The sequence below is a fragment of the Coregonus lavaretus genome (genome assembly GCF_964263955.1).
Source record: "Coregonus lavaretus genome assembly, chromosome: 14".
NCBI classification, from domain to species: domain Eukaryota; kingdom Metazoa; phylum Chordata; class Actinopteri; order Salmoniformes; family Salmonidae; genus Coregonus; species Coregonus lavaretus.
Genome location: NC_140001.1, coordinates 8,610,472 through 8,895,471, shown reverse-complemented (window position 1 = coordinate 8,895,471; position 285,000 = coordinate 8,610,472). Strand labels below are relative to the sequence as shown.

At 43.1% G+C, this 285,000-nt stretch overlaps 8 protein-coding genes across 17 annotated transcripts in view; 3 read left to right on the top strand and 5 right to left on the bottom strand.

Moving 5' to 3' along the window:
* Nucleotides 1-8,759: 8,759 nt before the first annotated feature.
* LOC311141884 (transducin-like enhancer protein 1) lies at nt 8,760-31,403 on the top strand. Of its 3 annotated transcripts, none has more exons than XM_084177382.1 (20): nt 8,760-9,440; nt 9,804-9,904; nt 10,433-10,496; nt 12,474-12,518; nt 17,554-17,616; nt 17,746-17,850; nt 19,880-20,063; nt 20,319-20,335; nt 21,933-22,049; nt 22,127-22,180; nt 22,414-22,566; nt 22,790-22,928; nt 23,416-23,597; nt 23,812-23,888; nt 24,000-24,249; nt 24,458-24,705; nt 26,380-26,527; nt 27,451-27,601; nt 30,389-30,465; nt 30,656-31,403. In XM_084177382.1, exons 1-20 carry the CDS (start codon nt 9,417-9,419, stop codon nt 30,761-30,763), a joined length of 2,307 nt encoding a protein of 768 aa, XP_084033508.1. In that variant the 5' UTR covers nt 8,760-9,416; the 3' UTR covers nt 30,764-31,403. The 3 variants fall into 3 exon arrangements, with proteins under 3 accessions (XP_084033508.1, XP_084033507.1, XP_084033506.1); XM_084177381.1 differs by having other exon boundaries at nt 19,877-20,063; XM_084177380.1 differs by having other exon boundaries at nt 19,877-20,063; nt 23,398-23,597.
* Nucleotides 31,404-54,005: 22,602 nt separating this feature from the next.
* Nucleotides 54,006-83,704, bottom strand: LOC311141631 (MAP kinase-activated protein kinase 5). The gene is made up of 15 exons (XM_084177022.1): nt 83,581-83,704; nt 81,285-81,358; nt 78,040-78,115; nt 74,635-74,732; nt 66,114-66,222; nt 65,811-65,900; nt 65,494-65,589; nt 65,310-65,390; nt 63,526-63,713; nt 63,220-63,340; nt 62,583-62,713; nt 58,798-58,913; nt 58,565-58,669; nt 58,164-58,228; nt 54,006-55,761 (listed from the first exon to the last, which is right to left on the bottom strand). Exons 1-15 carry the CDS (start codon nt 83,614-83,616, stop codon nt 55,699-55,701), a joined length of 1,449 nt encoding a protein of 482 aa, XP_084033148.1. The 5' UTR covers nt 83,617-83,704; the 3' UTR covers nt 54,006-55,698.
* Nucleotides 83,705-91,035: 7,331 nt separating this feature from the next.
* Nucleotides 91,036-114,815, top strand: LOC311141787 (ataxin-2-like). Of its 7 annotated transcripts, none has more exons than XM_084177241.1 (23): nt 91,036-91,519; nt 93,059-93,092; nt 93,384-93,443; nt 93,974-94,045; nt 94,595-94,745; nt 99,223-99,353; nt 99,880-99,971; nt 100,143-100,331; nt 100,590-100,756; nt 102,459-102,650; nt 103,241-103,420; nt 108,102-108,266; nt 108,450-108,557; nt 108,671-108,741; nt 108,863-109,152; nt 109,350-109,416; nt 109,563-109,709; nt 111,837-111,909; nt 112,397-112,575; nt 112,749-112,875; nt 113,196-113,533; nt 113,713-113,887; nt 114,186-114,815. In XM_084177241.1, the coding sequence occupies exons 1-23, from the start codon at nt 91,425-91,427 to the stop codon at nt 114,212-114,214; spliced, it is 3,132 nt and encodes a 1,043-aa protein (XP_084033367.1). In that variant the 5' UTR covers nt 91,036-91,424; the 3' UTR covers nt 114,215-114,815. The 7 variants fall into 7 exon arrangements, with proteins under 7 accessions (XP_084033367.1, XP_084033368.1, XP_084033366.1 ...); XM_084177242.1 differs by having other exon boundaries at nt 111,837-111,903; nt 114,186-114,623; XM_084177240.1 differs by having other exon boundaries at nt 111,837-111,903; nt 113,196-113,590; nt 114,186-114,301.
* Nucleotides 114,816-123,747: 8,932 nt separating this feature from the next.
* Nucleotides 123,748-191,609, bottom strand: sh2b3 (SH2B adaptor protein 3). Its single transcript, XM_084176963.1, has 8 exons — nt 191,398-191,609; nt 175,064-176,079; nt 134,882-134,983; nt 134,574-134,668; nt 129,346-129,437; nt 128,821-129,035; nt 128,465-128,636; nt 123,748-125,108 (listed from the first exon to the last, which is right to left on the bottom strand). The coding sequence occupies exons 2-8, from the start codon at nt 176,024-176,026 to the stop codon at nt 124,786-124,788; spliced, it is 1,962 nt and encodes a 653-aa protein (XP_084033089.1). The 5' UTR covers nt 176,027-176,079; nt 191,398-191,609; the 3' UTR covers nt 123,748-124,785.
* Nucleotides 191,610-214,512: 22,903 nt separating this feature from the next.
* On the bottom strand, nt 214,513-217,916 carry LOC311141714 (sesquipedalian-1-like). Its single transcript, XM_084177140.1, has 3 exons — nt 217,834-217,916; nt 217,231-217,366; nt 214,513-216,567 (listed from the first exon to the last, which is right to left on the bottom strand). The coding sequence occupies exon 3, from the start codon at nt 216,542-216,544 to the stop codon at nt 215,708-215,710; it is 837 nt and encodes a 278-aa protein (XP_084033266.1). The 5' UTR covers nt 216,545-216,567; nt 217,231-217,366; nt 217,834-217,916; the 3' UTR covers nt 214,513-215,707.
* Nucleotides 217,917-245,226: 27,310 nt separating this feature from the next.
* On the bottom strand, nt 245,227-251,865 carry LOC311141191 (protein Largen-like; the record flags this gene model as incomplete). The annotated part of the gene is made up of 2 exons (XM_084176451.1): nt 245,227-245,955; nt 251,728-251,865. The coding sequence occupies 2 exons, from the start codon at nt 251,863-251,865 to the stop codon at nt 245,227-245,229; spliced, it is 867 nt and encodes a 288-aa protein (XP_084032577.1).
* A 2,465-nt stretch (nt 251,866-254,330) lies between these two features.
* hsd17b4 (hydroxysteroid (17-beta) dehydrogenase 4) lies at nt 254,331-267,003 on the top strand. Of its 2 annotated transcripts, XR_014614216.1 has the most exons (25): nt 254,331-254,496; nt 255,036-255,089; nt 255,209-255,316; nt 255,768-255,827; nt 256,083-256,104; nt 256,295-256,341; nt 256,599-256,683; nt 257,974-258,161; nt 259,405-259,496; nt 259,599-259,623; nt 259,708-259,836; nt 260,905-261,011; nt 261,208-261,444; nt 261,696-261,747; nt 261,845-261,916; nt 262,370-262,473; nt 262,601-262,666; nt 262,854-262,923; nt 263,121-263,227; nt 263,879-263,965; nt 264,117-264,203; nt 264,295-264,433; nt 264,677-264,804; nt 266,085-266,231; nt 266,368-267,003. XR_014614216.1 is itself a non-coding variant. In XM_084176641.1 (24 exons), the coding sequence occupies exons 1-24, from the start codon at nt 254,439-254,441 to the stop codon at nt 266,172-266,174; spliced, it is 2,214 nt and encodes a 737-aa protein (XP_084032767.1). In that variant the 5' UTR covers nt 254,331-254,438; the 3' UTR covers nt 266,175-267,003. The 2 variants fall into 2 exon arrangements, 1 of the variants encoding a protein (XP_084032767.1); XM_084176641.1 differs by having other exon boundaries at nt 266,085-267,003.
* A 113-nt stretch (nt 267,004-267,116) lies between these two features.
* Nucleotides 267,117-285,000, bottom strand: part of dmxl1 (Dmx like 1) — a 55,476-nt gene continuing 37,592 nt past the window's right edge. Inside the window, 16 exon segments of the mRNA XM_084177231.1 lie at nt 267,117-269,448; nt 269,827-270,044; nt 270,180-270,232; nt 270,502-270,593; nt 271,240-271,317; nt 271,617-271,744; nt 271,966-272,026; nt 272,164-272,302; nt 272,613-272,734; nt 272,952-273,038; nt 279,509-279,571; nt 279,891-280,008; nt 281,557-281,758; nt 283,809-283,894; nt 284,172-284,323; nt 284,457-284,638. Coding sequence (XP_084033357.1) covers nt 269,224-269,448; nt 269,827-270,044; nt 270,180-270,232; nt 270,502-270,593; nt 271,240-271,317; nt 271,617-271,744; nt 271,966-272,026; nt 272,164-272,302; nt 272,613-272,734; nt 272,952-273,038; nt 279,509-279,571; nt 279,891-280,008; nt 281,557-281,758; nt 283,809-283,894; nt 284,172-284,323; nt 284,457-284,638 — 2,006 coding nt within the window. The 3' untranslated portion in view covers nt 267,117-269,223.

Below are 285,000 nucleotides of genomic sequence, written 5' to 3'. Positions count from 1 at the left end.
ATGATGCGCAAAGAATTGCAAAATTGGTCCCATGACTTGAATGGGATTTATGCCGCAAATGTTAAAACGGGAAACTAAACCAAAGCATGGATTGCTGTCACACCTTGTCCATAGACTGCTCACAGGCTAAGGAAACCAATGTGTCATTTTGTAATTTGGGTAAACTATCCCTTTAATGGAGTGCATCTCCACTCTAAACTAATGTAGTTGGGGGGGGAACAGAGAAATGGGCCAGAGAGTGATTTGCGAGGGAAATGAAGTGACACTGTGATCATGTGTCAATATCTACACTGTCTTTCAAAATACAAAAAGACCAAACATTGTTGAAAACATCGGGCAGCGTTTCAAAACAGTTGGGGTTTGCCTGGAACACATCTTCCTATCTACTCTAAATTAAATACCACAGATGGAATCAACATATTGTGCACACAGGATTGGATTGTAGGGGTAGTATGTAATTTACTTACGTCACTTACAACAAGCATACGTATTTAGACTTATCTACGTATAACATATACAGTACCAGTCAAAAGTTTGGACACACCTACTCATGCAAGGGCTTTTCTTTATTTTTACTATTTTCTACATTGTAGAATAATAGTGAAGACATCAAAACTATGAAATAACACATATGGAATCATGTAGTAACCAAAAAAGTATTAAACAAATCAAATATATTTTATATTTGAGATTCTTCAAAGTAGCCACCCTTTGCCTTGATGACAGCTTTGCACACTCTTGCCATTCTCTCAACCAGCTTCACCTGGAATGCTTTTCCAACAGTCTTGAAGGAGTTCCCACATATGCTGAGCCAGGTCATCTGATGCAAAACTCTATCACTCTCCTTCTTGGTCAAATAGCCCTTACACAGCCTGGAGGTGTGTTTTGGGTCATTGTCCTGTTGACAAACAAATGATAGTCCCTCTAAGAGCAAACCAGATGGGATAGTGTATCACTGCAGAATGCTGTGGTAGCCATGCTGGTTAGCCGTGTGCCTTGAATTCTAAATAAATCACAGACAGTGTCACCAGCAAAGCACCCCCACATCATCACATCTCCTCCTCCATCCTTCAAGGTGGGAACCACACATGCGGAGATCATCCATTCACCTACTCGACGTCTCATAAAGACACGGCGGTTGGAACCAAAAATCTCAAATTTGGACTCATCAGACCAAAGGACAGATTTCCACTGGTCTAATGTCCATTGTTCGTGTTTCTTGGCCCAAGCAAGTCTCTTCTTATTATTGGTGTCCTTTAGTAGTGGTTTCTTTGCAGCAATTTGACCATGAAGGCCTGATTCACGCAGTCTCCTCCTCTGAACAGTTGATGTTGCTATGTGTCTGTTACTTGAACTCTGTGAAGCATTTATTTGAGCTGCAATCTCAGGTGCAGTTAACTCTAATGAACTTATCCTCTGCAGCAGAGGTAACTCTGGGTATTCCTTTCCTGTGGCGGTCCTCATGAGAGTCAGTTTCATCATAGCGCTTGATGGTTTTTGCGTCTGCACTTGAAGAAACTTTCAAAGTTCTTGAAATGTTCCGTATTGACTGACCTTCATGTCTTAAAGTAATGATGGACTGTCGTTTCTCTTTGCTTATTTGAGCTGTTCTTTCCATAATATGGACTTGGTCTTTTACCAGATAGGGCTATCTTCTGTATACCACCCCTACCTTGTCAGAACACAACTGATTGGCTCAAACGCATTAAGAAGGAAAGAAATTCCACCAATGAACTTGTAACAAGGCACACCTGTTAATTGAAATGCATTCCAGGTGACTACCTCATGAAGCTGGTTGAGAGAATGCCAAGAGTGTGCAAATGTGTCGTCAAGGCAAAGGGTGGCTACTTTGAAGAATCTCAAATATAAAATATATTTTGATTTGTTTAACACTTTTTTGGTTGCTACATGATTCCATATGTGTTATTTCATAGTTTTGATGTCTTCACTATTATTCTATAATGTAGAAAATAGTAAAAATAAAGAAAAACCCTTGAATGAGTAGGTGTGTCCAAACCTTTGACTGGTACTGTACGTATTTAGACATATCTACCTATAATATATACTTATTTAGACGTATCTATCTATACCATATTCGTATTTAGCCGCATCTATGTATAACATATATGTATTTAGACGTATCTACGTATAATATATACATATTTAGAAGTATCTACGTATAACATATACTTATTTAGATGTCTCTACCTACAGTGAGGGAAAAAAGTATTTGATCCCCTGCTGATTTTGTACGTTTGCCCACTGACAAAGAAATGATCAGTCTATAATTTTAATGGTAGGTTTATTTAAACAGTGAGAGACAGAATAACAACAACAAAAATCCAGAAAAACGCATGTCAAAAATTTTATAAATTGATTTGCATTTTAATGAGGGAAATAAGTATTTGATCCCCTCTCAATCAGAAAGATTTCTGGCTCCCAGGTGTCTTTTACACAGGTAACGAGCTGAGATTAGGAGCACACTCTTAAAGGGAGTGCTCCTAATCTCAGCTTGTTACCTGTATAAAAGACACCTGTCCACAGAAGCAATCAATCAATCAGATTCCAAACTCTCCACCATGGCCAAGACCAAAGAGCTCTCCAAGGATGTCAGGGACAAGATTGTAGACCTACACAAGGCTGGAATGGGCTACAAGACCATCGCCAAGCAGCTTGGTGAGAAGGTGACAACAGTTGGTGCGATTATTTGCAAATGGAAGAAACACAAACAAACTGTCAATCTCCCTCGGCCTGGGGCTCCATGCAAGATCTCACCTCGTGGAGTTGCAATGATCATGAGAACGGTGAGGAATCAGCCCAGATCTACACGGGAGGTTCTTGTCAATGATCTCAAGGCAGCTGGGACCATAGTCACCAAGAAAACAATTGGTAACACACTACGCCGTGAAGGACTGAAATCCTGCAGCGCCCGCAAGGTCCCCCTGCTCAAGAAAGCACATATACAGGGCCGTCTGAAGTTTGCCAGTGAACATCTGAATGAGTCAGAGGAGAACTGGATGAAAGTGTTGTGGTCAGAAGAGAACAAAATCGAGCTCTTTGGCATCAACTCAACTCGCCTGTTTGGAGGAGGAGGAATGCTGCCTATGACCCCAAGAACACCATCCCCACCGTCAAACATGGAGGTGGAAACATTATGCTTTGGGGGTGTTTTTCTGCTAAGGGGACAGGACAACTTCACTGCATCAAAGGGACGATGGACGGGGCCATGTACCGTCAAATCTTGGGTGAGAACCTCCTTCCCTCAGCTAGGGCATTGAAAATGGGTCGTGGATGGGTATTCTAGCATGACAATGACTCAAAAGACACGGCCAAGGCAACAAAGGAGTGGCTCAAGAAGAAGCACATTAAGGTCCTGGAGTGGCCTAGCCAGTCTCCAGACCTTAATCCCATAGAAAATCTGTGGAGGGAGCTGAAGGTTCGAGTTGCCAAACGTCAACCTCGAAACCTTAATGACTTGGAGAAGATCTGCAAAGAGGAGTGGAACAAAATCCCTCCTGAGATGTGTGCAAACCTGGTGGCCAACTACAAGAAACGTCTGACATCTGTGATTGCCAACAAGGGTTTTGCCACCAAGTACTAAGTCATGTTTTGCAGAGGGGTCAAATACTTATTTCCCTCATTAAAATGCAAATCAATTCATAACATTTTTGACATGCGTTTTTCTGGATTTTTTTGTTGTTATTCTGTCTCTCACTGTTCAAATAAACCTACCATTAAAATTATAGACTGATCATGTCTTTGTCAGTGGACAAACGTACAAAATCAGCAGGGGATCAAATACTTTTTTCCCTCACTGTATAACATATGTTGCTGCTCTTATGATCGAAAAGAGCTTCTGGACATCAGAACAGCGATTACTCACCTTGAACTGGACTAATAATTGTTCTTTAATGAGTCGGACGAGAGGGATTTGCTCCAGACACCCAACAGGGCCCTCATCCCCATCGTTCGTAGTAGAAAGTAAAGAAGATATTGCAGAAGGAGATCGGGGTGCCTGGTAAGGCGTCGGCGACGAGTGGCTAATCTGCCTTTGCCATCCATCGATACTATTGGCCAACGTACAATCGCTTGATAATAAAGTGGACGAACTAGAAGTACGTATATCCTACCAATTGGACATTAAAAGCTGTAATATCTTATGTTTCAACGAGTCGTGGCTGAATGACGACATGAATAACATACAGCTGGCGGGTTATACACTGTATCGGCAGGATAGAACAGCAGCCTCTGGTAAGACAAGGGGTGGCGGTCTATGTATATTTGTAAACAACAGCTGGTGCATGATATCTAAGGAAGTCTCAAGGTTTTGCTCGCCTGAGGTAGAGTAGCTCATGATAAGCTGTAGACCACACTATCTACCAAGAGAATTTTCATCTATATTCTTCGTAGCTGTCTATTTACCACCACAAACCGATGCTGGCACTAAGACCACTCTCAATGAACTGTATACGGCCATACTCCACACACAGAGACGCGTACAAAGCTCTCCCTCGCCCTCCATTTGGCAAATCTGACCATAATATCTATCCTCCTGATTCCTGCTTAAAAGCAAAAACTAAAGCAGGAAGCACCAGAGACTCGGTCAATAAAAAAGGGATCAGATGAAGCAGATGCTAAGCTACAGGACTGTTTTGCTAGCACAGACTGGAACATGTTCCGGGATTCTTCCGATGGCATTGAGGAGTACACCACATCAGTTACTGGCTTCATCAATAAGTGCATCGATGACGTCGTCCCCACAGTGACTGTACATACATACCCCAACCAGAAGCAATGGATTACAGGCAACATCCGCACTGAGCTAAAGGGTAGAGCTGCCGCTGTCAAGGAGCGGGACTCTAACCCGGAAGCTTATAAGAAATCCCGCTATGGCCTCCGACGAACCATCAAACAGCCAAAGAGTCAATACAGGACTAAGATCGAATCATACTACACCGGCTCCGACGCTCGTCGGATGTGGCAGGGCTTTCAAACTATTACAGACTACAAAGGGAAGCACAGCCGCGAGCTGCCTAGTGACACAAGCCTACCAGATTAGCTAAATTACTTCTATGCTCGCTTTGAGGCAAGTAACACTGAAACATGCATGAGAGCATCAGCTGTTCCGGACGACTGTGTGATCACGTCTCTGTAGCCGATGTGAGTAAGACCTTTAAACAGGTCAACATTCACAAGGCCGCAGGGCCAGACGGATTACCAGGACGTGTACTCCGAGCATGCGGTGAGTCTGTAATACCAACATGTTTCAAGCAGACCACCATAGTCCCTGTGACCAAGAACATGACTACCGACCCGTAACACTCATGTCTGTTGCCATGAAGTGTTTTGAAAGGCTGGTCATGGCTCACATCAACACCATTATCCCAGAAACCCTAGACCCACTCCAATTTGCATAACGCCCCAACAGATCCACAGATTATGCAATCTCTATTGCGCTCCACACTGCCCTTTCACAGCTGGACAAAAGGAACACGTATGTGAGAATGCTATTCATTGACTACAGCTCAGCGTTCAACACCATAGTGCCCTCAAAGCTCATCAATAAGCTAAGGACCCTGGGACTAAACACCTCCCTCTGCAACTGGATCCTGGACTTCCTGACGGGCCGCCCCCAGGTGGTAAGGGTAGGTAACAACACATCCGCCATGCTGATCCTCAACAGGGGGCCCCTCAAGGGTGCGTGCTCAGTCCCCTCCTGTACTCCCTATTCACTCATGACTGCATGACCAGGCATGACTCCAACACCATTATTAAGTTTGCCGATGACACAACAGTGGTAGGCCTGATCACCGACAACGACGAGACAACCTATAGGGAGGAGGTCAGAGACCTGGCAGTGTGGTGCCAGGATAACAACCTCTCCCTCAACGTGATCAAGACAAAGGAGATGATTGTGGACTACAGGAAAAAGAAGAGGACCGAGCACTCCCCCATTTTCATCGACGTGGTTGTAGTGGAGCAGGTTGAGAGCTTCAAGTTCCTTGGTGTCTACATCACCAACAAACTAACATGGTCCATGCACACCAAGACAGTCGTGAAGAGGCCACGACAAAGCCTATTCCCCCTCAGGAGACTGAAAAGATTTGGCATGGGTCCTCAGATCCTCAAAAGGCTCTACAGCTGCACCATCGAGAGCATCCTGACTGGTTGCATCACTGCCTGGTATGGCAACTGCTCGGCGTCCGACCGCAAGGCACTACAGAGGGTAGTGTGTACGGCCCAGTACATCACTGGGGCCAAGCTTCCTGCCATCCAGGACCTCTATACCAGGCGGTGTCAGAGGAAGGCCCTAAAAATTGTCAAAGACTCCAGCCACCCTAGTCATAGACTGTTCTCTCTGCTACTGCACGGCAAGCAGTACCAGAGCGCCAAGTCTAGGTCCAAGAGGCTTCTAAACAGCTTCTACCCCCAAGCCATAAGACTAATGAACATCTAATCAAATGGCTACCCAGGTCATTTGCATTGCACCCCCCCCCCCCCCCCCTTTTACGCTGCTGCTACTCTCTGTTTGTTATCCATGAACAGTCATTTTAATAACTCTACCTACATGTACCTATTACCTCAATTACCTCGACTAACTCGGTACCGGTACCCACTGTATATAGCCTCACTATTGTTATTTAACTGCTGCTCTTTAATTATTTGTTACTTTTATTTCTTATAATTTTTTTATTTAATGTTTTTTTGGTATTTTTGGGGGTAAAAATTGCAATGTTGGTTAAGGGCTTGTAAGTAAGCATTTCACTGTTGTATTCGGCGAATGTGAGAAATAAGATTTGATTCGATTTGATTTGATTTAGACGTATGTACGTATAATATATATGTATTTAGACTTATCTAGACGTATATGTGTGGCAGAACACGTAATTTAGTATACTTAATAGCTCGTTAAAGTTTACCCAGAACTCCCAATTCCCTAATATACTCACTACTCACTCAATACTATCAGCTTGCCAAATCCTACAAATGTACAAGCATAAATGAGAAAACCATCACATATTCTATGGTTGAATGCCTTAAAGAAGAAGCTGAAATACATATTGTAAGGCTTATTCCACCTGTTTTATGATAAGTCAAGCATGGGGTACAGACATGCAGCATTCAATCATATGTCTATCGTGGCTCAGTATCCTTGACGCTGTTCAATATTCTGTGCTATTCTATATGATTCTATGTAGAATAGCTATTTTACATTGTCTATGGGTGGCAGGTAGCTTAGTGGGTAAGAGCGTTGTGCCAGTAACCGAAATCCCCGAGCCGACTAGGTGAAAAATCTGTCGATGTGCCCTTAAGCAAGGCACTTAACCCTAATTGCTCCTGTAAGTCGCTCTGGATAAGAGCGTCTGCTAAATATGTAAAATGTCTACAGACCTGATATTCAAGGAATAATGCTGGCAGGAGAGCTTAGCTGCTTAATTGGAGACTGTAGTAGGGCGCAGACTGCAAGGTTCTGGCTGGTTCCTGGTTCCTGATTGGTTTATGTGAGGGCTGGGGTGCAGGAATAAATGGTAGCATTCTATTATGAGGGCACGGGTTGAACCAGCCTATGGCCCGTCACGTGACCGAACAACAATCTGCGCCGCTCGGTTATGTTGTCAACAAGGCAGCATGAGCCGTTGTTCAGAAACATACAACATCTCTTTTCCACAAAATATGTTCGAATTTTCAAAGTAGTTTTAATTGGGAAGGCAGATAAAGCGTTTTTATCAAAAGCAATCACTTTTGCATGTGATGACACAGAATCCACATCACAGGAGGTTGGTGGAACCGTAATTGGGGAGAATGGGCATGTGGTAATGACTGGAGCGGAATTAGTGGAATGGTATCAAATGGTTTCCATGTGTTTGATGCCATTCCATTCACTTCGTTCCAGCCATTATTGTGAGCCGTCCTCCCCTCAGCAGCCTCCACAGATCCACATGCTAACCTACGTCACTTTTTCACCATTGGCCGTAACGGGACAGCCAGCTCATGCCCGGGATGCAACCCGCTTCCAAAACGAATGCAATCACTTTTCATCCGGTGCAAACTACGCCTACCCGTGCGCCCGGGACAGCTTAATAGAATCCCCTCAATCCTCCTGGAGGTCAGACTGACAGTGAAGCCGCTGCAGCTCTACATCATCGGCCACCAGACTATGTGATGGAAAGGTCACGCTGGGTCACGTGCATCTCCCCTATGGACCCAGATGAGCCAGAGGTCAGGGCAGGTCACCGCACTCTTGGAGCCTTGCACAGGACAGGACAGGACAGGAAGCCATGGGTTCCCATGCTGAACCTACAGGATAACCTGGAATTATTTTACACAGGAGTTGTCCTTTTCAAAACACATAACTATAGCAGGGGAAAGGGCAGTGATACAAAATATCTTTAATGGAATAGTTTATTTGTGTGTGTGTGTGTGTGTGTGTGTGTGTGTGTGTGTGTGTGTGTCTTTAAGGACCGCTAATGTCACCACGTTACTTTGATTGACAGCTGAGATCTGTCACTCTCCAGTACACTAGCCACCTTGTGCTGCACTCCTCGCTAAACCTAACCGTCACTCGGATTGGCTGGTGTCTGTGTTGCTCAAAATAATCGACAGACTTGAAACCATTTAGAGAAAATCTATTGGTGGATTCTACATAATGCGTCATTATCCCACGTGGAAAGACAATCTCTATTGGCCCGTGCACATTTTCGGGGGCAGTTCCTTTTCTGGTTAGCTGGGGGAGTGTGAAACCGCGTGAGAAAGTTGCCATTGGGGTAAAGCGAGGCTTGACGCTACATTGTTGCGCTGATAGTGGGAGTCGTTATTTTCAAAACTAACAACATTTTCCCCTTACGAAACCTTTCTTAGACTGAAGTATTTTCTAATCTCACGTTTCATCGAGTACAGTCTATTCTTCAGATACGAATAGTAATTTATGCTGAGCATTCACCACAAGCTCCCACGGCAAGTCAAGTGGGAACTCTTCATTACAATTAACTTCTGTGGATTTGTTCTAGTAGCCTACCCTTCTTCACTGAGCGCGTTGTGGTCTTGGCTCTGTTGACTACAACTGGAGTTTCGGATATTGCTGTGTGGACAGGATCACACAGCCTACAACAGAGGACGACTACTCTTTTTTTCTCCTCTGGATGACCCGTCTCCCTTGTTTTTACGGTTGATACATGGTCGTATGCTGGAGTAAAGAAAGAGAAAGGTATTCTTCCGCGCATCAGTCGCCGGAGCACCGCTGTTGAGGAGTTGAACGGAGATCTAGGAGGACAAACGGTCGGACGTTTTCTGTCATTTTACGGCCAGTCTCGGAAGGACCTAGGATGCATTTATCGTAAACTGGAGCATCCCCACGCCGGTCCCTATTTTGATACCAGACGGTTTTTTAGGAAGAGGACATCTGCGGAGGTAGAACGATGTTCCCCCAGGGTCGACACCCGGTAAGGTTGGCCAGTGAAACGCATCCCCCATCCGCAGGTTCTCTGCACTCATTTGTCACGTCGAACCATTTGCCCATCTGTAAAGCCCTGTATGCCGGCGATGGCGGGTCGGTCGCGGATGTCGGGCGAAGCTCCTTTGTTTGTCTTTGGCTTAGCGGCTGTCAGCCTGTAACAGTTCTGTAATGAGTTTAACATGATGCACTCCCAGTAATTGGGGCTGGGCGCACATCGCACTTGGATGCTGTATTGGTGTTTTGTGTAATTCACTGCTAATTAGCCTACATCTAACGTCTTTTAAATGTTTAATGAAATGCAGAAACAAACGGTCAGGTATTGAGTGATGTGCCTTTTTTATTTTGGTAGACGCCCCACCAGGCCCCGGGCCAACCTTTCAAATTCACCATTCCAGAGTCACTGGACCGCATCAAAGAGGAGTTCCAGTTCCTCCAAGCCCAGTACCACAGGTGAGTGGCTGTTAACCACACACACTCACAAGACCCACACACACACAACCCACCCACCCCGATAAACTCAGAGGCCAAGATGTCAAACTTTTTGTGCTCAGACTGTGGTAGGTCTAAGCCATGCTGATGTGTTTAAGCCAGAGGGTAGAGTTGGGGGTCAGATTTTCATAAATCACCGCTTATTTTCCCATGTGTGCAACTGTGCATGTTGCCATATGTGGGAGTGGGGAGGGGGAGAGGAGAGTGATGAAATGCCCTGCATGATAACAGTAGCAGGCAGTAGGCTAGACTGCTGCTATTATAGCCATATGACCTAGAACATCTTAATGGCCCATGCAGCAGGTAAACAAATATTGGTCTTGCATGATTCCAAGAGGTTTTCCAGACCATGCCCCTCTGCCCTATAGGCCATATTAGATACGTTTATCTGAACTACATTTGGAATGTCTTCTGGGTACGGGTTCAGGATTGGTGGTGGTGGCTATGTGGCGTCCTGTTTTATTTTGATAGTGTGTCTGTCCTCGGCAGTTTGAAACTGGAGTGTGAGAAGCTGGCCAGTGAGAAGACAGAGATGCAGAGGCACTATGTTATGGTGAGTCCAAATAACACACTCGAGATGTTAACGCACTACCACTGTCTGGAAATATACTATTGCCACATTGCAAGCATACTGTCAACTTACACACATAAACAGGCCTACGCCCACACACACACACATTGATTTCCACTACATTATCTCAATATATACAGTACCAGTCAAAGGTTTGGACACACCTACTTATTCAAGAGTTTTTCTTTATATTTACTATTTTCTACATTGTAGAATAATAGTGAAGACATCAAAACTATGAAATAACACATGGAATCATGTAGTAACCATAAAAGTGTTAAACAAATCAAAATATAATTTATATTTGAGATTCTTCAAAGTAGCCACCCTTTGCCTTGATGACAGCTTTGCACACTCTTGGCATTCTCTCAACCAGCTTCACCTGGAATGCTTTTCCAACAGTCTTGAAGGAGTTCCCACATATGCTGAGCCAGGTCATCTGATGCAGCACTCCATCACTCTCCTTATTGGTCAAATAGCCCTTACACAGCCTGGAGGTGTGTTGGGTCATTGTCCTGTTGAAAAACAAATTATAGTCCCGCTAAGCGCAAACCAGATGGGATGGCGTATCGCTGCAGAATGCTGTGGTAGCCATGCTGGTTAAGCGTGCCTTGAATTCTAAATATATCACTGACAGTGTCACCAGCAAAGCACCCCCACACAATCACATTACCTCCTCCATGCTTCATGATGTGAACCACACATGCGGAGATCATCCGTTCACCTACTCTGCGTCTCACAAAGACACGGCGGTTGGAACCAAATATCTCAAATTTGGACTCATCAGACCAAAGGACAGATTTCCACCGGTTTAATGTCCATTGCTCGTGTTTCTTGGCCCAAGCAAGTCTCTTATTTTTATTGGTGTCCTTTAGTAGTGGTTTCTTTGCAGCAATTCGACAATGTTGGCCTGATTCACGCAGTCTCCTCTGAACAGTTGATGTTGAGATGTGTATGTTACTTGAACTCTGTGAAGCATTTATTTGGGCTGCAATTTCTGAGGCTGGTAACTCTAATTAACTTATCCTCTGCAGCAGAGGTAACTCTGGGTATTCCTTTCCTATGGCGGTCCTCATGAGAGCCAGTTTCATCATAGCGCTTTGGTTTTTGCGACTGCACTTGAAGAAACTTTCAAAGTTCTTGAAATGTTCCGTATTGACTGACGTTCATGTCTTAAAGTAATGATGGACTGTCGTTTCTCTTTGCTTATTTGAGCTGTTCTTTCCATAATATGGACTTGGTCTTTTACCAAATAGGCCTATCTTCTGTATACCACCCCTACCTTGTCACAACACAACTGATTGTCTCAAACGGAAAGAAATTCCACAAATTAACTTTTAACAAAGCACACCTGTTAAATTAAATGCATTCCAGGTGACTACCTCATTAAGCTGGTTGAGAGAATGCCAAGAGTGTACAAGGCTATCATCAAGGCAAAGGGTGGCTACTTTGAAAAATCTCAAATATATTTTGATTTAACACTTTTTTTCATTACTACATGATTCCATATGTGTTATTTCATAGTTTTGATGTCTTCACTATTATTTTACAATGTAGAAAATAGTAAAAATAAAGAAACTCTGGAATGAGTAGGTGTGTCCAAACTTTTGACTGGTACTCTACATCAACATTCTGAGGTTGTTTTGTCCTTTTTACATTTTAGTCGTTTAGCAGATGCCCTTATCCAGAGTGACTTACAGTTAGGGAATTCATCTTAAGTAGCTAGGTGAGACAACCACATATCACAGTTGTAGTAAGTACATTTTTCCTCAAAGAACTTATCAGCCAAGTTAGTGCCAGTAGAAAAACACAAGTGGGGGGAGACTGACTGAGATGCCTTACGATACTCTTTGAAGAGGTAAAGCTGTTAACTAGCCCTCTCCAATAAGCAGACTACTTTGAGATGTAGGAAAGGGAAATATACTGTTATCCTAATGATTACAACTCTGTCATCCACAGTACTATGAAATGTCTTACGGGCTGAACATTGAAATGCACAAACAGGTAAGCCTTGCTCACACTCGCTCTTACTCTTTCCTATAGTGTGTGTGTTCACGCAGGGAATGGGCTTTTAGCCTGCCAGGGAAGTTGTGTTAGAGTGAGGGTTCATTAGTGATGGATGGTGCTCTGTTTCTCTCTCTAGTTAGACCTGGTGGTACGAGCCCAGAGGCAGGATGAATTACTCTGTTGATTGATTGGTACTGTCTGGGGGAGTAGCCTGTTTTATTGCATTGAAGAGGCTGGGCTGGGGAGGGCATAGGAATCAATCACAGAGCCCTTTATCGAGAAAATGCAGAGGAGCACTCTTCCTCGATACACACACACACACACACACACACACACACACACACACCAGCTTGCCCCACAGGAACAGAGCACTCTGGCTCACAGCATTTACCAGTAATTACCACAGAAATCGATTGGTCAGGACAGAGGAAATTGGAGGTGGAATAGCCTGGGTGGTTTGCTGAGGAAGGATTATGTGTGTTCTAGCTCTCTCTTTCCCTCTGTCTTTCCATCTCTCTTTCCCTCTGTCTCTCTCCCCTCTCGTTCTGATAGCAATGCATGCCTCCTATTGTGGGGGAGATGCCATTTCTGCTCATTGTCTCTGTAGAGGGTCGTATTGTGAGTGCTGTATCCCTGCCCCGCCACACCGTAGCCAGTTGCTCTGGCTACTCCAGCCCCAGGCCTAATAGGGCCTCCCCTTGGAGCCTCCCTTCTGTCTGCTCCGCTGCCTGATTGAATGGAGTTGGAGGAGAGTGGAGTGGAGTGCCGACCCATTCTCCTGCTGCTCTTATTAGGGTATTGGGGCTGAATTCCAAACCTATCCTTAACCCCTACACCTACGCACGTAGACCTTAACGGATTGATTCAGGTTTCATGAAGCAGTATGGTATTAGGCCTAGCTCCATCTTGCCCTCTGATAGGCTAGGGGGAAGTTTAGCCTATCCAGTCCTCAGGTGTATTACAGATCCAGAAGTGCCTGGGGGTTCAGGGTGGATCTGGCATTCAACATGTCCTAGTCCCTGTAGGGCTCTCTCTCTCTCTCTCCTGGCAGAACCCTGTTGCTCAGGTCACGCCCTCAGACCTGCAGGCCCTCGTCACTGTTATCCTAGCTGATGACTCGACAACTCGCCGTGATTTCAATGTGCGGTTCGTCGTGTCACCTACTACCGTAGTTGAACACACTAGTTAGTGTTATTGTTCAGAATCAGAGCAGAAGTCTGCTACATGACCAAAGGCCGTCCTTTCATTGTAAGCCCCTGGCATGTGTGATAACCACCATGATGTCTGTCTTCTGGGGTGTGGTTGGGTAAGAGACAGGCGAGGTGAGTGACTTTTATTGGTCCATTGATTTCCTGGCTCCTCTGACCCACTTGGGCCCCAGGCTCTGAGTCACGCAATGATTCCCTTAACCGTTCCTTAATGAATCCCTGTTAACGCTCTCCTGTGGGTTTAGCCCAATGTGTCTTGGAACTCAGCCTATTCCCGGCCTGCAGCACCTATCTGCCGGCTAAGAATACCCCTCAGAGATGCTGCTTCCCTTCTGGAAAAGCACAGTGGGAGAAGCAGGTATTTTCTTGGCTCACAGGCGTATTCTGGGCGAGCTGCTGTGGTTCTAGGAGCTAGACAGCAGGCAGCAGCAGGTGTGCTAACGGTAAGGCGGTGAGGACGGGGCCAATGGCTGGGCTGCTAGAAGATTGGCTGGAGGAACTCTTCTGATAATGTAGCCTGCATCTGATATCATGGAGATCTGTATGTATCAAGCGTCTGATCTAGGTCAGCACTCCTGCTCTGAGAAGCTTGATACATACGGCCCCTGGGCCCTGACTCCATTTCTCACTCGCTTTTCAAAAGAAAATGGGGGTGTGTGATGTCCTATTAGTGCGTTCGGAGGCTCCTCTAATTCCCCCTGCACCCTGACCCGCCTCAGATCAATTTGATTGGGCGATATGTAATTTGAGCTGCATCATCTGATTTGCAGCCTCCGTGGGGGTATAGGGTATCCAGCCAATCGCAGTCACCTCCGGGGGCCGGATGCCCAGCCATGGATATGAGTGGGACCAAATGAAATTAGGAGTGATGAGATTATCTTAAAGCGCCGATGGGAATAGGAGCGAGGCAGAGGGGGAAACTTAATCTAAGGCTAACATGATAGCAAGGCAGGAGCCTCGGTATGATTCATTGCAGTGTGTGTGTGTGTGTGTATGGTGGTCATGTGTTTTCTGAGAACTGTGGCAGGCAGCAAGCTGTTAACTAGCCCTCTCTCCAGTGAATTGTTTATGGAGTCACTCATACCCATATTGACTTTTTAACATTTTATTTAGCCTTTATTTAACTTGGTTGGTCTCAATGAGATAAAAACATATATTTTTCAAGAGAGACCTGGACCAAGATAGCAGTGTGCATTGATCCTATATCTTGACAGATAGCGGCAGTTGGTCCTGAAAGTCTGGCTATCCTTCAGCAACTCTCCAGCATTACATACACACTAGGGTTGGGCAATATTTGAGCAGACCTCTTCTACGATATGCTTCTCCAAATATACGATATTCGATATAATCGTTTTGCAATGTTAATGACTAAATAATTCAAATGTTTGTTTTTATTTACGATATTATAGTCGCATTCTCATTACTATGATCGCTCCACTATTTCCTGGTTGCTAAAACGTCAGTTTATGTGACAAAATAAGCAAGTATAGTGTAGAGAATCATTGTACCATCTAAACCGCTGTGAAATATATTTTCCATAACCAAAAATATTGTATTTTCAGCTGTTTGAAGCTGGTGTACAAAACCAAAAGTAAAAGATGCAAAGATTAAACTTAAGAACGGGAAGCATAGAACTAGCGCACATAGAACAGATTTACCGCTTCTTAGACTTGCTTTCAATGAGAATGACAGACCTATAACTCACATTTCTATTTGAATATGGTAGGATTGCCCAAAAAGTTACATATTGCAGCTTTAAATAATCTTAGTATGACAAAAAAAGAAGGCTTAGTTAATTCATTTAGACTTTATTTTCAACATATTAATACAGCCTATCTGATAAAACTGCACAGTTTGAATTTGTAAAGTTCAAATAGAGTATAGTCTTAACCATCACGCTATATTGTCAATGTCAAATATCACGATATTTAATCATATATACAGTGGGGAGAACAAGTATTTGATACACTGCCGATTTTGCAGGTTTTCCTACTTACAAAGCATGTAGAGGTCTGTAATTTTTATCATAGGTACACTTCAACTGTGAGAGACGGAATCTAAAAAACAAAAATCCAGAAAATCACATTGTATGATTTTTAAGTAATTAATTTGCATTTTATTGCATGACATAAGTATTTGATACATCAGAAAAGCATAACTTAATATTTGGTACAGAAACCTTTGTTTGCAATTACAGAGATCATACGTTTCCTGTAGGTCTTGACCAGGTTTGCACACATTGCAGCAGGGATTTTGGCCCACACCTCCATACAGACCTTCTCCAGATCCTTCAGGTTTCGGGGCTGTCGCTGGGCAATACGGACTTTCAGCTCCCTCCAAAGATTTTCTATTGGGTTCAGGTCTGGAGACTGGCTAGGAATGCTTCTTACGGAGCCACTCCTTAGTTGCCCTGGCTGTGTGTTTCGGGTCGTTGTCATGCTGGAAGACCCAGCCACGACCCATCTTCAATGCTCTTACTGAGGGAAGGAGGTTGTTGGCCAAGATCTCGCGATACATGGCCCCATCCATCCTCCCCTCAATACGGTGCAGTCGTCCTGTCCCCTTTGCAGAAAAGCATCCCCAAAGAATGATGTTTTCACCTCCATGCTTCACGGTTGGGATGGTGTTCTTGGGGTTGTACTCATCCTTCTTCTTCCTCCAAACACGGCGAGTGGAGTTTAGACCAAAAAGCTCTATTTTTGTCTCATCAGACCACATGACCTTCTACCATTCCTCCTCTGGATCATCCAGATGGTCATTGGCAAACTTCAGACGGGCCTGGACATGCGCTGGCTTGAGCAGGGGGACCTTGCGTGCGCTGCAGGATTTTAATCCATGATGGCGTAGTGTGTTACTAATGGTTTTCTTTGAGACTGTGGTCCCAGCTCTCTTCAGGTCATTGACCAGGTCCTGCCGTGTAGTTCTGGGCTGATCCCTCACCTTCCTCATGATCATTGATGCCCCACGAGGTGAGATCTTGCATGGAGCCCCAGACCGAGGGTGATTGACCGTCATTTTGAACTTCTTCCATTTTCTAATAATTGCGCCAACAGTTGTTGCCTTCTCACCAAGCTGGTTGCCTATTGTCCTGTAGCCCATCCCAGCCTTGTGCAGGTCTACAATTTTATCCCTGATGTCCTTACACAGCTCTCTGGTCTTGGCCATTGTGGAGAGGTTGGAGTCTGTTTGATTGAGTGTGTGGACAGGTGTCTTTTATACAGGTAACGAGTTCAAACAGGTGCAGTTAATACAGGTAATGAGTGGAGAACAGGAGGGCTTCTTAAAGAAAAACTAACAGGTCTGTGAGAGACGGAATTCTTACTGGTTGGTAGGTGATCAAATACTTATGTCATGCAATAAAATGCAAATTAATTACTTAAAAATCATACAATGTGATTTTCTGGATTTTTGTTTTAGATTCCGTCTCTCACGGTTGAAGTGTACCTATGATAAAAATTACAGACCTCTACATGCTTTGTAAGTAGGAAAACCTGCAAAATCGGCAGTGTATCAAATACTTGTTCTCCCCACTGTATATAGGATATCGTGTGCAGTTGACCTGGGGTGTATTCATTAGGAACCAAACGGGGAGGGACATACCTGAACTAGTCCAGTAAGAAACTCTCGATTTCAAAATGTTTTGCTACGGTGTGCACTAATGAATAAACCCCAGCTGGAGTTGACCTGCACATGGCTGTGTGAATACAATCGGGAATGTTTTTAGATCCGACGGCCCCTAGGCACTGCTGGATGTATCTTCTAAGCTGTGATGGTCACTGCACTACCCATACTGATCCGTCCATCCTCTCTCTACTCTTCAACAGACAGAGATTGCCAAGAGGCTCAACACCATCTGTGCACAAGTCATCCCCTTCCTCTCACAGGAGGTAAGTGTGTGTGCTTGTATGTAGTCAATTCATTTCGTGTAGTAGGCCCAGGATATTACGTGTGTAACGCTGTGCGTAACGCTGTGTGTAACGCTGTGCGTAACGCTGTGTGTAACTGTGCCCATGCAGCACCAGCAGCAGGTGGTCCAGGCGGTAGAGAGAGCCAAGCAGGTCACCATGGCTGAACTCAACGCCATCATTGGGGTACGGGGACTTCCCGGTCTACCACCCACTGTAAATACACTCTACTGCAACTTCCTTTGTCTGTGTGTGTGTGTACTGTGTGTGTGTGTATGTGTGACATGCTATTAGTGAAATGTCGACATGTCTGTGACAGTTCTTTATCAGGATATGCTGCTGCTGTGTTTGGTAACCATAACAACATGTGTAGCTGCTGCTGTGTTTGGTAACCATAACATCATGTGTAGCTGCTGCTGTGTTTGGTAACCATAACAACAGGTGTAGCTGCTGCTGTGTTTGGTAGCCATAACAACATGCGTAGCTGCTGCTGTGTTTGGTAACCATAACAACATGCGTAGCTGCTGCTGTGTTTGGTAACCATAACAACATGCGTAGCTGCTGCTGTGTTTGGTAACCATAACAACATGCGTAGCTGCTGCTGTGTTTGGTAACCATAACAACAGGTGTAGCTGCTGCTGTGTTTGGTAACCATAACAACAGGCGTAGCTCCTGCTGTGTTTGGTAACCATAACAACATGCGTAGCTGCTGCTGTGTTTGGTAACCATAACAACATGCGTAGCTGCTGCTGTGTTTGGTAACCATAACAACATGCGTAGCTGCTGCTGTGTTTGGTAACCATAACAACATGCGTAGCTGCTGCTGTGTTTGGTAACCATAACAACATGCGTAGCTGCTGCTGTGTTTGGTAACCATAACAACATGCGTAGCTGCTGCTGTGTTTGGTAACCATAACAACATGCGTAGCTGCTGCTGTGTTTGGTAACCATAACAACATGTGTAGCTGCTGCTGTGTTTGGTAACCATAACAACATGTGTAGCTGCTGCTGTGTTTGGTAACCATAACAACATGTGTAGCTGCTGCTGTGTGTTGGCTGTTTGGATTTTCTCAACGGTTCTGTGAGGCTTTGGAAGAGGGGGGAGGTGGTGGGTGAGGTGGGTTTGATGGCTGTGGCGGTTGCCATTTGAGTCTTAATTGCAGGATTCCAGAGTGTATAAAGTGGGTTTGAGAGTCTGGTCCCCCCCACCAAGCTGTCAGTCAACGTGTTTGTGTGTGTTAAATGAGTGTAATGAAGCATGGACACCCTCCCTGCTCCCTCTCCGGCTCACCCTAACACCCCCTGACACACAGGCTCCCCCCGCCTCCACCAATACTTCCCCTCCATTTACTCTCACCAGTGGGGGGAGGTGTGTGTGTGTGTGTGTGTGTGTGTGTGTGTGTGTGTGTGTGTGTGTGTGTGTGTGCGCGCGAGCGAGCGCCCTTTGCCATGCTGTTTTGGCACATCGAACAAGGGCTCGGTGGTATGTGTGTGTGTTTGGCGGGCAAGCCTAGGGATTAACACTGTGAAAGAGTAGGTATGGGGTTAGAGTGCTGTGGCGTCTCTCTCCTGTGGTTCTGAGGGGTGGGGGGGTGGGGTGGGGTGGCTTAGTCAATTAGAGATAAAGAGGAGGGTTGACCTTCACCACCGCCCCTCCCCCACTCTCCTGCTGAGACCCTCCCTCCCCCTCTCCCCCGCGGCAAATCTCAGAGGTTTGATTCCTGCGGCTACTGTCTGAAGACGCAATAATGATGTTTTGGAACACAAAGGCATTTCACGCTCAGACGAGCGCCTGATTTGGTGTGAAAGAGACCGAGACCTGACAGCTAAACGCCCCCAATCCACCAGAGCCCCCCCCCCCCCCCTCCCGCCCTCCCTGCCTGGCTCGCAGGCAGCAGCTGGGGCTCTCCAACCCCCTCCTCCCTCCCTCCCTCTTCAGGCTCTGGGCTGTGATCCCAGCTGTCAGTATTGTTCAGTATTTGTGTGTGTGTGTTTAGAAATATAGAGTGTGTGTTGAAGGGAGAGGTTTATGGCTCTGCCATTATTTGTGAGAAGGCCACATCGTAGAAAGCTGCTCTGGGTGAAACACTGAAGGATCATGAATTCCTCTAGATTTTCACATTGATCACTCTGCTCCATCAGTCTGTTAATGGCTGGTTGTATTGATTGACACCCTTTTCAAGTGGATTGGGGAATATTGATTGATTTTGGATTAGTAATTGATTGCACCTCTCTCCTGTAGCAGCAGCACCTGTCCCACGCGCACGGCTCCCATGTCCCCCTCACCCCCCACCCCGCGGGGCTCCACCAGGCCCATTTGGGAGGAGGGGCCAGTCTGCTCGCCCTGTCCAGTGCCCTGGGGGCGCCGCCGCCCCACCTGGCCAGCAAAGAGGACAAGAAACACCCAGTGGAGGTCGAGCACCTGAGAGGTGAGACCCACCCGGCCTTGTTGCTGGGCCTGCATCTGAGGAGGAGTCTGTCTGGCCCGCCCACATAGTAGAGTAGAACGGACTGGACTGTGTCATCATTGGGTTTGTTAATAATAAATATACTGAAAACAACAAGTGCACGGCTCAGGATTCTAATTATTTTATTTTTCTCTCCATTTCTTTTCGTGTGTTTTCCGTGCCGCCCTGGTGTCCTCGACACCTTGATGCTGTGTGTCATCGTTGCTATGGGAACAGAGCGAGAGCCAGGCACAGTAAGTACTTCCTGTTACCTCTGGCTGCAGCCTCGACGAGCGCGAGCTAAATACCTGAAATGAAGCATCATACCCCTCCTAGATGAGATGATACGAGAGAGTCAACTAGTCCCTGGTTGCTAGGGGACCTGATGCTACTTTGCACCACAAAGCACAATCCATCTAGTTTCCCCCTTAGCACTTTTGATCTTAACCCCTGCTAATCATTCCCTAAGCCCACTCACTATCTTTCTCACACACAGACACAGCTCTGTGCCACCCACCGTCCTTGCTTTGATTCACCTCCCTCATTCTCACATCAAACTGGCCTTCATTTACACATTTAGACATGCATCCATGGCTTTTAAGTGTGTGTGTGTGTGTGTGTGTGTGTGTTTTCCTCTGAGGTTAACATTATGGCAGGGTGCTGGGGTGTTGGTCTGCCTGCCGTTACTGGATTGGCCTGGATCTGCCCTGGTCTGTTTGGCTCGCTCTCCAAATGAGGGCTTTAGCAGAGCTGGCACACACACACACGCACGTACACAGACGTGTACACGCACACACACACACAATAACAGGAGCTCTCGCCATTGTTGTGTGTATTAAACACCTCAGTGAGCAGATTGCCCCTCCCCCCACTCTGCTGATCCTGCGCTTAAAGGGCCTCATTGTGTTTAATACGGCTGCTGGTGGGGGGGGGGGGGGGGAGCTAGAGCGTCATGACCTGAGAGACAGTGGGGAAATTGCTTGTGTTTTGTGGGTCAGCGCTTTCTAAAGCCTTTAAATAATGTTCCCCTGAGAGGCAGGGCGTGAAGGAGCCTTTGGCTGGGGGGGAGGAGGCCCCTGGCCCTGCCTGTCTATTGGTCCTCTGTGTGTGTTTTCTGCGGCTCCTGGATGCACATTTCATTGACAGCGTCAGGCCTAAATGGACTCCAACATGATGGGCTAATCCACACACAATGGGATCTGTTAGTCAGGGGAGCCAGGGGAGGGGAGGGGGTTGTGGAAGTGAATCACACACACTGCCCTTTAGCTACAGTGGTAAAAGCTGGACAGGGCCAGGAGAGGGAGCACTGATAAAGCGGCAGAACTGCTCTAATCAGCGTCTTCTCTGCCGTGTGTCAGCCCACCACCACCACTGTGACTGAAGACTGACAGACAGCCCCACCTGCCCCTGGCCTGGAGGGTGAAGGTGCTGTAGTCTAGGGTTCTGAGACACACTCCTGTAGGTTTTCACTCCAACTCCAGTTTTAACTAACCTGATTCAGCTTATCAACCAGCAAATTATTAGAATCAGGTGCGCTAGATTAGGGTTGGAGTGAAAACCTACAGGAGGGTCTCTCTCCAGGAACAGGGTTGGAGTGAAAACCTACAGGAGGGTCTCTCTCCAGGAACAGGGTTGGAGTGAAAACCTACAGGAGGGTCTCTCTCCAGGAACAGGGTTGGAGAGCCCTGATGTAGATGCTGATTTCCCCACTAGTGGTTAAGGTTAGGATTGGGAGAAGGGAAGCTGATCCTGGATCTGTACCTAGGGGAAACTTCACCCAGGAGTGGCCTGTAGAATGTCATGTCTTCTGCTATTTCCTCACCCCCCCCCCCCCCTTCCTGTCTTTGGCAGAGTAATACCCTGCTGGTTGCTGACAGTTTGCGGAACTCAGACAAGCGGCGCAACGGACCAGAATTCTCCAACGACACCAAGAAGAGGAAAGTGGAGGACAAGGACTCCAGTCATTATGTAAGCAGCAGCTGTGAGGGTGATGTGTGTGTGTGTGTGTGTGTGTGTGGTGACTGACACCCTGTTTGTCCCCACAGGATAGTGATGGGGAGAAGAGTGATGACAACCTGGTGGTGGATGTCTCCAATGAGGTAACGTGTGTCTTTCTGACGTGTACATGCCTGTCTATGAATGTTCTGTTAGGCCTCGCTAGATAGCTCAAAGATAGATAGACTCTATGGATGTCATATGGGTCCTAGTCAAAAGTAGTGCACTAAATAGGAAATGGGGTGCTCTTTAGGATGCAGACTATTATTCCACATGGGGGAAAGTGGGGCGCTGAGTGAGTCAGTGTGTGAATTAACCTATCCCCCCCCACCCCCAGGACCCTGCCTCCCCGCATGGAACGCGCCTGCCATCCCCCAGGGAGAATGGGCTGGACAAGACACGCCTCCTGAAGAAGGACCCCTCCTGTAGCCCCGCCTCCACAGCCTCATCTGCAAGCTCTTCCTCCCTCAAGTCCAAAGAGATGGGAATGGTGGGTGTGGCCAAAGCTCTCAATACACCTAACCCAATTATGTCTAAACAAGGCTTTAATGCTGGATCACAGAAACACACACAATTGACCTTCCCATTTCCCTCTAAAGAGCGGCAAATATATAATCTCTTACCCTCTTTCTCTCATTCCATCTCTTAATTTGTCTCTCTCTTTAATGGTGTGATATCTGGGTAACGAATGCCTCTGTGTGTTTCCATGGCAGCGTGATAAGCCGGGTACGCCTGGGCTGAAGTCGAGCACGCCTACTCCCAGAGGAGACGCCACCCCAGGACCCAGCGCCACGCCCACTCTCCGACCAAGCCTATCCAAGCCCCCCTCCATGGACCTACCTCACCCACCTAGTAAGAGGAAAAAAAGTCACACCTTTGAATTGACCTCGGTGCCATTTCCAACCCTTCCTAACAGCCTATAAGGCGGCAGGTAGCCTAGCATTAAGAGCGTTTGGCCAGTAACTGAAAGGTCGCTGGTTCTAATCCCAGAGCCGGCATGGTGAAAAATCTGTCTGTGCATCTAAAGCAAAGCACTTAAACCTAATTGCTCCTGTAAGTCGCTCTGGAGAAGAGTGTCTGCTAAATGAATAAAATGTTGAATGTATAGGACAGGCAACCTACTAGTATACATTGGTTTTTGTTAGGGATTCTACACTCCTTTGGTATTTTTTTTCATTGGTCCTTTGTTAATACAATGCATTTCAGCAGTCAAGTTTTCAAGATGGAGTGCTTTCAGTACAGAGCAAAAACTTAATGATGCCTTGATGCGTTTTGGCGTGACTGAATCCAGTTCCAGTTGTTTTAACCCATCTGACAACAGCTCCTGTGTACCCCTTAGCTGCTGGTCTGCGGACCCCGCTGGCGGTGCCAGGGTCGTACCCTGGGCCTTTCGGAATGCTTCCCCACGCCGCCATGAACGGGGAGCTGGCAGGCGCCGCATACGCCGGCCTCCACAACATGTCCCCCCAGATGAGTGCTGCGGCTGCCGTCGCTGTGGCCGCGTACGGACGCTCCCCTATGGTGGGTGGCCGAGTGGCCGAGTGTTCGCTTATTCAGTCAATCTGAGTCCATAATCTGTGCTCATTGTGTGTCTAAACGGCTAAGTGTCTGTGTTCACGTAGGACCCAATGCGGTGTCAACTGACCTCATTTCTCTGGTGTGTGTGTGTGTGTGTGTGTGTGCCCATGGCTCTTTATGAGTGTGTACTCATCCCTCTCTCTGTGTTCTCCCTCAGGTGGGCTTTGACCCTCATCCTCACATGAGAGTCCCTGGAATGCCCCCCAGTTTATCAGCCATCCCTGGAGGCAAACCGTGAGTGTGCGGGGACAGTGAATACTTTTGGAGCTCACTGTATCTCAAATGTATTCCATGCCTTAATTCCACCTTCCCTCCTCTTCCTCCTTCACCTCATCCTCCTCTCAGGGCCTACTCTTTCCACGTTAGCGCCGATGGACAGATGCAACCGGTGCCCTTCCCTCCGGACGCCCTGGTGGGCCCGGGCATCCCACGCCATGCTCGCCAGATCAACACTCTGAACCACGGCGAGGTGGTGTGTGCCGTCACCATCAGTAATCCCACGCGCCACGTCTACACGGGTGGCAAGGGCTGCGTCAAGGTCTGGGACATCAGTCACCCTGGCAACAAGAGTCCCGTGTCCCAACTGGACTGCCTGGTGAGTGCTACACGCACACACACAAATATACATGCTTTTATCCAAAATCACACAGTTGGTGCATCGTGCACCAACCAACCCCACCGGGGGGGGGGGGGGTGTCTGAGAGAGAAATCTGTCACATGCTCTAAATATATACCTACCCACCACTGTTACATCGTTTGTGTATTAGAGGCCCAAAATAAGTGTGTGTGTGTGTGTGTGTCAGAACCGAGACAACTACATCCGCTCGTGCCGGCTGCTCCCCGACGGCCGGACGCTCATTGTGGGGGGCGAGGCCAGCACGCTGTCAATCTGGGACCTGGCGACGCCCACCCCGCGCATCAAGGCGGAGCTGACCTCCTCTGCCCCTGCCTGCTACGCCCTGGCCATCTCCCCCGACTCCAAGGTCTGCTTCTCCTGCTGCAGTGACGGGAACATCGCCGTCTGGGACCTGCACAACCAGACCCTGGTTAGGTAAGGAACACTGGGAGGAGAATACATGGCCAGTAGGGAATAGGTAGAAATTAATAGCCTTTAGTAACCACAGGTCCAGGGTCAGCTATTGTAATATCCCGCTAATGGTTAAGATTGAGTGTAGGGTTCTCTGATCCTAGATCTGTGGTTAAGGGCAACTTCTTTCCTTGAGTGAATACACATGAATGTTTGTACAGGTAACTGCCAAAATAAAGGAATCACGAACATAAAGCATCTTAATAGGGCGTTGGGTAGAGGTTGACACGGGAGTGAAAATTCATTCCTGTCCCGTCTTGTCCTGTAAAGAAAATTCCCATACTGTCCTGATCCCGCAGCAGTTATATAACCACGGAACTTCCCTCTCCCGTCCCATGCTCATTTTTACATGCAGAAATGACTTTCTCCGTTAGCTGCTCTGTGTGTGAGTAGACATGGCAACTGCTCCGGTTGGCTGCTGCTCATGACGGTAGCCTGCCCTGCACACACAGCTGATAACAACCACAGTCAGTCAGTTGTGTAATTGCTCGGCAAAGACAACTCTATCAAATTTAGCTAAAACATTGCTGTTTCCTTTTCAACGGCTCTAATGTTAGTGATGGGTCCTTGGCTGCAACAAGACGTTGCAATTCCTCTCTCGAATGTTTCGTCATTCTCTGATGTACGTTGACCTCTGAGGTAAAGTAGTGACTGGCTACAACTGAAGTGGGGTGGGGAGGGTTGAGGGGGGAATGCTTTTTATTTTTATGAAGTCCACTATATATTAGGCCTACACAGCTTAATTGATGAAATGCTCCACACATTACATATTTCTAACCCCCCCCCACACTCCCATTCCTGCCGGAGTGCTGATCCCATGTCAACCTCTAGCATTGGGCCACCAGAGCAGCTTCAATGCACCTTGGCATAGATTCTACAAGTGTCTGGAACTCTATTGGAGGGATGCGACATCATTCTTCCACAGTAAATTCCATCATTGGTGTTTTGTTGATGGTGGTGGAAAACGCTGTCTCAGGCACCGCTCCAGAATCTCCCATAAGTGTTCAATTGGGTTGAGATCTGATAACTGAGACAGACACTCACACACTATGCTCCTTTGAGACCCCTCTTTCAAAGTCACTGAGATCTCTTCTAGCCATGGTAGACAAAATATTGGGCAACTGGACTTTTCTATACATTACTCTAGGGTTTCCTTTTCTATACATTACTCTAGGGTTTCCTTTTCTATACATTACTCTAGGGTTTCCTTTTCTATACATTACTCTAGGGTTTCCTTTTCTATACATTACTCTGGGGTTTCCTTTTCTATACATTACTCTAGGGTTTCCTTTTCTATACATTACTCTGGGGTTTCCTTTATTTTGGCAGTTACCTGTATATGTTCACGTTTTATCTCTGAGTGTACAGTATATTTACATGTGTGCTTGAGAGGGTCGTATACCATTTGTGTGTGTATTTGAGCGTGTTATGAATTTATATAATATACCATTTAGCAAATACTTTTATCTAAAGCGACTTAATCATGCATGCATACATTTTGATATGGGTGGCCCCAGCGGGAATTGAACCCACAAACCTTGGCGTTGCAAGCGCCTTGCTCTACCAACTGGGCCACACAGGACCACATACAGTATTTGATAACATATCTGTTTTTAATGTGTGTGTTGTCCACCGCAGGCAGTTCCAGGGCCACACCGACGGAGCCAGCTGTATTGACATCTCCAACGATGGGACCAAGCTGTGGACGGGGGGGCTGGACAACACTGTTCGATCCTGGGACCTGAGGGAGGGACGCCAGCTGCAGCAGCACGACTTCACCTCACAGGTACACACACACACACACACACACACACACACACCTGAGCGACACAACAGCTCCAGCAGCACGACTTGAAACCACAGGTTGACACACACACACACACACACACACACACACACACACACACACACACACACACAGGCATCTCACATCACTGGTGACGAAAGATCTCATGCACTTTGGTCGCAGCTCATTTTCACCTTGCAACGGTGTGTTGTTTAGGACGTCCTTGTGTAACAGGAGTATCCATAGTAATGCAGGACTTATCACATATCACAGGTTACAATAGCCAGCACAATAGAGTGTATTAACAGGTTTGGCCCGGAGCAGGAGGCTATTAGCTTAATACCTAAGAAGTGAATTGTAAAGGGGAAAAGACTGGGTTGCTTGTTGTGGCAGGTGGGGCAGTCCTCTGTTAGTTTACATGTTATTTACATGACATTGTGGTCCTCTGTAGCTCAATTGGTAGAGCATGGCGGTTGTAACGCTAGGGTAGTGGGTTCGATCCCCGGGACCACCCATACATAAAAATGTATGCACACATGACTGTAAGTCGCTTTGGATAAAAGCGTCTGCGAAATGGCATATTATTATTATTACATTAGCCACAGCTGTGTGCTAGCAGAGATGCTATTGAAACAAGTCCTGGAGGTTAGCGGTTAGTGCAAGACATCAGCTGGTCTCTCACCAAGCATTTACCCACCTGTTACGTTAAAAAAATGCATTGAAAATATAGCGAGCGATACTTTTCTTTCAATAGCGCAAACGGCAATCAGTGTTGACCCACCTAGTTAATTTTTTTAAACACTTCATCACTGACACACACACACACACACACACACACTCTCACACGCTCACTCTCTCTCTCTCACACACTCTCTCTCCCACACACTGAGGAGGTTTTCCCCTCTGCCCTTGACTTTGTCTAGATCTTCTCTCTGGGGTACTGTCCGACGGGAGAGTGGCTGGCAGTGGGGATGGAGAGCAGTAACGTAGAGGTGCTCCATGTCACCAAGCCAGACAAGTACCAGCTGCACCTCCACGAGAGCTGTGTGCTCTCCCTCCAGTTTGCCTCCTGTGGTAAGACCATGTCTCCAGATCTCTGTGTACGACTGCGTCTCAAATGGCACCCTATTCCGTTTGTAGTGCACTACTTTTGAACATGGCCCATAGGGCTCTGGTCAGAAAGTAGTGCACTATAAAAGAATAGGGTGCCATTTTGGAACGCAAAGTATGACCTATTCTTGTTAGCTGTGTACAGTAACTTTAATGTCTGATATGTCTGATATGGTATTTTGTCTCCCTGTATCCTGGGGTTAAATTGGCACCTCCTAACTGATGGAACTGCCCCCCCAAATGTTTTGCTTCTCCGTGGTTCATTTTCCATTTTGAACTGAGATGTACAGTGAGGGAAAAAAGTATTTGATCCCCTGCTGATTTTGTACGTTTGCCCACTGACAAAGAAATGATCAGTCTAATTTTAATGGTAGGTTTATTTGAACAGTGAGAGACAGAATAACAACAAAAAAATCCAGAAAAACGCATGTCAAAAATGTTATAAATTGATTTGCATTTAAATGAGGGAAATAAGTATTTGACCCCCTCTCAATCAGAACGATTTCTGGCTCCCAGGTGTCTTTTATACAGGTAACGAGCTGAGATTAGGAGCACACTCTTAAAGGGAGTGCTCCTAATCTCAGTTTATTACCTGTATAAAAGACACCTGTCCACAGAAGCAATCAATCAATCAGATTCCAAACTCTCCACCATGGCCAAGACCAAAGAGCTCTCCAAGGATGTCAGGGACAAGATTGTAGACCTACACAAGGCTGGAATGGGCTACAAGACCATCGCCAAGCAGCTTGGTGAGAAGGTGACAACAGTTGGTGCGATTATTCGCAAATGGAAGAAACACAAAAGAACTGTCAATCTCCCTCGGCCTGGGGCTCCATGCAAGATCTCACCTCGTGAAGTTGCAATGATCATGAGGACGGTGAGGAATCAGCCCAGAACTACACGGGAGGATCTTGTCAATGATCTCAAGGCAGCTGGGACCATAGTCACCAAGAAAACAATTGGTAACACACTACGCTGTGAAGGACTGAAATCCTGCAGCGCCCGCAAGGTCCCCCTGCTCAAGAAAGCACATATACATCCCCGTCTGAAGTTTGCCAATGAACATCTGAATGATTCAGAGGAGAACTGGGTGAAAGTGTTGTGGTCAGATGAGACCAAAATGGAGCTCTTTGGCATCAACTCAACTCGCCGTGTTTGGTGGAGGAGGAGGAATGCTGCCTATGACCCCAAGAACACCATCCCCACCGTCAAACATGGAGGTGGAAATATTATGCTTTGGGGGTGTTTTTCTGCTAAGGGGACAGGATAACTTCACCGCATCAAAGGGACGATGGACGGGGCCATGTACCGTCAAATCCTGGGTGAGAACCTCCTTCCCTCAGCCAGGGCATTGAAAATGGGTCGTGGATGGGTATTCCAGCATGACAATTACCCAAAACACACGGCCAAGGCAACAAAGGAGTGGCTCAAGAAGAAGCACATTAAGGTCCTGGAGTGGCCTAGCCAGTCTCCAGACCTTAATCCCATAGAAAATCTGTGGAGGGAGCTGAAGGTTCGAGTTGCCAAACGTCAGCCTCGAAACCTTAATGACTTGGAGAAGATCTGCAAAGAGGAGTGGGACAAAATCCCTCCTGAGATGTGTGCAAACCTGGTGGCCTACTACAAGAAACGTCTGACCTTGTGATTGCCAACAAGGGTTTTGCCACCAAGTACTAAGTCATGTTTTGCAGAGGGGTCCAATACTTATTTCCCTCATTAAAATGCAAATCAATTTATAACATTTTTGACATTTGTTTTTCTGGATTTTTCTGGATTAGTTTGTTGTTATTCTGTCTCTCACTGTTCAAATAAACCTACCATTAAAATTATAGACTGATCACGTCTTTGTCAGTGGGCAAACGTACAAAATCAGCAGGGGATCAAATACTTTTTTCCCTCACTGTATAACATATGTTGCTGCTCTTATGATCGAAAAGAGCTTCTGGACATCAGAACAGCGATTACTCACCTCTCTCTCGCTCCCTGCCTCTCTCTCTCGCTCCCTGCCTCTCTCTCGCTCCCTGCCTCTCTCTCTCTCTCTCTCGCTCCCTGCCTCTCTCTCTCTCTCTCTCGCTCCCTGCCTCTCTCTCTCTCTCTCGCTCCCTGCCTCTCTCTCTCTCGCTCCCTGCCACTCTCTCTCTCTCTCTCTCTCGCTCCCTGCCTCTCTCTCTCTCTCTCTCTCGCTCCCTGCCTCTCGCTCTCTCTCTCTCTGCCTCTCTCTCTCTCTGCCTCTCTCTCTCTCTCTGCCACTCTCTCTCTCGCTCTCTGCCTCTCTCTCTCGCTCTCTGCCTCTCTCTCTCTCTCTCTCTGCCTCTGCCTCTGCCTCTCTCTCTGCCTCTGCCTCTCTCTCTCTCTCTCTCTCTCTCTCTCTCTCTCTCTCTCTCTCTCTCTCTCTCTCTCTCTCTCTCTCTCTCTCTCTCTCTCTCTCTCTCTCTCTCTCTCTGCCTCTGCCCCTCTCTCTCTCTCTCTCTCTCTCTCTCTGCCTCTGCCTCTCTCGCTCTCTGCCTCTCTCGCTCTCTGCCTCTCTCGCTCTCTGCCTCTCTGCCTCTCTCTCTCTCGCTCTCTGCCTCTCTCGCTCTCGCTCTCTGCCTCTCTCTCTCTCGCTCTCTGCCTCTCTCTCGCTCTCGCTCTCTGCCTCTCTCTCTCTCTCGCTCTCTGCCTCTCTCGCTCTCTGCCTCTCTCTCTCTCTCTCTCTGCCTCTCTCTCTCTCTCTGCCTCTCTCGCTGCCTCGCTCTCTCTCTCTGCCTCCAGGTAAATGGTTTGTGAGCACAGGGAAGGATAACCTGCTGAATGCGTGGAGGACACCGTACGGAGCCAGTATATTCCAGGTACACACACACCTGTCCACTTGGACAACCATCTGTTCTCTCTGACAGCCTACCTACCGACACATTTTATTGATCTTGTGTCAAGGCTGGGTGTTAAGCTTTCACTAATCTTTCCCTCTCTATATCTTTCTCCCCTCTCTTTCCCTCCCTCTCTCTCGTTCTCTCTCTACCTCTCTCTCCGCTTCTGTAGTCGAAGGAGTCTTCGTCGGTGCTTAGCTGTGACATCTCAGTCGATGATAAGTATATAGTTACAGGTTCTGGAGATAAGAAGGCCACTGTCTATGAAGTAATCTACTAGACTGCACTAGTGAGCGGGTCGGCCACTGACAAACCAAAGTGGCTTTCTACTGTCCTACATCTCCCCTGGGTCAGGGGATCCTACAGAGCATTCTATATATGTGACCTTTCTACTGTCCTACAGCAGACCCTGGGTCAGTTGATCCTACAGAACATTCTATATGCATTACCATGGGCAGAGCCCCCAGAACAATGACTGATGGACAGACAGACAGCAAGACGGACCGAAACCTCAGAGATGCCGAATTAACAGCGTTGTAGTTTTTATTTTGACAGACAAAGAATGTGAATGGCCTGGTGACCTCTACCCTTTGTGACCCCTAACCTCTGACCCCAGCCTGCTTTTCTGCCAGACATGAGCCCCCACTCTGACCTTTCACCCTAGTACCGTGTCCCATCCTACATGTCCACTATCGTGTGATTAGTTCAGTTTTATTCTCTTTGTTTTTTTGTTATCGGTCGAGCGTTTGTAAAAAAGTGTATATATTTCTTTTCTTACAGTAAATGCTTTAGAAATAACAGAAATGTTTGGTATGTCTTTTACATGGAAAAAAATCTAACCAGGAAAAACACTAAATGGTCTTAATGCTAGCTAATATAAATCGAATGAAATTACTAGACAATAAATGTTCTTTGTTTCGAACAAACGTCTTTTCTCTGGCTTCCAAAGTAGTGAACTGTATCGTTCTAGTTCTTATATTAGTAAGGTCATGACCTTCCATCCAACAGGCCCTATATTCAGACTGCATAGTCTAGTTCAGGGGTCTTCAACATTTTCTTTCCCAGGGACCCCCTCCCAGGCAAACCGGCGACCCAGAGACCCCCATCATAAGTTAGCAAAAAGAGAAGAGAGAAGTAATCAATATTTTAAAATGAATAGATTTGGTAAATAGTTTTTCATTATTTTGACTTTCCCACATTATAATTGGAAGAGGAAGTGTAAACACTTAACAGCCTATTAGCTAGAAAGGTAACTCCAAACACATGTTTACTAAGAGCATCTGTTTAGCTGGTTAAACAAAGGTTAGGGTATGTCCAAGTCAAGAAAGCTTACCTACACTGGTAGCCTATTCGCGTGTAATAATTGGCTCCAATGAGTGTAATTTGCTCAATATTAGAAAGAAGGTATTCTCTTTTCTACCATAGATATGTAATTCAAAATGTGTTTATTCTGTTGCTAGTGATATTCATCAACCTTAGGGGGAAAAATACACTCGTACTGAACAAAAATATAAACGCAACAATTTCATTGATTTTACTGAGTTACAATTCATATGAGGAAATCAGTCAATTGAAATAAATTAATTAAGCCCTAATCTATAGATTTACATGACAGGCACATGACAGGGCAGGGGCACAGCCTTGGGTGGGCCTGGGAGGGCATAGGCCCATCCACTTGGGAGCCAGGCCAGGCCAATCAGAATGAGTTTCTCCCCACAAAAGGGCTTTATTACACAGAAATACTCCTCAGTTTCATCAGCTGTCTGGGTGGCTGGTCTCAGACGATCCTGCAGGTGAAGAAGCCAGATGTGGAGGTCCTGGACTGGCGTGGTTACACGTGGTCTGCGGTTGTGAGGCTGGTTGAAAGTACTGCCAAATTCTCAAAAACGACGTTGGAAGTGGCTTATGGTAAATAAATTATCTGGCAACAGCTCTGGTGGACATTCCTGCAGTCAGCATGCCAATTGCACTCTCCCTCCAAACTTGAGACGTCTGTGGCATTGTGTTCTGTGACAACTGCACATTTTAGTGGCCTTTTATTGTCCCCAGCACAAGGTGCACCTGTGTAATTATCATGCCGTTTAATCAGCTTCTTGATATGCCACACCTGTGAGGTGGATGGATTATCTTGGCAAAGGAGAAATGCTTACTAACAGGGATGTAAACAAATTTGTGCACAAAATTTGAGCAAAATAAGCTTTTTGTGCGTATGGAAAATTTTGGGGATCTTTTATTTCAGCTCATGAAACGTGACCAACATGTTGCATTTATATTTTTGTTCAGTACACACACACACACACTGAGTGGCCAAAACGTTAGGAACACCTTCCTAATATTGAGTTGCACCCCCTTTTGCCCTCAGAACAGCCTCAATTCGTCGGGGCATGGATTCTACAAGGTGTCAAGCGTTCCACAGGGATGCTGGCCCATGTTTACTCCAATGCTTCCCACAGTTGTCAAGTTTGCTGGATGTCCTTTGGGTGGTGGACCATTCTTGACACACGGGAAACTGTTGAGCGTGAAAAACTCAGCAGCATTGCAGTTCTTGACACATTCAAACCAGTGCGCCTGGCACCTACTACCATACCCCGTTCAAAGGCACTTAAATATTTTGTCTTGCCCATTCACCCTCTGAATGGCACACACACAATCCATGTCTCAAGGCTTAAACATCCTTCTTTAACCTGTCTCCTCCCCTTCATGTACACTGATTTTAAGTGGATTTAACAGTTGACATCAATAAGGATCATAGCTTTCACCTGGTCAGTCTGTCATGGAAAGAGCAGATGTTCCTAATGTTTCGTACACTCTGTAGGTAGGTAGGGGGGTGTGTGTGTGTGTATATGTGTGTGTGTATATATATATATATATATATATATATATATATATATATATTTATTATTTACTTTTCACGTACCCCCTTCATTAACCTCCGCGGACCCCCGGTTGAATACCCGTAGTCTAGCTCATATGAGGGTGATTCCATGCCAGCATTGGTGGATATTTTTTGTTGTTGTTGTTTGGAACAATATACTCTTCAAACACATCACATTTCCAGAGTGGGCTCTCTGGTACTTTTAATGATATGACCCATTTTATACATAGGTTATTAACCAATCACAGCCCTCCATTAGGATTGCTCATTTAGCAAATCACCAGCAGAGGGAGTTCCCTTTTGAATCAATTTTCCCATTCACTGTGTTTGGTGGTGCTCATAAAATGTATGATACCTTCAGAATTAGCAGAGAGCCCACTCTGGACATTTGATGTACTTGTAGAGTATATTATTCCAAACAATGTCTTAAAATGAACAAAATCAAAAAGGGTACTTTTGAGATATTAATATTAATATTTGTAATGTAATAAATTAATGTGAAAATTTGTATTTCAGAATCTAGACATACTCCATATGTTAGAGCACACTATAAGGAGTATAATGACACCAAGATGTCTGTGTCGTCTGGTTCACGGATCATAGGTCAAAAATAGCCATTTTCATCATGATTTTCACAACAACAAAAAAAGTGATACAAATGTAACCAACAAGTCAAACATCCAAATCAAATGTTATTGGTCACATACACGTGTTTAGCAGATGTTATTACGGGTGTAGCGAAAAGTTTGTGCTTCTAGCTCCGACAGTGCTGTAATAACTAACAAAGTAATATCTAACAATTTCACAACATATACCCAATACACACAAATCTAAGTAAGGAAAGGAATTAAGAATGTATACATATATGGACGAGCAATGACAGAGCAGCATGGACTAAGATACAGTAGAATATTATAGAATACAGTATATACATATGAGATGAGTAATGCAAGATATGTAAACATATGTGTTGCCCCCCCAATGAAGTTTCTATGTGAGAATTGGCAGAACAATCTGAGATACCCATAATATTTTCCACCTACGCTGGTGTGGAATCGCCCATGTAGAGATGACTGATCAGACATGGGTGAGAATGTCAAATGGCACTCATTGCTGTAGTTATAATCTAGATTTTCTCCTTAAAGCTTTTCAATGGCAGAGACATTATCCAGTGGGGCGTTACGTATGTGTTGAGGCTAATGATGTTGAGAACATAGAGGTCTGGATGAGGCCTCTGGGAAGCCTTCATTAGCTGAGCACGGCAGAGCAGACTGCCACCAGGTTTTGAGAAGGTAGGCGCGTTAGCACGGTAGTGATTGTAAGTTAATGCTAAAGCAATGATCATTAAGGCGACGGCATGGAGGTTAATTTGCAGGCTAATGTCCATTAGAGAAGGGCTTCCATGGGGAAGTGGAGGTGGAGCTGCTGCTACTCTGTCAGCTTGAAAAATGAGCTGCTCTACTTTCTCGACAGAGGGCAATGAGACTTGCTACATCCGCAATGGGAGACCGTGTGTGTTCAGTTGCATGGACATGTGTACATCAGTTTATTTGTCATGCACAGAATACAGCAAAGTGTACACAGTACAATGTAATGTTTGTGTGCTTGCAGAAGGAGTGTGGAGCACTGTTTAGGGCACTTGGGCCGTAGTACAGATGGAGTACAAGGTGCCCTAAACAAGACAAGCTGTGTAAATGGAATCTGTGTTAAATGAAGACAAATCTACTGCTAAGTACTGTAGTAACAACCATGGCAACTAGACTGTCAGGACAGTATTTAGTCATTATCTGTCAATTACACGGGGCAAGATGATACAATTCCACTGATTCTCTGAGCAAATGGAAAATGTCAAGCCTAAATTCCATCCATCTGTACTCGGAGAGAGAGTTCTCTTTTGATCTGTGCCAAGGCTGCCCCTCTCTGATATCCGGAAGGATTATTCTTTAAATCTCTCTCAAATCCCTAATCTCATTTATCCCGACGGCAAACCAAAGGTGTTCTCGCTGTGTGTGTGTCAGTCTCCCATTACTTGTGTCCAATGTATGTCTCAAACAAAGAACAGTAGCACAGTATTGATGCAGCACAGCATCACTTTCACCCATCGCTTTCACAACATTCTAGGATCATGTTATCTTAGATCTTCAATGCTACCCTACATAATGGACAGAATAGAATCCATTGAACATCTAGAATCTAGATGGTGTTCTGAGCTGCTGTTCTCTCTCCTGTCTCCCAGGCATACCATACGCCCCTCTCCCTGCTTTGTTGTTCAGTCAGTAACAGTGGAAGTGTTAGCAGGCTAATGAGCTTAGCTCTGTCTCCCACCTGAGGCGCTGAACCATACTGGGCTGATCAGAGCTGATTGAGCTGCAGGTATCTGACAGAAACACCTGTCTTCCTCCCATCTCCCTCTTCCAGCCCTGCCTCCACACCTCCCCACGCTGCACACGGCAGATAGCACAACTCAGCCCTGTCAACACGCAGGATAATCAGGAGCTGGGGATTCTGGGTAAGCCGTAATAATCCCTCAGATGGAATATGGAAAGCATCAGAGAGTTATTCTATAGGATAGAGATAAAGGTAGAGGAAAAGTGTGTGTGTGTTTGGATGCTGGTTGTGTGAAGGGAGAGTGTGTGTGTTTTGGATGCTGGTTGTGTGAAGGGAGAGTGTGTGTGTTTGGATGCTGGTTGTGTGAAGGGAGAGTGTGTGTGTTTGGATGCTGGTTGTGTGAAGGGAGAGTGTGTGTGTTTGGATGCTGGTTGTGTGAAGGGAGAGTGTGTGTGTTTGGATGCTGGTTGTGTGAAGGGAGAGTGTGTGTGTTTGGATGCTGGTTGTGTGAAGGGAGAGTGTGTGTGTATAATATGTGTGCCAGCTGTGTGTATGTGCATGTGAAATGTATTTCAGGGAAAGAAAATAAGATGTATTCAGAGCCCTCCACATCCCAGAGAAGGTACTACTGCTTGACACCCTTCCACAGTAACTTCCTCTTAATATTAAGTCAATCCCCAAAAGCCTAATTTAGTCAAATGCAAAAGAGGATTCACATTCTCATCTTAATCAAGTAGCAGCTGTGGATACTGTACCACTAAAGCGCCTCTGTCAGACAAATCTCATGAGCAATATAAAATAATATCTTAATTTGCTGCTTTATAAGGCTAATAATTATGCCATATACTGTGTGTAAATGTCAGCTCTTGTGCAAACATTTTCGTGTTAATGGCAGTCTATAAATGTCTGAGAAAAGCAGAGCATCAGATGGAGAGAAGAAATAGCACTAGTTTGAAACCTTAATAACCTTTTTCCTCTCTCTCTCTCTCTCTCTCTCGCTCTCGCTCTCTGTCTCTTTCCCTCTCTCTGTCTCTCTTCTTTTCCTCCCTCTCTCTTTCTCTTCTCTCTCTCTTCTCTTCCTCTCTCTTCTCTCTCTCTCTTCTCTTCGTCTCCCTTCTCTCTCTCTCTCTTCCTCTCCCTCTCTCTCTTTCTCTCTTCCTCTCTCCCTTTCTCTCTTCCTCTGTCTCTCTGTCTCTCTCTTCTCTTCCTTCTATCCTTTTTCTCATTTCTTCACTACTGAGATGATTAGTGTAATCAGCTGGCTGTGAGAATGATGCCGTTATTAACCGGTCTACTGTCAGGAGGTTTTCTGGAGCAGTGGATGATTGTGGGAGCAGGCAGGGATTGTGTAGCTTCATTTCAGTTAAGTGGTTAATCACTATATTACTAATTGCCCCTTTACAGTCTTTAAGAGGGAGGCGAAGTAATCCATTTTTACTCCATGTCTCTTCACTACAGAGGGAATATAACCTACAGACATTGAGCACACAAACCTCATCACACAGCCCCCTAAATACCTGGCCCTCTATTCCCCTCTTCTCACTCACTGCTGCTCTTCATGACTTTCTGATGTAGACTACTTTCGTCAATGCCAAAGCCTTGACAGAGCTCATCAATCAGTGCTCACTGAGTCAATGAGCTTAAATGAAGATGCTAGAGACGGGCAATCCAATATATTGATTTCCACTGCCTACCTACACACACACACACACACAGAGAGAGTAGTCTAAACATCAATCCAATGGCATTCACACAATATAGGACTGTGCAAATAGATACTTATCGCTTCTCACATCAGACTTGAGAATCAATGTTTCATCAACATAAAACGCCCTTGACAAGAGATGAAAGGTTGAAACTTTTGATTGAGCCCAAAATACATGAAAACCCTGCAGTCTCTCCCAGGGCTCTCTGATAATCTCTCATCTCTGTGTTTATCCTTGGCTTTGGCGTTCTCCTGCGCGACATAGTCATTTAAATCATGTAAAACCTTGGTTAATTATGCTTGGGGAAATAATCTCCAACCGCTATGGAGCCCGAGCCCAGCAGACCCTCCCCAGGGCCCAACTTTCGAGGGTTTTAATCGGTAAAATATGTGCGCGCGACGTCGCTAATCTCAAAGTAATCTCAGACAATTTATTTTATTTTATTTATTTTATGGGATTTCATACAGCCACAGATCAGACCTGATTTGCATAATCCTCTGATTCTGTTAAAACAAACGTTTGTCCTTTTGTTAAAATAAATGTGTCAATGTCACCTCCTACCTTAACATTAAATATTCAAAAATTCCCCATGATTCTGCCTCTAATGAGGTGATATTAGTGTAGGTGAACCCTACATCTGTTTCTGGAGCCCAACACCGCAAATAATCATCCTGATTATATTAATTATGATAATCATAAGTGCATTAACTAGATCAATTTTAACTAGTCAGTGAAAATATCTGTATATTTGTGTGTTTGCATGCATTACAAGAGTGCATCTGTGTCTGCGTGCTTCTCTGCATATGGATGTCTCTCCGATGAAACTCTTGCAGCTCCTCCACTGACCTCCATTTTCCGGTTAGTGAGTTTAGTGAAATCCTTCGTGTGGAGAAGCAGTGATAAACTGGGGAGGAGTGCGGGAGGGGAGGGCAGCCCGGAGGCGAGTGGGAGGGGGCACGCTCGGCTGACTCCATCACTCCTGGAGAGGGTGAGTTAAGGTGGAGGCAGACCCTGGGCCTGCCTCCATTATCATCTGCAATCTCTCGCCATCTCTCTCCTTCCACCCCATCTCTCTCCTTCCCCTCTATTTTTATCCCTCTACTCCTCTCCATTCCCCCTTCCCTCCATTCTCCCTCCCAGTCCACTCGTTCAGTCTCATCTCTCCATCTCTCTATCTCTCACACTGCTGCCAGATTAGAGATGTTGAATCGATGCTGCCTCTGCCCTCACTAAATGCTCTACAAGCTCCATTGGCGTTTCACTGGCATCTGCTGTCTCTCTCTCTCTCTCTCTCTCTCTCTCTCTCTCTCTCTCTCTCTCTCTCTCTCATGTAAATATTATATAGTAAATCAAATAAAATAATATGCCATTTAGCAGACGCTTTTATCCAAAGCGACTTACAGTCATGTGCGCATACATTTTTACGTATGGGTGGTCCCGGGGATCGAACCCACTACCCTGGCGTTACAAGCGCCTGCTCTACCAATTGAGCTACAGAGGACCACAAAATAATTAATGCTCTGTTATTGGAGGAGAGATGGCTGCATCTTTACATTTGACATTTTAGTCATTTAGCAGACGCTCTTATCCAGAGCGACTTACAGTTTAGTGAGTGCATACATTTTTTCATACTGGTCCCCCGTGGGAATCGAACCCACACAGTGACTAATATTGTTCTATTATAATATATTAAATATGGACCTACATCTCTAATCAGCCCACAGTGACAGCACCAGCAGTATAGTGATAATACCAGTAGTGTAGGGATAGTAGCAGTAATATCATGATAGTACTAAAAGCATTGTATCAGTATGCCAGTATCTGGAGTATAGTATCAATGTCTGTAGTAGTGTGACAGTATATGTAGTATAGCGGCAGTATCTGGAGTACTGTGGCAGTATCTGGAGTATAGCGGCAGTATCTGGAGTATAGCGGCAGTATCTGGAGTATAGCGGCAGTATCTGGAGTACTGTGGCAGTACTATAGTGTCTATGGTGAGTTTTACAGTAATAAATAAAAGCTGTAACTGTGTGTCTCTAACCAGCCCAGAGTGGCAGAAACATGCCTATGACTCATCACTGAAATAAGAGATAATCACTGACAGAAGAGATAATCACTGAAATAAGAGAATCACTGAAAGAAAGGATCATCACTGAAAGAAAGGATCATCACTGAAAGAGATAATTGCTGCCTCCTCCTTGTCTTTTCCCCCGTTTATTTTCCTCTCGCTCTCTAGCCTAGTGATTACCCCTCGTTAAAATCAGAGTAAAACAATGTTAGCGCCGATCGTTTGTGCTCTTCTGCTTCTCAGTCATTACCTCTTACTAAATGAATGGCCTTTGAGGAATGTTATTCTAATTCCAATTAGCTCTCAAAGCTTGGAGGGGAGCCAAGGTAGGAAAAAACACACACACAGATGAACACACACACAATTGCACACATACACTCACACAGTCAAGGCACAGACTCAGAACAGCAGCTAATGTCTCTGGCAAATCTCTCAGGGAACTCAAGAGCTTTAAACTACACATTGTAAATCCCTCTCCGATTAGTGAATTCACACACCGCTCCAAACGACTGTTTATCTGCCACCAATTACCACTCACAGCCACCAGAGACCTTCACTATACAAATAAGCTCTACACATGCATACATACGTACACCCACACCCACACAGAGTCTTAACAGCAGATTGCTAGGTGTCTTATCTGTCCATGTTAGTATGACGGGAGGATTTAGTCACATGACCTGAGAGACAGGAGCAGTCAGGCGCCAAAACTCATTTCCACCTTCAGTCTCTTATCTCTTCAGACTGCTCGCCGTGTGTGTGACAGAGCGTGTGAGAGAGAGTAAGTTGAGATTTGATGCGGTTGCAGTCAATATATACAGTACTGTATATATTTGTATAGCTCAAATGCATTTAACAGCAAAAATCTATAGGTCTGCCCTCTCTGTCACATACACATTCCTCGCTCGCTCTCTCTCTCTCTCTCTGACACACACGCCAAGGTCCCAGGGTGTGCTGCCCCGCCATTCAACTATGGTTGCCAGGGTGATGTATTATGGGTCCTACTGTCTGGTCACCTAGCTCGGTACCATCACCATGGCGACTCCAGATGCAATCTTCCTGGCCAATCAAATGGTTGTGCTGACCTGTGGAGAGCAGTGGGCCAGCCGGTGACCTGGCCTTCAACGCTATGCTAATCAGAAACGCATTAGGCTAATCCTACAGAACTCAGCTGTAGCACCACACAGATGGCAATAAACAGCATTATTAATAATAAACAGACAGCATAAGCAGCTTTATGATGTATGACAACATTATACTGTCAACATCATCCCGGAGTTCTTCCTTTTTTTACCACCATGTTATGTTATAGCAATCTTTGTGTGTGTGTGTGTGTGTGTGTGTTTCTGTGTGTGTGTGTAGGTAGGCAGGCAGTGGAAATCAATATATCGGATTGCCCGTCTCTAGCATCTTCATTTAAGCCCATTGACTCAGTGAGCACTGATTGGTGAGCTCTGTCAAGGCTTTGGCATTGACGAAAGTAGTCCACATCAGAAAGTCATGAAGAGCAGCAGTGAGTGAGAAGAGGGGAATAGAGGGCCAGGTATTTAGGGGGCTGTGTGATGAGGTTTGTGTGCTCAATGTCTGTAGGTTATATTCCCTCTGTAGTGAAGAGACATGGAGTAAAAATAGATTTTTTCGCCTCCCTCTTAAAGACTGTAAAGGGGCAATTAAAGGGTCTGAGAGAGAGAAGGGTTGTACTACATACGGAAAGTATTCAGACCCCTTGACTTTTTCCACATTTTGTTACATCAGACCCTTTACTCAGTACTTTGTTGAAGCACCTTTGGCAGCGATTACAGCCTCAAAGTCTTATTGGGTATGACGCTACAAGCTTGGCACTCCTGTATTTGGGGAGTTTCTCCCATTCTTCTCTGCAGATCCTCTCAAGCTCTGTCAGGTTGGATGGGGAGTGTCGCTGCACAGCTATTTTCAGGTCTCTCCAGCAATGTTAGATCGGGTTCAAGTCCGTGCCACTCAAGGACATTCACTCCTGCGTTGTCTTGGCTGTGTGCTTAGGGTTGTTGTCCTGTTGGAAGTTGAACCTTCACCCCAGTCTGAAGTCTTGAGCACTCTGGAGCAGGTTTTCATCAAGTATTTCTGTACTTTGCTCCGTTCATCTTTCCCTCGATCCTGACTAGTCTCTCAGTCCCTGCCACTGAAAAACATTACATTTACATTTTACATTTTAGTCATTTAGCAGACGCTCTTATCAAGAGCGACTTACAGTTAGTGAGTGCATACATTTTCATACTGGCCCCCCGTGGGAAACTAACCCACAACCCTGGCGTTGCAAGCACCATGCTCTACCAACTGAGCTACAGGGGACTACGGCATGATGCTACCACCACCATGCTTTACCGTAGGGATAGTGCCAAGTTTCCTCCAGACTTGACGCCTGGCATTCAGCCCAAAGAGTTCAATCTTGGTTTCATCAGACCAGAGAATCTTGTTTCTCATGGTCTGAGAGTCCTTTAGGTATTTCTGTTTTACATTTTTTATAAATTTGCAAAGATTTCTAAAACCTGTTTTCGCTTTGTCATTATGGGGTATTGTGTGTAGATTGATGAGGAAAAATGTTGATTTAATCAATTTCAGAACAAGGCTGTAACGTAACAAAATGTAGAAAAGGTCAAGGGGTCTGAAAACTTTCCCGAATGCACTGTATCAGTGAAAAGTGTTCCATGACTGAGTGCCATAGAGCAGTAGGAGGTCGAAGGGAATTGTGATGCTCTGGCATGTCTGTTTGTGAGTGCTTACCAAGCTCTCCATACACAAATGGGAGTTATCCTAATAGGTCATGACTGGTAGTTAAGGCCATAGAAATAGAATGAATAGAACGGACTTGGAACCTCTAACCCTGGCAATTTGACTGGTAAACGCATGGGTACACTCGCAATGGCTGCCTGGTATTGTGATGCAAGAATTTCCATGGTAATGTAGAATGTTCATTCAAATTATGCTAATTGATGTTGCTCATGCAATTGAATATATTTTTTGTAATGTCAGTTGAGTTGATTCAACAAATCACAGCACAGATTGATGGGTACACTTCCTGCTTTGCTCCTATGGGTACACTCGCAATGGCCACCAGTCCACCCATTATGCCATCATTGGGAGGCCCATTCTATTCATTCTATTTCTATGGTTAAGGCATTCTGTGGTGAAGATTATCCAGTTAGGTATTATAGTCCTACATGGAGGCTTAATCCTGGAATGGTGTGCCATCAGTGCTTTTACTCCAGAGGATTTCATTTGTTCCGTATGTTGGTTTTTGATCTGTGGGAAGAAGGATAAGAGGCCACTTAATTTCTAGATGAGTACTGCTGGTCACAATAGACAGTGTTTATAGTTCTGTGTTTTTATTTCTATTCGTTTTCAGATTTTTTTTTGAAATTCAGTTTAGTTTCTGTTAGTTTTCAGACCTGATTTGCTAGTTTTTATTTAGTTTTAGTTGTATAAAAATATTTATATTTCGTTTTTATATTATTTTGTGTTAGGGGCAGAAAGCATGTGTTGGAGACATTTGTGTTGCATAGTTTTTTGGGGGATGTCTTCTTGCAACTGTGGGGCAGTAATACATAATGTTTATTTATTTTTATTTCACCTTTATTTAACCAGGTAAGCCAGTTGAGAACAAGTTCTCATTTACAACTGCGACCTGGCCAAGATAAAGCAAAGCAGTGCGATAAAAACAACAACACAGAGTTACATATGGGGTAAACAAAACATAAAGTCAAAAATACAACAGAAAATATATATACAGTGTGTGCAAATGTAGCAAGTTATGGAGGTAAGGCAATAAATAGGCTATAGTGCAAAATAATTACAATAGTATTAACACTGGAATGCTAGATGTGCAAGAGATTATGTGCAAATAGAGATACTGGGGTGCAAAAGAGCAAAATAAATAACAATATAGGGATGAGGTAGTTGGGTGGGCTAATTTCAGATAGGCTGTGTACAGGTGCAGTGATCGGTAAGGTGCTCTGACAACTGATGCTTAAAGTTAGTGAGGGAGATAAGAGTCTCCAGCTTCAGAGATTTTTGCAATTCGTTCCAGTCATTGGCAGCAGAGAACTGGAAGGAATGGCGGCCAAAGGAGGTGTTGGCTTTGGGAATGACCAGTGAGATATACCTGCTGGAGCGCAGACTACGGGTGGGTGCTGCTATGGTGACCAATGAGCTAAGATAAGGCGGGGATTTGCCTAGCAGTGATTTATAGATGGCCTGGAGCCAGTGGGTTTGACGACGAACATGTAGTGAGGACCAGCCAACAAGAGCGTACAGGTCACAGTGGTGGGTAGCGTATGGGGCTTTGGAGACAAAACGGATGGCACTGTGATAGACTACATCCAATTTGCTGAGTAGAGTGTTGGAGGCTATTTTGTAAATGACATCGCCAAAGTCAAGGATCGGTAGGATAGTCAGTTTTACGAGGGCATGTTTGGCAGCATGAGTGAAGGAGGCTTTGTTGCGAAATAGGAAGCCGATTCTAGATTTAACTTTGGATTGGAGATTCTTTATGTGAGTCTGGAAGGAGAGTTTACAGTCTAACCAGACACCTAGGTATTTGTAGTTGTCCACATACTCTAGGTCAGACCCGTCAAGAGTGGTGATTCTAGTCGGGTGGGCGGGTGCCAGCAGCGTTCGATTGAAAAGCATGCATTTAGTTTTACTAGTGTTTAAGAGCAGTTGGAGGCTACTGAAGGAGTGTTGTATGGCATTGAAGCTCGTTTGGAGGTTTGTTAACACAGTGTCCAATGAAGGGCCAGATGTATACAAAATGGTGTCGTCTGCGTAGAGGTGGATCTGAGAGTCACCAGCAGCAAGAGCGACATCATTGATATACACGGAGAAAAGTGTCGGCCCAAGAATTGAACCCTGTGGCACCCCCATAGAGACTGCCATAGGTCCAGACAACAGGCCCTCCGATTTGACACACTGAACTCTATCTGAGAAGTAGTTGGTGAACCAGGCGAGGCAGTCATTTGAGAAACCAAGGCTATTTAGTCTGCCAATAAGAATGCGGTGGTTGACAGAGTCGAAAGCCTTGGCCAGGTCGATGAAGACGGCTGCACAGTACTGTCTATTATCAATCGCGGTTATAATATCGTTTAGGACCTTGAGCGTGGCTGAAGTGCACCCATGACCAGCTCGGAAACCGGATTGCATAGCGGAGAAGGTACGGTGGTATTCGAAATGGTCGGTGATCTGTTTGTTAACTTGGCTTTCAAATACTTTCGAAAGGCAGGGCAGGATGGATATAGGTCTGTAGCAGTTTGGATCTAGAGTGTCACCCCCTTTGAAGAGGGGGATGACCGCGGCAGCTTTCCAATCTCTGGGGATCTCAGACGTTATGAAAGAGAGGTTGAACAGACTAGTAATAGGGGTTGCGACAATTTCGGCGGCTAGTTTTAGAAAGAAAGGGTCCAGATTGTCTAGCCCAGCTGATTTGTAGGGGTCCAGATTTTGCAGCTCTTTCAAAACGTCAGCTGTCTGAATTTGTGTGAAGGAGAAGCGGGGGGGGGCATGGGCAAGTTTCAGCGGAGGGTGCAGAGTTGGTGGCCGGGGTAGTGGTAGCCAGATGGAAAGCATGGCCAGCTGTAGCAAAATGCTTGTTGAAATTCTCGATTATTGTAGATTTATCGGTGGTGATAGTGTTTCCTAGCCTCAGTGCTAGTGGGCAACTGGGAGGAAGTGCTCTTATTCTCCATGGACTTTACAGTGTCCATGGATTTGTCAGGTCATAGGTTAGGTTTAAATGATTAAGTCAATCTCAATGTGACTTGGATTTAAAAGGAATAGCGCTAAGACTGGTGCAAAAAATATGGTGGAAGCCAGGAAACTTTATCTTGTGTACGTTTACTCCAATCCAATGCTTTTTAAGTTTAGTAGTACATGTAAGAAGAATTAAGTTAGCTACCTAACCGATTTTTCCCTATTCCCTATTAGTGATCAATGATTATCTATATACTGACAAGATACTGGACTGACCGCTCTAACAATGGGAATAAATGTCTGCAAAGGCGATGAGGAGGCGGGATCCGGCGGGGGCAGATACGTGTGAACAGGCACAATGCTGATAAAAAATTGTTTTTCTCAAAGTTACCGGAATGTCACATGCTTCCACTTATATCAGTACATTCATAACAACCTAAACATTATGGCTATTTGATCAAATAAGCCTCACGTATCAAATTAGCAATACAATTTTGTGTTGACCAAATACAACACTAATTGACCTCCATACAAAAATCCCCACTTCCTCTGCTCCTCATTGAATTTTCGCGCTGACAGATTTTGGGGCAGAGTCGAGCCTCTCCCTTCGCCTGTTCCTCTCTGTAGTGATTCACAAGCTAGGCATATTTACCTGGCTGCATTTATCCACTAACTTCAGTAGCTTGAACACCCCCCAAAAGCTTGAAACCTTCATTAAAAACCCCATCTGATTTTTGCCCAAAGTTTAAAAAAAAAGTAAAATAACATTCACGATGGTTTTTATTTTAGTTCGTTTTGGAGTCCAAGATTAATAGTTACAGTGTAGTTTTCATTTTTCAAACGGGTTTGTTCATTATTTTATTTCAGTTTACTAAATTGTTTTTTCATTAGTTTTGGTTTCAGTTTTATTTTACTATAATAACCTTGCTGTGTAGATTGTATTTTCAACCAGCAACTCAAATCAAAATTTTTGTCACATGCGTTGAACGGCACCTCCTTACCTTCAGGCTCTGATCAGACCCTACACCCAAACGAGGGCACTACGTTCATCCACCTCTGGCCTGCTGGCTCCCCTACCTCTACGGAAGCACAGTTCCCGCTCAGCCCAGTCAAAGCTATTAGCTGCTCTGGCACCCCAATGGTGGAACAAGCTCCCCCACGACGCCAGGACAGCAGAGTCACTGACCACCTTCCGGAGACACTTGAAACCCTACCTCTTTAAGGAATACCTGGAATAGTATAACAGTAATCCTTCTACCCTCCCCCCCCCCCCCCCCCTGGCTATCATAAATTGAATGCACCAATTTGTAAGTCGCTCTGGATAAGAGCGTCTGCTAAATGACTTAAATGTAAATGTGTAGACCTTACAGTGATATGCTTACTTACAAGCCCTTAACCAACAATGCAGTTAAGAAAAATAAGTGTTAAGTCAAAAAATAGATAAGTAAAAAATTAAAATAATGAAAGAGCAGCAGTAAAATAACACTATCAATTAAAATATAATTTTACAGTGTTAGTTTCATCAGTTGTGGTACAATAGGATACAAAACACAGGAAAAACAGACTTGAGTGCATTGGGCCTTTAATATAATTAGAAATGGCAATGGGTACATCAGGAATGGCCATGGCCTTGCAGTTTGTGTATATACACATCGAGAAAGACAAATACACACAAAGCAATCTTGTTTGTCCATTTTACTTTAACCTGCACACAAATTTCGGATTAAAAACCCAAAAGATGCACAATATGAGTTTTCCCAAGGCAGTTGCTAGCAATGCGCTAAGAAATAGTGACTTCAGCAATTGCTTGATAACCACTCATGGTTCTATTCTATCCCTGTTCCAGATTCACATGTAGTTAGTTCAACTGCTCCTGAATGTTCTATTTTCTCCAGAGATCTGTATATCATGACGAGATGCTCATGTCTCCGACCTAACAATGGGAGTCGTTGTTCCAAAGGCGGGAAGGCAGGCGATACATTTAGGTCCAAATTAAACCCATAGAAACGCTTTGGGCTTATTTTACATAGATTTTTTGGCGAGAGTGAAACCTCTCGCTTCGCCTCTTCCGCTCTGTTTTCTCTCAAGAGGTAGAAGAGTTTATACTTTACAGTCAACAGTGCCCTCCAGTGGTGGACAGAGCACTGTTTTTTGTCATAGACAGTTTCAGTGGCGCAGTAGCCTACAATGAAGTCGAAATCTCAATTCATCTTGACGAACTGGAAGATATGAAACATTCATAAACCCTCTTCACTGGCTTGGGACGCATTGACTGACCAAATAATGATTGTGTCTAACCAGGTTTCCATCCAACCTTTGTATGCGAGCTATTTTTATTTTTATTTTTGACAGGCCTGATGGAAACAAATATTTTCGGTAGACGTTCTAAACGTCAACAAAACTAAATACGCTAGACCAGGTGGGATCTTTTTGTTGGTAAAATGAATTATGCAATACATTTCGGTGGAAACGCTTTTATGCGCAAATATTTATATAATAACCATCATATCGGAGTACATTTGGAGCACGTGATGACATGTGTGGTCTTCCCACTACGCCTCGTCGGGAAAGCATGCAGTGGATTAGGATGAAATAAATTATGAACTTCACAGGGTGGTGAAAGTGCAAGGTGATAAACTTGATGCTCCTTTCCAATACATATCATCGATGATTGGCAGCCGTTTGACAATTAAAAATAATCTTGCTCTTTTGTCCATAATAATGTAATTAGGCTATACGTGCGCTTGCACGTACCAATACCAGAGTGGGCACACTCGCTCTATAACGCATTTTTTTTTGCGAGAAAACCATCAGTAGTGTTGAAAATGCGATGGAAACCCATTTAACCTTGTATTTTTTATTCTGTGCGTGGGAATTTAACCGCAAAAACTATTTTGTCCTCTACGTCATCACGCACAGCGTTTTATCTGCAACAAGTCAATTTGATGGAAACATCGCTGGAGGGAAAATGCGTCTATAGTTTTTATGCGGATTTTAGAATATTCGCATGAAATTCTGTTGCCAATTGGATGGAAACATAGCTACTGACGTTAATGTAACCATGCATTTATCAGCTGTGTTCGGTTTTGATACTTGAAGTTGATATTCATAAAAAGGAATTCCCCTCGACCACGCCCACAAAAATTGGGGAAAACAAACATTCTTTCCCACGGACCCCCGTAAAAGAGCAAACTTCGTCGGCGATTTTTAGTTATACAGAAATAACAAAACATGCTGCTGTGTTGTTCAACTGAGTGTACAAAACATGAACACCTGGTCTTTTCATGACAGACAGACCAGGTGAATGCTGTTATCCCTTATTGATGTCACTTGCTAACTCCACTTCAAAGCAGTGTAGATGAATGGGAGGAGACAGGTTAAAGAAGGATTTTTAAACCTTGAGATAATTGAGACATGGATTGTGTATGTGTGCCATTCAGAGGGTGAATGGGTGCAACTCAATATTAGGAAGGTGTTCTTAATGTTTTGTCTCAAAGCTACACTGATTGAAGTGGATTTAACAGGTGACATCAATAAGGGATCATAGCTTTCACCTGGATTCACCTGGTCAGTCTATGTCATGGAAAGTGTTTGTACAATCCGTGTATGTGATCGTATACAAATCTAGGCAAGGCTTGATATGATGTTTTTAGTCTAATATCTGTTTGGGCTTCTTGCAGTCAATTTGCAGTCTACAAATTTGTAATTATGTTTCGGCCCCTTGACCATCCTCTCAAGAAAATATTGTTTTAAAAAATCGGCCTGTGGCTGAATCTAGTTGATGATCCCAAATACTGACTGGGACTATAGATTCACTTTGCTGAGCGTCACGCACCGGTAGCCTAAATGTACTTTTAGCCTACTTTTTAAGATTTTATATTCTGAATAATCAAAACCACTAACATGGTGAATTTTAAGTGACTTAAATTTGGCCATACACCACGGGAAAATAAAGGTTGTAATGACTAGCTACCTATTTGGCTCATCCTGACCATTGGTAGCTCGTCTCATAGGCCTCCTCCAAAATAGAATTGAGCAGTCAGTCCATCTCCCAAGCACTGAGATGAAGCTGACAGATAATTAATTTAGCCTAAAACTAAACTTAGGTTCCACATGTACGGTGTTGCATGGACATCTAAAGGTAATTAACATGGGCATTTGGTGTAGAGGCATGAGTTTATTCATTTTGATTGTATAGGGTAATTGCCACATGGGTATTAGTTTAGGTATAGACCTACTAAGCCAGCGTTACTGTAGATCTAGTAGGAAGACCTACTGGGGAATTATAGCCACTGTGCCTCCATCTTGGCACTCCCCCACCATTGTAAAAAATATTTTTCAAGCTATAGAAATGCATTTATTAAATGTCTACACTCGTTTTTGCCAAGTTTATTCTATTACAGACACCTTAAAATCCTTAAGAGCCTATTGCCGCACCCATGCGTCAATCTAAGTAACATTTTTTTTTAAATCCCCATCAAAATCTATCAGTTTAAGATAGAGATACCAGGTTTTTTTTGCATTGGCTGCATCTCAATCCACAGCGTTGAAGTCGGTAACGCAAATGTGCCAACTTCTGTCTGTAGCGTCTTAACTGTTTGATCTACAAACTAATATGACCCCACTATGGAAAGGGGAGACTCTCACACACACCATGGTGTAAATTATGTCTGAGTGTTGGAGTGTGCCCCTTGTTATCTGTAAATAAATAAAAACTACAAAATTCTGCCATCTGGTGTGCTTTATAAGGAATTTGAAATTATTTATACTTTTACTTTTGATACTTAAGTATATTTAAAACCAAATACTTAGACTTTTACTCAAGTAGTATTTTACTGGGTGACTTTCACTTTTACTTGAGTCATTTTATATTAAGGTATCATTACTTTTACTCAAGTATGACAATTTGGCACTTTTCCCACCACTGGCATTCGGAAAGTATTCAGACCCCTTCCCTTTTTCCATTTTTTTTTTTACATTACAGCCTTATTCTAAAATGTATTCAATGTTTTTCCTCATCAATCTACACAATGACAAAGCGAAAACAGGTTTTTAGAAATGTTTGCAAATTTATTAAAAATAAAAAACAGACCCTTTGCTATGAGACTCGAAATTGAGCTCCGGTGCATCCTGTTTTCATTGATCATCCTTGAGATGTTTCTACAACTTGATTGGAGTCCACCTGTGGTAAATTCAATTGATTGGACATGATTTGGAAAGGCACACACCTGTCTATATAAAGGTCCCACAGTTGACAGTGCATGTCAGAGCAAAAACCAAGCCATGAGGTCGAAGGAATTGTCCGTTGAGCTCCGAAACAAGATTGTGTTGAGGCACAGATCTGGGGAAGGGTACCAAAACATTTCTGCAGCATTGAAGGTCCCCAAGAACACAGTGGCCTACATCATTCTTAAATGGAAGAAGTTTGGAACCACCAAGACTCTTCCTAAAGCTGGCCGCCCGGCCAAATTGAGCAATCGGGGGAGAAGGGCCTTGGTCAGGGAGGTGACTAAGAGCCCGATGGTCACTCTGACAGAGCTCCAGAGTTCCTGTGGAGATGGGAGAACCTTCCAGAAGGACAACCATCTCTGCAGCACCACCAAATCAGGCCTTTATGGTAGTGTGGCCAGACGGAAACCACTCATCATTAAAAGGCACATGACAGCCCACTTGGAGTTTGCCAAAAAGCACCTAAAAGGACTCTGACCATGAGAAACAACATTCTCTGGTCTGATGAAACCAAGATTAAACTATTTGGCCTGAATGCCAAGCGTCACGTCTGGAGGAAACCTGGCACCATCCCTACGGTGAAGCATGGTGGTGGCAGCATCATGCTGTGAGTATATTTTTCAGCAGCAGGGACTGGGAGACTAGTCAGGATCGAGGGAAAGATGAACGGAGCAAAGTACAGAGAGATCCTTGATGAAAACCTGCTCCAGAGCGCTCAGGACCTTAGACTGGGGCGAAGGTTCAACTTCCAACAGGACAATGACCTTAAGCACGCAGCCAAGACAACGCAGGAGTGGCTTCGGGACAATGTCCTTGAGTGGCCCAGCCAGAGCCCGGACTTGAACCCGATCGAACATCTCTGTAGAGACCTAAAAATAGCTGTGCAGCGACGCTTCCCATCCAACCTGACAGAGCTTGAGAGGATCTGCAGAGAAGAATGGGAGAAACTCCCCAAATACAGGTGTGCCAAGCTTGTAGCGTCATACCCAAGAAGACTCGAGGCTGTAATCGCTGCCAAAGATGCTTCAACAAAGTACTGAGTAAAGGGTCTGAATACTTATGCAAATGTGATCTGGTTTTTTTTGCAAACATTTCTAAAAACCTGTTTTTGCTTTGTCATTATGGGGTATTGTGTGTAGATTGATAAGGGAAAAAACTGTATTTTAGATTCATTGACTATATTGAGTAAGTGTATACTGTACTGGCTACGGCGTCTCAAAATGGACAAACAGTGCAAAGGTCTTAAGGGAGTATGCAATGCACACTCGTTCGGTTCGGCTAGTCGAGTATATCTCTGAGCCCCTCTCTGCACCTGGCATCCACCAAATGTTGCACTATGTTCCCCCCACAATTACAGCACTTAACCTTCACATTGCTCCCACATACACCGTAATCATGTGCCCCTCCACACTTATCACATATTTTCCTTCCTTTACATTGAACAGCTACATGTCCCATTCTTTGGCATTTAAAACACCACAATGGGCATGGGACAAATTCTCTGACATTGAAACTAAGGAATCCTATCTGTACTTTTCCAGGCAAAACCTTCTCAAACCTCAGCAGCACTGATAGGCTTTCACTTTGACCTGCTTTCCTACTGATCAACCTTTTGGCCTCAATCACTCTTCCTCCCTTCACATTGTCTTTAATATCATCTATGGACAGGGGCGCAACTTTGGTTTTAGAAGTGGGGGGACATAATACTTTTTTTATATTATTTTTTATCCAGTTGGATAAACACTCCAAACAGCCTACCCGACCGCTCAGAGGCGTCCGCATGGTCCTAAAGCACACCGTGGCCTTTAAAAAAAAAATCACATTCCAATGATAAAACTTGGGGGGACAAAAATGCCATTTCAGAATGTGGGGAGGACATGTCCCCCCCGACCCCAGGGAAAGTTGCGCCCCTTTCTATGGACATAGATATTGGGACCCCAGTGATGACTCCCCTCAATCTAGCATAAACACCAAGAACATGGCTTTTAATCTTCTTCCCATTAAACTATTCCATTTTCAGAATCTTCTCTTGCTGAGCCTGGCTACCACAAAATATTAACAATTACCATTTCCAATGAACCAAGCTAATTTGACTCCACCTACCTCTTTCTCTATAGCATTAGCTAGTCGGATAGGGCGTAAATGAGGCCCTGTGGTCTCATCAAACACCATCACCACTTTCCACTCCAACACATTACTTGTTTCCTACCTTGGCCCTCTAAGCTTTTACTAAACGCTCCACTGCTTTCTGTATCATGATCTCTCTTCTTGTCTTTCCACTACCGACCATTCCGGTCCTTGGCCCTCATCCTCCTGCTCCATACCATCACAACTGACACCCATATTGTTCGCATTCCAGCACAGTTGTTGCTTCAACTTATTCTCCATTTCGTCCGCACCACTGGTGGAAAAAGTACCCAAATTGTCATACTTGAGTAAATGACTCAAGTAAAAGTCACCCAGTAAAATGCTACTTGAGTAAAAGTCTAAAAGTATTTGGTTTTAAATATACTTAAGTATCAAATGTAATTGCTAAAATATACTCAAGTATCAAAAGTTAAAATCATTTCAAATTCCATAAGCAAACCAAACGGCACAATTTTTTTTATTTTTTTATTTACAGATAGCCAGGGGCACACTCAAACACTGACATCATTTACAAAATGAAGCATGTGTGTTTAGTGAGTCCGCCAGATCAGCAGCAGTAGGGATGACCAGGAATGTTCTCTTGATAAGTGCGTGAATTGGACCTAACCAAAAATCTCCTTAATATAACTTTTCTTAAAAAGAGGCTATAAGCCACTAGGCCATATCATTTGGCTTCATATCTATTTATTTAAACTGGAGTATTTCAAGTGTGTGTGTGTCTAACCATTCTGCTGTACATGCGGATAGGGATCAGTAGGTGGCATGATGTGGTGAGCACATAATGGGAGCCTACATTGAGAGAATCACAGAAGGATTGATGGAAAACGTGAGACGCGGTATACACTGCACGTAGTAGAGCAAATAATTGCCCCTCTTGTCAACAGTTTATTATTTACACAGCAAATTGTCCATTACAAAACAACCCAATGTTTGCCCATTCATCTCCATTAGGAATGGTAATATTAGCCGACAATGAGCTGAAAGAACACGAGCAGTGGAGTGCGATTAAATGGCAGCGTTGGTAATTAGTGTTGGGCATGCACCAAGGATTGACTAATTGTCTGTATTAGCGTTCTACCTACTCCAGAGAGTCATTAACAATGTAGATCAGGGAGAAATGATCTGCCGCTCCCCTCATCTCTGTGAAGAGTGCCTCGCTAATGACAGACATGTGGATAGTTTCCTGCAGAGTGCTACCACCGACACAGTAGGCTGTGTGTGGAAATCAAACAGAATACACATCAGAAATGGTTAGAGAAACAGCCATCGCAGAGCAAGACATGAGCCTTGATGTGTGACAAATGTGGACTAACAATATTTTAAGTGGTTTGTTGAGTGGTTGTTGAGGTCGTGATTAAAACGGATGTGTTGCGCGCTGCTCTGAAATGATGAACGCATATATGCACTATAGCAACACCGAGACATGAATAACACACGCTTCTTACTGTTGCAAAGAATTCATTTAATACAAATAGTCAACATGTTCATGACATTCCCAAGAGGGCAGAGGACAAAATAAGGAAAATCTGAATACCGATTGAGGTACGGGTCCTACATGATGGAGTCAGCAGGTAGCCTAGAGGTTAAGAGAGGTTGGGCTAGTAACCGAAAGGTTGCTAGTTCGAATCCCCGAGTCGACATGGTGAAAAATCTGTTCTGCCCTTGAGCAAGGTAGTTAAACCCCACCACCCCCCACAACAGCACCTCCCTGGACGCCCAACGTGGCAGCCCCCCCCCGGACCTCTCCAATTCAGAGGGGTTGGGTTAATAGCAGAAGTCATGTTTCGGTTGGACCTTGTGTGCAATTGATGATAAAAATACATTTATGTATGTACATAGGAGACAACCGGAGAAAACGTCGAACAGAGAAGGCAGGATTAGTAATAAATAGCACACGCAAGGTTTTGAAGTGGCCAAAAGTAGGGCACTATATAGGGTGCCATTTGAGATGCAGACATAGCTACAGGTCAACATGTATAGGTGCTGCCTGGATCTATTGCAGATATGGACTTAGGATCATGTGTACTAGGAACTATTTCAACAGTCTCTGACAAGGCATGCTCTCCAGCTACCTAATAGGAGCTATTCAAGTTCTCACTTCCAGGTGACTATATGCTCATGTACAAAATGTAAATGAAAGGAGAATTGTACCTTTTCTCAATCTCACTATTGATCTTCTTCTCAAGCAGCGGAGAATATAAAGCAGTCTAGACATCAGGGCCTGTATTCATAAAGCGTAGGAGGGCTGATCAGGATCAGATTAGACATCAGGGCCTGTATTCATAAAGTGTAGGAGGGCTGATCAGGATCAGATTAGACATCAGGGCCTGTATTCATAAAGTGTAGGAGGGCTGATCAGGATCAGATTAGACATCAGGGCCTGTATTCATAAAGCGTAGGAGGGCTGATCAGGATCAGATTAGACATCAGGGCCTGTATTCATAAAGCGTAGGAGGGCTGATCAGGATCAGATTAGACATCAGGGCCTGTATTCATAAAGTGTAGGAGGGCTGATCAGGATCGGATTAGCCTATCAGATTATAATGAAAGATTATAAGGGCAGAGGAAACTGATGCTTTATGAATACAGGCCCTGATCTTGTGTGGTGAAGACACTTTGTATCATTGGGTATTTTCACACGAAGATGAGCAAGTGTTATTTCTATTGTGGTTGTGATTATGGATGCATTGTTATCCTGAGTTAGGAGGCTATGCATTGCCATGAAACAGTTAACAGCCATGACACGTTCAAGTTGCAGCAGTTTGGGGGACAACTTCAGCATTGATTCATGATAGGCCTCCAAACAGACAGACACAGGCGTGCAGTCATTGCTTTGACCAAATAAGAATTTAGGAAAACAGTCTTACAATGGGAAAAGATGCATTTACATTTCACCAACCCTTGCTCAATACACTTGAATGTGAGAGGACATGCTATCTTGGACAAACAGTGAGTCGATGCATTCATCACATCGATTTAGAAGAAAATCTAAACAATTAGGAAATAAATGTTATTCGCCTCATGTGCAAGCAAGGCTAATAAGGCTTTAGTCCATGGTAAGGTTAGAATGTAGTATACATTTGAGAATGTTTAAATAAGAAAACATATAATTTCATAAATACAAATAATCAAGTACTGTATTAGAGAACCTGCATTGCCTCTTTTTTGATCAGTCTTGTTTGGTGATCTCTAAGCTCTGGACTCTTTACCACAGGAAGAAACAGGGAGGGTCCATGTTAGTCATAAATAATACTTTACATACATACATATACATATTATAGAACATGTACAGTACCAGTCAAAAGTTTGGACACACCTACTCATTCCAGGGTTTTTCTTTGTTTTTACTATTTTCTACATTGTAGAATAATAGTGAAGACATCAGAACTATGAAATAACACATGGAATCATGTAGTAACCAAAAAAAATTGTTAAAAACAAAATCAAAATATATTTTAGATTCTTCAAATAGCCACCCTTTGTCTTGATGACAGCTTTGCACACTCTTGGCATTCTCTCAACCAGCTTCATGAGGTAGTCACCTGGAATGCCTTTCCATTAAACAGGTGTGCCTTATTAAAAGTTAATTTGTGGAATTTCTTTCCTTCTTAATGCATTTGAGCCAATCAGTTGTGTTGTGACAAGGTAGGGGGGTGTTATACAGAAGATAGCCCTATTTGGTAAAAGACCAAGTCCATATTATGGAAAGAACAGCTCAAATAAGCAAAGAGAAATGACAGTCCATCATAACTTTAAGACATGAAGGACAGTCAATACGGAACATTAAGAACTTTTAAAGTTTCTTCAAGTGCAGTCGCAAAAAACAACAAGCGCTATGAAACTGGCTCTCATGAGGACCGCCACAGGAATGGAAGACCTAGAGTTACTTCTGCTGCAGAGGATAAGTTCATTAGGAGTTACCAGCCTCAGAAATTGCAGCCCAAATAAATGCTTCACAGAGTTCAAGTAACAGACAATTGCTGCAAAGAAACCACTACTAAAGGACACCAATAAGAAGAAGTGGAAATCTGTCCTTTGGTCTGGAGTCCAAATGTGAGATTTTTGGTTCAAACCGCCGTGTCTTTGTGAGACGCGGTGCGGGTGAACGGATGATCTCCGCATGTGTTGTTCCCACTGTGAAGCATGGAGGAGGAGGTGTGATGGTGCTTTGCTGGTGACACTCTCTGTGATTCATTTAGAATTGAAGGCACACTTAACCAGCATGGCTACCACAGCATTCTATAGCGATACGCCATCCCATCTGGTTTGGGCTTAGTGGGACTATCATTTGTTTTTCAACAGGACAATGACCCAACACACCTCCAGACTGAGTAAGGGCTATTTGACCAAGAAGGAGAGTGATAAATGCTCCATCAGATGACCTCCACAATGTCCCGACCTCAACCCAATTGAGATGGTTTGGGATGAGTCGGACGGCAGAGTTAAGGAAAAGCAGCCAACAAGTGCTCAGCATATGTGGGAACTCCTTCAAGACTGTTGGAAAAGCATTCAAGGTGAAGCTGGTTGAGAGTGCCAAGAGTGTGCAAAGCTGTCATCAAGGCAAAGGGTGGCTACTTTGAAGAATCTCAAATATAAAATATATTTTGATTTGTGTAACACTTTTTTGGTTACTACAGGATTCCATATGTGTTATTTCATAGTTTTGATGTCTTCACTATTATTTTACAATGTAGAAAATAGTCAAAATAAAGAAAAACCCTAGAATGAGTAGGTGTGTCCAAACTTTTGATTGGTACTGTATATGTATGCATATGAATGTAAATACAACATATGTACAAATTATGCACATGCCCTAAATGACTATTGCACTTTATGTAATAAAGTTGACTGTTGCTGATATCCAGTAGATTGAATAGCTTGTTTCGATATTTTCTTAGTGATTGGAGAGCAGAGCAGCTTTAAAGTTACAACCGCAGTAATCTCAGTGAATCATTGGGAGCTAAACAAGAGCCCCCTGCCCCCAGGAAACCCTCACACTATCACCGAGGGCCCAACTCCCTACCCCTCTCTGGGACACTAACCACCCACCCAGTGGGTGGAGAAACGGAGCTTAGACCTAGTTCCTCGGTCTGCTTTAGAGCCTCTATTGTTCAACTGACAGACTCAAACGTCTGGCTTCATGGTCAAAAATAAGGATTTCTTTGTTAAATAAATACAGTTCTTAGCTTTGTTAAAAAATGTAAAGAAATAAGAATCAAATGAAATAAAAACAAGTGAGATTAAAACACATCACTGTGGACATCCTGGTCAAGCAGCTTGGAAACATTCCCTCCCAGTTGGTACAGACAAAAAATAAATATCTAGATCTTTCTTTCTTTTTTGCAAAAACTAAAATATATATAAGGATTGTATGTTCTTTGCAGTTGTTCATAAAAAAAACAGTATAGTACCAACAAGTCCTCTTTTGAATATCTACAGTCGTACAATAGTCTTGCAAGTGAGTTCATGAAAAAATGCTATCGTTTTAGCATGTCAATTCGCATAAAAATGCCTCTTTACAGTCATTGGCTAAAAACTGTTATAATAAACAATACAAAAGGAAAGACAGCACTTGCTACTGACAGTCTTGTAAATGTGTCTTTACCTCTATGGCCTGCTTCACTATTTCAGCCAACTTCAAGCGATCCACTTTGTCAGTAAAGGCCCGTCCTACAATGAAGACCAAATAATTAAATGTTGGCCAAAACCAGATTTAAAATGAAAATGCCACCCTTTTTCAATCAAATTCATCATCTCCAACACCACCACAACATGTGAAAAACGGAGGGTTTCTATGTGTTGTAGTTATAAAATAATAATAATGTTTCCGATGACATAATCCGGAGACAGATTTTAACCAACTATGAGCAAGCAAAGGTTACTAACTGATGAATTTGAATTTCCCTTTAACTAGGGGATTTTCCCCACAGTAATTAGTGTTGATGTATGTGCTAGCTGCCATTGCTCTGCATTGAATGCTGTATTTATGCAGTATGTTATGCCTACCGTCCCAGCTGAGGCCCTGCAGCCCGTCTCGCAGTAGTTTGCAGTCCCGGTTGAAACGCCACGCCTCATGCATCACCTCATTCAGCTTCTCATCCTCATTCTCTCCTGACACACACAACCAAACACACACAGTTACACCATGCCCACTGTGTGCCTGCATGTATGCCTGTTAAATGGGAGTTGTACATCTGTGTTGGTTGATGTGAAGTGTGTGTGTTTGTGTGTGGACTGACCAGCCTGTGGGAGGATACACTGAGCGATGACGTCTCGTAGTTTCTCCAGGGCCACGTTGGAGTCCTCGCCGCCGTTCTCTGGGTCGTGGATGAAGAAGCCGTCACTCTGCTTGCTGCTGTAGCGCACACACAGGAGATACATACAGTTGAAGTCGGAAGTTTACATACACTTAGGTTGGAGTCATTAAAACTTGTTTTTCAACCACTCCACAAATTTCTTGTCCTAACCGACTTGCCAAAACTATAGTTTGTTAACATCTACTTTGTGCATGACAAGTAATTTTTCAAACAATTGTTTACAGAGATTATTTCACTTATAATTCACTGTATCACAATTCCAGTGGGTCAGAAGTTTACATGTGTTGACTGTGCCTTTAAACAGCTTGGAAAATTCCAGAAAATGATGTCATGGCTTTAGAAGCTTCTGATAGGCTAATTGACATCATTTGAGTCAATTGGAGGTGTACCTGTGGATGTATTTCAAGGCCTACATTCAAACTCAGTGCCTCTTTGCTTGACATCATGGGAAAATCAAAAGAAATCAGCCAAGAACAAAAACATTGTAGACCTCCACAAGTATGGTTCATCCTTGGGAGCAATTTCCAAACGCCTGAAGGCACCACGTTCATCTGTACAAACAATAGTACTCAAGTATAAACACCATGGGACCACGCAGCCGTCATACCGCTCAGGAAGGAGACGTGTTCTGTCTCCTAGAGATTAACGTACTTTGGTGCGAAAAGTGCAAATCAATCCCAGAACAACTGCAAAGCACCTTGTGAAGATGCTGGAGGAAACAGGTACAAAAGTATCTATATCCACAGTAAAACAAGTCCTATATCGACATAACCTGAAAGGCCGCTCAGCAAGGAAGAAGCCACTGCTCCAAAACCGCCATAAAAAACCCAGAGTACGGGTTTGCAACTGCAGATGGGACAAAGATAGTACTTTTTGGAGAAATGTCCTCTGGTCTGATGAAACAAAAATAGAACCGTTTAGCCATAATGACCATTGTTATGTTTGGAGGAAAAAGGGGGTCGCTTGCAAGCCGAAGAACACCATCCCAACCGTGAAGCACGGGGGTGGCAGCATCATGCTGTGGGGGTGCTTGGCTGCAGGAGGGACTGGTGCACTTCACAAAATAGATGGCGTCATGAGGAAGGAAAATTATGTGGATATATTGAAGCAACATCTCAAGACATCAGTCAGGAAGTTAAAGCTTGGTCGCAAATGGGTCTTCCAAATGGACAATGACCCCAAGCATACTTCCAAAGTTGTGGCAAAATGGCTTAAGGACAACAAAGTCAAGGTATTGGAGTGGCCATCACAAAGCCCTGACCTCAATCCTATAGAAAATGTGTGGGCAGAACTGAAAAAGCGTGTGCGAGCAAGGAGGCCTACAAACCTGACTCAGTTACACCAGCTCTGTCAGGAGGAATGGGCCAAAATTCACCCAACTTATTGTGGGAAGCTTGTGGAAGGCTACCCGAAATGTTTGACCCAAGTTAAACAATGTAAAGGCAATGCTACCAAATACTAATTGAGTGTATGTAAACTTCTGACCCACTGGGAATAAATCATTCTCTCTACTATTATTCTGACATTTCACATTCTTAAAATAAAGTGGTGATCCTAACTGACCTAAGACAGGGAATTTTTACTAGGATTAAATGTCAGGAATTGTGAAAAACTGAGTTTAAATGTATTTGGCTATGGTGTATGTAAACTTCCGACTTCAACTGTATAACAGACACCAACCCACAGGTGATACATTTACCAGACACCAACCCACACACACAGGAGATACATATACCAGACACCAACCCACACACACAGGAGATACATATACCAGACACCAACCCACACACACAGGAGATACATATACAGCGAGGGGAAAAAATATTTGATCCCCTGCTGATTTTGTACGTTTGCCCACTGACAAAGAAATGATCAGTCTATAATTTTAATGGTAGGTTTATTTGAACAGTTAGAGACAGAATAACAACAACAAAATCCAGAAAAATGCATGTCAAAAATTTTATAAATTGATTTGCATTTTAATGAGGGAAATAAGTATTTGACCCCCTCTCAATCAGAAAGATTTCTGGCTCCCAGGTGTCTTTTATACAGGTAACAAACTGAGATTAGGAGCACACTCTTAATGGGAGTGCTCCTAAGCTCAGCTTGTTACCTGTATAAAAGACACCTGTCCACAGAAGCAATCAATCAATCAGATTCCAAACTCTCCACCATGGCCAAGACCATGGCCAAGAGCTCTCCAAGGATATCAAGGACAAGATTGTAGACCTACACAAGGCTGTAATGGGCTACAAGACCATCGCCAAGCAGCTTGGTGAGAAGGTGACAACAGTTGGTGCGATTATTCGCAAATGGAAGAAACACAAAAGAACTGTAAATCTCCCTCGGCCTGGGGCTCCATGCAAGATCTCACCTCGTGGAGTTGCAATGATCATGAGAACGGTGAGGAATCAGCCCAGAACTACACGGGAGGATCTTGTCAATGATCTCAAGGCAGCTAGGACCATAGTCACCAAGAAAACAATTGGTAACACACTACGCCGTGAAGGACTGAAATCCTGCAGCGCCCGCAAGGTCCCCCTGCTCAAGAAAGCACATATACATGCCCGTCTGAAGTTTGCCAATGAACATCTGAATGATTCAGAGGAGAACTGGGTGAAAGTCTTGTGGTCAGATGAGACCAAAATGGAGCACTTTGACTCAACTCGCCGTGTTTGGAGGAGGAGGAATGCTGCCTATGACCCCAAGAACACCATCCCCACCGTCAAACATGGAGGTGGAAACATTATGCTTTGGGGGTGTTTTTCTGCTAAGGGGACAGGACAACTTCACCGCATCAAAGGGACGATGGACGGGGCCATGTACCATCAAATCTTGGGTGAGAACCTCCTTCCCTCAGCCAGGGCATTGAAAATGGGTCGTGGATGGGTATTCCAGCATGACAATGACCCAAAACACACAGCCAAGGCAACAAAGGAGTGGCTCAAGAAGAAGCACATTAAGGTCCTGGAGTGGCCTAGCCAGTCTCCAGACCTTAATCCCATAGAAAATCTGGGGAGGAAGCTGAAGGTTCGAGTTGCCAAACGTCAGCCTCGAAACCTTAATGACTCGGAGAAGATCTGCAAAGAGGAGTGGGACAAAATCCATCCTGAGATGTGTGCAAACCTGGTGGCCAACTACAAGAAACATCTGACCTCTGATTGCCAACAAGGGTTTTGCCACCAAGTACTAAGTCATGTTTTGCAGAGGGGTCAAATACTTATTTCCCTCATTAAAATGCAAATCAATTTATAACATTTTTGACATGCGTTTTTCTGGATTTTTTTGTTGTTATTCTGTCGCTCACTGTTCAAATAAACATACCATTAAAATCATAGACTGATCATTTCTTTGTCTGTGGGCAAACGTACAAAATCAGCAGGGGATCAAATACTTTTTTCCCCCTCACTGTACATATATCACACCCCAACACACACAGAAGATACATATACCAGACACCAACACAGGAAAAACAATAACCAGACACCAACACACACAGGACACACAGACACCAACACACAAAGGAGATACATAGACCAGACACCAACACACAGGAGAAACATATACCAGACACCAACACACATTCGGTTTAGCAGTGCTGTTCTCAGCAGAAAGTCCCTCTCCGCTATAGACAGCCAGACAATGTAAAGCAGATTCTAACCAACTACAAAATAGAGAGACCGAGACATTTAACAAGACAGACAGACCCTAGGAGCTTCCTTTTCCTCAGGATGGGGTTATTGACGGAGTTGAGTGGCTTGAGGCTGACGGTAAGGTCCTGTATCCTCATGTTAGCCAACTGTTCAGCATGGGCCTGCTGGATCCCTGCTACCACCGCCTGGCAGAGGGAGGGAGAGAGGGAAGGAGGAAGGGTCACATGGCAAAATGTTACACCCTGAACATTGCTATTAAAGGGTTACCTCAGGATTTTGGCAATGATCCTACTACTTCCCCAGAGTCAGATGAACTTGTGGACACCATTTTAATGTCTGCGTCCAGTATGAACAAAGTTAGAGGTAGTTTCGCGAGTCAATGCTAACTAGTGTTAGCGCAATGACTCGAAGTCTATGGTATCTGCTAGCGCTAGTTAGCAATTGCGCTAGTTAGCAACTTCCTTCAAACTGCACGCAGAGACAAAAATGGTATCCACGAGTTCATCTGACTCTGGGGAAGTAGATAAAGGGCCTCATTGCTAAAATCCTGAAGTATCCCTTTAAGGCAGCAAAGGTTTTGTCTGCAGTCCTGTAGTAAGTATGACTGGGTCTATCTAAAGCGCTTTGAGACTGACGGAAAAGAAAGTATTACATAAATGCTATCCATCCCAGTCTATCCATCCAGGCCCACCTTGTCCATCATCATCTGGGCGGAGGGCAGCACGTTGTCCAGCGCCTCTGTGCAGTTCAGCCAGGGGTGCTCCAGAACCCCCTCGATGGTCAGCCTCTCCTCAGGCTTCACCTTCAGCAGCCTACAGAGGGAGGGAGTAATGTTAGTGAAACAGATTCTTCTAACAATCCTCACTCAATCCAAAAGAATACAGCATGACTAAAGCACCGGTTTGGCAGTCCAAATTGATTTTGCCTGACAAACATCACTCGTGAACCATGCCATCGTGTTAGAACACACACAGTAAGGCCTGCTGTAGGGACGTACTTGCGGACAATGTCCTTGGCCATCTCAGAGATCTGGCTCCATTCGTCTTCGGGGAAGTCGAAGCTGGCAGTCATGATCTTCTTGCGCATGTCCTTGGGGATGGTGCGGCTGTGGTGCTTGGAGTAGAAGGGAGGGTAGCCACACAGCATCACGTAGATGATCACCCCAATGGACCACAGGTCACAGCTCTGCACACACAGCAAGGGACAGTGAACGAGCCAGGTCATAGGGAGGGAGAGGGAGAGAAAGGATAGGAGTTAGTGCGACACAACCCTACAAACACAGATGTCCTTAGTGGAAATATGTTGCATAATGTGGAAAGATGCTGGCAAGATATTTTTGGCAATCCATGGAATGGGGGGGTAGTAGTGGGTCTCCTTGTTATAATCTACACACAATACCCCATAATGTCAAAGCCAAAACAGGTTTTTAGAAATCTTTGCAAATATATATATATATAAAAAAAAGGAAATATCTTATTTACATAAGTATTCAGACTCGTTGCTATGCGACTTGTAATTGAGCTCAGATGCATCCTGTTTCCATCGATCATCCTTGAGATGTTTCTACAACTTGGAGTCCACCTGTGGTAAATTCAATTGATTGGACATGATTTGGAAAGGCGCATACACCTGTCTATATAAGGTCCCACAGTTGACAGTGCATGTCAGAGCAAAAACCAAGCCATGAGGTCGAAGGAATTGTCCGTAGAGCTCCGAGACAGGATTGTGTCGAGGCACAGATCTGGGGAAGGGTACCAAAACATTTCTGCAGCATTGAACGTCCCCAAGAACACAGTGGCCTCCATCATTCTTAAATGGAAGACGTTTGGAACCATCAAGACCATTCCTAGAGCTGGCCACCCGGCCAATCTGAGCAATCAGGGAAGAAGGGCCTTGGTCTGGGAGGTGACTAAGAACCCAATGGCCACTCTGACAGAGCTCCAGAGTTCCTCTGTGGAGATGGGAGAACCTTCCAGAAGGACAACCATCTCTGCAGCACTCCACCAATCAGGCCTTTATGGTAGAGTGGCCAGATGGAAGCCACTCCTCAGTAAAAGGCACATGACAGCCCGCTTGGAGTTTAACCCAAGGCACCTAAAGGACTCTCAGACCATGATAAAACAAGATTCTCTGGTCTGATGAAACCAAGACTGAACTCTTTGGCCTGAATGCCAAGCGTGACGTCTGGAGGAAACCTGGCAACATCCCTACGGTGAAGCATGGTGGTGGCAGCATCATGCTGTGGGGATGTTTTTTAGTGGCAGGGACTGGGAGACTAGTCAAGAGCGAGGGAATGATGAACGGTACAAGGTACAGAGAGATCCTTGATGAAAACCTGCTCAGGACCTCAGACTGGGGCGAAGGTTCACCTTCCAACAGGACAACGACCCTTAGCACACAGCCAAGAAAATGCAGGAGTGGCTTCGGGACAAGTCTCTGAATGTCCTTGAGTGACCCAGCCAGAGCCCGGACTTGAACCCGGTCAAACATCTCTGGAGACACCTGAAAATAGCTGTGCAGCCTGACAGAGCTTGAGGGGATCTGCAGAGAAGAATGGGAGAAACTCCCCAAATACAGGTGTGCCAAGCTTGTAGCGTCATACCCAAGAAGACTCGAGGCTGTAATCGCTGCCAAAGGTGCGTCAACAAAGTACTGAGTAAAGGGTCTGAATACTTATGCAAATGTGATATTTTCAGGTCTCTTTAAAAATTAATTTGCAAAAATGTGTGTGTGTGTGTGTGTGTGTGTGTGTGGGGGGGGGGGGGTAGGGTAGTGGCTCACCTTGTTATAAGTGTAGGGGGTGGGTGAGGTAGGTATTATTCCAGACTTTTCCTTCTGGTGTCGCCTTTGAGCCTCAAGTACCTAGAGTGAGAGGAGAAGAACACTGATTGAACTATTTCATCAAAAATGTCTATAGAACACTCCCCAACCTGCTTTCAGATCTGAGGAGAGCACCCATCCTTACCTGAGGTGCAACGTAGTAAGGTGTGAACTGTGGGGTCATCAAGTCCCCCTGGTCGATTTTGGCAAATCCAAAATCGCACAACTTCACCGGTGCATCCTTGAACATGAACGAGATAACAGACCAGAAAGAGGGATGAGCACATGATCAATCTCAAATAGGAATTTTCGTAGCAGGTTAAGGGATTCTCCTCTTGCAACATGCTCATTTCAGCCTATTACTAGACACCTGTAGTAAGAGCAGTGTGTGAGAGTGTGTGTGTGTGTGTGTGTGTGTGCAGGTCCGTGTGTGTGCTTCAGTCAGCCCATCCATTTCCTCACCAGGGAGTTATCCTTGAAGAGCAGGTTCTCTGGTTTCAGGTCTCGGTGTGCAATATTCAGTGAGTGACAGTGTTCCAGCGCCCGGCCGATCTGACGGATGATAAAAGAAAACACAGACAGAGAGGCTCAACTACATCAGAAAGTAATGTTATTAAAGTATGTGTTCATTAGGAAACCTGGGAGGAGGAGCAGCAATCTGGAGGAATTTGCCCTGTTTGAAACTAGTTCAGTATGTACTGTAGGGAATATGGTGCCATTTGGGACACAGCACTTGTGTTTTCACTAGGCAGGCAGAAGGTGTACCTGTTTAGTGACCTGGCTGGCCATCTTCTCTGTGAAGTGTTTGTGCTGACTGATCCTGTGGAACAGCTCGCCTCCCTCCATCATCTCCATGACGATCAGTAACCTCGCTCTGACACAGAGGGAAAGACCAAAAGAGATGTAGACAAGAAAGGAATGATTGAGGTAAACAGTTTTCATCTACTCAAATCCGGGGTAAAGCTTTAGTTTGTTTGTTACATTAGTTAGTAGTATTTTATTAGGATCCCCAATTAGCTGCTGCCAAGGCAGCGGCTCCTCTTCCTGGGGCCCCACAGGAAACAAAACACAAATACATAAAAAACATAACACTACGTAAAACAATACTTCTGTGCCACTAGAGATCCTGGTTCGAGTCCAGGCTCTGTCGCAGCCGGCCGCGACCGGGAGACCCATGGGGAGGCGCCTCTCCCGTGTCCGTACGGGAGTTGCAGCGATGGGACAATTGGATACCACGTAATTGGGGAGATAAAGGGGTAATTTTTTTAAACTAAAACATACATGCATACAAAATTATAGAAATACATGTAATACATTTAAAAAAATACAATACTTAATGCAAAATACAATACATAAATGTCTGTCTCTTCACAGTCTCCGTCGTGCCGTAAGGTGTTCCTTAATCTGGTTTTTGAATCCGTTTTTATTGCTAGCTTGAGTTACCTGGGGTGGCAGAGAGTTTCATGTAGTCAGGGCTCTATTTAATACTGTGCGTTTTCCAACCTCTGTTCTGGACCTGGGGACTGTGAAGAGACCTCTGGTTGCATGTCTTGTGTGGTATCGATTAGTGTCCGAACTGTGTGCCAACTGCTTGAACAGACAGTTCGGTACCTTCAACACAACACCTCGCACGAAGACCAATTGCGATGCAGTCAATCTCTCCTCAACTTTGAGCCAGGAGAGATTGACATGCATGTCATTGACATTGGCCCTCCGTGTACATCCAAGTGCAATATGTCGGTCCTTCGTTGCCGCACATGACCACACAACTGGGCAGTAGTCCAGGTGAGACAAAACTAGGGTCTGTAGGTCCTGTCTGGTTGATTGGGATGTCAAGAAAGCAAAGCAACGCCTTATCATGGACAGACCTCTTCCCACTTTAGCAACCATTGAGTCTATCTATATGTTTTGAACATGACAGCTTGCCATCAGGGGTTGCACCAAGCAGTTTAGTCTCCTCAACTTGCTCAAATCGCCACATCATTCAACAATAGGTCTAGATGAGGTTTAGGGTTGAGTGAGTGATTTGTCCCAAAAACAATGCTTTTAGTTTGAGATATTTAGTGCCAGGCGATTGCTAGTTACCCATTCTAAAATTGACTGGCGCTCTGTGTTAAAGGAGTCAGTTATTTATTTTACTGTCGTAGCCGACATGTATACTGTTGAGTCGTCAGCGTACATAGACACAGACTTTATTCAATGTCAGTGGAAGGTCATTAGTAAAAACAAGAATGGCCCAAGACGTCTTCCCTGCGGTACACCACACTCAACTGAATTTGCATTAGAGGCTTCCATTAAAGAAAACCCCTTGAGTTCTATTAGATAGTCAACTCTCAATCCCTGATAAGGCAGAAGGTGTAAATCCATAACACCTACGTTTTGTCAGCAGTAGGTTATGATCAATGATATCAAAAGCTGCATTGAAGTATAACAAAACAGCGCCCACATTCTTATCAATTTCTTTCAGCCAATCAGTCATTTGTGTCAGCAATTTACCTATGTCCTTCTTTGCCGCAGAAGAGTGACCTTTCCTTTAAACATGCTGAAAGTTCGTTGCGAATTTGTTTTCTGTAAAATAACGTTGCATTTGGTCAAACACCATTTTTTCCAAAAGTTTGCTAAGCACCGGTAACAGGCAGATTCTTTGGATGTTTGAACCATTAAAAAGGGTGCTTTACTATTCTTGGGCAGTGGAATTAGTTTTGCCTCCCTCCAGGGCACACACTGTCTTCTAGGCTTAAATTGAAGATGTGGCAAACAGGAGTCGCAAAGTATTCCGCTACCAACCTCAGCAATTTACCATCCAGGTTATCGGTACCAGGTGGCTTGTCCTTATTTATAGATAGCAACAAAAAATATATATATATAATAATAATAATAAAATATATATCACCTATTCCACACCAACTTTACAGAACTCAAAACTATCAAATAAAATGTATTGGTCACATACACATGGTTAGCAGATGTTATTGCGAGTGTAGCGAAATGCTTGTGCTTCTAGTTCCAACAGTGCAGCAAAATCTAGCAAGTAATATCTAACAGTTCCACAACACAACCCTAATACACACACCTATGTAAAGGAATGGAATAAGAACATATAAATATATGGATGAGCAATGTCATTATCAGAGTAGCACAGGCTAAGATGCAATAGATAGTGAGTGCATACATTTTTCATACTAACTGTATGTCGCTCTGGATAAGAGCTAAATGACTAAAATGTAAATGTAAATAGTATAGAATACAGTATATACATATGAGATGGGTAATGCAAGATATGTAAACATTATTAAAAAGTGGCCTTATTAAAGTCCATATGTAGGCAGCAGCCTGTGCTAGTGATGGCTGTTTAAACAGTCTGAAGGCCTTGAGATAGCTGTTTTTCAGTCTCTCGGTCCCAGCTTTGATGCACCTGTGCTGACCTCACCTTCTGGATGATAGCTGGACTAGTGCTCGTCTTCCATTATTTGGTCCAATATGCATGAATATGAAGGCTCAGCGTTTGTGATTGGTATGTCATGCCTATTTTTGCAAATTTTGTCAACAATAAAATGTATTAAAGTGGTTGGCAATAAAGGGTTTTGTCATGAACAAGCCAAGTTTGCATAGAATTTCATTTAAGGTACTCCAGAGATGTTTTACTATCACTCTTTATATCATTGTGTTCCATAATTTAGTTTATTTTTGTTTAGTTACGTGTTCTCAATTTACTGTATGTTTGCCAATTTGCTGTGTTGTCAGACATTTGCTATACCCTTTGCCTCATCCCCTCAGCCATACAGTTTTTCAATTAATTATCTATCATGGGGATTTGGCACTTCTAACAAGTTTCTTGATGGGCGCATGCCTATCAGCAACCGGAAGAAGCAATTTCATAAATGCTTCAAGTGCGGCATCAGGTTGTACCCAATTTTAGGTCCAGTCTTTGGAACTTTGGTTTTTCATGATATGGCTATTATATTCTGATCATTACATCCGATGGGTGTGGATACTGCTTTAGAGCAGATTTCTGCAGCATTAGTAAAGACGTGGTCATTACACGTGGATGATTTAGTTTATTTTTGGTTTGTAAATACCCTGGTAGGTTGACTGATAACCGATGCCTGCAATCTGGTTCAGGTTACAGCTTGAAGCTTTTTTTTGAGTGGAGAGCTTGATGACAACCAGTCAATACTTAGGTCACCCAGAAAACATACCTCTGTTGATATCACATTCATTAAATCAAGCATTTCACAATCAGTCCAAATACTGACTTTTAGCACTCAGTGGTCTATAGCAACTTCCTTTGAGAATAGGCTTTAGGTGAGGCAGATGAACCTGTAGCCATATTACTTCCACATCATCTCTCAGCCTAACAGGAATAGAGCCCCACAGTGGAGGTGTCATAATACCCATAAAACCAAGCGGTCAAACAGGGAAATGGTTCTAATCTTTTTTCCGCAATTCATTTTTCCCATAGGGGATTTTAGAAACACTCAAAATAAGGGCTGTGTTTCGTATAGGCTTACCCTGGCATGACATTTTGATAACCATGTAAATCTCTCTCAGACAAGGTGACATCAATATAGTTGGCTATATTTACTCTCAGATTTTTAAAAAATACTAGTTTTATGGGTATTATGCTCATACAGTGGTACTCTGACTCTGTACCTACAGACACACACACACACTACCAGTCAAAAGTTGACACCTACTCATTCCAGGGTTTTTCTTTATTTTTAATATTTTCTACATTGTAGAATAATAGTGAAGACATCAGAACTATGAAATAACACATATGGAATCATGTAGTGACAAAAAAAGTGTTACACAAATCAAAATATATTTTATATTTGAGATTGTTCAAATAGCCACCCTTTGCCTTGATGACAGCTTTGCACACTCTTGGCATTCTCTCAACCAGCTTCACCTGGAATACTTTTCCAACAGTCTTGAAGGAGTTCCCACATATGCTGAGCACTTGTTGGCTGCTTTTCCTTCACTCTGCTGTCCAACTCATCCCAAACCATCTCAATTGGGTTGAGGTCGGGGGATTGTGGAGGCCAGGTCATCTGATGCAGCACTCCATCACTCTCCTTTTTGGTCAAATAGCCCTTACACAGCCTGGAGGTGTGTTGGGTCATTGTCCTGTTGAAAAACAAATAATAGTCCCACTAAGCCCAAACCAGATGGGATGGCGTATCGCTGCAGAATGCAGTGGTAGCCATGCTGGTTAAGTGTGCCTTGAATTCTAAATAAATCACAAACAGTGTCACCAGCAAAGCACCCCCAAACCATAACACCTCCTCCTCCATGCTTTACGGTGGGAACTACACATGCAGAGATCATCCGTTCACCCACACCGCGTCTCACAAAGACACGGCGGTTGGAACCAAAAATCTCAAATTTGGACTCCAGACCAAAAGGACAAATTTCCACCGGTCTAATGTCCATTGCTAGTGTTTCTTGGCCCAAGCAGGTCTCTTCTTATTGGGGTCCTTTAGTAGTGGTTTCTTTGCAGCAATTCGACCATGAAGGCCTGATTCACACAGTCCCCTCGGAACAGTTGATGTTGAGATGTGTCTGTTACTTGAACTCTGAAGCATTTATTTGGACTGTAATTTCTGAGGCTGGTAACTCTAATGAACTTATCCTCTGCGGCAGAGGTAACTCTCGATCTTCCATTCCTGTGGTGGTTCTCATGAGAGCCAGTTTCATCATAGCGCTTGATGGTTTTTGCGACTGCACTTGAAGAAACTTTAAAAGTTCTTAATGTTCCGTATTGACTGACCTTCAAGTCTTAAAGTAATGATGGACTGTTGTTTCTCTTTGATTATTTATTTGAGCTGTTCTTGCCATATTATGGACTTGGTCTTTTACCAAATAGGGCTATCTTCTGTATACCACCATTACTTGTCACAACACAACTGATTGGCTCAAATGCATTAAGAAGTAAAGAAATTTAACAAATTAACTTTTAAGAAGGCACACCTGTTAATTGAAATGCATTCCAGGTGACTACCGAATGAAGCTAGTTGAGAGAATGCCAAGACTATGCAAAGCTGTCAAGGCAAATGGTGGCTATTTGAAGAATCTGAAATATAAAATAGTTTGATTTGTTTAACACTTTTTTGGTTACTACATGATTCCATGTGTTATTTCATAGTTTTGATGTCTTCACTGTTATTCTACAATGTAAAAAAAAAAGTAATAATAAAGAAAAACCCTTGAATGAGTAGGTGTGTCCAAAAACTTTTGACTAGTAGTGTACATACAGTGGCTTGCAAAAGTATTCACCCCCCTTGGCATTTTTCCTATTTTGTTGCCTTACAACCTGGAATTAAAATTGATTTTTGGGGGGTTTGTATCATTTGATTTACACAACATGCCTACCACTTTGAAGATGCAAAATATTTTTTTATTGTGAAACAAACAAGAAATAAAGACAAAAAACGGAACTTGAGCGTGCATAACTATTCACCCCCCCCAAAGTCAATACTTTGTAGAGCCACCTTTTGCAGCAATTACAGCTGCAAGTCTCTTGGGGTGTCTATAAGCTTGGCACATCTAGCCACTGGGATTTTTGCCCATTCTTCAAGGCAAAACTGCTCCAGCTCCTTCAAGTTGGATGGGTTCCGCTGGTGTATAGCAATCTTTCAGTCATACCACAGATTCTCAATTGGATTGAGGTCTGGGCTTTGACTTGGCTATTCCAAGACATTTAAACATTTCCCCTTAAACCACTCAAGTGTTGCTTTAGCAGTATGCTTAGTGTCATTGTCCTGCTGGAAGGTGAATCTCCGTCCCAGTCTCAAATCTCTGGAAGACTGAAACAGGTTTCCCTCAAGAATTTACATTTAACATTTAAGTCATTTAGCAGACGCTCTTATCCAGAGCGACTTACAAATTGGTGCATTCAACTTAGGATAGCCAGTGGGACAAGCACATCTTGATCACAGTAAGTACACTTATTCAAACAAGCAGCTGTGAGCAACAAGCAGCTGGGACAACTACATATCGATCACAATTTCCCTGTATTTAGCACCATCCATCATTCCTTCAATTCTGACCAGTTACCCAGTCCCTGCCGATGAAAAACATCCCTACAGCATGATGCTGCCACCACCACCACTTTATTTAACTAATTATGTGACTTCTGAAGGTAATTGGTTGCACCAGATCTTATTTAGGGGCTTCATAGCAAAGGGGGTGAATACATATGCACGCACCACTTCTCCGTTATTTATTTTTTAGAACTTTTTTGAAACAAGTTATTTTTTTCATTTCACTTCACTAAATTTGGACTATTTTGTGTATGTCCATTACATGAAATCCAAATAAAAATCTATTTAAATTACAGGTTGTAATGCAACAAAATAGGAAAAACGCCAAGGGGGATGAATATATAGACAGTGGGGAGAACAAGTATTTGATACACTGCCGATTTTGCAGGTTTTCCTACTTACAAAGTATGTAGAGGTCTGTAATTTTTATCATAGGTACACTTCAACTGTGAGAGACGGAATCTAAAACAAAAATCCAGAAAATCACATTGTATGATTTATGTAATTAATTTGCATTTTATTGCATGACATAAGTATTTGATCACCTACCAACCAGTAAGAATTCCGGCTCTCACAGACCTGTTAGTTTTTCTTTAAGAAGCCCTCCTGTTCACCACTCATTACCTGTATTAACTGCACCCGTTTGAACTCTTTACCTGTATAAAAGACACCTGTCCACACACTCAATCAAACAGACTCCAACCTCTCTACAATGGCCAAGACCAGAGAGCTGTGTAAGGACATCAGGGATACAATTGTAGACCTGCACAAGGCTGGGATGGGCTACAGGACAATAGGCAAGCAGCTTGGTGAGAAGGCAACAACTGTTGGCGCAATTATTAGAAAATGGAAGAAGTTCAAGATGACAGTCAATCACCCTCGGTCTGGGGCTCCATGCAAGATCTCACCTCGTGGGGCATCAATGATCATGAGGAAGGTGAGGGATCAGCCCAGAACTACATGGCAGGACCTGGTCAATGACCTGAAGAGAGCTGGGACCACAGTCTCAAAGAAAACCATTAGTAACACACTACACCATCATGGATTAAAATCCTGCAGCGCACGCAAGGTCCCCCTGCTCAAGCCAGCGCATGTCCAGGCCCGTCTGAAGTTTAACAATGACCATCTGGATGATCCAGAGGAGGAATGGGAGAAGGTCATGTGGTCTGATGAGAAAAATAGAGCTTTTTGGTCTAAACTCCACTCGCCATGTTTGGAGGAAGAAGAAGGATGAGTACAACCCCAAGAACACCATCCCAACCGTGAAGCATGGAGGTGGAAACATCATTCTTTGGGGATGCTTTTCTGCAAAGGGGACAGGACGACTGCACCGTATTGAGGGGAGGATGGATGGGGCCATGTATCGCGAGATCTTGGCCAACAACCTCCTTCCCTCAGTAAGAGCATTGAAGATGGGTCGTGGCTGGGTCTTCCAGCATGACAATGACCCGAAACACACAGCCAGGGCAACTAAGGAGTGGCTCCGTAAGAGGCATCTCAAGGTCCTGGAGTGGCCTAGCCAGTCTCCAGACCTGAACCCAATAAAAAAATCTTTGGAGGGAGCTGAAAGTCCGTATTGCCCAGCGACAGCCCCGAAACCTGAAGGATCTGGAGAAGGTCTGTATGGAGGAGTGGGCCAAAATCCCTGCTGCAGTGTGTGCAAACCTGGTCAAGACCTACAGGAAACGTATGATCTCTGTAATTGCAAACAAAGGTTTCTGTACCAAATATTAAGTTCTGCTTTTCTGATGTATCAAATACTTATGTCATGCAATAAAATGCAAATTAATTACTTAAAAATCATACAATGTGATTTTCTGGATTTCTGTTTTAGATTCCGTCTCTCACAGTTGAAGTGTACCTATGATAAAAATTACAGACCTCTACATGCTTTGTAAGTAGGAAAACCAGCACAATCTGCAGTGTATCAAATACTTGTTCTCCCCACTGTATATAATAGCCATGGGGTTGGCTTGAAATGGTATACATACAGTACAAGATCGCTTAGAACTGTGCCATTTGGTCTATGCCTCGAACAAGGATGTGGATTAATAAGGGTTGACTGTTGCGGGCAAGAACTGATATCCCATCACTTTTTTAGTACCTAAAAAAAGTACACTAGGTGCATAAGCATTAATGTGTGTTAATACTGTATGTAGCAATATGACAGTGGCATTCACAGGTTTCTAAGTGATCCCGTCTATGACGTGTTGTATGTGCTGGTACTTGCTCCTCCTCACCTTGGAGTGGATTCGTGAGGAAACTGCACACTGTTGGCGTACACCTCCATAATCTGCACGATGTTGGGTTGTGTGGCACACATCATGTGAAGCCGCACCTAAATCATCACGGACAGAACAAAGAGTTAAAACATGCCTGGTGACACTGACCATGTCTGGCTAGGCAGAGGCAGACCGTCTTGTCTTTAACGATTGATACACACAAACAGTGCAGATAACCATCGGCAAAACAGAGACATACTTTTATTTTCCAGTGTTCCTTGCAGAAACAAACAGGCCTTGAGAGCTGATAAGGGCATGTTGCACTGATGGGACACTGTGCTGCTGTGGGGGGCTGCTCCTTTAGACTGCACCTCACACAGCTGAACAACTGCAGGTAGCCGAGTGGCAGTGTTGGGGAAGCTACTCTGAAAATATAGTTTACCAAGCTACCATTTACTTCGCACTGGAAGAAGTTAAGCTACCCTTAAGAAACACATTTTACTTAATTAAGTTACTTTGGAAAAGTAGTTCACTAAAATTATCATAACTAAAATCGGATATGTCAGACTGCAAATTGCAAGAACAGTTCACTCTGGAGTCAGATGTTAACAAAATGTGTAATTTAGTCTATTAAAACACAACAACTATGTTTAAAGTAGGGATGGGCGGTATTCAGATTTTCATATAGTCATACCATTTCTGTACCATACCGGGGTATACGGTATTATCGAATGTAAGGGCCGCTTAATTTTTTTAAAATACATCTAATGACATTTTGTAATGGGGGACGGAGAGTGGGGTGGGACGACGACGACGCACAAAACAGGGATCTTGATCCAGGAGAGGATGGAATGTCTCTGCTGTAACCAAGAATCTTGACATCTAGCCACTTGGCTAGCAAGTTAGCAAACCAAATGCATAGCTGGAGCCCTGAGCTGGATATACATGTACACATCCTAGATTTCTTATAGTTATACCCCTGCAGCGGTGTCCCCTACCCCAAAAATACCCAGGTATTTCGAAATACCCTGGTATACGGTATATCGCCCAAGCCTAGTTTCAAGTGAGAATTAGGCCGGTCTGATGGAGGAAAACAAAGTATATTCTTGCCTACTTCACCCATATTTTATTTTTGCAAAAAGAGTAGTGTGTAGTTCCAGTAGTTAGCTACACCACTACATGGCAAAGAAGTAATTAACTACTGAAAACACTACCAACATTTGAATTTAGTTAAACTACCACCAAGCTACAGCAGAATTTAATTCAATTACTAGCTGAACCACATGCAGTTCACTACTCTGCCAGGGTGCTTTATCTAATAGTAAGTAGTGGGCTGGGTGGCTGAGTGACTTTCCAATTGAGTGCAAGGGAGCAGAATGTTCTGGTTTTTTATTTTTTAAACTACACTGTGTGCACAATTATTAGGCAAGTTGTATGTTTGAGGATTAATTTTATTATTGAACAACTACAGTGCTCTCGGTCAATCCAAAATGTTAATAAACCTCAAACCTGAATATTTAAGAAAGTAAAAGTGAGGTTTTGGCTTTCTTTGGAGAATATCTGTGTGCACAATTATTGGGCAACTATTAGTGTGCAGAATTATTATGCAACTAAATGAAAAACGAAAAGTTCCCCATCTCACTTGTTTATTTTCATCTGTTAAAGTGAGAATAACAAACAAACTCAAATTTATAAATAAACATTTGACATTACAACAAAAAATATCAGTGACCAATATAGCCACCCTTCTTTTCAATAACAGTCATAAGCCTTCCATCCATGGAGTCTGTCAGTTCCTTGATCTGTTGACTATCAACTTTTTGTGCAGCAGCAACCATAGCCTCCCAGACACTGGTCAGAGAGGTGTACTGTTTTCCTTCCCCGTAAATCGACCGTTTAAGAAGGGACCACAAGTTCTCAATAGGGTTTAGGTCAGGTGAGGAAGGGGGCCATGTCATTATTCTTTCATCTTTAAGGCCTTTACTGGCTAGCCACACAGCGGAGTACTTCGATGCATGCGATGGAGCATTGTCCTGCATAAAAATCATGGTCTTCTTGAAAGATGCAGACTTCTTCCTGTACCACTGCTTGAAGAAAGTGTCTTCTAAAAACTGGCAGTAGGTTTGGGAGTTGAGTTTGAGTCCATCTTCAACCCGAAAAGGTCCAACTAGCTCATCTTTAATAATACCAGCCCATACCAGTACCCCACCTCCACCTTGCTGGCGTCTGAGTCGAAGTGGAGCTCCGTGTCCGTTACTGATCCAGCCACGGGCCCATCCATCTGGTCCGTCAAGAGTCACTCTCATCTCATCAGTCCATAAAACCTTTGAAAAATCTGTCTTCAGATATTTCTTGGCCCAGTCTTGACGTTTCAACTTGTGTCTTGTTCAGTGGTGGTCGGAATTCAGCCTTCCTTACCTTGGCCATGTCTCTGAGCACCATGTACTTCTGGGCACTCCAGGTAGTTTGCTGTTCTGGAATATGACAGCACTGGAGGATAATGGGTTCCTGGTAGCTTCACGTTTGATTCTTCTCAAATCTTTGGCAGTTAATTTGCATATTTTTTTCTCAACACAGTTCTTGTGACCATGTTGACTATTTGCAACAAAACATTTGATGGTTCTGTGATCACGCCCCAATATCTTAGCAATTTCAAGAGTGCTGCATCCCTCTGAAATACTTTTTAAAAAATTTCACTTTTCAGTCAGTTAAAATCTCTCTTTTTGCCTAAGGAAAAGAAGCTGCCTAATAATTATACACACCTTGATATAGGGTGTTGATTTCCTTAGGCCACACCCTCCCTCATTACACAAATACACATCACCTGATATGCTTAAATCCAATAAGCATTCCAGTTTATACAGCTTGGAGTTGGGAAATATGCATAATAATGATGATATGGTCAAAATACTGACTTGCCTAATAATTGTGCACACAGTGTAGTTGAATGGCCATTTTTACCATGTATGCACCTGCAACTTACCATGTGAGAGATTATACAGTAAACAATCATTTTTAATAACTTAGTCAAGCCCATTTTTTACTTTGAAGTGAAAAATCTTAATTTCAGTTTCAATTATTATTTTTGGTCCTGTACAGTTGTAAAATAAAATGTAATGTATTATTTTTTAAGAAATTGTGTTTCATGCAAGGGTGCCAATATATTTGACTGCATATTATGTCCTAAATGAAACCGTATTCCCTATATAGTGCACTATATTTGAGCAGAGCCCTATGGACCCTGGTCGAAATCAGTGCACTTTATAGGGAATAGGGCGCCATTTGGGACGTACACAAAGACAACACAGCAGACTCAACACTGACAAAACAGACCAAACACAAGACACACAAAGTGCAGATGACACACAGACAAGGACGACACGAACAAAAGACAATCAGAAAACCAAAACAATGGTTCAAAACCTCATTTCGGGCCTTGGGACGATCAATGAGGATCTTCAAGGCCAATCGTTCCTGAGTCGACTTCTTAACACAAACTCTATGGAGAGGAAGATAAATATGTCAAGAAGAAAATCAGACAATATAACAATAGTGAGCCAGCTTTTCATGGCGCTAATTAGGGCTGCACATTGCATCTAATTTTAATATCGCAAGAGGCGGCAAAAAAAAAATTCTACCAACTCTTTGGTTCCTACCCTGTCACAACTTTTACTGTACCTGGCTTTTTCATTAGTTGTCATGCCAAACACCACCAATCATAGAATTGGAATACACACTTTATTTCTATGATTCGAACACAGTTCACCCAAGTGTTTTGATCTAAAATCAAAAGTAATATTGCAATTGCAAGATTGAGAAAACTATCATAAAAACATTTTTTTAAATTCACCATTACATAATTTGCCCATATCGTGCAGCCCTAGAGCTAATTAGTGAAAATGTTTTTTTTTTTTTTTTTTATCGATCGTTACATATCGGGATATAATTTGACGATATATCATATCGTTTTGACAATCTCGTATTAAAATCCTGCATTTTTCCTTCATAGCTTGTTCTCCATCTTGTTCTTAAATTAGAGCGCCAATTTCTTTTCACCACTTTTATTTCCATGACTGATCCAAACTCATTTTCCCATGGCTCTCTCGTCCCTCTGCAGCAGCAATACGTTTAGAACAACACATCACAGTATCGAATCGCAATACATATCGTATCAGCACCGATGTACCGTGATAATATCGTATTGTGAGGTCCCTGGCAATTCCCAGCCCTAGAGCTAATGCTGGTCCACACCGTTATTAGGTTAACTAAGAGTAGGCTTAATACCAGTACCAGCCTCTCACTGAGGACACAAACATTCAATCCAAACCATAACCTCTGCTCCTAAACTCAGATTACACTAAGAATAAAACCTAGCCTATCCTGGAGGAACATTCTGCTCGACCAAAGTTCAACAGGGGGAGTGAAATTCCTGAAGCATCAGAAAGAGTATGAGGGGAACAAGGAAGGAGAGAGCAAAGATATAGGCCAGTAATGCCTACAGCATCTAGCTATAGATAGGCCAATAAATCAGCCTAGACAGAAAGCAACGAGTCTCCATTCTGAATCAATGAGTAAAGTGGTGCGGCATGCAGTGGAATGGAAGAGCTTGTGTTCGCTGTGTGTCAGAAGACCATGAGGAACGGTGAGCCGCTAAGGACTTACAGCTCAGGCACACCAGGACTGTTTCCTGGCAGAGAGTACTTAGCACCTCTGAACGTAAATCTGCAAACAGAGTGCGCACCAATTTTACATGTAGAATCGCATGAAAATTGTCCCTAAAACATACACGCTGAATGTTCGGCAGACGAACACTAGATCCACATTACGTACGATGTGTGCGAGCCTTAAGACTATGACAAATGCTAACCTTAACCCAGGACTTTGAACTCTGTTGGAGTCTGAGTCACATATCAGCTGTTCCAGGTGTTTCAGAGAGAAGGCCAAATCATATCAACAAGGCCTATCGTCCAGATAACAATTGACTCTCAGCAAGAACTGAGGGGTGTACTATGAAGCTGGAGGAGTTAGCAAGCTAACTTTGGTCAATTCTATGTTCAACTCGGGATAACAGTAGACACGAAGGTGGTTCACCTTTTAGCCAGGTACATTTCTATGGCAACGCCATCAGCTCTAACCTACTCCAGGGCAGGCTAGCTCCACTTTATCCTGAATGAAGTTTTTCAGCAGCAAGTTGAGGACCAATCAAATTAGATTCCCTCACTCTCCGGACCATATTTGAGGAAGATGACTGATTAAATGTTTTATTAAATCAAAATGTTAGTGTTAAAAATAATAATATTGAAATATATATCACTAGTGATTGGGGGGCGGTGGGTGGGGGTAAATAAATAGTTCCATATCAAGATATTCTTTGACGCTATATCGCAATAAAAAAAATTGCAATAATATTTTTGCGCTAGCCGGCTGTACCTGCACCTGCACCAAAACGCCAGTATTTTTCCTTCATAGTTTGTTCTCCATATTCTTTTTAAATAGTGAGCCAATTATTATTCAGGACTTTTATTTCCATGACTGATCAAAAGTCGTTCTCTCATGGCTCTCTCGTCCCTCTGCAGCAGACATACAGTATGGTGGAGTAATAGGTTTGGGAAAAAAACGCAATGCATATAGAATCGTGAAAATCACAATACATTTCGTAACGGCACCTAAGTATGGTGATATCGTATTGTGAGGTCCCTGGCAATTCCCAGCCCAATACATCACACTACACATTAAGTAATGACAGGATGCATTTGAAACGTCACACGTGGTAAAAACGTTACTTTTGTATGTCTTAATAGGATTATTTCATCCATAGGAGTGGAGAAAAAGGGGCGTGTGCATTGATAAGCACACCAAGACTACATTAACAATATGATTAATAAAATAATAACGGCATTTGTAGTAGCCTATATCCCACCATAGCCCGCTGAATTTGCAAGATAACCTTTCTTTCATTTTCAGCAAAAATGAAAGTGTGACAGTGACTCGCCCATGGATTGCAGTTTCAGCATTGTCTCAATGAAGAGTTTGGCGTTCGACTACCCACATTCAACACGAACGCGCAGTTACAAGCTGGCTCGAGTTAACAGCGGGTGCATGCTAAATACCCACATTCGTAACATGGATGAAGCCTGAGGTGAAATTTGAAGCCAACTGAAGCTGGCTAGCTTTAGAAAATCCTGAAAATATCTAGCTAGCGTCGTAGTATACCCCTCTGATCCGCACAGCCTGGCCAAAGATGAATCAGGAAAGTGTAAGGCAGCCTTTGAGGTGAAGGTAATTCAACGCAAGTCTAATTCCCTAAGCATGAGAATGTTGGAACAACCCTCCATAGCTGACGAGGTGAATCCCAAACACATTGACACTAATGCCCTATCCAGAGACGACCCGGTCAGTGTGGTAATGTGTCAATGGGTTGAGAGGCTGCTGGTGCTGCCAGGGCAGGCGCCACTGTAAACACACTGAGTAATACCACCTTTAACAGGTGTGAGTGACACTACCTTCTCCAATCCAGTGTAAGAGCACTGGACTCCTCTGGAGGACAACTCTTGAACCTCATCTGGGTTTATGCAATAATATTTATGGATCTCCTACATTGCACAAATGCTACGGCTACGGCAAAGGGAACCCTTCAATAGGGCAACCTATGCGAGAACAATGTTCACCTAACAGGTCCACTGATCCCAGCCCCGAGCTTCTGTGTCCAGTTGATGTTGTACTCCTCCAAGATTGAGGTTTCCTAAGAGAGGAGGACAAAATCAAGAATGCATCTGGGTCAATTACATGTACCTTTAAAATGATAAATAGCTGTAAGTAGAAATAAGTATTTTTTTCCTTTCAAGTCCTCCAACCAGTCCTGCATCTGGGAACATTTCACACAGAAAACATGTGTAGGCAGCAGCATCCCTGTTCACAGTTAATATTGTCCAATTCCTCTCTTTTGCTAAGTCAAGCTCCTGTTGTGTATACACTCGCTGGCCATTATCGTAATGCATACCAATTACTCAGAGGCTTTTCTTGGACCAGAGATGACCCCTATCCAGTACCTCTGGGCTCTGCTCCAACCATTTTTATCCTATGACTAGCAAGGGCGTATTTGGCAAGTAGCTAGGATGAGTTGTTTACAAAAACTCTAAATGCTTATCGTGAACTCCTTATTTGCCACTTAAAACATTTCCTTTTTCTGTTCACTCTAGTGGGCCATTCTGGCCTTTGGAGCTTTTTGCCCCAGGCGGTGTTCCAATTCTCAGCGCTAGGCTATTCCAAAAAGCCAGCACCTCTCGTCGTCACTAGTAAACATTTGTAGCATTTCTACAATTTCTCTTAAAATCAGATTTTAAACCTAACCTTAAATTACACTGCTAACCTTAAATTAACACCAAAATGCACATTTTTGTTTTCATGAATTTTTACGATATAGACAATTTTGACTTTGTGGCTGTGCCATCTAGTGGAAACCGACACTCTCCCCCCCAGCCCCCCCCCCCCCCCCCCCCAGGGCCTCCTCCCATCCTTAGCACATTCTGAACCAGCTGTGTGAGCAGCAGGGGACACTTGGATCACATTTTATGTTTAATATGGATGCCCACTGACACACTAAGAGTAGCAGCCAAGAGCAGGAGAGACAAGGCCAGGCATCTGAGGGGTTGATTAGAGGTCCAGACTGAGAGGCTGGCTGGATAAAATGTAAGACAGACCTGGAGAGAGGGGAAAGGGTTCACAAGGAGGTATCTATCCTTAATACATAGGAGTGTTTCCTGCTAAAAGCATCTAGTACGCTAATTATAGTCTTGAATACCCTACTCACTTGAGCTTCAGGGTGCTTGGAAGTTAGTTACACCTGATTCTGACCATGACACACCATGACTAGAGGTTTAATGTTTATTCATCTATAAAAGTAAATAGAGCCAACTATATTGATAAGTCACCTTGTCCGTCATGCCAGGGTAAGCCTATATGAAACACAGTCCTTATTTTAAGTGTTTCTAAAATCCCTTTGGGGAAAAATTAAAGTGGAAAAACGATTGGAACCATTTCCCTGTTTGACCGCTAGGTTATGGGTATTATGCCACTGCCATAGAGTTCAGTTTACTTGGGGGCACTAAATTGTGTTGAGGGGAAAACAAAACCAGGCTGGTTTCATGTAACTAATACACATGGAAAGTGAACTCTGTTCACAACGTTGACGTCAGTAAACTGCTCGCCCACACGACGCCATACACATGGTCTGCGGTTGTGAGGCTGATTGGACGTACTGCCAGTTTCTCTAAAACGACGTTGGAGGCAGCTTATGGTAGAGAAATGAACATTTAATTCTCTGGACACAGCTCTGGTGGTCATTCCTGCAGTCAGCATGGCAATTGCACGCTCCCTCAAAACTTGAGACATCTGTGGCATTGTGTTGTGTGACAAAACTGCACATTTTAGAGTGGCCTTTTATTGTCCCCAGCACAAGGTGCATCTGTGTAATTATGCTGTTTAATCAGCTTATTGATATACCACACCTGTCAGGTGGATGGATTATATTGGCAAATGAGAAATGCTCACTAACAGGGATGTAAACAAATTTGTGCACAACATTTGAGAGAAAAAAGCTTTTTGTGCATATGGAAAATTTCTGAGATCTTATTTCAGCTCATGAAACATGGGACCAACACTTTACATGTTGCGTTTATATCTTTGTTCAGTGTTGTTGAACTACATGTACTTCACTACTCCCAACACTGCTAAAATACTACAGTAACGTACCAAGAGGAACAAAATGTGTTTGCACTAGATCTAAGCAACTGACTTGTCTATGAAATACAATCGGACATTTATCACATTTACATTTACGTCATTTAGCAGACGCTCTTATCCAGAGCGACTTACAGTTAGTAACACTTATTTCAATGCATTATTATAACATTAGCAAAACATCCAGCATGCAAAAAGTTGCTCTGTATTAAAATGCAACCTTACCTTGATGGATTTGTCTGCGTTGTTATCCTCCGACATGATGTTCCACTGTGATAGAAGAGTCCTAACTTTTGTTTTGGGAGTTCTTTCAGTTTACAATCAAAACAAAGGGGGTTGACCTTTGACAGCTATTGTCAATGTTAAATAGCTAACGTTTTCCCTACCGGGTACAAGCTACTGGTGACAGGCCATGGTTGACGCTTGATATTCGGCCAAAAAGCCACAGTTGAATGCGTTTACTTCGGTAACCCGACTTGAAGACATCCAGCCGGGGCGAGATGCCTCATTCCAGCTCGTTTCACAAACTACAGTCCCTCCAACTTCTTCCGATCGTCTTGACTTGGCTGTGGCGACCATGTAGAGCGACAAAGTCCCAACGGGTTGTCTGAAAAGTCGAAAGGTGAACGGGCTCCAATAGGCAAACTCACCGCTTTTGGTAGGACGCTGAGTGGGGGACAAAGAGTGGTGTATTTTTAGCCATTGAGGGATATGATTGAGCACTTGGCTAGCTAGCTAGGAAGATAGCTACAGGACACGCATCAAGCACCGGTCAAATGAGCGGCTACTAGCTAATGTGGCTCTTCGTCACGGGTTTCGTTGTGTTGTAAAAGCCTGCAAACTTGCTAAATAAAAAGTCAAAACAAACGTTGTTGAGAGACCAGGGGTTTCGGGTGAAAATAAAGCGGCGGGGAGGAGAAAAAGGTACACCGAGTACCAAAACTCGTCGACGCTTGCTTAGCTAGCAAAATAACTAGCTAAAAGAGCCTGCTAGCTAGCAACCCAACCATCATTTAAAAAGTAAATAGCCCTCCAGGTTAGATATCGTTAAACACAATAGATGATACAGATTTTTTTTTTTTTTTGCCGACCAGTTTGTGACTTAAATACATCGAGTGCTAACTAAACAAGAACGGTGTATAACGAAAGCCTGATGAAAATGATACACATTTTAAGACATTGCAATTCCAAATATTTCAGGAATGTCACCACTACAACTTTCAATATGAAAGTCAAGTATAATAGTTGCATTGAGTCCGGTTCACTTGTAATCCATTTCCCGTCGTTATTATTAAATTGGGCAGGAAAAGCCAGCCATTTATTGGGCCTTGGGGTCCTTTTTGCTCAATGCGGCCACAAAGCAAAGAGGAAGAGGCCAAGCGAGAGGTTTTACTCCTCCCAAAATCTGTCCACGAAATGAGGGATTTGTGTATATCAACAAAAAATATATTGCTAATTTGCTTCGTGGAGATTTATTGATCGAATAGAAGTTTCGTAATGGTTAAGTTGTTACGAATGCACTGTTATAAGTGGACACACGTGGCATTTCGGCAACTTGTGCCTGTTTTCATAGAGTACTCATCATGGATATAACCCTAACTGGACATTGCCATTAAGGGCTTCCACCATTTTAAAGTAGTCAATTGGGTGTGGATTTCTATGAGTTGGGAGCAATCAGCCAATGAAGAAGAAGATGGACTACTTTAAAATTGAGATAGCCTCAATGGCACTGCCCATGCTGTCATAGACACTATAATGTAGTCCCGTGTAGCTCAGTTGGTAGAGCATGGCGCATGCAACGCCAGGGTTGTGGGTTCGATTCCCACGGGGGACCAGTATGAAAATGTATGCACTCACTAACTGTAAGTCGCTCTGGATAAGAGCGTCTGCTAAATGACTAAAATGTAAATAAAGATGAGTACTCTTATCTATCTCTATGTCACGTTTACACGTGTATCTGCCCTCTCATTGGCTAGAATGGTCCCACCTGATCTCACCTGCCTTCCGTCTTTGAGGACATGTATTTCCATTGTTAGAGCTGTCACTTGACTATCTTGTCAATATAATAGACAATCTTTGCACAAATATACACCGCATGACCAAAAGTATGTGGACATTGCTCGTTGAACATCTCATTCCTAAATCATGGGCATTAATATGGAGTTGGTCCCCATTTCGCTGCTATAACAGCCTCCACTTCTGGGAAGGCTTTCCACTAGATGTTGGAACATTGCAGCGGGGACTTGCTTTCATTCAGCCACAAGAGCATCAGTGAGGTCGGGCACTGATGTTGGGCGATAAGGCCTGGCTCGCAGTTCTTCCACACCGATCTCGACAAACCATTTCTGTATGGACCTCGCTTTGTTGTCATGCTGAAACAGGAAAGGGCCTTCCCCAAACTGTTAACACAAAGTTGGAAGCATAGAATCGTCTAGAATGTAATTGTACGCTGTAACATTAAGATTTCCCTTCACTGGAACTAAGGGGCCTAGTCCGAACCATCAAAAACAGCCCCAGACCATTATTCCTCCTCCACCAAACTTTACAGTTGGCACTATGCATTCGGGACTATGTATCCGGGCAGGTAGCGTTCTCCTGGCATCCGCAAAAACCCAGATTCGTCCGTCGGACTGCCAGATGGTGAAGCATGATTCATCACTCCAGAGAACGCGTTTCCCCTGCTCCAGAGTCCAATGATGGCGAGCTTTACACCACTCTAGCCGACAATTGCCTTTGCTCATGGTGATCTTATGCATGTGTGCGGCTGCTCGGTCATGGAAACCCATTTCATAAAGCTCCCTACGAACAGTTATTGTACTGACGTTGCTTCCAGAGGCAGTTTGGAGCTCGGTAGTGAGTGTTGCAACTGAGGACAGACGATTTTTACGCACTACGCACTTCAGCAAACAACGGTCCCGTTCTGTGAGCTTGTGTGGCCTACCACTTCGCGGCTAAGCCGTTGTTGCTCCTAGATGTTTCTACTTCACAATAACAGCGCTTACAGTTGACCGGGGCAGCTCTAGCAGGGCAGAAATTTGAAGAACTAACTTGTTGGAATGGTGGCATCCTATGAGGGTGCCACGTTGAAAGTCACTGAGCGCTTCAGTAAGGCCTTTCTACTGCCAATATTTGTTTATGGAGATTGCATGGCTGTGTGCTCGATTTTATACACCTGTCAGCAACAGGTGTGGCTGAAATAGCCGAATTCACAAATTTGAAGGGGTGTCCACATACTTTTGTATATATAGTGTATTTTTAAAGCAAGAGGGTCAACCAGAGACGGAAGAGGAAGCGAGACACCCCACTCCCTAACGCACTGGTGTCTATGGGAGAGTCACCCATTAAGCAGACCAGAAGTTACACATTTTTTCATTGGTAAATGACCTGAGTGAACTATCTTCATATATCCACCATCTTTGGGTAAACTATTGCATTATTTCCGTCTGCCGGAAAGTAGTTGAATGTTTAGTTGTTTAGTCAAATTTCAGCTTGAATGTTGGCTGCATGTATGGAGAATACTGTAGCCAATGGCAACAGTGCAACTTACTTTGTGGGATTCAAACCTGAGTCTTCCAGCCAGCCCTGGGCAAACTCGCTAACCACTGCTCCAATACTAGGATTAAATCACTTGGGGGAGATCCCAAAAGCAAGGGTTGTTACTCGATATACTATCCCCTCCCTTTCGGGAGAGCATGTCCCTACCAAGACCCTCACATACACACCTCTCAGATGGTCTCAAGGGCACCATCCCACTTTTGACACCAACGTAGCAAATGGGAGCAGTGCAAGCTCCCTTGTGACATTTTGTGACATGTTGTTTGTTCTAAACAGCATGTTTTCTCACAACGGTGTGCACCTAGCACTTTCATAGACGCTAACTACCTTTAGCGCCTATTGACGATAGTATCTTCTGGCTGGGGGAGTTTTGTTAAGAGCCCCGACGCTTGCTCTAAAAGTTAACATGCATTGCTTGTGTTACGGTTTTGGAAACAATAAGGAATATATCTTTCATATCAGCGAGAAATAGAAAAAAAGGTTAAATTACTACACTTTTAGAATGTAAATGGTAGACGGACCCCACAAACATGTTGTCACTAAAAACTACTGTCGGCTGCAACTGTGTTAAAACCAGTTAAATCAGTGTACAGTAATTGTATATTTTGCATTTGTGAAATTATTTTGATGTGATATGAAAGTAGAAGGCTTTATGTTTCTAGAACTGTACAGCAATTGAGAATCGATTCACATTTAGATATAGTATTTGACCATTTTGGCTGCCAGTGCCAATTTTCTTCTAAACAGAACATGTACAGTGAGGGAAAAAAGTATTTGATCCCCTGCTGATTTTGTACGTTTGCCCATTGACAAATAAATGATCAGTCTATAATTTTAATGGTAGGTTTATTTGAACAGTGAGAGACAGAATAACAAACAAAAAATCCAGAAAAACGCATGTCAAAAATGTTATAAATTGATTTGCATTTTAATGAGGGAAATAAGTATTTGACCCCCTCTCAATCAGAAAGATTTCTGGCTCCCAGGTGTCTTTTATACAGGTAACGAGCTGAGATTAGGAGCACACTCTTAAAGGGAGTGCTCCTAATCTCAGCTTGTTACCTGTATAAAAGACACCTGTCCACAGAAGCAATCAATCAATCAGATTCCAAACTCTCCACCATGGCCAAGACCAAAGAGCTCTCCAAGGATGTCAGGGACAAGATTGTAGACGTACACAAGGCTGGAATGGGCTACAAGACCATCGCCAAGCAGCTTGGTGAGAAGGTGACAACAGTTGGTGCGATTATTCGCAAATGGAAGAAACACAAAATAACTGTCAATCACCCTCTGCCTGGGGCTCCATGCAAGATCTCACCTCGTGGAGTTGCATTGATCATGAGAATGGTGAGGAATTAGCCCAGAACTACACAGGAGGATCTTGTTAATGATCTCAAGGCAGCTGGGACCATAGTCACCAAAAAAACAATTGATAACACACTACGCCGTGAAGGACTGAAATCCTGCAGCGCCCGCAAGGTCCCCCTGCTCAAGAAAGCACATATACAGGGCCGTCTGAAGTTTGCCAATTAACATCTGAATGATTCAGAGGAGAACTGGGTGAAAGTGTTGTGGTCAGATGAGACCAAAATCGAGCTCTTTGGCATCAACTCAACTCGCCGTGTTTGGAGGAGGAGGAATGCTGCCTATGACCCCAAGAACACCCCATCCCCACTGTCAAACATGGAGGTGGAAACATTATGCTTTGGGGGTGTTTTTCTGCTAAGGGGACAGGACAACTTCACCGCATCAAAGGGACGATGGACAGGGCCATGTACCGTCAAATCTTGGGTGAGAACCTCCTTCCCTCCGCCAGGGCATTGAAAATGGGTCGTGGATGGGTATTCCAGCATGACAATGACCCAAAACACACGGCCAAGGCAACAAAGGAGTGGCTCAAGAAGAAGCACATTAAGGTCCTGGAGTGGCCTAGCCAGTTTCCAGACCTTAATCCCATAGAAAATCTGTGGAGGGAGTTGAAGGTTCGAGTTGCCAAACATCAGCCTCGAAACCATAATGACTTGGAGAAGATCTGCAAAGAGGAGTGGAAAAAAATCCCTCCTGAGATGTGTGCAAACCTGTTGGCCAACTACAAGAAACGTCTGACCTCTGTGATTGCCAACAAGGGTTTTGCCACCAAATACTAAGTCATGTTTTGCAGAGGGGTCAAATACTTATTTCCCTCATTAAAATGCAAATCAATTTATAACATTTTTGACATGCGTTTTTCTGGATTTTTTTGTTGTTATTCTGTCTCTCACTGTTAAAATAAACCTACCATTCAAATTATAGACTGATCATGTCTTTGTCAGTGGGCAAACGTACAAAATCAGCAGGGGATCAAATACTTTTTTCCCTCACTGTAAGTCCCTAGACTATAAGAAGTAACATTAGGCTCCTTTAGTCCATTATTGGGCTAGTGCGAAACATTCTTCAACAGTTTTCAAAGTATGTTTGCTTGGTGAGTATGGCAGGGTGTGACCTGATAAATATGGGTGGGACCTGATCAATATCGGTGTGACCTGATCAATATGGGTGTGACCATTTTAAATAGTGAAACTGGTGCAGCAGCACTCCACACACAATTACTGTCCGAGCCACCATAATCATAACCATAAACATATAATTGTTCGTTCAGATCTATAAATGTTGCACTTTGTGCCTTCCTGAACGTGACCCTGGTCTCCCAACCCATAGGCAAACTCAGAGGTTGAGTTCCTGCCCAACAAGATGTGCAGGCATTGCATTGCATCAACCAGTGGTTACAACTACGTCATCGACTGTGCAGTCTGGCATCAGATTGCTATATCATATGATGTGGTTAGCTGATATGTTAAATACCTATCCAGGCATTGTAAGATATGGCATTCATCTACAATGTAGTCAGACCAGAACTCGACCAAAAACCATCGCTCCAATAGGGTAGATCTTAACGAGCATTCCTAGGCAACAGTTGTTACAATACTATTAATCAATTTCTTATCTCATGATGCCACACAAATTAGGCAAGCATAATATGATTTTGCTCATGTGCCAAGGTGTGCCCCTTTCTGTCCAATTAAGTAATTTTTTGAAAATATAGCTATGTCCATTTAGAGGACCCCGTTTGACAACAACAACAAAAAACCTGAGGCAAAAGTTCTATATAGGCTCTTTAATCTGTGTCAGTGAAACTGTCACTAAATGATTTGGAGATTATCTGTAGTCAGATTACAAAAAAAATAGATCAAATATATTGGTAAAATCTATTTATTTTACATGTGAGAGATACAAATGGTCCCTATACCAAGCTATAGAAATATAAATACTGCTACTTCCCTACCAATAAGCAGTTATGCTCCGTTTGAAATTGATAGATTTCAGGAATCTGCCCTGGGACAGCACTGTTCTGGGATTCTGGCACTACCACATTCGATCAAACAGAGGTCCAACTCCAATCATCATCTCATTGATTTATGCATAAAAAGAGTGAAAGTGGAACCAAAGAGTTTAGATGTAAAGTGTATATATATATATTTTTTACCTTTTCACCAAGATGGATGTTTTTTTCATATAAATAAATAATACAATTTACCATTGCTTACAGCTAGCTGCTACACTGCCATCTATCTCACTTTCACCTCACAACTTCTCAACCCATAGAGATACAATTATATCTCTGACTGTGGTTCAACCCACTGACAGTCAATACTAAATGGAAATTGAAAGATTTATTGATGCAATTTTTTCATTATTCAAGATGTAGCTGTATATATTTAACACGAACGTAGTTGTTTATTTTATGAATGAGTGTCATCATGATCAAAGATATTCTAGCACCCGCCTCACGTGGATGCCATGGTACCGCCAAATCTTTGGTACGGCTGCGGATGATCTCTTGACTTCCTGTAAATAGTGCAATTTGTAGGTCTTATATCTCCGAAAAAGATACTTGACAGTTAGACTGTGACTGACTGTCAGTCACTCAGTTGGGTTTATCATTATTATTTTATTCGAAACATGAACATTTTAAGGTTGTCAAAAGATAAGGGACAGTTTATTTAGGTGGGATCATAGCGTGACGGATATCGGTATATCCCTCCGCTGTTTTTGTCTTCTTTCAAGACTGGTTTTGGTCTTTTCGCTGTTCGCAACGAAGAGAGAACCCGACATAGCTGAAAATCTCGTTTGAGAGAATATAAATACATTATTAGAATCGAAAAACAAATTGACAGGAGCTTTAATTCACACATTTATTGCAAGTATAATCGGCGCATATTGTATTTTTTTTAAGAGCGTTAGTTTTCTGTTTTAATAAGCATTAACTTACACAGCAAGCTAAGTTAGCTAGCTAGCTAACTTTTCATAGGTTTTGAATCACATGCGCGAGTAGCTGAGCTACGTTATCAAGTAGACGTTCGTTTTTTTTTAAATAGCTAGCTATCTCTAAATATTATCCAGTCGTCATTTGGTTGCAGTGTATATTATTTTTGAGATTTTAGGAATACACCACACACGTCGTTTATGGGATCATCATGTCAATGAAGCAGGCCGGTGGTAATCGCAAACCCGGCAGTGGTGCTGGCTCCTCTGGTGCCGGGGGAAGTGGCGGACGACAGAATTTGGGCAGGTCTGTGATTTATTCAGTCGACATTTTAACTAACAAATATTATCATTATGATGCCAACGTTCTGAAATTATCATTCGCTAACTACGCTCTTAATTACAGAAGTTGACATTTCCACGATAAGTGTCAAAACGTGTGTGGTGTTGGCCTGACTGCTAAACTAACCATACGTCGTTGGTGGTGGGGCAAGTTTCAGGCCAGCTAGTTAGCAAATTGGTCCATACTATTCGGGATCCTTGTGATGTCCCTACCCTAACCGTAACCCTTACTGTAACCTTTTTACATTTCAACGGGTAAGGGACGTCTCAAGGATCCCGGATAGCACGGACCCTAGCAAATTAGGCCTAAGAATGATGCTGGACACGGTCTCGTAGTACTGAATGTTCGAGCAGTAATGCGGTACTTAGCTAGCTAGCTAGTTTTCGTTTGGTAGTTCCATCTCTGTTTATGTTAGTAGTTAGTATTGAGAGCATAGCTAGCTAGCAGTGGTTTGTATCCTGTGCCACTGGCTTTGATGGATTATCCTGTCAAGAGGATGCATAAGCAACTAGAAATCAAACGTGTAGCTAGCTAGATATACCTTCTTCACTAGAATTAGCTAGGTTACTACTCTGTTAACTAGTTAACGCTTTCTATCGTTAATTCGTTTAATTAATGCCATCATTGCATCAGCGTCAAATGGATAAGTCAGTATAGTAAAGGTGGGCAGTACATCACCACACAGCGTTTTGCCTTTAATTCTTGTTGCGAGATGGAAGTTATGACACTGACGATTGCAAGTCAATATTGCCAAACTAGTTTGTTACCTTCTTGTTTTGAAGTCACTGAGTCACAGCAACAATGTTGCAATCATTTTAAAGTTGTACGTGTGTGCAAGTCTGTAAAAGAAAAGGGGGTTTGTGGTGAAGATATAATTTAGAGACCGACGGGCTTTCAACCTTGACGTTTTAGTTGCTGCATGTGTAAAATTGTGCCCTTGAAACATGACTTCTGTAAGTACTACCGTTAACTTGATGGGCTGTATTTCAGCAACATTTCAGTCTATTTTGATAGCAAACTATTTGAAGGTAGGGACAGTACGTACTAGCGTTACATATGTGTTTTTTGTCTAACAACAATAGTCATATTCCACACGTCGGAATCCTGAGCCATGCATTATAGACATTAAAACCAGCCATGCAGATATAAACTCTGTCATCATATGGGCCAGGGGGGCAAACTGAAATTATTTCAGTAATGTATTTCCTAATCCAGAAGTAAATTATTGTGTGGGGAAAGTGAAGTATCCACTGCACAGCTAGTGAAAATATCTAGCCGGTCATATTTCTAGTGAAATTTACCCATATGATTCTTTATCGCTACAGGGCATGCGAGGTAAAACTCATTAAAGATGCTTAGTGTTTATTTGACTGTGGAAAGACTCATCATACACTGCATTTATATATTTCGTTTGCTTCACAGAATCAGCAATGAGTAGGCGCTATTGCTGTCATTTTGAGGATTATAATGATAATATTGACTATGATTTTTTTTGTCTTTAAGGGGAAGGCTTAGTGTCAAAGGACCTTCAGCAGCGGTAAGTTAATGGTTTCATTATTTATCATTGTTTGATTTAGATTTTTCAGTCCCATTATTTGAATTAGGCTTGTGATGTTGGCAGCTAATTATGTTTTGTGTCACTATCTAGGCTATCATATCTACTATTGTTTTTTTTATTTATGGGAGAAAACCCCCCCAGAATACTGGTACACAGTTGTCTGTTTGTCACAGGCTTCTTTGTCCACAATATTTTAACTTTTTCTTTGATGGCGCTATTTTGCCATGGGCTCTCAGGTTTGAATTGCATGATCAATATTTTGTCTTTCAGGTTGTCTGTAATGGTGTATATGCAAACATGAGGATGGTCCATGTCTTGACATCAGTAGTGGTATGTTCCCACCTCCTGTTATTATCCTTAGTTCCCCGATCACTTGATGCATTAAGGCTTGCAACAGCAATTTGTTTTTGAATTGAAACTAATTGAGAACTGATCACTAGGCTGAGGTAGCAGAGCAAGGTACTGTGTATGTTGGTTGTGTCCCCACTCCCCAAAGCAGGGGAAATACTGGACAAAGCTTTTTTTGGTTAACGTCACTGGAAAGCTGATGACGGCACACTACAAAGAGCTGTCAACTTGTTGAAGCATATCAAGCAAGCAACTGTGACCTGTACCTCATGTTGTTTTCCCAAAAACCTTCACTTGCGATAATTAAGCCATGTGTGATTGACAGATTATGTTTTAATTAAGAGGCATATGTTTTTAGGAGTGAACTCTTTGTTTAAATGTGTTGTTCAGTCTGCCAATGGAGATACTTCCTAGCAGCAAGTCAATGGTCTTAGTTGAGTGAAACATAACCGCACAACTCGTGTGTATGACGATGATGACTGAGTGAAATATTTTTTCCCCCTCATTTGCAGGGAACCAATTGTGAACTGAAAGTAAAAAGTGGAATCGTTTATGACGGAGTGTTTAAAACATACAGCCCAGAGGTAAGGACAAGGATCATGTAAAGCAATGTCAAAGCCACGTTTTTCCGATTGGGTGACAATAAGTAAATTAATTGTTGTGGCTAGAGCTGTGTTGTATGACCTGGTCGTTTGTAGCTCAGTTGGTAGAGCATGGTGCTTGTAGCTCCAGGGTAGTGGGTTCGATTCCCAGGACCACCCATATGTAAAATGTAAGCACGCATGACTGTACGTTGCTTTTGGTAAAAGCGTCTGCTAAATTATTATTATTATATTACCTGAGGCCCAGCATATTCAATCTTCCTTGGTAACATAATAGGAGGGTTACACAAAAAAGTGTGCCTTGCATGCAACATACGGTTCAAGTTTAACAGCCTTGTTGTCCATTTATTTAAGGTAAATGCATTGCATGGCTCAGTTAATGACGCAGTGTTCATAATCTCACATCGCACACATAAAACCCAAATAAATATAAAATAGAACCATGTATTCCCATCAGGGAGTAGGCTAACCTAAGCGTTTACAGCAAGAGTTGATGGAGCTCTCTACTTCACCACTCTTTGTCCCCCCCAGTGTGACCTGGTTCTGGATGCGGCCCACAGAAAGAGTCCTGGGTCCAGCGTAGGCCTGCGACAGGAAGACCTCGTGGAGAGCATCATCTTCAAGGCTTCCGACGTGGTGGTGGTGCATTTCAGAGACGTGGACTTCAATTTTGCCAGAAAAGGTACAGCCTACTGTTAAATATAGGTTAAATAAAAATGCAATCAAATACTGTCAAGACCTATACACTCCAGATTGTAACTGGCCCCTTAAAGACATAGCTACACCTACTAAGTTTACTTTAGTTGGCTGGATGCACAAGTAAATGCTTATTTATTGGCCAATACAAAGATTGCCCATCCCTCCTATGTGAATTGTTGTCATGTCATAGAAGCAGAGCCAAGGACTAGATCATGTGCTTGAATGCTCCCTCTGTGGCCAGTCATTGAGTAATAATGTGAAATATTGATTGCTCCGAATGTCTCCCAGGCACTGCAGGGGTACTCAATAAGGCTGAGTAAATCCAATACATCTATATTCCCTCTAAACCTGTCAGGACCCATACGCTCCACAGTGAGCTACAATAGACTTTCTAGGAGTTAGTATTGTAATCAAATCAACTAGTGAAGTGGCACTGTGTGAAGTAGAGATGGGTTAGATCAGGGCTTCCCCACAGCCAATCCTGAAGCATCCCTGGGTGTCCAGGTTCTTGTTGTAGCCAACCCAGTTTCTAGCTGACAAATAGGGAAGGCCATGTGTAAAATGCATACAGTATCTCCAAAATGTCATTGCCATATATTGCACTGGGCTAAGTCTCAGCTAGTGCATCGGCAACCCATTTGTGTTGTAGAGGAAAGAAATGTAGCTGTGTGGTTGGCATGGAAACATAAATATATACACAGTGGTGCTTCAGGAAAGAGGTTGGGAACCCCAGAGTTAGGCTACCTGTCTTCTCTCAACTGACTCTCTCTTCCATGTGTTTCTCTTCAAATGGGTGTAGTCTCTACTGACACAGGTAATATGCTGTTTTCTGCTCTTGCACTTTTTTTTTTTTTGGTTGACACATACACATGTTGATTTTGATGGTAAGGGACTAAACAGTAAGACCTCAAAAGATTTGAGGAAATTCAGTGTAAGGGTCCTCTGTAGAGCATGGCTCTTGCAACGGCCAGGAGAGTGGGTTCGATTCCCAGGACCACCCATAGACAATGTTCCCTCTAAGCTGCGCGCAGCTCCCCGGGACTGCCGCACAGAAGAAATATCAGCCTGCGCAGAGAAGCACAAGATTGAACGTCACTCAACTTTCTAGAGTTTTTTTAGTTAACACTATCAACATTTCCCTTTACTGTGGGAATTGTGATCGAATCAATGCAATATTAGCCGCTTTCAATGCAACATACCGAAACACAACAAACTATGTGAGACTTGGTATGCAAAACGAACTATGCAAGAGATTTTGTTGTAGGCAGAACGCATCGGAGTAAGATTCTATTGCATTGACACGCACGACTCAGCCTGTACTCTACACAGACCGTTGCGGCATAACCAATCGGAGCTGCAGTAGGCCTATATGCAAATAGACCATTGCTATATGGATCTGTGCAATTCACTTTGAACTGGACTGTGTTTACAGCATGAGCGGTCATGAGTAGATGTGCTTGTTTTGAGATCAAAGCGAGGGCTGCATGTCGCCACGTGTGCACATTTGTTCATATCCTTTGCTAGTTAGTGAGGTATTACCCCAGTTATAGATCATTTGTAGTCAGCAATGGAGTGATTGCTTCCTACAAGAGCACAACACGTGTACATTTCTAGACATCTTTGAAAAGCAAGTTGGCTAAAGAGCTTTTTTTTTTTGTCTTAAAGGGGCAGTGTTGTACACTGCTCAAAAAAATAAAGGGAACACTTAAATAACACAATGTAACTCCAAGTCAATCACACTTCTGTGAAATCAAACTGTCCACTTAGGAAGCAACACTGATTGACAATACATCTCACATGCTGTTGTGCAAATGGAATAGACAACAGGTGGAAATTATAGGCAATTAGCAAGACACCCCCAATAAAGGACTGGTTTTGCAGGTGGTGACCACAGACCACTTCTCAGTTCCTATGCTTCCTGGCTGATGTTTTGGTCACTTTTGAATGCTGGCGGTGCTTTCACTCTAGTGGTAGCATGAGACGGAGTCTACAACCCACACAAGTGGCTCAGGTAGTGCAGCTCATCCAGGATGGCACATCAATGCGAGCTGTGGCAAGAAGGTTTGCTGTGTCTGTCAGCATAGTGTCCAGAGCATGGAGGCGCTACCAGGAGACAGGCCAGTACATCAGGAGACATGAAGGAGGCCGTAGGAGGGCAACAACCCAGCAGCAGGACTGCTACCTCCACCTTTGTGCAAGGAGGAGCAGGAGGAGCACTGCCAGAGCCCTGCAAAATGACCTCCAGCAGGCCACAAAATGTGCATGTGTCTGCTCAAACGGTCAGAAACAGACTCCATGAGGGTGGTATGAGGGCCCGACATCCACAGGTGGGGGTTGTGGTTACAGCCCAACACCGTGCAGGACGTTTGGCATTTACCAGAGAACACCAAGATTGGCAAATTCACCACTGGCGCCCTGTGCTCTTCACAGATGAAAGCAGGTTCACACTGAGCACATGTGACAGTCTGGAGACGCCGTGGAGAACGTTCTGCTGCCTGCAACATCCTCCAGCATGACCGGTTTGGCGGTGGGTCAGTCATGGTGTGGGGTGGCATTTCTTTGGGGAGCCGCACAGCCCTCATGTGCTCGCCAGAGGTAGCCTGACTGCCATTAGGTACCGAGATGAGATCCTCAGACCCCTTGTGAGACCATATGCTGGTGCGGTTGGCCCTGTGTTCCTCCTAATGCAAGACAATGCTAGACCTCATGTGGCTGGAGTGTGTCAGCAGTTCCTGCAAGAGGAAGGCATTGATGCTATGGACTGGCCCGCCCGTTCCCCAGACCTGAATCCAATTGAGCACATCTGGGACATCATGTCTCGCTCCATCCACCAACGCCACGTTGCACCACGGACTGTCCAGGAGTTGGCGGATGCTTTAGTCCAGGTCTGGGAGGAGATCCCTCAGGAGACCATCCACCACCTCATCAGGAGCATGCCCAGGCGTTGTAGGGAGGTCATACAGGCACGTGGAGGCCACACACACTACTGAGCCTCATTTTGACTTGTTTTAAGGACATTACATCAAAGTTGGATCAGCCTGTAGTGTGGTTTTCCACTTTAAATTTGAGGGTGACTCCAAATCCAGACCTCCATGGGTTGATACATTTGATTTCCATTGATAATTTTTGTGTGATTTTGTTGTCCGCACATTCAACTATGGAAAGAAAAAAGTATTTAATAAGATTATTTCATTCATTCAGATCTAGGATGTGTTATTTTAGTGTTCCCTTTATTTTTTTGAGCAGTGTATTTTGAGACGTCTTGAATAAGCTAAGTAGCCAATAGGCAGAGGGCAGCATCATTTGTCTGATTCTCTATAATAATGGTATGGGAACAATAATGCATTTTATTTTGTAAAGTGGTTTCTTGCATCAAACAACACATTTTCAGTCAACTTGTCTGAAGGACAAGTGGATAAGCAGGTTAATGTCAAGCTCTGCATGTTTTTTTCAAAAGTCTCATGGAATGTAGGCCTACATTGAACACCACACATTGGCTTCTACTGTAGGCTGAATGATAGAACAGCTATTTCAATGTTAAAATGTTATGGGATGCATTCTCTCCACTCTGGTAGGCCTACATTATGATCAAATAGCCACAGTAGCCTACTTGAACACTGTCTGAAACTAACTCACAGTTCACAGTAAACTCGCACTGGAAGTTGCACAGAATTTTCACAACATTTAAGTTTGCGCTCTGCAGACCTGAAATGTGTCAACATTTTTTTTACTAAGTTTCTTTGGATAAAAGCGTCTGCTAGATGGCATATATTATAAGGGTCAATCCTCATATAGGGCTTGTTTCAACCAGACCCCTTGTCAGAAGCATGTATTTTAATGGAGGACCCATCCAAATGTCTTGATTCTCTAAAGAGCTTTATTGTCTAAGAAAAGCGAGAGGGGTGATTTCAGAAACTAAGTGATGTGGTTGAATCTATTGAATAAATGCAACTGAAACACATAAGTAATTACACAGCTCTGCAACACAAAGATTATGTATTGTGCTGAAATGACATTCTCATCTGATCTCACGTATAAAAAGGACTTGTGCAGTCTCAAATATTCCTTTTTATAATTAAATAAATTCTGCCTGATCACATTTCCAGGCAGGCCAGAAGTCATATTTTTCATGTTATGACTGCAATCTAAGTGCATGTTATTTATATATATATATTTGCTTACCATAATTGATTTCTGTACTCATTCTCCCTAATGTCAACCCTATGATTCTGCTACTTCTGTGTTGTGACCGTCTCTAATGGTTAGCCTGACATGATCACTGCCAAAGCAAAGAGTGCACCTGGCTCTTAGAACGTCAGGTCATGTGCTGTGTCTGTGTTACCTCGACACCTGCACAGTCAACATTTACCTGTGCGTGTGCCTGCTCTCGTGTCTGTGTGACCCCCTCAGTGTTTGCATGCATGTCTGCTAAATATTAATGTGTGTGTTATAATGTGTAGATAACTTCACGGACACTGCAGTGGGCGGCAGAATCAACGGGGAACACAAGGAGAAGGACCTGGAGCCGTGGGATGGAGGGCGGCAGCAGCACGTGGTCTCAGGCAGCCTGGAGTCTCTGGACACAGACGTGGTATTGCTTTCAATTTAGTGCTCTGCATGGACTGTATCTGCTGCTGTGGGTGAAGTTGCCCCTAGACGCTGATCTGGGAATCAATTTGGTATTTTACACACTAATGGTTAAAGGGATACTTTGGGATTTTGGCAATGAGGTCCTTTGTCTACTTCCCCAGAGTCAGATGAACTCCTTATGTCTGTGTCCAGTATGAAGGAAATTGGAGGTAGTTTTGCCAGCCAATGCTAACTAGCGTTAGCGCAATGACTGGAAGTCTATGGTAGCATCTGACTCTGGGGAAGTAGATCAATCCCGAAGTTTCCCTTTAAGGTTAGGATTGAGGGAGGGGAAGCTGATCCTAGATCTGGAGCTAGGCGAAACTTCACCCGGAGCATCTGCTGCTCTTCCACTCAGTTTATATAATCTGACCAAAAACCTCTCTCTCTCTCTCTCTGCCTCTCTCTCGCTCTCTGCCTCTCTCTCGCTCTCTCTCTCTCTCTCTGCCCCTCTCTCTCTGCCCCTCTCTCTCTTTCTTTCTCTCTAGTCAAATGGCTGGGACCCGAGTGACATGTTCAAGTACAACGAAGAGCAGTATGGCATCAAGTCGACCTACGACAGCAGCCTGTCCACCTACACGTAAGTAGCTCCCACCTCTCTCCGTCCACTCCTGCTTCCTACAGACACGGCCAGGTTTATCAAGGAGGAACTCTCCTCAGCCACTACCAATGTGTAGCACCCACCTTGCTTTGGGGACAGGGATGTGTGTGTGTGTCTAAGGTTTGCCCTATGCTGTGCTCCACCATGCAGGGTTGCCCTGGAGCGGGATAACTCTGAGGAGTTTCTGAAGCGGGAGGCGCGGGCAGCCCAACTGGCGGAGGAGATCGAGGCCAGCTCCACCTACAAGTCCCGCGTGGCCCTGGAGAATGAGGAGCGCAGCGAGGAGGAGAAGTACACCGCTGTGGTGCGCGGAGAGAGGGAGCAGCACACACTCAACAGGTGGGTCTCTGAGGGGATGATTAGTTGATGCTAGCGTCGATAAATCGAATGTTCGTCTGTCACTCGCATCCATGTTCAGCTGCGACTCGCCTCTCATCACGCATGGCCAACATACTGGCATACTGCAGTGTCTTCAAGCTCTCGTTCAATTGTGGACATTGCAGAGGCAGGCTGTTTGCAGGATTCCAATTCAAACGTCTGGTTTGACATTGTGGTAGTTGCATTCGTATTTAACTTGTTCTCCTGATCTCTCCATAGAGAAAACAAGTACATTCCCCCGGGTCAGAGGAACAGAGAGGGGATGTCTTGGGGAGCGGGTCGTCAGAACTCCCCCAGGTTGGCCCAGAGCAGCAGCGGGCCTCCCCGGCCAGGTCTCCACGACTACAGCCCCAGCTCTGGAGCCGACCAGCGGGTTGTCAACGGCGGTAAGGACCCCCGGCACCCTGGTTCATCCTGGAGCATGGAACAATATCAAATCAAATTGTATTTGTCACATGCCCTATTCATACGGGACTAGTATTACTAGAGAACGTTGGTTATGTAATTATTACCCCAGAATGTCTGTTATTCCAGAGAACAATTCGTACGGGATTAGTGTTTTCCAAACTGCCCGCTGTAATTCTTATGACTGAAGGCTGGAGTTTTTTTTTTTCTAGGCGTGAAGATATTTCAAGAAGTCCAGGCGACAACAGGCTACACTGATAACTTGAGTTTGGTTTCTAAACCATACTAAACGATCTTTGGTATAGTGTCACCATAATATTTGAATTGAGGAAGTGTGATCATAAGGATTAGGATATTTCACGTCCTAAATGACCCCAGCCTTCAGGTGGGAGCTAAACAATGCACTTGCACTTGAGATGCGTTTTAAGGCTATGGATGAGAAAGTGAACTTGTCATTTCAAAACGTTTAGGTCCGTTGTATGCTGCTTTGCCATCTATTAACAGCAAGGGTTGCATTAAATAGGCTATATGTTTTATTACTGATGCATTTGGCAATATTCAATTCATACACACAACATATAAAGAAAAGCAATCACTGTGGAAGTTGATAAATGTAGGCCATTCATATATATCTTATGCGCAGCACTTAGTTCAAATTATCCAATCAGTTATTGTTTTCTTGCTCAAACCGCGAGCAACACCTGTCAAACTCTGACATTTCTCTGAAAACACAGCGATGTCGATTCGCACGGGACTAGTATTATCAGAGGACCTTGGAGTTCGCCAAAAAACAGTAGGATATTCTGGCTGGAATTGTTACTGTCCTGCCATGTCAGATTCGGACGGGACTAAAATGACGGTGTTTTGTGCTTGTGCACATAATTCCATTACCCAACTTCCCCCCAGTAAAACTAGGGCTTAACAGTGAAACGCTTACACTGCACAATGACTGAATGAGAAGGCACTATTGTCAAACCCAGAGGATGTCTCCGTGTCAGATCACCCTAAATGGGTTGTTACAGGCATCCTGTAGAGATCCGTTGTGTGGACATCGCTTTGGCTGTTTTTTATCCTGAATTGACCCAATCCCTAGTTTTGTTTTCAACCTCCTTCTTTTTAGTTAAGCTGTATGCTCATGGAGTAGTTTGTATTGTAACTTCTAACTGGTCTTTAGACTACAACTGTAGGATCACCTGTAGGATTTGTTAGTCTGACACAGATTAAGGCTATGCCTAGTCCTGGATTATCTCCATGGATTGTGTTTTTTAGTCCAGGCCAATGTTTGAAACTGGCCGTAGTGAGTTTGGGCTTGAGTTTCAGACACTAGTACTCTGTAAGGATCATGTAATCATTCTCATCCCCAAAACATCATTGCGTGTTTCTCTCTCTACATTAACAATTTGAATGTCAATTCAGTTTAATTTCCTGAGTTGTCATCTTGTTCTGCGTCTTAACTTTCTTTTACCCTTTTCAAGTTTATTCTTCACTATGCTGTTTATATCCCTCTCAAGCTGCTGACCCCCTCTCCTCCTCCTGCCTTTCTTTGAATCACCCTCCTTTTCCTTGTGTACCCATTCCTCCTCTTTACCCCTCTCACCTTATTATTAGTCCTCTTTCTGTCCTTGCTCCCTCTTGTTTCCCCTTATTTCTCCTCCTCTGTTCATTCTCATTTGTCCTTATCAGGTGCCACCTCCTGCCCATCGCCCTCCTCCCGCTACCAGTCAGGCCCCTCCCCTCTCCCACCCAGGGCGGCCACGCCCACCCGGCCTCCCTCCAGACCCCCCTCGCGGCCCTCCCGGCCCCCGTCTCACCCCTCTGCTCACGGCTCTTCAGCTCCCATCTCCACTATGCCCAGTAGACGCATGTCCTCCGAAGGTAGCTACCTCCCTCGTAACAGAGTGGTGAACACACAGAGCCAAGTGCACCGCTGGGCTCGCTGTGCTGCTGATGTCTCACTAATGTCCTGCTACAAGACGCTGCTTTTGAATTGAGTAGCAGCTTTGGACTTTCTTCGTTACCCTACCTCCACTTTCCTCCTCTCTCTCGCTCCTGCTCTCTCGATCTCTCTCTTTCTCCCCCCCCCCCCTCTCTCTCTCTCGCGCTCCTCAACTTGCACACATTGCATTGTGGTGTGTATTGTGTGGTGTTGGTCACTCATGGCAGTCACTCTCTCCAGTAACACTCCCGTGGTGTTGCATTGAAACCAGGAGGCACTGGTCAAAGGCTTGTCACAGACTTGAGTGCCTATGTCCACTGGGTGCATGGATGTATATTGGTGAAGGAAAGATGGTGTATGTATTCATGCCGTTTTTCATCGACATTCCTCAATCATTTTGTAGTGTCTTCTGTGGTAAGTAGCTGTTAGTGTAGTCCACCTAGCAGCATATCGTTTGTGGTACTAGTGGCTGATAACAGTCCCTACCTGGGCTCCTTCTAGATAAATGATGTGATGTCTCTCCCTCCAGGCCCTCCCAGGATGTCCCCAAAGACACAGCGTACCCCCCGCACCCACAGAGTTCCCCCCGGGAGTAGAGTTCCCCCGGGAGGTGACTTCATGTCCCATAATGCTCCAGGAGAGGTACCGGTGCCCCCGGCTACCCGCAGCAGCTCATCTGGTGGCACCTGGTCTTCGGTGGTCAGCGGAGGTAAGAAACTCCAATCTGTCCTGCAGGACTGGGATGGAAATGACACCTTGCAAAATAGCTTGGATTGATACTCAAATAGCCACTGTGTGGTCGTATTACATAGACAGATGGTATGCCTAGGGTTGTGGTGGTCATAAAATTGTCAGCCGTTAATTGTCACGCAAATGACTGCCGGTCTCAAGGCAACATGTTTAGCATCTCAGGTTCCATGCATAAAAGCTGCTGATGCGCGCCTTTGGAACATCCACATTTTATAAATCAATTTAATATAGCCTACATCGTCACAATAACATGAATTATTTAGTTGTATTAGGCCTATTAAACCTGGGAATGTCTTTGAAATCAAAACATAAGGGTTGCATGATGAGACTCTGTTGATGATTTGGAAACATACGCAAAAAAACGTCATGCCCTCTCATCCTTCCCTCGGAGAGACAATTGCTTTGCTGATCTGCTTGTGTGACTAGCAAGTTAGGGGATATCTAATCAATGGAAGATGGCATTAAAATGACAGAATTAAAAGTGAAATGAGAAAGGCTACAATGACTAAAAGCCAACAGGTAGGCTGCTATTTAGGCTATAATCTGAATGGCGTTGTGATGTGTAGGCTAAATGTAGGATGGTGAGAAGCGAAGTAACGTTATGGCTAGCCTCAATTGGCCAAGTTGGCTATCTTCTCTCGGTTTGATGTTATCGGATTGGATGATAACTAGCAAGAAGTTAGTTTAGGGCGAGATAACAGTAGTTACGGTCTCCCTCCGTGCCAGTCTCCTGAGTCCCGTGTCTTACTCGCACATTCCCCCACACACCGCACGGCCTCCGCTCCCTAAGTGCGGCAGGTAGCCTAGCTGTTAAGAGCGTTGGGCCAGTAACCGAAAGGTCGCTGGTTCGAATCCTCGAGCCGGCAAGGTAGACAAATCTGCCGTTCTGCCCTTGAGCAAGGCAATTAACCCCCGACAACAACTGCTCCCCAGGCATCGATGATGTCGATTTAAAGGAAAGGTTCACCCATTTTTTGAATGTTATTTTGTTTTTGTGCATCTGAGTGATGTTCTATCGATATCCTGGGTCATTTCATGTTTTCATGTGTATCTGCGTTATTGGGGTTCAAGCAGGCAGAAATCCTGCCGGTTTGACATACAGTGGGGGAAAAAAAGTATTTAGTCAGCCACCAATTGTGCAAGTTCTTCCACTTAAAAAGATGAGAGGCCTGTAATTTTCATCATAGGTACACGTCAACTATGACAGACAAATTGAGATTTTTTTTTCCAGAAAATCACATTGTAGGATTTTTAATGAATTTATTTGCAAATTATGGTGGAAAATAAGTATTTGGTCACCTACAAACAAGCAAGATTTCTGGCTCTCACAGACCTGTAACTTCTTCTTTAAGAGGCTCCTCTGTCCTCCACTCGTTACCTGTATTAATGGCACCTGTTTGAACTTGTTATCAGTATAAAAGACACCTGTCCACAACCTCAAACAGTCACACTCCAAACTCCACTATGGCCAAGACCAAAGAGCTGTCAAAGGACACCAGAAACAAAATTGTAGACCTGCACCAGGCTGGGAAGACTGAATCTGCAATAGGTAAGCAGCTTGGTTTGAAGAAATCAACTGTGGGAGCAATTATTAGGAAATGGAAGACATATAAGACCACTGATAATCTCCCTCGATCTGGGGCTCCACACAAGATCTCACCCCGTGGGGTCAAAATGATCACTAGAACGGTGAGCAAAAATCCCAGAACCACACGGGGGGACCTAGTGAATGACCTGCAGAGAGCTGGGACCAAAGTAACAAAGCCTACCATCAGTAACACACTACGCCGCCAGGGACTCAAATCCTGCAGTGCCAGATGTGTCCCCCTGCTTAAGCCAGTACATGTCCAGGCCCGTCTGAAGTTTGAGAGTGCATTTGGATGATCCAGAAGAGGATTGGGAGAATGTCATATGGTCAGATGAAACCAAAATAGAACTTTTTGGTAAAAACTAAACTCGTCGTGTTTGGAGGACAAAGAATGCTGAGTTGCATCCAAAGAACACCATACCTACTGTGAAGCATGGGGGTGGAAACATCATGCTTTGGGGCTGTTTTTCTGCAAAGGGACCAGGACGACTGATCCGTGTAAAGGAAAGAATGAATGGGGCCATGTATCGTGAGATTTTGAGTGAAAACCTCCTTCCATCAGCAAGGGCATTGAAGATGAAACGTGGCTGGGTCTTTCAGCATGACAATGATCCCAAACACACCGCCCGGGCAACGAAGGAGTGGCTTCGTAAGAAGCATTTCAAGGTCCTGGAGTGGCCTAGCCAGTCTCCAGATCTCAACCCCATAGAAAATCTTTGGAGGGAGTTGAAAGTCCGTGTTGCCCAGCGACAGCTCCAAAACATCAAGGCTCTAGAGGAGATCTGCATGGAGGAATGGGCCAAAATACCAGCAACAGTGTGTGAAAACCTTGTGAAGACTTACAGAAAACGTTTGGCCTGTGTCATTGCCAACAAAGGGAATATAACAAAGTATTGAGAAACTTTTGTTATTGACCAAATACTTATTTTCCACCATAATTTGCAAATAAATTCATTAAAAATCCTACAATGTGATTTTCTGGATTTTTTTTTCTCATTTTGTCTGTCATAGTTGACGTGTACCTATGATGAAAATTACAGGCCTCTCTCATCTTTTTAAGTGGGAGAACATGCACAATTGGTGGCTGACTAAATACTTTTTTCCCCCACTGTAGCACCAGGATAAAGTCGCTCTCCTCACTACACTAGAAGTTAATAGGAATATGACTTTTAGATTGTGAAAACGTCTATCATGCATTTCAGATTTCAATACGATGTCATAACTCTGATGCATTCTCTCGAGTGAGCCATTGATCATATTTTTTGCGATATTCCTACCTCGAGAAATGTGTAATTTAATGGAGGGCATTGCACATTTTTTCCTATGTGTCTGCCTCTTTGGTCCAGGGTGCATTGCATGGTGCTGTTGCCAGAGATATTATAGAAAGGAGATAGGAATCCAATGAAGGAATGTATAACACCCCACCCAGCAGACTGTCAACTAATTGTGTTCATGTTGTCATGCAGCGTCACGCGGTTGCTAAGCTAATTGTCACGCAATCCCTTAATATAATATAATATACCATTTAGCAGACGCTTTTATCCAAAGCGACTTACAGTCCCTTCTCAAAGTCAGTGTATATGTCAAAGAACGTGCCTATTTTCCTCGAAGGTACGTAATTCACGATTCCAAAGCTATATGATACTACAGATAGCACGATAATTATCTCACATCTTGTAAAAGATTTGTAATGTTGTACTTCTTGATGAAATTCGTGCTTATGTTGGGTTTTTGAGCTAGCGCCCAATAGACTCCCATTCATTCCTTGAAGGAGAATGCTCCTTGCCCCTGAATTGCCCAGAATGCACTGCGCGGTCCATTGATGTAGCATGGGCAACATTTCCCCATCTCCTCAAAAGTATATCTGCTATTGCGAATGTTAGACTCCACTCTGAGGCACATTGATCTGCAGGTTGAACATGGTAAGAGTGCAGTTTGTTTAGGCAATTTTAAAGCTAACTAGCTACGTTATATGCTGATATTGTCTTTGGTATTAATGTGTGTAGCTACGTTTGCTAGCTAGCTAGCCAGCCAGCCCATAGAGAGAGCAATGCATTGTGGGATTTTGTAGTTGACTTGAGCTGCAACAGATTTCAACAATGATTTTCCATGTTGCTACCAACCTTATAACGCCAAAATGAAAAATGTGTTCACCAAAAATAAAGGAATTAGTGGTTTGGGGTGGATTTTTCCTTTAAGGCAGCCCCTGCACCTCTCTGATTCAGAGGGGTTGGGTTAAATGCGTGAGACACATTTCGGTTGAATGCATTCAGTTGTGCAACTGACTAGGTATCCCCCTTTCCTTTCCTTAATATCCCTGTGCCTCACATTTTAGAGCTGCGTTGATGCTGCAGTCCTTTAGAGTGGTCTGCTGATACTAGGGGGGCTCTCCCTGACCTTGCTCAAGGGCAGAACGGCAGATCTTGCCGGCTCGGGGATTCAAACCAGCGACCTTTCGCTTACTGGCCCAACACTCGCTCTGTGATTTTCTCTTTGACTCTCCCTTTCTGTAATGGTTCCGGTTTAATAAAATAGCAAAACAATTGGCTTTTCTGCTGGTTCCCTCATTCGCATTGGACCGGTTGTCCTTAGATTCTTTCAGGCTTTAAAAATGTATTTATGCATATTGGGTCCGGGGCTTTCTCGTGTCTATTTCGGAACGGGAGCTCTAACTCCCATCACAATTGTCCTCATCATTCAGATTATTCAAATTAAATCATGAAGTGTTAGAGGGGCAATGGAGCGCTGAGTACAAGGCCATTAGAGGGGTGGTAGGCTACCCATCAGGGCCATTCATTTGCGCAGTTTTGGATGGGATTACCATGACCAACGGTTACAGGGAATTTGACTGCGGTTATGACTGGTGACTGCCGGTGTGGTGGTAATACAGTCACCGCGACAGCCCTAGGTAGACCAAAGACACATTTCCATTCTGTGTAAACTTAATGGACAATAGAATGTTCTCATCTTAGCTGTGAAGTCTATGTAGTGTAAGAGATGTAGCTCTTTGGGACTTGTGTAGGTTAACGGTGTTTGTTGCTCTCGTCTGTAGCACACAGACCTCGCTCCCCTCGGCAGAACAGCATGGGCGGGGCCTCCCCTGGTCCCTCGCCCCAGACTGGGTCCGCTTCCGTGGAACCTGTTACCACGCCAATGTCAGCTTCCTCACCCGCTGCTGCTAGCCCCGCCCCCAATATGGCTGCCACCTCAGTAGAGGGTAAGTCTGTTTGCCACCAACATCCATACTCCTATTTTTTTTCTGGCTGTATGCTCTGAATCAGCGTCAAACTTAAGAATCTGTCACTTTTTCATATTAAAAGCAGGCAATAGAGCACCGTCTGAAACAAGGCACTTGACGATACAAATGACTTCTTTCCCCTTCTTTCTTCCCTTAATATAGTGAAAGATTCTCGGATCCAGGAGACGAGACAGAACTCTCCTACGGCCAACAAGGAGAACGTGAAACCCCTGGAGAGCCCCCCTAGTATCAGCAGACCACTCTCTAAAGGTCTGCAGCATGGATGCAGCTCACATTTTAGGCGGATTCAATTGTATTGTCTCAAATGCAACTACATTTCTGTATTGGTGAAATTATCGATGTCTCTCACTCTCTCTCTGTAGGACCCCCCTCCATGGCACCAGACCACAGAAAACAAATAGACAACTTAAAGAAATTTAGTGTAGATTTTAGGGTAAGTTAGGTGTCCTCACTGTCATGCATTTATGTAAGTCACAGAAATTGTCAAAGTATCTTCGTGTTAGTACAGCCATCTAAAACTCTGTCATCTCGTTCTCGCTCGGTCTCTCTCACAGTTGCAGTCCAGCTCTAACCCAGACCCACAGTTTCAGCAGATGATGACTAAGCCTCCGCGGGACGCAGGAGAGAAGTCCAAGGAGCTTCCTCTGGACAAGGGGTCGGAGGAGGGCCCAGTGGTCCCCGCCGGGGGCAACAAGCCAGACAGCCCTGGCACACCATCCTCTACCCTCTGTCCCGCCCCGGAGCAGAACAGGGGGCCTGACGTGACCTCGCAGGGCGTCCAGACGTCTGCACCCACCTTCAGCGGAGGAGCCAAGCTTGAAGACAAGGAAGAGGATGATCCAGAGTGAGTGTCGTGGCCATGCATCGGTTCCATTTGAGTTGGTGTTTGAGAGTGGGCCTTTTTGAGGGCAGTTACAAATGAAGGAGTGCAGCTTTAAACAACAGCCGACCTGAGAAAAATTGATCATCCTGGAACTCTAGCGTTGCAGAATAAATGATTTTCTGTCTTATGTTAATGTGTTCTTTTTTTGCGCTCCGCAGTCAAATCAGAAAGTCGACTCTCAATCCTAATGCCCACGAGTTCAAACCCAGGGTCTACACTCCTCAGGTCAGTTTGACTCCCCTCATAGGCTACCTCATCTGTTTCTGCTGTTTGACATCTCTGCTTGAGACCAATATTCCTTTTGAAGACGTAAAGACTTTGTTTGTAATTGAGAAGACCTTGTAATAAAGTTTCTGTGTGTGGATGTGCAGCCCAAGCCGGCCACCACCCCGACCCCCCCTCGGCCCCAAGGCCAGCCCAGCCCCTCCATCATGGTGCAGCAGCCTCAACAGGTCTACAGCCAGACGGTCTGCTTCCCCCAGATGTACCCTCTGACCCCTGTCAGCCCTGGAGTCCAGGTGAGACCACACCCCTGCATGCCCCCACAACTCTGGCAACTCAGAAGAATAATACTTGTGGAAGCTGAGACATCCCCATGAAATTATATAATTGGTGTATGATTGGCATGCAGAGTTGCTAAGCAGCATGGAAGATGGTCCTAAACTATTTAGTTGACCCTCCTTTCACCTCATCCCTCACTTATCTCCTGCGCTCTGTCTCTCTCTGTGTGTGTGGTACAACAAGAAGGAACACAGGGTTTTTTCTGCGTAGGAAAGCCTTGGGCGGGCTGACTAAGTGTTTTTTTCGGGCCACTTATGTCCAAACAGTGTAAAAAAAATAAAAAATACAGGAAAACGTTTTCAATGTAAACTTAAACAACTAAAACCAGATATAAAGTACAGTATGTAGAAACGATAATGGACCTCCTATATATATTTAAAAAATAAGTCTGACAGTCGGGGAGAATCAAATTCCCCAAATGATGCATTCAGGAGTATCTTTGTCATGGCATCGGGCCCACATTGATTTTGTTACGTTTGAGTCACTCAAATACCATAAGCCATGGCAAGATGTGTAGACTGCAGTAAATTAGCTATATAACAGCTACATTTTGTCATTGCGGCCAATGGGACCAGTGACACGCCCACGCCCACCACCTAAGCTCCATTTTTGACCCAGAAAAAACCCTGGAATGTATCATTCTCAACCAAAGGAATCACCTTTTGGTCTTTTGCTTCACTACTATCAGTGTTTTGTAGTTTGGGGGTATTTGTGATCCATCTGTCCTTGGATATGCAGTTGTGGCATGCACATGTTAGAGGACCCCTCTTCTTACTATGGCCTGACTGGTCACTGTTGCACCATTCCACAGCTGTTTACTCACTGTCTAAAGTCACCTAGAGTAGCCTACTGCTGCTTTGTATTGGTTTGTGACATTTCGGGAGACTTCAGGTGGGTTTGAGTCGAGCTTGAATTGAGTATCTTCTCTTTAAACATTTTTTTTAAAAATTACTTCGGTGTACAGTAGCATTGTCTTGATGCTAGTACTGTTTTGGTATAGGCCAGTTGGGAGTAATGTAGAACTCGGGAGTGAATGCAGATTGTGAGACTAGTGAATCCGTTGTGAACGATGTAATTGTGTGATGGAGATCTCTGAAGTCTGTACTTGCGCAGTCTCCAAAAGCACAATCTGCCAAATAGTGATTTATTGTAATAAAATCTATTTTGGTCTTGAAGTTGCTATAGGAAGTTGTTGGTGATCCAACAGTCACTTGAGAGAGAAACATTTCTAGTTAAAGACTAAAGAATGGTGGTTTTGTTTTTTTCTCCTTTTCCTCTCTCCATTAGAAAAGCGTTATCTGGAAGGTTTGTGCATTTCTTAAGCTTTCTACTCTTTTCTTCCCTTTGATGTTCTGCTTGCTTGAAATTGTCCCATCAGATGTTGGTTTGCCAATTTCTTATTGCAGTTGTTTCCAGTTGTCATCATGAACAGGACGTGACCATCTTTGTTTTAACAGCTTTCTTAGCTTGCTTTTGTTCATTTTTGCCAACTAATGAAGGATCTCCCTGCCCTAGTATTTTTTACCTTGACATAAGACTGTCTTCATTCTTAGTTTACAAACTCTGAAGAAATGTAGAGCAATTCTTGTCTTTGTATGTGAGCAAATGTTGCTATTTGATTAGCCTGCATTAATAATTTTCAGATGAGTGTAGAATACGAAGTGCATGGTTCATAGTCATCCTGGTTAATAGGGGAGGGGGGCTATTTTTACATTTTAGTCATTTAGCAGACGCTCTTATCCAGAGCGACTTACATTTAGTGAGTGCATACATTTTTCATACTGGCCCCCCGTGGGAATCGAACCCACAACCCTGGCGTTGCAAGCGCCATGCTCTACCAACTGAGCTACAGGAGTCCTATGTTGGAGCCCAGTGTGGACAGACAAGTGTATGCATGTGACCTCTGGTACGAGACCAGCCAACTTTCCTCTCTTCAAGTCCACAAGGCATGCTGTGAACAAGGGGAGTGGGTGGATGAGGGGGTAGAAGTTGAAAGGGTAGGGGTCAAGAGGGGCTGAGAAATCAATGGAAGGTATTATGTATCAGTGAGTTAAACCTGGTGTTCTTCTGATCTTCTCTGCCAGTCTCCAGCCATGTACCACGTCCAGATGCCTCATATGACGGTGAGCCAGTCCAAGCCCTACAGACCAGGTAAAGGTGAGACTGCTCACTGGCAATGCTGTCTCTGTCCCATGTCTTCCCAGTCTTCATCAATAGCACAGTACAGCAGCCAAACTAACAGCCAAAGCCTGCTTCTTGGTAGGAGTCAGACATGCTGCCCGCACGCATGGAGACAAAGCTGTCTGGCAAACTCATAGTAAAGAGAATAAGACCACCTCATGACTTTGTGCAGTTAATTTGTTTTGTAGTCGTAACAGCTGGCATGCATCGGGTGATGGCAGTGCTTAATGCGTAGAGCATTTGATGGCGTTGTCTAGTCTGCTGGAGAGCCAAACAGCAACTCTGACTTACAGTGCTGCTGTGCTTTTGGAAATCAACATTTCATAAGGTGCATGCCATCATAGATGGATTTAGCACTGTAGACATTTTATTTTAAAAGGCTGCCCACCCAGATATCTCTCCTGTTATTCTGGATCTTATGTTCTGAACGGTTGTTGTTGTTGTATGCCACTGGCTGCTGCAGTACCCAACATGCCCCAGCAGAGGTCAGACCAGCACCACCCCCAGGGCACGCCCACCATGATGCACCCGGCCGCAGGGCCGCCCATCGTGGCCCAGAGCCCTGCCTACTCAGCCCAGTACTTCACCTGCAGCCCACAGCAGTTTACCAGCCAGCAACTGATGCCCCACTACCAGTCACAGGTAACAATCTGTCAAAATAACAACTGTACTCACTTCTATGGACCATGGAAAGAAAACCCTAAAGCTTGGCAGGGCTTGTAGAAGGTATTCCAATACTACTCCAATGAGCGCATGAATGCCTTAAAATCACACATACACACAAGTGCAGGCAGTGAGTGTTCCTTGTCCCCCAGGCCCAGCATGTGTTCAGCCCGGTGATCCAGGGTCAGACCAGGATGATGGCCCCTCCCACCCACGGCCATCCTGGCCAGCTGGTCTCCTCCACCACCCAGTATGGTGAACAGACTCACACCATGTACGGTAAGAGACCCCCCTGTGTGTGTCACACTCGATTGTCAGACCATATTTCTACTCTTCCCACTATCTGGTTGTGTGTCTGTGCCTCATCTCAGCACCCATAACCACATCAGCTACTCTATTTTGGTTCTGGGACCGGTTGTAGAGAGATCTGTAATAGGTTTGCATAGCCACTCTAATTCCATTTAAAAGCATAAATGATGTGCAATTGTGCAATAAACGTTAGATTATTTTATTTTGGCAAAGCAAACTGTTCTGTTGTCGGTCTCTGTATATTCTGTCTGGTCCATGACAATAACCCAGTCTTTGTTTTGGGGTTCCAGTGTCACAAGGCCCAATGCCGCAGCAGTACGCCCACCCCAACGCCACCCTGCACCCCCAGCCCTCGGCCACCCCCACAGGCCAGTCCCAGCAGGGCGTGCAGCACAGTGGCAACCACCCGGCCCCCAGCCCGGTCCAGCAGCACCAGGCCCTGCACATGGGCAACCAGCCCCAGCAGCAGATGTACCAGGCCCTGGCCCCGACCCCACCCTCCATGACCCCGGGGCCCAACCCCCAGTCCCCCCAGGGCAGCTTCTCCTCAGCCCAGCAGGCCGTCTACCTCCACCCCCAGCAGATGCAGCACGGCTACAACCCCTCCCACATGGCCCACATGCAGCAGGTGAGCTCCACCTTCAGAAGCCCTTCCCTTCACTCTGAGTACATACTATATGAGCAGGTTAGTGGTCCCAGGAACAAAAACACAAATCACTTTAATGGAATCAGTCAGTAACAGCTGTATGCATCTCTTTCTACTAATGTTCTTTCTTTCTTTCTCTGTCTTGGTCTCTTCCTCCTCAGGCCCATCTCCAGTCTGGGATGGTCCCCTCCCACCATGGCAACCCTGGCCACCCTCAGATGATGCTTATGGCCACCCAGCAGCAAGGTGGCCCCCAGCCCCAACTCCCCCAGAACGCCCTCAACCCCATCCCAGTGTCCTCCACTACGCACTTCTCTTACTTGGCACACCCCCAAGGTACGTCCCTACGTCACCCCATCCCTACATGCCTCAGGGGCAGGACTCCTCCAATCACCTGACCGAGGTCTTTACTGCTTGTTTAACTAAACACTACAGTACAAGTCTTAAGTTGGGGCAAACGGGTTGTTCATCGTATCAATGTTTGATTCCATTTTCCCAGCCTTGTTGCTAATTATCAATTTGGCTTAAAACTGAAATGAATGAATGTAATAAGTGCTGACATGCAACTGGATGTAATCAAACCACGACCGGCCAATTTCAATGATTTGCTCCATTTTGTGTTTTGTCCCTGCAGTGCAACAACACCATCAACAGCAGCTGTAGAGGGTGCTGTGGAGAACATGGACCCCTCTACCACCCTCGCTCTCTAAGAGTCTTCACACAAAGAGAAGAAGCCACACAGCTCTCATCATGCTACATGTGCTTTCCTCTCCCAGTCAGAAAGTTCAACAGGTTGTTGCAGTGGACAGAGGTTTTATTGGTTTAGAGTTCTGCTAATAACAGAAAGGACTCCTCACACTTCCCCACACACACCTTAAACACACCTGCAGAGGGTCCCTAAGTGAAACTTGATTCGGCTTGCCAATTAAGAATTGAGAACGTAAAAAAAGAACTGGAACTTGCATTTTGTCTTGATATGAAAATTCTTCCAACTTGGACAGTATTAACGTGACTGTTTAATTGCTGCTACTATTGCTGCGTTCAAGACTTCAGAACAGGTTCTAACTAAACTAAAACAAATTAAAATCTTCCTGTAATTAATAACAAGTTTGGCCTAAAGAACAGAAGTATAATTTATGAATTAAGATGGCTAAGGTGATCCCACTTCTCACCTGACCATTATGTAACTTAAGTTAAAATACATTTTACTTTGTAGATAATATAAATTAAAAAAATTAGGAAATAAAAGTTTTAAACTGGGTAACTGTCTGCGTTTATTTTGCTTTCTGTGTAATCACATTTTTTATTTTGTCATTTTGATAACTTTTTGTAAAGTTATGAAATTAGCAGTGAATGCGTTAAATTGGTCCACATGCAAGGTCATCGACAGGATTAGAACCTGTGACCTGGTCCCTATCCCAGTGATTTTAGAGGGCAGTATAATTATGATTGAAATGGTTTGACCATCCAGATCAGTTTACACGTGATGTCTTTTTAGAAAGGGTATCTGCAAGATTAGAACCTGTGACCTTCAGATCTCTAAATGCCTAGGCCACTGCACCTGCAGGGGGGGGGGAACCACGTTTTTTTGCACAGATATAAAGCTCTTCAGTCAACTAATCACATTTAAAATCTGTTGGTTAAGGTTGGAAAACAAACGGCACATTGGGATTTGAACTGACAAGTGGGTTGCGACAAGGTTAACACCATCTAACCTACCTCCATATGAGCCTCGTCTTTATTGACTCAGCTGTATGCTCCACCCCCTGACCTGTCACTAAGCTCTGCCCACTGAGTGGTAAGGCTGAAGCAACCGACTGTAGACGAAAGTCGTGGCAGGTGGATCTGCAACAGCCGAACACTGTCGTAGTTTTCCAACAGCAAGGCTCAGATCAACATAAGCCATTGTTTTTAAGTGTTTCTTTGTCGAAATAAACGTCTCCAACCCCCAAAAATCACACACAAACTGAAACGTGTGTGTGTGTAGGCTACATGATACAATCAATTGGTAGTCCTCAAATATCACAATTTGTTCATAAATCAAATCAAATTTGATTTGCCGAATACAACAGGTGTAGACATTACAGTGAAATGCTTACTTACAAGCCCTTAACCAACAATGCAGTTTAAGAAAAAAATTAAAATAGCAAATAATTAAAGAGCAGTAGTAAAATAAAATAACAGTAGGGAGGTTATATACAGGGGGTACCGGTACAGAGTCAATGTGCGTGGGCACCGGTTAGTCGAGGTAATATGTACATGTGGGTAGTGTTAAAGTGACTATGCATAGATAATAAACAGAGTAGCAGCAGCGTAAAAGAGGGGGTGGGGTGGGGTGGGGGGGGGCAATGCAAATAGTCCGGGTAGCCATGATTAGCTGTTCAGGAGTCTTATGGCTTGGGGGTAGAAGCTGTTAAGAAGCCTTTTGGACCTAGACTTGGCGCTCCGGTACCACTTGCCGTGCGGTCTATGACAAGGGTGGCTGGAGTCTTTGATATTTTTGAGGGCCTTCCTCTGACACCGCCTGGTATAGAGGTCCTGGATGGCAGGAAGCTTGGCCCCAGTGATGTACTGGGCTGTACGCACTACCCTCTGTAGTGCCTTGCTGTCAGAGGCCGAGCAGTTGCCATACCAGGCAGTGATGCAACCAGTCAGGATGCTCTCGACGGTGCAGCTGTAGAACATTTTGAGAAACGTCTTTGGTCATGTTCACGTGTGTCAAAACAAAATCACCTGATTGGTTGACAATAGAACCTCCCAAAATGGAGGCAATGAAGAGCAACTGCAGAAATATGCAGTCGACTGCATGACCTTTGATCACATTGTTTGTGTAAAGTTCATGCAGTCGACATGTAGGTGCAAGTCGGACAATTTTTATCCCCATAATGCAACACACTTTGAAATGCGGTGATTAACTTGACAAAAGTGATCCGCTTGAACATGCCCAGTGAGTCTTAACTGGCTCTATACCGGTTTCAGAATGTGGATGGGATCAGTACATATGTTCGCACCAGGTATTGCTCAAGAAACAAATGTTTCACAGGTCCCTTATGATTATTCTTGGTTCACCCCTTTACTGACACCCTTTAATGGCCCAGTACTATTTTAGCCCCTAGCACCCCCTGTCCACAGATCTGAACGGACTAAACAGGTGAAAGCATTATAGGGCTATGTGGTGGAGCCATACCATTCTGTGTATACAGTACTTACCTAATCATTTCAGGGCACACTGGTAGACTTGTCAAAGTGATATTTGTAGATAAACATGAAACCACGAGGGAGGTGTAGAGCTTTTTCACAGTCACAAATGTGTTGCAGGTAGATTTTTTTGGTTAGCTTTATTTTCCAAAAGTAAAATATACAGTTTATATAAATGTAGAATGCTTATAACTGAGGGAAATGTAACAATTGATCAAAGATCAACAGATGGAAAGCTTTGGTGTGGTTTACTTAGCTAATTGGGGAGAATGGAATGTTTACAGTGCCAATACATAAATAGAATCAACAGTATTGAGAAGACATACATTCATCAGTTGAACTAAAACGAACAATGTCAGCCAAGGCGTGGCTGAGGGGCCAAAATAAATGCATGCAAGCAAATGTTCTAATACCTGAGCACAGGAGGTTGGTGCCACTTTAATTGGGGAGGTCGGGCTCGTGGTAATGGCTGGAGTGGCATTGGTGGAATGATATCAAACATGGTTTCTATGTGTTTGATGCCAATCCATTTGCACCGTTCCAGCCATTATTATGAGCCGTCCTCCCTTTATTAGCCTCCACTGTACCTGAGGTACAAGGTAAAACGAACCTGATACGTGCAGACAGACGGGAGTTGAAGAGTGAGCAACCCAAGTCTGCAGTAATGGAATGCACTCTTAAGCTTGCCATAACACTGATGTAAGTAGTGGTGATCTTCGTTGCTGGACGCCAAGTATGAATTGTTTTGGTGTGTTTCTCCAATATGATGGATTGCAAAGACGATGTACAGGTTAAGCTATAATATAAAGCGTTGTTCAATGTGCCATAAGCTAAATCAATGGAAATATCTCAAGTTATTGCACTAAATTCTAACACATCACGCCCTGAGGTTCAAAGGGGTAAAGCAACAGCCGCTTTCAGGCATCGCACAGTCTCTCTCTCGCTACAGGTCAGAGAGGGACTGATAAGTCAATGATACCGTTTATATCCTTTAGCAGAACAGACGTGTGGGATTGGGGTTTGGGTTTCGTTTAAACTTAAGCGCAGGAGACCAACCGTACTTTGCCACAATTGTCTATCCTTCCCCACCCCCCACCTAAACACTTGACAATATCAGTTTCAATATTGGAAGACACCTGATTAAAAATCATTGTAAAAGTCCTTGATAGATTTTTAGCTGGATTATGCAATGAAAATAAAATCTCCTTTCATGGCAAGTTGATTTCCTGATCATGTATAAGGAAATCAACCTGCCTTTGTACATTTCTTAAATCAGGAAACCCTTCTGTGATAAGAAACATTACCATAAATACTGCATGACTTCGAGGTTGATGATGAGTCGATGACTAACGTTTACCTTCTAAGTTAGTGTTTAGCAAGGGAAAGAAGACATACAGAAAAGTGATGGGTATTGGCATGTTAGAGAAGAATTTTCACAATGTGTTTAATTAATAAACAAATTTACACCAGAACGGTTGCTTACACGGAATGTGGTGTTAAGGCGCCGCGCACACAAGGGTTCTTAGTAAGAAGTGAGTGCCGTCTTTTTCCTGACGTTTTCTTTGGTGAGGTTAGTCTCTTTCTAGAGCTCGATGATTAAGAAGCCATAGAAGACAAACATTCAAATGTAGCATTTGCAAACATTTTACTTGCAAAAAAACAAATGCCTTCAGAAAGGACCAGGATCAGTTATCCTTTACTTCCTACTCCAGCTTTGTCCTGGTAGAGATGGAGAGCATATCATGTTAAGATGAGGGAAGAAGGTAACACTATGAAGGTAAGGACCTTTCTGTTTAATGCTGATAGGAAACTAACATGCTAATCTTTGGCCCTGTACACATTCAGGTTTTACAACTGATGTACAACACGGGTACAATGGCTTGTGATACAACTGTGATTTATTTTACACAAGGATTGTGGAGACACTGCACGATGGTTGTGTAAACCTTTTTGGGCAGACAAACTGTCGTATCATCAAAATATCAGTTGTATCACGACCATTGTGTGAAATGTTTTGTACATCAGCTGTAGAACTTGAGTGTGTATGGGGCCTGAGTCGAGGCTGTGGAGAGGACCACCGACCCTAGACTAGGTTGTGTCTCATGTGTCCCCTCCCAACCCCTTTCTTTAGGGGGTCAACATCTCTTGAGGTTTAGCACCAACGCATACCCCAACAGTGAGCCTCTTCCAAACCTACGTGGAACGTGGAAGGCTCATCTAGGGCTGTGGCGGTCATTACATAAATAACTGCCGGACTCACGGTAATTGACCGTTACACCATCACAATAAATCCATTATTTATTTTAGACAGTTCTAAAGAAACATGATATGAAGAAAATGTAGTCTATTTCAGAAGAACAGAATAGCATACTCTTGAGTTGTCCTTATGTTAGGCCCTGATCAGGCTATGCCATATGGCTGTGGGCTACACTAGTTTATTTAGCAGACAAGATTTGCTTAGAATTCCGTGGCATTACTTTATAGTATGAAGAATACAACTGAACATAGCTGAATAAAATAGAAAGGATATTTTCTCCAAATGATTTCTGAGGGAGTGCGCACATGCGGCTATTCTGTGTTGAGCGGTTCACAAAGAAACAGGTCCTCCTATATGCTTAATTTAGAGTTTTTTTATGCAACTTTAGTTGTGATACAATCATTGGGCTATACAGTGGGGGAAAAAAGTATTAATCAGCCACCAATTGTGTCACTTAAAAAGATGAGGCCTGTAATTTTCATCATAGGTACAATTATGACAGACAAAATGAGAAAAAAACTATCCAGAAAATCACATTGTAGGATTTTTAATGAATTTGCAAATTATGGTGGAAAATAAGTATTTGGTCAATAACAAAAGTTTCTCAATACTTTGTTTTATACCCTTTGTTGGCAATGACACAGGTCAAACGTTTTCTGTAAGTCTTCACAAGGTTTTCACACACTGTTGCTGGTATTTTGGCCCATTCCTCCATGCAGATCTCCTCTAGAGCAGTGATGTTTTGGGGCTGTCGCTGGGCAACATGGACTTTCAACTCCCTCCAAAGATTTTCTATAGAGTTGAGATCTGAAGACTGGCTAGGCCACTCCAGGACCTTGAAATGCTTCTTACGAAGCCACTCCTTCGTTGCCCGGGCGGTGTGTTTGGGATCATTGTCATGCTGAAAGACCCAGCCACGTTTCATCTTCAATGCCCTTGCTGATGGAAGGAGGTTTTCACTCAATCTCACGATACATGGCCCCATTCATTCTTTCCTTTACACGGATCAGTCGTCCTGGTCCCTTTGCAGAAAAACATATGATGTTCTTTGGATGCAACTCAGCATTCTTTGTCCTCCAAACACGACGAGTTGAGTTTTTACCAAAAAGTTATATTTTGGTTTCATCTGACCATATGACATTCTCCCAATCCTCTTCTGGATCATCCAAATGCACTCTAGCAAACTTCAGACGGGCCTGGACATGTACTGGCTTAAGCTGGGGGACACGTCTGGCACTGCAGGATTTGAGTCCCTTGCGGCGTAGTGTGTTACTGATGGTAGGCTTTGTTACTTTGGTCCCAGCTCTCTGCAGGTCATTCACTAGGTCCCCCTGTGTGGTTCTGGAATTTTTGCTCACCGTTCTTGTGATCATTTTGACCCCACGGGGTGAGATCTTGCGTGGAGCCCCAGATCGAGGGAGATTATCAGTGGTCTTGTATGTCTTCCATTTCCTAATAATAGCTCCCACAGTTGATTTCTTCAAACCAAGCTGCTTACCTATTGCAGATTCAGTCTTCCCAGCCTGGTGCAGGTCTACAATTTTGTTTCTGGTGTCCTTTGACAGCTCTTTGGTCTTGGCCATAGTGGAGTTTGGAGTGTGACTGTTTGAGGTTGTGGACAGGTGTCTTTTATACTGATAACAAGTTCAAACAGGTGCCATTAATACAGGTAACGAGTGGAGGACAGAGGAGCCTCTTAAAGAAGAAGTTACAGGTCTGTGAGAGCCAGAAATCTTGCTTGTTTGTTATTTACCAAATACTTATTTTCCACCATAATTTGCAAATAAATTCATAAAAAATCCTACAATGTGATAATCTGGAAAATAAAATCTCAATTTGTCTGTCATAGTTGACGTGTACCTATGATGGAAATTACAGGCCTCTCATCTTTTTAAGTGGGAGAACTTGCACAATTGGTGGCTGACTAAATACTTTTTTTCTCCACTGTATGTTTTGATTTGTAATACATTCTAAGGCTGCATGATGCGACTAATGATGATTAGAAAAAAGTTGCATGAAAGGCATGAGCTCTGCTTTGTTTCTTGTGCAGGCTGCACACACTTCATTAGTCTCTCATTCACAATTTGACAAGCACTTGATAATATTCTCACCCATCAGACTATTCTCAATTTAATATGGTCTTTACATATAGCCTACTAATATATGTGTGGAATAATCTTTTATTAGAATGGCCCACAAAAAAAAAAGTCATCCGTAGCCTGCACTCGAATAGCATATGGCGGTTACGTTTTAATATGCGTCCATAAGTCTAGGGGAAGCTATTGAAAGTAAATTGAATTAAATTGCCAAAATTATATTGCCTAATTAGCCTACTCCGGTCTATACAGAAATAAATAAAAGCATTCAAAATAGGCTACTAAAGCATGATTTTGCCACAGAGGATAGGCCTACTTAGCTTATATAAAATAAAAATACAGTTGTGGATTGTTTTAAATCGCATTGTCTATAGTTGGAAGGAAAGGCAGTGCGCAATTTGGGCAGATTATTGTTGAGTTGCGACTGTTTGTGAAAAGTAGAGAAGCCAATACAGGCATATCGCAATATTTCAAAATACAATTGCGGGAAAACATCGTTTGGAAAGCAAATGGTTAATGCTGTAAAGAGTAGACATTTACATTACATTTACGTCATTTAGCAGACGCTCTTATCCAGAGCGACTTACAAATAGACAATGAAAGGACTAATCTGTCTTTTAGTTATCAAAATTCTCAACTTAATTGAGTGAACATTGTTGGTTCAGTGCTACTTAACCTCTACGGGATCGGTGTCCCGTATACGGGACGGTTGAGCTAACGTGCGCTAATTTGATTAGCATGACTGTTGTAAGTAACAGCAAACTTTCCAGGACATGTCTTATATGGGCAGAAAGCTTAAATTCTTGTTAATCTAACTGCACTGTCCAATTTACAGTAGCTATTATAGTGAAAAAATACCATGCTAATGTTTGAGGAGAGTGTACAACAACAAAAAACTTATCACGGCAACTAGTTTGATACATTCACCTCTGAAGGTAAATAATGTACTTACATTCAGTAATCTTGCTCTGATTTGTCATCCTAAGGGTCCCAGAGATAAAATGTAGCATAGTTTTGTTTGATAAAATCTATTTTTATATTTCAATGTAGGAACTGGGTTCTACAGTTTGAACCCGTTGTCTCTGGCTCCACACCCACCTAGATGTGTGAAAGTTAGTGTATAAGCTAATGATCCATCATGTAGGACATTCCTGGGAGTTTGTAAACTGACATTTTGTATTACCATATCATTTTTGCATATTCTCTATAGTTATGTACTTGAAAATGTATCAATTGACCAATTCGGCACATTTGGGCAGACTTGATACAAAATAGTCCAGTATTGCAATGCTTCACAGGATCAATCTGAAACTTTGCACACACACTGCTAAATCTAAATTGCGCCTAAACTGCAATATTATACTGTGGCCTTTCTCTTGCATGTCAATGATGAAAAAAATATATGTATGTTTTTGTTTTATCTTTTACCAGATCTAATGTGTTATATTCTCCTATATTAATTTCACATTTCCACAAACTTCAAAGTGTTTACTTTCAAATGGTATCAAGAATGTGCATATCCTTGCTTCAGGTCCTGATCTACAGGCAGTTAGATTTGGGTATGTCATTTTAGGTGACAATTGGAAAAAAAGGGTCCGATCCTTAAGAGGTTAAAAGTTTGTCCAAAAACGATAATTTCCCCCTCCAGTATAGATGGACATCATAATATATTTGTGTCTCCCCTTGTAGGCCTATTATATGGACAATGTCGTTTTTAATTGATATTTTTGTCACTGTCAGCTGAGTAGGCTACTCTTTAATTTGTCCTATTAAAAAAATATTCTGCTAATGTCTCCAGCTATATATAAAGTGTAGTAGAATTACATGAAATGTGTTTATAAAAAGGCCACATTTTTCCCCATGCAAAGAAAGAAACGTATCTGATATAGCCCAGGCCTACGCTAAGCGCTCAGCCATGCATGCATTGAACAGTCTTTTTTGCGAACAGTGATTGAGTTATATTATTAGCGTAAGTTATGACTATCCAATCTACTCATCACATTACGAATAGTAGGCCATCTTACATAAGTCTGCAAATGCCATTATGCATGTAATGCTTTATTATGAAGGTGCATTTTTTATGGTGAAATTTACAAAAATCACACTACACAACACTCAGATGTAGGAACATTATGTTTGGTGTTTGGGATTCTGTGTGTTTATATATATATTGATGACTATTTTTCAATGTTACTTTTGATGTATGTAAAGCGGAATAATGTGCTTAATTTTAAGGCCAGTATAGTTGTGATACAAACCTTATTAAAACATATAGGCCGGGCTAGGCTACATGACATGTGCGACTATGATTACAAAAAGTCTAAAAGGGATGCGCTGTTTCTTGCCTCACTGCACTCCCTGGGCATCATTCACAAGTGATAGGCTATTCAGACTATTCTTAATTTAATCTGGTCTTTACATATAATAAATGTGTGAAATTAGTTTTGATTTACAATGGACCATTATCATGTACCTGTCTCGAAACAGGGGCAGGGGAAAAAAATACACTTAAATATAGAATGGAGGACACTTTTCCCGTGGTTCATTTTCATGCCAGCCAGGTAGGCTATACTCCTGTTTTAAAGAGAAGCAATGTGCTTAATATTAGGAAAGTTGAGAAATAAATATAGTAGGCCTAGCCTATAGAAAGCTGATGGGATCCTCCTCTTTTTAATACAGACCATCAAAACACTGTTTTCTCACGCAATTGCATAGCCTATAAAAATGTTGCACAACATGAGTTCATGGGTTCTCAAGAAGTGTTTGATTTGATTTTCGATTACATTTGCATTGATGTCAGAGTGATTAGAGGAACAATAGAGAGCTGAGACCAGGCAGTTAGCAAGTTTGGTAGGCTACTAATGACCAGCAGCAGCACCAGAGCGCAGTTTTGGAGAAGCCTAGTTACCGTGACTAAACGGTCACATGGAATTTGACTGGTCATGACTCGTGACCGCCGGTGTGGCGGTAATATGTGTCACCGTAACAGCCCTAGGGTCATCACAGTTAAGCTTTTTTTTTATTTCTTTTTCAACACCTTCATCTTTTCTACAAAAATAGTCTGCATACTAAAATACACAGTGTTTTAAAAGTACACTGTGTATACAATGTGTGCATTTGAAATACACTAATACACAGGGTATCAAAGAACATTACAATACACTATAAAATGGAGTGTGTTTGTGTGTGGAGGGGAGGGAGTGTTGCCTAATGCTTCACCCCTATAGAAGGGGGAGGGAGAGGGAGTGAGGGAAGACCTTCCACACCAGCGCCACTCCCATGTAGCAACATCCCTTAGAACAACCACAACAGCCGCTTCATAAAATGAGAATAATCATAGAACAGACACTTTCCTAAAAATACATTCATAATGGACACTCGGGTCGGAACTCTGACACCCACCCCACGAGACAGACCTCCATTCTGGCATACACGTTCACTCATGAGTCCGTCCTGCGCTCGCTTGGAGTCTCAGAGCCACCACTGGGTCGGCTGTGACCAGGAGTCTGCCAGTTAGAGGAACATGTACTGGTTGTCGATGGCCCGCTTACGGCCACTGTCTGGCTCCAGTTAGAGGAACATGTACTGGTTGTCGATGGCCTCTTGCGGCCACTGTCTGGCTCCAGTTAGAGGAACATGTACTGGTTGTCGATGGCCCGCTTGCGGCCACTGTCTGGCTCCAGTTAGAGGAACATGTACTGGTTGTCGATGGCCCTCTTGCGGCCTCTGTCTGGCTCCAGTTCGTAGTCGGAGTCCCGTTGAGTGAGGAGGGGTGGGTGGGGGTTGGGGTGACGCAGCAGGGGTCTGCGGCCCACCGACTCGCTCCGACGCAAGGGACCCGAGGTGGGAAGGTCTGGGAAGGGCGCAGTGCGTGGGAGAGGGTGCCTGGGTTGGGGCAGGGGGTCTGGGGAGGGGGCTGCTGAGGGGAGCGGGCTGTGGGCCAGGCTGGGCTCGGAGCTCCAGCGGTGCAGGGAGAAGGGAACCAGGACAGCTGCTGAAATCTGACCTGAAAGAGGGCGAGGGGACACAATGACATTAGAGTATTTATGCTGACATAAATAAAGGCTTTGACTTGTAACATCCTTTTTGTGCCGATTCCCATATCCTGTATATTCCCATAGTTGTAGCTGTATTAATAACAATTAAAGTAAAATACAGTCTATTTTTCAAATACGTTTTTGTGTGTGCAAAATGTGAATATCTTTATGTAAAGTGTTAGCACATCACCATAACGCGACACCAACTCCATCAGTTTGCATGTCAACACCACGGCTGTAGGTCTGATAACCAACGAGGAGTCAGCCTATAGGGAGGAGGTAAGTCAAATGGCATTGTGGTGCCATGACAACAACCTCTCCCTCAACGTCAGCAAAACAAAAGGAGCTGATTGTCGACTTCCGGAAGCAGAGGAGGGAACATGCTCCGAGGACTTGACATGGACCACCAACACCACCACTCTTGTCAAGAGGGCACACGTTATTGGAGCATAACAACAGGCTCAGAGACAGTTTCTTTCTACAAGCCATCAGACTGCTGAACACTTGAACTGGACTGACCACCTTCACTGACTCTCCGCACCTTAGCACACATGCACTCACACACACGCACACACAGGTCAACTGTTTGTTCACGCTCCCGCAATTACCAATAACCTGTCCGCAACCGCCCGACTATATGTGAAAATCTGAGGACCGCACCCGACCCTAACCCGCTAATACAGAAAATGCTGTAGGCTACAGTCAAAGACAACAGAACTATTTTTTGACGGGGTGTAGGATAGTTTTTTTTGCCTGATTTAGATACACTATATATACACAAAAGTATGTGGACACCCCTTCAAATTAGTGGATTCGGCTATTTCAGCCAAACCTGTTGCTGACAGGTGTATAAAATCAAGCACACAGCCATGCAATCTCCATAAACAAACATTGCCAGTAGAATGGCCTTACTGAAGAGCTCAGTGACTTTCAACGTGGCTCTGTCATAGGATGCCACCTTTCCAACAAGTCAGTTTCTCACATTTCTGCCCTACTAGAGCTGCCCCGATCAACTGTAAGTGCTGTTATTGTGAAGCGGAGACGTCTAGGAGCAACAACGGCTCAACCGCGAAGTGGTAGGCCACACAAGCTCACAGAACGGGACTGCAGAGTGCTGAAGCGCGTAGCGTGTAAAAATAGTTTGTCCTCGGTTGCAACACTCACTACCGAGTTCCAAACTGCCTCTGGAAGCAACGTCAGCACAATAACTGTTCGTCGAGAGCTTCATGAAATGGGTTTCCATGGCCGAGCAGCTGCACACAAGCTTAAGATCACCACGCGCAATGCCAAGCGTCGACTGGAGTGGTGTAAAGCTCGCAGCCATTGGACTCTGGAGTAGTGGAAATGCGTTCTCTGGAGTGATGAATCACGCGTCACCCTCTGGCAGTCCGACGGACGAATGTAGGTTTGGTGGATGCCAGGAGAAGGCTACCTGCCCCAATGCATAGTGCCAACTGTAAAGTTTGGTGGAGGAGGAATAATGGTCTGGGGCTGTTTTAAATGGTACGTACTAGGCCCCTTAGTTCCAGTGAAGGGAAATCTTAACACTACACATACAATGACGATTCTGTGCTTCCAACTTTTTAGTTTTTTTCACCTTTATTTAACCAGGTAAGCCAGTTGAGAACAAGTTCTCATTTACAACTGCGACCTGGCCAAGATAAAGCAAAGCAGTGTGATAAAAACAACAACACAGAGTTACATATGGGGTAAACAAAACGTACAGTCAATAACACAATTGAAAATCTATATACAGTGTGTGCAAATGTAGTAATATATGGAGGTAAAGCAATAAATAGGCCATAGTGCAAAATAATTACTATTTAGTATTAACACTGGAATGATAGATGATGTTAGAGATGATGTGCAAATAGAGATACTGGGGTGCAAATGAGCAAAATAAATGGGTATGGGTGGGCTAATTACAGATGGGCTGTGTACAGGTGCAGTGATCAGTAAGCTGCTCTGACAACTGATGCTTAAAGTTAGTGAGGGAGATAAGAGTCTCCAGCTTCAGAGATTTTTGCAGTTCGTTCCAGTCATTGGCAGCAGAGAACTGGAAGGCGTTGGCTTTGGGGATGACCAGTGAGATATACCTGCTGTAGAGCATACTACGGGTGGGTGTTGCTATTGTGGCAACAGTTTGGGGAAGGCCCTTTCCTGTTTTGCATGACAATGCACAAAGCGAGGTCCATACAGAAATGGTTTGTCGAGATCGGTGTGGAAGAAATTGACTGGCCTGCACAGAGCCCTGACCTCAACCCCATTGAACACCTTTGGAATGAATTGAAACGCCGACTGCGAGCCAGGCCTAATCGCCCAACATCAGTGCCCGACCTCACTAATGCTTGTGGCTGAATGGAAGCAAGTCCCTGCAGCAATGTTCTAACATCTAGTGTAAAGCCTTTTCAGAAGAGTGGAGGCTGTTATAGCAGCAAAGGGGGGACCAACTCCATATTAATGCCCATGATTTTGGAATGACATGTTCGCCAAGCAGGTGTCCACATACTTTTGGTCATGTGGTGTATATAGCAACACCTCCATTTGCATTCCTATCTTTCCTGTACATGCTATAACCATGTATAGCTACTACTGCATCAAAAGGAATTATCTACGTGTGTTTCAGAGATGGCCAGAATATGAATGTTTTCTGATGTTAATAAGTTGGACATTTCATGAACCATGTTTCTGATTATAATTTCCAACATTTTGGTAGTCTATTTGTTATGCATGACATTATTCTGGGTTTATTTAGTCTCCTAGGGCAACAAGTAATGACAGAAGAGAAGCTGCATGTATCTAATTATAGACAAGTTGACTAACAAATAGTCTACCAAAATGTCACAAATAAGCAGAAACAGGCCTATCTAAAAAAGCCTCAAATTTGGACTTTATCACATATAATCGAGCAGTTGCGGATGGGTTATTGTCCTCTGTAGCTCAGCTGGTAGAGCACGGCGCTTGTAACGCCAAGGTAGTGGATTCGATCCCCGGGACCACCCATACACAAAAAAAAATATGCACGCATGACTGTAAGTCGCTTTGGATAAAAGCGTCTGCTAAATGGCATATTATTATTATATTATTTTATTAGTAATTGCGGATGGGTTATTAGTAATTGCGGGTGGTGCGGGTGAACAAGCAGCTGACCCACGCACCACTAACAACTAATAAAACTTGAAACTAGCAGTAGCCCCAAGTTAAAAAGTATTTAGCTAGTCATCAACATCTCTGTTATATGTATGTATGTATGTATGTATGTATGTATGTGTGTGTGTGTGTGTGTGTGTGTAGTGGAGGTCAGGGGTCAGTAACGAAGACTCACCTTGTGTGGAGGAGTTGGCCACCACGAAGCTGGACAGGGTGACGTCGCAGGCGGCGACACACTCCAGGGGTATGGGGTAGAGGCGGAAGTGACTGAGCATGTCCATGACGGAGGGGAAACGCAGGTGCTGCACCCTACACTGACCACACTCTGTTAGAGACAGACGCAGGTGCTGCAGAGAGGGAGACCGAGAGAGAGAATAAGTCTTCTTTCAATTTTACAAGGATCACTACATGGACACTAACAACAATGACCAAGATGATGGTGCTTCTATTCAGACATCTTTATAGAGAACATTATATCAAAAACTAAAAAGGTATTATTCTAGAACCTGTCTGTGTGTGTCTCTGCCCCACCTTGGCCTTGCCCTGGTAGTTGAAGGTGAGGACGTAGTCTCCGCGGCGGGTCTCACTCTGCCTCACCAGGAAGACTCCGTGGCCCTCCAGGCCCGAGTTCTGGACCAGGTGGGCCGCCTTGACCCGCGAGATGGGGCCGTGGAACCAGGGGTACAAACACAGGAAGTGGTCAGTCTTATGGTACACCTGCTCCGAGAGGGCAAAGGTTGCAGAGCCTAGAGGGGGGGGGGGGGACGACAAGCAAGGCGTAAGAATAGAATGTAATAACATGGTCATTTAGCAGACATTTTGATCCACAATTAGCTCATTACCGCTATGTTCACCCATGCAGGAATCACACCCACAACTCCTCAAACTGTTACAAGCACCATGCTCTGATTCTAAGCAACTGAGACAATCGTAACCACTACAGCATAATTTCAAACATCAAGATACAATAGAATCCTGAGATATTCACACACTTCCTTGTTGTGAAACGACACGCATGGGAAAGAAGGTCCGCCCCTTCCTGACCCTGACACCCACCCTGACTCCCTGACTCGGAGCTCCCTCTCCGGTTGGCCGTCGCAGCATTGTCCATAGGGTAGGTTAGGCGTTCCAAATCTCCGCTTCCAGACCTGTGGACAAACAGTACCTTTAGCTAGCAGCAGCCAATCCACAGTGGGCTGAAACGTTAGCCCAGTCTCCTAGGAATGACACTGCCATCAACTGACTTGATTAGACAACTCCAACCTCTATGTGTGAACTGCTCTTTAATGATTCTGCATTATTCACAAGGAAGTCAAATATAAAAATCCAACCTATTTAGATCACACTAGTATAATATTACAATAATACACAAATGGGTTTATTTAATTGTGTGAACCACAGAGGGGAGAAAGGAAGTGGGAGGACTGGGGCCATCGAGTCTACAGGAAGCAGCAGGATGGAGGCACACAAAAGCGTTGGGGCTCGGTCAGGAAGCGTGTCTTGTTAAGTCTTGAGAACGCCAAATGTTATTGTACATGAATCCCGCACCCCAAGCAACACCACACACAAGCAAGCACGCACACACACACACACACACACACACACACACACACACACACACACACACACACACACACACACACACACACGTACACTTTGGTAGCCAGGTTGAGAAGGAAGACAGATCAAATCCTGCTTAAAATGCTGACTACAGTTCTGAGAACTTCGAATAACAGGAAGACAAGCCTTCTCCTCTCTCTGTGAGTGTGAGTGAGTAAGACAGAGAGACAGACAGAGACACAGAGAGAGAGAGATGGAGTTCCCTTCTCATACGTATTAACATTGAGTCCTCTAAGTGGCTAGTTTATTAGATACACCACCCGTTCACGAAAATGCAAGCAGACAGGCATCGAGGCATTCAGTTACTGTTCGATTGAATGTTAGAATGGGCAAAACGAGTGACCTAAGTGACTTTGAGCGTGGTATGATCGTCGGTGCCAGGCACGCCGGTTCCAGTATCTCAGAAACGGCTGGCCTCCTTTCATACACAATAGTGTCTAGGGTTTACCGAGAATGGTGCGACAAACAAAAAGCATCCAGTCAGCGGCAGTCCTGTGGGCAAAAACAGCTAGTTGATGAGGTCGAAGGAGAATGGCAAGAATCGTGCAAGTTAACAGGCGTGCCATAATAACAGCGCAGTACAACAGTGGAGTGCAGAACGGCATCTCAGAATGCACAGACGATCACACCGGGTTCCACTCTTATCAGCTAAAAAGAAGAAGAAGCCGCTCCAGTGGGCACGCAATCACCAACACTGAACAATTAAGGAGTGGAAAAACATTGCCTGGTCCAAAGAATCCCGGATCCTGTTGCGTCATGCGAATGGCAGAGTCAGGATTTGGGATAAGCAGCATGAGTCCATGGCCCCATCCTGCCTGGTGTCAACGGTACAGGCTGGTGGAGGTGGTGTAATGGTGTGGAGAAAGTTTTCCTGGCACACGTTAGGTCCCTTGATACTAATTGAGCAACGTTTCCATGCCTCAAAGAATTCAGGTTGTTCTGGAGGCAAAGTGGGGTCTGACCTGGTACTAGATGGGTGTACCTAATAAACTGGCCGTGGTGCATATAAATATACACTGAACAAAAATATAAACGCAACATGCAATAATTTAAAATATTTTAATAAGGAAAATCAGTCAATTGAAATAAATTCATTAGGCCCTAATCTATGGATTTCACATGACTGGGAATACAAATATGCATCTGTTTGTCACAGATACCTTTAGGGTCATGGATATAAAACCACCAGTTTCAGTCTTATCATGCTGAAACATGAGGTGATGGCGGCGGATGACTGGCACGACAATGGGCCTCAGGATCTCGTCACGGTATCTCTGTGCATTCAAATTGCCATCGATAAAATGCAATTGTGTTGGTTGTCAGTAGCTTATGCCTGCCCATACCATAACCCCACCATGGGGCACTCCGTTCACAACGTTGACATCAGCAAACCGCTCGCCCACACGATGCTATACACGCTGTCTGCCATCTGCCCGGTACAGTTGAAACCAGGATTAATCCGTGAAGAGTACACTTCTCCAGTGTGCCAGTGGCCATCGAAGGTGTGCATTTGCCCACTGAAGTCAGTTACGACGCCGATCTGCAGTCAGGTCAAGACCCTGGTGAAGACGACGAGCACGCAGACGAGCTTCTATGAGATGGTTTTTGACAGTTTGTGCAGAAATTCTTCGGTTGTGCAAACCCACAGTCTGGGTGGCTGGTCTCAGACGATCCTGCAGATGAAGAAGCCGGAAGTGGAGATCAGTGTGCTGGTGTGGTTACACGTGGTCTGCGGTTGTGAGGCCGGTTGGACGTACTGCTAAATTCTCTAAAATGACGTTGGAGGCGGCTTATGGTAGAGAAATTAACATTACATTCTCTGGCAACAGCTCTGTTGAACATTCCTGCAGTCAAAACTTGAGACATCTGTTGTGACAAAACTGCAAATTTTAGAGTGGCCTTTTATTGTCTCTGGCACAAGGTGCACCTGTGTAATGATCATGCTGTTTAATCAACTTCATGATATGCCACACCTGTCATGTAGATGGATTGTCTTGGCAAAGGAGAAATGCTCACTAGCAGGGATGTAAACAAATTTGTGCACACAATTTGAGAGAAATAAGCTTTTTGTGCCTATGGAAATTTTCTGGGATCTTTTTTTTCAGCTTGTGAAACATGGGACCAACACTTTACATTGCGTTTATATTTTTGTTCAGTGTATATACAGTGCCTATAGAAAGTCTACACCCCCTTGAACTTTTTTCAAAAAATGTTGTGTTACAAAGTCGGATTGAAATAGATTTAATAGTAATTTGTCATTGATCTACACCAAATACTAAATGTTTTACAAATTAATACAAATTAAATAACTAAAATACAAGCCTAAATTAGTTCAGAATTAACATTTTGCTTAACAAATCACATAATAAGTTATATGGACTCACGTTGTGTGAAATAATAAGGGTTGACGTGATTTTAGAACACCTACATTTACGTCATTTAGCAGACGCTCTTATCCAGAGCCACTTACAAATTGGTGCATTCACCTTATAGCCAGTGGGATAACCACTTTACAATATGTATTTTTATATTTTTTTGGGGGGGGGGGGGGTGGGGTAAGGGGGGGGGTAGAAGGATTACTTTATCCTATCCCAGGTATTCCTTAAAAAGGTGGGGTTTCAAGTGTCTCCGGAAGGTGGTGAGTGACTCCGCTGTCCTGGCGTCGTGAGGGAGCTTGTTCCACCATTGGGGTGCCAGAGCAGCGAACAGTTTTGACTGGGCTGAGCGGGAACTGTGCTTCCGCAGAGGTAGGGGGGCCAGCAGACTACCCATTCCTTTGTCCCCCATACATACATCATCTGTAAGGTTCCATTAGTCAAGAACTGAATTTCAAGTACAGATTCTAGTACAAACACCAGGGAGCTTTTCGAAAGCCTCATAAAGAAGGGCAGTGATTGGTAGATGGGTAACAATAACAAATCAGACATTGAATATATCTTTAAGCATGGTCAAGTTAATAATTATGCTGTGAATGATGTATTAAACCACCCAGACAATGCAAAGATACAGTCGTCCTTCTGAACTGAGCTGCAGGACAGGAAGGAAACTGCTTACGGATGTCACCATGAGGCCATTGGTGATTTTACAACAGCTACAATGGCTGTGATGGGAGAAAACTGAGGATGGATCAACAACATTGTAGTGACTCCACAATAAATACCAAAATTACAGAGTGAAAATAATAAAATAAACAAAAGAATTCCAAACCAGTATTTTTTTATTTTATTTAAAACATGCATCTTGTATGCAGGCACTAAAGTAATACTGGGGAAAAAATATATAGCAAAGGAATATACTTTTTGGCCTAAATGCTAAGCCTTATGTTTGGATGCACAACACTTCACTGAGTAACTGCCTCATTATTTTCAAGCATGGTGGTGGCCGCATCATTGTATGGGTATGGTTGACATCAGCAAAGACGGGAGTTTTGGCAAAATCCTAGAGGAAAACCTGCTTCAGTCTGCTTTACACCAGACACTGGGAGAGGAATTCACCTTTCAGCAGGACAATAACCTAAAACACAAAGCCAAATCTACACTGGAGTTGCTTACCAAGAAGACAGTGAATGTTCCTGAGCAGGTAAGTTACAGTTTTGACTTAAATCTGCTTGAAAATCTATGGCAAGACATGAAAATTGCTGTCTAACCATGACCCCAACACCTTGACAGAGCTTGAAAAATTGTTTTAATAACAATGGGTAAATATTGCACAATCCAGGTGTGCAAAGCTCTTATGAGACTTACCCAAGAAGACTCACAGCTGTAATCACTGCCAAAGGTGTTTCTAACATGCATTGACTCAGGGGGGTGAATACTTATCTAATCAAGGTATACTTTTTCATTAATCTTTAAAAGATGTTAGAATTTTTCTTCCACTTTGACAGAAAATTTTGTGTAGATTGTTAATCCCACTTTGTAACACAATAAACTGAAGAAATCCAAGGGGGGGTGTAGACTTTCTATAGACACTGTATATCTCGAAATCACACGAAAAATAGCTGCACACATGCGCAAACTAATGAATGTGCACACTCATACAATCTTGAGTATAATCTTGTGTCCTGTAACTGCTAGATTTGGAACAGCATGATAACAGACATGTTGAAAGTGTGGCCATGCCATGGGTTGGTGCACGATTTTATCCTCCAAAACAGGAAATTATAGCCGTGTCAATGTCTCCAATAGCTCATCATTCCCAGAACACGTCAGCCATTTTATAGGGTATCTATTTTGAAGACAAATGTGGTATCCTATAGCAGTATGCTAACTACTAGATGTCAGTACTGCATGAGACTCAAATGTGTGTGTGTGTGTGTGTGTGTGTGTGTGTGTGTGTGTGTGTGTGTGTGTGTGTGTGTGTGTGTGTGTGTGTGGCCTTGGGACATGTGTGCTGCAGAGCTGAAAACGTGTTGGCCTGAGAACCAGAGTCTGGGGAGGGGAAGTGAGATGGAGAATCCAGACTTCTGCAGAAAGGTCCTGAAATCCCCCCACTGAGATTCACACCTCCCCCACGCTTCCTCTTTCACGGGGCTGCACCTGACACCGCTCCGCACGCACACGCACACGGAATAAAGCTAGATGAAGAAAAAGACTGACAGTAGATGGGGAGGAGAGTAGCATTTTAAACAGTGGTAACATTTAGGTTAGATGTGGCACGTCTCTCACCTGTTTTTTATCCATTCTTTAAGTTCTGTTGTCCAGGAGCTGACCTGTTGGTCATTGTCAGTCTCAAATATGAGACTACCTGGATAGTGATTAACCTGGGGAGGAGATAATACTGCCGGTAAAGGAGATTGTACACGCACACAGAAAGACGTGACAAACACACACTCAAGAACTGGAACAGACAGAAACTGAGGCAGGTCTGGCAGAGGGTGTGTGTGTGTGTGTGTGTGTGTGTGTGAGAGAGAAAAGGTGATGTGGAGAAAAGGACAAGAAATGAGGCAATAACAGGGGTCTCTCCTCTTCCTCACCTTTAGAACAAATGTGTTGGTGTTGTCAGGCATCTCCAGACAGTTGCAGCGGCGGATCTCCAGGATGTCTGAGCAACGGGCTGTCAGTTTAGGACTGGAGCCCTGGAGGAGACACACACACACACACACACACACACGTGTACACACACACAAACGCACACACACACACACAGAGAGAGAAACAGAGTCAGAAATCAAGCAGACATTGTTACAGCATGTTGTGTCCTAGACCCCTCAAACACCACTCTGTTCCAGTAACACACCACCTCAAACACCACTCTGTTCCAGTAACACACCACCTCAAACACCACTCTGTTCCAGTAACACACCACCCCAAACACCACTCTGTTCCAGTAACACACCACCTCAAACACCACTCTGTTCCAGTAACACACCACCCCAAACACCACTCTGTTCCAGTAACACACCACCTCAAACACCACTCTGTTCCAGTAACACACCACCTCAAACACCACTCTGTTCCAGTAACACACCACCTCAAACACCACTCTGTTCCAGTAACACACCACCTCAAACACCACTCTGTTCCAGTAACACACCACCTCAAACACCACTCTGTTCCAGTAACACACCACCTCAAACACCACTCTGTTCCAGTAACACACCACCCCAAACACCACTCTGTTCCAGTAACACCACCCCAAACACCACTCTGTTCCAGTAACACACCACCTCAAACACCACTCTGTTCCAGTAACACCACCCCAAACACCACTCTGTTCCAGTAACACACCACCCCAAACACCACTCTGTTCCAGTAACACACCACCTCAAACACCACTCTGTTCCAGTAACACACCACCTCAAACACCACTCTGTTCCAGTAACACACCACCTCAAACACCACTCTGTTCCAGTAACACACCACCCCAAACACCACTCTGTTCCAGTAACACACCACCTCAAACACCACTCTGTTCCAGTAACACCACCCCAAACACCACTCTGTTCCAGTAACACACCACCCCAAACACCACTCTGTTCCAGTAACACACCACCTCAAACACCACTCTGTTCCAGTAACACACCACCTCAAACACCACTCTGTTCCAGTAACACACCACCCCAAACACCACTCTGTTCCAGTAACACCACCCCAAACACCACTCTGTTCCAGTAACACACCACCTCAAACACCACTCTGTTCCAGTAACACACCACCCCAAACACCACTCTGTTCCAGTAACACACCACCTCAAACACCACTCTGTTCCAGTAACACACCACCTCAAACACCACTCTGTTCCAGTAACACACCACCCCAAACACCACTCTGTTCCAGTAACACACCACCCCAAACACCACTCTGTTCCAGTAACACCACCCCAAACACCACTCTGTTCCAGTAACACACCACCTCAAACACCACTCTGTTCCAGTAACACACCACCTCAAACACCACTCTGTTCCAGTAACACACCACCTCAAACACCACTCTGTTCCAGTAACACACCACCTCAAACACCACTCTGTTCCAGTAACACACCACCTCAAACACCACTCTGTTCCAGTAACACACCACCTCAAACACCACTCTGTTCCAGTAACACACCACCTCAAACACCACTCTGTTCCAGTAACACACCACCCCAAACACCACTCTGTTCCAGTAACACACCACCTCAAACACCACTCTGTTCCAGTAACACACCACCTCAAACACCACTCTGTTCCAGTAACACACCACCTCAAACACCACTCTGTTCCAGTAACACACCACCTCAAACACCACTCTGTTCCAGTAACACACCACCTCAAACACCACTCTGTTCCAGTAACACACCACCTCAAACACCACTCTGTTCCAGTAACACACCACCTCAAACACCACTCTGTTCCAGTAACACACCACCTCAAACACCACTCTGTTCCAGTAACACACCACCTCAAACACCACTCTGTTCCAGTAACACACCACCCCAAACACCACTCTGTTCCAGTAACACACCACCTCAAACACCACTCTGTTCCAGTAACACACCACCTCAAACACCACTCTGTTCCAGTAACACACCACCCCAAACACCACTCTGTTCCAGTAACACACCACCTCAAACACCACTCTGTTCCAGTAACACACCACCTCAAACACCACTCTGTTCCAGTAACACACCACCTCAAACACCACTCTGTTCCAGTAACACACCACCCCAAACACCACTCTGTTCCAGTAACACACCACCTCAAACACCACTCTGTTCCAGTAACACACCACCCCAAACACCACTCTGTTCCAGTAACACACCACCCCAAACACCACTCTGTTCCAGTAACACACCACCTCAAACACCACTCTGTTCCAGTAACACCACCCCAAACACCACTCTGTTCCAGTAACACACCACCTCAAACACCACCATCCGCTTCGATGCAACTCCCTTTAAAACACCACGTCATACTAGTGTGTTTGTGCCGCATTAAGAGACGTTTCAAGATACAGTTTGCTTCTGCTTTACTTGAACATTTGACTGAGTGTTTGTGGTGAGGAGGGTTAGTTTGCGTTGGGTTGGGGAGTACACATATCAGGTTGCATTCAGTTGATCTATCGCTGTTTTGATGCTTTTCTTTCACTCTACAGCGCTCTCTGACAAGAACTCCAAAACTAGATGGAGAGGGGATCCAGATGGTGGAGGAACTAGTGGGAAACTCACAACTGATGGGACATGCAGGCTGTGTGTGTGTGTGTGTGTGTGTGTGTCTGTATTTCTCAGTGTCAGAGTGTCTAAAGTATGTGTTCCTGTGTGTATGAGTCTTTGCTGTTGAAAATCCAGCTTGGCTCTTTCCCTGGAGTATCCCTCAGTGGAACTCTCTGGGCTGAGCTCCAGGACTCCTTCCCTCCAGGCCAGGCCCAGTTCAGAATGGAGAGACCCAGAGAGGAAGGCTGCTCCTCAGGGAACACACTCACAGTCTCCAGCCCAGCACAGCTCAGAGGGATGAGGGGAGGCCAGTCATCAACAGCCCATGGGATGACAGGGCAAAGGTCACCTTTGAAAATGAATCTCCTCACTGTTTTTTCAGGAGAAATGGGCAGAAGGAAGGTGCTCATCGTATGCTGATGATAGCTCTGCTGTTGTGTGTCATGTGTGAGCTGTTCCACATGCTGGCTGACGGGGTGAGTTGCAGCAAATGGAAAGGATATGAGCGAGACAGTATAAGACGGGGGAGAAAGGAGAGCGGGGGAGAGGAAAAAGACGGGTGGATTCCAGAGGGCTGAGGCGGATGAGTGTGACCCTATGTGACAGTGTGTGAGCGGAGGAATGTGCATGGTTACCATATTACCTATTTAGTGCACTACGTTTGACCAGAGGCCTATGGGCCCTGCTCAAAAGGAGTGCACTACTTAGGGAATAGGGTGCTATTAGGAACACAACCCCTGTTTATCCCAGACAGGTTGGGCACATCAAAAGATTCCTTTCCCCTCGTTTCCTGTCCTCATGAGTCTTAGTATGAATGAATCACATGGAGCCATTGTTCATCCCAACAGCTTTAGGGAGAAAATATCAGTATATGACTCAGTAGCTAGATTTCCATCCAAATGGCGACCGATTTTCATGCGAATATTCTAAAATCTGCATAAAGAAAATATGCACATTTTCCCACCAGTGGTGTTTTCACCAAACTGACTTGTGATAAAAATCACTGCGTTTTCGTGTACCGAATAAAAATTTGAATGTTCAATGTGTTTCCATCGCATTTTCAACTCTACCGATAGTTTTGTCAAACTGTTGCATTAAATAGCAAATGTGCCTACTCTGGTCTTGGCACGTGCACTCTAGCCAACAGCTGGCAGATAGAGTGCGGTTTGGCTAGTCTACATGATGAGATTATTATGGATAAGAGCGAGAATATTTGTATTTGTCAAACGGCAGTCAAGCATCGATCATCATGTCACCAGAATAAGACCCTCGTTATTTATTGGAAAGGAGCATCAAGCTCATCACCTTGCCCTTTCACCACCCTGTGAAGTTCATCATAACTTATTTCATCTGTTGCCTAATCCACTGCATGCTTTCCCCACAAGACATAGTGGGAGGACCACACAACATGTCATCGCGTGCTCCAAATTTACTTCGATATACATTTACATTTTATCCAGAGCGACTTACAGTTAAGTGAGTGCATTCATTATTATTTTAATTTTTTTCATACTGGCCCCCCGTGGGAATCAAACCTACAACCCTGGCGTTGCAAACGCCATGCTCTACCAACCGAGCTACATCCCTGCCGGCCATTCCCTCCCCTACCATGGACGACACTGGGCCAATTGTGCGCCGCCCCATGGGTCTCCCGGTCGCGGCCGGCTATGATTCGAACCAGGATCTCTAGCCTGGATTCGAACCAGGATCTCTAGTGGCACAGCTAGCACTGCGATGCAGTGCCTTATACCACTGCGCCACTCGGGAGAGATATGATGGTTATATCAACATTTCCACTGACATTTCTTGCATTATTGATTTTACCGACAAAAAAAGATCCCACCATGTCGAACTAACAAATTATCTGTCAGCATAGAGTACCAAAACTTCCCATTTCCATTTTTATACAGTGCATTCAGGAAGTATTCAGACCCCTTCACTTTTTCCACATTTTGTTATGTTACAGCCTTATTCTAAAATGGATAAAATTATTTTTTCCCCTCAATCTACACACAATACCCCATAATGACAAAGCGAACACAGGTTTTTGGAAATTTTTGCAGATGTATTAAAAAAACAAACACATACCTTATTTACATAAGTATTCAGACTCTTTGCAATGAGACTCGAAATTGAGCTCAGGTGCATCCTGTTTCCATTGATCATCCTTGAGATGTTTCTACAACTTGATTGGAGTCCACCTGTGGTAAATTCAATTGATTGGACATGATTTGGAAAGGCATACACCTGTCTATACAAGGTCCCACAGTTGACCAAGCCATGAGGTTGAAGGAATTGTCCGTAGAGCTCCAAGACAGGATTGTGTCAAGGCACAGATCTGGGGAAGGGTACCAAAAAATGTCTGCAGCATTGAAGGTCCCCAAGAACACAGTGGCCTCCATCATTCAAATGGAAGAAGTTTGGAACCACCAAGACTCTTCCTAGAGCTGGCCGCCCGGCCAAATTGAGCAATCGGGGGATGAGGGCCATGGTCAGGGAGGTGACCAAGAACCCGATGGTCACTGACAGAGCTCCAGAGTTCTTCTGTGGAGATTGGAGAACCTTCCAGAATGACAGCCATCTCTGCAGCACTCCACCAATCAGGCCTTTATGGTAGAGTGGCCAGACGGAAGCCACTCCTCAATAAAAGGCACATGACAGCCCGCTTGGAGTTTGCCAAAAGGCACCTAAAAGGACTCTGACCATGAGAAACAAGATTATCTGGTCTGATGAAATCAAGATTGAACTCTTTGACCTGAATGTCAAGCATCACGTCTGGAGGAAACCAGGCACCACTCATCACCTGGCCAATACCATACCTACGGTGACGCATGGTGGTAGCAGCATCATGCTGTGGGGATGTTTTTCAGCGGCAGGGACTGGGAGACTAGTCAGGATCGAGGGAAAGTGATCCTTGATGAAAACCTACTCCAGACCGCTCAGGTCCTCAGACTGGGACGAAGGTTCACCTTCCAACAGGACAACAACCCTAAGCACACAGCCAAGACAACGAAGGAGTGGCTTGGGGACAAGTCTCTGAATGTCCTTGACCGGCCCAGCCAGAACACAGACTTGAACCCAATCGAACACCTCTGGAGAGATCTGAAAATAGCTGTACAGCGACGCTCCCCATCCAACCTGACAGAGCTTGAGAGGATCTGCAGAGAAGAATGGGAAAAACTCCCCAAATACAGGTGTGCCAAGCTTGTAGCGTCATACCCAAGAAGACTCGAGGCTGTAATCGCTGCCAAAGGTGCTTTAACAAAGTACTGAGTAAAGGGTCTGAATACTTATGTAAATGTAATATTTTAGTATTTTTTTGCAAATATTTCTAAAAACCTGTTTTTGCTTTGTCATTATGGGTTAGTGTGTGTAGATTGATGAAGGGGAAAAAACTATTTAATCCATTTCAGAATAAGGCTGTAACGTAACAAAATGTGGAAAAAGTGAAAGGGTCTGAATACTTTCCGAATGCACTGTATACTGTATGACTTTACTCGCAAAAACCTGTGGATGGAAACGTGGTTATGGAAGGAAGGAATCTCATTCTCTGTTTAGATTAATACCAGGTCTCTCTCCAGTTTGCTGCACCACCCACTGGCACTGCACTGACTCACTACAGACAGACAGCACTCCACTGGGCAGGCGGGTAGGGACACACACACACACACACACACACACACACACACACACACACACACACACACACACACACACACACACACACACACACACACACACACACAAACACAACAGCTATCATAAATTAGGCCTACACAAATATGATACACCCCAGCGCCTGTGTACTGACAAACACATGTGCCAGAGGTTCAGTACACACTCCATAGCTAGGCTATGTCAACTAAACCGAGCCTGTCAAACAAGTGGAACAGATTGGCAAATAAAGGTAGAGAGGGTCTAGCGAAAAGAAAAACTCCAACCTTTAATAGAAACAGGACATGGCATTAGACAGGCTACATGTGGCTGATGTATTAGGAGTTTGTGACAGGGACGCTTTGGGAGGGTGACACCATTGGTAGCCTGTGAGCACTTGAAAACGAAATGTTGGACAAATGCCATATTTGGTTAGCCGTCTGCTTCGAAATGCCGGACGCCATCTCCTCGACTGTATACACAACGCATCCAAATTGTTTGTCCCTTTTCGAGCTTGTTTAGAGCATTTTAGTGTACTTGATAAGGTATGCCCTGAGCCTCTGAAGCCACGAGTGAAAAGCAAATAGAACAGGGCGTAGCCCGTAAGAGATGCAACACAACACGAGAGTTTGATGTGAAGCAAAAATCACTGGGTGACAACAGCCGACAGCACATGTAGAGCTGGAGTCACATGCTACTCATTCAGCGCCCAAAGACATCTCATCTCACGTCAGAGATCAGCTGTTTACCAAAACAGTGGCGGGGTGGCCGCTTGCTGTTGTTTGAACTGCAGATGGCCCCTTTAAAGCTCAACATGATGCTGAGTGCACCACAGAGGGAATTTACAGAGGTCTGCTTGTGACACCCTCAGATTCCATTTCACTTCTCACTGGTCACTTTCAATCTTAGTCAGCCATTCACAACCGTGTTTCAGCTTCAGTCACACACACGCATAACATTTGATAATATGGTTGGAGAAAATGGACAATATAAGCCACAGATGTGTGGCAAAACAAATACAAACATTCACGGCTGACACTGTCCACCCTGGGCAGGACTCCCAGCATGCTTTGCGCCAACATTCCGCTGACCCTGGGGTTGTCGTCGTCATCATATTCGGTTGACAAAATCATAAGGCTATTCAGAATTAGTTTATAATGGTCCCTGTTCCACATCCACACATATAGGAGCATAGACCAGGGTTAGGGCCAGGGTTAGGGCCAGGGTTAGGGCCAGGGTTAGGTCCAGGGTCTATGGTCTACCATAGGCCAGGGTTAGGGCCAGGGTTAGGTCCAGGGTTAGGGCCAGGGTTAGGGCCAGGGTTAGGGCCAGGGTTAGGTCCAGGGTCTATGGTCTACCATAGGCCAGGGTTAGGTCCAGGGTCTATGGTCTACCATAGACCAGGGTTAGGGCCAGGGTTAGGGCCAGGGTTAGGGCCAGGGTCTATGGTCTACCATAGGCCAGGGTTAGGGCCAGGGTTAGGGCCAGGGTTAGGGCCAGGGTTAGGGCCAGGGTTAGGTCCAGGGTCTATGGTCTACCATAGGCCAGGGTTAGGGCCAGGGTTAGGTCCAGGGTTAGGGCCAGGGTTAGGGCCAGGGTTAGGTCCAGGGTTAGGTCCAGGGTCTATGGTAGACCATAGACCAGGGTTAGGGCCAGGGTTAGGTCCAGGGTCTATGGTAGACCATAGACCAGGGTTAGGGCCAGGGTTAGGGCCAGGGTTAGGGCCAGGGTTAGGTCCAGGGTCTATGGTCTACCATAGGCCAGGGTTAGGGCCAGGGTTAGGGCCAGGGTTAGGGCCAGGGTTAGGGCCAGGGTTAGGGCCAGGGTCTATGGTCTACCATAGGCCAGGGTTAGGTCCAGGGTCTATGGTCTACCATAGGCCAGGGTTAGGGCCAGGGTTAGGTCCAGGGTCTATGGTCTACCATAGGCCAGGGTTAGGGCCAGGGTTAGGTCCAGGGTCTATGGTCTACCATAGGCCAGGGTTAGGGCCAGGGTTAGGGCCAGGGTTAGGGCCAGGGTCTATGGTCTACCATAGGCCAGGGTTCCCCAACTGGTGGCCCACGGGTGGTTTTATTGCCCCCCCCCCCACGTTTTCTGAGAATTATTTGAGTTTAAAAAATGTGGGTTGAATTTTCATTGTTGGACATAAGACTGTAAAATCACCAGGAACTCAGCGCCAAGTGATTAACATTTTGGCAATCTGTTCCCAAGTATTCCCACTCATAACAGAGACACGTGATTGTATACACAATTTTAAATGATTATGTTTGAGTCAAATATATCGGTTTGGGCTTCTTGCGGTCAATTTGCAATCTACAAATTATTTGTAATTATGTTCCGGTCCCCCCGACCAGCCGCTCAAGAAAAAAAATTGGCCCGTGGCTGAATCTAGTTGATGATCCATGGCCTAGGCTATATGCTTGCTAATTTGACTTTACACCCAGGTTGACTCTGCATCTTTATGGTGAAGCAGGTTTATCAAACAACCCTGCAGTGGAACTGAAATCCTCAGATGTGTCACAGGAAAGAGAGAGTGCTGTTCTCTGTTGTAAGCAGTCTCTAAGGAGACCAGCGGCTAGAACGGTGATAATGCCATATGAACCAGATCTAGCTAGATATGACATCAGCAAGGATGTGGGGACAGCAGAGCTATGATTAAACTGAGAAATGACAGGTTTCTAGGAAACAGAGCAGCCAATAGGAAAGAGATGCCAACAGGCTGCATAGGCAACACAAACAGACAATATTCTATTCGGACTTCTGTGTCAAGTATCTTGCAATTTAATGATAATAATAGCTAGCCTATGCAGCTAAAAATATGACAGCCACTCTGGTCTGTAAGCCATTCCACTGAAGGTGTAACATCAGGAGAATGACAATGTCAATCAGTCTGACCTTTGGCCCTGCTCTTGGAAGTACAACCGCAGTTTCACCGAAACACTCGAGAAGCCCCTGCTACTGAGAAATGTATAAAGAGGTGAGAAAGTGAAAGAGAGTAGTGTTTCCTGTTACTGTCTAACATTGAGCCTTCGGTCTTGTGGTCCTCCTTAGAGACTGGGGCTAGGCCGAGAGCTTGTTTTAGGCCACAGCCATAATAGAGCCTCCCCCAACCCCCTCCCCATCAAATCTGTGTGTGTGCATATCTGTTACTTTCTCTGTGAGTGTCAGTTACTGTGTGTGTGTGTGTGTGTGTGTGTGTGTGTGTGTGTGTGTGTGTGTGTGTACATACAGTGCATTCGGAAAGTATTCAGACCCCTTCCCTTTATCCACATTTTGTTACGTTACAGCCTTATTCAAAAATGGATTAAAAAAAAAAACAATACACATAATACCTCATACCTCATCATTTTGTATACATCTGGCCCTTCATTGGACACTGTGTTAACAAACCTCCAAACGAGCTTTAATGCCATACAACACTCCTTCAGTAGCCTCCAACTGCTCTTAAACACTAGTAAAACTAAATGCATGCTCTTCAATCGAACGCTGCTGGCACCCGCCCACCCGACTAGAATCACTACTCTCGACGGGTCTGACCTAGAGTATGTAGACAACTACAAATACCTAGGTGTCTGGTTAGACTGTAAACTCTCCTTCCAGACTCACATTAAGAATCTCCAATCCAAAGTTAAATCTAGAATCGGCTTCCTATTTCGCAACAAAGCCTCCTTCACTCATGCTGCCAAACATGCCCTCGTAAAACTGACTATCCTACCGATCCTTGACTTCGGCGATGTCATTTACAAAATAGCCTCCAACACTCTACTTAGCAAATTGGATGTAGTCTATCACAGTGCCATCCGTTTTGTCTTCAAAGCCCCATACACTACCCACCACTGTGACCTGTACGCTCTTGTTCGCTGGTCCTCACTACATGTTCGTCGTCAAACCCACTGGCTCCAGGCCATCTATAAATCACTGCTAGGCAAATCCCCGCCTTATCTTAGCTCATTGGTCACCATAGCAGCACCCACCCGTAGTCTGCGCTCCAGCAGGTATATCTCACTGGTCATCCCCAAAGCCAACACCTCCTTTGGCCGCCATTCCTTCCAGTTCTCTGCTGCCAATGACTGGAACGAATTGCAAATATCTCTGAAGCTGGAGACTCTTATCTCCCTCAATAACTTTAAGCATCAGTTGTCGGAGCACCTTACCGATCACTGCACCTGTACACAGCCCATCTGAAATTAGCCCACCCAACTACCTCATCCCTATATTGTTATTTATTTTGCTCTTTTGCACCCCAGTATCTCTATTTGCACATCATCTCTTGCACATCTATCATTCCAGTGTTAATACTAATTGTAATTATTTTGCACTATAGCCTATTTATTGCCTTACCTCCATAACTTGCTACATTTGCACACACTGTATATATATTTTCTGTTGTATTTTTTGACGTAATGTTTTTTTACCCCATATGTAACTCTGTGTTGTTGTTTTTATCGCACTGCTTTGCTTTATCTTGGCCAGGTCGCAGTTGTAAATGAGAACTTGTTCTCAACTGGCTTACCTGGTTAAATAAAGGTTAAATAAAAAAATAAAATAAAATGACAAATTGAAAACAGGTTTTTTGAAATGTTTGCAAATTTATTACAAATAAAAAAAGAAATACCTTATTAAGTATTCAGACCCTTTGCTATGAGACTCAAAATTGAGCTCAGGTGCATCCTGTTTCCATTGATCATCCTTGAGATGTTTCTACAACTTGATTGGAGTCCACCTGTGGTAAATTCAATTGATTGGACATGATTTGGAAAGGCACACACTTGAGACAGTATTCACCCCCCTTGGCATTTTTCCTATTTTGTTGCCGTACAACCTGGAATTAAAATGGATTTTTGGGGGGTTAGTATCATTTGATTTACACAACATGCCTACCACTTTGAAGATGCAAAATAATTTTTTTTGTGAAACAAACAAGAAATAAGACAAAAAAACAGAAAACCTGAGCGTGCATAACTATTCACCCCCCCAAAGTCAATACTTTGTAGAGCCACCTTTTGCAGCAATTACAGCTGCAAGTCTCTTGGGGTATGTCTCTATAAGCTTGGCAGATCTAGCCACTAGGATTTTTGCCCATTCTTCAAGGTAAAACTGCTCCAGCTCCTTCAAGTTGGATGGGTTCCGCTGGTGTACAGCAATCTTTCAGTCATACCACAGATTCTCAATTGGATTGAGGTCTGGGCTTTGACTAGGCCATTTCAAGACATTTAAATAATGTTTCCCCTTAAACCACTCGAGTTTTGCTTTAGCAGTATGCTTAGGGTCATTGTCCTGCTGGAAGGAGAACCTCCGTCCCAGTCTCAAATCTCTGGAAGACTGAAACAGGTTTCCCTCAAGAATTTCCCTGTATTTAGCGCCATCCATCATTCCTTCAATTCTGACCAGCTTCCCAGTCCCTGCCGATGAAAAACATCCCCACAGCATGATGCTGCCACCACCATGCTTCACTGTGGGAATGGTGTTCTCGGGGTGATGAGAGGTGTTGGGTTTGCGCCAGACATAGCGTTTTCCTTGATGGCCAAAAAGCTAAATTTTAGTCTCATCTGACCAGAGTACCTTCTTCCATATGTTTGGGGAGTCTCCCACATGCTTTTTGGCGAACACCAAACGTGTTTGCTTATTTTTTTATTGAAGCAATGGCTTTTTTCTGGCCACTCTTCCATAAAGCCCAGCTCTGTGGAGTGTACGGCTTAAAGTGGTCCTATGGACAGATACTCCAATCTCCGCTGTGAAGCTTTGCAGCTCCTTCAGGGTTATCTTTGGTTTCTTTGTTGCCTCTCTGATTAATGTCCTCCTTGCCTGGTCCGTGACTTTTGGTGGGCGACCCTCTCCTGGCAGGTTTGTTGTGGTGCCATATTCTTTCAATTTTTTAAATAATGGATTTAATGGTGCTCCGTGGGATGTTCAAAGTTTCTGATATTTTTTTATAACCCAACCCTGATCTGTTTTACAGCCCTATAACTAATTTAACTAACTAACTATTATGTGTGTTTTTTCACATTATTTGTCATTTATTCTGTACATAATGTTTCTGCCATCGTCTCTTATAACCAAAAAGCACTTCTGGATATCAGGACAGCGATTACTCACCTCGTATTGGACGAAGATTTTTCTTCAACGAGGCGGCCGCGAAGGATATCCTACAGACACCTGACAAGGCCCAAATCCCCGTCATTCGCAGGAGAAAGAGACGGAGATATCGTGGACGTAGGTCGGGGTGCCTCGTAAGGATCCGACAGCGAGCGAGTAAACTGCCTCTTCCATCAATCCTATTAGCCAATCTTCAATCATTGGAAAATAAATGAGATGACCTACGATTACGCTTATCCTACCAACGGGACATAAAAAAAACTGTAATATCTTATGTTTCACCGAGTCGTGGCTGAACGACGACATGGACAACATACAGCTAGTGGGCTACACGCTACATCGGCAGGATAGAACGGCTGACTCCGGTAAGACAAGGGGTGGCGGTCTGTGTATATTTGTAAACAATAGCTGGTGGACAACATCAAATACTAAGGAAGTCTCGAGGTTTTCCTCTACAGCTTATCTTATGATGATAAAAAATGTTTTTGGTTTGTCATTATGGGGTATTGTGTATACAGTCGTGGTCAAAAGTTTTGAGAATGACAAGTATTGGTTTTCACAAAGTTTGTTGCTTCAATGTTTTTAGATATTTTTGTCAGATGTTACTATGGTATACTGAAGTATAATTACATGCATTCCATAAGTGTCAAAGGCTTTTATTGACAATTACATTAAGTTTATGCAAAGAGTCAATATTTGCAGTGTTGACCCTTCTTTTTCAAGACCTCTGCAATTCGCCCTGGCATGCTGTCAATTAACTTCTGGGCCACATAATCAATGCTTGGAGTTTGTCCGAATTTGTGGGTTTTTGTTTGTCCACCCGCCTCTTGAGGATTGACCACAAGTTCTCAATGGGATTAAGGTCTGGGGAGTTTCTTGGCCATGGACCCAATATTTCGATGTTTTGTTCCCCGAGCCACTTAGTTGCTTTATGGCAAGGTGCTCCATCATGCTGGAAAAGGCATTGTTCGTCACCAAACTGTTCTTGGATCGTTGGGAGAATTTGTTCTCGGAGGATGTTGGTACCATTCTTTATTCATGCCTGTGTTCTTAGGCAAAATTGTGAATGGTCTCAGGATGCTTTACTGTTGGCATGACACAGGACTGATGGTAGCGCTCACCTTGTCTTCTCCGGACAAGCTTTTTTCTGGATGCACCAAACAATCGGAAAGGGGATTCATCAGCGAAAATGACTTTACCCCAGTCCTCAGCAGTCCAATCCCTGTACCTTTTGCAGAATATCAGTCTGTCCTTGGCTTCCTCGCTGCCCTTCTTGACACCAGGCCATCCTCCAAAAGTCTTTGACTCACTGTGCGTGCAGATGCACTCACACCTGCCTGCTGCCATTCCTGAGCAAGCTCTGCACTGGTGGTGCCCCGATCCCGCAGCTGAATCAACTTTAGGAGACGGTCCTGGCACTTGCTGGACTTTCTTGGGCGCCCTGAAGCCTTCTTCACAACAATTTAACCTCTCTCCTTGTGGTTCTTGATGATCCGATAAATGGTTGATTTGGGTGCAATCTTACTAGCAGCAATATCCTTGCCTGTGAAGCCCTTTTTGTGCAAAGCAATAATGACAGCACGTGTTTCCTTGCAGGTAACCATGGTTAATTACCAATTTGTAAGTCGCTCTGGATAAGAGCGTCTGCTAAATGACGAAAATGTAAAATGTAAACGTTAACAGAGGAAGAACAATGATTTCAAGCACCACCCTCCTTTTAAAGCTTCCAGTCTGTTATTCTAATTCAATCAGCATGACAGAGTGATCTCCATCCTTGTCCTCGTCAACACTCTCACCTGTGTTAACGAGAGAATCACTAACATGATGTCAGCTGGTCCTTTTGTGGCAGGGCTGAAATGCAGTGGAAATGTTTTTTGGGGATTAAGTTCATTTTCATGGCAAAGAGGGACTTTGCAATTCATCTGATCACTCTTCATAACATTCTGGAGTATATGCAAATTGCCATCATAAAAACTGAGGCAGCAGTGAAAATTAATATTTGTGTCATTCTCAAAACTTTTGACCACGATTGATGAGGGGAAAAAATAATTTAATCAAGGGGTCTGAATTCTTTCCGAATGCACTGTATGCATGTAAGTATGTGCATGTGTGCCTGCACATGCAAGTACAGAAGCAAACCATTGTAGCTAAGGAGGTCTGGTGAAGTGGGAGACAGAGAGTGAGACATTTGCTCTCCTCTGTCTTTGTCCACTGCTGGGCACAGAAAACAGCCAGCTCTGCAGTTTTGTCCTCAGACCCAACAGGCCAGGAGATGCAGCACAGAAAGGGTAGCCGGAGGGCCTCAGGGGCTTAGTGGGGGTGTCTGTCTGTCACTCTGTCCGTCTGCCTCTCACTCACTCACTCTGTCTGTCTGCCAGTCACTCTGTCCGTCTGTCTGCCTGCCTGCCTGCCTGCCTGCCTGCCAGTCACTCACTCATGTCTGTCTGTCTGCCAGTCACTCACTCGCTCACTCAGTCTGTTTGCCTGCCAGTCACTCGCTCACTCAGTCTGCCTGCCAGTCACTCACTCACTCCGCCTGCCAATTACTGTCTGTCAGTCTCTGTGTCTGCCTGCCAGTGTCTACCTGCCAGTCCCTGTGTCTGCCTACCAGTCCCTGTGTCTGCCTGCCAGTCCCTGTGTCTGCCTGCCAGTCCCTGTGTCTGCCTGTCAGTACTGTCTGTCTGTCTCTGTCTGTCTGTCTGCCTGCCCGCCCGCCAGTCACTATATGTGTCTGTCTGTCTGCCTGCCTGCCAGTCACTGTCTGTGTCAGTCTGTCTGTCTGGCACTGTCTGTCTGCCAGTCACTGTCTGTCTGTTTGCCAGCCAGTCAGTGGCTGTCTGTCTGTCTGTCTGTCAGCCAGTCAGTGGCTGTCTGTCTGTCTGTCTGTCAGCCAGCCAGTCAGTGGCTGTCTGTCTGCCTGCCTGCCTGCCAGCCAGTCACTGTCTGTCTGCCTTCCTGCCAGTCACTGTCCGTCTGTCTGTCTGTCTGCCTGCCTTCCTGCCAGTCACTGTCTGTCTGTCTGCCAGTCACCGTCCGTCTGTCTGTCCGTCTGCCTGCCTGCCAGTCACCGTCTGCCTGCCTGCCAGTCACCGTCTGTCTGTCTGTCTGTCTGCCAGTCACCGTCTGTGTCTGTCTGTCTGCCAGTCACCGTCTGTGTCTGTCTGTCTGCCAGTCACCGTCTGTGTCTGTCTGTCTGCCAGTCACCGTCTGTGTCTGTCTGTCTGTCTGTCTGCCAGTCACCGTCTGTGTCTGTCTGTCTGCCAGTCACCATCTGTGTCTGTCTGTCTGCCTGCCAGTCACCGTCTGCCTGCCTGACTGCCTGCCAGTCACCGTCTGCCTGCCTGCCAGTCACCGTCTGCCTGCCTGCCAGTCACCGTCTGCCTGCCTGCCAGTCACCGTCTGCCTGCCTGCCAGTCACCGTCTGTGTCTGTCTGTCTGTCTGTCTGCCAGTCACCGTCTGTGTCTGTGTCTGCCAGTCACCGTCTGTGTCTGTGTCTGTCTGTCTGCCAGTCACCGTCTGTGTCTGTCTGTCTGCCAGTCACCGTCTGTGTCTGTCTGTCTGCCAGTCACCGTCTGTGTCTGTCTGTCTGCCAGTCACCGTCTGTGTCTGTCTGTCTGCCAGTCACCGTCTGTGTCTGTCTGTCTGCCAGTCACCGTCTGTGTCTGTCTGTCTGTCTGTCTGCCAGTCACCGTCTGTGTCTGTCTGTCTGTCTGCCTGCCAGTCACAGTCTGTGTCTGTCTATCTGTCTGTCTGTCTGCCTGCCAGTCACCGTCTGTGTCTGTCTGTCTGCCAGTCACCGTCTGTGTCTGTCTGTCTGCCAGTCACCGTCTGTGTCTGTCTGTCTGCCAGTCACCGTCTGTGTCTGTCTGTCTGCCAGTCACCGTCTGTGTCTGTCTGTCTGCCAGTCACCGTCTGTGTCTGTCTGTCTGCCAGTCACCGTCTGTGTCTGTCTGTCTGCCAGTCACCGTCTGTGTCTGTCTGTCTGTCTGTCTGTCTGCCAGTCACCGTCTGTGTCTGTCTGTCTGTCTGTCTGCCAGTCACCGTCTGTGTCTGTCTGTCTGTCTGCCTGCCAGTCACAGTCTGTGTCTGTCTATCTGTCTGTCTGTCTGCCTGCCAGTCACAGTCTGTGTCTGTCTGTCTGTCTGTCTGCCAGTCACCGTCTGTGTCTGTCTGTCTGCCAGTCACCGTCTGTGTCTGTCTGTCTGCCAGTCACCGTCTGTGTCTGTCTGTCTGCCAGTCACCGTCTGTGTCTGTGTCTGCCAGTCACCGTCTGTGTCTGTGTCTGTCTGTCTGCCAGTCACCGTCTGTGTCTGTCTGTCTGCCAGTCACCGTCTGTGTCTGTCTGTCTGCCAGTCACCGTCTGTGTCTGTCTGTCTGCCAGTCACCGTCTGTGTCTGTCTGTCTGCCAGTCACCGTCTGTGTCTGTCTGTCTGCCAGTCACCGTCTGTGTCTGTCTGTCTGTCTGCCAGTCACCGTCTGTGTCTGTCTGTCTGTCTGCCTGCCAGTCACAGTCTGTGTCTGTCTATCTGTCTGTCTGTCTGCCTGCCAGTCACAGTCTGTGTCTGTCTGTCTGTCTGTCTGCCAGTCACCGTCTGTGTCTGTCTGTCTGCCAGTCACCGTCTGTGTCTGTCTGTCTGCCAGTCACCGTCTGTGTCTGTCTGTCTGCCAGTCACCGTCTGTGTCTGTCTGTCTGCCAGTCACCGTCTGTGTCTGTCTGTCTGCCAGTCACCGTCTGTGTCTGTCTGTCTGCCAGTCACCGTCTGTGTCTGTCTGTCTGCCAGTCACCGTCTGTGTCTGTCTGTCTGTCTGTCTGTCTGCCAGTCACCGTCTGTGTCTGTCTGTCTGTCTGTCTGCCAGTCACAGTCTGTGTCTGTCTGTCTGTCTGTCTGTCTGACTGTCTGCCTGCCAGTCACAGTCTGTGTCTGTCTGTCTGTCTGTCTGCCAGTCACCGTCTGTGTCTGTCTGTCTGCCAGTCACCGTCTGTGTCTGTCTGTCTGCCAGTCACCGTCTGTGTCTGTCTGTCTGCCAGTCACCGTCTGTGTCTGTCTGTCTGCCAGTCACCGTCTGTGTCTGTCTGTCTGTCTGTCTGCCAGTCACCGTCTGTGTCTGTGTCTGTCTGTCTGCCTGCCAGTCACCGTCTGTGTCTGTCTGTCTGCCTGACTGCCTGCCAGTCACCGTCTGCCTGCCTGACTGCCTGCCAGTCACCGTCTGCCTGCCTGCCAGTCACCGTCTGCCTGCCTGCCAGTCACCGTCTGTGTCTGTCTGCCTGCCAGTCACCGTCTGTGTCCGTCTGCCTGCCAGTCACTGGGTCTGCCTGCCAGTCACTCTGCCAGCCAGTCACCGTCTGTCTGTCTGTGTGCCTGCCAGTCACCGTCTGTGTCTGTCTGTCTGCCAGTCACCGCCTGTGTCTGTCTGTCTGCCAGTCACCGTCTGTGTCTGTCTGTCTGCCAGTCACCGTCTGTGTCTGTCTGTCTGTCTGTCTGCCAGTCACCGTCTGTGTCTGTCTGTCTGCCAGTCACCATCTGTGTCTGTCTGTCTGCCTGCCAGTCACCGTCTGCCTGCCTGACTGCCTGCCAGTCACCGTCTGCCTGCCTGCCAGTCACCGTCTGCCTGCCTGCCAGTCACCGTCTGCCTGCCTGCCAGTCACCGTCTGCCTGCCTGCCTGCCAGTCACCGTCTGTGTCTGTCTGTCTGTCTGTCTGCCAGTCACCGTCTGTGTCTGTGTCTGCCAGTCACCGTCTGTGTCTGTCTGTCTGCCAGTCACCGTCTGTGTCTGTCTGTCTGCCAGTCACCGTCTGTGTCTGTCTGTCTGCCAGTCACCGTCTGTGTCTGTCTGTCTGCCAGTCACCGCCTGTGTCTGTCTGTCTGCCAGTCACCGTCTGTGTCTGTCTGTCTGCCAGTCACCGTCTGTGTCTGTCTGTCTGTCTGTCTGCCAGTCACCGTCTGTGTCTGTCTGTCTGTCTGTCTGCCAGTCACCGTCTGTGTCTGTCTGTCTGTCTGCCTGCCAGTCACAGTCTGTGTCTGTCTATCTGTCTGTCTGTCTGTCTGACTGTCTGTCTGTCTGCCAGTCACAGTCTGTGTCTGTCTGTCTGTCTGTCTGCCAGTCACCGTCTGTGTCTGTCTGTCTGCCAGTCACCGTCTGTGTCTGTCTGTCTGCCAGTCACCGTCTGTGTCTGTCTGTCTGCCAGTCACCGTCTGTGTCTGTCTGTCTGCCAGTCACCGTCTGTGTCTGTCTGTCTGCCAGTCACCGTCTGTGTCTGTCTGTCTGCCAGTCACCGTCTGTGTCTGTCTGTCTGCCAGTCACCGTCTGTGTCTGTCTGTCTGCCAGTCACCGTCTGTGTCTGTCTGTCTGTCTGTCTGTCTGCCAGTCACCGTCTGTGTCTGTCTGTCTGTCTGCCAGTCACCGTCTGTGTCTGTCTGTCTGCCTGACTGCCTGCCAGTCACCGTCTGCCTGCCTGACTGCCTGCCAGTCACCGTCTGCCTGCCTGCCAGTCACCGTCTGCCTGCCTGCCAGTCACCGTCTGTGTCTGTCTGCCTGCCAGTCACCGTCTGTGTCCGTCTGCCTGCCAGTCACTGGGTCTGCCTGCCAGTCACTCTGCCAGCCAGTCACCGTCTGTCTGTCTGTGTGCCTGCCAGTCACCGTCTGTGTCTGTCTGTCTGTCTGCCAGTCACCGTCTGTGTCTGTCTGTCTGTCTGCCAGTCACCGTCTGTGTCTGTCTGTCTGTCTGCCAGTCACCGTCTGTGTCTGTCTGTCTGTCTGCCAGTCACCGCCTGTGTCTGTCTGTCTGTCTGCCAGTCACCGTCTGTGTCTGTCTGTCTGTCTGTCTGTCTGCCAGTCACCGTCTGTGTCTGTCTGTCTGTCTGCCAGTCACCGTCTGTGTCTGTCTGTCTGTCTGCCAGTCACCGTCTGTGTCTGTCTGTCTGTCTGTCTGTCTGCCAGTCACAGTCTGTGTCTGTCTGTCTGTCTGCCTGCCAGTCACCGCCTGTGTCTGTCTGCCTGCCTGACTGCCTGCCAGTCACCGTCTGCCTGCCTGACTGCCTGCCAGTCACCGTCTGCCTGCCTGCCAGTCACCGTCTGCCTGCCTGCCAGTCACAGTCTGCCTGCCTGCCAATCACCGTCTGTGTCTGTCTGCCTGCCAGTCACTGTGTCTGCTTGCCAGTCTCTCTGCCAGCCAGTCACTGTCTGTCTATCTGTGTGCCTGCCAGTCACCGTCTGTGTCTGTCTGTGTGCCTGCCAGTCACCGTCTGTCTGTGTGCCTGCCAGTCACTGTATGTCTGTCTGTCTGGCAGCCAGTCTCCGTCTGCCAGTCACCCTCCGTCTGCCAGCCAGTCTCCGTCTGCCAGTCACCCTCCGTCTGTCTGTGTGCCTGCCAGTCACCGTCTGTCTGTCACCCTCCGTCTGTCTGTGTGCCTGCCAGTCACCGTCTGTCTGTCTGTCTGTGTGCCTGCCAGTCATTGTCTGTCTGTCTGTCTGTCTGTCTGTCTGTGTGCCTGCCAGTCACTGTCTGTCTGTCTGTCTGTCTGCCAGTCAGTCACCGTCTGCCTGTCACTGTCTGTCTGCCTGTCTGTCGGCCTGCCAGTCACTATCTGTCTGTCAGTCTGCCAGCCAGCCTCCGTCTGCCAGCCAGCCTCCGTCTGCCAGCCAGCCTCCGTCTGCCAGCCAGTGTCCGTCTGCCAGTCACCCTCCGTCTGCCAGTCACCCTCCGTCTGCCAGTCACCCTCCGTCTGTCTGTCTGTCTGTCTGTGTGCCTGCCAGTCACCGTCTGCCTGCCTGCCTGCCAGTCACCGTCTGCCTGCCTGCCAATCACTGTGTCTGCCTGCCAGTCACTCTGCCAGCCAGTCACTGTCTGTCTGTCTGTGTGCCTGCCAGTCACCGTCTGTCTGTCTGTCTGTCTGTCTGTCTGTCTGTCTGTCTGTCTGTCTGTCTGTCTGTCTGTGTGCCTGCCAGTCACTGTCTGTCTGTGTGCCTGCCAGTCACTGTCTGCCAGTCAGTCACCGTCTGCCTGTCTGCCAGTCACTGTCTGTCTGGCAGCCAGTCTCCGTCTGCCAGTCACCCTCCGTCTGCCAGCCAGTCTCCGTCTGCCAGCCAGTCTCCGTCTGCCAGCCAGTCTCCGTCTGTCTGTGTGCCTGCCAGTCACCGTCTGTCTGTCACCCTCCGTCTGTCTGTGTGCCTGCCAGTCACCGTCTGTCTGTCTGTCTGTGTGCCTGCCAGTCACTGTCTGTCTGTCTGTCTGTGTGCCTGCCAGTCACTGTCTGTCTGTCTGTCTGTCTGTCTGCCAGTCAGTCACCGTCTGCCTGTCACCGTCTGTCTGCCTGTCTGTCAGCCTGCCAGTCACCATCTGTCTGTCAGTCTGCCAGCCAGTCTCCGTCTGCCAGTTACCCTCCGTCTGCCAGTCACCCTCCGTCTGCCAGTCACCGTCTGTCTGTCTGTGTGCCTGCCAGTCACCGTCTGTCTGTCTGTCTGTGTGCCTGCCAGTCACCGTCTGTCTGTCTGTCTGTGTGCCTGCCAGTCACTGTCTGTCTGTCTGTCTGTCTGTCTGTCTGTCTGTCTGTCTGTCTGTCTGTCTGTCTGTGTGCCTGCCAGTCACCGTATGTCTGTCTGTCTGTCTGCCAGTCAGTCGCCGTCTGCCTGCCACCGCCTGTCTGCCTGTCTGTCGGCCTGCCAGTCACAGTCTGTCTGTCAGTCTGCCAGCCAGTCTCCGTCTGCCAGCCAGTCTCCGTCTGCCAGCCAGTCTCCGTCTGCCAGCCAGTCTCCGTCTGCCAGTCACCCTCCGTCTGCCAGCCAGTCTCCGTCTGCCAGTCACCCTCCGTCTGCCAGTCACCCTCCGTCTGCCAGTCACCGTCTATCTGCCACTCCGTCAGTCTGTCCGCCTGCCACTCCGCCTGCCTGTGACTCCTCCTGCCTGCCAGTCAGTCAGTCAGTCACTCTTTCTGTCCGTGTACACTGGCCTCGGCTCTGTGAAAAGCCATTCAGGCAGATCACGCATTCACACGGGTCCACTCATCCTGTTTACAGGCTGAAGACGGTGAACCACACAGCACCACGTCTCACACACACACAGAGGGGGTTAGGGGGCCAGAGCAAAATGAAAAAAATAGAGAAAGAGAGAGGAGCAGGGGAAGGGGGAAGAATAGACAGGCAAAGAGACGGAGAAAGGGAAGGAAAGGGGGTTAATGTGAGAGGAGAAAAGTGACAAAAATAGAAAATTACCAGAGAAGGAGAGAGAGAGAGAGAGAAGAGGAAAGAGAGGTTGCAGAGAGAAAGCGGTAGGCTAGATGAGAGACATAGCTCCCCTCAGGGGCTTTCCACAGGCAACTGAGCAAGGTCAGGTGCACTAGCACTGTGGTTACAGGTCCATCACAGAGAGATAAGCACTGTTGCCCACAACACAGAGGCGCATGCACACACACATACACACACACACACACACACACACACACTGGCATCAAAGCCAGTGAAAGGTTTAAAACAAACAAGCACTACTCTGCATGACTATGGTAACCACTTGACTTCCTATCGACTCTCTACTAGATTTTCTGTGTCACCTTGACACGTAGGCTATTTGCTAACAGCAACTTTTTTCCATTTATTTTATGCACGTAAGAGATGGGATGGGCTACAGAACAAATAGGCATAACAAAAATAAAATAAACTGTATTTTGGGCTAAGTTCTTTCCCCTGTGATCAGAACTGAAAACTGGGAGCTCCTCTCAGCATCTTGTTGTTTTCAACTTGACTCTGGGTTCTTGGTCCTGAGGTCAGAAGGAGAATGGACTGATTTGGCCGTGTTAGGAAATGGTTTGGTCCTGAGGTCAGTGCAAGGAGAATGGACTGATTTGGCCGTGTTAGGAAATGGTTTAGCCTGAGACAAACTAAACAAAAGGAAAAGCTGCACTCACTAATAGTCAATACTTTTTTTTCCTTTTTTTTTTGAAAGGCTGGTTAATTAAATGGAGGTGTTGTGGAAACAGCCTTCGTAAGTGTTGACTGCTGGATTGACCTCTGCTACTAAAAGACATTAACATGCAACGACTATTAGGTTACAGTGAGTGTGGGTTTTCCTTTTTCAGTCTGCCTTTTGAACCCTGCACCTAAAATACTAGCAGCTCCCAAAACACAACTCGACGGCAAACTCCAGAAATAAACTTTCCCACTGAGCAAAATCCACCCCTCTAAAGAGGGGTGGATTTTTTTTTCTCCGAAATGCCGCAAAGTCAGCAGGGCAGAAATTTGATGAACTGACTTGTTGGAAAGCTGGCATCCTATGATGGTGCCACGTTGAAAGTAACTGAGCTCTTCAGTATGGCCATTCTACTGCCAATGTTTGTCTATGGAGATTGCATGGCTGTGTGCTCGAATTTATACACCTGTCAACAACGGGTGTGGCTGAAATAGCTGAATCCACTAATTTTAAGGGGTGTCCACATACCTTTGTATATATAGTGTACTTTATAAGCCACGTTGTTGGTAGGGACAGCATCCACTTTGAAAAGAAACGTTTTGCTGAAGCCCTCCTTCCATTGTTGATACCGTGTAAGTTCTCAAGTATGAAATGTGCCTCGCAGTAGATGCCCAATTCACCTGCCTCATTCTCACAAATGTATCCAATTTTCTTGAAAAGTGTTTCACTTACATGTCCATAGAGGCATTCACATTTGCATATCAAGTGTTGCTACACTTTGCTATCACACAAAGTTTGCCCATCTTGATTAATAAAAATGCTAGGGCCATACTACTAACCCACAATTTTTTTTTTTTACGAGTATATGAAGGGGTGAGCATAGATTTTTATTTCCTCACTGTGTGACACTGACTGCGGGGCATTTTGGGATTGTTTCCGAAGTTAGAGCTGATTTTGGAGAAAACCTCAAACCCAACTTTTATAACAATATTACAGTATTATAAAAATGTATTTAAGAGTTGGTAATTTGGGAATGTTTTCTTGGGGTGCTCTAAGTTACTATTATATGCGTTCCTGGCACTGAGAAATAGTTGCTACATTTAAGTTTACATCTATTAGTGTAGTTTACATAATTCCGCCATTTCAAGGTTTGAAATTGCTTGGGGTTTATGAGAAACACAACCTGGTAACAGAAACAGACAGTTTGATATTGAGACGAGGGTGACGAAAACTGAAACTACAGTGTCTAGTAATCTGATGCGGGATGATTATGTAGTGTGAAAACTGTACCAAAACCATGGCCAGTTTGCTTCCAGAAATTGGTTTCCATTCATCTTCGTTGCGGTAGAGGCAGATGTTCTGATTTCTATGTTCCAGTAAAAATATGCATTATCTTCACGGGTGATATTCTTTCACCAAGTAGTTTAGGCCTTTATAATGATAATAGCATATCTTACAAAAGCATAAGGAAACTAGGCCTAGCAACAGCCCAATAATTTTATATTTATATGCAATTATCTATTAAAAGCAGAAAAACATTTTTCCAATAGGTAGCTTAATAGTGGAACGAATCCTACAATCTCAGGCAAAGAAAATGTTGAGGTCCTACACATTCCTAGTTCCATGACAGTACAGTGACTGGTTGCATAGCGATAGCCCAACCAAAGAGAAGACAGTACAACGTTGATTAGCTTTAACATTTATTAAATTGAACTAGGGAGTACTAAAGCAAGTCTTTTTGATCACTCATCAGGTTTCCTGTAACTGGAGAGGGCTAATTGAGTTACTGGTTTCACTGGAGAGGGCCACATGCTCAGATGCTTACTTGTGGTACACGGGGTGACTGAAATGAACACTGCATGTTGCTTTGTAAGTTTGAAATACACTCTGTGGCAACAAACAGATGGGCGATGAGGTTTGGTAATATAAAAAGTATTTTCCATTCCATTTTAATTCCATTCTGTCATGGGTTAACAAGAGAGAGATAATATATTGGAATATAAACAATAAGTAAAGTAAGGCTAAACCTGAATGTATCTGTATCACTGCAATACTGTTTAGGCTAAATTAGGCAATATTGCCTTTCAGATAATAAAAATAAAAATAAAAAAATGGCCCAGTGTTTCCTGGAAAATATAATTAAAGATGCACTATGCAGAACTCACTTCGCCATTTCCTTGTTGCGTAAATTCTAATAGTTAGCCTAATTTCAGTTTGTGTGACAAAACAAGCAACTATAGTGTAGAGAATGATTGTACCATCTAAACCGCTGTGAAATATATATTTTCCATAACCCAAAATATTGTATTTTCAGCTGTTTGAAGCTGGTGTACAAAACCGAATGTAAAAAGACAGAGAAGCATAGAAATAGCGCACATAGAACAGATCTACCACTTCTTAGACTTGCTTTCAATGAGTGACAGATCTATAACTCAAATTGCTAAGTGAATTTGGTCAGGTCGCCCAAAAAGTTACATATTACAGCTTAATTTCTTTTTCAACATAAATAAAGAGAAGCAATTACAGTGAAAGCAACCATTTCTCACTTTTGGCTACTCATCTCTTTATGCGTTACACACGCACAAACACGTGCATAGATCCAAGCAGGAACATTGCCAACAGTGAACAGTCACGCGCACACACACAGTGAAAACATGTGGTGAAGATTAAGTTGTAAAGTCACAAACACTGGCACCATCACACACACAAACAGCAAAAATGAGGGCCTGTTTACTGGAGAATGCATTACAAAGTGTGGGCAAGGTAACAGGAAACATCTAGTCCTGGATGAGAGACTTGTGTTCTAATCCATTGGCAACCTGGGCAGAACCTCAGCTGTGATTTCTGGTCTAGGGGCTACCTCCTAAAAATACCGCGGGCAGAGCCTTTTGTTAAAATGATCAAAATTCTACTCTGTCCTTTCAAGGTAGCTTCATGTTTCTACTTTTGGTAAGAGCTCTTTTTAACAAGGCTAACCCTACATTATAAAATTGATAATAGAAATGTATTTCTGTGAAATCTGACAGCAGATTATCTGCCCCGTTTATCGGCTTCACACACGCCATCTTTAAAAGTTAGGACTCTCCTGCTATGGAGCTTCTCATGCAAATAAATTAAATCTGCTAACACGCAGCTTCCTCTTTCTGCGAAGTGACCCGACTGTTGTTTCCATTGAAGTTCAGATACACATAGTCCTCAATTAAATGTTCCTATATTTGCAGGGGTGCTGCTATGCTATAGGCAGGCAGTGCATGGGCATCACACACACAGTGACCTCAGCTAAATCCAACTGTAGCCTTTAGTTGCTCTTTCATATATTTTCCAAAACATGAATTCAGACCAACACATGGAGAGAAATGTAGCCTATTAAATATGGTGTGGTACTGTAGTACGTCTATTAAATATGTTGTGGTACTGTAGTACATCTATTAAATATGTTGTGGTAGTACATCTATTAAATATGGTGTGGTAGGTCATCTATTAAATATGTTGTGGTACTGTAGTACATCTATTAAATATGTTGTGGTACTGTAGTACATCTATTAAATATGTTGTGGTACTGTAGTACATCTATTAAATATGGTGTGGTAGTACATCTATTAAATATGGTGTGGTAGTACATCTATTAAATATGTTGTGGTACTGTAGTACATCTATTAAATATGGTGTGGTAGGTCATCTATTAAATATGTTGTGGTACTGTAGTACATCTATTAAATATGGTGTGGTACTGTAGTACATCTATTAAATATGGTGTGGTAGTACATCTATTAAATATGTTGTGGTACTGTAGTACATCTATTAAATATGGTGTGGTACATCTATTAAATATGTTGTGGTACTGTAGTACATCTATTAAATATGGTGTGGTACTGTAGTACATCTATTAAATATGGTGTGGTAGTACATCTATTAAATATGTTGTGGTACTGTAGTACATCTATTAAATATGGTGTGGTACTGTAGTACATCTATTAAATATGGTGTGGTAGTACATCTATTAAATATGGTGTGGTACTGTAGTACATCTATTAAATATGTTGTGGTACTGTAGTACATCTATTAAATATGTTGTGGTACTGTAGTACATCTATTAAATATGGTGTGGTACTGTAGTACATCTATTAAATATGGTGTGGTAGTACATCTATTAAATATGTTGTGGTACTGTAGTACATCTATTAAATATGGTGTGGTACTGTAGTACATCTATTAAATATGGTGTGGTAGTACATCTATTAAATATGTTGTGGTACTGTAGTACATCTATTAAATATGGTGTGGTACTGTAGTACATCTATTAAATATGGTGTGGTAGGTCATCTATTAAATATGTTGTGGTACTGTAGTACATCTATTAAATATGGTGTGGTACTGTAGTACATCTATTAAATATGGTGTGGTAGGTCATCTATTAAATATGGTGTGGTAGTACATCTATTAAATATGGTGTGGTACTGTAGTACATTTTTAAATATGGTGTGGTACTGTAGTACATCTATTAAATATGGTGTGGTACTGTAGTACATCTATTAAATATGGTGTGGTACTGTAGTACATCTATTAAATATGGTGTGGTAGGTCATCTATTAAATATGGTGTGGTACTGTAGTACATCTATTAAATATGGTGTGGTAGTACATCTATTAAATATGGTGTGGTACTGTAGTACATCTATTAAATATGGTGTGGTACTGTAGTACATCTATTAAATATGGTGTGGTACTGTAGTACATCTATTATATATGGTGTGGTACATCTATTAAATATGGTGTGGTACTGTAGTACATCTATTAAATATGGTGTGGTACTGTAGTACATCTATTAAATATGGTGTGGTAGTACATCTATTAAATATGGTGTGGTACTGTAGTACATCTATTAAATATGGTGTGGTACTGTAGTACATCTATTAAATATGGTGTGGTACTGTAGTACATCTATTAAATATGGTGTGGTACTGTAGTACATCTATTAAATATGGTGTGGTACTGTAGTACATCTATTAAATATGGTGTGGTACTGTAGTACATCTATTAAATATGGTGTGGTACTGTAGTACATCTATTAAATATGGTGTGGTACTGTAGTACATCTATTAAATATGGTGTGGTACTGTAGTACATCTATTAAATATGGTGTGGTAGGTCATCTATTAAATATGGTGTGGTACTGTAGTACATCTATTAAATATGGTGTGGTACTGTAGTACATCTATTAAATATGGTGTGGTACTGTAGTACATCTATTAAATATGGTGTGGTAGGTCATCTATTAAATATGGTGTGGTACTGCAGTACATCTATTAAATATGGTGTGGTACTGTAGTACATCTATTAAATATGGTGTGGTACTGTAGTACATCTATTAAATATGGTGTGGTAGGTCATCTATTAAATATGGTGTTGAAGTTAGTATATCGATTAAATATTAATGTTGTCACAATACCAACATTTGACTAATGATATGATACCAGACCAAGCATCACGATACCGTGTAGTATTACGATACCACGGGGGAAAAATTCAGTGCACCAGCATGCTGGTCGCCCTGTCCCCCGGACGCTTGTTCCCGTTTTCTAAAAGTTATGCACATGTGCTACACAAAAAACCTGTCACTGACATTCACACTTTTACTCAATACAACACATATTGAATTTAACTTCACACTGTATTACAGAATGCTGCATAGAATGGCTAATTTGCACATATTTGCAAAGGCCTACCTGTAATTTGACTGAAGGATTGGGAGGAAGGAATATACATGCATAATGATATGCATGTCATTGTGGCAGTAAGGGGAAAACACTACATAATAATCTGAAACAAAGATAAATTACATAAATAATGATAGTAAAAATCTTGGAGCACCTTAAATGAAATTTTGGGCAAAAAGGCAAACTCCGCTCCACAATTCATTGAATCAGATGGCTAATTCATCACAAAACCCACTGATATTGCCAACTACTTTAATTATTTTTTCATTGACAAGATTAGCAAATTTAGGCATGGCATGCCAGCAAAAACACTGACACTACACATCCAAGTATATCTGACCAAATTATAAAAGACAAGCATTGTAATTTTGAATTCCGTGAAGTAAGTGAGGAAGAGGTGAAAAAAGTATGTACACGGATGACTCAACACTATAAAAGTCAGATACCACAGCGACTACATAGAGCCATGCCAACATGGAACTCTATTCCACATCAGGTAACTCATGCCAGCAGTAAAATTAGATTAAAAAAAAAACAGAAAAATACACCTTATGGAAAGTCAGATACCACAGCAACACTTAACAAAGAGCTGCAGTTAGTTTCAGAACAGGTGGCAAGAAATAAGTCCTAAATATTTATAAAACTAAAAGCATTGTATTTGGGACATATCATTCACTAAACCCTAAACCTTAACTAAATATTGTAATGAATAATGTGGAAATTGAGCAAGTTGAGGAGACTAAATTGCTTGGAGTAACCCTTGATTGTAAACTGTCATGGTCAAAAAATATTGGATACAACAGTAGCTAGGATGGGTGGGAAGTCTGTCTATAATAAAGCGCTGCTCTACCTTCTTAACAGCACTATCAACAAGGCAGGTCCTACAGGCCCTAGTTTTGTCACACCTGGACTACTGTTCAGTCGTCAGGTGCCACAAAGAGAGACTTACGAAAATTGCAATTGGCTCAGAAAAGGGCAGCACGGCTGGCCCTTGGATATACACCGAGAGCTAACATTAATAACATGCATGTCAATCTCTCCTGGCTTAAAGTGGAGGAGAGATTGACTTCATCACTACTTGTATTTGTGAGAGGTATTGACATGTTGAATGCACGAGCTGTCTGTTTGAATTACTGGCACACTGCTCGGACACCCATGCATACCCCACAAGACATGCCACTAGAGGTCTCTTCACAGTCCCCAAGTCCAGAACCGACTATGGGAGGTGCACAGTACTACATAGAGCCATGCCTACATGGAACTCTATTCCACATCAGGTAACTCATGCCAGCAGTAAAATTAGATTTAAAAAAATACAGATAAAAATACACCTTATGGAACAGCGGGGACTGTGAAGTAACACAAACATAGACACATGCATAAAAACAAACGATAACAGTCTTGAAGGAGTTCCCATATAAGCCGAGCACTTGTTTGCTGCCTTTCCTTCACTCTGCGGTCCAACTCATCCCAAACCATCTCAATTGGGTTGAGGTCAGGTGATTGTGGAGGCCAGGTCATCTGATGCAGCACTCCATCACTCTCCTTGGTCAAATAGCCCTTACACAGCCTGGAGGTTTGTTTTGGGTCATTGTCCTGTTGAAAAACAAATTATAGTCCCACTAAGCCCAAACCAGATGGGATGGCGTATCGCTGCAGAATGCTGTGGTAGCCATGCTGGTTAAGTGTGCCTTGAATTCTAATTAAATCACTGAGTGTCACCAGCAAAGCACCCCCACACCATCACACCTCCTCCTCCATGCTTCACGGTGGAAACTACACATGCGGAGATCATTTGTTCAACTACTCTGCGTCTCTCTCAAAAAGACGGCGGTTGGAACCAAAAATCTCAAATTTGGACTCCAGACCAAAAGGACAAATTTCCACCGCTGAAATGTCCAATGCTCGTGTTTCTTGGCCCAAGCAAGTCTTTTTCTTATTGGTGTCATTTAGTAGTGGTTTCTTTGCAGCAATTCAACCATGAAGGCCTGATTCAAGCAGTCTCCTCTGAACAGTTGATGTTGAGATGTGTCTGTTACTTGAACTCTGTGAAGCATTTATTTGGGTTGCAATCTGAGGTGCAGTTAACTCTAATGAACTTATCCTCTGCAGCAGAGGTAACTCTGGGTCTTCCTTTCCTGTGGCGGTCCTCATGAGAGCCAGTTTCATCAAAGCGCTAGATGGATTTTGCGACTGCACTTGAAGAAACTTTCAAAGTTCTTGAAATGTTCCGGATTGACTGACCTTCATGTCTTAAAGTAATGATGGACTGTCGTTTCTCTTTCATTTTTTGAGCTGTTCTTGCCATAATATGGACTTGGTATTTTACCAAATAGGGCTATCTTCTGTATACCACCCATACATTGTCACAACACAACTGATTGGTTCAAACGCATTAAGAAGGAAAGAAATTCCACAAATTAACAAGGCACACCTGTTAATTGAAATGCATTCCAGGTGACTACCTCATGAAGCTGGTTTAGAGAATGCCAAGTGTGCAAAGCTGTCATCAAGGCAAAGGGTGGCTACTTTGAAGAATCTCAAATATAAAATATATTTCGATTTGTTTAGCACTTTTTTGGTTACTACATGATTCCATGTGTGTTATTTCATAGGTTTTGATGTCTTCACTATTATTCTACAATGTAGAAAATAGTAAAAATAAAGAAAACCCCTGGAATGAGTAGGTGTATCCAAACTTTTGACTGGTACTGTATGTATGTATGTATGTATGTATGTATGTATGTATGTATGTATGTATGTATGTATGTATGTATGTATGTATGTATGTATGTATGTATGTATGTATGTATGTATGTATGTATACACACACAGGGAAAGTATTCAGACCCCTTTACTTTTTGCACATTTTGTTACATTACAGCCTTATTCTAAAATGGATTGAATTGTTTTTTCCCTCATCAATCTACACACAATACCCCATAATGAAAAAAGCAAAAACAGGTTTTTAGAAATGTTTGCAAATGTATTAAATAAAAAACAGAAATACCTTATTTACATAAGTATTAAGACCCTTTGCTATGAGACACGAAATTGAGCTCAGGTGCATCCTGTTTCCATTGATCATCAGATGTTTCTACAACTTGATTGGAGTCCACCTGTGGTAAATTCAATTGATTGGACATGATTTGGAAAGGCACACCTGTCTATATAACGTCCCACAGTTGACAGTGCATGTCAGAGCAAAAACCAAGCCATGAGGTATAAGGAATTGTCCGTAGAACTGCGAGACAGGATTGTGTCAAGGCACAGATCTGGGGAAGGGTGCCAAAAAATGTCTGCAGCATTGAAGGTCCCCAAGAACACAGTGGCGTCTCTTCCTAGAGCTGGCCGCCCGGCCAAACTGAGCAATCGAGGGAGAAGGGCCTTGGTCAGGGAGGTGACCAAGAACCCGATGGTCATGCTGACAGAGCTCCAGAGTTCATCTGTGGAAATGGGAGAACCTTCCAGAAGGACAACCATCTCTGCAGCACTCCACCAATCAGCCTTTATGGTAGAGTGACCAGACGGAAGCCACTCCTCAGTAAAAGGCACGAAAGCCCGCTTGGAGTTTGCCAAAATGCACCTAAAGATTCTCTGGTCTGATGAAAACAAGATTTGGCCTGAATGCCAAGCGTCACGTCTGGAGGAAACCTGGCACCATCCCTAAGGTGAAGCATGGTGGTGGCAGCATCATGCTGTGGGGATGTTTTTCATCGGCAGGGACTGGGAGACTAGTCAGGATTGAGGGAAAGATGAATGGAGCAAAGTACAGAGAGATCCTTAAAGAAAACCTGCTCCAGAGCACTCAGGACCTCAGACTGGGGGCGAAGGTTCACCTTCCAACAACCCTAAGCACACAGCCAAGACAACGCAGGAGTGGCTTTGGGACAAGTCTCTGAATGTCCTTGAGTGGCCCAGCCAGAGCCCGGACTTGAACCCTACCGAACATCTCTGGAGAGACCTTAAAATAGCTGTGCAGCGACGCTCCCCATCCAACCTAACAGAGCTTGCGAGGATCTGCAGAGAAGAATGGGAGAAACTCCCCAAATACAGGTATGCCAAGCTTGTAGCGTCATACCCAAGATGACTCGAGGCTGTAATCACTGCCAAAGGTGCTTCAACAAAGTACTGAGTAAAGAGTCTGAATACTTATGTAAATGTGATATTTCATTTATTTATTTGCAAACATTTCTAAAAACCTGTTTTTGCGTTATGGGTTATTGTGTGTAGGAAAAAAAACCTATTTAAATCAATTTTAGAATAAGGCTGTAACGTAACAAAATGTGGAAAAAGTCAAGGGGTCTGAATACTTTCTGAATGCACTATATATGGAGACTGTTCAGTGCCAAAAATAAGGGGTTAAATACATAATGTTTCATGATCTTTCTTATATCTCTCAGATATAGGACAGACACTTCAGAACAAACTTCCTTTAGATTTTTTGGGGGGGACTATCTGTTGTTCCATGTAGTGAATCTGTTATTCAATGCATTTGTATGGGCTAATAGCAGTAAGGCCAAAAATAAAATGTTAATCAAATATTATCAAGAAAAAAATTGACACTTCAATGGGTCTTAAAATTCAAAATCAAATAGCAAAATTATTTTTGGTATAACATTCTTTGAACAATTCTTAGAATGCTTGTTTTTGGAAGAAGCTAACTACTTAAAGAAGCTAGATAGCTAACTAACTACTAAAGTAGCAAACCAAATACACAACTGCAGAGCATTTAGCACATTTTAGACAGTTAACTTAATAGTTATTAGATATTTAGCTGGCAAACATTTAGTTGTGAATTTCATACTATAATTAGATCATAGTGACTCTCTCGTCGTTGTGTGCTTGTAAACAAACACCACGTGACTGGGGACTACCGTAAGCTTCATAATAACGTGACAGGTGAAATGAAAAACGCAATGTTATTTTTCTCCTAACGTATTGCTCAAGTTGACTGAAGGTATTTAATTAAAAAGTAGGTACAAATATTCAAATCTATTAAAAAAACGTATAAGAAATAGTTTCAACGGTACTGACATTATTGAAAAACCATCCTGTGGCTTTTTCCAAATACCCAGGTATACGGTATACCGCCCAAGCCTGGTAGAAACCTACCAAAAAACTACTGGCCAACAACAAATTCAATCCCTTTTATACAACTTCCTGGACAAAATATTTCACTGCAATAGTGAAGGTGAAAACTTGGCAGTAGAAAGCCTAAACAGTATACAGTGGGGAAAAAATTTAGTATTTAGTCAGCCACCAATTGTGCAAGTTCTCCCACTTAAAAAGATGAGAGAGGCCTGTAATTTTCATCATAGGTACACGTCAACTATGACAGACAAAATGAAAAAAAAAAATCCAGAAAATCACATTGTAGGATTTTTAATGAATTTATTTGCAAATTATGGTGGAAAATAAGTATTTGGTCAATAACAAAAGTTTCTCAATACTTTGTTATATACCCTTTGTTGGCAATGACACAGGTCAAACGTTTTCTGTAAGTCTTCACAAGGTTTTCACACACTGTTGCTGGTATTTTGGCCCATTCCTCCATGCTGATCTCCTCTAGAGCAATGATGTTTTGGGGCTGTCGCTGGGCAACACGGACTTTCAACTCCCTCCAAAGATTTTCTATGGGGTTGAGATCTGGAGACTGGCTAGGCCACTCCAGGACCTTGAAATGCTTCTTACGAAGCTACTCCTTCGTTTGTTTGGGATCATTGTCATGCTGAAAGACCCAGCCACGTTTCATCTTCAATGCCCTTGCTGATGGAAGGAGGTTTTCACTCAAAATCTCACGATACATGGCCCCATTCATTCTTTCCTTTACACGGATCAGTCGTCCTGGTCCCTTTGCAGAAAAACAGCCCCAAAGCATGATGTTTCCACCCCCATGCTTCACAGTAGGTATGGTGTTCTTTGGATGCAACTCAGTATTCTTTGTCCTCCAAACACGACGAGTTGAGTTTTGACCAAAAAGTTCTATTTTGGTTTCATCTGACCATATGACATTCTCCCAATCCTCTTCTGGATCATCCAAATGCACTCTAGCAAACTTCAGACGGGCCTGGACATGTACTGGCTTAAGCAGGGGGACACGTCTGGCACTGCAGGATTTGAGTCCCTGGCGGCGTAGTGTGTTACTGATGGTAGGCTTTGTTACTTTGGTCCCAGCTCTCTGCAGGTCATTCACTAGGTCCCCCCGTGTGAGACTCCTGAGTGGCGCAGTGGTCTAAGGCACTGCATCGCAGTGCTAACTGTGCCACTAGAGATCCTGGTTCGAATCCAGGCTCTGTCGCAGCCGGCCGTGACCGGGAGACTCATGGGCGGCGCACAATTGGCCCAGCGTCGTCCAGGGTAGGGGAGGGAATGGCCGGCAGGGATGTAGCTCAGTTGATAGAGCAACGGCAGGGTTGTGGGTTCGTTTCCCACGGGGGGCCAGTATAAAATAAAACATATGTATTCATATATGTAAGTCGCTCTGGATAAGAGCGTCTGCTAAATGACTAAAATGTAAATGTAAATGTAAAATGTAAATGATTCCCACGGGGGGCCAGTATAAAAAAATAAAAATATATAAAAAAAAATATTCACTAACTGTAAGTCGCTCTGGATAAGAGCGTCTGCTAAATGACGTAAATGTAAATGTAAATGTGTGGTTCTGGGATCTTTGCTCACCGTTCTTGTGATCATTTTGACCCCACGGGGTGAGATCTTGCGTGGAGCCCCAGATCGAGGGAGATTATCAGTGGTCTTGTATGTCTTCCATTTCCTAATAATTGCTCCCACAGTTGATTTCTTCAAACCAAGCTGCTTACCTATTGCAGATTCAGTTTTCCCAGCCTGGTGCAGGTCTACAATTTTGTTTCTGGTGTCCTTTGACAGCTCTTTGGTCTTGGCCATAGTGGAGTTTGGAGTGTGACTGTTTGAGGTTGTGGACAGGTGTCTTTTATACTGATAACAAGTTCAAACAGGTGCCATTAATACAGGTAACGAGTGGAGGACAGAGGAGCCTCTTAAAGAAGAAGTTACAGGTCTGTGAGAGCCAGAAATCTTGCTTGTTTGTAGGTGACCAAATACTTATTTTCCACCATAATTTGCTAATAAATTCATAAAAAATCCTACAATGTGATTTTCTGGATTTTTTTTACTCAATTTGTCTGTCATAGTTGACGTGTACCTATGATGAAAATTACAGGCCTCTCTCATCTTTTTAAGTGGGAGAACTTTCACAATTGGTGGCGGACTATATACTTTTTTCCCCCACTGTATATGACCTTTCAGCTTCCCTATCAAATCTAAAAAAATTCAAGCAGACAACCTAAGAAAATTAACAATGACAAATGGTTTGATGAATGCAGAAACCTAAGAAAGAAATTGAGAAACCTATCCAACCATGAACACAGAGACCAAGAAAACCTGAGTCTATCCCTTCACTATGTTGAAACACTAAAACAGTACAGAAATACACTAAGGAAAAATAAGGAACAGCACATCAGAAACCAGCTCAGTGTAATTGAAGAATCCATAGAATCTAACCACTTCTGGGAAAATTGTAACACACTAAACAAACAACAACACGAAGAGTTATCTATTCAAAATGGAGATGCATGGATAAACCACTTCTCCAATCTTTTTGGTTCTATAACAAAGAATAAACCGCAAAAACATATACATGATTGATTACAAATCTTAGAATCAGCTATTAAAGACTACCAGAACCCACTGGATTCTCCAATTACATTGAATGAACTACAGGACAAAAATCAACAAACACCAAATTGAGACTCTGTATGCAGAATTCTACAAATATATCATCTGTGTACAACATAGCATTTTTTATAATCATGCATGCAGAACAGAATTAGGACGATACCCGCTAATTATCAAAATCCAGAAAACAGCGGTTAAATTCTACAACCACCTAAAAGGAAGCGATTCCCAAACCTTCCATAACAAAGCAATCACCTACAGAGAGATGAACCTAGAGAAGCATCCCCTCAGCAAGCTGGTCCTGGGGCTCTGTTCACAAACACAATAAGACCCCACAGAGCCCCAGGACAGCAACACAATTAGATGCAACCAAATCATAAGACATCAAAAAGATAATTACTTGACACATTGGAAAGAACTAACCAGAAAACAGAGCAAACTGGAATGCCATTTGGCCCTACTCTACCACTATCTACAATATAAAATCCATGTGTATGTGTGTATAGCGCGTATGTTATCGTGTGTGTACGCATGTGTCTGTGCCTATGTTAGTGTTGCTTCACAGTCCCGCTGTTCCATAAGGTGTATTTTTATCTGTTCTTGCATGAGTTACCTGATGTGGAATAGAGTTCCATGTAGGCATGGCTCTATGTAGTACTGTGCACCTCCCATAGTCGGTTCTGGACTTGGGGACTGTGAAGAGACCTCTTGTGACACGTCTTGTGGGGTATGCATGGGTGTCCAGCCAGCTCGGTACATTCAGCTTGTCAACACCTCTTACAAAAACAAGTAGCGATGAAGTCAATCTCTCCTCCACTTTGAGCCAGGAGAGATTGACATGCATATTATTAAATGTTAACTCTCTGTGTACATCCAAGGGCCAGCCGTGCTGCCCTGTTCTAAACCAATTGCAATTTTCCTAAGTCCCTCTTTGTGGCACCTGACCACACGACTGAACAGTAGTCCAGGTGCGACAAAACTAGGGCCTGTAGGACCTGCCTTGTTGATAGTGCTGTTAAGAAGGTAGAGCAGCACTTTAGTATGGACAGACTTAGCTACTGTTGTATCAATATGTTTTGACAATGACAGTTTACAATCCAGGGTTACTCCAAGCAGTTTAGTCACCTCAACTTGCTCAATTTCCACATTATTCATTACAATATTTAGTTGAGGTATAGGGTTTAGTGAATGATTTGTCCCAAATACAATGCTTTTAGTTTTAGAAATATTTAGGACTTATTTCTTGCCACCCACTCAAACTAACTGCAGCTCTTTGTTAAGTGTTGCAGTCATTTCAGTCGCTGTTGTAGCTGATGTGTATAGTGTTGAGTCATCCGCATACACAGACACACTGGCTTTACTCAAAGCCAGTGGCATGTCATTAGTAAAGATTGAAAAAAGTAAGGGGCCTAGACAGCTGCCCTGGGGAATTCCTGATTCTACCTGGATTATGTTTGAGAGGCTTCCATTAAAGAACACCCTCTGTGTTCTGTTAGACAGGTAACTTTTTATCCACAATATAGCAGGGGGTGTAAAGCCATAACACATACGTTTTCACAACAACAGACTATGATTGATAATGTCAAAAGCCACACTAAAGTCTAACAAAACAGCCCCCACAATCTTTTTATGATACATTTCTCTCAGCCAATCATCAGTCATTTGTGTAAGTGCTGTGCTTGTTGAATGTCCTTCCCTGATCCAAAATTAAGGAAGCCTCTCCGCTATTGAGAGAGGCCTCCGTAGACATTCCTGGCTCTCAAGAGAAGACTGGCTATGTGCCCACAAAATGAGGTGGAAACTGAGCTGCACTTCCTAACCTCCTGCCAAATGTATGACCATATTAGAGACACATATTTCCCTCAGATTACACTGAAAAGGGCAACCAGCGAAGCACAAACATAATTGTAAATACAAATTATACTGAACAAAATTATAAAATCAACATGCAACAATTTCAAATATTTTACTGAGTTACAGTTCATAGAAGGAAATCAGTCAATTGAAATAAATTCATTAGGCCCCACAAAGGCTTTATCACAGACAGAAACACTCCTCAGCACCCCCACCCACCCCAGCACAAGGTGCACCTGTGTAATTATCATGCTGTTTAATCAGCTTCTTGATATGCCACACCTTTGAGGTGGATAAATTATCTTGGAAAATGATAAATGCTCACTAACAGGGATGTAAACAAATTTGTAAACAACATTTTAGAGAAATAAGCTTTTTGTGCATTTGAAACATTTCTGGGATCATTTATATCAGCTAATGAAACATGGGACCAACACCTCACATGTTGCGTTTATATTTTTGTTCAGTTTATATTTATCTGTCTATTTACTTCCCCTTTCATACTTCAACTACTTGCACATTGTTACAACACTGTACATAGCCATAATATAACATTTGAAATGTCTATTATTTTTTTTACTTTGTGAGTGCTATGTTTACTGTTAATTTCTGATTGTTTATTTAACTTTTCTTTATTATCTATTCCAGTGTGAGAGAGAGAGCACGAGAGAGAGAGAGCACGAGAGAGAGAGAGCACGAGAGAGAGAGAGAGAGAGAGAGAGAGAGAGAGAGCACGAGAGAGAGAGAGAGAGCACGAGAGAGAGAGAGCACGAGAGAGAGAGAGCACGAGAGAGAGAGAGCACGAGAGAGAGAGAGCACGAGAGAGAGAGAGCACGAGAGAGAGAGCGAGAGAGCACGAGAGAGAGAGCACGAGAGAGAGAGAGAGCACGAGAGAGAGAGCACGAGAGAGCACGAGAGAGCGAGATCACGAGAGAGCGAGAGCACGAGAGCACGAGAGAGAGCAGGAGAGAGAGCACGAGAGAGAGCACGAGAGAGAGAGCACGAGAGAGAGCGCACGAGAGAGAGCGCACGAGAGAGAGCGCACGAGAGACGCACGAGAGAGAGAGCGAGCACGAGAGAGAGAGCACAAGAGAGAACGAGAGAAAGAGAGAGCACGAGAGAGCACGAGAGAAAGAGAGAGCACGAGAGAGAACGAGAGAGAGCACGAGAGAGAGAGAGAGAGAGAGAACGAGAGAGAGAGAGCACGAGAGAGAGAGAGAACGAGAGAGAGAGAGCACGAGAGAGAGAGAACGAGAGAGAGAGCACGAGAAGTATACACTTCTGAGTGGTAAGATTGTAAGGTTCGGTGAGTGGTGTGATGATATCTTGAAAACTTTACTGCTGACATGGGCAATGTTTTGGGACCATATCAACAGTTGACTAATGAACAAAGTACTAAATGTTTTTTTTTGTAAAGTGATCCTTTAATGCTCATATAAATTTGTGAGGGCCTCTACAGTCTGAGGGAATGTCAATGTTTGTGTGCTGTGGTCTACAGCTACTCTTCCTTTTAAGGATATTCTCTGGCTTTGAACACTGCCAAGATTTCTCTGAAATAGTGCAAGGCCTCCACACACACACACTTCTGAGTGGAGACTTAATGGAGCTGCAGCATTACATCTCTCAATCAAACAATCTTTAGCAACAAAATGTGCACTTGGCTGTGTTAAAACACCAGATGTTCGCAGAGCTGCCTTCTAAATATACATTATTAGTACAGCCTTTTCAAAGCCTTGTGCTTAACCAAAAACTATTGGGCCTACATCCACGACTGGTTTACAAATGTCTGGTTTTAATGTTCTTTAAAGGTCGCTTGGTTTTTCCAGCTCTGGCAATCTGACACAGGGTCAGCCTGCTATGTGTGGCTGGCTACTACACCAGGCTATGTAAAATGGTGTGTGTGAATCCAGCAGCCTGCCCACTCAATGCCCTCTCTGGGCTTGTGTGTTGGCCTGGCCAGCTATGGTTCTCTCCCTCCGTTCAGACGAGTACACCTCCAAACAGACGCAGTAACACTTCTGCTCCGTAGCATGCAGATTATATTTCTGACAGTACAGAGGCTTGATATAGGCTATATTAAGAGCCTATCAGGCTTCTCCACAGACCTTGAGAAGTTACTAATGTTAACACTCAAAACAACAGGCCAACATGGTTACTGCTCAGAAAAGTAAACAGCGGCAGAGACAGGAAACAGTGTGGGAGGTCAGCTGAACTGAAACTTTCATGTCAAGCTTTCGATCATTCGCATTTGACAGCCAGTGTAGGTGGAGCAGCCTAAACAATGTTCATTTCTCACGCACCTCTCACCAAACAAGACAATCGTCACCAAACAAGACAATCGTCACCAAACAAGACAATCATCTGATAGGAATAATAGAAGTCCTTTGAAAATGGTACAGGATTTGGGTAGGGGACCTAACAGAGACAACCAAATCAGTGTTAGAAACGTCACTGCCAAATGATCAGCAATCATAAAGCAGCCATTGCCTACAGTAGGTGAAGCCCAGTTTGATAAAATAGAGCCAGATTAATTTAGTGGTAGTGGAGAGCCCAGTCCAGCAGCGTGGATCAGGGGGCTTTAGTGTACCTTGGGGGGGTCGTAGAGCTCCAGCTGGAACCTCTCTCCTGCCAGGCCCTCTCTGATCTTCCTCACCAGCAGGCGGCAGCGCTGCCATCGATGCTGTGTGTCCGAGATGGTGTCGTCAACCACCAGGTACTTCAGCTGGCCCTCCTTGCAGCTGCTCGCAGCCTGCGGCCTGCGCTTCACACTCTGCCTACTGCCAAACCTGCTAGTCAGCCGTTCTAGGAAGTGGGTCGCTGTCGACGGGATGGCGGCAGAGGGCGTGGCCTCGGGGGAGGGGTTCCCAGTCAGCGCTGACGATGATAAGGCCGTCACTTCCTCCAGAGCCCCACCCGTTCCCCTGTCCCCCGGCCTGCTGGGCTGCAGGTCCTGAAGGGGCGGCGGGCGCTTCTTAAAGAGACGCCACACGCTTTGCCTGATCTGGCTGACGGAGAAGTGTGTGACTTCAGCAGCAATGGGGAAGGAGGACGAGGTGGGGGTGTACCGTTCAGACGCAGGCCGCCGCTCCGACACAGACACCTCCTCCTGGCTGCGGCTCCGGATGGGAGCTCGAGCTCGTAGCACCGGGTTGGCTGCCGAGCATCGGAGGGGGTTCCCCTGCTCCCGGCTCCCTGTCACGGGCTCCGTCTTTGGGGCCAGCACGCCAGGCCGGCCCGCCTCTCGGTAGTCCAGTGCCCCGGAGAAGGAGGTGATGCGGAGCCGGCCCATCATGGGGGGAGGGGCCGATGCAGGGATCTCTTTGGCCACCTCACTGTGGAAGTGCTGCTGGAACAGCTCACTGAACTGCTTGGAGAAGCTGTCCGGTGGGACCACATCGTGCTCTGGCCGCTCCCTGGCAAAGTTCCAGTAGTGGTTGGCTAGTTCTCGGGCCGCAGCAATGGCATGCAACTCGCAGAACTCCCTCCAGCTACGAGGCGCTGCAACCGAAGCTGTGGTCGTCGCCTGATGATGGATAGTGTTAACATTCATTGCAGTAACCAGCACAGCTGATAATCACTACAAATAAAATGTGTTGAGGGGGTCTGGGGAGGGAAGAGGGGAGATGTATATTATTAATAGTGGCCATTTGAATACATTCACTTACATTTGAGATACAACAATTGATACAGACCAAAGGTCTATTTAATCAAATGTAAAACCTTCTACTTTAACAGACACCAAAGAACAAAGTAGGGGAAAAGTACCATGCACGACACGCGGACATTCGGAGGAGATTTATCTACCATAAATCTCATTTAACCAAATCCAATTTGACTACAGGTTAAGTAACTGCAGCTCCCAATAATGATGTCATATGATTTATTGGGAGATAGGCCTAACACACTACGCCCTTTCATAAAGAAGATTCAGCTCAATCTGAAGATCTACCAAAGAGAGAAAAGGTTTCTGGAGAGAACAAATTACTATAGTAGCCACAGTCATAAACTATAAAAGTATATGTCCTGAAGAAAATGTGTCTGCTTGCTTGTCTTGAAGTATTTATGGTTGTATCAAAGTAAGTCTATTTACCACTATGGCCATCGAAATGCATTGGACTTAATGCGAATACTGCTCTTGTAGAAACTGTTCGCCCCCAGCACCTTCGTTATGGTTTTTGTTTTGTTGACTAAATGGAGGTGAGCAGCATGGTAAAGAAAAATTCTGTACATATTCTGCTGTTCTATCGCGCATGCCATGATGTCTGAGGGGGAAAAACAGTGTTGGTTATTTGCAGTAACTTCTTTGTTGTTGTAATATCCCAAACCGACGTGGCAGTTTCACTTTTTACGTTTACATTATTTATTTATTTGTATCGGTTCAAGCGCTGGAGCTTATGGAAGAAAGCAAACCATATTAACAGTACAAGTAAGATTTTTGAGTGTTCTTGCTTTCAGCTAGCACACCAATAAGGGAAAAGTAGCCTACTAGACTACATTGAGAAGACTACTACCTCGTACCCCTGTACATTGGCTCGGTACTGGTACCCTGCGTATATAGCCAAGTTATCATTACTCGGTACTGGTACCCTGCGTATATAGCCAAGTTATCATTACTCAGTACCGGTACCCTGCGTATATAGCCAAGTTATCATTACTCGGTACTGGTACCCTGCGTATATAGCCAAGTTATCATTACTCAGTACCGGTACCCTGCGTATATAGCCAAGTTATCATTACTCGGTACTGGTACCCTGCGTATATATACCCTACTGTCACTTTATTTTACTTCTGCTCTTTTTTTCTCAACACTTTTTTTGTTGTTGTTTTATTCTTACTTTTTTTGTTTAAAATAAATGCACTGTTGGTTAAGGGCTGTAAGTAAGCATTTCACTGTAATGTCTGCACCTGTTGTATTCAGCGCATGTGACCAATAAAATTTGATTTGATTTGATTTGATATAGCCAAGTTATCATTACTCGGTACTGGTACCCTGCGTATATAGCCAAGTTATAGTCATTGTGTATTTATCCTTTTTCCTCTCTGCATTGTTGGGATGGGCCCGTAAGTAAGTATTTCACTGTTAGTCTACACCTGTTGGTTACAAAGCATGTGACAAATACAATGTGATTTGATGACGCAAATAGGCCCAACTCTGATAAATGTCATTTGTCTTATGAATAATCAAATGTATTTGTCACATGCTTCGTAAACATGTGTAGACTAACAATTATATGCTTCCTTACCAGTAGACCATACTCTGCTGCAAAGTTGGAAAATTGTATGTAATGTGGAAATTATTGTTTAATACACCATGAAAGTACATAACTCCAGCACTGGGTTGTGTTGGTTTCTGAATAATGTGTAGTATTACAGAACCAAAACCGTCATGGTAAGGCTTTAAGAGATCTTCCTTGTTCCCTGTTCTGCTAAGCGCTAGAAACAACACTGATGCTTGTTACTGGGATGCCACATCTCTGATGCTCTCGCTCTTTGTTAGTGAGTGCTGAGGCAAGGAGCAGCATGGTGGGGGTAGAGGGGAGCAATAAAACCTGATTAGATTAAACCCAGATCACTTTTATACGCTTTACACAGGGAAACTGCCACATGAATGGAGCCAATATAGTAATGTGAGAGTGAATGAAGGGCAGATTGAGGAAGTTGGCTTCATCAGCATTTCTCAAATGGATGCTACAACTGGGGACTTCTCCTTATTCAAGAGGAGGGTCTCATGATGAGGCCTAATGTTGTCAATAAACACACTAGGCTGTTCTCTATAGCCTCTTCCTCCCTCGAGATAGAAGACCAACGCTGATGAAACTCAAAATAGATCCAGTGTAGTCTTTATTTTAAGCTGAAAATCAAATGTTCTGAGCTTGATTGTGATATTGTAATAGACCTAACGGTTTTATCCCAAAAAATCACTGTCCACAAAAAAAAAATTCAAAATAATTGTGGACGTCTACTTCATAATTGCCAAGTGCTTTAAAAAAACAAAAATGTCACACATGCTGTGCCAATGTTTTTCTCAAATGAGATGACTTACCATTGGATGGAGTGATAAAACCCCACCTTTCTCTTCTCACACACATCTTCAGTGAAATAAGGAAATGAAAGAACCGCTAGAAAGTGACTTAATGGGTCAATGGACTGATACATCCATCTTCCCTAAATGGAGACATTCAATGACCTTTTCAAAGACATCCCTGCACTAGTGTCTGTTTTTCAACATGTCTCTAAACGTCAAAAACCAACACAACCCAGTGCTGGAGTTATGTACTTTCATGGTGTATTAAACAATCATGTCCATACCATTTATCCAACTTTGCCGCAGAGTAGGGTCTACTAAAAGAGGAAGCAGGGTCGACCCGTTCTCAGAAACCACAGAATCAGGGGGAGTGGCCCCAGACCTGCATGGAAAACACAACGTGGTCTCTGGTTATCTCTGGACTGGCATCTATAACCTAAATTTGCCTGAGCACTGCAGCCCTATTTCTGTTTTGGCTCTCTAACAAACCCCATGTTTTTCATATCACGTATGGTGGACAGAGACGTCACAATATGTGTGTCAGAGGCGTTGACAGCATCCAGAAATATTGCATCACCAACCATCAATGTCCCACTACCATTCCTCTCCGCCCCCAAAGCCCCTGTACGCATGCTCCCGCTGGGACTCCCGCCCCTGCCGCTGGCCCCCAGATGGCTGTTTCTATCAGTGTAGCCAGCCCAGCCATGACTCAGCAGCCTCCAGCACGGCAAGACACACTTCCTCTCCTTCTTCACTGTGTGCCTGCCTCGCCCTAGGCGGTCTCTGTCCCCCTGTATTCCTTTCGGGCTCAGCCGTGTGCCCAGTGACACTGCCCTAACCCTCCAGTGACACTGCCCTAACCCTCCAGTGACACTGCCCTAACCCTCCAGTGACACTGCCCTAACCCTCCAGTGACACTGCCCTAACCCCCCCCCCCCCCCAAGCAGGGAACCAAGAGACGTGGATATGTAAAAGCCTCATGTGCTTTGGCCTGGCTCTCGGAGGGAGGGAGGGAGGGAGGGAGGGAGGGAGGGAACCCAGGTGGCAGACTCACTGAGACAAAAGAAAGCTCTAGCGACCAGTGCCACTAAGGCAGCAATCTCAGGAACAGGAAACCCTGCCCTGGCCTGGCAACCATCTCCAACACAAACTGTACCCTACAGTACCCTGGCCTGGAAACTGTGGGAGCTCCCATTCAGTTCACTACCCTGAGCCAGAGAGGAAGCTGAAACACAGAGCGGGTCTGTCAGCTGGCAGTCATACAGCCACGAGACGGGTCTGTCAGCTGGCAGTCATACAGCAACGAGACGGGTCTGTCAGCTGGCAGTTATACAGCCACGAGACGGGTCTGTCAGCTGGCAGTTATACAGCCACGAGACGGGTCTGTCAGCTGGCAGTTATACAGCCACGAGACGGGTCTGTCAGCTGGCAGTTATACAGCAACGAGACGGGTCTGTCAGCTGGCAGTTATACAGCAACGAGACGGGACTGTCAGCTGGCGGTTATACAGCCACGAGACGGGTCTGTCAGCTGGCAGTTATACAGCAACGAGACGGGACTGTCAGCTGGCGGTTATACAGCCACGAGACGGGTCTGTCAGCTGGCAGTTATACAGCCACGAGACGGGTCTGTCAGCTGGCAGTTATACAGTAACGAGACGGGTCTGTCAGCTGGCAGTTATACAGCCACGAGACGGGTCTGTCAGCTGGCAGTTATACAGCCACGAGACGGGTCTGTCAGCTGGCAGTTATACAGCCACGAGACGGGTCTGTCAGCTGGCAGTTATACAGCCACGAGACGGGTCTGTCAGCTGGCAGTTATACAGCCACGAGACGGGTCTGTCAGCTGGCAGTTATACAGCCACGAGACGGGTCTGTCAGCTGGCAGTTATACAGCCACGAGACGGGTCTGTCAGCTGGCAGTTATACAGCCATGAGACGGGTCTGTCAGCTGGCAGTTATACAGCCACGAGACGGGTCTGTCAGCTGGCAGTTATACAGCCACGAGACGGGTCTGTCAGCTGGCAGTTATACAGCCACGAGACGGGTCTGTCAGCTGGCAGTTATACAGCCACGAGACGGGTCTGTCAGCTGGCAGTTATACAGTCACGAGACGGGTCTGTCAGCTGGCAGTTATACAGCCACGAGACGGGTCTGTCAGCTGGCAGTTATACAGCAACGGGAGCATATTGGTGTAGGATGGGATGTGTAGGCTTAGGCTGTGTTCTGTTTTGTCCATGTGCAATAATAAATATATAATGAAAAAGCCTTTGTCCCCAGTTCTTCCAACAGGCTTACTCACAACAATACAAGCTCCACACAACACAATGTAGCTATTCTTATGACGCACTGAGATAACGCAAACAACTCAACATTTCCTGGATTTTTTAAATAGAGAATGAAGCAGCGAATGCCAAGCCAAATGCACGGAACAAGTAAAGATTTGCCCTGTGTCAGACAGTGAGGGTTGAGAGAAGGAACTGACGAAGTGAATAGTTTACAGTACAGAAAAACAATAACTAGAAAAAGGACATTTCCTAAAGAAAATGTGTGCGCTTGCTTGTCTTGAAGTATTTATGGTTGTGAAAGTTGTTTTGGTAGCTTGTACTGTTATGGCGCTTAAGGTGCCAGCAATATGGCAAAAATAAAAGGTGTGGCGAATAACAATAATGTAATAACACACTAATAAAAACATATGCAATAAAAGAAAGGAAATAATCTGCTCTACAGTCCAAAAGCAAATGTGTCATGCTTCAGGTAGCACGAGCACATCTAGTAGCTTAATGCAAAGGTTTTAATCTGGGAATGCAGAAGCAAATCTTGTGTGCGCTAGCTAGCTACTTTGTTTACTTTTATTGGCGGAAGTGGAAAAATCGGAACTAGTGAAAACACAGCAGATGTGAAAACACAGCAGATTTAGCCCCTCCCTACTACAGAACCATCTGGTCCAAGCAGCTACTTTCCAGTTCAATTCTCCACCTCCACTTCAAGCATCTCTTTATTCATCATAAAAACCCAACGTGCCATTTCTCTAGAGAAACCAAAATCATTCACGAGAGAAATCAAGTAAGAACTATATGGGACGCTAGGCTGAAGGGAGTTGTAGTTTTCAAATATTCAACCTAGTTCAGCGCAGAAACGTGATAATTAACTACAATGACCATAATGCATTACACCTCTTCTTTCCGGCTCGGACAGAGATGGATACACTTTTGCGCCTGCTACGTAGATACACACAGAACGCACGCAGCCCGCAAACCGCATGAGAGAGGAAAGTACACAACGACGAGAGAGGGAGAGAGACAGTTCGTGAGAGTATGCCTTATCTACTTTGAAAAACTAGTAAAATGATTGTCAGACAGCTCTGCAGCATACTTAGGTAGGCTAGCTAAATAGGATGACTAAAGACAGTACAGTGCGGGGAGAACAGAGAGATAATGTTGTCTGGCTGGCTGACTGACTGCTACTGCCTGTGCAGAGATTAAATGATGACTTTGAAGGAATGAAAAACAAAGTCATCAAATAAAACTAAGGAAAATACACAACTGAAATATTGTATTATTTCATAGTAATTTCCTATTTTTCTATTGATGTCTACCCAATGTGAACCTGACAGTCGATGGAATATTTGTTTTGGCAATTGAATGTTCATTATTTTTGGCTTTGGAATTTCCATTAAAAAGCTATTAAAAATAATTTGAATGTAATTATTTCATAATGCATTTAATGTTTTTAAAAAGGTATCAAAAACCGTGATTATCTTTTAATAATCAAAATGAGGGGAGCATGAAAGAGGACACCTCATCAAAGACACGCCCTGGGGCATGGATGGATGGAGACCATTGGAGTGGACTCAGCCCTGGGGCATGGATGGATGGAGAACATTGGAGTGGACTCAGCCCTGGGGCATGGATGGATGGAGACCATTGGAGTGGACTCAGCCCTGGGGCATGGATGGATGGAGAACATTGAAGTGGACTCAGCCCTGGGGCATGGATGGATGGAGACCATTGAAGTGGACTCAGCCCTGGGGCATGGATGGATGGAGACCATTGAAGTGGACTCAGCCCTGGGGCATGGATGGATGGAGACCATTGAAGTGGACTCAGCCCTGGGGCATGGATGGATGGAGACCATTGAAGTGGACTCAGCCCTGGGGCATGGATGGATGGAGAACATTGAAGTGGACTCAGCCCTGGGGCATGGATGGATGGAGAACATTGAAGTGGACTCAGCCCTGGGGCATGGATGGATGGAGACCATTGAAGTGGACTCAGCCCTGGGGCATGGATGGATGGAGACCATTGAAGTGGACTCAGCCCTGGGGCATGGATGGATGGAGACCATTGAAGTGGACTCAGCCCTGCCAGACAAACAAGTTACTCCACTCCTCATGCAAATTAAATCAGTCACTCACCAAGTAAGCTACACGGTCATATGCCAAGAAATAGGCCAAGAGCCAACTCTTATCAGAACTCAAACAGAGTAGTCAGCATACGTCAAACAACGGGTTCCCCATCCATCTGTCAGGCTACTGGTCCAAGGAACCACTATCTGCAAGAGCCGTAACATGGGGACAGGTGAAAATTAAAAGTGCTCAACTCAACAACAATGTATTCACTGCTGCATTGTGTTGTCGTGTCTGTGTGCAAAACGACCTCTGTCTGTGCTCTGTGAAGAGTGGGTCAAGTGAGCTCCACGTTCTCACCATGAACCAGCCTGAGCACTTTGTGAATAAGAGGCATCTGTTTTCATAGAGTCACTTACAGCAAATGATTGAGGTGTGAATCATGTACCGGCTCACCCCGGTCCCCGGCTTTGACTCTCACTCAGGGCCGTGCTCAGACCTTTTGGGGGTGGCATGTTCTCAAACTAAAAAGAGGACACCCCCCAAAAAAAGAGTCCTGAGCCGCGGTCACAGACTAGTTGAGCAATTCTTACAAGAAGAGGGAAAAGCAGTAATCTGATGAGTAAAGTATTTTGCAAAACTATTTTGAACTGGAGTAAATGCTGCACTTACTAACAATGACCGACACAATTCCAGTCAAAATAGAAAATAGTCAGAAATACTGTTGCCCAACTCCATTTGTTGCCACCATCATGTATCCCAGTGGTTTTCAAACTTTTTGACTCACGACCCCCAAAAAGGAATGGTACAAAACTTGCGACCCCCGGGCACGCACGTATGCACACGCAAAAATGCGCGAACAATCGCTGTGCAAATGTAGCCTGTTATTACAGCCATAAACGGTGATGCATTTACAAAATGCAAGCTAGGCTACAGAAATAAAACTGTTTTACACCTGCATTTGGAGTTGAAAGTCATTCATGTTAGCAACCAATATCAACTAGGGATACAGTGCCTTCTGAAAGTATTCATACCCCTTCACTTCTTACACATTTGGTTGTGTTACAGCCTGAATTCAAAATGGATTTAAAAAATAATAATCTCACCCATCTACACATAACACCCCATAATGACAACGTGAAAACATGTTTGCAGAAATGTTTGTAAATGTATTGAAATACAGAAATATCTAATTTACATAAGTATTCACACCCCTGAGTCAATACATGTTAGAATCACCTTTGGCAGTGATTACAACTCTGAGTCTTTCTGGATGAGTCTCTAAATGCTTTGTACACCTGGATTGTACAATACAATGAGAACACCTTCCTAATTTTGAGTTGCACCCCCCCCAATCTTTTGTCTTGCACATTCACCCACACAATCCACGTCTCAATTGTCTCAAGGCTTAAAAATCCTTCTTTAACCTGTCTCCTCCCCTTCATCTACACTGATTGAAGTAGATTTAACAAGTGACATCAATAAGGGATCCTAGCTTTCACCTGGATTCACCTGGTCAGCCTAAGTCATAAGAAGAGCATAGGCTCTTAATGTTTTGTACACAGTGTATTTGCACATTATTCTTTTTAAAATTCTTCGAGCTCTGTCAAGTTGGTTGTTGATCATTGCGAGACAGCCATTTTCAAGTCTTGCCATAGATTTTCAAGCCGATTTAAGTAACTAGGCCACTCAGGAGAATTCAATGTCATCTTGGTAAGCAACTGGTAAGCAAAGTATATTTGGCCTTGTGTTTTAGGTTATTGTCCAGCTGAATGGTTAATTTGACTCACTGTGTCTGTTGGATTGGACCAGGTTTTCCTCTAGGATTTTGCCTGTGCTTACCTCTATTCTGTTTCTTTTTATCCTAAACAACTCCTTAGTCCTTGCCGATGACAAGCATACCCATAACATGATGCAGCCACCACCATGCTTGAAAATATGAAGAGTGGTACTCAGTGATGTGTTCTGTTGGATTTGCCCCAAACATAAGGCTTTTGTATTCAGGAAATAGAGCTAATTTCTTTCCCACATTTTTTGCAGTTTTACTTTAGTGCCTAATTGCAAATAGGATGCATGTTTTGGAATATTTTTTTCATTCTGTAGAGGTTTCCTTCTTTTCACTCTGTAATGTAGGTTAGTATTGTGGTGTAACTACAAAGACTGCTTTTTTATTTTTACCCATCTACCAACAGGTGCCCTTATTTGTGAAGCATTGGAAAACCTCTCGTCTTTGTGGTTGAAATTCACTGCTCGACTGAGGGACCTTACAGATAATTGTATGTGTGGGGTACAGAGATGATGTAGTCATTCAAAAATCATGGTAAACATTATTAATGAACACAGAGTGATTCCATGGAACTTATGTGACTTGTTTAAGCAAATTTTTACTCCTGAACTTATTTAGGCTTGCCATAACAAAGGGGTTGAATACTTATTGACTCAAGACATTTTAGTGTTTCAATTTGTAAAAATATCTACAAACATAATTCCACTTTGACATTATGGGGCATTGTGTGTAGGCCAGTGATAAAAAATAAATACATCTTAATTTAATCCATTTTAAATTCAGGCTGTAACACAAGAAAATGTGGAAAAAGTCAAGGGTTGTGAATACTTTCTGAAGGCACTGTACGTCGTGTAATTTCTCTGGAGTCCAAAGGTTGCGGGATCATATGGAAAGCACGTTCTGTCTGCACTGCACCATGTCTATGGAGGGCAGCCAGCCGGGTAGTCCTGTTCTTCCTCACAAATATCATCCCATAATATTGAAGGCAGTGCGATGTTCCGGCTGCTTATCTATAGCCAGTAGCCACCCAAACTACGCCTATTAGAAAATGTAAACATGATCAATCAAATCGCCAGGTAGCGTATTGTTCTGGCTAAAATGAGTCAGTAGTAGATTGCTAAACTGTATTTTACATGGATGACAAATGTAGGCCTACTTGGTTTTTGGCAGGCAAAATTGGAGGAAATGAAACAAGTTCTTTCTTGTTACTAATCTGGATATGCGCGCCCGCCTTTGCGCACCAATGCTGGTCATTGGTCAACAATCAAGACTCGCAGCTTTTTGGTTCTGAAGCATAGATGAGAATTTAACGGCGATTTGCGGGCAGTGGGTTGAACAACAATGACAAAGAATGTATTTGAAAAATATATCATTTTGGGGGAAATTATACCACCACCGAAAAGGGCACTTTGGAGACTGGAAGGGCAAAGGGGCAGGTAGAGCCCTATCTGTGCACGTGCTTTCTCTCACTCCCCCTCACTGTCTGAGCTGTTTTTGAGGGTTCCTACTTCCGCTTCTCCACTCAACTGACAGTAGGCTGCTGACTCGTCTTCCTACCCCCTCACTACACACACACAATCTTTCAAGGATTCTGTCTTTAATCAATTTAAGTTTCTCATATTTTAAAAGCATGAACCCCCAAGCTCATTCACAACGAGTAGAGCCCCAACGCTCAAGTGAACCACGACTGCACTGCATGTAGCCTACACTGCCTACTTATAGGCCTACAATCAACATCCACTTACAAAAAAACACATTACTGTTTCCATAGAGACACAAAGACCCCCCCCCCCCCACCTCAACACATGGGTTCCTACACAGCACACACACACACATCATAGTCTTCTCTCCTGCTATGCATGTGTACAGTAGTACATGCGTGGTTCACATTCTCTAAGAGGGATATTAGACTTGGAGCCTCCTCTTATTGAGGCCTCATGACTCCACAAAGCAACCCTCCTTAGCTGTCTGTCAGTGAGGCCTCAAGACACCACAAAGCAACCCTCCCTAGCTGTCTGTCAGTGAGGCCTCAAGACACCACAAAGCAACCCTCCCTAGCTGTCTGTCAGTGAGGCCTCAAGACACCACAAAGCAACCCTCCCTAGCTGTCTGTCAGTGAGCAGCACTCATCTCAAACACGCAGGGCTGGAGAGAGGGCTTGCATATCACCAACTCGCATCATAACACACTGTTCCCCTGTGGGAGGGGTCCAAACTTACTGTGAGGGTGTGGGGTTCTGCTTCTCTCTCTCTATGTCTCTTAACATTTGTTTCATGACCTTCAAGTTCCAGGAAGCAACATAAGGCTGTCCTTCTACCTCGAAGGAATGCTTACATTTAAACTAGCAATTGAGAACTGACTTAGGCCCTAATAAGTGTCAGCAAAGCATCTGAGGGGCCGGTCACTGGGGTCAGCAACGTCCTCGGCAGCGGCGCCTCTAGGCTGAGAAACACTGCTCTACATTTACATGACTATAGGGCTGGTGAGGGTCAGAGCTCTTGCACCAGTGAAATCTATGGAATTCTTGGAAACACTTAACGGAGCGGAAAGCATAGTTGGTGATAACATCTCTTAAAAAAAACAATGCTCTTAAAGTTTCAGAGTCGGCAAGGGCTTGAGATGTGAAAAGCACAAGGAATAGACAAGCCTACATGTAGGCCTGCAAGAAACAACCGTCTAATATCATGCAACTAGAACACATCCAAACCTGCACGCGTGGCAGGTTTGGAACATAGTGATGCAGTTCATTTTGCCCTTCAAGAGACTTTAAATAAGTCCTTTCATCACTTCATCTCACCAGATGCACACCTCTACTTTGAAGAGAAAAACCTAGGATTTGTTTTGTGTATAAAACCTGTGTTCAGGCAGACGAGCACGCTCCGACACACACACACACCTCTTAGGCCTATAGCTTCGCTGAGATAATTACTGTTTTGATTTAAGTCTATAACAAAGGGATTGTGCAACTGCGCCAGCTTCCCCACTTGTTCCTCTATTCTGCATCCTGTAATCATGTGTACGACTGATGTTGCCATGTGAGTCACCCACAACAGAGCTCATCAGAACGCCATTTATTCTGCCGATTGAGCTTGTGTACACATTTCAAACATAGGCTATAGCAGAAAACTATTAGCCTATAAGCCAAGTAGTTTTAGGAATAGGCAAGAACAAAAATATTCCCAAACAAGTTTTTGTGAGCTGGTACCAAAATCCACAAATATGGACATACTGTCAATGATGGTGACATAATTAAACGTTTTGCTACATTTTGCAAAGGTAGGCCTACGTATTGGTGTCACGTTTCCTAAAACGGTGCACACTGCTCTTCAACTTTCTAGGCCTATTTGGTAAGTGTAGCATAGCCTGGAATATCGCTCAGAGTTTTACAAATTTGTTGTCGGAGTCATCTGAATTCATCTGAATTTGTCGGAATTGTCAGAATCCTTGGCCTTATGCAAAACGAATTTGAATGAATTCGTCAAGGATTGGATTAGTTTCAACCAATCTGAAGACCAAATATTTGTTGGTGCTGTTTGTGCCATCATTCTGTTACCAAACGTTGTATCTGCACTGTTCTTCAAGTAAATGTGTTTCTGTAAACATTTTCACTGGAAATGGTTAAAAGTAGTCCTTTTGCATACATTTTAGTCATTTAGCAGACGCTCTTATCCAGAGCGACTTACATTTAGTGAGTGCATACATTTTTCATACTGGCCCCTCGTGGGAAACGAACCCACAACCCTGGCGTTGCAAGCGCCATGCTCTACCAACTGAGCTACAGGGGACCTAGAGTTGTATGGTTTGTTTAACTTTGCAATTATTGTTTTTTGTTTGCCATATATTTTAAAAGGGACAAATCTGAGTCTCAGCATCACTCTTAAAAGGGAATTGCCCTAATCCAAACTGTAGCATTTTGGGGATCCCAGGCTAAGGATGGGTTTACACTCCACCAAGCATTATCCTTAGTAAACATCACAGACACTTGCATAATTACAAATTCTGCCATGCATCAAAATCTGTGCGGAGCCCTCCATGCAGTGTGCGGTGCAGTCAAAAGTGGTTTGCGGAGCCTCTACGGAGTAGGCTACTTCTAGTGAAGTGCAAATCCAGCCTTAGCTCGCCCATCGTTTTTTGGGAGGACGCTGATAGCCAATGTAAGCCGGGTCAATGGGATATTCAGTTTGGATTCCAAGCTCTCTGATCTTTGTGTGACCCCAAGCAGCAAGTGACATATTTTAAGAAATGGTGAAACTAGTGCAGTAGCACAGTAAACAACCACCCTCTGAGAAACCAAAGGACAAGTATAGGCTACTTTGTGCTGACAACTGCTCTATCCTCAGTAGACTATAGAGTTGCATAATGTTGCAAAAAGCTATGGGGGGGGCCCACATTCAGCAAGGCAACATTTTGTAGAGCGTTCAGATATGTACTAGAACACATGCATGCATGTCTGAAAAGTAAAAATCATGCCAGCTTTATAATTCCATGTCTATCTGCAATGTTCACTACGTTCAAACCATTTGAATGCAAACTAGGTGTTCAAAACACCACCGATTCCATATACTGAAAGATTTACTACGTTTTTGAACTTAGCCCAAGGTCATTCAGTAGGCAAACGTTGCAGATATACAGTTGAAGTCGGAAGTTTACATACACCTTAGCCAAATACAATTCCTGACATTTAATCCTACTAAAAATTCCCTGTCTTAGGTCAGTTCGGATCACCACTTTATTTTAAGAAAGTGAAATGTCCGAATAATAGTAGAGAGAGAATTATTTATTTCAGCTTTTATTTATTTAATCACATTCCCAGTGGGTCAGAAGTTTACAAACACTCAATTAGTATTTGGTAGCATTGCCTTTAAATTGTTTAACTTGGGTCAAATGTTGTTTCAGGTAGCCTTCCACAAGCTTCCCACAATAAGTTGGGTGAATTTTGGCCCATTCCTCCTGACAGAGCTGGTGTAACTGAGTCAGGTTTGTAGGCCTCCTTGCTCGCACATGCTTTTTCAGTTCTGCCCACACATTTTCTATGGGATTGAAGTCAGGGCTTTGTAATGGCCACTCCAATACATTGATGTCGTTGTCCTTAAGCCATTTTGCCACAACTTTGGAAGTATGCTTGGGGTTATTGTCCATTTGGAAGACCCATTTGCGACCAAGCTTTAACTTCCTGACTGATGTCTTGAGATGTTGCTTCAATATATCCACATAATTTTCCTTCCTCATGATGCCATCTATTTTGTGAAGTGCACCAGTCCCTCCTGCAGCAAAGCACACCCACAGAATCATGCTGCCACCCCCGTGCTTCACGGTTGGTATGGTGTTCTTCGGCTTGCAAGCAGCCCCCTTTTTCCTCCAAACATAACGATGGTCATTATGGCCAAACAGTTCTATTTTTGTTTCATCAGACCAGAGGACATTTCTCCAAAAAGTACGATCTTTGTCCCATCTGCAGTTGCAAAACGTAGTCTGGCTTTTTTATGGCGGTTTTGGAGCAGTGGCTTCTTCCTTGCTGAGCGGCCTTTCAGGTTGTGTCGATATAGGACTCGTTTTACTGTGGATATAGATACTTTTGTACCCGTTTCCTCCAGCATCTTCACAAGGTCATTTGCTGTTGTTCTGGGATTGATTTTCACTTTTCGCAACAAAGTACGTTCATCTCTAGGAGACAGAACGCGTCTCCTTCCTGAGCGGTATGACAGCTGCGTGGTACCATGGTGTTTATACTTGCGTACTATTGTTTGTACAGATGAACGTGGTACCTTCATACATTTGGAAATTTCTCCCAAGGATGAACCAGACTTGTGGAGGTATACACATTTTTTTTCTGAGGTCTTGGCTGATTTCTTTTGATTTTCCCATGATGTCAAGCAAAGAGGCACTGAGTTTGAAGGTAGGCCTTGAAATACATCCACATGTACACCTCCAATTGACTCAAATGATGTCAATTAGCCTATCAGAAGCTTCTAAAGCCATGACATCCTTTTCTGGAATTTTCCAAGCTGTTTAAAAGGCACAGTCAACTTAATGTATGTAAACTTCTGACCCACTGGAATTGTGATACAGTGAATTATAAGTGAAATAATCTGTCTGTAAACAATTGTCGGAAAAATGACTTGTGTCATTCACAAAGTAGATGTCCAAACCAACTTGCCAAAACTATAGTTTGTTAACAATAAATTTGTGGAGTGGTTGAAAAACGAGTTTTAATGACTCCAACCTAAGTGTATGTAAACTTCCGACTTCAACTGTACATTATTCCTTATTCAACATGTCAGAGAGGCATGTTAGTTCTACATAACACTATATGAACGTTACACAACGTTACCTTGTTGAATGTGTGGTGTGTTTGGTAGTGTGTGACAGTAAAAATAGTCATACATAACCATTCAGCAAGTTTAGCAGTTTTAACTAAACCCCGTTTGTGGTCTGACTTGGTTGTCTTTCTCAGAATAATGTTTTGCAAGAAACTACCTAAGGCAGTGGCAAGCCAGTAGTCACGTCAGGGATGGAGATGACGGCCCTTTAAATTTTATCCAGAAATGTACACATTTCTACAGTGGATAGTTATTAACAACTAAACACAATTGGAGTTCATGATAAAACTTCACCGAAATTAGCTACTATGTGTGGACAATTAATTGCAAGCAAGCTAGCTGATCTTTAACGACACCTATTCCAACGATTGGCGCTCTGTTTTGAGTACTTCGGAAACAAGACCAAATTTGACACAAGGCTCTTGACAATAGGCTATACTCACGTTCTCTGTTATCTTGGATGGGCACCCGTTGCACGACGACATTCCAAAAACGTGGACGTAGCATAACCCATATGCGTTGTGAAACATTTATAATAACTAAAACAAACTTCGGTACATAATACATATATACTTAGAATGTACCTGCAAGCCCGAAAACCCGTTGCTTTCTCTCTCATGTTGAATGCGTTTCCAGGAACGAAACTGACTGGTGTGAAGCCAGCAGCATTAGCGAGATCGTTTTCATCAGTTCCGGGTGACGTTTTAGAAAAACCTTCACAATAAAAGTCCAGAAATAAAGCAAAGAAAAAAAGTACGAACATGACAGCAGTGAAATCCAAATTAATGATGACGTCAGAGGTCTTAACGATGAATTAAAGACACATTTCGGACAATATTATGAATTGTTAGATACTACTGCACTGTTGGAGCTAGGAACACAAGCATTTCGCTACAGCCGCAATATCTTCAGCTAAATATGTGTATGTGACCAATACAATTTGATTTGATTTGATTTGATTTGATTTGATTTGATTGCAGGAAATGATGACTGATAGTGTTATGTAGCCTAAGTAAAATAATTATTGTCCTATTGCATAATCAATATCTAACCTCAAAGAGAATCCAAATTATGTCTGTGTCAAGCCCATGGACAAATTCAGGGCTGGATAATCTGGGGAAGATTTTGCAGTTTTAAAGCCAATTTCCTACAATTCTACACATTTTGCCATGTTCACATGCTATCTGAGTGACTAAAACATTAGGACAAAATCAATGGGGGCCCCCTGGAGGTCAGGGACCCTGGGCGCGCGGTCCTGCAGAAGACTCATAGCATGGCATAGGTTCGTTGATAGGGTATCATATTTCTAAACAAAACCTCTACCATCGACCTAAGGCACAGACATCTGAATTCAATAATATTCATGGATAGTCATGGCTCATCCTATATAACTACTGTTGTACACACCTTTTCTCTTCATATACTGTCCATACTGTCTATACACACCATTATACACTGTTTACATTCTGGACTCTGACATTGCTCGTTCTGATATTTCTTAATTTCTTTCTTTTTACTTTTTGGATTATGTGTGTACTATTGTTTTGTATTGCTAGGTATTACTGCACTGTTGGAGCTAGAAACACAAGCATTTCACTGCACCTGTGATAACGGTGGTCCTCTGTAGCTCAGCTGGTAGAGCACGGCGCTTGTAACGCCAGGGTAGTGGGTTCGATCCCCGGGACCACCCATACACAAAAATGTATGCACGCATGACTGTAAGTTGCTTTGGATAAAAGCGTCTGCTAAATGGCATATTATTATCATTATTATTATAACAACTGAAAATCTGTGTACGTGACCAATCAACTTTGATTTTATTTTGATTTTATTCCTACATACGTTTTCGAAAGTTTTTAAAATCCTGCAGAACAAGCTAAACCTGCACATCCTCCAAAACGATTACCAATTGTTGGTTTTGAATGAACTTTTCGTGTATATATTATAATGTTAAATGAGAATCTAACATAAAATACTCCAATACTAAGGCTTTTGTATTATTGTATGGCCTTCATTCGCGGGACTTATATTTTGAAAGGATCTCGCAGAGATCGCAGCATGCTTGTTGCCAGCTGCTGTTGGTTGGCTTTGCTGGCCTCACACAGATGAAACTCTACGCGGAAAAAAGTTTTGACCTCATCATTTCCGCTGTCAAAGTTGCCGCGGTCGAGTGCATGTTGATGTTTCACATCAAGTAGACGATAGCCTATGCATTTAATATAACTTTCATTATTAAAGGAGCTGATAAAACGCTGAGTTTATTTTGTATTTATATATTGGGGAAACAGAACAAGTGAGATGTACAAGAATAAAGTTACAAAAGTTATTCAATGCTGTATGATAAGCAGTTATTTGAATTCATATTAAGACTACAGTGTTAGACTAGTGTTAAAAAAAATCAGAAACACCTTTATTCATCAACCATTTACTTGGTGATATGGTGCTGCTAGTGATAGACAACATTTAATGACAGAATACAGACAGCGGAATTTAAACAAAGTTTACATAATATCGTCGCGTCTATAGATATTGGTTGAAGCACAGTGTTAAATTCAAATCTACCAATCATCATATCTAAACCAATATCACACCAATCGTGATAAAAAAATCGCTAAGCAACTTGATTGGAGGTACTCAACACACTCCCCACCTCTCTTCATGAGCCGTCTGTCCATTACCAAGAACCACATACCTGAATTCTTAACAGGGTCATTAGCAATTGAGTTTTAAGATTTCTTGCACTTACCTAGCTCAAATTCTAGACCTCAGATTAAAACGAGACTATAGCTTCCATAAAGTGATCATTGGATTAAAAAAATGCCGTATTGACTAAATGTATAGGTGCAACAGTTTTTAGTAAACGTATAATTTATCACGTGCACATGTCTGTCAACGATGTGCGCCCTTTTTGTAGCATTTCTGACAATGCGAACATATTTTTTAGCCGAAACTCAGAGTTCTAACACAGGGTTGGTTGCTTGGCAACAACACAGCTGCACCATGCTGCCAGTTGTAAGGAAGTATATGCGAACAAACCTAGACTACTGTATATAGCTAGCTATATGGTGGTATTCAAGCAGAGGTTAATCAATAAATGCAAACAGATATTTTTATTAGCTAGGTAGCTAATTTTACCTAGCTAACGTTAGCTTGCTTGTACAAAGTCCAGCAGCTAGCCTCTGTAGCTAGCTAACACAAGTCAGCCGAAAGCTAGCTAGCTAACGAACAGGCAAGGTTGCTAGCCAATGAATGTGGTTTTGTTTGATTAGCTAGCTAGCTAACGTACCGTTATACCAGTCAGATGAGAACTAACATTGGCTAGGTAGCTAACCAACAAGTGAGGAAAGCTAGCTATATTTTTGCCAAGTACCCAGTCAACACGGTGGGTTCGGGCCTATGCCGTTTGAGACTCGGGGGACTCGGCATCGACTCGGACTCTGGGGGCTTCATACCGGCCGAGCTCCTCCCGAGTCCGGCAGAAAATCTTATTACTCTGGGTTCCGGCTAATGGGACTCGGGCCGAGCCCACTTCAGCATATCTGTACCGATTCACTTTTTCAGAAGTAGGGCATATGAGGTTTTTATTCGGCAGGTGATGGAAGAATAAAAAAGCGAATTAAGGTAATAATTTCAACTCGAATTTGCTAGATCATTTGCAAGCAAAAATTCGGCTCATTAGGCTATTAGATGGAGAAGGACCGTAAATTAATTAGATTTTACTACAAAACATTTTGGAACCACACTCACACTAATTCTATTAATTTCAGTCCTTCGGCCAATCCTGGCTTAATATAATAGCACTAGCGATTTTTAGGCATATGCCAACGTTAATTATAGGACGACTTGGGATACATGATCCAAGACAGACCACATTTCAGTGATATAGGCTATAGCCTATTTTTCTATAGTAGCCCTATCTGTAAACGCCGATACATCCTGACAAAATACATGTAATACCCTGTTAAAACATGTATTTAGAACTATGGTTTAAGTAATAATAATATGTGGATGTATATTTTGTATACCTTGTCTACCCAGTAGCTCAGCTGGTAGAGCACGGCGCTTGTAACGCCAAGGTAGTGGGTTCGATCCCCGGGACCACCCATACACAAAAATGTATGCACGCATGACTGTAAGTCGCTTTGGATAAAAGCGTCTGCTAAACGGCATATTATTATTATTATAAGTTGGACTATAGGTGGTGTGCAGGGGTTTCGCGGGTTTTTTCCGTTGCTGAGGAGATAAAAAAAAAGGGGGGAGAGATGCTCTTGTGAAGTGGGGAAACATTTTCTGTAGTTAAACTAGGTTTTTCCCGAATTGGTTTTAACTGCACCCTACTTTACTTACCTTAAATAAAAAAGATTTATAGTTTAATATTTTAGCGATAGAGTCTTCTCAATTCGCTTGCTGCTTGACTGGATTGACGAAGGTTCCAGTCTCTTCGGGAGCTATCTTGGGTTCGTTGGATCGGGAGCTGGAGTGGACGGTTTGGTCTGAGGGACTTTGAGGGCTTCCTTGAAGCTGGACGTCATTTTTCGGATGCATGCAGGGCACTTTCTGCCAATTGGATTATAAATAGGCAACGGCCTTGGAACTGTTGGTTTCAAGGGGTTTCTACGAAACCGCAAGTAACTGTGGGGTTAGCCTAATGTTTTTTTTGAGCTCCAACGGCGCCAAGGAACATTTTCAGTTTAGCACCTGGGCTTAGGTTTAGGCTATTAAAATTGTATTGTATTTTGTGTATTCCAGATTGTTTGCAAGTGTATCATTCATTATTAATTATTTCTATATAAACATTCTATCTGCAGGTAAGAACCCTGGTCTCTTTGGTTTTTCCCTAGCGAGTTAAGTTATACCAGGTTTATTATGTACTGAGAGGTCCTTTTCACCATACTTACTGTTTTAATTTATCTGAGCCTTTGGTGAGAGTGTTACATTTTGGGGGCTCATCCAGGATATTATTTTATTTGTTTTCCTTGAAGGATACTGTATATTCTGCATACATGTTAACAATACCTACTAAGCTTTTACGCTGAGTCACTGTACTAAACTGCTAGTTGTTAGTGCAGTGTTTTTCTAATCCTCCCTGCTTAATTGAGTATACAACATGGAGGTTGATGAGATTGTAGCTTGGTGCACTGAGCAGAAGGTAGCTACACACAATGCTGTTGTACTGAGTGATGTGTCTGTTGAAGTAACAGATGAAGAACTGAATGAAGCCCTCAGTCATGTCAAACCTTTTGGGAAGGTGTTGATGTGCAATCGATGCTCGGATGCATCTGGTAAAAAGCACTATGTCTTGGTTGAGATGTGACTAAGATAGTAGTACCAGATGTTGTAGGGATACCTGGAGAGGTTGGTCCCTGGCCTGTGCATGTCATTGTTGCATCACCTGCATCTCCTGCTGAGGGTGAATATTTTCAGTCTTAAGCTGCTGTCATTTCTGAGGAATGAAGGGAAGACTGTTGCAGATGTTACAGGTCTGATAAGGCCCTCCCCTTCTGTTGATCTAAACACTGCATTGGTTAGTGCCATTAGTTCATTGGTGGAGCAATGTCACCGTGCGCCTACTGAGATGCAAGGTTACTGAAAGCAACGCATGTTCTCTGGTGTGAAGCCTACTCCCAGTGGAGAAGAGGAGTATGATGCTTGGGCTGAGCAGACCACTCATCTGCTGGATGAATGGCAATGTAGTGATAATGTGAATAAGCAGAGAATAGTTGAAAGTCTAAAGGTTCTGCTGCTGACGTTGTGAGGTTTTTGAAGATTGGAAATCCCAGAGCTACTGCTAGTGATTACATGAAAGCTCTTGAAACTGCATTCGGAGCCACTGAAAGTGCATCTGATCTGATGGCAAGGTTCAGAAACACGCTCCAGAATGAGGGAGAGAAACTTTCTGCATATCTGCTGAGATTGAACAAACTGCTGCACAGTGTGTTTCGCAAAGGTGGAATTTAACTGTCTGAGATGAATAACAAACGCATTGAACAGGTTGTGAGACGTGCACTGTCACATGACATAGTTGCTCTTCGCATACGGATGACCTACAAGCTGCGTGATCCATCAACCTTCTCTGAGCTGCTTCACGAGGTAAGGGAGGAGGAAGATATGCTTCAAGACAGGACTGTTCCCACAAGTGTTGTCATCAGCTCTCACTCCAGTTGTTGCTGCACCCACAGAAGTCAACAGTGACATGGAGCTGCTGAGGAAAGAACTGAATGGTTTGAAAACTAAGACGACTCGTCTTAGGTCTGCTGCTGTCACCACAGGTAAGCCTGACATGCTCACTCAGAAGACAGATTCCGCATTCAAAGTCAGAAGGAAGAACGCTGATCCATCTCAAGGTCCCACTAAGGATGAAGGCCGAACTGGTATCTTCTGTTATAAATGTGGAGAGGATGGACACTTCAAACGAGACTGTGAGGACGAAGAACATCGGAGGAAAGTCAACAAGCGTCTCATCAGCCAGAAACGGTAAATGGGAAACTACAGCGGGACCCAGTAAAGAAGCGGCCTGATGTCCCGGTGAAGATACGTTCCACCAAGTGCAACAAGAAACATGAAGAAGCAAAATACACACTACTTACCGGGTTAGTGGACCCTAGCGCTGTTGTTTCCGTTCAGATTGAAGGCATCTATGCTAAAGCCTTACTAGATAGCGGTTCTCAGATCACCCTACTCTACAGATCCTTTACAACAAGTACTTGACGCATCTGCCATTAAAGCCAATTGAACACTTGGAGATTTGGGGCCTTAGCTCAGCGCAATACCCACCCCTATGATGGCTATTTGTCATTGAAGTTGGATTTCTCAGTATCGGTAGGAGGTGTAGCGGAAACCATAGAAGCACTTGTGTTGGTTTGTCCAGACTCGGCCGTGAAAGGTGAAGTCTCTATCCTGGTTGGTACAAACACTTCTGTGGTGAGAAGGCTGATGATGATGCGAAGAGAAAGGAGGTGAAGACTTCCTGAGCACACTACGAGTTCATCCTGCTCTCAAAGAGGCTTATGAGAAGATGAAAGAGATCCCAACTGATGTTGATGACCAGAAAAGAGGAACAGTATGTTTTTCACAGACAAAACCTGTAACATTGCCCCCTGGTGGACTAGCAAGAGTCACCGGGATTCCAAAGTTTCCTAGATCATCTTGTGCTCAGACCATTTTGGTAGTTAGGCCTGAAGAATCCCAGTGTCCAGAATAACTTCTTGTGAGACCTGAAATTCAGTCGTCTACAGCTGTGTTGTCTAGAAGAATAACAGTTACAGTCAGGAATGTATCGTCACGGGAGATAACCTTAAAACGTGGCATGCCTATGGCTTACCTGTTTCCTTTAGATGTAGCTCCTGTTCCTGCTGCCCCTGAGGGGAGTAAGCGCAACTTACCTGATAAGCTGACTTCTTCATTCAACTTCGGTGACTCACCTTTTATCTGAAGAATGGAAGAGGAGGTTAACTGACAAGATGATGGAACCAAAATAAGTTCTCAACTCACAAGTTTGACGTTGGTTGTTCCAAGAGTACTCGCCATACCATCCGAGTCACTGATGACACACCGTTTAGGGCGAGGTCTCGACGGCTGTCCCCAGCTGATGTGGAAGATGTAAGTAAACATCTGAAGAACCTGAAAGATGCTGAAATCATCTCTCCGTCGAGAAGCCCCTATGTGTCGCCGATTGTAGTGGTGAGGAAGAAGAACGGAAACATACGGATGTGTGTGGACTACAGAACACTCAGCAGACGTACAATTCCTGACCAATACACCGTTCCACGAATTGAAGATGCCCTGACCAGTTTGAATGGAAGTAAATGGTTCAGCGTGTTGGACCTCAGAAGTGGATATTATCAAATTCCAATGAGTGAAGCTGACAAAGAGAAGAGTGCTTTCATATGTCCGGCTGGAATCTATCAGTTTGAGAGGATGCGGCAGGGTGTATCAGGAGCACCAGCAACTTTTCAACGTGTTATGGAACAGACCGTTGGAGACATGAACCTCCTCGAAGTTCTAGTGTACTTAAGACGACCTGATAGTGTTCGGAAATACACTGGAAGAACACGAAGAGAGGCTTCTCAAAGTGTTGGAACACTTGAAAGAAGAAGGACTGAAGTTGTCTTTGGACAAGTGTCAATTCTGCCGAACGTCTGTCAACTATGTCGGACACATAGTATCCCAGGATGGAGTGGCTACAGATCTATCGAAGATCGAAGCAGTAACCACATGGCCGAGACCAGACACTGTCTGCTCTGCGTTCTTTTCTCAGATTCTGTGGGTATTATAGACGATTTGTGAAAGACTACTCAAAAGTGAGTTACCCTTTGAATCAACTCCTGCATGGTTACCTTCCCTCAGCCAAGAAAGGAAGAAAGCCCAAGGAAAAAACAGAAAGTGTACTTCAAGCCCTCTGAACCCTTCGAATCTAGATGGGATGATAAATGTGAAATGGCCTTTGAGAAACTGAAGGAAAGCCTTAATAAAGCTCCGGTGTTGGATTTTGCAAACACTCAACAGCCATATGTACTACATGTTGATGCAAGCGTTGAAGGGTTAGGTGGAGTATTGTACCAAGAAGACAAGGATCAACATCTGCGTCCAGTTGCATTCGTTAGTCAAAGTTTATCCCTGTCTGAGTGCAACAACCCTGTTCATAAATTGGAATATCTAGCATTAAAGTGGGCCGTCGTTGACAAACTGCACGATTACCTGTACGGAGCAAAGTTTGAGGTCAGAACAGACATCAATCCGCTGACATACAGTACCAGTCAAAAGTTTGGACACACCTCATCATTCATGGGTTTTTATTTATTTTTACTATTTTCTATATTGTAGAATAATAGTGAAGACATCAAAACTATGAAATAACACATGGAATCATGTAGTAACCAACAAAGTGTTAAACAAATCAAAATATATTTGAGATTTGAGATTCTTCAAATAGCCACCCTTTGCCTTGATGACAGCTTTGCACACTCTTGGCATTCTCTCAACCAGCTTCACCTGGAATGCTTTTTCAACAGTCTTGAAGGAGTTCCCACATATGCTTAGCACTTGTTGGCTGCCTTTCCTTCACTCTGCCGTCCGACTCATCCCAAACCATCTCAATTGGGTTGAGGTCGGGGGATTGTAGAGGCCAGGTCATCTAATGCAGCACTCCATCACTCTCCTTCTTTGTCAAATAGCCCTTACACAGCCTGGAGGTGTGTTGGGTCATTGTCATGTTGAAAAACAAATGATAGTCCCACTAAGCCCAAACCAGATGGGATGGCATATCGCTGCAGAATGCTGTGGTAGCCATGCTGGTTAAGTGTGCCTTTAATTCTAAATAAATCACAGACATTGTCACCAGCAAAGCACCCCCACACCGTAACACCTCTTCCTCCATGCTTTGCGGTGGGAAATACACATGCGGAGATTATCCGTTCACCCACACTGCGTCTCACAAAGACACGGCGGTTTGAACCAAAAATCTCCAATTTGGACTCCAAACCAAAGGACACATTTCCACCGGTCTAATGTCCATTGCTCGTGTTTCTTGGTCCAAGCAGGTCTCTTCTTCTTATTGGTGTCCTTTAGTAGTGATTTCTTTGCAGCAATTCGACCATGAAGGACTGATTCACACAGTCCCCTCTGAACAGTTGATGTTGAGATGTGTCTGTTACTTGAACTCTGTGAAGCATTTATTTGGGCTGCAATTTCTGAGGCTGGTAACTCTAATGAACTTATCCTCTGCAGCAGAGGTAACTCTGGGACTTCCATTCCTGTGGCGTTCCTCACGAGAGCCAGTTTCATGAAAGCGCTTGATGGTTTTTGCGACTGCACTTGAAGGAAATGTTCCGTATTGACTGACCTTCATGTCTTAAAGTGATGATGGACTGTCGTTTCTCTTTGCTTATTTGAGCTGTTCTTGCCATAATATGGACTTGGTCTTTTAGCAAATAGGGCTATCTTCTGTATAACCCCCCTACCTTGTCACAACACTGATGTGTTGATTGGCTCAAATGCATTAAGACGGAAATAAATTCCACAAATTAACTTTTAAGAAGGCAAACCTGTTAATTGAAATGCATTCCAGGTGACTACCTCATGAAGCTGATTGAGAGAATGTCAAGAGTGGGCAAAGCTGTCATCAAGGGTGGCTATTTGAAGATTCTCAAATCAAATATATTTTGATTTGTTTAACACTTTTTTGGTTACTACATGATTCCATATGTGTTATTTCATAGAATGATGTCTTCGCTATTATTCAATGTAGAAAATAGTAAAAAATAAAGAAAAACCCTTGAATGAGTAGGTGTGTCCAAACCTTTGACTGGTAGTCTATGTCTTGACCTCAGCAAAACTGGATGCTACTGGTCATCGTTGGCTTGCTGCGTTTTCTGCCTATGACTTTAGTCTTAAGTACAGGCCGGGAAAACAGAACATTGATGCCGACTCCCTATCCCGTTGTCCGCATGAGAAATCTGAAATGAAACCAGATTGGAGAAACATTCCCGCATCAGGTGTGAGAGCCATGTGCCAGATGTCCACTGTGATCAGACCGACTCATTGATCATCTCAAGACAGAGTGATTGACCAATTGGGTGCTTCTATGCATGCCGTTCCTCAAGCATACTGCAACCTGACTACGTTGAGTGCTCATCAGCTGCCAAGGTTGAGTCCATCTGAGCTGTCAGCTGCTCAACAAGAAGATCCCTGCATTGGTGAGGTGTGGTCTGCTCTAGCGAAGGGTTATGTCACAAGATTCATGAAGACGGGACATGCAGCAATTTCTCTACTCCTGAGAGAATGGGTGAAATTAAAGATTGAAGATGGAGTGCTATACAGGATTACCAATCCTCCGCATAAACCTTGTCGCACTCAGCTACTTCTGCCAGAGATGTTTAGAGAAGTGGTGTTGAAGTCACTACACGATGACTCAGGTCATCTGGGATTCGACAAGACTTATGGATTAGTAAGAGACTGTTTCTACTGGCCATGTATGAAAACGGAGGTCGAAGACTACTGCAAGTCCTGTGCTCGCTGTATCCAGATAAAGACTCTACCCAAGAGAGTTGCTCCTTTGTCTCATATCATATACATATACATATTGATGGACCTTTTGGATATTGTCTGCATGGATTTCCTGTCCATTGAACCAGATTCCAGTAACACAGCGAATGTCCTGGTCATTACAAATCACTATACCAGATATTCTCAAGCCTTTCCTACTAAGGATCAGAAAGCATCCACGTTCGCAAAAGTGTTGTGGGAAAAGTACTTCATCCATTACGGCCTACCCCGAAGAATGCATAGTGATCAGGGAAGAGATTTTGAGAGTCGCCTTATACATGAAATGTTGAACATGCTTGGAGTCGAAATGTCAGGAACAAGGCCGTACCATCCTCAGGGAGATCCACAACCTGAGAGATTTAATAGAATGTTGTTGAACATGCTTGGAACACTGGATCCAAAGATAAAGAGCAGCATATTGGACGTCAGCATATTGGACGTCTTGTACATTCGAAAAATGCACTCAGAATGAAGCAACCGGATAATCTCTGTACTTTCTCATGTTTGGCCGTGAAGCAAGGTTACCTATAGACTTGTTCTTTGGAGTCTCAAGTGATGGAGCATCAGAGAAGACTTACCTGAAGTATGTGTCAGACATGAGGAAAGAGTTGCAAGCTGCATACAAACTCGCAGAGACCACATCTGACAAACAGAACAAAGGAAACAAACAAAGATATGATCAGAAGATTCTCTATTCCCATCTTATGCCTGGAGACAGAGTCCTGGTACAGAATCTAGGACTGAAAGGAAAGCACAAGCTGGCGGATCGCTGGGCTTCTACGCCGTATGTTGTTGAAAGTCAAATGCCAAACTTACCTGTGTTCTGGTTCAAACCAGAGAATGGAGATTGACCCATCAAAATCCTTCATCGGAATCACCTGTTACCACTAGGACAGCAAGTGTGCCTAGAAGCAGTGGCTGACGTTGAGCCAACACAGAGTCGAAGAACCCTGCAAAGAAGAAGACAGAAAGAAAAGAAGCAGAGCGAAGCGAATTGGAACAATCCTGAAAGCAGCACTTCAAGTGGAGAAGTGAATAATCCAATGAAGACAATGGAGTGTGGTATGATCGACCTGACACAAACTGTCAAGAAAAGAAGATGAAGAAATGTCAGAAACTTACAGTTTGTCTTGGGACATTACATGGAATGTAATGACCGGAGAACCTGAGGCAAGATCAGGAGAATAAAAATAAACGGGATTCCACTGAAGAAACAAATAAAGCTGAAGAAGCAACAGAAACAACTGAAACTGAGGAAACATATAGAACAAATGAGGATGAAACAAATTAGGTTAATAAATCAGATTCAGTTGAAGACAACCCAGAAGAAATGAAGGAAGCAGAAGAAGATCTCTAAGAACTAAGAAAGCTCCTACACTACTGACCTGTGACACACCTGGAGTCCCTAGTGTGGTGTCTGTTCCTATAGTGAGGTATATCACCTCTATATACAAGTGGATTGGGTAGTACTAAGTGTACGTCTATCCCTTATTCCCTTTGAGTTATTCTAAGAAACAGAACAGAAGGGTTAACACATTTCCTGTGTTTGTACATACTATGTTCTTTACCCTGGTTTACTTGTCATGAGAACATGCCTATGTGTAACACCTTGTTAAAACTATGAACTATGGTTTAAATAATAATAATGACAGTCAATGGAAAAAATCATGGCGCTCGAAACGTCATGATTGTGGCTTCGATTCCCGGGGCCACGAATGGAAAATGAATGCATGCATACTGTCGCTTTGGATTTAGGGTCTAGCCTATGTGATATTGGGTAGCTAATTGAGCTAGCTAGTGTTTTTGTTTGTAAAACATTGGTACATTTACATTTACGTCATTTAGCAGACGCTCTTATCCAGAGCGACTTACAAATTGGTTTACTTGATCCTATCCCAGGTATTCCTTAAAGAGGTGGGGTTTCAAATGTCTCCGGAAGGTGGTGAGTGACTCCGCTGTCCTGGCGTCGTGAGGGAGCTTGTTCCACCATTGGGGTGCCAGAGCAGCGAACAGTTTTGACTGGGCTGAGCGGGAACTATGCTTCCGCAGAGGAAGGGGAGCCAGCAGGCCAGAGGTGGATGAACGCAATGCCCTCGTTTGGGTGTAGGGACTGATCAGAGCCTGAAGGTACGGAGGTGGTAGTCTAGCTAAGACTAGGCAAGAAAGCACCCGAGCTGTGTTCGAATACCCATACTAACATACTGGATACTACATACTTAATGAGTATATACTATAAGTTCATTTTAGTATACTGTAAATTAACTATCCATTCAGTTGAGCATACTAGTGCTTCGCCTGTCTACCGGAAGTTGATGCTGTTGCTATGCAACCTCTTGCTAGCTTGTTAGCGTAACAAATTACTAGCTGGACGTTTTACGACTTCGGGTGTGTTCGTAAATTCAATCTGGAGTGCCAGAGTGCACTCTGGGCGTTCGTAAATTCAGAGTGACGTCAGATTGTCCGTTCGTAAATTCAGACTGTTTAGAGCGCACACTGCCCGCTCTGGTCGAGGAGTAGGGTTGATCCAAGTGTTCTGACCTCACAACGGCAGTCAAGTACCCAAGCTAACTGGCTAAAGTTGGCTAGTTTGCTTGCTACTTCCAGACACACGAGAGAACACCTCATTCCGACCATTTTACCCGCCCTAGCAGAGCTAGTTAGGCTGTTTCATGTTATCCAGAGCGTTGGTGACTGTAACTGTGCTGTGGGCAACAATTTATTTACTATTTTTTGCGAACCTTTACTGACACCGGCCATATTCAACGGGTGTTGAGCGTTCGTAAATTTACCAGTTATTCTGCGCTCTGGCACATTCAGACGAGAGTGCTCTGAAATCGGAGCAGATAGCCAGAGCAAATTTACGAACGCACCCGAATTAACAATGTCCATTGAGGACACACAACGACTATACCATTTAGCTAAGCTAAGAATGACATGAATAATCAAGTCAATAAACGTTGGTTAGTTCAATGTATTAGTAGCCAACTAACATTAGGTAGCTAGCTAACATATTTTACCGGTACATACTGCTGTAATGATATGCTATGCGGTTCATAAGGATAGCGTAACTAACAAATTGTTAGTGCGGTTAGTATGAGTATTCGAACGGTTAACATAGCTAGTTAGCTAACAGTCACAGGTAGCTATTCTAGCTAGCTATGTCCAGTGAGTTACAAAGGACTCGCGTTAACCCAACTGGTCTCAAACGGAGATAGTAAAGAGCTCTCCTAAATGCAATGATGATGTTGATAATGGGTTACTTTCATTTCATGTGTACTATGGAAGCTAAACGCTGAATTACAGTAACACATACAATATATATATATATTTTAGATATGGTCCCGGTGGTTCTGTGTAACGTTAGCTACCTGAATTATTTTGATCTAGTTAGTGGTTGACCACAAAACAATAAATCGTTTTGCGAAACTATTCATGGTTGACCCTATATAGTCAATTGGTCAATCAGCTGCTGTCTTCTTTCATTGAAAAGAAAATATAAAAAAGAAAATAAACTATAAGGATAATGTAAAACAACATTCTATAGGTTGTGTTTCCAGCTGATCCCATTCCTCACTTGAACCCCATGTAAAGCGATGAGCTCTACAATACGTGTTCTTGTTTGTCTTCCTGCCAGCAGACTCTTGTCTCTCCACCCTCAGCCTCTCTGATGGACTGTCTCCACTTTCTACCACCGTGCGCCAAATATTCAAAATGTGAAATGTGAATCTGAAGGCTGGCACGCTGAGCCTGAGCTGGTGTGGCTGGACAGTAAAGGAGTCAATCTCAAATATGAAAATTGTTCAAGGGTGTGTAGACTTTCACTAGGCACTGTATACACATTGATTATTGAAGAAAATGCGTTATAAATTATTGTTGAGCTTAGTTGAACTGTTCTTCCCCATCAGAACCAAACATAGGCCTGTTTAACTGAAAACAAACACTGTATAGCCTCAAAACATGATTAAAACTATAATTGTTATATCATGGATGGACAGTCCTTGTACCCATAGCTCCTATATGGATATGGTCAGTACTAACTGGGATCCTTGGGACGTCCCTACCCTAAACAATAACCCTAACCTTAACCCTTACTCTAACCTTACACATAACCAAATCCCTTACCTAACCTTAACCATTTTAAATGTCAACTTCAATGGGGTAGAGACTTCCAAAGGCAATCCTGAATAGCACAGACCATATGTTTATAATCTGAGAGCTGTATCCATGAATACTGGGCAGGGGACACAAGATAAGAGAGACTTTTTTTCTATTATGACATAGCCTGACAGTAGATCACAGAAAATAGTTACAGTTGAAGTCGGAAGTTTACATACACCTTAGCCAAATACATTTAAACTCTGTTTTTCACAATTCCTGACATTTAATCCTAGTAAAAATTCCCTGTTTTAGGTCAGTTACGATCACCACTTTATTTTAAGAATGTGAAATGTCAGAATAATAGTAGAGAGAATGATTTATTTCAGATTTCTTTCTTTCATCACATTCCCAGTGGGTCAGACGTTTACATACACTCAATTAGTATTTGGTAGCATTGCCTTTAAATTGTTTGACTTGGGTCAAACATTTCGGGTAGCCTTCCACAAGCTTCCCACAATAAGTTGGGTGAATTTTGGCCCATTCCTCCTGACAGCTGGTTTGTAGGCCTCCTTGCTCGCACACGCTTTTTCAGTTCTGCCAACAAATGTTCTATAGGATTGAGGTCAGGGCTTTGTGATGGCCACTCCAATACCTTGACTTTGTTGTCCTTAAGCCATTTTGCCACAACTTTGGAAGTATGCTTGGGGTCATTGTCCATTTGGAAGACCCATTTGCGACCAAGCTTTAACTTCCTGACTGATGTCTTGAGATGTTGCTTCAGTATATCCACGTAATTTTCCTTCCTCATGATGCCATCTATTTTGTGAAGTGCACCAGTCCCTCCTGCAGCAAAGCACCCCCACAGCAAGATGCTGCCACCCCCGTGCTTCACGGTTGGGATGATGTTCTTCGGCTTGCAAGCAACCCCCTTTTTCCTCCAAACATAACAATGGTCATTATGGCCAAACAGTTCTATTTTTGTTTCATCAGACATTTCTCCAAAAAGTACGATCTTTGTCCCCATGTGCAGTTGCAAACCGTAGTCTGGCTTTTTTATGGCGGTTTTGGAGCAGTGGCTTCTTCCTTGCTGAGCGGCCTTTCAGGTTATGTCGATATACAGTGAGGGAAAAAAGTATATGATCCCCTGCTGGTTTTGTACGTTTGCCCACTGACAAAGAAATGATCAGTCTATAATTTTAATGGTAGGTTTATTTGAACGGTGAGAGACAGAATAACAACAAAAAAATCCTGAAAAACGCATGTCAAAAATGTTATAAATTGATTTGCATTTTAATGAGGGAAATAAGTATTTGACCCCTCTGCAAAACATGACTTAGTACTTGGTCGCAAAACCCTTGTTGGCAATCACAGAGGTCAGACGTTTTGGTCTCATCTGACCACAACACTTTCACCCAGTTCTCCTCTGAATCATTCAGATGTTCATTGGCAAACTTCAGACGGGCCTGTATATGTGCTTTCTTGAGCAGGGGGGCCTTACGGGCGCTGCAGGATTTCAGTCCTTCACGGCGTAGTGTGTTACCAATTGTTTTCTTGGTGACTATGGTCCCAGCTGCCTTGAGATCATTGACAAGATCCTCCCGTGTAGTTCTGGGCTGATTCCTCACCGTTCTCATGATCATTGCAACTCCACGAGGTGAGATCTTGCATGGAGCCCCAGGCAGAGGGAGATTGACAGTTCTTTTGTGTTTCTTCCATTTGTGAATAATCGCACCAACTGTTGTCACCTTCTCACCAAGCTGCTTGGCGAAGGTCTACAATCTTGTCCCTGACATCCTTGGAGAGCTCTTTGGTCTTGGCCATGGTGGAGAGTTTGGAATCTGATTAATTGATTGCTTCTGTGGACAGGTGTCTTTTATACAGGTAACAAGCTGAGATTAGGAGCACTCCCTTTAAGAGTGTGCTCCTAATCTCAGCTCGTTACCTGTATAAAAGACACCTGGGAGCCAGAAATCTTTCTGATTGAGAGGGGGTCAAATACTTATTTCCCTCATTAAAATGCAAATCAATTTATAACATTTTTGAAATGCGTTTTTCTGGATTTTTGTTGTTGTTATTGTCTCTCACTGTACAAATAAACCTACCATTAAAATTATAGACTGATCATTTCTTTGTCAGTGGGCAAACGTACAAAATCAGCAGGGGATCAAATACTTTTTTCCCTCACTGTAGGACTCGTTTTACTGTGGATATAGATACTTTTGTACCTGTTTTCTCCAGCATATTCACAAGGTCCTTTGCTGTTGTTCTGGGATTGATTTGCACTTTTCGCACCAAAGTACGTTCATCTCTAGGAGACAGAACGCGTCTCCTTCTTGAGCGGTATGACGGCTGCGTGGTCCCATGGTGTTTATACTTGCGTACTATTGTTTGTACAGATGAATGTAGTACCTTCAGGCGTTTGGAAATTGCTCCCAAGGATGAACCAGACTTGTGGAGGTCTACAATATTTTTTCTGAGGTCTTGGCTGATTTCTTTTGATTTTCCCATGATGTCAAGCAAAGAGGCACTGAGTTTGAAGGTAGGCCTTGAAATACATCCACAGGTACACCTCCAATTGACTCAAATGATGTCAATTAGCCTATCAGAAGCTTCTAAAGCCATGACATCATTTTCTGGAATTTTCCAAGCTGTTTAAAGGCACAGTCAACGTAGTGAATGTAAACTTCTGACCCACTGGAATTGTAATACAGTGAATTATAAGTGAAATAATCTGTCTGTAAACAATTGTTGGAAAAATTACTTGTGTCATGCACAATGTAGATGTCCTAACCGACTTGCCAAAACTATAGTTTGTTTACAATACATTTGTGGAGTGGTTGAAAAACGAGTTTTAATGACTCCAACCTAAATGTATGTTAACTTCCGACTTCAACTGTATTTTCCCGAGGGAAATTGATCTGAGGCCTTTGCAGCCCCGCGGGCTGCCATTTGCCCATCCCTGAAATTCTGTGCATAGTTCCCTGTTCTCACAAGGAACACATTTGCCTCAAGGACCCACAAGGTCTGCCATGATGGATTTTCCGCCATTTAGAATTTTTGAAAAACACTTAAATGACATCTCCTCCAGAACCACAGGGCTGACCTGGATGAAACTTGATATATGGCCAGGACCAGCCCTGACGAGGTAGCCAGATTTCAGACAGGACAAACACTGCAGTTAGCTATGCTACATTTCCTCAACTAAGAACAACAAAGACCACAACACAAACCATAGCGGAGAAAAAAAAATAGTTTGTTAAGTAACAGTAAGTTAGCTATGTTGAACCGCATATAGTAAATTGGTGAACCCCAAACGCACATGTAAACAGAACCTCAGTTGTGCATGCTTACCAGACTGACAGCTTTACTGTTTCAAACACGTGTCAAATAAATTCCAGCTCCGGCATGAACTCCCTCTCCTGCTGTCTTGACATTTATAATCTAAATGTGTGCTGACTGATCAACACAATGTCAAATTACTTTTCAGTGTGCTCACAGAAAATCTGAAATCGTCATCCACAAATAAAACGTAGTCAGGCGGCTCCACACGCTGCACCAGGTTAAAACAACATCAGAATCATTGCTCATTTACATGACTTGCTGTGTGCCAGCCTGGTCTCATAGACTAGACATAACATAGTAAATGTAAATCCGGGACACTAAAATTAGTATGATATGGTACGTTTGGTGTTGTTACAGGTGTTACGAACCCCGTGGCTCTAAACATCTAGGGTGGATGGACATGAGACCCGTAACATAAATCATGCAAATTAGGAGTGTGACATGGAACAGTGAGAACAAAAATTACACAACAACCATGAACTACCGTCAAACATAAATGGTTTATTGCTGAACACACGGTAAAGGTTTGGGAAAAAGGGCTGAGCAGGACCCAAGAAATGAAACAATAGTGTAAAACACCCCTAAACTGATCTTGCCTGCCTCAAGAACCGCTAAGCTACTGCTACTCATACAAAAAATACAGTGGGTGGTCCGCTCAGGTCTAACTAGTGTTTATAGACAGTTCTTTCTACGGGAAATGTATGCCCAAGGGCAGCTTGCTTAACTTCCCCTTTTCCCAGAAACACACAAAGTTACCAAACAGAGTAACCAGCAAATTAATGAGTACTCTAAACACAGGACATCACAGTATCCATTACTCACATACAAAAAAGTAGTCTAACAAAATTACCAACCAGAGTAACCAGCAACTTAGTGAGTAAACAAAAACAGGACACCACAGTGTCCATACTCACATACGGAAATAGTCTCTCTCTAACAACAAACACAAGTGACTGGTTTTTATACAATGGGATGTGTGATTGAAAAACCAGCAACAGGTGGTGCAATGCAGAGGAATGTTCACTGATTGGTCCACCTTAGCAATCAGCAGACACCTCAACGACCACCAATCAGGAACATACAGGACACCTGTGATTAGGGCAGAAGGAGAAGAAACACACAAAAACACAGGATACCTTTGTGTGTCCAACTGAGGTGGATGACTAAGATACAGTATATTCACGGTCACACCCCACCATGGCTAGATTTTCTTTTTTTCAGAACCCTTCCATTGAGAACAGCTCATCCATATTTTGCGCTCCTGTAGTCATCTAGCCAACTACATTGTGTAATTGTATAGTCAATATTTGTTTCAGACTTTGTTTCCTTGCTCTTGCCAATTTGCTTTGAGCAATGATCAGTAGGATTATGAGCTGGGATCTTATCAATAAATAAAACGCACAACATTGTGAGGGTTCACAAGGAGAGCATGTGTTATGCTGTATTATAAACTGGGTGGTTCGAGCCCTGAATGCTGATGTCAGACCGTATACCACCGGTATGACAAAATATGTTTTTTTATTCTTCTAATTACGTTGGTAAGCAGTTTATAATAGCAAGGCCCCTCAGGGGTTTGTGGTATATGGCCAATATACCACGGCTAAGGGCTGTATCAAGGCACTCCAACAGGCATTGTGGTGCTCATGTGAATTTCCTTTTCAGCTTCCGACCAATGCCTATTATCGCTTAAAACAGTTTGCCCTTGCAGCGGGGCAGACGCAGACCCCGACCAGACTGTGATGGAGGAGGTGAGGATGGGCTCAACGACTGATGCGTAAAACCGGATCAGGATTGACTGGGAGATGTTGAGTTTTTTAAGCTGTCACATTCTGTTTCGCTACACAGATCATCCTGATACATCCGTGTATCCATGTAGTGAACCAGAATGTAAGTTCGCAAGATCAGGATGATTGGTACGAGGCTACTGCACCAGGCCACCAGCCAGTCGACCTCTCCACGGTACATGGACTCATCGCCCGTCTGTGTCATCTACAAACTTGAGTAGTTTGACAGATGCGTTGTTGGAGGTGCAGTCATTGGTGTAGAGTGAGTAGAGGTGAGAGCACGCATCCTTGCGGTTCTCCGGTGCTGGAGGATAAAGAGTCCGAAAGGTGTTTTCCTATCTTCACGTGTTGCATCCTGTTGGTCAGGAAGTCAGTGATCCACTGACAGATGGCGCTGGACACGTTCAGCTGGGAGTTTGTTTTATAGCAGTTCTGGGATGATGGTATTGAATGCAGAGCTAAAGTCCAACAACAATATCCTTGAGGTGCTTGAGGTAGTAGTGTAGGCCCATGTTGACGGTGTCGTCCTCAAACCTGTTAGCTCTGTAGGCGATCTGCAGTGGATGCGACAGTACCAGGTGCTCAAAGGTTTTCATGATGACCGAGGTGAGCGCTACAGGTCTGTAGTCGTTCAGGCAGGACACCTTTTGTTTTTTCGGGACTGGAACAATGATGGAGGATTTGAAACAAAAACAATAATAATACAATAAGTCCTTGTAACACTAATAATACATACAAATGTAATAAATTGTCCAGATATAGATTTGGTCATTGTGTTTTAATATTCATCTCTATAATATAAAAAACATGTATTGATAAATTAAAAGGACTAGAAATTAGGCCTGATTACCCATTCCATACACCTCAGTCGTCACTAGTTACCACAGCCATAAACCCCCCTAGTTCTAAAATGTTCCTTCTTAAAATGTGATTTTAAACCTAACCCTAAAATGAACCACACTGCTAAACTTTTGCCCAACTCTAACCTTAAATTTAGACCAAAAAGCAAATGTTTTGTTTTCATGAATTGTTACGATACAGCCAAGTAGAAATTAGGTTGGAGCGACATCTGGTGGAGCGAAATCTTTTGCTTTCATTTAGAGAGAAAACACAACCCTATTGTCCCATTTGGACTGGTCGCCTGATGTTGATTAATGCCGTCCATTTCAGTGTCCTCGCTCACATTAAATTCACATATATTCTACAGACATGCCAATGCCAACACAAACTGGCATCGGTTTAGCGCTCAAAAAAGTATTCAGTTCAAGAGAGGAAAGCAGCCCAACATGAATGAATGTATTCATTCGAACATTGAAATCGAGGATACACACTTGGACAAAACAAGAGACAATCTTTCAGCCATTTATTGTTTTGTTTAAGTTACTTATTAGGTAATGCTTATAGTATTATAAGTTCAGTCACTCCTTCAAAATCACATCTAGTCACATGGAAACAGGACAGTCTTCTGTCAGTAGTGCACTAAAATATTTTTGTATTCTTTCCATGAAGTTCACCACAGACAGATTCCAAGAGAGTGTAAGGAAGCATTGGGTTGTCATCGTTCCATTTTTAGCACTCTGGATATAGAGGTGTCATATGCCGTGCAATGTCTCATCCAATAATTTGACATACTCCAAATGTCATACAGTGAGGGAAAAAAGTATTTGATCCCCTGCTGATTTTGTACGTTTGCCCACTGACAAATAAATGATCAGTCTATAATTTTAATGGTAGGTTTATTTGAACAGTTAGAGACAGAATAACAACAACAAAAATCCAGAAAAACGCATGTCAAAAATGTTATAAATTGATTTGCATTTTAATGAGGGGAATAAGTATTTGACCCCCTCTCAATCAGAAAGATTTCTGGCTCCCAGGTGTCTTTTATACAGGTAACAAGCTGAGATTAGGAGCACACTCTTAAAGGGAGTGCTCCTAATCTCAGTTTGTTACCTGTATAAAATACACCTGTCCACAGAAGCAATCAATTAATCAGATTCCAAACTCTCCACCATGGCCAAGACCAAAGAGCTCTCCAAGGATGTCAAGGACACGATTGTAGACCTACACAAGGCTGGAATGGGCTACAAGACCATCGCCAAGCAGCTTGGTGAGAAGGTGACAACAGTTGGTGTGATTATTCGCAAATGGAAGAAACACAAAAGAACTGTCAATCTCCCTCGGCCTGGGGCTCCGTGCGAGATCTCACCTCGTGGAGTTGCAATGATCATGAGAACGGTGAGGAATCAGCCCAGAACTACACGGGAGGATCTTGTCAATGATCTCAAGGCAGCTGGGACCATAGTCACCAAGAAAACAATTGGCAACACACTACACGGTGAAGGACTGAAATCCTGCAGCGCCCGCAAGGTCCCCCTGCTCAAGAATGCACATATACAGGGCCATCTGAAGTTTGCCAATGAACATCTGAATGATTCAGAGGAGAACTGGGTGAAAGTGTTGTGGTCAGATGAAACCAAAATCAAGCTCTTTGGCATCAACTCAACTCGCCGTGTTTGGAGGAGGAGGAATGCTGCCTATGACCCCAAGAACACCATCCCTATGGAGTTGGAAACATAATGCTTTGGGGGTGTTTTTCTGCTAAGGGGACAGGACAACTTCACCGCATCAAAGGGACGATGGACGGGGCCATGTACCGTCAAATCTTGGCTGAGAACCTCCTTCCCTCAGCCAGGGCATTGAAAATGGGTCGTGGATGGGTATTGCAGCATGACAATGACCCAAAACACACGGCCAAGGCAACAAAGGAGTGGCTCAAGAAGAAGCACATTAAGGTCCTGGAGTGGCCTAGCCAATCTCCAGACCTTAATCCCATAGAAAATCTGTGGAGAGAGCTGAAGGTTTGAGTTGCCAAACGTCAGCCTCGAAACCTTAATGACTTGGAGAAGATCTGCAAAGAGGAGTGGGAAAAAATCCCTCCTGAGATGTGTGCAAACCTGGTGACCAACTACAAGAAACGTCTGACCTCTGATTGCCAACAAGGGTTTTGCCACCAAGTACTAAGTCATGTTTTGCAGAGGGGTCAAATACTTATTTCCCTCATTAAAATGCAAATCAATTTATAACATGCGTTTTTCTGGATTTTGTTGTTGTTATTCTGTCTCTCACTGTTCAAATAAACCTACCATTAAAATTATAGACAAATCATGTCTTTGTCAGTGGGCAAACGTACAAAATCAGCAGGGGATCAAATCGTTTTTTCCTTCATTGTATAATTAAAAAAGGGAAATGTAACTAGTTATATAATCAGCAAGTACAAAATGTCCTCCTAGTGTCAGAGAAATAGATTTAATAAAAACATAGTAATTAACATACAACTGATTATCTTTCACCCAGTCACAATCACATCTGTACCAACCACCTGTAGCCTGGTCACAGATCTTTATGGGCTTTCCACAACTTAATTTGCCATTCCTTGTCCTACCATATTTTTTGCACGACAAGTAACAGACTTGTCTTAACGCTACTAGTCTAGTATGACGTAACCAGGAAACAGAAAAGGCCCCTCTAATTAAAAAAATAATAATAATCCGTTATTGGTAATTAAAATGTATATAAAAAAAGAAGTGACTAATGGTAATACTGTGCTTTATATCTGGTCAAATGGATTGAGCCATTGTCGCAAACGAACAAAATTGCACTGAGGTGTGGTTTGGCAAAAATGAAAGGCAGATATAAAGGCATTGGGTAGGCCTAGTCTTCTTAGACGGATCGACGTGTGTTGACTGTCACTGACAGGTTTGGGAGGAAGATCACAAGGCACAGGTAAAAAGAGAGAATCATTTTCTAAATATGTAAACCGTTGCTTGACCAAAATGAACGTGGTATAAAGAATGAATGCACCTGTGTTTATCCTTCAATGGTCCCCATTTCAAGACTGGTGAAATGGAATAAAATACATATTTTCAACTATGTATATGTACCGATATACTGATTTGGTCCCCCTTTCAAGACTTCTGGTGAAATGGAATAAAATGCATATTTTCAACTATGTATATGTACCGATATACTGATTATCATGTCAAGATATACTCAATTCAGTAACAGTCACGTGTCATCCTTTCCTTTGTGAATAGAAAAATGGTAGAAAACAAGAATGATAGAAAAAGTGATAAGTGATTGTAGTTTCTGATTGAAAATAAAAATTAAAGAATAAGACATTAGTAAATACAAAACTTTTCTAAAAAATAAAAATAAAAAATAGGACCATAGTCTCATAAAAATGTAGTGACAGTCAGTCATAGGACAACACATCATATTCCCACTGGCCCACGATACCTAAAAATACAAGAAAGTGCTGCTTTTAGCAAATCAACCAGCTCCCCAGACTACCCAAGGGTTTGGAATTTTAAGGACACGCTCTCTGGCATTAAAATCAAGGTCTTTTGGGGTGAAACAATCCTGCGAAGTGACAAGTCCCCTTTCTAATAATGCTTGACAGCTGGGCTGTGAGGTGAGAGGCGCCTCAATGGCTCTGAAGCCAATCCACCCTCAATTCAGCCACCTCTTTTCCGTACCAGTCGTGAAGTTTGGAGAAGCACCCCGTCCCAGGGGAGACAGGACTCTCGAGAGACGCACCCCTCCTGCGCGGAGGCACGGGCGGAGGCCTGACCCCATCGCCCCCTCCGTTCCCCTCCCACGGCACACCAGAGTGGGGGCCTTCACTGCACCCATTGACCAGAGCAGAAGGCTTGCTCCAGGCCACCCCGTTCTCTTTAGAGGCGCCGGACAGGAGCTGCACCTCCTCCTGAAGGCTGCGGGCATGAGCTGCCCCCTGTGCGAGCGCTGCACCTGTAACCTGGGTAGAGGGCACGGTGGAAGCGCTGAATGATGCTCCCGATTTGGAGCGTGCCACCCCCCCTGCCTTCCTGGAGGACTTGGGCCTGCCCTGCAGCCCACCAGCCCCTTCCTGGATCTCCTCCAGCTGCCTCTCCAGCTCCCGCACCACCAGGCGCATGTAGTCGAAGCTGGCTCGCGACAGAGCCTTCACCCACGACTCCATGGCCGCCTGGTTCTCCGCCGCCATCTTGTAGACACGAGCCTTGGCGCAGTCAAACTTGATGGCGAAGGCGAACTCCTCAGCTGACTCGCAGAGCTCCACGGTGCAGCCCTCCAACACGATGACGCCGATGGGTTCCCGGCTCTCACGCTCCTCAAAGTAGAACAGCATGTTGCCCTTCAGGATCAACCAGCGCCGGTGGTAGGCTGTGTTTCGCTCCCCCTTCTTGAACAGGAAGCCTGTCTTGTCTGGTGGCGAGTCGCAGGTGGCATAGTGAGCCACACTACGTTCGTTCAGCTTCATCACTCCTTCTCCACAGGGGTGTTCTTTAAAAAAAGTATAATAATCACAATACAGCATCTGGGTACTATTCCAACTCATCAATAAGACGATGTATTAACTAATTGTTTAGGTATACACACCTCTCACAACACAAGTCAGAGGCGTCTAGGATTAGACTACTGTAAACAAATTACACAGCTCACAAGTCCTATACCTGCCCATTTGTAGGTTACAAGTACTGTAGCGTGCAAACAAAGTCTTAAATTATTAGAATTTGCTAATGAGGTGCCGGGGGTCATTGTAACGATCTCTGCTAGCTAGAGCCACTTAGCCTAATGCAGTGTTTCCCAAACTCGGTCCTGGGGACCCCAAGGGGTACACGTTTTGGTTTTTGCCCTGGCACTACACTGCCGATTCAAATTATCAAAACTTGATAAGCTGTGTAGTGCTAGGACAAAAAACAAAACGTGCACCGCTTGGGGTCCAGAGGACCGAGTTTGGGAAACACTGCCATAATGGCACTGATGTCATATGATTGAACAGGTGAGCTCTGCTACATAGCTTTTACCTGTCCAGATAAGTAATCAGTGATTCTTTTTTAAAAGTATTACAACAGGGCTGTGGTGCAAAAAAGTGATTTGACATGTAACAGCATTTTCTGCCAATAGTTGCGCCGAACACTGGATGTAGACAAGGGGTATACTCACAGATAGCTCTCATATCCAATTGGTGAACCCTTTACCGCAGGCCTGTTTGACCTCACAACAGCCTTGGAGGTCAGAATTCACCATCCCCTTTCGCTCCTCTGCCGGCTGGAGATGGATAAATACTGCAAATGGTACACTGTAATTTCGAAAACAAAAGACAGTCTCACACCACAGGAAAAAAAAACGTCTATTAGGCGGTGGAGGTATAGCTACCCACACATGAATGTTTCAGGGATAACGTTAGCTAGCTAAACTTTCAATAGCTTAGTTTAGATTTGACACGTCATCAGCACAAGGATGTAACTTTACCAATAACCCCTTGAAAACAACAGTGCTAGCTAGCCAATCCAACATCTGAAAGAAAGCTAACGTTAGCTAGCAAACAGACAACGGTCACAACATAAAACGTTAGCCACCTAGCTTGCTGCCCCTAGCGAACTGGCTAAATTTTTTTGGTCCAGACAGTGAAAATTATCCAACGTCAGCATATGCAGTTTGCTCGCCTTAAAACAGTATACTTTATTCTATGTCTGTCATTTAAATATATATATTTAAAATTGAGTAGGACAATTGTCCCATTTCCACAAGTGTTTTTTGTCATACCTTACGGTGTTGTTGAAGCGTCTTTTTCGCCTTTACTTCTTTTTAGCCTTTCATTCCTTTTCCCCTAGTCAGTCACGTGTTCCTTCAACACAGCTTCACGCTAACCAGCAGCAGGCGCACTTGCTATCCCTCGCTCCGTGCGGGAGGTGGTTCTTCTTCTTCTTCTTTAAGTTTTATTGGCGAATCGCAACCAACTGTACTGAAGTGTGAGGCCGGTCACGACCTTTCTATACCACTATATTCTCTTAACTGATCCTGAATTTCTAATAAAATAAAATAATTCCCTACAAACCTCATTACTCCCATCACCCCACCCAAAATACCACCCACTCCCCATTCCACATTCCCGTCCAACCTCTCTGACCCTGTCAAACAATCTCTCCCTTTCTACAACATACATTTCACAAAATAATAATACATGATCAACCATTTCCTCTACCATACAGCCATTACACATTCTAGTACCATGTTTCCCTATCAATTTCAAAGATGAATTCAATCCCGCATGTCCTAATCTCATCCTACACAACATAACCTCATCCCTTCTGTTCCCATTATATGACAGTATCTCCATACACATTTCCTTGTACTATAAAAATGTCTGCCCTTACTACTTTCATCCCATTGTCTCTGCCAGCAATCTAACCCATTTTCCCGAATCAATGTTTTAATTTCCTCTCCACCCAACTGCACCTGTAAATCCACAATATTATTTTTCACTGCTCTTTTTGCTATTATATCTAATGTAGCATTTCCATAAACACCTGTATGAGCCAGAATCTAACAGAACTGAATTTCAATACCATTTCTTTGTAACCATAACAACAGCATCATTAGTTTTAACCACATATCCTCAAGTTCTGACTTTCCAGATCTTAAACTACACAAAACGGATGCAGAGTCCCAACATATTACTACTCTTCTTGGTTACGCCTCCTCTATCCATTGCAATCCAACAATTATCGCAACCATTTCTATTGAATATACAGATAAATCATTTGTTAGTCTCTTGCATAGATTAACATCTACCTCAGGAATAAATCCACCTGCTCCTGTCTTCCCATTCATGGGATCCTTTGAACCATCTGTATACACTGCAAGACAAGAATAAAACTGATTACTATTATATTGATCCACTATTGTTCCTACATTATCTTCTTCACACCACTGTTTCCTTTCTTCTATTTTACTTAACTAGGCAAGTCAGTTAAGAACAAATTCTTATTTACAATGACGGCCTACACCGGCCAAACCTGGACGACACTGGGCCAATTGTGCGCCGCCCTACGGGACTCCCAATCACGGCCGGTTGTGATACAGCCTAGAATCGAACCAGGGGGTCTGTAGTGACGCCTCAAGCACTGAGATGCAGTGCCTTAGACCGCTCCGCCACTCGAGAGCCCAGGTTAAGATCAACATGTGGTCTTGTATAAAACCACGGTGGCACATTTCCTATTGCCACAGATGGCCCTATAACAACATCTCTGAATCCATATTCATCAACCCTTTTTCCAATTTCTGGGCCAAAACCCCTCTTTTGATATCGTTCATATTCCCAGCAGTCTTCCAATACTGTCAGTGTAGGATGATCTACCGTACAACTCTTCAGTCTTGCCCAGTATGCCAGGGCTAGCTTATTAACTGATACAGTGGTAGCAATACATGGTTATAAAATCTACCGAAAAGACAGAAATGCCAACGTGGGCGGTGTTGCGGTCTATATTCATCACCACATTCCTGTAAAGCTTAGAGACGATCTCATGTTAAATACCGTTGAAGCAATATGGCTACAGGTTCATCTGCCTCACCTAAACCCCATTCTTGTGGGAAGCTGCTATAGACCACATAGTGCTAACAGTCAGTATCTGTATATTATGTGTGAAATGCTTGATAATGTATGTGATATCAACAGAGAAGTATATTTTCTGGGTGATTTTAAATATTGACTGGCTCTCATCAAGCTGCCCACAAAAAAAACAACGTAATTGTAACCAGTGCCTGCATTCTGGTTCAGGTTGTCAGTCAACCTACCAGGGTATTTACAAACAGCACAGCAATGAAATTACAGTATCAACGTGTATTGGTCACATCTTTACTAATGCTGCAGAAATTTGCTTTAAAGCAGTATCCAAATCCATAGGATGTAGTGATCACAATATAGTAGCCATATCTAGGAAAACCAAAGGCTGGGCCTAATATAGTGTATAAGAGGTCATACAATAAGTTTTGTAGTGATTCATATGTTGATGATGTAAAGAATATTTGCTGGTCTGTGGTGTGTAATGAGGAGCAATCAGACGCTGCACTTGACACATTTATGAAAGTGCTTATTCCAGTTACTAATAAGCACGCACCCATTAAGAAAATGACTGTAAAAACTGTTAAATCCCCTTGGATTGATGAGGAATTGAAAAATTGTATGGTTGAGAGGGATGAGGCAGAAGGTATGGCAAATAAGTCTAGCAACTCAACTGATTGGCAAATGTACTGCAAATTAAGAAATAATGTGACTAAACTAAATAAAAATAAAAATAAACTATACTATGAAACAAAAATAAATGATATAAAGAATGATAGTAAAAAGCTTTGGAGCACCTTAAATGACATTTTGGGAAAAAAGGCAAACTCGGCTCCATCATTCATTAAATCAGATGGCTCATTCATCACAAAACCCCCTGATATTGCCAACTACTTTAATGACTTTTTCATTGGCAAGATAAGCAAACTTAGGTATGACATGCCAGCAACAAACGCTGACACTACATATCCAAGTATATCTGACCAAATTATGAAAGACAAGAATTGTAATTTTGAATTCCGTAAAGTCAGTGTGGAAGAGTTGAAACAATTATTGTTGTCTATCAACAATGACAAGCCACCGGGGTCTGACAATCTGAATGGAAAATTACTGAGGATAATAGCGGACGATATTGCCACTCCTATTTGCCACATCTTCAATTTAAGCCTACTAGAAAGTGTGTGCCCTCAGGCTACCCAAGAATAGTAAAGCTCCCTTTACTGGCTCAAATAGCCGACCAATCACTGTTACCAACCCTTAGTAAACTTCTGGAAAAAATGGTGTTTGACCAAATACAATGCTATTTCACAGTAAACAAATTGACAACAGACTTTCAGCACGCTTACATGGAAGGACATTCAATAAGCACAGCACTTACACAAATGACTGATGATTGGCTGAGAGAAATTGATGATAAAATGATTGTGGGGGCTGTGTTGTTAGACTTCAGTGCAGCTTTTGACATTATCGATCATAGTCTGCTGCTGGAAAAACGTATGTGTTATGGCTTTACACCCCCTGCTATAATTTGGATAAAGAGCTACTTGTCTAGCAGAACACAGAGGGTATTCTTTAATGGAAGCCTCTCAAACATAATCCAGGTAGAATCAGGAATTCCCCAGGGTAGCTGTTTAGGCCCCTTACTTTTTTCAATCTTTACATACGACATGCCACTGGCTTTGCGTAAAGCCAGTGTGTCAATGTCTGCGGATGACTCAACACTACACATGTCAATTACTACAGCAACTGAAAAGACTGCAACACTTAATAAAGACCTGCAGTTAGTTTCGGAATGGGTAGCAAGGAATAAGCATTGTATTTGGGACACATCATTCACTAAACCCTAAATCTCAACTACATCTCGTAACGAATAATGTGGAAATTTAGCAAGTTGAGGTGACTAAACTGCTTGGAGTAACCCTGGATTGTAAACTGTCATGGTCAAAACATATTGATCCAACAGTAGCTAAGATGGGGAGAAGTCTGTCCAAAATAAAGCTTCTCTGCCTTCTTAACGACATTATCAACAAGGCAGGTCCTACAGGCCTTAGTTTTGTCGCACCTAGACTAATGTTCAGTAGTGTGGTCAGGTGCCACAAAGAGGGACTTGGGAAAATTGCAGTTGGCTCAGAACAGGGCAGCACGTCTGGCCCTTAAAAGTACACAGAGAGCTAACATTAATAACATGCATGTCAATCTCTCATGGCTCAAAGTGGAAGAGAGATAAACTTCATCACTAATTGTTTTTGTAAGAGGTGTTGACAAGCTGAATGTACCGAGCTGTCTGGACACCCATGCATACCCCACAAGACATGCCACCAGAGGTCTCTTCACAGTCCCCAAGTCCAGAACAGACTATGGGAGGCGTACAGTACTACATAGAGCCATGACTACATGGAACTCTATTCCACATCAGTTAACTGATGCAAGCAGTAGAATCAGATTTAAAAAAACAGGTAAAAATACACCTTATGGAACAACGGGGACTGTGAAGAGACACATGCATAATGTACAGACACATGCATACGCACACATTGTGATATTGTTGTATGGTGGTATTAAACATTTTCTATTGTGGATATGTAGCGGTGTAATAATGTTATATGATGTACTGTTTTATATTTTGTTTTATATGTAATGTTAGTGCTTTAATATGTTTGGACCCCAGGAAGAGTAGCTGCTGCCTTGACACATCTAGTCTATCACGTCTCACAGAGATAAACCCAGGTACAATATAATCCAACTGAGGTTTAAACCATGTTTCTTGTATACACACCACGTCCGGTAAAACATCTAAATCATGTATAAACTTCTTAAATTCTTGTCCATTGGCTATCAAACTCCTAGCGTTCCATTGAACAACAAGGAACACCATAATACTATTTATTATCCTGATCATCATTTGAATTTTGGTTCAGCATCCGATGTATCATTTCTACCGTAACTTTCAGAAATCCCCAGATTATCTTTGGATGCCTTCACCACTTATTTTATTAGTGCAGTCCTGCGCTTATGTGGACCAGTCATATTGACTGCCCTACACATGAAGGCCAAGAAGTCTACATGATCTACTCCCATGGTTGTCTCTGTAATAGAGCATTTATGCTCGCATATCACATTAACAATCGGCTGAGGTTCCACTGGCGTCCTCAGAGCGGCCACTATCTGCCGAAATGTTGTATGTGGAGTATTTTGAACACTAGATTTGTTATTCACTTTCCAAACAGTCTCAGCATAGGATACATTGTTTGTAATTTTGTACCTCTGCGCTTCCATGGCTTTCTGTTATACTTCACATCCTCCGTCACAGTTACAACATTTAACTTTAGCATCAGGCCCACATTTCCCATACTCGTGATCCCCACCACTCTTTGCACATCTCATTCTACCTTTGCACGCGTTAGCAACATGCCCCATCCGTTGGCACTTGAAGCACCGAAGTGGAGGAGGCACATACTCTCTAACAGGATAACTGAGTGATCCTAGCTGCACCCTATTCGGCAGTTTCCCTTCAAATTGTAACAGTCCAGTTGTAGTGTAACAGTCCAGTTGTAGTGTAACAGTCCAGTTGTAGTGTAATAGTACCGTTGTAGGGTAACAGTACAGTTAGTAGTGTAACAGTACAGTATAATAGTGTAACAGTACAGCATAATAGTGTAACAGTACAGTTGTAGTGTAACAGTCCAGTTGTAGTGTAACAGTACTGTATAATAGTGTTACAGTACAGTATAGTAGTGTAACAGTACAGTTGTAGTGTAACAGTACTGTATAATAGTGTAAAAGTACAGTATAGTAGTGTAACAGTACAGTATAATAGTGTAACAGTATAGCATAGTAGTATAACAGTACAGTATAATAGTGTAACAGTACAGTTGTAGTGTAATAGTACCGTTGTAGTGTAACAGTCCAGTTGTAGTGTAACAGTACAGTTGTAGTGTAACAGTCCAGTTGTAGTGTAACAGTACAGTATAATAGTGTAACAGTACCGTTGTAGTGTAACAGTACCGTTGTAGTGTAACAGTCCAGTTGTAGTGTAACAGTACAGTTGTAGTGTAACAGTACATCATAATAGTGTTACAGTACAGTATAGTAGTGTAACAGTACAGTATAATAGTGTAACAGTACAGCATAATAGTGTAACAGTACAGTTGTAGTGTAACAGTACTGTATAATAGTGTAAAAGTACAGTATAGTAGTGTAACAGTACAGTATAATAGTGTAACAGTACAGTATAATAGTGTAACAGTACATCATAATAGTGTTACAGTACAGTATAGTAGTGTAACAGTACAGTTGTAGTGTAACAGTACTGTATAATAGTGTAAAAGTACAGTATAGTAGTGTAACAGTACAGTATAATAGTGTAACAGTATAGCATAGTAGTATAACAGTACAGTATAATAGTGTAACAGTACAGTATAATATTGTAACAGTACAGTATAATAGTGTAACAGTACAGTTGTAGTGTAACAGTACAGTATAATAGTGTAACAGTACAGTATAATAGTGTAACAGTACAGTACAATAGTGTAACCGTACAGTATAGTAGTGTAACAGTACAGTATAATAGTGTAACAGTACAGTATAATATTGTAACAGTACAGTATAATAGTGTAACAGTACAGTTGTAGTGTAACAGTACAGTACAATAGTGTAACAGTACAGTTGTAGTGTAACAGTACAGCATAATAGTGTTACAGTACATTATAATAGTGTAACAGTACAGTATAATAGTGTAACAGTCCAGTTGTAGTGTAATAGTACCGTTGTAGTGTAACAGTCCAGTTGTAGTGTAACAGTACAGTTGTAGTGTAACAGTCCAGTTGTAGTGTAACAGTACATCATAATAGTGTAACAGTCCAGTTGTAGGGTAACAGTACAGTATAATAGTGTAACAGTACCGTTGTAGTGTAACAGTCCAGTTGTAGTGTAACAGTACAGTTGTAGTGTAACAGTACATCATAATAGTGTTACAGTACAGTATAGTAGTGTAACAGTACAGTTGTAGTGTAACAGTACTGTATAATAGTGTAAAAGTACAGTATAGTAGTGTAACAGTACAGTATAATAGTGTAACAGTACAGCATAATAGTGTAACAGTACAGTTGTAGTGTAACAGTACAGTTGTAGTGTAACAGTACATCATAATAGTGTTACAGTACAGTATAGTAGTGTAACAGTACAGTTGTAGTGTAACAGTACTGTATAATAGTGTAAAAGTACAGTATAGTAGTGTAACAGTACAGTATAATAGTGTAACAGTATAGCATAGTAGTATAACAGTACAGTATAATAGTGTAACAGTACAGTATAATATTGTAACAGTACAGTATAATAGTGTAACAGTACAGTTGTAGTGTAACAGTACAGTATAATAGTGTAACAGTACAGTATAATAGTGTAACAGTACAGTACAATAGTGTAACCGTACAGTATAGTAGTGTAACAGTACAGTATAGTAGTGTAACAGTACAGTATAGTAGTGTAACAGTACAGTATGGTAGTGTAACAGTACAGTATAATAGTGTAACAGTACAGTATAATAGTGTAACAGTACAGTATAATAGTGTAACAGTACAGTATAATAGTGTAACCGTACAGTATAATAGTGTAACAGTACAGTATAGTCGTGTAACAGTACAGTATAATAGTGTAACAGTACAGTATAATAGTGTAACAGTACAGTATAATAGTGTAACAGTACAGTATAATAGTGTAACAGTACAGTTGTAGTGTAACAGTACAGTATAATAGTGTAACAGTACAGTACAATAGTGTAACAGTACAGTACAATAGTGTAACAGTACAGTTGTAGTGTAACAGTACAGTACAATAGTGTAACAGTACAGTTGTAGTGTAACAGTACAGCATAATAGTGTTACAGTACATTATAATAGTGTAACAGTACAGTATAATAGTGTAACAATACAGTTGTAGTGTAACAGTACAGTTGTAGTGTAACAGTACATCATAATAGTGTTACAGTACAGTATAGTAGTGTAACAGTACAGTTGTAGTGTAACAGTACTGTATAATAGTGTAAAAGTACAGTATAGTAGTGTAACAGTACAGTATAACAGTGTAACAGTATAGCATAGTAGTATAACAGTACAGTATAATAGTGTAACAGTACAGTATAATATTGTAACAGTACAGTATAATAGTGTAACAGTACAGTTGTAGTGTAACAGTACAGTATAATAGTGTAACAGTACAGTATAATAGTGTAACAGTACAGTACAATAGTGTAACCGTACAGTATAGTAGTGTAACAGTACAGTATAGTAGTGTAACAGTACAGTATAGTATTGTAACAGTACAGTATAGTAGTGTAACAGTACAGTATGGTAGTGTAACAGTACAGTATAATAGTGTAACAGTACAGTATAATAGTGTAACAGTACAGTATGGTAGTGTAACAGTACAGTATAATAGTGTAACAGTACAGTATAATAGTGTAACCGTACAGTATAATAGTGTAACAGTACAGTATAGTCGTGTAACAGTACAGTATAATAGTGTAACAGTACAGTATAATAGTGTAACAGTACAGTATAATAGTGTAACAGTACAGTATAAGGGTGTAACAGTACAGTATAGTAGTGTAACAGTACAGTATAATAGTGTAACAGTACAGTATAAGTACAGTATAATAGTGTAACAGTACAGTATAATAGTGTAACAGTACAGTATAATAGTGTAACAGTGCATTATAATAGTGTAACAGTACAGTATAATAGTGTAACAGTACAGTATAATAGTGTAACAGTACAGTATAATAGTGTAACAGTACAGTTGTAGTGTAACAGTACAGCATAATAGTGTAACAGTACAGTTGTAGTGTAACAGTACATTATAATAGTGTAACAGTACAGTTGTAGTGTAACAGTACAGTATAATAGTGAAACAGTACAGTATACTAGTGTAACAGTACAGTATAATAGTGTAACAGTACAGTATAATAGTGTAACAATACAGTTGTAGTGTAACAGTACAGTTAGTAGTGTAACAGTACAGTACAATAGTGTAACAGTACAGTATAGTAGTGTAACAATACAGTTGTAGTGTAACAGTACAGTACAATAGTGTAACAGTACAGTTGTAGTGTAACAGTACAGTACAATAGTGTAACAGTACAGTTGTAGTGTAACAGTACAGCATAATAGTGTTACAGTACATTATAATAGTGTAACAGTACAGTATAATAGTGTAACAATACAGTTGTAGTGTAACAGTACAGTTGTAGTGTAACAGTACATCATAATAGTGTTACAGTACAGTATAGTAGTGTAACAGTACAGTTGTAGTGTAACAGTACTGTATAATAGTGTAACAGTACAGTTGTAGTGTAACAGTACAGTATAATAGTGAAACAGTACAGTATACTAGTGTAACAGTACAGTATAATAGTGTAACAGTACAGTATAATAGTGTAACAATACAGTTGTAGTGTAACAGTACAGTTAGTAGTGTAACAGTACAGTACAATAGTGTAACAGTACAGTATAGTAGTGTAACAATACAGTTGTAGTGTAACAGTACAGTACAATAGTGTAACAGTACAGTTGTAGTGTAACAGTACAGTACAATAGTGTAACAGTACAGTTGTAGTGTAACAGTACAGCATAATAGTGTTACAGTACATTATAATAGTGTAACAGTACAGTATAATAGTGTAACAATACAGTTGTAGTGTAACAGTACAGTTGTAGTGTAACAGTACATCATAATAGTGTTACAGTACAGTATAGTAGTGTAACAGTACAGTTGTAGTGTAACAGTACTGTATAATAGTGTAAAAGTACAGTATAGTAGTGTAACAGTACAGTATAATAGTGTAACAGTATAGCATAGTAGTATAACAGTACAGTATAATAGTGTAACAGTACAGTATAATATTGTAAAAGTACAGTATAATAGTGTAACAGTACAGTTGTAGTGTAACAGTACAGCATAATAGTGTTACAGTACATTATAATAGTGTAACAATACAGTTGTAGTGTAACAGTACAGTTGTAGTGTAACAGTACATCATAATAGTGTTACAGTACAGTATAGTAGTGTAACAGTACAGTTGTAGTGTAACAGTACTGTATAATAGTGTAAAAGTACAGTATAGTAGTGTAACAGTACAGTATAATAGTGTAACAGTATAGCATAGTAGTATAACAGTACAGTATAATAGTGTAACAGTACAGTATAATATTGTAACAGTACAGTATAATAGTGTAACAGTACAGTTGTAGTGTAACAGTACAGCATAATAGTGTTACAGTACATTATAATAGTGTAACAGTACAGTATAATAGTGTAACAATACAGTTGTAGTGTAACAGTACAGTTGTAGTGTAACAGTACATCATAATAGTGTTACAGTACAGTATAGTAGTGTAACAGTACAGTTGTAGTGTAACAGTACTGTATAATAGTGTAAAAGTACAGTATAGTAGTGTAACAGTACAGTATAATAGTGTAACAGTACAGCATAATAGTGTAACAGTACAGTTGTAGTGTAACAGTCCAGTTGTAGTGTAACAGTACTGTATAATAGTGTTACAGTACAGTATAGTAGTGTAACAGTACAGTTGTAGTGTAACAGTACTGTATAATAGTGTAAAAGTACAGTATAGTAGTGTAACAGTACAGTATAATAGTGTAACAGTATAGCATAGTAGTATAACAGTACAGTATAATAGTGTAACAGTACAGTTGTAGTGTAATAGTACCGTTGTAGTGTAACAGTCCAGTTGTAGTGTAACAGTACAGTTGTAGTGTAACAGTCCAGTTGTAGTGTAACAGTACAGTATAATAGTGTAACAGTACCGTTGTAGTGTAACAGTACCGTTGTAGTGTAACAGTCCAGTTGTAGTGTAACAGTACAGTTGTAGTGTAACAGTACATCATAATAGTGTTACAGTACAGTATAGTAGTGTAACAGTACAGTATAATAGTGTAACAGTACAGCATAATAGTGTAACAGTACAGTTGTAGTGTAACAGTACCGTTGTAGTGTAACAGTCCAGTTGTAGTGTAACAGTACAGTTGTAGTGTAACAGTACAGTTGTAGTGTAACAGTACTGTATAATAGTGTAAAAGTACAGTATAGTAGTGTAACAGTACAATATAATAGTGTAACAGTATAGCATAGTAGTATAACAGTACAGTATAATAGTGTAACAGTACAGTATAATATTGTAACAGTACAGTATAATAGTGTAACAGTACAGTTGTAGTGTAACAGTACAGTATAATAGTGTAACAGTACAGTATAATAGTGTAACAGTACAGTACAATAGTGTAACCGTACAGTATAGTAGTGTAACAGTACAGTATAATAGTGTAACAGTACAGTATAATATTGTAACAGTACAGTATAATAGTGTAACAGTACAGTTGTAGTGTAACAGTACAGTACAATAGTGTAACAGTACAGTTGTAGTGTAACAGTACAGCATAATAGTGTTACAGTACATTATAATAGTGTAACAGTACAGTATAATAGTGTAACAGTACAGTATAATAGTGTAACAGTCCAGTTGTAGTGTAATAGTACCGTTGTAGTGTAACAGTCCAGTTGTAGTGTAACAGTACAGTTGTAGTGTAACAGTCCAGTTGTAGTGTAACAGTACATCATAATAGTGTAACAGTCCAGTTGTAGGGTAACAGTACAGTATAATAGTGTAACAGTACCGTTGTAGTGTAACAGTCCAGTTGTAGTGTAACAGTACAGTTGTAGTGTAACAGTACATCATAATAATGTTACAGTACAGTATAGTAGTGTAACAGTACAGTTGTAGTGTAACAGTACTGTATAATAGTGTAAAAGTACAGTATAGTAGTGTAACAGTACAGTATAATAGTGTAACAGTACAGAATAATAGTGTAACAGTACAGTTGTAGTGTAACAGTACAGTTGTAGTGTAACAGTACATCATAATAGTGTTACAGTACAGTATAGTAGTGTAACAGTACAGTTGTAGTGTAACAGTACTGTATAATAGTGTAAAAGTACAGTATAGTAGTGTAACAGTACAGTATAATAGTGTAACAGTATAGCATAGTAGTATAACAGTACAGTATAATAGTGTAACAGTACAGTATAATAGTGTAACAGTACAGTATAATAGTGTAACCGTACAGTATAATAGTGTAACAGTACAGTATAGTCGTGTAACAGTACAGTATAATAGTGTAACAGTACAGTATAATAGTGTAACAGTACAGTATAATAGTGTAACAGTACAGTATAATAGTGTAACGGTACAGTATAATAGTGTAACCGTACAGTATAATAGTGTAACAGTACAGTTAGTAGTGTAACAGTACAGTATAATAGTGTAACAGTACAGCATAATAGTGTAACAGTACAGTTGTAGTGTAACAGTCCAGTTGTAGTGTAACAGTACTGTATAATAGTGTTACAGTACAGTATAGTAGTGTAACAGTACAGTTGTAGTGTAACAGTACTGTATAATAGTGTAAAAGTACAGTATAGTAGTGTAACAGTACAGTATAATAGTGTAACAGTATAGCATAGTAGTATAACAGTACAGTATAATAGTGTAACAGTACAGTTGTAGTGTAATAGTACCGTTGTAGTGTAACAGTCCAGTTGTAGTGTAACAGTACAGTTGTAGTGTAACAGTCCAGTTGTAGTGTAACAGTACAGTATAATAGTGTAACAGTACCGTTGTAGTGTAACAGTACCGTTGTAGTGTAACAGTCCAGTTGTAGTGTAACAGTACAGTTGTAGTGTAACAGTACATCATAATAGTGTTACAGTACAGTATAGTAGTGTAACAGTACAGTATAATAGTGTAACAGTACAGCATAATAGTGTAACAGTACAGTTGTAGTGTAACAGCACTGTATAATAGTGTAAAAGTACAGTATAGTAGTGTAACAGTACAGTATAATAGTGTAACAGTACAGTATAATAGTGTAACAGTACATCATAATAGTGTTACAGTACAGTATAGTAGTGTAACAGTACAGTATAATAGTGTAACAGTACAGTATAATAGTGTAACAGTACATCATAATAGTGTTACAGTACAGTATAGTAGTGTAACAGTACAGTTGTAGTGTAACAGTACTGTATAATAGTGTAAAAGTACAGTATAGTAGTGTAACAGTACAGTATAATAGTGTAACAGTATAGCATAGTAGTATTACAGTACAGTATAATAGTGTAACAGTACAGTATAATATTGTAACAGTACAGTATAATAGTGTAACAGTACAGTTGTAGTGTAACAGTACAGTATAATAGTGTAACAGTACAGTATAATAGTGTAACAGTACAGTACAATAGTGTAACCATACAGTATAGTAGTGTAACAGTACAGTATAATAGTGTAACAGTACAGTATAATATTGTAACAGTACAGTATAATAGTGTAACAGTACAGTTGTAGTGTAACAGTACAGTACAATAGTGTAACAGTACAGTTGTAGTGTAACAGTACAGCATAATAGTGTTACAGTACATTATAATAGTGTAACAGTACAGTATAATAGTGTAACAGTACAGTATAATAGTGTAACAGTCCAGTTGTAGTGTAATAGTACCGTTGTAGTGTAACAGTCCAGTTGTAGTGTAACAGTACAGTTGTAGTGTAACAGTCCAGTTGTAGTGTAACAGTACATCATAATAGTGTAACAGTCCAGTTGTAGGGTAACAGTACAGTATAATAGTGTAACAGTACCGTTGTAGTGTAACAGTCCAGTTGTAGTGTAACAGTACAGTTGTAGTGTAACAGTACATCATAATAGTGTTACAGTACAGTATAGTAGTGTAACAGTACAGTTGTAGTGTAACAGTACTGTATAATAGTGTAAAAGTACAGTATAGTAGTGTAACAGTACAGTATAATAGTGTAACAGTACAGCATAATAGTGTAACAGTACAGTTGTAGTGTAACAGTACAGTTGTAGTGTAACAGTACATCATAATAGTGTTACAGTACAGTATAGTAGTGTAACAGTACAGTTGTAGTGTAACAGTACTGTATAATAGTGTAAAAGTACAGTATAGTAGTGTAACAGTACAGTATAATAGTGTAACAGTATAGCATAGTAGTATAACAGTACAGTATAATAGTGTAACAGTACAGTATAATATTGTAACAGTACAGTATAATAGTGTAACAGTACAGTTGTAGTGTAACAGTACAGTATAATAGTGTAACAGTACAGTATAATAGTGTAACAGTACAGTACAATAGTGTAACCGTACAGTATAGTAGTGTAACAGTACAGTATAGTAGTGTAACAGTACAGTATAGTAGTGTAACAGTACAGTATAGTAGTGTAACAGTACAGTATGGTAGTGTAACAGTACAGTATAATAGTGTAACAGTACAGTATAATAGTGTAACAGTACAGTATGGTAGTGTAACAGTACAGTATAATAGTGTAACAGTACAGTATAATAGTGTAACCGTACAGTATAATAGTGTAACAGTACAGTATAGTCGTGTAACAGTACAGTATAATAGTGTAACAGTACAGTATAATAGTGTAACAGTACAGTATAATAGTGTAACAGTACAGTATAATAGTGTAACAGTACAGTTGTAGTGTAACAGTACAGTATAATAGTGTAACAGTACAGTACAATAGTGTAACAGTACAGTACAATAGTGTAACAGTACAGTTGTAGTGTAACAGTACAGTACAATAGTGTAACAGTACAGTTGTAGTGTAACAGTACAGCATAATAGTGTTACAGTACATTATAATAGTGTAACAGTACAGTATAATAGTGTAACAATACAGTTGTAGTGTAACAGTACAGTTGTAGTGTAACAGTACATCATAATAGTGTTACAGTACAGTATAGTAGTGTAACAGTACAGTTGTAGTGTAACAGTACTGTATAATAGTGTAAAAGTACAGTATAGTAGTGTAACAGTACAGTATAACAGTGTAACAGTATAGCATAGTAGTATAACAGTACAGTATAATAGTGTAACAGTACAGTATAATATTGTAACAGTACAGTATAATAGTGTAACAGTACAGTTGTAGTGTAACAGTACAGTATAATAGTGTAACAGTACAGTATAATAGTGTAACAGTACAGTACAATAGTGTAACCGTACAGTATAGTAGTGTAACAGTACAATATAGTAGTGTAACAGTACAGTATAGTAGTGTAACAGTACAGTATAGTAGTGTAACAGTACAGTATGGTAGTGTAACAGTACAGTATAATAGTGTAACAGTACAGTATAATAGTGTAACAGTACAGTATGGTAGTGTAACAGTACAGTATAATAGTGTAACAGTACAGTATAATAGTGTAACCGTACAGTATAATAGTGTAACAGTACAGTATAGTCGTGTAACAGTACAGTATAATAGTGTAACAGTACAGTATAATAGTGTAACAGTACAGTATAATAGTGTAACAGTACAGTATAAGGGTGTAACAGTACAGTATAGTAGTGTAACAGTACAGTATAATAGTGTAACAGTACAGTATAAGTACAGTATAATAGTGTAACAGTACAGTATAATAGTGTAACAGTACAGTATAATAGTGTAACAGTACAGTATAATAGTGTAACAGTGCATTATAATAGTGTAACAGTACAGTATAATAGTGTAACAGTACAGTATAATAGTGTAACAGTACAGTATAATAGTGTAACAGTACAGTTGTAGTGTAACAGTACAGCATAATAGTGTAACAGTACAGTTGTAGTGTAACAGTACATTATAATAGTGTAACAGTACAGTTGTAGTGTAACAGTACAGTATAATAGTGAAACAGTACAGTATACTAGTGTAACAGTACAGTATAATAGTGTAACAGTACAGTATAATAGTGTAACAATACAGTTGTAGTGTAACAGTACAGTTAGTAGTGTAACAGTACAGTACAATAGTGTAACAGTACAGTATAGTAGTGTAACAATACAGTTGTAGTGTAACAGTACAGTACAATAGTGTAACAGTACAGTTGTAGTGTAACAGTACAGTACAATAGTGTAACAGTACAGTTGTAGTGTAACAGTACAGCATAATAGTGTTACAGTACATTATAATAGTGTAACAGTACAGTATAATAGTGTAACAATACAGTTGTAGTGTAACAGTACAGTTGTAGTGTAACAGTACATCATAATAGTGTTACAGTACAGTATAGTAGTGTAACAGTACAGTTGTAGTGTAACAGTACTGTATAATAGTGTAAAAGTACAGTATAGTAGTGTAACAGTACAGTATAATAGTGTAACAGTATAGCATAGTAGTATAACAGTACAGTATAATATTGTAACAGTACAGTATAATATTGTAACAGTACAGTATAATAGTGTAACAGTACAGTTGTAGTGTAACAGTACAGTATAATAGTGTAACAGTACAGTATAATAGTGTAACAGTACAGTACAATAGTGTAACCGTACAGTATAGTAGTGTAACAGTACAGTATAGTAGTGTAACAGTACAGTATAGTAGTGTAACAGTACAGTATAGTAGTGTAACAGTACAGTATGGTAGTGTAACAGTACAGTATAATAGTGTAACAGTACAGTATAATAGTGTAACAGTACAGTATGGTAGTGTAACAGTACAGTATAATAGTGTAACAGTACAGTATAATAGTGTAACCGTACAGTATAATAGTGTAACAGTACAGTATAGTCGTGTAACAGTACAGTATAATAGTGTAACAGTACAGTATAATAGTGTAACAGTACAGTATAATAGTGTAACAGTACAGTATAAGGGTGTAACAGTACAGTATAGTAGTGTAACAGTACAGTATAATAGTGTAACAGTACAGTATAAGTACAGTATAATAGTGTAACAGTACAGTATAATAGTGTAACAGTACAGTATAATAGTGTAACAGTACAGTATAATAGTGTAACAGTGCATTATAATAGTGTAACAGTACAGTATAATAGTGTAACAGTACAGTATAATAGTGTAACAGTACAGTATAATAGTGTAACAGTACAGTTGTAGTGTAACAGTACAGCATAATAGTGTAACAGTACAGTTGTAGTGTAACAGTACATTATAATAGTGTAACAGTACAGTATAATAGTGTAACAGTACAGTTGTAGTGTAACAGTACAGTATAATAGTGAAACAGTACAGTATACTAGTGTAACAGTACAGTATAATAGTGTAACAGTACAGTATAATAGTGTAACAATACAGTTGTAGTGTAACAGTACAGTTAGTAGTGTAACAGTACAGTACAATAGTGTAACAGTACAGTATAATAGTGTAACTGTACAGTTGTAGTGTAACAGTACAGCATAATAGTGTAACAGTATAGTAGTGTAACAGTACAGTATAATAGTGTAACAGTACAGTATAATAGTGTAACAGTACAGCATAATAGTGTAACAGTACAGCATAATAGTGTAACAGTACAGTATAATAGTGTAACAGTACAGTTGTAGTGTAACAGTACAGTATAATAGTGTAACAGTACAGTATAGTAGTGTAACAGTAAAGTATAATAGTGTAACAGTACATTATAATAGTGTAACAGTACAGTATAATAGTGTAAGAGTACAGTTGTAGTGTAACAGTACAGTATAATAGTGTAACAGTACAGTATAATAGTGTAACCGTACAGTATAAGTACAGTATAATAGTGTAACAGTACAGTATAATAGTGTAACAGTTCAGTATAAGTACAGTATAATAGTGTAACAGTACAGTATAATAGTGTAACAATACAGGATAATAGTGTAACAGTACAGTACAATAGTGTAACAGTACAGTACAATAGTGTAACAGTACAGTATAATAGTGTAACAGTACAGTATAATAGTGTAACAGTACAGTATAATAGTGTAACAATACAGGATAATAGTGTAACAGTACAGTACAATAGTGTAACAGTACAGTACAATAGTGTAACAGTACAGTATAATAGTGTAACAGTACAGTATAATAGTGTAACAGTACAGTATAATAGTGTAACGGTACAGTATAAGTACAGTATAATAGTGTAACAGTACAGTATAATAGTGTAACAGTTCAGTATAAGTACAGTATAATAGTGTAACAGTACAGTACAATAGTGTAACAGTACAGTACAATAGTGTAACAGTACAGCATAATAGTGTAACAGTACAGTATAATAGTGTAACAGTACAGTTGTAGTGTAACAGTACAGTATAATAGTGTAACAGTACAGTATAGTAGTGTAACAGTACAGTATAGTAGTGTAACAGTACAGTATAGTAGTGTAACAGTAAAGTATAATAGTGTAACAGTACATTATAATAGTGTAACAGTACAGTATAATAGTGTAACAGTACAGTACAATAGTGTAACAGTACAGTATAATAGTGTAAGAGTACAGTTGTAGTGTAACAGTACAGTATAATAGTGTAACAGTACAGTATAATAGTGTAACAGTTCAGTATAAGTACAGTATAATAGTGTAACAGTACAGTATAATAGTGTAACAATACAGTATAATAGTGTAACAGTACAGTACAATAGTGTAACAGTACAGTACAATAGTGTAACAGTACAGTATAATAGTGTAACAGTACAGTTGTAGTGTAACAGTACAGCATAATAGTGTAACAGTATAGTATAATAGTGTAACAGTACAGTATAATAGTGTAACAGTATAGTATAGTAGTGTAACAGTACAGTATAATAGTGTAACAGTACAGTATAATAGTGTAACAGTACAGTGTAATAGTGTAACAGTATAGTATAGTAGTGTAACAGTACAGTATAGTAGTGTAACAGTACAGTATTGTGGTGTAACAGTACAGTATTGTGGTGTAACAGTACAGTATAATATTGTAACAGTACAGTATAATAGTGTAACAGTACAGTATAGTAGTGTAACAGTACAGTATAATAGTGTAACAGTACAGTATAATAGTGTAACAGTACAGTCATTTTGCTTGTAATCCCTTTCACCTCAGTAACTTTTCCTTCTTTCAGGGAAGCCTTATCTTCTTCCATGGAAACTGTAAGTCGCTCTGGATAAGAGCGTCTGCTAAATGACTAAAATGTAAAATGTAAAAAAATGAAACTTCCACTGGCATCCCAGCAATTACTCCTCTCAGTTTAGACATAGCACCGGGAATGTAACATTTCACCCAACCCCCCATTTAGTGAGTTCAATTTCTCAAAACTTTCTCCTGATGAATATTACTATTTGCAGTGATCAAGACCTTCACCTAACCCAGCGGTTTGGCATCCTTAATAACCCCAATCTCTTCCCTAATTGCTTTTGTCAAATGCAAAGGATGGAAGTACTTACTTGCTGGTTCTGGGAACACTACCATAACTTTATAACTTTCTACTCCAACCTCTTTGTCTAGAGTGCTCCTGTTCTTTACAGGTCTCCTCTCAACACTACCCGTTGTTTCCCCAGCAGTATTCATCCCTCCATCTCCCTCATTCTGATTTCTCTTACTCCTGTTCCTCCTATTTACAACAGGTGTAAATAGCTGATCATCACTGGTTATATCATCATTATCAAAATTCTTTGCCATAACGCTACCATCTGAACTATCCGCCATGCCGACCCCAGACACAGTACAGTTATGCCAAATCCGCCAAAAAAACAATGATACAGCTTGTTACCTACTGTCCGAAGCCCACGTTCGCAGCTACGCTCCCGCCGAGAAGTTGTAGAATGGTTCTAAACTAGTGCACATGGAATGCCCAGAATACCAGACACGCCTGATCCGGGTAAATCAATCGCATTATAGGGGTGGAAGAGGCGGTGAGATTCTGCTGTCTGTCACACAATGTGGGTGAAGGAGGTTGTTTCTGGACTCTTGTTTTGCTGTTAACACATTGACAGGAAAATAATAAGGTGTCAATATTCACTACATTAACAAAAGTATGTGGACACCTGCATGTCCAACATCTCATTCCAAAATCATGGGCATTAATATGGGCTTGGTTCCCCCCTTTGCTGCTATAACAGCCTCCACTCTTCTGGGAAGGCTTTCCACTAGATGTTGGAACGTTGCTGCGGGGACTTGCTTCCATTCAGCCACAAGAGCGTTAGTGTGGTCGGGCACTGATGTTGGGTGATTAGGCCTGGCTAGCAGTCGGCGTTCCAATTCATCCCCAAGATGTTCGATGGGGTTGAGGTCATGGCTCTGTGCAGGCCAGTCAAGTTCTTCCACACCGATCTCGACAAACCATTTCTGTATGGACCTCGCTTTGTGAACGGGAACATTGTCATGCTGAAACAGGAAAGGGACTTCCCCAAAAGGTTGCCACAAAGTTGGAAGCATAGAATTGCTAGAATGTAATTCATTGGATGCTGTAGCATTAAGATTTCCCTTCAGATTTCCCCAGACCATTATTCCTCCTCCACCAAACTTTACAGTTGGCACTATGCATTGGGGCAGATAGCGTTCTCCTGGCATCCACCAAACCCAGATTCGTCCGTCGGACTGCCAGATGGTGAAGTGTGATTCATCACTCCAGAGAACGCGTTTCCACTGCTCCAGAGTCCAATGGTGGCGAGCTTTACACCACTCCAGCTGACACTTGGCATTGCGCATGGTGAACTTAGGCTTGTGTGCGGCTGCTCGGCCATGGAAACCCATTTCATGAAGCTCCCGACGAACAGTTATTGTGCTGACGTTGCTTCCATAGGCAGTTTGGAACTCGGTAGTGAGTGTTGCAACCGAGGACAGGCCATTTTTACATGTTTCAGCACTCAGTGGCCCCGTTCTGTTTCCACTTCACAATAACAGCACTTACAGTTGACCGGTGCAGCTCTCGCAGGGCAGAAATTTATCGAACTGACTTCTTGGAAAGGTGGCATCCTATGACGGTGCCACGTTGAAAGTCACTGAGCTCTTCAGTAAGGCCATTCTACTGCCAATGTTTGTCTATGGAGATTGCATGGCGGTGTGCTCGATTTCATACACCTGTCAGTAACGGGTGTGGCTGAAATAGCCGAATCCACTAATTTGAAGGGGTGTCCACATACTGCTGTATATATAGTGTAGCTTAGCCAACTACATTTCCTTACACAGTGTGTATCATGGATGACACCTCTGGAAGTGTGCCTACAGTCGTCTCTGAGTTCCAGAAAAATCTGCTCTAGCAACAGCAACATCTGGGGCTCTTGAACAAAGGTAGACCAATATCAGAGGGATCTATTTGTCCCAGTTCCTTTGATTCCAAATGGAGAATATATGGGTATTATAAATCTATTCATTCGATGAATGCATGTTTGTTTTTTACATTGAAAGTCTTAGGCTACTTGGGACGATGGTCTTACATGGTACAATGATGAAAATATGAATTGTCTTCCTTTTGCCTCTTCTGTTTGTTCCCTTTGAAATGGGTTTTTGACTCTCATTGATCATCTGAGATAATGACAGTAGCAACAGATTGGATGAGCATGAGCTCTTGCATTAATAGTAACTTTTTTATTTGACTTATAGCGGGGTGTAGGTCATTGACCTTTCAAATAGCTTTAGAAGCAGGCATTGTCATTTCAAATCAACACAATCAACACATACTTGAAATGATTCTGTAATTAATATGTTAAAGGAAAAAACAAAGTATAAAGACTAACATAAGTGCAAAGTGCAAATTATGTCCAAAGATGTGGACACGTACATTGTTTCCCCAACACGTCATTGACAACGTTTGTTTTGTTTTGTCCAGAGAGACAACACAGTCACAAAGTCCACATCAACTAAGGGTGGGCTGAAGTGAGGTGCACTCCAGTTGGTGGAAGGGGCAGCAGGTCCTAATAGCCTCTCCAGGAAATGCATAGCAGACCACAGCGATGACAGGAGGAAGTGGAAGAAGAATGAGTCATGCATTCATTCAGCATCATGCCTCCTCTGAATAGCACAACAATGTATTTGGTTTAATCTAGTTTTCTTTCACGTTTTACAATATTTTTTTCAGCCCCTGTAACATAGCAATAATGTGTTTATACAGTGCCTTCGGAAAGTATTCAGACCCCTTGACTTTTTCCACATTTTGTTACGTTACAGCCTTATTCGTAAATGTATTATATTTTAAAAATCCTCAGCAATCTACACACAATACCACATAATGACAAAGCGAAAACAGTTTTTTTGAAATGTTTGCAAATTTATTAAACATATAAAACAGAACTACCTTATTTACATAAGTATTCAGACCCTTTGCTATGAGACTTGAAATTGAGCTCAGGTTCATCCTGTTTCCATTTATCATCCTTGAGATGTTTCGACAACTTGATTGGAATCCACTTGTGGTAAATTCAATTGATTGGACATAATATGGAAAGGCACACACTGGTCTATATAAGGTCCCACAGTCGACAGTGCATGTCAGAGCAAAAACCAAGCCATGAGGTCGAAGAAATTGTCTGTAGAGCTCCGAGACAGGATTGTGTTGAGGCACAGATCTGGGGAAGGGTACCAAAACATTTCTGCAGTATTGAAGGTCCCCAAGAACACAGTGGCCTCCATCATTCTTAAATGGAAGAAGTTTGGAACCACCAAGACTCTTCCTAGAGCTGGCCGTCGGGCCAAACTGAGCAATCGGGGGAGAAGGGTCTTGGTCAGGGAGGTGACCAAGAACCCGATGGTCACTCTGACAGAGCTCCAGAGTCCTCTGTGGAGATGGGAGAACCTTCCAGAAGGACAATCATCTCTGCAGCACTCCACCAATCAGGCCTTTATGGTAGAGTGACCAGACGGAAGCCACTCCTCAGTAAAAGGCACATGACAGCACGCTTGGAGTTTGCCAAAAGGCACCTAAAGACTCTCAGGTTCTCTGGTCTGATGAAACCAAGATTGAACTCTTTGGCCTGAATGCCAAGTGTCACGTCTGGAGGAAACCTGGCACTATCCCTACGGTGAAGCATGGTGGTGGCAGCATCATGCTGTGGGGATGTTTTTCAGCAGCAGGGACTGGGAGACTACTCAGGATCGAGGGAAAGATGAACGGAGCAAAGTACAGAGAGATCCTTGATGAAAACCTTGTCCAGAGCGCTCAGGACCTCAGACTAGGGCGAAGGTTCACCTTCCAATAGGACAACGACCCTAAGCACACAGCCAAGACAACGCAGGAGTGGCTTCGGGACAAGTCTCTGAATGTCCTTGAGTGGTCCAGTCAGAGCCCGGACTTGAAGCCGATCGAACATCTCTGGAGAAACCTAAACATAGCTGTGCAGCGACGCTCCCCATCCAACCTGACAGAGCTTGAGAGGATCTGCAGAGCGGAATGGGAGAAACTCCCCAAATACAGCTGTACCAAGCTTGTAGCGTCATACCTAAGAAGAGTCAAGGCTGTAATCGCTGCCAAAGGTGCTTCAACAAAGTACTGTGTAAAGGGTCTGAATACTTATGTAAATGTGATATTTCCGGGTTTTTTTTAAAAACACATATGCAAAAAAATCTAAAAACCTGTTTTTGCTTCGTCATTATGGGGTATTGTGTGTAGATTGATGAGGGGGAAAAACGATTTAATCCATTTTACAAATGTGGAAAAAGTCAAGGGGTCTGAATACTTTCCGAAGGCACTGTGTATATATATATATATATATATATATATATATATATATATATATATATATATATATATACTCTCTCACTATAGAAGTACATTATCCAGATATGCCCTGCAGAGACACATGTATTTTCAGAAGTAGGACAGCCTTCTTTAAAACACTCCTCTCATCCCACGGAATATAAAAAATATCCTCTTTTTAAATGTTACAATCTCTGTAGAAATGTTTTATAAATATATAAATATATACCAATAAAATGTCAACATAGCATTCCAAACACAAATTAGTGAACATCCTCAATTCCTATATTTTAGCCATTTAACTTGCCTCATATTGTATGTTGGATACAATATGACACATTTATGTATTTCACACCCTACAGTATTGAAGTTAGAAGCTGCAACATGTTCCTGTATCTTAAGAGCAGTCACTGCAGATAACCAAATCTTGACCAGCAGATTTTACTGGCTGTTTATGTCTAATATCTCACAATTCACAAGAACCTGTGACCAACACATACAATTATGTGAGTGTGTCTGTTCTTGTTCAAATTATGTTTAAAAAAAGTAACATGAACATAGTTTGGCCTCTCTCTCTCTCTCTCTCTCTCTCTCTCTCTCTCTCTCTCTCTCGCGCTCTCTCTCTCTCTCTCTCTCGCGCTCTCTCTCTCTCGCGCTCTAACTCTCTCGCGCTCTCTCTCTCTCTCTCTTTCTCTCTCTCTCTCTCTCTCTCTCTCTCTCTCTCTCTCTTTCTCTCTTTCTCTCTCTCTCTCTCTCTCTTTCTCACACACACTTTCAACAGGAGTGTCTGTTATAAGCAGACTTCCCAGAGTTCTCAGAATGCTGGGTCATCAGTAATTCCACTGCCTATGATTATACATAGAATCTCCATTTCAATTGTAAATGAACCAGTCACACTTGGATGCAATGTTTTCATCTTATGTTTGCATTACATTTGAACTTCTACCATACTTCTCCCATGAATAAGACTGTGCTATTATTTCTTCCGATGCTCTGTGAGGATGAATTATTTGGCCGTCGCTCAGGGGATCTGGGGTGTTCTGTCAAAGGTAGGGAGCCTCGTTCTCCGTGACTGTATGATGAACCAAAATTGATCCGTTTCATGTCAGTAAAGGCTGTTTCCACTCTTACCCAGAAGGACCTGCAGGGGAAACAAGGAAAACACATTAATGAGAGCATTCTGATAGGAAGAGGGAAATGCAATTGAACTTGCATAACAGCAGCAGCCATGGGAATGAACAGATTACAAAAGAACATGACCACAATTCAAATAAAAGGATGGGGATGTTTTTTTGGTCAGAACATTATTGCACAATTCCTTTTAGAGCATTCAAGGCTACATTATGCTAATGTCTTCATCAAATCACAAAAAGAGTGAACAAAATAGTACATTGTGAATTCTCTTATGTTTTTGATGTCAATAATCAATCATCCAGTATGTGGTTGGAACCTTACAATTTCTAACTCACAGATGTTGTTCAACTTGAATGCCTTGTACTTTGACTAAATATTGGGCTATCTTTATCTAATCATCAAATTCAAATGGTTTACTTAAATGGCGATTACATATTATAGTAGAATGTTGATACTGTCCCTTTCTTTACAGTTTCTGGGTGACAAAAGCTTCTGCATTTTCACATGTGACAAGTGGCAGACAGAGGAACTGTGTGTGTTTCGTACATTCTTCATAGTCTCTTGGCCAATTCTTCCACTTGACAAATTCTTGAGTGTAGATCTGTACAGATGTGTCACCATTTGAAAAACAAACAAGTCCCAATTGTAATATTGTTTACCTTAAAAAACGAGATGCAGCTGATGTTTCTCCTTTTAATAGTCTCCAAAGGAGCATAATAATCTCAAATTAAGTTTGCTTCAGAACATTTCTCAAACTCTCTCTCTCTCTCTCTCTCTCTCTCTCTCTCTCGCACGCACACACACACACACACACACACACACACACACACACACACACACACACACACACACACACACACACACACACACACGAATGACTGAAAAAGGACGTTCCCTTTCCGTCATTCCACCTTTCCATGCCTAATATGTATAAGATTGATTATTAGCGCTCTTATGTTTTGATAATGTACTGTAGGTGAGCACTATTTTGATATCTCCATTATAGATGGAACGTCTCTGGAACAAAACTGTATTATTTTTCTTGCCATATTTCACTTTCCATTTTATTTCATGTCTTTTCACTTTATTTCACTTTAGGAAGCATGTATCCAATTGAAATTAAAGACGTAACCAAATGATTAATGTTGAGTATATCAACAATTGTGTCTGACACTGTAGTACGATATGGCAGAGTATGATAGCTAATTGTTAATTGGCACAACTGTAATTGTGTCACATCTATGCCTATTCCTCGTTGCCAGGCGGCAAGCAATGATGTCAATCAGAATTTTGAACCATCAGCTCAATGGATGTTAGAGTTTTGCACAATAAGTTTTACACCAGCATTCTAAATGTCTAGAATAGTTTCCCACCCACAGGCACATGCAGAATATGTACTGTAGCTGGGTGGGTGGGTGGGATTCATCTTTGCGATAGATATCTCTATATATGGTTCTGGTGTGGGCACACTCTTGTGGAAGCCCTTTTCTGATCACCCTACGACGCCCATTTCCATTTAGTACATTTATGCATTTATGTATTTCAAGGGAATTGTTCTTAATTTGTTAGTATTCAATATGACATACATAGAGCTGTACTACTTGATGAAGGTAAACACATTTATTTTATTTCTCCAAAATAAAAGGTTTTTTACTAATCTCATCCACAATGCGACCAGGCGCACAAGCCTGCAGGGCATGAGCTGATATCGCTACATCCTTCATGGCATTCCTCATGTTTGTAATATTTTTTTTCATGTTTCTGTTTATTTAAAATGCTTGAATAAGCACCAATCCCTATCTAAATGTTGAATGTGGTTAGTAAGCTTGTCCATGAGAGCAAAGACATCATGCGTTGAATCTCACCAGCATTTACACCCCATTTTTTGTCTTTGTTCACACAGACTCACACACATTTCACATACACATCGATTTCCCATGTCTACTTTAGAGCATTGTCAACATTTGTGTTGGTACAAAGGCAGTATGAAATCATGTTATCAGCACGGTAATAGCCTAATCTTGCTAATTAGAAGGCTTGCTAGTAGGAGATGCTCCTATTTCCATCCACCTCCAGGGTATGCCTAATTTCTTCCATTCCAGGCACTGAAATGCTTTGTGCTTTCATACCCTTTTGATCATTCCTTTTTGAATGACACAATAACATAATAAAGCCCTACCACCGACACACGGGCACTACTGTTTAATTACAGTTCTATAAATGTATGGTAAATTAAGATTAAAAAATACCAACATCTGTTGAATGGTAATACATCTAACTAAGATTTAACCTCAAAACATCTGAGCACTTGAGTGCACTTTTGAATAGTGTATGTCCAGTCCACCATGGGAGAATTGACATGGTTTGTTTTCGTAAGCTAAATTCAATGTGACTATATTTCTATTCCATCTTCCTATAGCCTAAGCCACCAGTAGATGTTGCTCTAGATTCAGCAGTGTGACACCCTCCCCATCTCAAGAAGTGAAGTGTGGCAGTGAAGCAATATTGAGTGATAAAAGATACTATATGCCATCATTCCATTACTGTCTCAACCCTATACACAGAGGTGTACTGTAGAATCTTTGGGTCAGTGGCCGGATTTGAGGCAAGCTAGATTTGTTGTTTAACCCAGAGCATAAATTAATGACATGTTCTAACACAGCTTCTTGTTTCTGAAAATCTCTTTAAAAAATATGATACAATGTTACTTCACACCTCTCAACCCAATCCTGCCAAACCCTTACACTTCCAAGACAGTTGTTAGTTGGCACTCACTCACCTCACCGTTCAATCTCTCCTTGTGCATTTCTGAGCTCATGGCCACGTTGTCTATCTCTCTTTTCCTCATCGTTTAGATATTCGACGTTTGACTGGGGTAGAAATAGATGCTCATGAAATAGAAAACACTATAAATTATTTAGAAATATTTAAATTAAGGGTGATTAACATCAAACCGTTGTGGTGGTTGATTTTCGCAGGATGGTTTTCTGTGGTTTCAGGGAAGGGTTAGGATGAGGCACACAAGGCAGGTTTGTAGGAGGGAAACTATGGCTGACACTGAGGCCGCCATTTTCTAACATGAGCTGGGATGGTGGTGAGGAGGAGGAACACTGATGGACAGGGCTCATGTCATCGGTCAATTCTGTCTGTAAGTGCATATCTGTGTTGTCGACGTCATATTGCAGGTCACAGTCAGGGCAGTACCCGTGATACTGGACCTTTTCACTGAATCGGACCCTCTCCCGGGTTGCCTGGGGGCATTTGGTCTTTTCATGCCGTAGCAAAGGCATGGGCATAAGTCGTCTCTCTTCCTTTGTACTATTAGAGATGCAGCACGATAAGTCTCTGTTTGGCTTCCCTGGGAAAACTCCATTACGCATAAGAGTCCCGTTAGCCTTGGCTAGTAGGCTCCCCGATAGTGGGTTCTTGTTGTGCTCCTCTGCTTTGACGGGTGTCAGCCTGGGAGGGGGCAGTGGAGGGTGGGGCTTCTTCAGCACGGTCAGGACACACTGGGGCCTAAAGATGGTGTCGTCAGGGTAGATCTTGATCTTGTCGATGCTGGAGGCTGTGGTGGTGCTGCTGCTACAGCTGCTGTTCAGGGTGTCTGTCTTGGAACTGTCCGTCATCTCCTCCTCCAGCTGTAGGTCACACGTGAGGGAGTCGATCTCATGCACAACCTGCACCAGGAGAAAAGGAAAAGGAGGACAGTACATATTTAGTTTGACAGACATCAAAATGTAACAGACTAATAGAGTAGTAAATACGGGGGGGGGGGGGGCTTCTACTAAGCTAACGTATGGAATTGTTTTAAGATGGTCATACCAAGGATAATTTAGCTATTTGATTTTACATTTTAGGAACCCTTTAGCCATAAAAATATATATATATAATAAATATTTGATGAAACATTGAATTTGGCCTTACTACTATTGGCCAATAGAAACGCGTTGAATAACAGATTCATACATAGAAAAACAGATAGTCAAAAAAATTAATACAAATGAATGTTGTTTTAAAGTGTCTGTCCTATAGCTGAGAGATATGAAAGATCATTACATTTTTTGTATTTTTTTTTACCCATATTTATCCCTTTTTTCCCCCACTAAACTACTTCCATATAGATATACACTACATGACCAAATGTATGTGGACACCTGCTCGTCTAACATCTCATTCCAAAATCATGGGCATTAATATGGAGTTGGTCCCCCCTTTGCTGCTATAACAGCCTCCACTCTTCTGGGAAGGCTTTCCACTAGATGTTGAAACAGTGCTGCGGGGACTTGCTTCCAATTCAGCCAGAAGAGCATCAGTGAGGTCGTGCACTGATGTTGGGCGATTAGGCCTGGATCGCAGTCGGCGTTCCAATTCATCCCATAGGTGTTTGATGGGGTTGAGGTCAGGGCACTGTGCAGGCCAGTCAAGTTCTTACACACCAATCTCGACAAACCATTTCTGTATGGACCTCGCTTTGTGCACGGGGGTATTGTCATGCTGAAACTGGAAAGGGCATTAAGATTTCCCTTCACTGGAACTAAGGGGCCTAGCCCAAACCATTAAAAACAGCCCCAGATAATTATTCCTCCTCCACCAAACTTTACAGTTGGTACTATGCATTGGGGCATGTAGCGTTCTCCTGGCATCTGCCAAACCTAGATTTGTCTGTCGGACTGCGCGTTTCTATTGCTCCAGAGTCCAATGGCGGCAAGCTTTACACCACTCCAGCCGACGCTTGGCATTGCGCATGCTGATTTTAGGCTTGTGTGTGGCTGCCCGGCCATGGAAACCCATTTCATTAAGCTCCCGGCTAACAGCTGATGTTGCTTTCAGAGGCAATTTGGAACTCGGTAGTGAGTGTTACAACTGAGGACCGACAATTTTTACGCGCTCCAGCACTCGGCGGTCCCGTTCTGTGAGCTTGTCTGGCCTACCACTTCACGGCTGAGCCTTTGTTGCTCCTAGACGTTTCCACTTCACAATAACAGCACTTACAGTTGACCGGGGCAGCTCTAGCAGGGCAGGAATTTGATGAACTGACTTGTTGGAAAGGTGGCATCCTATGACGGTGCCACGTTAAAAGTCACTGAGCTCTTCAGTAAGGCCATTCTACTGCCGGTGTTTGTCTATGGAGATTGCATGGCTGTGTGCTCGATTTTATACACCTGTCAGCAAAACAACCGACATGTATGTGTTCGTGAGAGTCTCACCTTTCCATAGAGGCATATTAATGTGTAGCCAAAACTGTTTGGATGCTACTACTGAAATGTTTGTGAGAAGACCAATTTTCGGGATGTCTCCTGGTCTGACAATCACTGCTGTAGCTCGGCTACCTACCACCGCAGTTGCGGAAGGCAGCCATTGGTGGATACGGTGGAATCAGACGCAGCCCTTGCAAAAAAAAAAGAAGATATCTCTAGCTTAAACAGATCGGGATGGGGATTTTTTTATTACACTAATTCGATTTCTGCGGGGGCGTGGACATCGACTCTAGGGCGTTTTAAAGGCCAACTGCATTCAAAAACTTGTTTTACAGTGCCTTCAGAAAGTATTCACACCCCTTTACTTTTTCCATATTTTGTCGTGTTACAGCCTGAATTTTAAATGTATTAAATTGAGATTTTGTGTCACTGGCCTAAACACAATACCCCATAATGTTAAAGTGGAATTATGTTTTTAGAAATGTTTACAAATTAATTAAATATGAAAAGCTGAAATGTTTTGAATCAATCAGGAGTAAACATTTGCTTAACAAGTCACATAATAAGTTGAATGGACTCACTCTGTGCACAATAATAGTGTTTAACATGATTTTTGAATGACTACCTCATCTTTGTAGCCCACATATACAATTATAAGGTCCCTCAGTCTAGCAGTGAATTACAAACACAGATTCAACCAGAGACCAGGGAGGTTTTCCCAATGCCTCGCAAAGAAGGCCACCTATTGGTAGATGGGTAAAAATCTTAAAGCAGACATTGAACATCCCTTTGAGCATGGTGAAGTTATTAATTACACTTTGGATGGTTTATCAATACCCCTCAGTTACTACAAAGAAACAGGCATCCTTCCTAACTCAGCACCCGGTGAGGAAGGAAACCGCTCAGAGATTTCACTATGAGGCCAATGGTGACTTTAAAATAGTTACAGAGTTTAATGGCTGTGATTGGAGAAAACTGAGGATGGATCAACAACATTGTATTTACTCCACAATACTAACCGAAATGACAGAGTGAAAAGAAGGAAGCCTCTATAGAAAAAAATCATTCCAAAACATGGATCCTGTTTGCAATAAGGCACTAAAGTAAAACTGCAAAAAATGTGGCAAAGAAATGAACTTTATGTCCTGAATACATTTACATTTTAGTCATTTAGCAGACGCTCTTATCCAGAGCGACTTACAGTGAGTGCATACTTTATTTTTTTTTATTTTTTTTCATACTGGCTCCCCGTAGGAATCGAACCCATAACCCTGGCGTTGCAAGCGCCATGCTCCACCAACTGAGCTACACGGTAGAGCATGGCGCGTGCAAAGCGTTATATTTGGGGCAAATCCAACATAACACATCACTGAGTACCACTCCTCATATTTTCAAGCATGGTGGTGGCTGCATCAGGTTATGGGAATGCTTGCCATCGGCAAGGACTAGGGAGTTTTTTTAGGATAAAAAGAAACGGAATAGAGCGAAGCACAGGCAGAATCCTAGAGGAAAACTTGCTTCAGTCTGCTTTCCAATAGACACCGAGAGACAAATTCACCTTTCAGCAGGACAATAACCTAAAACACAAGGCCAAATATACAATGGAGTTGCTTACCAAGACGACATTGAATGTTCCTGAGTGGCCTAGTTACAGTTTTGACTTAAAACGGCTTGAAAATCTATGGCAAGACTTGAAAATGGCTGTTTAGCAACTTGATAGAGCTTGAAGAATAAAAAATATTGTGCAATCCAGGTGTGCAAAGCTCTTAAAAACGTACCCAGAAGGACTCCCAGCTGTAATCGGTGCCAAAGGTGATTCTAACATGTATACTTATGTAAATTAGATATTTTTGTATTTCATTTTCAATAAATTTGCAAAAATGTCTAAAAACATGTTTTCACTTTGTCATGATGGGGTATCGGGGGTAAATGGAAATACTTTCTGAAGGCACTGTGTATACTGTATATTTTTAGTGTAAGAGCTGTTTGAAAAGTTTGCCTGAAATTTCAGCCTGTTTTGGTGGGATGGAGTTTTGGCCTGCCTGGTGACATCACCAGGTGGTTAATTAGTTAATAGACCAATAAGAGAGTTACAACCCTCTGCCAATAACAGCTAGTCTTCAGTTTCCCCTCCCCGCTCAGACCACTCGCAGACAGTCCCAGCTAAATTCTTGCTTGAGATATTGCTCTTTGCTAAGAAGCTACTTTTGCTTATTTTTGACAATTTTAGTTGAAAACAGTCACAGTAAGGTACTTAATTGTTACCAGACATGATTTGATATGGAGATAAAAATGGCTGAATTGGACCTTTAAACTAATGCATTATTATAAAACTGTAGACATATGGTCCTCTCAAGCCAGATTCGCTTGCAACGCAACAATATTACACTGTATTCTCTGATTCATTGCAGGTTGTGTTTGATTAATTGATCATTTGCTAGATGTATTTATAAGGTAAGGGTAAACTAGAAACTACCCATAATAGTACAATGAAAAGAACACACACCAAACTGTATTAAGTCTCTAAATCAAAAGCAAGACCCTCTGGCTATAGCAATACTAACTTGATAACACACATGATCAGTTTATATAAGAATTAATTCTGTGTGTATGCACTTACACGTAGTGGACATATTAAGATGAAATTGAAATTGTAGAAAGCACATACTCGGCGCCCCCATACATTCATGGTTAAGGTGATAAGAATATACCTACAGGCAGTGAAAATTGCAAAGACGTCTCTTTGTAGAAAATGACTACATTTTCCCTTAGGTATGTTTACTAGTTTTGAGTAGAAATAAACCTTGATTACTGTATATGTATATGCATGTATAAAAATACACAATGTTCAACACTATTAGGGAGATAGTCTGAAATCACTTGTTATTTTGTAATCTGTTACGGACACAATACTTACTAATTAAGACCTATGGGATAAGTTGCCTATCATTTCACATTTCAGTGGTAGCCAATACTTTGCCAAACCATCTCTATGAACAGTATCCACATAGTATACTGTTTTAAAAGTCATTATATTTTGAAGTAATTGAAGCTAGTGAAGTAATATCAGCATGTCCATGTTGGGCGAAAAGCTCATGTAGAGTGAAATCTCCATGCATAGTCTTAAATTGATAAGGTAGTGGGACACAAAAGAGATTCACTGTATCCATTGCCACATGCTGCGGGGCATGATGGTTCTCTCTGTGCCAAGCATCTGGGTTCAGCTCCCCTTAAACGTAGGCTTGAATCCAGTATTCATGTGTGTGAGTTGCACTAGATAAATACTGCATCTAAATGGGATTTACTGAAACATTGGCTTTGACAATGAACTGACAATCCCCGAGGTGGGTTGTTTTAGTAGTGCTGTTAGCTTAACAGATTGTGTACACTTCCCTGAATAGAATATTGACGCCGCTATAACATTGTGTTTAATTCAAATACTTGTTGAAAATGTTGAAAGAGCAGCATTATTTCAGAGGAAACGTGTGCCATGTATCCATTCCATCCATAATGTAAGAAGAACAGTGTAGGTTTCATCTAAAGTGACAACCTGTCGTGTAAGGGCGAGTATTTCAGCACCAGCAGGCCGGATAGCTCCATTCGTACAAACATCTAGGTAGGCTACATCCCCGCGTCAAAGCAGGTTAGAGTGCGGGTTATTATAGGGACGATGGAAGACCACAAGGATCAATGTGTGAAATCAACAGAAAACAAATATAGTATGAGATAAATGAATGAATGCACTAAAATTGCTATTCCTAATAATTGTATATCACTTGGACACAATGACAGCACTGACACAATCCTGATACTGTAACAAGGTGCCTATCGAGAGGAGAGTTGCTGTATAATTTGACAGGAGACCATTATCATAAAAACAGTAGGCTAGACTGCATTTAGATGATGAAATGCAATGCAAAACCATACCGGTGAACTACACGTGATTAATCATGATTAATTCTTGCACTTAAATTATCAAAGCCTAGTGTACGCACTAAGGCGCAGCTGCGTTGTCATCCTCCACACATACAATGTGTCCTAAATGTCTTTCATGTTCACCTGATAAGATATTTGGTCACATACGAAAGGCCAATGAATAGGCCATGGACTTAATTCTATCTGAGCCTTCAGATGTTTATTATAGTTCAATCTTTTTCCCAATCAGTAAAAAATCTATACCCTAAATATACCTGTATTAAATCAAAACAATGTTCATCTCAAATAAAAACCACATAACATAAACCCACTAACCTCTTTGAGTTCCTTGGCTACATCCCTCAAGTCTCCCAGGATGGTCTCCAAATCCTTCACGATAGTCTTGATCTGCTTTTTGACTTTAACTTTGGAGACTACTCCTTCAGCAGATTCTGCATTTGATGTCCCTGACATTCTTCGTTGGTACAATGTATTTTTAAGGATCACAAGTAAATCCTTTCGCTGCCGCAAGACCACTTTGCCGATGCATTTTAATGTTCTGTTTTCTTCACTTTCCTCCCATACAGGCTAAATCACGCAATAATGTAGCGAAGCGCGGTGACAGCGACCCCGGCCAGCACGCCTGCGCAATAGAGCATAGCAAAAATAATATCTTAAAAAATGTAAACAAAATAATGTTGCTGGAGAGGTGTTTCTAGACAGTCGCTCGTGGTCATTCCGCCGTTACCTTTCAACATTTCTGTCAAAAAAACAAATGCTGATATGTCACATTTCCTTGTGGCAAGATGCCTAGTCAGATATTCGGTCCATAATTTTAATCAGACTGAAATAATAACATGGTACATAGAATCCAAGTCCAATATTCTAATCATAATGGTCCATAGGCTGCGCCAGACATCCCCATTGAATGGATTGTCTCTCAAAAATGTATGTATATTCTATAGGCTACATAGAACGATAGACATAGTATATTCATAAACTGCAGTTACTTTACTGAATAAATGACAAGTGATAATCATCCCTTCTTCACATTGCATCTACATCGAAGCCTCCGTGGTATCTGATAGCCTGCCTATACATCAGGGGAGAGAATGGTCTCTGCGCGGCTGCGCGTGCCATGACACACGCGCCGCAGAAGCAGGTCACCTGGGGCTGCTCTTCATGTTTTGATTTGGAAAGTGATACATTCGTGTTATTCACCATTATTTCCATCGTGTTATGGTTTGAAACAGTGTTTCCCGAACCGGTCCCCATGACGTGCCAGCCCTTTCACATAGGCTATTTCATCTATTCCAAAACTAGCACACCTGACTCAAGTAGCCAACTATAGTTGAATCAGGTGTGCTAGTGTTGGAATAGATGAAATAGCCTATAGATCACATTTGTGGAACGGCTGGGTGGTCCCGAGGACCGGTTTCTGGGTTAAAGCATGGCTGCATTGAAGCAGTTTGGGAAAGTTTTGCACATTACTAGGCTTTTGTTGGGGGGTAAATATTACGGCCTCTATGGACTTTCTAACTGTGGAACAAATAGATCGCTTTCAAACTCACTATTAAATAACATTAATCAAGTTCCTGGAATATTATCCATAGGGCTAGTTTCTTCTGTTTGGACAACTCACCTGCATGCTTATATGAGAAAAGCTTTTGACTTCTGCTTTTTGGGCAATTATGCCTATAGACTAACTTTAAGACGCAATTAAATACAATTTCCGACCATACTAATAGGCAATACTGTATGCTATTTTGAATAACATCAAATGAGTAGGGTAATTTACTCTTGAAAAGCTCACATCCAAGTTAAGCAATCATATCCATCATCACGACTGTAAGTCGCTTTGGATAAAAGCGTCTGCTAAATGGCATATTATTTATATTATTATTATTATCATTGACCTGTATGTGTCTTACACACTTCAGAAGGCATGGATTGCTTGTCCAGGGTAAGCAGTCATTTATAACACTGAAGCCCTACTTGGACATCCAGTTCAATTTTGGAGGCAGGGGTGGGGTGCTTCTGTGGTTTGGTCTATATCCTCAAACCTTGACCCAAAATGTGTCTAGGCTATTTTTGCCATATATGATCAGAGACAGGTGTGGTCAATGATTTCATTTGAACAAATTCATATAGGCCCTATGACATGGTAGGCTATGTGAACAGACTAGAGATATTGGCTTTGTGAAGCTGTGGTTTTTAATTTGAGAAAAAATGAAAGGACATTTAAATGCCCCCACTTCTTTTCATTGATTTTCTCATAATAATGCAAAATGCTGAAAGCATACAATTGCAAGTATGTATCAGTCCAAGTTGAGTCACTCAAACGCCCACTAAATTATCTTAATCCTTCCTCACACAAACAAAGTGATTCGGCTGGTAGTGCTGCAGCCTTAGTTGTATGTCAAGAATTTATCTACGATCCCATGATTGAGAAGAGCCCATTAAAAAGTGCTCCTCAATGTCATTTTCAAACTATAGCCTCCTAGACCCTAGGCTAACCTACTGCCTACTCACTCACCTACATGTCATATTGGCCAGAGTCAGAGCAGGGTCATCATCACTTATGTTGAGCCTAGTATTAAACTAGGCTACAACCTTCTTAAGAAATCGATTTTTGCTTGGACAACTCAATGACAATGCCGTGCCATCCACATTGGTTTGGAGAGTGGTGACATTTGTTTGACAAGCTTTTCTTTCTTTTATTTAGCATGTGATGCCTCTTTCATTTGCGTTCCTTTGTGTATCAAATAAGCACTGAATCATTATAGCAAAATGTTCAGCTCAAGACATAAGCACTTTTCAGCAGAGGGCATTGAAATAATTAACAGGTTAAATTATATAGGATTTATAATGGAATGTACTTGGATCTCTGTGATTGGTTGTTGTTGCCTTTAATAACCCAGCGCCCCCCTCGCGGAAGTAAGGCAAAGTTCATCCTGATAGCTGTCAACACTCGAGTCGTTGTCCTGCTGTCTTCGAAGACTACCAGCACAGTTTTGAATCTGGACAAAATCCAGAACTATTTAATAATGTCTGCGCCTTTGGCTTTCGACGGGAAAGTTGTTGTTGTCACTGGGGCCGGTGGAGGTAAATGACAGCTAAATTTTGCTAACATAGCTATCTAACGTTAGCTAGCTTTCTTCATTGGGATATGCTCATCTTGTTAGCTAGCTACGCTGTGCAAGGTGGTGTTGTGTTTTAGTGGTGGTTGACATGGTTGTGAATCCATTGTAGGGATTGTGGCCAGGGGTAGTCTTATTCGTCTGGTAGCAACAGTGGCTAACTAACTAGCTATCCTAACCAGCAGCAGTACTTGGTGGCTAGGTTAGGTGCTATGTCAGAAAGTAGCCAGCTAGCTACTGTAACAAGTTGCTCACTGTTGTCATTGTTGCAACACTTTATGCTTGAATCTGATATTGCTCGGCCATACAGAACAAGGTACATTTTGTGAATTCAAGATACTTTTATGTGAGACTGCATTCTTGCAACAAAGTACCCAGCAGCCCATCCACGCATGAAGAAGGCAACATGTGCTGTGCTGGGCACTTTGCTGCAACAATAAGTCTTACTTAATATTATTTTACTTTTTCATTTGACCAAATATCAACTTACACTTGTTTCCATAGGACTTGGGAGAGAATATGCATTGGCATTTGGTGAGAGGGGCGCCTCGGTAGTTGGTAAGTATTGCGAATGTATATTTTTAAGATATACATGAAATAAGCTGGAAACTATCCAGAAAATATGCTGTTCAATGCCTGATTCTTGGTTTAACTGTTTGTCTTTTCTCTGCACACAGTTAATGACCTTGGAGGAGATATTAAAGGGGGAGGGAAGAGCTCCGCTGCTGCTGATAAAGTCGTGGAAGAGATAAAAGCTAAGGGAGGCAAAGCAGTGGCTAACTACGGTGGGTAGTTTGGACCAAGTTATCTAACTCTATTTGAACTTTTGCACATGGTTCAAGAGTCTTGCGTGGCCAACCTTCCAAATCCTGTCTAGAGTCCTGGAATCTGAAGTTGGGTTCAAGGCTATGTGGGCAGGTTACAGGGCAAAATCACAGCCTTGATACAGTCTCAAATTCCATCCTTCCAGTGTCCAATTTTATTTCCTTATGGTTTTGAGCCCTCAATGAAACTACCACTGTAGACATCCAGAACTGTTTAGGAGCATTATATCAGCTGTGAAAAGAAGCCATGCAGATTTGTCTACTGTTTGATGTTTCCCTTTTCTACCTGGCCAACCAGAAGAGTGTGGACTGGTTTCTTCCTTCCGAGAGAGTTTCTTTGCCTCACACCTTCGCTAGTCCTTTTGGGGGTTTATTCTCATGTTTGTCAACGTGCTCATATTTGGCCCCACAGATTCTGTAGAGGATGGTGAGAAACTGATCCAGACTGCCCTGGATGCTTTTGGGAGAATAGGTGCGTTTTCAGACAACTGATTTCCTTGTTTAAAACCAATAACACTATGCACATTTAACAAGAATCTGACACATATTATGGCTGATGGTGTTACCTCAAGCATGATTAGATGTTCAGGCTTGATTGAGCACATAATTACATGTTGATGTGCAAATGGTTTGTTTTGGCATCTTACAGTACATGATTTGGTGATGATAACAATTGTCTTAAGAATTTCGAGATTATTTAAACAGACCTGTTGCTTATCTTTTCCAGATATTGTTGTTAATAATGCTGGGTAAGAATGCTATTCATCTCAAGCCTTTCAATTAATCAGATTAGATATGAACACTTTTTGCTAAATAAACTAAACTGTAGTATTTCAGATGGACATGTGACATGGAAAACTATTCCATTTACTCAGTGTATATAATTGACCTCTTCTCTATAAGAAGTGAAGGACAACCTGTTTTGTTATTGATTTCAAGGATACTTCGGGATCGTTCTTTTGGCAGAACGAGTGACTTGGATTGGGGTGAGGAGTTTATTTCTCAGAGTACACATAAATTCATTCTGTGTCCAATCATCACGAAAGGAGAATATTGCATATTAAACAGTCATATGGAATGAATGATAAATGTCTATCAGGCTGGAGAAGCGCTTTACTTCCAAGGACTTTAGCATAGAGAAATGATTGACAAATACAGTCGAGGTCTGAGTAGTAGTAATTTGATAGAACAGGATAACCCCCACATAGTTATTGTAATGCAACATTCATGCCCTGTATTTCAGACCTCATCCATAGAGTCCACCTGAGAGGCTCCTTCATGGTCACTAGAGCTGCCTGGAACCATATGAAGAACCAGAAGTTTGGGAGGTGATGTCAAGGGTCAGACCCAGCACCATGTTGCCTATGTGAAGGGAAGTAAAGCTGACTGTTCTGCTGAATCCCAAATCGTAGCCTAGAGCAGACTCTGCAGTCCTGTAGATCAGTGTGGATTGGATAGGAATAAGTAAGTCTTCTGATAGCCTGGTTGGAGTTCTCACCACCGTATTGCTGTCATCTATTCCAGGGGTTCTCAAAGTGGGGTCCGCAGAGGTACTTCAGGGGGTCCGCGGCCAGATCCCCCCCCCCCAAAAAAAATATATCTATATAAATTTTTTTGTGTGAATATTACCAACAATAAAATATTAATTCTGACCAAGGGATCTGTGGAATAAGTTTAGAGGGTGTAATACGATGGTAATATTTATTAATCTACAATTTGTTGTTAACCCTGGGCAACATGGCCCTGGGAGGCTCACAGGGATATTGGTATCCACAGTACTACACCAATTATACATTTTTCAACTCAATACTTTGAGCTGCAACAACAATCTCTGCCCGATGACAATGTATAGAATTGCAGGAAATTTGCTTGAAAAATGAGTAACCGATGCCAAGAGATGGGCCTTTAAAATGTTCCTTCTCAGGGCCCGAGACTTGGTTTGTCCGGCCATGCACTGCCAGTCATAGTAAAACTCACTGTATGCTATTTTTATCGCACTCAAGTTTGACATTTTAGTCATTTAGCAGACTCTCTTATCCAGAGCGACTTACAATTAGTGAGTGCATACATTTTTCATACTGGCCCCCCGTGGGAAGTTGTGTTCTTATTATGAGGGGGTCCCTGATGAATTTGCTATCACAAAAGGGGGCCCCGGGCCCAAAATGTTTGAGAACCCCTGAGCCATTAAATCATTTCAGATCATAAGCAGTGCCTAGGGCTTGATTCAGAATTCCTTTTGTACATTCAATCAATCAAGCTCTCCTACTAAGCACAAGCCAAACAACAATTAGGTAATGACCAGTGCAGAGTATAGAGCATGACTTTGTAGATCTGTTTCAGGTTTTAGCACAGGTGGGCCCTGCCTGAGATTAATGTTGAGAAATCCATCCTTATGATACCCTTTGATTTGCAGCAACGGCACCAAGAATAAGTGAGAAAACGGTCTTAAAAATGTCCTTGACTTGTTTTTAGGTGGTTGTTAGCTTTTGACAGGCAGCGAAGCGGACGGATTTCTTAACTATTGTTATTGCCGCACGCCTGAAACAGCCGTGGCACGTTAATTCAACACCGTCGCACTGAATTAGACTGACGCGCCACGGTTCCCTGTCTGTGCCCAGGATCATCATGACGTCATCGGCTGCTGGCATCTACGGCAATTTTGGGCAGGCGAACTACAGTGCGGCGAAGCTGGGCCTGCTGGGATTGGCCAACACCCTAGCCATCGAGGGCCAAAAGTACAACGTCCATTGCAACACCATCGCCCCAACCGCAGGCTCGCGCCTCACAGAGACTGTTATGCCCCCAGGTCAGAGGAGCCGCTGAGAAACGGCTAAGCAGCACACATTACTGGGTCATCTTATTAAGACTCAATGATTTGAGTTGATCTGTTGTGTAATATAGCAATGAGTTACTAGTGCTTGACATTGACTGATGGGTGCCTGTACTCATTCTGGGTGCCGGTGTAGTTTACATTTAGGTTCAGGAGCTCTACAATACTTTTGCGCTAATATTCTATTAAAGCAATAAGGCACCTCGGGTGTGGTGTATGGCCGATATACCACGGATAAGGGCTGTTCGTGTTGCGTCGCGCATAAGGAGTGCCTGGATACAGCCTTTGCCGTGGTATATTGGAAATATACCACAAACCCCTGAGGTGCCTTATTGCTATTATAAACTGCTTACCAACATAATTATAGCAGTAAAAATAAATGTTTCGTCATACCTGTAGTATAAGGTCTAATATACCATGGCTTTCAGCCAATCAGTATTCAGGGCTCAAACCACCCAGTTTATAATAGAGGAACAGGAGCTCAAGCAGTAGAACATTTGAGGTGTCGGTACTCTGCTCCAGTGAGCTCCTGCCTAAGTCAAGCACTGTGTGTTGCATCATGTAATATTATCATGTAAATGTGTTTCTAAAGTTACCTGCTATTGTCAAACGACTGTGCTCACAAACTGAGTAAACAGAGATTAATCATGCGTTCTGAAAATTACGTTTATTTGTGGATTGGGCATTTAATGAGGTTGTAGATTGCTTTTGAGGCCTCTGCTTGGCAGACTGGCGTCTGTGATTTTCTTCTCTGGTGTCTGCCATGTGATGCCCTTTTATACCCCATATGAAAGTTGTGTGATATTGTCCCATAGGTCAAGTAACATGAATTGCCCTACAGTGTGATATTGGTCCATATGTCAGGTTACCTTCATTGCCCTACAGCACACGTGTCAAACTCATTCCACGGAGGGCCGAGTGTCTGCGGGTTTTTGCTCCTCCCTTGTGCTTGATTGCTGAATTAAGGTCGCTATTTAGAAAGGAACTCCCCGCACCTGTTTGTCTAGGTCGTCATTGAAAAGGAAAAACCAAAAACCTGCAGACACTGGGCCCTCCGTGGAATGAGTTTGACACCCCTGCCCTACAGTTTAAGAGACAGATTTTTAGAATTTTTTTTTTTTACAATGTTTGGAATCAAAGTGCTGGTATATCACCACAATGTGTATACCTTTCATGTTGTTATTATTAGCAACTAACCACTTCACGTTTTCTGTGGTAGATCTGTTGGAGTCCTTGAAAGCAGAATACGTGGCTCCCCTAGTTCTGTGGCTGTCTCATGACCAGTGTCAGGAAAATGGAGGTCTGTTCGAGGTTTGTAAGAGAACTGTATGAAATGTTCACTATGCCTTTAAAACCGTATCGGTTACTCCAAATCCTTACTGATTATTCTGTTAATGTTCTCTCCCTGTTAAGGTTGGCGCTGGCTGGATTGGAAAATGTGAGTAGAATTAATTATTCTCCTTTTGGGAGTATTTTCAATGTTCTACAACCATTTATTTTCCACTAATGTGTTTGTTTGTAGTGCGCTGGGAGCGTTCACAGGGCTGCATTGTGAGGAACAAGAACCAAGGCATGTCTCCTGAGACCGTACGAGACCAGTGGGACAACATCTGTGACTTCACCAATGCCACCAAACCTGCCAACATCAATGGTAATTAAGTCAAGCAGACCTTGGACCGAACACCTACGCTGGTATATTTTGCCTCTGCCAGATATGTTACTGATAATAGTAATTGACTTATACACAGATATATTGAATTTAAACTAAGATACGGTTTGACACGGTAGATGTAAATTAAACAATGGAATAATATTCCACCTGCAGTAAAGGCTAGAACTCTTTGGTGCTGTAACAGTTGAGGCAGTGTAACAACCTTTGGTGCTGTAACAGTTGAGGCAGTGTAACAACCTTTGGTGCTGTAACAGTTGAGGCAGTGTAACAACCTTTGGTGCTGTAACAGTTGAGGCAGTGTAACAACCTTTGGTGCTGTAACAGTTGAGGCAGTGTAACAACCTTTGGTGCTGTAACAGTTGAGGCAGTGTAACAACCTTTGGTGCTGTAACAGTTGAGGCAGTGTAACAACCTTTGGTGCTGTAACAGTTGAGGCAGTGTAACAACCTTTGGTGCTGTAACAGTTGAGGCAGTGTAACAACCTTTGGTGCTGTAACAGTTGAGGCAGTGTAACAACCTTTGGTGCTGTAACAGTTGAGGCAGTGTAACAACCTTTGGTGCTGTAACAGTTGAGGCAGTGTAACAACCAATTTCATGGGAGAAGGTCCAAGTTCTACACAGTATGCTGCAGTGTAAACAAAGGGTGGAACACCAGGGCTCAAACCTCTGAGAGAAGAGAAAACAAGCTAGCAATCCAGTGAACAAACTCATTGGCTTGTGCTGCTATGACACGGCATGTCAATTACACCACTGCTATTCCCCCTAGTCTTTGAATAAAGAGCAAAGTACAGTATTGAGCGGTGCGGAGCGCCTTCGGGTCAGACACGAGAACATGGCAAGTGTTCATCATTATTCTCTTTCCTCCCTCGGCTTGCCCTCAGATGTGCCGCAGCATGGGGGTGGCAGCCTCCAGAGGAGCGCCTCATTACCATGACTTTGTAGTGCTCCTCATTTGTACCTTATTAGAGGACATGTTGCCGTCTTTGTTCGATAACAGCATTATTGAGTGGCTGTAATGAATCTCCCTCTTTTCCCCTGTTGCCCCAGAGTCCCTGGCCACATTGGTGGAGGTGCTGTCAAGACTGGAGACTGATGAGGGAATCGTCCCCAACCCCACCAGCGCTATGACCACTGCTGCATCTGGGATCAGTCCTGTGAGTGTAGAGTTCAACAGTACTAGGCTGGAATGAAGTGACATCATGCCTGTTGGTGACAGATGGCCCATAATGATGCTCTGTGGTCTCCTACTGTAGACCATGTCTTCAAAGACATCTGTTTGGACGCATGATGAGTAACCGCATGGCTGGCGTCACTTCATACTGTGCTGACTGTAGCTGTGCTTCCCTTCAGCTGGAGGCAGTGGGACAGAAGCTTCCGGAGTCTACCTTCAGCTACTCCCACACTCAGTGCATCCTGTATGCCCTGGGAGTGGGCCTGTCCACCAAGGATGACCAACACCTCAAGTTCCTGTACGAGGGCCACGAGGACTTCAGCTGTCTGCCCACCTTCGGGGTCATCCCCTCCCAGGCGGCCATGATGGACGGAGGGCTAGGCTCCGTGCCTGGACTCAACTTTGACTTCACCAGGGTAAAAGCTCCAGGAAACAATCAGAATCATCTTTATTTACTGTAGAATTTACAAAGTTGACATGCATTATATAGAAAATAGATCTTATCCCATACAGAAGTGGCAAGCAACCGTTGCTGTTCTCACACATTTCATTTAGTGGGTAAATAATGCATTTTGATAGCTTAAAACATTTTATATTGCTTGGAGCAAAGACTTTTGTAACCATAACCATTTTACTCCCCGTTTTGTTCTGATATTGTCACTCTCAGTTGTTGCATGGAGAACAGTATCTGGAGCTTTTCAAACCATTACCCACCTCAGGTATGTGCGCCCATTACAGATTCTAAGTATCTCTGAGCACAACATTTTCTGCTTACAAAAGCCTGTGATTTTTAAAGTAATTTGTCTGCATTTGCAGGAAAACTGACCTCTCAGGCTACAATCGCAGATGTGTTAGACAAAGGATCTGGAGCAGTCATTCTGCTGGATGGTTAGTTTGTTACACTTCCTTGTCCCTGAGAATTGTGTAATAATAATGTTAAGGGTATATGAGTGATGTTCCACAGGGTTGCATGAGATGAGCAAAGAAATTACTCAGTGGTATTAATTAAACAAATAGCGGAGGAACTCTAAAAATTTGGAATGGACCTGATATTAAAGCAAGGAAATTAAAGGCATGCAGTCTAAAGATTCTTTCAGAAAAACATGAAAGAATATTTTATTTTCTCCTGTGGAATGTAAAAAGAAACAATGTTTTTCATTATTGATAAAATAAATACATATTTAGCAGGCGCTTTTATCCAGAGTGATTTAGTCATGTGTGCCCATTTTAAGTATGGGTTGTCCCTGGAGTCGGATCCACTGTCCTGGCATGGCAAGCACCATGCTGTACCAACTGAGCTACAGAGGACCAGTTGTGAGATAACATTGTCTTTCTCCACAGTCCACACGTACAGTGGTAAAGAGCTGCTGTGTTACAACCAGTACTCTCTGTTCATCGTGGGGGCTGGTGGCTTTGGAGGAAAGAGAACATCTGATAAAGCAATGGTAACAAGTAATCTGCTAACACCACCAATGCTTTCAAAAGTTTCAGAAGTAGTACCATTCTTTTTCTAGAACAAAATGGTTGACACCTACCATTTTCTTTCAACCTAACTTAATCTCACTCTTTCAGAGCACAGTGGCACCCCCAAACAGAGCTCCTGATGCCGTGATGACTGACACCACAACAAGGGACCAGGTGTGTATTTCTGATTGGGTCTTTCATCGAAGGGATACACTGAGTAGATTTTTACTACGAGTGCCCCTACTGTTAGGATTCTTTCAAAAGATGACGCATCAAACAAGTATCCGTAATGGCTCTACATGAGGCCAAATCTCAGGATATTTCTAAAACGAGTGACATGACATTGATTCCACGCTTTCAGGCTGCCTTGTATCGTCTGAGTGGGGACTGGAACCCCCTCCACATAGACCCCAGCTTTGCAGCAATGGGAGGTGAGTCTTCTAGCCTGGTGCCAGATCTTGGCTATCATGTCAACTCCTTGTCATGCCAAAAGAAGAGTGCCAAGGAGTTGACATGATTGCACAAACAGATCTGGCACCAGGCTTTGAGTCTTCTATATTAATAAACACTGCACAGTGTTGTGCAGGATATTGTAGTACATCATAAAGACATCTTCTCTCCATTTCAGGATTCAAATCCCCTATTCTGCATGGCCTGTGCTCCTTTGGCTTCGCGGCTAGACATGTGCTGAAGCAGTATGCCAACAACGATGCCTCCAGATTCAAGTCCATCAAGGTGAAGCATGATCTTGGCAGGAACAGTCATAGAAATCGAATGAATAGAACGGCCGTCCCATTCAAGTCAATGATGGCATAATGGTTGAACTGGCGGCCATTGCAAGTGTACCCATAGGAGCAAAGCGGGAAGTGAACCCATCAATCTGTGCTGTGATTTGTTGTCTGCTCAACTGACATTTCAAAAAATATATTAAATTGCATGAGCCACATCAGTTAACATTCTACATTACCATGGAAATTATTGCATCACAATACCAGGCAGCCATTGTGAGTGTACCCATGAGTTTACCAGTCAAATTGCCAGGGTTAGAGGTTCCAAGCCCATTCTATTTCTATGGTAACAGTTCCCTATCTTTTTGGAGTTATTCAAATTATAGGAGCTTGGCACTTAATCAAGAGAAATCAGAACACCCTACCGTTGCACTTACACTTGTCTCTTCACTGTCACTGACTTTGCTGTTAGCTGCTTTATCGAGGAAGGTTTGACTTATGACTGTGAGATGTGGTTATCTCACCTAGCTACCTTAAGATGGATGCATTAACTGCAAGTCACTCTGGGAAAAGAGTGTTTGCTAAATGACTAGAATTGAAAATGTAATCCGCTATGTTTTTAAACTACCTTTTTCCTGGTCACTACCGTATCCCTCAGGTTCGCTTTGTAAAGCCAGTGCTACCAGGCCAGTCCCTACAGACCGAGATGTGGAAAGAAGGAAACCGAATTCACATTCAGTGCAAAGTGAGCAGTTTTATCATGTTTGTGCGAGAGGTTAATAGTGATCCATTAAGAATGAAACAATTACCCAAATTAAGTCCAGTAACCTCTTTCCATGCGATACAGAATATCCATGTTGTTAAATTGATTGATTGGCTCATGTCTTATTCCTCAGGTCAAAGAGAGCGGTGCTGTGGTTCTGTCAGGTGCCTATGTGGACTTGTATGCTGCTACAGATGGCTCCCCACAAGTTCTTCTGGAGGTATGTCAGTCCGACTGTATTCATGTGTGATGCAAAATCCCAAAGTTGGAAATGACCGATCACTAGTTTTTCCTGTTTTGAACCCTTCTAGTCAGGGGGACTCAAGAGTGAGTTGGTGTTTGCTGAGATCGGCCGTCGCATTAAGGACCTGGGGGCTGAGATGGTGAAGAAGGTCAATGCAGTGTTTGGCTGGGAGATCACCAAAGGGGGAAACACTGCAGCCCAGTGGAGTGAGTGAACCCTGGTTGCTTTCCAAGTCCTCCTGTCAATCAATGCAGACATGTTGAACCTATGGGACCAGCTTCCCGGGCCATGATTAAGCCAAGTCATGGACAAAAAATTATTCTCGATGGAGAATTACCATTGTGCGCTTTAGTCCAGCACTAAACTTAATCTGGATCTGGGAAACTGGCCCATAGTGTGAATGCCTCAACTATCATTTCATTATGCTCTCTCGCTCCCCCCCCCCCCAGCCATTGATTTGAAAACTGGAGCTGGAGCCTTGCATAAGGGCCCATACAGTGGCAAAACTGACGTGACCTTCACTGTATCTGATGATGACTTCATGGAAGTAGTGAAGGGAAAGCTCAACCCTCAGAAGGTACTGACATCTTCTCCCCAAGCCTTTACATGCCTGGCAACATCTGTAAGATACTGTAGAAAGCTGCAAGATGAGTCAGCAGAGAGAACTGCCAATGTGTAGCAGCTTCACACTTCAAAGCTTTTTTAAAACTACAAGTACATCCCAGTAAGAGTGGGTTTTCTTGCCAGGAATGAGCCTCATTTCACCTTTTCATTGTTTTGTGAATTTAGATCAGGGATGGACAACTGGCGGCCCTCCTTTTTGTAGGCTCGCGGATCAATTTCCCTAAAATAAAAACAATACAATTGGTGGGTGGGGGGGAACTCAGTCGGGGTCTCAACTTAAGGTTTGTGAGTTAGAATAGTAGAATACACAAGGTGACATTTAGAAATTTGGTTGTGCATCAGCAGTTTTTCTCGACAACGTTTCACTTAGGGCCCCCGAAAGGCTAAGGTTGGCTCTGTGTGGGTATGCAGACCCGCCAGCCACTGCATCCCCTCGTGTCTTCCATTCCTGTGGTGGTCCTCATGAGAGCCAGTTTCATCATAGTGCTTGATGGTTTTTGCGACTGCACTTGAAGAAACTTTCAAAGTTCTTAATGTTCCGTATTGACTGACCTTCATGTCTTAAAGTAATGATGGACTGTCGTTTCTCTTTGCTTATTTGAGCTGTTCTTGCCATAATATGGACTTGGTCTTTTACCAAATAGGGCTATCTTCTGTATATCCCCCCTACCTTGTCACAACACAACTGATTGGCACAAACGCATTAAGAAGGAAAGAAATTCCACAAATAAAATTAACAAGGCACACCTGTTAATTGAAATGAATTCCAGGTGACTACCTCATGCAGCTGGTTGAGATAATGCCAAGAGTGTGCAAAGCTGTCAAGGCAAAGGGTGGCTATTTGAAGAATATCAAATATATATTTTGATTTAACTTTTTGGTTGCTACATGATTTCATAGTTTTGCTGTCTTCACTATTATTCTACAATGTAAAAATAAAGAAAAGCCCTTGAATGAGTAGGTGTCCAAACTTTTGAATGGTAGTGTGTGTGACCAACCGATGCATATCTGTATTCCCAGTCTTGTGAAATCCATAGATTAGGGCCTAATTTATTTATTTCATTTGACTGATTTCCTTATGAACTGTAACTCAGTAAAATCTTTAAAATTGTTACATTTTATGTGTTCAGTGTAGATCCAGGAAGCCCTTAGCTCATGAACATAATATTGGGTTGTAAGAGCAGAGATGTTTCCCGGACTGAAAGTGACCTGAGCGTTTATTTGTTCTTCCAGGCGTTCTTTGCAGGCAAGCTGAAAGTACGAGGGAACATCATGCTGAGCCAGAAGCTGGAGGTGATCCTTAAAGACTATGCTAAACTGTGAGGCTGAGCCACAGGAGAACCACTCAGTTATCATATCTTCCTTGTTTGCTTCACTGAGGTAACGGCATTAATTGCGAACGTGCATAAAGATGGCAGAATTCACATGACGTCATTGTTTTTAACACGATCCACTGAGTTTTACAATGTGTCAATAAATCAGCACAATGTACTTTTTCGTTTTTTTCAAATTGCAGGCATCTCGAAGATAAAATTGGGATCATGTATAATACGGCGAATTTAGCTAAATGCATGGGGACCGCCATCTGTATGCATCTCCGCTAATGCACTAATCTGACCTGGATTTCACTGCATATGATGCAGTGAATACTTTGTTCGTTTTTTTTTTGGTCTGATTTAATACTATTTCAACTAATGTATGGATACATTACACTGATGATAGATGAGTTTGTAACCTGGGGCTGCGATCATGATTCAGAATGATTTGTACTTTGACGGTGATAAATGTTTTATGATGAGAGGATAGCGCCTATGTGCAATGCCAGATGCAGTAGGATTTTCTCTTAAATGTCAAGCTGGGGTGCATGGGGCCAATAAATGACTGATGCAGAACACTGGGCTATGCAGTATGTGGGATAAACTGGACATGAACAGTACTATAGTGACGGTCGCTGTTTTCAGGGCAATGAAGAACAAAGGCTAGCAGATGGCACTACATATTTCTGCTCCCAGATTAGGCCTTGTATAGGTTGTATTTGGTATCAATGTTTTTTTGTTGCTTCAAGTGACCTGACTCCAATGCAACCCAAATGAAATCTACATTAACAAGTTACATGTAATAAAAATGTAGCCATAGTGTTGGCTTGGTGCAACATGGTTCACTATTCATTTCTAATAAATGTTATGCACTTTGTGGTTTTAATGGGGATAAAACATCCCCCCCCCCCCCCCCATTTTTATTCTAGGTTCCAAACAGACGAAAGTGTTACATTAAGTTGATTTATTATATTACACTTTACTTGTAAATCTGACATAATCAACATTCATAAAATTCGATTTCTGAGCATATTCACAGTGTAAAGGAAGAAATGCATGGAACCCCTATTGTATATGATGGTTCTAATTAAATACTCATTCATCCCTTGTCTGCGATAGCCATAAACCTAGATGTTTTTATAGCATATTGCTATCATGAAATTTACAAATATCCCCTACTCATCTTTGATAAAACAGTTAATATTTAATTCAATTACTTTGCAATGAGTATACCATGATGTATTCCTGTGTAATAGGTGCAGTGAAATGTGTTTTACAGGGTCAGCCATAGTTGTACTGCACCCTTGGAGCAAATTAGGGTTAAGTGCCTTGTTCAAGGGCACACAGATTTGTCACCTCTGGGATTAGAACCAGCGACCTTTCGGTTACTGGCCCAACGCTCTAACCATAATAAATCACATTGTACTTGGTTTATATCATAACAAGAAGAATCTGTATGCCCCTGGAGGAAATTAAACATAACCCGATCATGCAGTATTGTATATGAACACAATTCATAAATATTACTGGTATTTCACAGAATTGTCTTCATAAAGCAGGACTTGCTAAAACATTTTATCACAGTAATTAAGTTGTGAGGTGTAGTTTGTTCCATTTACAGAATGCAATTAAACTATTTTATCAAGAAAGCTTTTCTCTAGCTTATACCCCAAATTTAAAGTAAATATATATTTGTCTACAGCAGCGAAACATGATGGTTAGCTATGCATTGCTCCTTATATCAAAGTGGCTATGTGACAGTATATGTCAACTTCACCCGCTTATTGGTAATAATAGATATCACAATATACATGGGCCTAGATTCAATCTATAAGGTCATTTCCTGAAGGCAATGCATTTTGTAAAAATAAAAAAAGCACAAAAAAAAAGGTTCTTGTTATTCGTCAAACCACACAAGTAGTACCACATTAAGGCAGCCAAATTCGGATCTTTATTTCACTAATTGGTATTTTGACCAATCATATAAGCTCTAAAAAAAAAAAAAAATTCGGTGAAAATATCTAATATGATTGGTCAAAAGACCAATTAGTGGAAAACATATCAGAATTGAGCTGCTTGCCTTCATTCAGCCTAACTGACAAGCTAGTTAAACCAGTTTGTAAAGTCAATTTCATCTTAGCAAAAGTAAATCCACAATTTAAGTGACTTATCGATGCATCTGTGGTCGTTTTGGGGATTGGGAGGAAGAAAGTGCTGTGTTGGAATAAAACAATTTCATACTCAATAAGACGTCCATTCAAATTAGTGTTCTCTTTCTCCGATTGGCTAAAGAAAATGGTGCTTACATGGTGTTACTATATAAGCTTCTTGATAGTTAAAGCATTCTGTCTAAAATGATCAAGGGACGAACAGGCCGATTATATTGGTGTCCCCTGATAAGTGGGTCCTGACTAAAGCTACGTGTGCAACTCAACAAGATTAAGAACACTTTATTGGTCAATTGCACACAAAGGTCCAACCGAAACTAAATACCACTCAACACCACCTAGGGGAAATGGGTGCAGTACCAGTGTTGGTTGAAGATTTACAAGGACACATCACCACTGTTTGAATCTAGACCACAACAATACTAAACAGAATATTCTAATTACTTTAGGCTTGGCTTACTCTCTGACATCTAAACTAAACTATGCACTGCATATCATTTTACCTTATTTACGGGCAAACAAAGCGAATTCCTTATGATTCGATAATGTGCTTTATATCAACTGGCCTTAACGCCTCAAGCAAGCAGGGATGTCAGTATTTTACAGTCTTAAAATGGATGCAGAGCACTGTAGGAACACCTGACATCCCAAATCATACACTGCATCCAGATAATCATCTCTACACAACTCATCTTGACGTGTAAGATTCCAATATGATGATTGCCTTAGAAAAGTGATCACTGGTGAGAGGATGAAACTTGCGTCCGTTTTGGAGCGTCGTCCTCTCCTTGTGCACAGACAGTCCCTCCACACTCATCTTGCAGTAACTTGTGCAAACAAAGGCAGTCTTGGTCACGTCAACCACAAGCTGAGGCTGTGCCGAGTTAGCTAAATTATGAACTTGACGTCGTTCTTCAGGTTGCCATTGTTGACGCTGAAGCGGTCGGGGAGGATCCTCATTTTCATGGTACCGTCGGCGCCGCACGAGAAGATGTGGTTGGCCGGGCCCACCTCGATCTGCATCACGCCCGTGCCCAGATTCCGGAACAAGGACTGGCGAGCGTGCTCGTTGGGGAAATGATGCAGTAAGCACTGCGTGGACAGGCTCCACACCTGCAACAACACGGCACAGTCAGGGGTGGAGCTATAGTACAGACACAGGAAACCTTTTTGTTAGACTTGCATACGATTTATGGATTTAAATCTTTAACATGCTATACGGGGGGGGGGGGGGGGGGGGACCAAATATCTTCTGTAATCCTGAGAAAATAATAACCTTGGTCTAATTTTGCAATAGGCTTCTCCAACCACCCTACTCCGCTTGATCAGCCCCTTGAATTCCACCCATAAACCCACCCCCATCCCTTGTTTTTTACCCATCCTAACCCAGTCACCTGATGCCATTCAAAAAAAGGAAAGAAAAAACAAGCAACAGGTGCAGTGAGGTGAGTACGTGAGGTGACTATGTGGCTAGTGAGGGAGGGAGGGCACCTTGATGTTGCCCTCAGCGGAGCCGCTGATGAAGCTGCCCTCGGTGGGGTCCACGACCAGGGCCTTGACGGGGGAGTCGTGGGCCTGGAAGCTCTGGCGCTGGTGCCTGTGGGGGAGCTCCAGCACGCTGATCCAGCCCTTCCTGCCACCTGTGATCAGCAGCTGCTTCCTGGGGGCCAGCGAAAGCACTGTGGCCCCCGACTCATGACAACTAAAGGCTGCAGAGAGAGGAGAGCGGGGCAAAATAGTCTCTTTTAGGAACACAACTTCAATGTAGCTAACTTGGCTACTGTCTGTAGTATTGTTGATGATGTACTGGCTTCATTAGAACGAGCCAGTGTTGGAGGACTCACCGTGCACTAGGCTGTTCATTGGATTCACCAATGTATCCCAAAGACACACATTCCTATGGAGACAAAACAAAGCATTACTTACAGCGAATCAGCCCATTTGGTCCCTCCAGTGGAGAGATTGAGAGGTTTGTTCACATGTGCTCTGTAGCAAGGCTCAGAAGCGTGGCTCTGAAGCGTGGCTCTGAAGCGTGGCTCTGAAGCGTGGCTCTGAAGCGTGGCTCTGAAGCGTGGCTCTGAAGCGTGGCTCTGTAGCGTGGCTCTGTAGCGTGGCTCTGAAGCGTGGCTCTGTAGCGTGGCTCTGAAGCATGGCTATGTAGCGTACCTGTTGTCTGTTGACAGCCCTGCTGTGGCTATGAGGGAGGATGAGCCCACGAACACAAAGTCGTGAGCCGTCTTATTATGGCACTGCAATGTCTGTGGAGAGAAGGACATCACGAATCAACAACAACAACACTGCCAGACAGTAGGAGGTACAGGTAACTTCCAAAATAAAGGAAACACCAACATACAGTGTCTTAATAGGGCGTTGGGCCACCATGATATGGCAGAACAGCTGCAATACACCTTGGAATAGATTCTACAAGTGTCTGGAACTCTATTAGAGGGATGCGACACCATTCTTCCACGAGAAATTCCATCATTTGGGGTTTTGTTGTTGATGGTGGAAAACGCTGTCTCAGGCGCTGCTCCACAGTCTCCCATAAGAGTTCAATTGGGTTGAGATCTGGTGGCTGAGACGGCCATGGCATATCGTTTATGTTCATGCTCATGAAACCATTCAGTGACCATTCGTGCCCTGTGGCTGGAGTCATTGTCATCCTATGGGAGCATAGCCATGGTAGCCAAAACAATGGCCTGCCCAGCATTTTTATACATGACCCTAAGCATGATGGGATGTTAATTGCTTAATTAACTAAGGAACCACACCTGTGTTGAAGCACCTGCTTTCAATATATGTTGTATCACTCATTTACTCACGTGTTTCCTTTATTTTGGCAGTTACATGTAAACGGAGACAGACAGACAGACAGACAGAGACAGACGGGTGCTTAGTTCCTACCAGGTAGGGTTTAGGGGTGTTCCCAGTCGTATTGGTCTGCCACAGACGTAGAGCTCCATCAGCGTCAACCATACCAAACTGGACAACACAGCCAAGAGATGATCATATTAGGAAGATCATTCAAATAGGGAGTAAAAGTATGTCCAGCAACTAAATCATTCCTCAGCAGTGGCCATGTTGTTGAGGGACTGAGTTGGGCGGGGAAAACGTTGCTCAGTGAATAATTAAATGTAAACTAAGCATGCGTTCCAAATGGCACCCTATTCCCTGTATAGTGCACTACTTTGGACCAGATTCCTATGGGCCCTGGTCAAAAGTAGTGTACAATAAAGGGAAATTGGGAATAGGGTGCAATTGGGGAGGGAAAGTGTAGTCACCTTGTTTCCTTGGTGGTTGAATCGTATCCGTGTGACTCTGGAATTGCCTGGACTTCGGAAGCAGATGATCTGCTGAGAGTGGCCCCACTCAAACATCCGGACACTTCCGTCCTGCGCTCCTGTTAAGTCTGAGGGAGGGAGGGAGGGAGGGGCTGGGTAATCAAAGGATTCTCTAATCCCAATGTAGTATTGACAATAAAAGGACTCGGTATATTCTTGGAATATTAGCACAAGGGAAGGATGAGAACGTCAAGGACTAAACAGAATAGACATGGTACACATATATAGCTAGCACGTGTGGAGGTTTTAGTCATTGTATACAAGCAGGAAAGAAGTCACATCTACTTACAGTAAGGCAAGGTTGGGTGTGAGGTCATCCTTCTCACGTTGTTGATGTTCCTTTTGATGAGCTGCACCAGGAAATAAAAGGACATTATACTTAGACTGGAACTCTACAAGACATACTAGTAGAATGTACTGCATTGTGCTCAATATCAGTGACAAAAAAAAAAAAAAGGAACCACAGTAAAAGCTCCATCGGCCTCACCACGGCAGCGCCTCTGCCCGTCTGCAGGCCCCCGAGCCAGGGCATGTTGATCGGTGTCCCTGGGCTGCTGTGGGTGTAGGGGGTGGTGCCGTGGAGGGTGTTGAAGTCGTCCCGGGCCTGGATCACCAGGAAGTCATCACTAATGAGAGAGAGAGAGAAAGAGAGAGAGAGAGAAAGAGAGAGCGCGAGCAGAGTTTGATAGGACACTCCCAGACAGAGAACAGTATTAACACAGTGCTGACTGCATCCAAGAGCTGAGGCTTGAGGCTTTTACTTATTACCATAGATTGTAATCAATCTGATATGGTCAATGGGAGGTATTCAGCTGCAAAATCACAGGTAGGGACACAGAGGGACACTCGCAGTTCCTACGCAACTCTTGAATGTCTTTCAAAGTAGAAAGACACTTTATTTTCTTGTTTGGGTTATTGAGATTGACCCGGGCTCACCCTTTGGCCTCGGCCTCGGTATCGTCGTCGATCCACGTCAGAATCTGAGTGGCCAAGATGGAGGACACGTCCAGCTCCTGAATGTCATGAGTGGAGGCCATGACTAAGCAGTTACGATTAGCCTGGGACAGAGAGAGAGAGAGTAGAGAAAAGACACGAGCAAGAGAGAATAGAGGAGAGAAATCCAAAATCAGTCCTTCCACTTCAGACAGCCCATAGAGCCAAAGTGACACCTTGTTAGTCTAACCTAACGACGCAGACCTCTCCTGTGTAGGCTAGACCTCTCCTGTGTAGAACATGTGTGGAACAGACCTCTCCTGTGTGGAAGATGTGAAGTACCTTGTTGATGGCGAAGGCGGTAATGATGTCCGAGTCCTTGTGGATGATTCGGGCCTTGCCTCCGGGGTAGCCCAGATCTGCCTCGCTCTGTAGAGCAACGCATGAATCATTACACAGTCTCTGCCCGTCTGAATCATTTAAGTGTGACCAAAAGGAACAGTGATGGGCGATGAATGGATGACGCATGCCTGTCTGCAGTAGAAGGATGTGTATCTGTAATAGAGCTTTGCCTCAGGGCTACAGGGTGGGAGACGAGAGCATCAAGAGCACACAGTTATCAGGATTAGTGCCATTTTCAACCTCTTGACAATGCTCAGCAACGCCACTGAGATGGCCGTCTTATTGTATAATCTAAAAGGGGTGTATTGACACGAGACGCCGAACGGAGGCTTTCACAGAACATTAGGTTGAATTACATTCTACATTACAATTATTTAAATTGAAAATACCACATTTCCTGTCAGTGTTCGGCTTGACTATGAAATCTAAATATGGTGACTTGCCATTTTCACATAGTACTTAATCTTAACCCGACGAACATTCAACGTGACACTCTGGGCCTGCTAATCAGAACCTATTGGACTTCATGACAGTCTCATTCTCCTCTGCACACTCTGTGGAATTAGTTAGATAGGAACTATGGCAACCTAATCACTGTATAGACTAGGAAAATGCTTTTATCACAGAATGGGTTTTATTTATTATTTTACTGTCCAGTAATTCTGAAAATATATTATTTCTTATGGTTCTATTAAGTAAAATAACACCATATACCTTCAAGACTGTATCTATAGTGAATGTTGTCTTAGATCTAGTATACTGTATCACATTCAGATAAAGGCATGGCAATGTCTTTCATATAGCTCTATATCATGACAGTATAAACATTGTTTGATTCTTTATGAAGCTGTCCATTACAAAATTCATTAAAATCTCAGATTGCCTGATGAAAGCATTGCACATGCATTTGTGATCCAATTCTTGTGAGCTCATGCTAACAAGATTTCAATAAAACCAATGCAGCTTTTTGAAAATGAGCCAAATTGCTTAACTAATTGGTTCAATTATTTCAAACAACTTGGGAAATTTGCCAAGTGAATAATGCGCTGGGAAAGTGTGACTTCAATATCACTATTTGTTCCGTTTTTAAAAAATTGACTTCAAGTGCAAAATGCACAAAAATGCAATGTAAAACCTTCATAAAAGGCATTAGGGAGAAGTAAATTAATATACAGTGCATTCGGAAAGTATTCATACCCCTTGACTTTTTCCATATTTTGTTACGTTACATCCTTATTCTAAAATTGATTAAATTGTTTTCTCTTCTCATCAATATACACACAATACCCCTTAATGAATGACAAAGCAAAAACAGGTTTTTAATTTTTTTTTACAAATGTATACAAAAAAATACACACATTTATAGTCTTCAGACCCTTTCCTCAGTACTTCGTTGATGCACCTTTGGCAGCGATTACAGACTCGAGTCTTCTTGGGTATGTCGTCTCAAGCTTGGCACACTTGTATTTGGAGAGTTTCTCCCATTCTTCTCTGCAGATCCTCTCAAACTCTGTCAGGTTGGATGGGGAGCGTCGCTGCACAGCTATTTTCAGATCTCTCCAGAGATGTTCGATCGGGTTCAAGTCCGGGCTCTGGCTGGGCCACTCAAGGACATTCAGAGACGTGTCCCGAAGCCACTCCTGCGTTGTCTTGGCTGTGTGCTTAGGGTCGTTGTCCTGTTGGAAGGTGAACCTTCACCCCAGTCTGAGGTGCTGATCGCTCTGGAACAGGTTTTCATCAAGGATCTCTGTACTTTGCTAAGTTCATTTTTCCCTTGATCCTGGCTAATCTCCCAGTCCCTGCCGCTGAAAAACATCCCCACAGCATGATGCTGCCACCACCATGCTTCATCGTAGGGATGGTGCCAGGTTTCCTCCAGACGCGACGCTTGGCATTCAGGCCAAAGAGTTCAATCTTGGTTTCATCAGACCAGAGAATCTTGTTTCTCATGGTCTGAGTCCTTTAGGTGCCTTTTGGAAAACTCCAAGCGGGCAGCCGTGCCTTTTACTGAGGAGTGGCATCCGTCAAGCCACTCTACCATAAAGGCCTGATTGGTGGAGTGCTGCAGAGACTGTTGTCCTTCTGGAAGGTTCTCCCATCTCCACAGAGGAACTCTGTCAGAGTGACCATCGGGTTCTTGGCCACCTCCTTGACCAAGGCCCTTCTCGCCCGATTGCTCAGATTGGCCGGGAGGCCAGCTCTAGGAAGAGTCTTGGTGGTTCCAAACTTCTTCCATTTAAGAATGGAGTAGGCCATTGCGTTTTTGGGGACCTTCAATGCTGCAGAAATGTTTTGGTACCCTTCCTCAGATTTGTGCCTTGACACAATCTTGTCTCGGAGCTCAACGGACAATTTCTTCGACCTCATGGCTTGGTTTTTGCTCGGACATGTACTGTCAACTGTGGGACCTTACATAGACAGGTGTGTGCCTTTCCAAATAATGTCAAATCAATTGATTTTACCACAGGTAGACTCCAATTAAGTTGTAGAAACATGTCAAGGATAAATCAATGAAAACAGGATAAACCTGGGCTCATTTTCGAGTCTCATAGCAAAGGGTGTTAATACTTATGTAAATAAGGTATTTATTTTAATTTTTAATACATTAGCAAACATTTCTAAAAACCTGTTTTCACTTTGTCATTATGGAGTATTGTGTGTAGATTGATGAGGATTTTTGTTGTTGTTGAATAAGGGTGTAACGTAACAAAATGTGGAAAAAGGGGTCTTAATACTTTCAGAATGTATGTATGTACACTACCAGTCAAATGTTTGGATACACCTACTCATTCATGGGTTTTTCTTTATTTTTACATTGTAGAATAATAGTGAAGACATCAAAACTATGAAATAACACATATGGAATCATGTAGTAACCAAAAAAGGGTTAAACAAATCAAAATATATTTGATATTTGATATTCTTCAAATAGCCACCCTTTGCCTTGATGACAGCTTTGCACACTCTTGGCATTCTCTCAACCAGCTTCATGAGGTAGTCACCTGGAATGCATTTCAATTAACAGGTGTGCCTTGTTAAAAGTTAATTTGTGGAATTTCTTTCCTTCTTAATGCGTTTGAGCCAATCAGTTGTGTTGTGACAAGGTAGGGGGGGTTATACAGAAGATAGCCCTATTTGGTAAAATACCAAGTCCATATTATGGCAAGAACAGCTCAAATAAGCAAAGAGAATTGACATTCCATCATTACTTTAAGACAATACGGAACATTTCAAGAACTTTGAAAGTTTCTTCAAGTGCAGTTGCAAAAACCATCAAGCGCTATGATGACACTTGCTCTCATGAGGACCGCCACAGGAATGGAAGACCCAGAGTTACCTCTGCTGCAGAGGATAAGTTCATTAGAGTTACCAGCCTCAGAAATTGCAGCCCAAATAAATGCTTCACAGAGTTCATGTCATAGACACATCTCAACATCAACTGTTCATAGGGGACTGTGTGAATCAGGCCTTCATGGTCGAATTGCTGCAAAAAAAACACTACTAAAGGACACCAATAAGAAGAAGAGACCTGCTTGGGCCAAGAAACACGAGCAATGGACATTAGACCGGTGGAAATCTGTCCTTTGGTCTGATGAGTCCAAATTTGAGATTTTTGGTTCCAACCGCTGTGTCTTTGTGAGACGCGGTGTGGGTGAACGGATGATCTCTGCATGTGTAGTTCCCACTGTAAGGCATGGAGGAGGTGGTGTTATGGTGTGGGGGTGCTTTGCTGGTGACACGGTCAGTGATTTATTTAGAATTCAAGGCACACTTAACCAGCATGGCTACCACAGGATTCTGCAGCGATACGCCAACCCATTTGGTTTTCAGCTTAGTGGGACTATCATTTGTTTTCCAACAGGACAATAATATGTCATTTACACACCTCCAGGCTGTGTAAGGGCTATTTGACCAAGAAGGAGAGTGATGGAGTGCTGCGTCAGATGACCTGGCCTCCACAATCCCCCGACCTCAACCCAATTGAGATGGTTTGGGATGAGTTGGACAGCAGAGTGAAGGAAAAGCAGCCAACAAGTGCTCAGCATATGTGGGAACTCCTTCAAGACTGTTGAAAAAGCATTCCAGCTGAAGCTGGTTGAGAGAATGCCAAGTGTGTGCAAAGCTGTCATCAAGGCAAAGGGTGGCTATTTGAAGAAACTCAAATATAAAATATAGTTTGATTTGTTTAACACCTTTTTGGTTACTACATGATTCCATATGTGTTATTTCATAGTTTTGATGTCTTCACTATTACTCTACAATGTAGAAAATAGTAAAAATAAAGAAAAACCCTTGAATGAGTAGGTGTGTCCAAACTTTTGACTGGTACTGTATGTATGTATATACAGTGGGGAGAACAAGTATTTGATACACTGCCGATTTTTCAGGTTTTCCTACTTACAAAGCATGTAGAGGTCTGTAATTTATTTATCATAGGTACACTTCAACTGTGAGAGACGGAATCTAAAACAAAAATCCAGAAAATCACATTGTATGATTTTTAAGTAATTAATTTGCATTTTATTACATGACATAAGTATTTGATACATCAGAAATGCAGAACTTAATATTTGGTACAGAAACTTTTGTTTGCAATTACAGAGATCATACGTTTCCTGTAGGTCTTGACCAGGTTTGCACACACTGCAGCAGGGATTTTGGCCCACTCCTCCATACAGACCTTCTCCAGATCCTTCAGGTTTCGGGGCTGTCGCTGGGCAATACGGACTTTCAGCTCCCTCCAAAGATTTTCTATTGGGTTCAGGTCTGGGGACTGGCTAGGCCACTCCAGGACCTTGAGATGCTTCTTACGGAGCCACTCCTTAGTTGCCCTGGCTGTGTGTTTCGGGTCGTTGTCATGCTGGAAGACCCAGCCACGACCCATCTTCAATGCTCTTACTGAGGGAAGGAGGTTGTTGGCCAAGATCTCGCGATACATGGCCCCATCCATCCTCCCCTCAATACGGTGCAGTCGTCCTGTCCCCTTTGCAGAAAAGCATCCCCAAAGAATGATGTTTCCACCTCCATGCTTCACGGTTGGGATGGTGTTCTTGGGGTTGTACTCATCCTTCTTCTTCCTCCAAACACGGCGAGTGGAGTTTAGACCAAAAAGCTCTATTTCTGTCTCATCAGACCACATGACCTTCTCCCATTCCTTCTCTGGAACATCCAGATGGTCATTGGCAAACTTCAGACGGGCCTGGACATGCGCTGGCTTGAGCAGGGGGACCTTGCGTGCGCTGCAGGATTTTAATCCATGACGGCGTAGTGTGTTACTAATGGTTTTCTTTGAGACTGTGGTCCCAGCTCTCTTCAGGTCATTGACCAGGTCCTGCTGTGTAGTTCTGGGCTGATCCCTCACCTTCCTCATGATCATTGATGCCCCACGAGGTGAGCTCTTGCATGGAGCCCCAGACCGAGGGTGATTGACCGTCATCTTGAACTTCTTCCATTTTCTAATAATTGCGCCAACAGTTGTTGCCTTCTCACCAAGCTGCTTGCCTATTGTCCTGTAGCCCATCCCAGCCTTGTGCAGGTCTACAATTTTATCCCTGATGTCCTTACACAGCTCTCTGGTCTTGGCCATTGTGGAGAGGTTGGAGTCTGTTTGATTGAGTGTGTGGACAGGTGTCTTTTATACAGGTAACGAGTTCAAACAGGTGCAGTTAATACAGGTAATGAGTGGAGAACAGGAGGGCTTCTTAAAGAAAAACTAACAGGTCTGTGAGAGCCGGAATTCTTACTGGTTGGTAGGTGATCAAATACTTATGTCATGCAATAAAATGCAAATTAATTACTTACAAATCATACAATGTGATTTTCTGGATTTTTGTTTTAGATTCCGTGTCTCACAGTTGTGTACAGTGTACCTATGATAAAAATTACAGACCTCTACATGCTTTGTAAGTAGGAAAACCTGCAAAATCAGCAGTGTATCAAATACTTGTTCTCCCCACTGTATGTACACTACCGTTCAAAAGTTTGGGGTCACTTGCAAAAGGGTTTTCTAATGATCAATTAGCCTTTTAAAATAATCAACTTGGATTAGCAAACACAACGTGCCATTGGAACACAGGACTGATGGTTGCTGATAATGGGCCTCTGTACGCCTATGTAGACATTCCGTTAAAAATCAGCCGTTTCTAGCTACAATAGCCATTTACAACATTAACAACGTCTACACTGTATTTCCGATCAATTTTATGTTATTTTAATGGACAAATTTTTTTTGCTTTCTTTCCAAAACAAGGACATTTCTAAGTGACCCCAAACTTTTGAACGGTAGTGTATGTTTGAATTTCATGATATAATCTTGAAGTCCAGTTAAAAACAGAAAACGTGGACATGGAAGTGGAGGGCAGAAATAGATGACACTTTCCCAGCGTAAAACACAGGTGTCAATTAAAAACAGGAAAAAACTGAATGATTTTACTGGTCAATCCAAATTATTATTACAACCCATAAACCCCCACCAACAAAATGAACCAAAGCAGTACCTGGTTACAGCTAGGCTCCTCCATCCCTGAACATTTGTCATTTTCATTGTGGTCCTCAACCGACTTAATTATTTGAGAAGCCCCCAAGACATCAGACAAAACAATGTGATGAATCATGCAGAGTCAACAGGAAACACAATCTAGAATTAGACTGTTAATTATCAGGGTTTAAGAACAATATTATTCACCAAAAATCCATATATTAAAAAGGCAATTAGGATAGAAATACGAGGAACATGCAAAAACAAAAGCAGAAATGCGTCAACGGGGATAGAAAAAGGTATTATTCAATGGGAGATGTTATTCAGTGACAGTATGCAATGTGTCAGTGCTCAGACTGCTCAGCTGTCTGCATGCGGTGGGTGGGCGGAGTTGTAGCTACCTCGCTTTGGTCTCGTTTCTTGGTGAAAATATTGCGGATGAACGTTTCCTGCACCTCCTCCTGTTTGACCAGGTACTGCCACAGCCTCTTCACAGGCAGGGCAGAGTGGTGACTGGACCTGTAGCCACACAACACAACACTCCCCTCGGTTATACAGCTCACACAGGCTCTCTTACAAAAGGCATTTATGACGTTGTGTGGATCATATCAGTGTACCGAAAAACCTACATTTACAGCAGTGGTCACCAACCTTTTCGGAGTCAAGATCACGTCAGATTTATTTTAAACATGACTTGTAATGTCTATGCAACATTAACGTAATAAAAACAGTTCTGTAGGAATGAGGTTTGTGCAGTAGGCCTGATACATTAACACAGCATATTGGCTTGCTTGGCCTGCCAATATTGTTCTTCTCAGACCATATTACATTTCATAACTCAATCTTTGATAAGAAATTAGATCAGTTGTTGTATCAGTTGCGAGGCACAGCTATTTTACTGGACTGATGGTACCTGCATCTGATGGTCAGTCTCAGTGGAGGGAGAGAGCAGCAGAGGGTCCGTCTCTCACGGTCCCTGTCCTCTCTTTTTCTCTGGTGAAACTGACCAGAGAGAGGAGACCGTCTTCCATCTGACGGCCCAACTTGAGACGCAACACATTATTTCTGCCTCATGCACAAATTAATGTTATTCCTATGACCAGAGAAAGTGAAATATCCCTTGATATTAAAATATACGACGAGCTGCTAATTATAAAAATTCGATACACTTGGCTACTCGTGTATTGCAGCTGCAGTGCTGGTTGTAGCCTGAGTGGAAGTAGGGAGAAGCACGTGTTATGTTTTGTAAAAGTGCAGAATAAAAACAGTGTTGACAGTGTTGAATAAAAACAGTGTTGAATAAAAACAGTGTTGAATAAAAACAGTGTTGACAGTGTTGAATAAAAACAGTGTTGACAGTGTTGAATAAAAACAGTGTTGAATAAAAACAGTGTTGACAGTGTATAAATAAATAAAAACGTAAACATGAAGTCACTCATAAAAACAGCAGATATTTGCTGTATTGTTTGACAGTCTCTTTCTGGTCATGGTTTTAAAAGTTATGAAATCTCAAGTAGGCTAGTATCAAACTTTACTGTGGGGTCGTGAAAGCTGTGGGCACGGTATTTTGAGCTATCCGATTGGCCAGAGCAGTAGGCGCACTTGAGTTTGTCCCTTCAGACAAATGAAATGGTTAAAAATGTGAACACTTTGCCTACCTGGTGCGGAGGGCTTCTGAATCAAGTGCACCAACATCGCAAGACGAATAGAAAAAAATAAATTGGAGCGCAAGGCCTTGGGCGCATTCCTCTGCCCCAGGCGTTGCTGACCCCTGCCAGATCTTACGTCTGGATATGTATTTTACGTATCAGCTAACCACATCATATGTTATAGCAATCTGTCAGTCGATGACAGTCGATGATGTGGCACGCAACCATAGGTTGATGCACGCAACCGCTGATCAGGGGACCAGCATCGTTGGCTTTTCTACAGAAATGTTTGGTGATCGACTAGGAATGCCTTGAAGATCAACCAGTCGATCGCGATTGACCAGTTGGTGACCACTGATTTACAGAATGTTATGGCAAACATATCAATACACAGAATTCCCATTCGTTTCGAGCTCACCTGAAAGGTGTGTTGGATGGCTCAAACAGGGCTTTGTGTCTGAGGATGGCGGGGCCCGAGGCAGCCGTCTCGTCCAGAGGGTGTGTGGAGATGTACTTGGAGGGCGGCCCCCCGAAGATCTCCAGCCTCTTCAGCAACACCTGCTCCCAGCGCTGGAGGGTCTTCAGCACCGCGTGACACAGAGGAGAGCCCACAGGTAGATCTAAGAGATATACAGTGAGGGGAAAAAAGTATTTGATCACCTGCTGATTTTGTACATTTGCCCGCTGACAAAGACATGATCAGTCTATAATTTTAATAGTAGGTTTATTTGAACAGTGAGAGACAGAATAACAACAACAAAATCCATAAAAGCGCATGTCAAAAATGTTATAAATTGATTTGCATTTTAATGAGGGAAATAAGTATTTGACCCCTCTGCAAAACATGACTTAGTACTTGGTTGCAAAACACTTGTTTGCAATCACAGAGGTCAGACGTTTCCTTGTAGTTGGCCACCAGGTTTGCACACATCTCAGGAGGGATTTTGTCCCACTCCTCTTTGCAGATCTTCTCCAAGTCATTAAGGTTTCGAGCCTGACGTTTGGCAACTCGAACCTTCAGCTCCCTCCACAGATTTTCTATGGGATTAAGGTCTGGAGACTGGCTAGGCCACTCCAGGACCTTAATGTGCTTATTCTTGAGCCACTTCCTTTGTTGCCTTGGCCGTGTGTTTTGGGTCATTGTCATGCTGGAATACCCATCCACGACCCATTTTCAATGCCCTGGCTGAGGGAAGGAGGTTCTCACCCAAGATTTGACGGTACATGGCCCCGTCCATCATCCCTTTGATGCGGTGAAGTTGTCCTGTCCCCTTAGCAGAAAAACACCCCCAAAGCATAATGTTTCCACCTCCATGTTTGACGGTGGGGATGGTGTTCTTGGGGTCATAGACAGCATTCCTCTTCCTCCAAACACGGCGAGTTGAGTTGATGCCAAAGAGCTCCATTTTGGTCTCATCTGACCACAACACTTTCACCCAGTTCTCCTCTGAATCATTCAGATGTTCATTGGCAAACTTCAGACGGGCCTGTATATGTGCTTTCTTGAGCAGGGGGACCTTGCGGGTGCTGCAGGATTTCAGTCCTTCACGGCGTAGTGTGTTACCAATTGTTTTCTTGGTGACTATGGTCCCAGCTGCCTTGAGATCATTGACAAGATCCTCCCGTGTAGTTCTGGGCTGATTCCTCACCGTTCTCATGATCATTGCAACTCCACGAGGTGAGATCTTGCATGGAGCCCCGGGCCGAGGGAGATTGACAGTTATTTTGTGTTTCTTCCATTTGCGAATAATCGCAACAACTGTTGTCACCTTCTCACCAAGCTGCTTGGCGATGGTCTTGTAGCCCATTCCAGCCTTTGTACACCTACACATCTTGTCCCTGACATCCTTGGAGAGCGCTTTGGTCTTGGCCATGGTGGAGAGTTTGGAATCTGATTGATTGATTGCTTCTGTGGACAGGTGTCTTTTATACAGGTAACAAGCTGAGATTAGGAGCACTCCCATTAAGAGTGTGCTCCTAATCTCAGCTCGTTACCTGTATAAAAAGACACCTGGGAGCCAGAAATCTTTCTGATTGAGAGGGGGTCAAATACTTATTTCCCTCATTAAAATGCAAATCAATTTATAACATTTTTGACATGCGTTTTTCTGGATTTTTTTGTTGTTATTCTGTCTCTCACTGTTCAAATCAAACTTACAAAATCAGCAGGGGATCAAATACTTTTTTCCTTCACTGTACACAAACACTAGGTGACATTAACAACAGTACATTCAGAGGAGAGAGACTTCACAAAAAGGGAAGGCAGTTATCTAAAAGGGAGTCTTCATCCATGGTTCATACAAATTCTTCATCCATAGTTTAGGTCCTAAACAGGTTCAATATCACAGATTCCCTCTCTTAGTTTGGACTTCACAATCACTACAAGCTAATGCTTCCAACTAAAATCCTCTCCACAAATAGTCATTAGACCAGTGGTTGTGTAGGCTAGTTATCACTGACCACCTTGCGGAGACACTTGAAACCCTACCTCTATAAGGAATACCTGGAATAGTATAACAGTAATCCTTCTACCCTCCCCCTCCCCCACAAAATAAAAATAAAGGGTGGTTGTCCCACTGGCTATCCTAAGTTGAATGCACCAATTTCTAAGTGGCTCTGGATAAGAGCGTCTGCTAAATGACTTAAATGTTAAATGTTAGTGTACTGTACCTAGTAGGTCGTGGCCTGCCATGGGGTAGAAGGACTTCAGATTGCCCAGGACCAGCTGGACCATGGCCAGGCGCATCAAACACCAACTGGACACACAGAGAAATCACCATTGTCATGTCCAACCATCACTGACAAGAGTAACGTCCATTTGCTTTGATAGTGTTGCCTTGTGTTCGACAGAGCCACCGACTGTACCTGCAGGAGTTGGGGCCACCGACTGTACCTGCAGGAGTTGGGGCCACCGACTGTACCTGCAGGAGTTGGGGCCACCGACTGTACCTGCAGGAGTTGAGGCCACCGACTGTACCTGCAGGAGTTGGGGCCACCGACTGTACCTGCAGGAGTTGGAGCCACCGACTGTACCTGTAGGAGTTGGGGTTGGAATGTTCTCGGCTTGGAGAGTTGGGGTCAAAGTCTCCATACTCGTCTTCTTCATCATCATCATCCTCGTCCTGACTGCCCTGGCTCTCCTCCGAGTCGTACTCCACCCTGCTCTCTGACGGAGGGAGGAAAGGCTGTGGGAGGAAGAGGAGGAGGGGAAAAACACACTATAAACTCATACATGTTAGAATGAGCTGAATGACTGGGTCTTCAGAGGGGCGTGGTTGTAGTTAACTATGAACCTGGAAGTGTACACTACTACGGTACCTTTGCGATGAAGTAGTCCCAGATGCTGAGCTCCGGGGGGACAAAGTGCTCTTTGAAGATGGAGGTCTCTTGCTCCACAACGGGGCTGGTTGGGCCGGGGCTCTCTGGCCCCTCTCTGGAGGCACTGCGTGACGACGACAGCAGCTTGAAGCGCCTGGGCTTCCTGTCTAACTCCTCACTGCCTGCTGAGACAACCACAAACACGCCATATATATTGGATGTACTGGACTTGCCATTTTTCAAGGTAATGATGCTTTATATTAGTGCTTAAAACTGACATAATATTCAAGATATTATTGAGATAAACAAGAGCTGCTGTGTGTGTAGGCTGTTGTTCCAGCCCAGCAGTAATACACCCGATTCAACCAATCACAATCTTCAACAGATCATTATTCTCTGAATCAGGGGAGAAGCCTGCACACACTGGGGCCCACCAGGCTCTGAGTTGCCCACCCTTGCGTTCCAGTTACATCAGCCTCTACATCTGGCTTGCGCACACAGAGAGAGAGAGAGAGAGAGAGAGAGAGAGAGAGAGAGAGAGAGA

What these genes read in the sequence shown, in the direction of transcription:
- hsd17b4 (XM_084176641.1), top strand. Translation starts at nt 254,439, where the DNA reads ATGTCTGCGCCTTTGGCTTTCGACGGGAAAGTTGTTGTTGTCACTGGG. An exon ending in GGATGCTTTTGGGAGAATAG is followed by an intron (nt 255,828 to 256,082) that starts GTGCGTTTTCAG and finishes TATCTTTTCCAG; the next exon opens with ATATTGTTGTTAATAATGCT. An exon ending in GAACATCTGATAAAGCAATG is followed by an intron (nt 262,474 to 262,600) that starts GTAACAAGTAAT and finishes TCACTCTTTCAG; the next exon opens with AGCACAGTGGCACCCCCAAA.
- LOC311141884 (XM_084177380.1), top strand. Translation starts at nt 9,417, where the DNA reads ATGTTCCCCCAGGGTCGACACCCG. An exon ending in AGTCCAAAGAGATGGGAATG is followed by an intron (nt 22,567 to 22,789) that starts GTGGGTGTGGCC and finishes TTTCCATGGCAG; the next exon opens with CGTGATAAGCCGGGTACGCC. An exon ending in CACAACCAGACCCTGGTTAG is followed by an intron (nt 24,706 to 26,379) that starts GTAAGGAACACT and finishes TGTCCACCGCAG; the next exon opens with GCAGTTCCAGGGCCACACCG.
- sh2b3 (XM_084176963.1), bottom strand. Translation starts at nt 176,026, where the DNA reads ATGAATGTTAACACTATCCATCATCAGGCGACGACCACAGCTTCGGTT. An exon ending in AGCTCTACGACCCCCCCAAG is followed by an intron (nt 134,984 to 175,063) that starts GTACACTAAAGC and finishes TGTCTCCTCCAG; the next exon opens with GGCTCCAGTCCTAAACTGAC. An exon ending in GGCCAACTCCTCCACACAAG is followed by an intron (nt 125,109 to 128,464) that starts GTGAGTCTTCGT and finishes GCCCTCTTTCAG; the next exon opens with GTCAGATTTCAGCAGCTGTC.
- LOC311141714 (XM_084177140.1), bottom strand. Translation starts at nt 216,544, where the DNA reads ATGAAGCTGAACGAACGTAGTGTGGCTCACTATGCCACCTGCGACTCG.
- LOC311141787 (XM_084177239.1), top strand. Translation starts at nt 91,425, where the DNA reads ATGTCAATGAAGCAGGCCGGTGGTAATCGCAAACCCGGCAGTGGTGCT. An exon ending in ATGTCTTGACATCAGTAGTG is followed by an intron (nt 93,444 to 93,973) that starts GTATGTTCCCAC and finishes CCTCATTTGCAG; the next exon opens with GGAACCAATTGTGAACTGAA. An exon ending in AGCAGCCTGTCCACCTACAC is followed by an intron (nt 99,972 to 100,142) that starts GTAAGTAGCTCC and finishes TCCACCATGCAG; the next exon opens with GGTTGCCCTGGAGCGGGATA.
- LOC311141631 (XM_084177022.1), bottom strand. Translation starts at nt 83,616, where the DNA reads ATGTCGGAGGATAACAACGCAGACAAATCCATCAAG. An exon ending in GGGATCAGTGGACCTGTTAG is followed by an intron (nt 78,116 to 81,284) that starts GTGAACATTGTT and finishes TCCTCTCCATAG; the next exon opens with AGTTTGTGTTAAGAAGTCGA. An exon ending in GCAGGGCCTCAGCTGGGACG is followed by an intron (nt 58,229 to 58,564) that starts GTAGGCATAACA and finishes TCTTCATTGTAG; the next exon opens with GACGGGCCTTTACTGACAAA.